The 288,358-nt window shown below is 42.3% G+C and overlaps 4 protein-coding genes and 1 long non-coding RNA gene across 9 annotated transcripts; 1 reads left to right on the plus strand and 4 right to left on the minus strand.

Moving 5' to 3' along the window:
* The first annotated feature begins 29,314 nt into the window (after positions 1 to 29,314).
* On the plus strand, positions 29,315 to 37,439 carry MOCS2 (molybdenum cofactor synthesis 2). Of its 5 annotated transcripts, none has more exons than XM_079995199.1 (5): positions 31,856 to 31,997; positions 33,873 to 34,000; positions 34,744 to 34,897; positions 35,170 to 35,293; positions 35,920 to 37,439. In XM_079995199.1, exons 2-5 carry the CDS (start codon positions 33,880 to 33,882, stop codon positions 35,986 to 35,988), a joined length of 468 nt encoding a protein of 155 aa, XP_079851325.1. In that variant the 5' UTR covers positions 31,856 to 31,997; positions 33,873 to 33,879; the 3' UTR covers positions 35,989 to 37,439. The 5 variants fall into 5 exon arrangements, with proteins under 5 accessions (XP_079851329.1, XP_079851328.1, XP_079851327.1 ...); XM_079995200.1 differs by having other exon boundaries at positions 31,863 to 31,997; positions 33,878 to 34,000; XM_079995203.1 differs by lacking the exons at positions 33,873 to 34,000; positions 35,170 to 35,293; positions 35,920 to 37,439 and adding exons at positions 29,315 to 29,477; positions 30,708 to 30,829 and having other exon boundaries at positions 31,851 to 31,997; positions 34,744 to 34,868.
* Positions 37,440 to 40,121: 2,682 nt separating this feature from the next.
* Positions 40,122 to 106,271, minus strand: ITGA2 (integrin subunit alpha 2). Its single transcript, XM_079994693.1, has 30 exons — positions 105,801 to 106,271; positions 84,854 to 84,977; positions 81,620 to 81,729; positions 79,991 to 80,082; positions 68,762 to 68,876; positions 68,522 to 68,649; positions 68,036 to 68,184; positions 67,642 to 67,792; positions 66,465 to 66,630; positions 66,128 to 66,201; positions 65,744 to 65,882; positions 64,168 to 64,313; positions 63,555 to 63,698; positions 62,663 to 62,866; positions 61,544 to 61,680; positions 60,966 to 61,105; positions 60,104 to 60,255; positions 58,211 to 58,321; positions 57,147 to 57,229; positions 56,587 to 56,728; positions 55,542 to 55,634; positions 54,453 to 54,529; positions 54,234 to 54,317; positions 53,450 to 53,552; positions 52,109 to 52,219; positions 50,975 to 51,079; positions 50,098 to 50,211; positions 47,335 to 47,424; positions 42,204 to 42,320; positions 40,122 to 41,467 (listed from the first exon to the last, which is right to left on the minus strand). The coding sequence occupies exons 1-30, from the start codon at positions 106,228 to 106,230 to the stop codon at positions 41,378 to 41,380; spliced, it is 3,921 nt and encodes a 1,306-aa protein (XP_079850819.1). The 5' UTR covers positions 106,231 to 106,271; the 3' UTR covers positions 40,122 to 41,377.
* Positions 106,272 to 108,383: 2,112 nt separating this feature from the next.
* On the minus strand, positions 108,384 to 174,577 carry ITGA1 (integrin subunit alpha 1). Its single transcript, XM_079994735.1, has 30 exons — positions 174,289 to 174,577; positions 158,766 to 158,886; positions 157,833 to 157,945; positions 155,299 to 155,387; positions 154,206 to 154,320; positions 150,766 to 150,893; positions 146,951 to 147,099; positions 146,036 to 146,186; positions 144,894 to 145,059; positions 139,691 to 139,764; positions 137,899 to 138,043; positions 137,565 to 137,707; positions 136,342 to 136,485; positions 135,164 to 135,421; positions 134,525 to 134,655; positions 133,112 to 133,275; positions 132,103 to 132,239; positions 130,648 to 130,758; positions 129,618 to 129,703; positions 128,966 to 129,101; positions 127,796 to 127,876; positions 122,727 to 122,803; positions 121,836 to 121,925; positions 120,544 to 120,646; positions 119,526 to 119,639; positions 118,734 to 118,838; positions 117,231 to 117,335; positions 115,571 to 115,663; positions 114,528 to 114,644; positions 108,384 to 113,433 (listed from the first exon to the last, which is right to left on the minus strand). Exons 1-30 carry the CDS (start codon positions 174,356 to 174,358, stop codon positions 113,389 to 113,391), a joined length of 3,561 nt encoding a protein of 1,186 aa, XP_079850861.1. The 5' UTR covers positions 174,359 to 174,577; the 3' UTR covers positions 108,384 to 113,388.
* Positions 163,110 to 167,970, minus strand: PELO (pelota mRNA surveillance and ribosome rescue factor). Its single transcript, XM_079995241.1, has 2 exons — positions 166,931 to 167,970; positions 163,110 to 164,698 (listed from the first exon to the last, which is right to left on the minus strand). Exons 1-2 carry the CDS (start codon positions 167,654 to 167,656, stop codon positions 164,267 to 164,269), a joined length of 1,158 nt encoding a protein of 385 aa, XP_079851367.1. The 5' UTR covers positions 167,657 to 167,970; the 3' UTR covers positions 163,110 to 164,266.
* Positions 174,578 to 219,066: 44,489 nt separating the features above from the next.
* On the minus strand, positions 219,067 to 226,321 carry LOC307226441. Its single transcript, XR_013843423.1, has 3 exons — positions 226,276 to 226,321; positions 224,275 to 224,366; positions 219,067 to 219,519 (listed from the first exon to the last, which is right to left on the minus strand). It is a non-coding gene; the product is annotated as an uncharacterized lncRNA (long non-coding RNA).
* Between the last annotated feature and the right edge of the window lie 62,037 nt (positions 226,322 to 288,358).

Genomic DNA, 288,358 nt, shown 5'->3' on the forward strand with positions numbered 1-288,358 from the left:
TCTCCCTAACCAAACTATACTGAACGTAATAGAAATGGCCATACAATTATACAGAGTGCACTGTACTTCCGTTGAGGAAGAATGCATTTGCCTATGACGGTTGACAGGGGGCAGTGCTGAGTGCCCTGAGAAGTCAGCTAACTGGTTTTCCTTGCTTTCGGAATTGTGCCTTGAACGTAGGCCGTGAAATGTTGTATTTTTAATAAAATAAAGCACACACTAGAATTAAAAACAGACATTTTTATGGCTTAAACATGACCAATATGCCCCTGAAAGCATATCAGCACTATTTATTTGTTTGTTTGAGTTATTTATTTGGCTGTTTTATCTGCTTTGCATAGTGTGTGCTTTTATAGCCCATTATTAAGAACTGCTGCACGGAGACAGGTGCTGGGAAGCATAGTTGTTGCATAGTGCAAACCAGCGATCACGCACAAGTGTGACTTCAGAGTAACTTCACAAACTGCAGCACATCCTGACATAGAATCTTATCTAGTTATACTTTTTTGCCCTTAGCAAAAATTTTGAGGTAATAAAAATTAGGAGAGCACATACAGCAATATTGTGCTGTGCACTTGTTGTATTATTCAATGTGCCTTGAAAACGGCTTCAAACTCTTTAATTATAGAAATTTATTTAATCACATCAATTACTTAAATACAACTGTGCACCAGGTAATGTTTTTGGGTGCATCTAAATAGTGTCAGTGGTTTATAAGGTCAGGTACAGAGACATAAGACAAGTTGGACAGTGGTCACAAAGGTGGAATTTTTTTCAAAAAAATAATAATGTGGATTTTAGGTATGCAATTCAGAGGGAGCAATGGGAAAAGCTGTGGAAACAAGACATCAAATTTACTGCCTGTTATACAAGAAGGGAAAATCTGATGAAGATGATGTACATGTGGTACATGACCCCTGCCAGATTAGCCAAAATATATAAATTAAAATCAATGTATGTTGGAGATGTCATAAGGTAGAAGGAACAATGTATCATGTATGATGGGGAAATGAAAAAGTTCTGTTGTAGTATTCACGAAGAACTAAAAAAGATGTTTAAAACATCATTTGAGAAAAGGCCAGCAGCATTCCTTCTAGGTACAGTCGCAAAGGACATCCCCAATGACAAGAAAGAAATATTTTTATACACGACAGCTGCCGCCAGAATACTAGTAGTGGAAAACAGGAAGGGAGGCAATGTCTCCTCAGTAGTGGAATGGCAGAATAAGCTTTGTGAGTTTACTGATCTGGCCAAAATGACGGCAGCGTTAAGATTCCAATCAAACAAGAAATGAAGGAAAGAGTGGGAATGTGTGGAAGAATACATGAGAAAACATTGTTCCAAAACAAATTTATTGATATGCATGGACTGAAGTTCGCAAAGTTAAGTTGAATAGATTGAAAAGATATAATGGCTTAATGTGTAAAATATAGTTCTTTAACACAATATTAAATGAAACAAAAATAATTAAATGAGGCTAGGCACAGGTGGAGGAAAGTCACAAGGATAGATAGAAAGAAAACCTATAGATGCATATAGATATACATGTGTGTGTGTGTGTGTGTGTGTGTAGTAAAGCAAAGAATGATAACATGTGCTACTGAATGTAATATTGTAAAATAAAATAAAGCATTTCTCTCTCTCTCTCTCTCTCTCTCTCTCTCTCTCTATATATATATATATATATATATATTAGTTTGGATGAAGTTTGTTTTATGATGTCCAACTGGATTTTAGAAAAGGTCTACCCTACTCTCCTTGCACAATCTTGAACAGCTTTATGGCACTTTGGCAATGACAGACGTTTTTGGAATGAAGAGAGTTTGGCTTAAAATTGAGCAAAGAACCATCAACAACAGAAGGTTGTTCTTAACAAGTACTGCCACCAAATGGAATATGGTGGAATAGCATCAACCAGATGGACAAATAGAACTAGAAATCCGTTGAACAAGTGGGTTCCGCAATAAACTTTGCAGTGCCAAGTGCTCCTGTTCAGAATGCCAGCCAGCTAGCCATGCCCTGGTATACGCTACTCCATTCCCACTTGTGTTCAGTTTATTTTCCCCAACGATCAGTCAGCAATTTATGGCCTCTGGGCACACTCAGTCCCCACTAAACTGTTTCTGGGTTTCCCTCCTTCTTTCATATGTTTCCTTTCTTTTTTCGATACTGAAAACCTTGGGCTCTTCAAGCCCGCAGGTAGTTAATTCCCTCTTGTTCATGAATCTACTAGCTTTTAATTGGTGGTGGTGCAGAAAGTTGTGTGCCATCCCTGAGAAACATTCAGGCAAACTGCATCCCCTGTCATGGGAGGGTAAATGAAAGTAGTTCAGAGTGATAGTGATGCCTACCCAGGCAGTGGCATAGCGTGGGGAGTGCAGGGGGGGCCAGCCGCACCGGGCGCAACATCTGGGGGTTAGGGTTAGGGGGCGCAAATCCACGGGTTAGGGGGCGCAAATTACTTGCCTTGCCTTGGGTGCTGACAACCCACGCTACGCCACTGTACCCAGGCATGACTATCCTTACTGTGAATGAGCTTTGTTTGCCATCAATGACATAGGAACACAGCCAGACTTGATTGGCTGCATGTAAATGTGATTTACTAGAAAGAAAAAGGTTTTTATTTTAAAACAGTACTGAAGATGCTTTACATGTCTAACATTTTCTTGCCAAAAAGGGACTCAAAAAGGGGTGTGTTGACGCTGCCAAAAGTGTTTGCAAAAGGAGCAGACAGTTTTGGTTCAACCCTAATTTTAAAAGAATTAAGGGAAGGAGAGGGGGGGAATCATCCCACTACAGGGCAAATTTGGAAGTTGCTAAATTTGTCATCTTCACTCTCCTATTCTTTCCCTTTTTAAGGAGCTAATTGCTTCAGTTCATAACTCATTTTTCTTATCTGCATCTGGCAATGTGTTTCAGGAGGCTATTGTTAAAAGACTTAAGTCCATGACTATATATACACACACACAGTTATAATTTAATGCAAGCACAGTTCCTACATCACTTGTATAACATTGTTGCAGCCATTGAAAGCCCAAAAAATGTTTTTTTTTTTCTTGCTGTTTGGAAACTCTTCAGGTAATGTAAGATTCAGCTTGCAGTTCCTACAGTATATGATTAAAAAAGGAAAATAATTTATGGTGGTCCTGTGGCTTGAATCACATACAGCCAATTACCCCTGTTGCTTATTGTTTATTGTCAGTTTCTTGCACATGGGACACCGTGACAGCTCTTGACTTGAGCAAAGGGAATTGTGTTGTATTCAATACACTCTGCTTTTCAGGTAGAAGCTAGCAATTTAAGTGGCAAGACATTCTTCCAGATTTTCATTCCCTCCACCCATTTCCTCCCTTCTAGGTGCTCCTTTCTTCTTCTTCTTTTATTTATTTTTTATTAGAAATTTCAACACAATAATTTTAACAAAAATACATCATCCACATTGTTTTCCCCCCCCCAAACAAAGAACCCAACCTCCCACCCCCACCCTGGACTTCCCTCAGCTTCTTTCTCTGGTTTCTCAACACATCTTTCTGTCTACATGTTGTAAAATTGTAAAAATCCTCAAATTATCTATCTATATATTACAATAAAGAGTTTGTGAATGTTTATTCGAAACCTGCCAAAGAGTCCAGTTCATTTTGTTGCTTCTTCAAATATTTTGTAAAAGGTTCCCATTCATCTTTAAAATCCTTGTCTAGGTGCTGCTTTCTTCTAACTAGATTAGTCATATGACTGAATCCACTCAGGGATAAGAAAATGTCTGCCAGCCATTTTCACTTGCCATCTAAAAGTGAGCAGCAAAGGAACCAGAGGACCTTTTTGGTGAGATTCTTTCACGTGCTGAGAACCCCAACTGGAAAATGCCTATGTCGCGTGCCCAATTCTGTACCGCAAGGTAACACAAAGAAGCATCTCAGGATAAGGTCTTGGGGACAACAGTACAATGGAGAGGCAACTGAAACATACAGGTGAACTGCTGTTTGTGTGCGCAGAGAGTGCTGAAAAATTGTCAGGAAGTGGAAGTGTCTGTCAACACTGCTGGAACTGCGAGTAGTTTTGGCTCAGTTCATGTACCAAAGCCAGGACAAGCCCCTGCAGTTCTGTGACTTAACTGTGCGTTTGTACAATGATGCATCAAAGGGCTTCGTGTCTCAGAATCAACAGTGGCTTGTGGACTTACCTCTTGGCCCAAAGTCATAGAAAGAGAAGCCAAACACTCTTGAACTCCCACTTAGATGAACTCAGCGAATAGAACAAACAGGAGTGTTGTAATGTCATTTTACTGATTACAGATGGTTCATCCAGCAAAACAAAACAAAAACCAGAGTTTGATCAGGTCTTTCTTTTTCAAAAAAATGCACTCTAGGTCATTCTAGGTTACTGGTATAACAGGAAAGAGTCTGTTATGAAAGAGCAACTAACTCCAGCACTAGCATGCTCTTCGTAGTACAGTGATACCTCGGGTTACATATGCTTCAGGTTACATACGCTTCAGGTTACAGACTCCACTAACCCAGAAATAGTACCTTGGGTTAAGAACTTTGCTTCAGGATGAGAACAGAAATCATGCTCCGGCGGCACAGCGGCAGCAGGAGGCCCCATTAGCTAAAGTGGTGCTAATGGTGAAGAACAGTTTCAGGTTAAGAACAGACCTCCGGAACGAATTAAGTACTTAACCCGAGGTACCACTGTACTAGCTAGTTTTTAGACTCTAATGGATGGCAATGTAGATAATACATTGCTGGCAAAAGAGATGGAGGAGCATTCAAAGGGTACATAGGACTTGCTTGTCCAGCCTTGTGTGGGTAGCGGGAAGCCATTGCAATAGCCTCCTGGCAGCGGCATCTGCTTTCCTTGGGCTCTCAGCTCAGGTATGCTTCTCTGGGCACTTCAGCTCACTCTATTGTTCCATTCTTCTCCTTGCTGTCATCTCTGAGCTGCTGCCACCTCTCTTTTGGGACAGTTTAATGGGGTTTGGGGAAGAGCACTTGGCAATGGCAGTGCCTGTGCCCAGAAACCTTTGGCTAATAACCTCAGACCTTCTCTCCTTCTCCCCCCTCCCTACCTGCTTGTTCCTGCCATTCTAAATCCTACTGGTGCCTTTTCTGCTGCAGATAGGGGGAAATCAGACTTCTACTGCCGGCCGTGGCTCACTTGGGCCACCACTGCTTGTTCTTCATCATGGCTGATCTCGCTAGCACCAAAACATCTGCAATGGGTTGGAAAATTAATGATGTATGTATCTACTACCTTTTGCATTGGTTGAGCTGTTGGCATAAAAAACCCACCCCAAAACATGTTCTTCTTATGTTATCCATAGCCCTCCTGGCTCGATCTCCTGCATGTATGCTGAAATATACTCGGAGTCAAGTGTGGATTTCATGCTCTTTATTCAGCTCATAGTAGTGGGGAATAGAAGTTCGCCCAAAATGTCTGCTTTATATACATTATTTACACAATGGGCCCCACATGATTGGCTAATTCTGGGATTCTCCTGAAGGCCAATCAGGTTGTGGATTCACTTCCATCTGGAGTTAGATTGGGTGGCTCCTGTGGACCAATCCGACTGCTGCATTCTGGATCCTATTGCTCTAGGACCAATCAGACTGCTGTATTTTGGATCCTATTCAACTCAGTACATAACACGTGCCCACGTTTCTCACTCCCATCCAGGGCCAGATGCAACACGCCACCACCACCCCAGACTGGATAGTGGCTGGGTCAGATTGTCGGAGCCGTAGGTTGCTGCCAGCTATCATCACACACCGCCTTTCTTTTTCACACCGGCTTTCTAATTTTTCCGCTGCTCCGCGGAGAATATCATTATTATGTAGATTATTACTTTACAGTTGTACTCTTACATATTTTTGGTGTTGAATCACAGTTTGTGACTTCCAGCTCCTTTCCTGCCCCCCTTGAAATATGATGCAATTTGGCAGTCATTGTCCGTGCCTGCAGCACCTTCTAATTTTGTATCATCTGCAAATTTACTAATCGTATGTGGAATTTAAGAGTGGGGATTAGCACTTAGTCCTATGACACTCTGCAAGTAACCTTATCCATTGCCATTAACCATTCATATTTATGAACCCCCCACCATGTTGGTAGCCAAAGACAGGTCAAGGCACGCAGGTCTTCTTTTTATGTTTTTATGATGGATGTTGCACATGTTTGGCTGTTCCAGAAGGGTAGCCAAACGGCCATAGCCTAAAGAACAGAGTCTTCTAGCTCCTTAAAGACTAACACAGTCAAGCTGCATCCCTATGTGCCCTTACTTGGGAGCAAGTCCCAGTGAACACAGTGGGGCATACTACTGAGCAGACCCAGGCACCGTTATTGCTGCATACGATTTCATGAGCTTTGTGATGATTTGCACTCATTATGGTTGTTCGACTTTTGCTGCACTCTCGCGCAAGATTGCCCCTCAAGATGGCAATAATGCAAAAATGTTGAGGAGGCAGAACAACTAAGAAAGCAAAATGTTGTGTGGATGGTCTAGCATAAATCCACCACTAATACACTATTGTTGCACCAATGATGTATTGCAGAATATACACTAGCAAACAAACAAGCCTCCATCAGTCTGGAGGAGCCACGTGTTAGATACATATGGATAACATAAGAAGAACATGTTTTGGGGTGGTTTTTTTATGCCAACAGCTCAACCAATGCAAAAGTTAGTAGATACATACATCATTAATTTTCTTTTAGGACAGATTTTTTAAAAAGTGCTTCTTTGCACGGCACAAACAGTGCCTGCTCCCAGAGGAGGCAGTGATGGCCATTGACTTGGGTGATTCTAAAATAAGGTTACCAGATTTTTCTCAAAGAATCCGGGGACAATTTTCAACTTCCTGCTAAATAGATGGATTTTGTTAGGAGACTGATTTGTAAATCTGGGGACTGTCGCCGGGAAACGGGGACATCTGGTAACCTTATTCTAAAAGAGGATTTGGCAAATTCAGGGAGGAGAAGGCTGTCAATGGTTACTAGTAAATGATGGCTCTGCTCTGTCTCCATGCTTGAAGGACGTATGCATCTGAATACCAGTTGCTGGAAACTGCAGGAAGGTTCCTGCTTGATGGTTTCCCATGGGCATCAGGGTGTCCACTGTGAGATGCCCATTGGCCTGATCCAGCAGGTTCTTCATATTGTTCTTAGGTCACAGTGCTAGGGACAGCATAGCTAGATTCCATCATGGCCTCCTACTGGCTTCTTCCAGCCTGAGTAGGCCTGATTTTAGAGCCCACAGGGAAAGCCTTCCAGTTGTTCCCATTTTCCGGAAGCTGTACTTTTGGTATGGTAGTGAGCTATCAACTCCCAAGTTTTTGAGACCAATATAAACACTGTACAATTTGCCAGTGAGTTCCAACTAAGTGACTTTGTACTAACTGGAGTCTCCCTTTTTCAACAAACTTTTTGGCTGTAATATGGCAATGTTGATACCCACAATAGTTTACATTGATGATGGGAGCAGGGCCTGGTGCGCAGTGATGCAAATAATGAGGTAGAAGCACAGGGAGCATCAGTCTCCTCTATCCCTGAACCCACTGCTTGAGACGGTTGTCCCAATTTGCCTAATGAATGGACTGGCCAGTTTGGACGCCAGCCCCCATCAGCTTCAAGTGGAATGGCCAATGGCCATGAATAATGGCAGCTGTAGTCCCAAACATCTGGAGGGCATCAGGTTGGAGAAAGCTGTAGTCTCATGTCAACTGTTTTGTTCATCACAAAGAGCCCAAAGGTCCCTAAGCAGATGTTATTTAGTGGTCATGGAGGCACTGGCCAAATATTAAAGGCATGCATGACCAATGCCAATGGAAAAAGAATAAAGTCAACTTTGGACAGGGCACTTATGAGCGAAATGGCTGGAGGGCTTAACCCTTTCCCCTTTCCCTATCTACAAGGACAGGCACACATTTAAAAATCATTGTGGAAGAGTATATACTGATGTGGGAGGACTTAGAGGCAGGAGACAGGGTGAGGAAAGGACCCTCTCTTCATACCAATTCTCACCTCATATCTTTCCCTCAAAATTGGTTATTTTTCCTCTTTTTAGAAAAGTCCAAATGGACATCACAATTGAACACTCACATGAAACAAATTTGGAGACAACATGCAGATAGCCTCTTAAAAGGTAAAGGGACCCCTGACCATTAGGTCCAGTCGTGACCGACTCTGGGGTTGCGGCGCTCATCTCGCTTTATTGGCCGAGGGAGCCGGCGTACAGCTTCCGGGCCATGTGGCCAGCATGACTAAGCCACTTCTGGCAAACCAGAGCAGCGCACTGAAACGCCGTTTACCTTCCCGCTGGAGCGGTACCTATTTATCTACTTACACTTTGACGTGCTTTCAAACTGTTAGGTTGGCAGGAGCTGGGACCGAGCAACGGGAGCTCGCCCCGTTGCGGGGATTCGAACCACTAACCTTGTGATTGGCAAGTCCTAGACTTTGTGGTTTAACCCACAGCACCACCCGTGTCCCTAAATAAATAAATAGCCCCTTACCCTCTCTGAAATCTGCACACCCCTAAGAGAGGCATGTGGCAAAGATGTCCTTCCAAGGTGGTGGTGGTGGGGAACCTGCAGAAGGAACTAAAAGGCAATATCTAAGCCAGCATGTAAATTCCTAGATGGCAACAAAAATTACTGATTGTTTTGTGCTGACATTTGGATTTGAGATCTTTATTTGGAGCTGGTCCTCAGTTACCACCTCCTCTTCCATGCCTCACTATAGGAAAGGTCAAGAGGGTCCTTCTACAGCGCAAGGCATTCTGGGTGAGGTGACCAGGCAAGGGCCTGTGCTGCTGCTGTGGTTTGCAATGTTCTTTAGACTTACAAAAAAGTTGAAAGTCACCTGGGTGGCAGAGACCCTCATTGAATGGGTGGTTAACCAGCAGTGAGACCACTAACCCGTGGTAAAAGAACAAGATAAAAAGCCCAGGGGGCGGGGAAGATCAGGAGTTGGAGTAGCAGCAGCAAAGCATAGTACATCCTTTTGCAACCTCCTTGAGCCCAAAACACGTGGAAGCACCAAGTTGGGGAAGACTGCTGTAGAACATGCCTGCTTCTAGCATGATTGAAAGAAGCGCCTTTAGTTTCATAGCTTAACAGTGCATGTGAATTTGTAAATGCCTTCTCTCCCGTTAAATCCAAGGGGTTTTTGATCCTAGAATTGACTATATTGCATAACACCATATGATCCTGTTCTTTTGTGTCTTAACAGGGAAACGCTCCAAAATTAATAGCAACGTCAAAGCATTAATTGAGAGAACAGATATTGCCTTTTGTTTTTAAGAGTAAGTTTACTATTAACACGCAGACCTTGCAGTTAAGGCATGTGGCTACAAGGGGGATATTAATGCACAATACAGACATATGTTAACAAACCCACCACAATGCATGTAAATCAATACATTAACCAATGGACTGTGCGGTGGAGGATCTGAAGAACAGCTACATTATGACACATGTTAACATGCCAGACTTGGAATTGATGCTATTCAGCAGAATAAAACAAACCATCGTTTATGTTATATTAGCTTACACAGATGGAATCTATTTGGCAAATTATGAAACAGTTTGTTAAGCTTTTTACCAGTCTGTTTCTTTTCAAACAGAAATATATTTCTTTTCTTTAAGACAACAGCTAAGAAATTAATTTGAACCAGTTTATTTCCACCTTTTTAAAAACTGGGGATGCAAGTCTTATTAACTTTGATAACCACATCTGTCTAATTTCTTGGATTTTTGAAAAGGTACATTTTGTATGTGTACGGAAGAATAACAGTAATGATACTGTAAACGCTATTATGGAAATGATGTTGTAGCTATCTAGCAAAGGGAATCTTTGGGGTTGTTTCAGTGGAGACCAAATTGCAGCTGAATTAAATTTATATTGTTTCCATCCATTAATAAAAGTGTGAGAGAGAGGAGCCAAAATCAAAGAAGATGCAACTCATCACACATCACTTTGACTTCAAAGGACAGGTCAGCACAGAGATGAAAGAAACATAGACAGTTTAGGAATCTGGAGGTCTTCCATTCTATCTGCCTTAACCCCACACAGATGCTTCTAAGTGAAATGAGTTGCACCTCACCTTCCAACAAGCACACCAGTTGAAATTAGAAAAGGAAGACCATTGTAAGTTGAGACCACAAGCTTCAGAAAGACAAAAATTGCCCCAACCAAAGAAGATTGGCAGCTTAAGTTGACAGACTATGCATAACTTGCAGATTTAACATATAGAATAATAGAAGAAGAAGAACATACATTTAAAGAAGATTGGATAACGTTTATTGAATATGTGGAAAATAATTGTGTACAGCTGAAAACGCTGGCAGCATTAAGATAAATTCAACAGTGTAAATAAGTTTTGATGGATGCAATAATGGAAAACCGACTGGCATAGTTTTTGTAAAATATGCAGGGATATAAGATATGTAAAATGAACCATGGAAAGAGAAGAAGGGAAGTCACTGACATCTTAAGTATGTAAAATGTTTATCTGAATTTGTAAAACAGGAAATTTAATTTAAAAAATCATATTAAAAAAATAAGTTTGCACTGTCTGTTGTTTCTTATTTTAGATCATGGGTGGGAAACCAGCAGGCCAGACTGCAGTTCCCATCATCCCTGACTGGCCATGCTGGCTAGAGCTAATGAGTGATAGGTTTTTATTAGGTAGATGAGGAGCTATATTAACTACGGTATATTTTATCTTCCGTGACCCACATGTGTGAGCTAAATGCCAAAAGAATCAGCTTATCACTTGCACTTTAAAAGCACAGGACTGACAGAGTTTAAACCCCATTTTTTTAGGCAGTTTAACTGAAAGCATAGGAATTAGCCATTAGGCTGATCTCCCCCTTTGTTTCCCCTCCCGTCAGTGAAGCAGGTTACAAACTGGAAAGTAAGTTTAAAGCATATAGTTTACTCACAGTCAAGCATTTGTTTATCAGCAACAGTATTAAAATAAATGCAGGCAAAATACTTGTAATTACAGCAAAAACAGCTTCAGGCCTGATGTTAGAGCAAGAGGAGGCATGTCTGCCGCCATCATTGCTTGATACACATTTTTATGTATATCTTTTGATTTTTTTGTTTTTGTTTTCTTCACCCTGTTCTTATAATGGGATCTATCTATCATCTATCTATCTATCTATCTATCTATCTATCTATCTATCTATCTATCTATCTATCATCTATCTATCTATCTATCATCTATCTATCTATCTATCTATCATCATCATCTATCTATATCTATCTATCATCTATCTATCTATCTATCTATCTATCTATCTATCTATCTATCATCTATCTATCTAACATCTATATCATCTATCTATCTAATGTATAATTGGTGACTGAGCCCTTGTGTGACTTTCCAGTTTGGTACTCCTGCACTGGCTAGATGAAGTCATCCCTTTCTGAGTCTTTGATCTCTGAGGATTCAAATATGTACCCACATCTGATGACCATGTAGTTGCTTGCATGTGGGATTTTAATACATGGCAGTAGTTGCACACAATGCTTTGTTATACGTAAATATCTTTGAATTGGGTCAGTGTGGTTTTCAATGTTAGTGTGCTTCGAAAAGACAATAGGTTTTTAAAAAACAAAACAAAACAAAACAAAAAAACCAACCTTTCTGAAGGAGAAAAACCAGACTACTAATATAAATAAACGCTCATGGCTTTTAATCTATTGTGGTCCAAAGTCATTTACTCTTAGCATAATACAGTCATAAACAATGCTTTATCTGGAACTTGTCCTTGGTGCTCTTTCATTCTTTCCTTTTAAACGAAGAAGTCACATTCATTGTCTGGGTGGGGTATTGTTTTGTTTATTAATGATCACAGGCTTTTTTTTTTTACCATCTTGAGAGCTTTGAAGTAGGCAAGATAGAACAATTAATGTCCAACATTTTGCTTTTCTTTCACCCTCACAATTTTATCAGGAGGGTTAATTGGCGAGAGAAGAGTCTGAGCCACAAAATCTGGATCTCTTCAAGAGTTTGCAATCTTCATACTCTGGGAAATAGTGTCTTATTGCATTTGGGTCTGGTTCATTAGAAAGTTAGGTCCATTCAAGAAGGTTGTGGTGGATTCCGGTTTAGGATTTTGGTTTCAGTAACGCCTTGGACAAGAAGCCCCTTGAGGAGCAATAACCACTGTATCAAATGGAGGGAAAGTATGCAATTATTGCATTTTCAAGAAGAGTGTTGCATTATTGTATTTCAAAGGTTTTGTAATTCTAGGGAATTGTTCTCTGCATGCACATTCGCTACACTAGAAGGGTTTTTTTTAAGGGGATAGTGGTATCCTGAGCATGTTGCACACAGTCTACCTCTCATCCTGATCCTTCTTCCCAATCCATTCTCCACTGTTGCAGTAGAAACCTCTTATATTCGTTATTTGTCAAGGGACATGTACATAAATGATATAGGGGCACAGGTGCTGGGACACCACTACAGACCCACCCTCCTGATGCTGGGATGGCGGCCAGGTCAGGCTCACATGATGCCACCAGCTGCATCGTTCTGGTGCTCCAACCAGTGTAACTGCACAGCTCTGACATCACTGCCACCCCAGCCTCACCACCTAAGCAGCAGCCATGGCAGCATGCATATCTCTGAATGACGTCCTGCAGAAATAACTACAGTTCGGCTTTGGATGGAGACATCAACTGAACCCCAGTGTTACTTTTTGTGACACATTGTTTAATAAAGGTGCATATATGTATATATATATATATATACAGTGTATTGGATGAAGTTTTTTTACTCAAAAAGCACGTCAAAAACTGGGGTTGTCCAATACTAGGTTGTTTCCCAAGCGCGGCGGCATCAGAGGAGGTTGTGCTCCTGGGAGCGCAACTTCCCCCATGCCGCTGCGCATGGGAAATGATCTAGGGAGTGTTTCCCACCCACAGCTGTGGGGGGGGGGGGAGAGGCTCAACAACTTTGGGCCATCTCCCCTCATTTTCCTAAAATTGAGTCCCCCCAAATAGGGGGGGGGGTATCTTAAACAAGGAGGTGTCCTATAGACGGAAAAATACGGGGTGTGTGTGTATTCAATGACATGGGTAATCTACAGATGTATCTGTGGAGCGGGATGGGGCAGAAACACAGGACAAATCTAACGGGACATTGAAAAATATTGCTATTTTGCTTGGCTCCCCTTCCCTTCCAGATAACAGAGATCAATCGCTCTTTAGCAACGTACTACTAAACAAGGTATTCTGAGGTGGGAAGAGGAAAACAAACGCCAGCAGAGACGTCATTCCCTCCAGAGATATGTTGAAATTCTGGGAACTTTGATTCACAAAACACGCCATTTGGGATGCGAGTCATTCTATTACAAGGTTAAAAGTGTTTCATCTCAAAAAAAAAAAAAAACAACAAGAAGCAGGGCCTCATGGAAGCTTGACTAAGCTAATAACCTCTGGCATTACTTGAAATGAAACTGTCTGGTTTTCAAGGGCAGTTTAAATTGATCCCGGCATTGATGAGTGCTGTCCTAATCCCTAGATCCACGAAGCATTTTGCACTTACTCTATGCCAACCCTACAGCACTACTGTGAGGAGTGATTATAATTGCTGCTATTATTTACTACTAATCAAAAACTAAAGCACCATACGAGGTGCTCTGAGAACATGTGTGTATCACCTGTTTTTCTACGAGCCACAGACCTCCCATTCCCTTAGTCTCAAAAACCACTTGAAGTAGGGACTGTGTACACCCAGTAGGCGTGGGGACTCCCCCTGCCCCTTTTTAATGAACAGCAGACCTCTCCTCCACAATGACAATATACTCCAGCATCATCATTAATAGGAGGAAGAACTCAGCATTTTTACAATCTCCCTTCTCTTCCAGGGGCTCTCCCTACTCCCCCAGAGCCAATTTGGAGGAGAAGAGGGGGTGAAGGCCATGTTTCACAACCAGAAGTCCTTGCTCAGGTCTCCCCTTGCAGGGCTCATTCATTTAATCTTGCCCTATTCCTCTTGTTGCATTGTAGGATTCCCATGGTTGGCCACTGGACTAAATGGGCCTGATCCAGCAGGTCTCTTCGCGTGTTTAAGCCTGCTTTACAATATGGCCAGGTTGTGCTACATATGGATCTGCACTCAATATTAGCCTTCCTTTTCAGACAGAAAATGCTTTGAGCAATTCTCCCAGCGCCGCTTTCGCCGCTGGAATCAGCAATGCATACAGCAGATCATCGCAACAGCTTACAAAAATCTTACCCCGCAGAGCAGTGGTAAGGCAAAGGTGATTATCTGTGAAGGTTTGAATTTCTGACAAAGAACTGAACATCCCATTTGTTCTTGGATTTTCATTGTTGTTGGCGGCAACTTCATCCCTTAATAGGAACACAGCAAAATAATATTTCTCCATGTTCTGTGAGTAAAACTGACCACACTGGACATGTCACAAAACAAAGTATCATTTGTGTGTGTGTTTGTGTGGGTTTTTTCATCTATTTGAGACATATTACTTTCCCAGTACTTACAGAAATGTATTTTATAGCTTTTGAGACATTTGAAGTCCTTTCCATCTTAATTTTATTATTCTTTTGAGGACCATGGGAGGGATTCAACACAGTGCTAAGGCGTTCGCTCCTTCAGTGCAAGCGTTTCTGCTTGCCTGATGGAACGATCTCCCCTACTCTCTTCCCCTGTGTGCTGTTTTGGGGGTTCTCCCACTCACCCCAAGCCAATTTGGAGGACCGAGATGAGGGAAGCCCCATAGTGGCAACAGAAGTCATTTCAAGGGCTTCCCTTAGCAGGACTAGCTAGCTGAACCCATTCCCAAATTATTCCTTTTTAAAAATTTTTTACTTCTGTCCCCATCCCACCTTTACGTCCAGTGACACAAGTTGGATTGTTGTTGTTGTTTAGTCGTTCAGTTGTGTCCAACTCTTCGTGACCCCATGGACCAGAGCATGCCAGGCACTCCTGTCTTCCACTGCCTCCCGCAGTTTGGTCAAACTCATGCTGGTAGCTTCCAGAACACTGCCCAACCATCTCATCCTCTGTCGTCCCCTTCTCCTTGTGCCCTCCATCTTTCCCAGCATCAGGGTCTTTTCCAGGGAGTCTTCTCTTCTCATGAGGTGGCAAAAGTATTGGAGTCTCAGCTTCACGATCTGTCCTTCCAGTGAGCACTCAGGGCTGATTTCTTTAAGAATGGATAGGTTTGATCAAGTTGGATTACATGGTCGCAATTCTCTGGAGAAGGCATGGGAATCTAGAGTGCCCCAGAAGCCTTTGCAAAGGTGTTGGGCTCATGTCATTTCCAAAAGAAAACCATGGGAAGAACCACAAGTCACTGGCGAAAGAATGCGTCATCTGAACCAACCCATAGATTTCTTTTCAGTATTAGAGAAAATATCCTAAATGAAGGAACAGTTCTGCTTGTGAAACAATCTGCTTAGGGAGTAGAAGGAATCTCTTTTCTTGGTGTTAAACTGCTTTTCAAGAAAGGAGGAATAAAAAAAAAAAGCCTGTAACAAATATAGAAAACAATATAATAAACCAAAATAAACACACCATCATCGCTCCTTCATCTTCTGAACAAAATTCAGACGTACAACATCTAAGTCACTAATACAAAGGCTACATATTCAACTGTCTGTTGATTTGCTCTCATGAACTATGCGGAAAAGAAGGGTGGCTACTACTCTCCCAAAGCCCAGCGAGCCAGAACATTCTTACAAATGTTTGGGAAATGACATCTTCAATTCCCTGTTAATTAAAGTCAGAGCTGAGTCAAAGGCATTTGTTCAGTAGGAGCCATGATGTGGGCACTGGGAAATTGGCGTGGAAACATTTGGAAATCGTTGGTACTGTACCACTGGCGATTTCCAGCGCACTGTCTGGTTTCATTTTATGGGATCAGTTTCAGTTATTTTGGCCTGAGGATACATCAGTGGTTGTGGCACGAAACACAAACACCCCCCTCTCTCACACATATACTTATGCTTATTTCTAGGGATGCGTGTGTGTGTGAATTTGGCCTGCTTTTCACATTAGACTGATCTACTGACTGAGCTACCCCTCAGGTATCTGATGCTTCTGGTCAGATTATTCACCTCTCTAGACTTTGCAATGCCCTAAGGGTTTGCAAAAAAGATGTGCATGTGTATAGAATGTATATTTTACAGATGAATGCATTGAAAAGATTTGGAAGGTATGCAACTAAAATGTTCCATTAGCAAAATGATTTCTGCTTGTGCAACAGAACTTCCACCCTCTCCGTACCCCCATGCACATCCTAAACCTGTTCTAAGGGTTCCACCACTATGGAGCATATTTGCATACCCTCCAGTATTTCTCTGATGAAAATAGGGTTTCCCTATTCAATAATAATAATAATAATAATAATAATAATAATAATAATGCTATTTATACCCCACCCATTTGATTGGGTTGCCCCAGCCACTCTGGGCAGGTTCCAACACACACACACACACACACACACACACACACAGACATATATAACATAGCAAAACAAAACATTAAACATTAAAAAAACCTTCTCTATCCAGGGCTGCCTTCAGATGGCTCAAGTGTTGAATAACTCCATACCCTCCAACATCTTTCCACTGAAAATAGGGACACTGTGCTCTAAATCAAAGAGCCTAGGGCTTGCCAATCAGAAGGTAGGTGGTTCAAATTCCCGCAACGGAGTGAGCTCCTGCTGCTCGGTCCCAGCTCCTGCCCACCTAGAAGTTCGAAAGCACGTCAAAGTGCAAGTAGATAAATAGGTACCGCTCCAAGGGGAAGATAAACGGCGTTTCTGTGCGCTGCTCTGGTTTGCCAGAAGCGGCTTAGTCATGCTGGCCACATGACCCGGAAGCTGTCTGTGGACAAACGCTGGCTCCCTCAGCCTATAGAGTGAGATGAGCGCCAAAACCCCAGAGTTGTCCGCGACTGGACCTAATGGTCAGGGGTACCTTTACCTTTAAGGAAAAGCAGGACATTCTGGGATCAAATCTGAAACCAGGATGGCTTCTGTAAATCTGAGACTGTCACTGGAAAATAGGGACACTTGGAGGGTCTGTATTTGGGGAGTGGGAGTTCCATTGTGCAAGTGGAAATCCTTGAACTGATGGGACACATTTGTTGCATATTGCCCTGTATTTTAATTTTAAAACAAAGGGTGAGTAACAAATCAAAACATTTTAAATACGATTTTATTTTTAACCTTTTTTTTTAAATCACAGAAGGGTTTGCTGCTCTGGGCTATTTTGAGGAAAATAGTGGGCTATACATTGATCAATCAATTTTACTTGTATGCTACTTTCCCATAATGAGCAGTGCCCAAAGTGGCTTATGGTAGACATTCAAAACATCAAAACAGAGAATGCTAGAAATGCAAATATACAGAATACAGGACACGCCAAAAATTCAAAATAATACATGAGATAAATTTGGTGTTACAAACAAACAGAGCAATCTAGGTTTAAATACAAAGCAAAAATGATAGTTACATTTAATAAATGTAAGGTTGTTCCAGAAGTTAAGGCCAGCTGTATTCCCTCTAAAGGAGCAGGTACATAGCTTGGGGGTCCTCCTCAATACATCTCTGGCATTCAAGGCCCAAATGACCTTACTAGCTAGGAGTGCCTTTTACCAGCTTCATCTGGCTGTATCTGGTTCATGATAATTTGGCCCCCATAGCCTATGAAGTAGTAACCTTAAGACTGGTTTGCTGTAATGAGCTCCGTGTGGGGTTGCCTTTGGAACTGGTCCTGCACCTGCTAAAGACTGTTGTTGGGAGCTAAAAGACCCTTCCTCCAAGGACCCCAAAGACCTTTCCTCTAAGGAGCTCAAGGTGGGGTCTTGCTGATTCTTGTCATTTCCATTTCATCCTCACAACAGCCTTGTGAGGTATGTTGGTTGAAGCCAAGTCTCCCAGGTCCTAATCTGCCACTGATGGATACACTGCACTGGCTCTCATAATTGACAATGTGATTGTATCTAATTGTTTCTAGTGTGTGAGGTGTTCTTAAATGGTTATACAATGGTACCTTGGTTTTCAAACCAAGGTAAGACCGTTCAACTTCCAAAATGTTCAAAAACCAAAGACCGTTCAACTTCCGAAATGTTCAAAAACCAAAGCAATTACTTCCGAAAGCATTTTACAGAAAACTCAATACGGAAGAGACGTGCAACGTTCAGCTTCCGAAAAGCGTTCGGAAACGGAAACGTTCGACTTCCAAGACATTCGAAAACCGAAGTACCACTGTATTCATTGTCATCCATTTGATACATTGTGAGTCACCTCAGCCACAATTTTGTGGGAAAGTGGCAAAAGAATATAAATAGCCACTAAGAGTGTTCATTTCAGAGGCAACTTGAGGCCATTAACTCTGGTAATAGGATGTGAATTGGTGCCCTCTAGTGGAGATGATTATTCTTACATTCAGGAAAGTGGAAACACTTCATTGATCACATGAATGAGAACAGTGAAATTGTTCCACAAAGCAGTTTCCTGTGAACTGAATAAAGGCTAATTACGGCCAATTTTACTTTTTTGAAATCAAACTAAAAATATGCTTTTAAAAGACAAAGTGATGATCAATATTGGAGACACAATCCCATTTCAAGTGCCGTGTAATTGTCGGTTGCATCCCCCGCCTCACAAACAATTATCTATTCATAGACCTAAGCAGATGCCAGCAAGTTACACTGACAAATTGGGTTAAATACAGTGGTACCTCGGGTTAAGAACTTAATTCATTCTGGAGGTCTGTTCTTAACCTGAAACTGCTCTTAACCTGAGGTACCACTTTAGCTAATGGGGCCTCCCACTGTCGCTGCGCCACCACCGCACAATTTCTGTCTCATCCTGAAGCAAACTTCTTAACCCAAGGTACTATTTCTGGGTTAGCGGAGTCTGTAACCTGAAGCGTCTGTAACCTGAGGTACCACTGGTAGTAGAACTTGTGTCCCATTCTGTGTGGATGACCACAGCATAGAACACCTTTCTTGCACAATTTGCAGTGGCTGCCAATTTGCTACTGCACCAAGTTCAAGCTGTCAGTCCTAACATATAGAGCCCTATAACACTCAAAACCAGCTTACTTGAGAGACCGCTTTATCCCTTATACACCTGGCAGTGTTTGTGGGAGAGTCTCTCCTGCTATTTCCAAAGCTCTCAGAAGCTGACACCACAATAACTAAGAACAGGGCTTTTTGTGTGGCTGCCCCATTCTGTGGAACAACAGCCCTGCTGACATTCCACAGGGGTCCACTATCTGCATTTTCCAGAAAGTTTTATTTTGACAAGCTTTCCCACCTGGCTCTTTACCACATCCCCACTTGTTAGGATTTTAGTGTTGTGATGATGATGATGAGGAGGAGGAAGATGATGATGATATTCTAGAAAATTGTATTTATGTGTGAACCTCAACATCACTAGAAGATCCTAGTTGGATTAGATGACATTCTCAACTAGTCCAGTATCTTGCTTTCTACACTGACCAACCAGAGTCCTCTATGAAGCCCACAATCAAGACATGAAGATTCTTCCAGCATCTCCTATTCACTGGAATAGTACCTCTGAGCATGCAGACCTTATCTGCTCCAGATCTGGGGCAAGATTACCATGGCTAATGGGCATGGGTGGATGGGAGTTGAGATCCATAAACATCTGGAGAGAACCATGCTGATGACCCTGCTTTTATTGTTGCATCTGGATGCAGCCAATACCACTTTTTTGCAGATGGAAATGCCTAGAGAAACAAGAGGAAAGGCTTTACACAAGTCGTCTTTTCTTCTATTAAAGAGAAACCACACAACAAGTAATGGATAGAGCAAGCAATGACTCATGGGCAATCTGCAAGGCAGATGTAACCAATAAAACCAGTCTTCCCTGCCCACTGTAAGACTATCTGCAGTTCTGGGCTGCTTCATTAGACCTTGAGAATCCCTCATTAGATCTGCAGGAACATGAAATGGGTTGACTGGGAATTGGGAACCCGAAAAGATGAAGCAGGGAGCTGGGTAGTGATTTTGGCTCAGGATTCGTTATTATCTGTGCTTATCTGAGCATGATGGGTGTCCTGACCAAGGTTGGTAGCAGGCTAGAATGTTCAGCCTCTGCAGTGCACAAAGAAATGCCAAATATTCAGGAGCAAAGGACCAACTTAACCCCCCCCCTTTTGCACATAATAATCTTGATGTGGTTACAGTGAGGGCCACCTGGTGCCATCATTAACACCTCTTCTTCCAGGTATTTGATGGGAAGCGGAACATCTCTGTTGTTTGTTGTTTAGTCCTTTAGTCATGTCCGACTCTTCGTGACCCCATGGACCAGAGCACGCCAGGCACTCCTGTCTTCCACTGCCTCCCACAGTTTGGTCAAACTCATGCTGGTAGCTTTGAGAACACTGTCCAACCATCTTGTCCTCTGTCGTCCCCTTCTCCTTGTGCCCTCCATCTTTCCCTACATCAGGGTCTTTTCCAGGGAGTCTTCTCTTCTCATGAGGTGGCCAAAGTATTGGAGCCTCAGCTTCAGGATGTGTCCTTCCAGTGAGCACTCAGGGCTGATTTCCTTTAGAATGGATAGGTTTGATCTTCTTGCAGTCTGTGGGATTCTCAAGAGTCTCCTCCAGCTCCATAATCCAAAAGCATCAATTCTTCAGCGATCAGCCTTCTTTATGGTCCAGGGAACATCTCTAGGGGGTGTGTATATTCCAGAAATAAAGGTGCTGTTTTCTCCTGGTCGTATTTTGCTGTGTCTGTTTATGCATCATTGTGCTGGTTTTGTTTTAATGTATTCTTTTGGTTTTTGCGCTGTGTTTTGAATTTTAATTTATTGTAGGTCACTTATCATAGGCTGCAATCCATCCACCCCCCTTACTCTGGGATGTGAGAGGATTGGACAAGGCAGTGGCATCCCTCCATTCACTTTTGCTGGTTCTGCCAGCCTCCTGCCAGCCACCAAACTTGTGGGCTGAAAGCCCCAAAGTAGGGTTTCTGAGGATGGGAAGAGGTGAGGTTGAGCCAGTCCAAGGTCTACTGGGTCTTGCCTCCCCCCCCGCCCCCGGCCAACCTTTTGCTGCTGCTACTGTGAACCTGGATGACACACGAGGCAGTGGCAATATGGATATACCTGAGTGCTTGCTGTGATAGATTTCATTATGCTAAGATGAAAAAATAGTGGTGGCTCCAGGATTTGTTAAAAATAAGAACACGGTAAAGGGATGTTTTTTTTTAAAAAAAACCATTAATAAGCATAGAAAAATTCTCAACATTAAGGCCAATCGAGGAGAATGTGTAGCAGAAACAGCTTTCTGGAGCCAGCTGCTTAAGGCCCTCCAAGATGGAGTCTTTAGTTCAAAATGGAACTTGAAAAATGATAATAAGTAAGCCACAGATTACAAGAACACCCACATCCCCCAATCACAAAGGCCAAACCTATTGTACATCATTGGCAGAGCGTGGGAAATTACTATATTTCTGATTTTTAAAAGTCAACAAGGTTTGAAAATGAAATGTCACTATTTCCATTCTGTTCTGCACTGGTTAGGCTGCATCTTGAGTTTGTCAACTTATGGGTGTCCCACAACAGAGGTTGGTAGGGCAACCGGGCTTAGCTGACATCTTGCCATCAACGTTGCTGGGAGACAGTCAAAGGGCAGCGAGGTTAGCATGGTGACAGGACGCTGGGTAGCTCTACAACTCTGTGATTTGACAAGTTATTGTTCAATGGATGAATAATGTTTTGGTTAAGTTAGTCTGCTCCAAGTGGCTGAGGTCCCATCTACATGATAGATTTAAAGTCATCATGGCTTCCCTCAAAGAATCTTGGAAAGTGTGGTTTGTTAAGGGTGCTGAGAGACCCCTATTCTCCTAACAGAGCTACAATTCTCAGAATACCCTGTGAAGAAAAAAACGACTGATGATTTCCTTGGCTCTCCCTGCCCCCACCCAATTCACTCCAACTGGCGACAAATTCAAGATCCAAGAAAACAGAACCATCCATGTTCCATTTTTAGTCAAAGCATCGGCCACATGAGGGCGAGGGGAAGCACCCATGTTTGGACTGCAAGATACAACTTGAAACCAGCCATAAGGCTTTTGGATTATTTGACTTTGCTTGTGTGAGACTTTTAGACCAAAAGGCCCTCTTAAACCTGGGTGATCTATTGGTTTAGGGAGCTACAAATTAGTTCCAGATGTGGTTATTATACTAGCTTAGTCCTTCAAAAAGTAACTATTGTACCATCTGTTTGGTAATGGACAAAATCAAAGGGTGCCAAGGCAATGTTAATAACATGGGTCAACGGACTATAGATGTTTCTTTTAAACATAAAAAACACTGCGGTCACAGAACCTTGGTATGATTCATATTTTTAAAGTTGCTGTTCATTCAGCTGCCATTGAAACTCTGGGAAGAATTCTTAGTCTTCAATAAGGATTTAAAGAGAGAGAGAGAGAGAGAGAGAGCACATGTTCTAGGTTGTTATTGCCTCTCAATACAGTAAGGTGGCAAATTCAACATGGGGAGCTGAATATACCGTAAGCACTGGAGATGTGCATTCTCGCACCTGATCCTGAGATCTGTTGGTACCTGAGGAAAGACATGCCATTGACACACAGCCTTCCAAGATGTGGGCCCATGCCCCAGTGGAGTTGGAGGTGCATGCTGCCCCAAGCCAGCTGCCTCAGATCACTTCATTGGTGCACCAGCCAGAGGAGACTGGGAATCTCAAAACACACATTTTCTACATTCAGTGGCTATTCACAGCTCTACACGGTATGGTAATAATGTTCTTATTACCACACTTTGAACCCTTTACAGTGGTACCTCGGGTTAAGAACTTAATTCGTTCTGGAGGTCTGTTCTTAACCTGAAACTGTTCTTAACCTGAAGCACCACTTTAGCTAATAGGGCCTCCTGCTGCCGCTGCACGATTTCTGTTCTCATTCTGAAGCAAAGTTCTTAACCCGAGGTAATATTTCTGGGTTAGCAGAGTCTGTTACCTGAAGCGTATGTAACCTGAAGCGTATGTAACCTGAGGTACCACTGTATTCCTTTTACTATGAAGAAGCATTTCCATTTTCTTTTTGTCAAAGGTCAGAGATTGTAAAAAACCAAGAGGAACACAAAGCACAAACGAAACCAGCAGAGTAGCAGGGTGATTTGTAAGACAACAATTCCAGTGTTATAATTGACAAGGCAGTCTATAGTCTTAAAGACACCTATCCAATATATTGCTCATAGGAAGTGAATCACTGGCAAAAATAAAAGCCAGGCCATAATAATAATAATAAATGCTCCAATATCTAGTTAGGTAGGGCTTCCCAGCAAATCTTATATCATGCTTGCTTTTAGGACTTGATCCTGTGTAGAGCTAACGGTTCTTGTACATCAATGACACCCTTTGGCAGCAGCATCAAAGGACCAGGTTGCCTGAAAGAAAAAAGTTGTGCTCATTTTAATATTGAAGCCAATGCGTTGGGTCCTTAAGGAAAGTCATCAGGATTTACATTGATCTGCATGTTGATGTGGCTATTGCCATTTGTTCATTTTCAAGTGGCATTTTAGCAGCGAGAGATCTGAAAATAGCACTAGGCCTCTTGTCTGTTAAGGGTGTTGAGAGTTGTTAAAGGTAAAGGGTAAAGGGACACCTGACCATTAGGTCCAGTCATGGCCGACTCTGGGGTTGCGGCACTCAGCTCGCTTTATTGGCCGAGGGAGCCGGTGTACAGCTTCCGGGTCATGTGGCCAGCATGACTAAGCCGCTTCTGGCGAACCAGAGCAGTGCACGGAAACGCCATTTACCTTCCTATTGGAGCAGTACCTATTTATCTACTTGCATTTTGACGTGCTTTCGAACTGCTAGGTTGGCAGGAGCAGGGGCCAAGCAACAGGAGCTCACCGCGTCGCAGGGATTCAAACCGCCGACCTTCCGATCGGCAAGTCCTAGGCTCTGTGGTTTAACCCACAGTGCCACCCACGTCCCTTGAGAGTTGTTAGGAGACCCGTATTCCTAAAGGTTAAACAACCTTTGAATGTAAAAAGCTTGCTTACCCCTGCATAAGCTCTCTGTTTAGACGGTTGGCCAAACAACCGCAGCTGACAGGCATGCTCGTGCGTAGCTGATCTGCTCTCCCTTCTGCATGCAGAAGAGCATCTCTGAAAGGGGATTTTATCTGAAAATGCCTGCAGTTCAAACTGCTGTTCGAAGACCCAGATAACAGCCACAATTGTCCCTGCTCTAGTACTTTTTGAACCGAAACCTTGCCAGCAGGGTGGTGATGCAGAAAGCTTTATCTCATTAATTTCCCCAAATGGTTACACTGCAGAAAATTATCATTTCCCCTTTTTTTAAGCAACATCAGCTCTTCTACGAGTGTGATTTCTATCTTAAACCAAAATCTGATCCATCCCTACTTTAATCTAAGTAGCTTAGACACAGTGTCCAAAATATTTGGAAGACATTTTCCCAGCACTTCAAACCACAACATTTTTATTTATTTTTTGCACTGCCCCCTCCAAGAAAACCTCCAACTAGTGCATCAGCTGTGAGGGTGGTATGGAACAATGTCTCAGAGACACCTGGCTCTCATCCATCAAAGACTGCAAATCTTTTAAAGTTACTGTCTTTCCCTGAAGAAGACAGACGGGTGGGATTTTGCAAGGCTTTCGTGAAATGCTTATGCATGAAAATCTATGCAATTTGGACATTTGAGTAATGAACCTGCCTCCTGTTTTTCAGTTTAACTGGCACTGCCCTCTCCTTCCCATCTCTATAGAATTCTTGCACAGTTGCCAGCTTTTTAATGGGCTTTGCTCCTCTGCCTATAATGGCAGCTTGAGTTACAGACGTTGGCAGGCAGTCATTCTCCCCATGTCATGCGGCCACGGAAAGCAGATTTCTGCAAAGGAGGCCACTTGGTAAAGGCCCGAGAGCAGACCAAAGCAGCTTCCGCTTCTTTTTTCCTGGTCAGTTGGCAACCCTAGCTGTGGATGGTTTCCATGTCTCCCAAGAAATTGATGGATTTAATGTCAGACATTTAGATCCAAGATTATGCAGCCCGAGAAAGAATAAAAGGAAACGGTTATTCATGGTTACAAGTGGTCAAGTTTTTTTTTTAACCCGGCACATGATGTCTTGAGCAGAGCTCAATTTGTAACAGCAGTTAATCATCCATGTCTTTTACAAATGGGAGATCATGCTTCACTGCAACAAAATTAACCTCTTCAGATTCTCCGTACAGGAGATCAAAACACAAAAGGGTAACATTCTAAATCTAGGGCCTTCAGAGTTAATCTAACCTGAGGGAGTTGGACAGAGATCACACTGGTTTAACAGAGCATGACTAGCTTGATGCTGACAAACCTTCCTGGATTGTGTGTGTGTGTGTTTTAAAAAACTCACTTCATGTCAAACTAAAAGCCGATTCTGTTTCTGCCAAAATGTCTCCTCATTTAATAGAATTAGAGCACAATCCTGTGTATGTTTACCAAGACATCCAACTGAGCTCAACAGGGCTTTCTCCTAAGTAAAGTGTGTACAGGATTGTAACCCCACAGGGGAATCCTATATACACATTTACTCAGAAGAATGTACCATTCTGCTCAATAGAGCTTAATCACAGGTACGTGTGCTTGGGATTGTCTGTGTTACATACATGAGAGTAAGCCACACTGAATTCAGTGGAGCTTACTTCTGAGCGCAGATTGGTAAAAAAAAAATGTATTTCAGTAGAAACCAAACCATTCTAACCTCCCAAAACAAAACACAAAACAGAAACACAGGTATCCTTCAAAAGTTTCACTTTTCTTAGTGTCGCAGTGCAGTGTAAAATGTACAAAAAGTCCATATAGCAGGGGAGAGTATGCACAACAATGCATGTATTAGTGAAAATAACATTTAAAAAATGCATTACATTGGAGAAAATTGCCTGCCAGAACGTGCATATTCAGAAAAGTAGACACTAAAACGCTAATGGATTTTCATGTGTACTTTGTTCTTCTTGTTTAATGCAACCAATTGAGGTGGAATCCTGACAAGACAGAAGTACTGTTTTGGGGGGACAGGGGGTGGGTGGGGGTGGGGGACTCCCTGGTCCTGAATGGGGTAACTGTGCCCCTGAAGGACCACATGTGCAGCCTGGGGGTCATTTTGGACTCACAGCTGACCATGGAGGCGCAGGTCAATTCTGTATCCAGGGCAGCTGTCTACCAGCTCCATCTGGTACGCCGGTTGAGACCCTATCTGCCCACAGACTGTCTAGCCCGAGTGGTGCATGCTCTGGTTATCTCTCGCTTGGACTACTGCAATGCGCTCTATGTGGGGCTACCTTCAAAGCTGACTTGGAAACTACAACTAATCCAGAATGCGGAAGCTAGACCGGTGACTGGGAGTGGCTGCTGGGACCATATAACACGAGTCCTAAAGGATCAACCCTGGCTCCCAGTATGTTTCTGAGCACAATCAAAGCATTGGTGCTGATCTCTAAAGCCCTAAATGGCTTCAGCCCTGTATACCTGAAGGAGCTTTTCCACCCCCATTGTTCTGCCCGGACACTGCGATCCAGCTCCAAGGGCCTTCTGGTGGTTCCCTCACTGCGAGATGTGAATGAAGCTTGATCACACATGCCCCATTCACCCAACTGAACCACACTCCACTGGGTAATATATGATAAACCATACACCAACATTTCCATATATATGAACTTTCGGTGCACGTGCAAAATTGCTCAGCAAAGTCTAGTTTTCCAGTCAGCAAAGAGATATTAAGAGAGGTTTCACGGCATTTGCAAGAAATGGGATGGGCAACTTCTTTTCCCAGCAAATGCTGTCAGATACCATTAATCCAAGCTTTCAAAAAAGGCAGCATTTTCTCTCTTTCATCTGAACACTTTGATGCACTCAGCTCTGCCCCCCCAGCTTTATTTTATTTTATTTTATCCCTTTACTGCAGACTTGTATATAAACAAGTCAAAATGTGGGCAGTGCATAAAATGTGCGCCGTAGTTGGAACTTTAGCAAGAAATCAATATTACAGTAAATGTCAAAATGGATAAATAAGCTCTATAGTACCTCCATTGTTAAAGCGATGGGAACTGGCAGAACCAGGGCAAAGGGGCAAACATATCAAGGAAAGAGACACAACTATATTCTGGCAGCAACACACACTATTTTAATGATCTAGACAAGACACTAGTCAATAAAATGGGTTTATTCTCCCCATCCCCATTCAGCGCACCCACTTTCAGCACCTTCTACCTCCCATTTTCAATTTTGTCATTCGTAGCAATGAAATGGGCAATAAAACATGTCACAGCTAAATAAAATTACAAACAGGGAACAAAAATGGGATGAAGTTTAAGAGAATCACAGTGTCTGCGCATTGTGTTTGCCTGCAGAATTATTCTTGTCTCTCGTAGAGCTTGCAAATTAAAACAAATTAAAACTGGTGGAGTTTGAAAACTTCAGCTAAATATATGCTACCCCCCCCCCCACAAAAAACCATTTAAAGCTTGCTAAAACAACTTAAGCTGATGGAATATGTGCAGCTTGCGGACTTAACATACAGAATAAGGGAACAAGAAGAACATATGTTTAAAGACTGGAAAATGTTTGTTGAATATATGGGTGAAAATTGTGTACATTTGAAAATGTTGGCAGCATTAAGATAAATTCATCAGTGTAAATAAGTTTTGATGAATATATTAATGGAATGCTGAATGGTTTAGTTTATGTAAAATATGCAGGCATTTATATGTAAAATGAACCATGGAAAGAAGAAGGGAAGTCACTGATATTTTAAGGTTGTTTGAATGAATATTCCAAATTGTAAAACAGAATAGCTTAATAAAAATTATAAAAAAGCTTGCTAAAACAAACAAACAAACAAACCAATAAACCAACAAACCATAAGCACCAGTACTTTGCCATGCTAGCTGGAGCTGATGGGAGTCGTAGCCAAAAAAATCTGGAGGGCACCAGGTTGGGGAAGCCCTGGAGGAAAGGTCCACTCTGCACTTCTTCCTTCCCTATTTAAAGCAAGTGTTCTCTTGTTAAAATTTCCAGCTCTGGCTTCCTTGGGCAGAAGTGGCCACTGTACTCCATGCTCTGGTAACTTCTAGATTAGATTACTGCAATGTGCTCTACATAGGGCTGCTCTTGAAGATGACTTGGATACAGCTGCATTGGTAGGCCCAATTCAAGGTGCTCTACAACCCAAATATCTGAGCGACCACCTCCTTCCCCACCAACCATTCAGTAAGAGGGTGCCCTCTTGGCAGTTCCACCTCCCTCGGGCGAGGTAGGCATAGAGAAGCTTTCTACAAATTGTTATTAGTTGCTGCAATCTATATAAATATGGTGTGTGGATTATAACCAACCAGGGATGAATTAACCATTAAGCAAAATAAGCACGTGTTTAGGGCATTAAGGCAAGGAGGGGGGCACCACGGAAATGCTCCATTGCCAGATTTTTAACATTAATGGTCACAAATTGCTCAGCTGAGTGTTCATTTTCTCAGCTGAAGTATATTAAAAATATCAAGAGAACAACTATGCATAGCTGTCAACTTTCCCCTTTTCTTGCGAGGAATCCTATTCGGAATAAGGGAATTTCCCTTTAAAAAAGGGAAACGTTGACAGCTATGCAACTATGTGACAAGGGAGGTTGGATACCTTATTTCGACTAAATATAGAAGCAGGTGTATTGTGTAAGATTAGTTTTGAGGCTCTGATCAAAGACTTTGCAATTGGAAAAAGTAGAACATTTTCCAAATATAAAGTGGAAGTATACAAAAATAAACATTATTTTCCATCTTATTGTAGGCTTTTTTATTTTGAAAATTTTATATATACACATATACAGTGTGTATATGTATATATAGATATATATTTCACGGTTCATTATTGTTTATATTTTGATTCAGATAAATATGGGGGCACCAAAATCTTTTAAGTGTTAGGACCTCTAAAGGTCTTAATCCAGCCCTGATTACAGCACATCTCTTACATCACGTGTGTATGAAATGACAAGGACACACGCCTTCCGGGCCTTGTTCAAATATCCCGCAAGCAGAGGAGCAAGCTGGGGTTTAGTTGCACGCGTGTGCTCATATCCTAGCCAAGCCCGGGTTGTGCAGCCTGATCCTACGCGTCTATACTCGCAAGTTCAGCCGGGCTTTCTCCCAGGTAAGTGGGTGCAGGATCGCAGCCTTCCGCCCTTTCCCCTCCTCTGCAGGCGCAGCAAAGCAACCTGCTTCCCTCCCGCTCCGAGCTTTCCCCCGCTTTTCCGCTCCGAGAAGCCAGCCCACGGGGAGGTGGAGCCGCTGGGAGGCGGCGCCGAAAGAGGCCGGCTCGGCTCAGTCGCCTCCGCGGCCTTTCCCGGAGCCGACGCAGGCGCAAAAAAGGAGAAACCCGCAAGCCGATCGCTGAGAAAGGAGAGCGGGGCAGCTGCCTGCCCGGGACGGCGCGCCCATGAGCTGCGAGGTACGCAGAAGGAGGAGCTCCCCTGCAAGCCTCCCGGCCTCCCTTCGCGATCGCTGGCTTACGATCCCCCCTCGGTCCCTTCGATCACGATCCGCCCCTGGGCCTTCGGCTTCTAGGCGCCATGAGACGCCGCCCCCTTCCCCGCCACCCGGAGAGGGCATTTCTGAGCAGGGGTCGGGGTGGGGAGGCACCTGGTTCCCCGTTAGCCTTGGCCTCTGATCGGAAGCCTTGGTGAGAGAGGGGAGCGTCGGTTTGCTTGGGCGGTAAGCCCTCTGCATGCGCTCAGAGGCACCAGCTTCTCCAGTTTGGTCCGTGGGGTTTGGGCTTTAGGGAGCGCTGCTTGAAATGCAAGCTCCGCGTCTTGCCTTTCGGGATCATCACGGAGCTGCCCAAGGTGGTGGTTCGTGGCTTGAAACGAACTAAGAGAATAAAGTAGAAGTTCCACACCAACAGCAACAATTTCTTCCTCGGAAAAAGCCTCAGAATAAAGTCATGGAGAAACAGCAGCAGTAGGAGTTAAATTACAGCTCAAAAACCCAGACCAGTCATTTAGAAGTGGGTGTAAACATGCTGTTTTGGCACCTGGTCCTGGCATTGTGCTGTGCAGTTCAATCCCACAGGTGTGCACAGAAGGACTTCTGCACTTCCCGTTTTCTTAATAAAAGTTTGCAATTCTGTACATTTATCCACTATCCCTTTATTGGAAGTTATCCATAAATACAATGGTTCCATGCTCTTAACGGTGTGAACCGAGCCGCAGGGAATCTTTTTTTACTTTATTTTCCTTGAGTGCACTTGGTCTGTTTACAGTGGAGACCAGTGAATAATGCAGCACTGCTGTTGTGTTTTAAAAGTCTGACTTGACTTCCTTGGCCTTTGTGGAACTTGCTTCCAAGCAGGTTTGCCGACCGAGGAAGGCGGAAAAAAATTCTTGATGGTCCAGCACAGTCCCCTATGGCCTTATGTGAGCCATTGCTACAATGTGCAGTCTCACAATTTTAAGAACGTATTTTTATCCTGATCTTCAGCTGGTATAGGAATAATAATGCTAGTCGATGGTGCCAGGCTGTTGTACGAATTCTTGATATAACGTATGTTGTGGGCAACTAAGAAAAGGGTATGTTTATTCGCTCACAACCCTGCTCTTGTTCCTCTGAAGAACTCATAGTAGCTTGTGTAGGCATAGGTGAGTGACTATTATTATCTATCTGGTTTGCATTTCTAAAACAGGTGGTAGTGCTGTACTTTGCAAAAAGTGCCGAATTAGCCGGTGTCCGCACTGAGACCATTTCCGTGCCCCAACAAATAACATCCCTGCAGCTGTGGGAAGAAATTGTCAAGAGGCATTCAAGGTATGATGACTTCCGACTGGTAAAAGATGCTGCCTCTTGAGTGTGTAACTGGCCCAAGATCACCCAGAAAACATCGTAGCCAAACTTGGGTCCCCTGGTCCTTGTTTGACCCTCTTAACTTATCCTTTGACAACCTGGTGCTGCCCAGATGTTCTAGACTTAGCATGCCATGTGTGTGGGGGGGGGGGCATTATTGGGTTACTGCTTTTGGTTTGATGTTATAAGTTATGGTCTTGTTGTGAACTGCCCTGAGACCTCCAGGTATAGGGAGGTGTTAAGTTAAATAATAATAATAATAATAATAATAATAATAATAATAATCAGGCCTAGGTAGTGCAGAGGCTGATGGGACTTGTAGTTTTCAGAGGGCACCAGGTCATGATTTATTGGGGGGGGGGAGGCTTCATGTTGGGGAGGGGGCAGAACCTCAGTTATTTACGTATTTTTATAGATTTTCATGGGCAGCTGCCCCCCCCCCTTGGCTACACCCATTCACCAGGTTAGAAAAGGCTACTGTGACCATCACACTGAGATTCCATTTCCCACCACTTGTAGTGGTGGTCCTTCTATTTCCTTGTAGGCAGATGGTCTCCTCAAAGAAACAAGTGGCAAACAGCATTGTTACTGTCTATTTGAATTCTTGGTTGCTTGGGAAATCAGTTTAGGAACTGGTCTTGAAAAGTGAGTATCACAGAGCCTGTGGGGCGTACCAGAGAGAGCAGATTTGCTATGCTAGCTTCCTGGCAGGTGGTTCCCTGTTGCTTACCAGGATGGGCAAGGTAGCCAGGACTTCCTGACTGCGTTAACCTTCTCCCTACTGGTAAGCCACACCTGCTTACCTGCTAGAAAGCTAGCATAGCAGCTCTATCCCACCTTGTGAGTCTCTTCTGCCACTAGCTCTTTTCAGGAACTGGTTTTACATTTGGGATACCTGATTCCTCTTCGGCTGGTTTGAGTTGTTTAGCCTCAGGCCCGTGGTGTCCTGGGAAACATTACTCTTTCTCCTGATGTCATTCTTTAGGCTCGCTGCTATACAGGATCAAGTCGTCTTTGCTGTCCGCCAGGAGTACGTGCTTCTTGGGGATCAGCTGGTGGTCCTCAACCCAGGGGACGAGGTTGCCGTTATCCCCCCTATTAGTGGAGGTTAGCTCTGGAAAGACGGCATCAGGTGTGTGCTCTTGTCTTCCTAAAGGGCGATTCGATTAGGGGAGTGCACATGTTACGTTAAATGAGTGCACAGAAAGAGTTGTGCTGTACACTGGTTCAGTTATTCACAGGTAACATTCAGTGGATATGCATTCTGTGTCCCATGTATACATAGTAGTTGAGCTGTGCAAATCAACAAGTGTACACCCTTGGAAACCAGTGCTTGTGCATGTGTCGAGACTGCTTTTTCTTGTGTTCAGTGTAACATGTGAACGAGCCTCTCGGCACTCGATGAGGTATGAATAATGGTGTGTCTGCACAAAATTACGATTCTCTATACAGACAGGAGTTGTGTCCTGTGGAAGTAATTAAGAATAACCTAATCCCTGTTCAGATCTTCTTCATATGTTTCCAGTTGTGTGATTTAGAAGCAGGGAAACAAAGTCCCACTAGGCAGGCTTGCCCTCTTCAACCATGTTCCTTCTACTTTCCACATTTTGGGGATGAATTTCTGAGTAGGAAGCTAGCTCTAATTATGGAGCTCCCCGCACAATTTCACAGGAGGAGAAATCCCTGAATTTCTAAATCTAAAACAGAAGTTTTCAACCTTTTTGAGTCCATGGCTTCCTTGACCAACTACATTCTTTCTGCGGCACCCCTGCGGGGCTTAGGAGCCCAGTTATGTCACCCCTTGCCTGCAGAGCTGGCAGCCTCTCATCCTTTTTCAAACACACTCCCTTGTGGAGGGTTCCCTCAGCCTCCTCTCCTCTCCCCTCTCCTTGGAAGTCCTCTGGGCAGCCGCTGCCGCTGCCCCTGGACTCTGAGCTGCCCCTGCCCCAAAGAGAGGTGCCTCCTCACACTGCCCACCAGGGGCCTGGGACTTGTCTGTCCAATCCCAACAGCAAGGGCTATAGGACTGGCTGGCTGGGCTCCCTCGCCCGCTTGCTTGCTTACTCTGAGGCCACCTCAGCTCCTGGCAACCAGCGCCCCCTGGCCAGCCCCAGAGGCACCATTCGTCCCTCGTGCTTCTAGCCAGGGCTGCTGCAACAAACAGCTATGCAAGCCTTTGGCAGGCAGAGACACAAGAGGGCATCAGAGAAGGGAGGGGAGGAAAGAGGGCCAATGTTGTCCGCAGCACCCCTGACCATCATTCAAGGCACCCCAGGCTGTCACAGCACACTGGTTGAACTGGTTGCATGACTATTCAAAGTGGCATGACACAGCTTTAAATGTACAATGCAGATGAGGCCCAAGTTGCACATGCCAGATACACTGTGATGCTGGTTTCTCTCTCTTTCCAGCATCCACACTCTAAATACACTCATTTAAGGCTTTGACCTGGAATTTCTATTATTCTAGTAGCAGGTCAAGAAGCATTTTTGCAAATGATCCCATTAACTGGAGTACCGTATTTTTCCGTGTATAACACCCCCATGTGTAAGACGACCCCTATTTTTTTGGACTACAAAAAGGGGGGGGGATTGCCCAGAGTTGTTCAGCTTTTGGGGGGAGGGGACCACCCCCAATCACTCTACAACCTGCCCGCAAATGCAAATAGCACGCATCACCGCGGCCACCAATCGTCTGCACGCTCACCGCCAAAAGCCCACCTGCCCACTCGACACAACCACAGCCGAGTGCATGCATGCCTCACCTCTGTCGTAAATAGCACACCCAATTGCTGCAGCCACAGCCATTCGTCAGCAGGCCTTGCCGCAGCAACCAATCACATGCCCAATCGCCGCTGCCAATCTCTTGCTGGCTGCTGCCACCAATTGCCTGATATCCTTGTGTAAGACGACCTGCATTTTTTGCATATTATATCTAAGGAAAACATATCGTCTTATACACGGGAAAATATGGTAATAACTTTCATTTCACCACCGCTTATTCCTAGAGAAGCCATGAGCGTAAGTGAGGATGAGCCCAAGGACTTGATAAAATTGAACCACGAGAAGCTCTCGGCAGACGAAATATCGGCACTGGTGGTTTCCCCCTGCTGTGGAGCTGTGTCTTTATTTATAGGTAGGTTTGATACACGTAGTATGAATTTTGGAATAAGAGAGAAACCCAGTATTATTTTTTTAAAAAAAACCCTGTTAAAATCATCCTTACAGAACTTACATAGGTGGTTGCAGCTGGTTCCCAGAAAGAAAGAATCATCCATATTCTGTCACAATTGTCCTTTTTAGTTACCCCTCTAAGCATGTGAACATCCAGAGACAGTTACAGTGGTACCTCGGGTTAAGAACTTAATTCGTTCCATTCTTAACCTGAAACTGTTCTTAACCTGAAGCACCACTTTAGCTAATGGGGCCTCCCACTGCTGCCGCGCTAACGGAGCACAATTTTTGTTCTCATCCTGAAGCAAAGTTCTTAACCCGAGGTACTATTTCTGGGTTAGCAAAGTCTGTAACCTGAAGCGTATGTAACCTGAGGTACCACTGTATATCTCAAACTCTGTCAAAACAACCTTTCATGGTGAACCCTATTGGTTTCCAACACTGTGCAAGTTTCATGTCTGCAGCCACAAGCAGAAGTGCTGCAACTTCTCCGGGGCTGGGGACTAGGCTTGCATGTACAGAGCTTTTGTTCTGTTAGTGTGCTGTGGACCCTCCTCAGGTGACTGGTCTCATTTGGACCTGGAACCACTGTCTGGGAAATCATTGATAACCTTGTTAACCAACTTTAACAAAACTGTTGAAGTGAATGTTTTTGTCCTGTTGACCTTTTCCAACCAGCCAGTTGAACACGTCTTTTCATTTCAGGCACTACTAGAAATAACTTTGAGGGGAGAAAGGTCATACACTTAGAATATGAAGCATATGAACCGATGGCAGAAGCAGAAATCAAGAAAATATGCACAGATATTAGATTAAAATGGCCTTCGGTGAAACATATAGCTATACACCATAGACTTGGGTATGTATGACCAATGATCCGATTATTGTCATGTCAAGTTGCTCTTGTAATTTCTGTCTCTTGTTTTCTTAATTTTCCTGTTGAATCCTGCCTCAGAAAGTATAAGAGAGGGACATGACAGTTCTGACTTGAGATTCCTAGGATATAGCTTGCCTGCAGTGTGTGAGAGTGTGCAATAATTAGCAGAAAGACAGTGGATTTTATTTAGCCCTCTAAAGATTAAGTGAATACGGATAAAAACAACTAATATTTCCTTTCGCTTTTCTCTGTAGTTCGGTTCCCATTAGTGAAGCAAGTGTGATGGTTGCAATCTCTTCGCCTCACAGAGCAGAGTCTCTTGAGGCTGTGCAATATGGCATCAACGCTTTGAAAGCAACCGTCCCTATATGGAAAAAGGTATATGTATGTGTCATTTCTCCCATCTTTCCTTTTTCAATACGATAAACTACATGTAATCCATGTGTGCCTGGTAGGGGCAGTTTGGGAAGAAGGGTGAAGTTTCTCCAAGGGTTATTTAACAAACAAACAAAAGTGTCAATCTACATGTGTCCGCCAAATTTTGCTGCGACTTCTAAAAACATGTGCTACACACACACCAAAGCTCCCATCAGTTTGATCCAGGTATTTGATTAATCTTAATATATAAAAGATATCTTTTGTGAATGAGGATATGTAATGGGGCAGAGATTCTGGGCTCCACTAGAGCTGCCTTTCAGGCTTGTTCACTGCAGGACACTGACCTTTGCTTTGGGAGTCTATGCATTCATCCATATATGCAGTCAGTTTCCCTGCTCTCCAGGGCTCCTTTGTAAATTGATCATTTAGCTGTTCTCCTGAATTGTGCTGTGGGGTTGTTGTTTTTAAGGTTTTAATAGAACCCATCATCAACAGGAAGTTTAAAAATCTAGATGCTTCAAGTTGGTTGCAGTCACAGGAACATTTTTCTCTCTCCTCATCTGTGTTTGCTGATCTGTGTGATCAGCTTTGCAACAGTTATCATCCATGATGCTCTCTGGTTGCAGGAGGTCTATGAAGAGGAATCCTCTTGGAAAGAAAACAAGGAGTGCTTTTGGGCCAAGACACTGAAATAAAGACTACCTAACTGTGCTCAAATAATACAGAAACTTCTGTTTCAGATTAACAACTCTTTCACATGACAACTGGACCCTAAGCCACTTTCTGTCATTTGATTAAGGCAGCTTCATAGCCTACACAGTCAATTTTTTTTAAAAAAAAGATCGTCAAACATTTAATTGGAAATACACTAATGGTTGTGGAATATATATATTTTTATTCTAGTGATTTCTTCTAGGGGTCAAAGGTATGTAAACATAAAAGTTACTATCCCCGTGGAGTTGTTCACACTTAAGGGTAAAGGTAAAGGTACCCCTGCCCGTACGGGCCAGTCTTGACAGACTCTGGGGTTGTGCGCCCATCTCACTTAAGAGGCCAGGGGCCAGCGCTGTCCGGAGACACTTCCGGGTCACGTGGCCAGCGTGACATCGCTGCTCTGGCGAGCCAGAGCCGCACACGGAAACGCCGTTTACCTTCCCGCTGGTAAGCGGTCCCTATTTATCTACTTGCACCCGGAGGTGCTTTCGAACTGCTAGGTTGGCAGGCGCTGGGACCGAGCAGCGGGAGCGCACCCCGCCGCAGGGATTCGAACCGCCGACCTTTCGATCGGCAAGCCCTAGGCGCTGAGGCTTTAACCCACAGCGCCACCTGCGTCCCCTGTTCACACTTAGCAAATTCTTATTTCAAACCTGCTCATTGAAGCGGATTCGTTCTGCGTAACGATGGGTTGTCTGCAATGATGCTAGTTCAAAGCATCAGCCCAGCATTCTGCTGGGTTACCAGGGCTCATCATAGTTCATAGTTGCAGTTCGACTGAATTGCATTTGCTGAACACAAGCCACAGGCACTCCTGAGCCATCGCTCCCTGAAAAGTTATTAGGGCAACTACTTCTGCCATGCTGCTAGCAGCATATGGACTTTTTCCAGCACTGGGTGGAGCTTTTGGGGCTTATTAGAGTCCGAATGCTGTCATAACTCTCAGATGGGTTTAGTACGTACCAGTGGCCATGGGAAGGTGACTTTGGCTCCTTTGACTATGTGTAGGATAATATGCAGCTACAGAAGCACAAGCCGTTCGTAACCCTGGAAGTAATGTAGCTCAAAAGGGTTAGACTGATAATAACAATCAATGGGAACAGTTAAGGAGTAAAAAGTGTGTTGGTTTTTTTTAAAAGTGCTGCCTCATAACAGAATAAACTTAAGTGCCTTTTGGTAGTGTCTGAAGATAATACTTCTGTCATCATGCATTTACCGTATGTTTTGATTATTGGTTTTAAACATAAGATTGCCGGGAGTTGTGGACAGATTTAGATGGTTAAAAATGTGATGTAAAAGCACTGAATTAATTTTTATTTTTATTTTTTTGTTCAACCATTATTTATGTTCAGCCCACTCTTTTATTTCTGAAAATATGGACTCTTCTTTAGAAGCAGATTAAACTCAGTTGTGCCCAAAAGCCGGAAAAAGATTTTACGTTTGTTTATTTATTTGATGCACCAATACATTTTGTGAAGCTATGTGTAAATGTGTTGTGGACCTGCAGTAATGCAGGCAACCACCGTCTTATGCATGTCCACTCAGAAATAAGTCCCATTTAATTCAGGTGGCCTTACTCCCAGGTTAATGGATATGCACTTTAAAAGAGCTACTGCATTTAGTGGGATAAAATCACAGATGCGAATGCTGGTCACAGGCTTACAGTTTTTCCCTAGTTGGGTGATTAGCATGTAAACTTCAATAAAAATTTTAGGAATTAACAATCCTAAATTTAAAAGGGGGGGTGAAAATATATATCTTATTTAAGATCTGAATGGTAAATATTTATATTTAAATTATAAATACATTGAATTACATTAAAACGATAGTAAGGGAGGAAGAATTGCCAGGCTTTGCATATCCAGACTTGTGAATTTTTGATACAACAGAGCACCACTCTGTACAGTGCTGTAAAGAGACATATTCTGAATTTCCCTGCAACATTTCTAAGAGAATTTGCAATACACATCTGGAAGAGCGGTACTTGGTCCTGTACTGGGAACAACCAGTAGGGGTCAGTGGAGAAACTGCTATGCCAACAAGCTTGTGACAATACAGTGCATACTTTCTATGTTTACCAAAGGAAAAGAAAAGCAGATTTTTTTGGTTTCCATTGTAAGGTGTGAAACGATGCTTGTTTCCATGATAACTAAAGCAAATAGTATGTTTTCTTCTGGTTTAACGACAGCTTATCAACTTACAGTTAAGTTTTGACTTGTATAACTTAATCTCGTCACTTGGAACACATATTTATCTTCAGGCAGAGCTGGGCTAAGTCTTCCTAAACTACATGCCCAGCACAGTGAATAGAAACTAACTTACTGCAGGCATATAAAATATGAGTTCAGTGTAGTCTACACCAGGTTTGTTTCAATTTTACTCAAGGCAGATCCGTTTTTATTTCAGTTCTGAAATTCTGAAATACAAGTGCAAAATATACATACAGAAAGGAAACTATTACACCTGGATGCATCATATAAAAAATGAGAACACACTATATACAGTGGATTTAAAAGGTAGTGCAAATGTACATAACAATGTGGGGAGGAAAAGGTTTACTTTGAACTTCTGCACAAACCCCAAATGCAGAGTTTTCAGCTTGTGCCAGCACCATGTTTCAGGTTACTTGCAGAAGACCCTAGAGTAGTTTCACAGAGGTAAGTTTTGCCCTGTACAAATAAAAGCCTTTATGACAATTGCTCACAGCTTCCTGGTAATTTCAATTGGCGTTGACACAGCAGAATGTATATTAGTAGAGCCAGGCTCCTTGGAGTTACAATTTCCAATAAATGCTGTATTCAGTACACTAGTTTGAAATGAACAGTGCTGGTGCAGTTGAAATCCTAGCTTTGTCATTAAATAGGGTTCAGAACATGCCCTGCTTTCTCTGGGTGGGTAAAGTTGGTTAGATAGGATTATTCTTAACAAGACATTGTAAAGGAAGGTGGAAGAATTTGCACCTGAGAAACAAAAGAGGAGCTACAAGTCAATTGTGCAGTTGGGTGACCTTTGCCTCTGGAACATCTCTTAGAACAGTACTGATTCTGTTCTGACACTTAACATTGCGTCAAATTCCACTAAAATAATGCCTTACTGAATTCTTTAGTACAAAAACACATTTTAAAATACCTTTTTTAAAAAAGGTGTTGTCAGGGAACTGCCATCGGAAAGACAGGAGGTGGAGGGGCTCTCAGAAGTCAGGAGAGACTCAGCAGCGGCGGAAAGCAGCAGCAGGGGGAGAGTGGGAGATCAGGGAGAGAGAGAGACGAAGGAATGGCTCAGGGAGTCTTCCAGCGATAACAGCGGAGAAGTCTCAGGTCCTCCCATAGGTATACCCACTCCTCGCCAGAAACTGTCGCGCCGAGAATCTAGACGATGCGTTTCCGTCAAGGAGCTTTTATGCTGGAGTAGATTCCATAAACACCCACTGTCGGATTCTGCCAGCGACTGAGGGAGCCATGCTTAAGGGCTCCGCTAAAAACAGAGCCTTGCTAAGTTGAGCAAACTCTGAGGGACTAAGCTTTACGCACAAGCAGCTCATCATCCCATCACAGGTGTGCATGTTTATAAACCTATATATTTACATTAGATTTCCAGCAGGACTGCAGATTCGTGCCAGTTTGAAAAGTGCAATAAAATTAGTATCGGCGATAGAAACTTTGGAGTATGTAAATTACAACATGTGGCTTAATGGAAATGAATGAAAGCTGCAGGATTGCAAACTTCCAGCTTCAAGGGCTGGAAAACTTATCATTTCAAATCTTCAACAAAAGTTATTTCCCTTAAAGACACAAATTTGGAGGCTGGATGGCTGTATCCCTTTGAAGGGCCCAACAGTTTATCGGGCAGATATTTTTTTGCAATAACAATAGCCCAATAATAGCTTAAATACTTCTAGAATATGGACCCAGATGTAGATCTAGCCATGGGCTCCTATGCATTTTTGGTGAAACACGGTCCTTTTGGCCATGGAACTCTGCCCCAGGAAGCATTTAATAAATACATAATAAAAATGTTGTTGTTGTTGTTGTTTAGTCGTTTAGTCATGTCCGACTCTTCGTGACCCCATAGCCCAGAGCACGCCAGGCACTTCTGTCTTCCACTGCCTCCCGCAGTTTGGTCAAACTCATGCTGGTAGCTTTGAGAACACTGTCCAACCATCTCGTCCTCTGTCGTCCCCTTCTCCTTGTGCCCTCCATCTTTCCCAACACCAGCGTCTTTTCCAGGGAGTCTTCTCTTCTCATGAGGTGGCCAAAGTATTGGAGCCTCAGCTTCACGATCTATCCTTCCAGTGAGCACTCAGGGCTGATTTCCTTCAGAATGGATCGGTTTGATCTTCTTGCAGTCCATGGGACTCTCAAGTCTCCTCCAGCACCATAATTCAAAAGCATCAATTCTTTGGCGATCAGCCATCTTTATGGTCCAGCTCTCACTTCCATACATCACTACTGGGAAAACCATAGCTTTAACTACATGGACCTTTGTTGGCAAGGTGATGTCTCTGCTTTTTAAGATGCTGTCTAGATAATAAAAATGGTCTCTCTTGCATTTGTGGGTGATAATAAAAATGGTCACCCACAAATGCAAGAGACAATAGCCGCAGCAGAAGGAGTGGATACTTCCTGCTGCCTCAGAGCTTCCAGCCACAGCCTTCATAAAGAGAGCCCTGCATGATAACTCCAGTGGCCCATCTCGTCCAGCATCTTGTTATCATAGTGGCCAATCAGAGGCTTACAAGAATTCCATCAGCAGGATCTGAGTATGACACTATTCTTGCTTATTCATATTAAGTTTGGCTTAGTGTTAGGTGTGAATAGGTCGGGGAGTACGCTGCTGTAGGCCTTTTGTACACATCAAGCAGCTCTAGACTACAGCTGTGTTAATGCATAGCTGTCAACTTTTCTTGCGAGGAATCCTATTCAGAATAAGGGAATTTCCCTTAAAAAAAGGGAAACGTTGACAGCTATGGTTAATGTTTTTACAAAGACTATCCTGACAGCCAATCAATGGTGTATATATATGTATATATAAATATATAAACCACAGTATTTCTGGCACAATTCAGTGTTTACTGCTTCTGGTCCTGCTGATTCAGAACAGCTATTAATAAAATACAAAAAATACAAACAAGAAAAATAAACATATTTTAAACCCTTGTAAACAAAACCCCAAACTGACCAGCAGTTATTGCTAAAATAAAATAGTACCTGTAAAAAATTTTTTACAGCTATCAAAAAAGGACATTTTCATTGAAAAAAAGTAAGAAATTAAAATAATCCGTAAGGCACTCCCAAGTTGTTGAACCAATGTGAAGGCAAGCAATGTTTGTGGATCAGAAGGTTGGTGTACACAGTGCTATTCCTGCTATATTCATTCTCTGTCCTTAGTGAGTTCTGCAATTTCATCCGCATCTTCCACATCCTTTGCCATCTTCTCATATTTTCGCTTGAAGAAACCGAGCTGTAGAAAATGTTTTGAGAAGTTTTTAAGGAGGTTAGCAAACACCACTGAAATACATTTATTTAAAATAATTTCCTTATGTATTGTATATGATACTTAAGGCTAGCTCATACATTTAATTAAAGGCTTAGTGCTATGTGCATGAGCCTCAGACTAGGGCACCTGTTTCCCTACAGCATGCTATGAGAATGGAAGATTTTGCTTTCATTTTCAACTAACCTTGGTTTGTCACAGAAAACTATGGCTTACAAAAACAAGCCAACATCAGACTATGGTTTCTGACCTTTGCTTCTTTCTCTAAATCAAGGTTAAGATTAATCACAATTCTGGGTTCAGACATAATGGCAAACCATGAAAATGGGTGTTCCATGCACATAATCCTAAACCTTAGTTTAACATTATGCTCAAATCCAGCCACAGATAAAGCTATAGTATGTGAATTCAAGATAGGCACAGCTGATTTCTCAGTGGTTTCTGGAAATTTTTGGAAAGCAGTTCTTAAGTTCTGCTATGCCAGGAATATGACTATTGAGCAGGAACCACAAAATTAAATATATTTGAGAAAATGACTACAAGACATAAGAGCAGCACAGCTCAATTGTTTACCACTAGAGCGGAGTGGATTGTGCAGGAGCTTTCTGCCTCTAGTGGTGGATCTATGCCTCTCACCTCACGAGTGGGAGTTCTGTGGCCATTTGCCTTCTCCCCTACGATTGCTTTTGAATCGTTAACTTACTTTCCATAAGGCAGCAACTAGAGCTAGCAGCAAGAGGAGACCAACCAGGACACTTGCTATCACAACTCCAATCGGTACGTCTGCTTTCTCATCGGGCTTTGTTATTGTGAGTGGAATCTTAAAAGAAAGAATGGTTGTAGTTAGACAAGGTAAGGCAGCAGCAATTCTCAAATAAAAGTGATCAATGCATTCTGCATGCGTTCTTTGGCCACTCATTGGAGTGCGGCAAGTGTAATTGTGCTCTCGCCTTTGGGTTCTGCTTCGTTTGAATTCCAGCAGAAATTCTGGGTTTCAGAACATTGATAATAAATTTTGCACTTGCACTTTCATAATAATTAAGATACAAAAATATTTCAGTGTGCCCTGGTTCACACGATACAGTAAGCCGAATTTCAGCATACTGGGAATATGCAGGCTGCGGGAGAGATGCTTGCAATAGCATCCCTCTTTACTGGTTCTTTTGCCCACCACACTGAACTGAGCTAAACCAAGGTTTGGCTTATCATGTTGTTCAAACCCGGTTAAGAAGCTCTCTTCTCACTAACCACAAAATGTATGGGGGGGGGTGTTCTTAGCTACACTTTGTAGTTAGTGAGGAGAAAGGTCAACCACGAGACTGGGTTTGAATGACCTGCTAAGCTAAACTTAGTGTGTCTTAACTCTGTGGCAGTAAAAAGGAACAGCAAAGTTACTGCAAGCTCATCTTCAGATAGCTTGGCTTATGTAGTGTGAGCCAGGTCTCTGTGTGTTCTTGTTGAAACAAGTTAAAAAGGAAGAAAGCAGAAACTGACACATACACTCACAACTTTAAACAAAAAAGCATACATTATTATTATTATTATTATTATTCATCTGCCAAGAACAAAAGAAGGAACTACCGTATTTTCCGCTCCATAGGGCGCACCGGACAATAGGGCGCACCTAGTTTTTTTTTTTGGGGGGGGGAATAAAGAAAAAAAATTATTCCCCCCCCCAGCCCCAAAGAGCAAATAAGCCAAGACAGCCAGTGGGATCCACCCCGTTGGCTGTCTTGGCTTCCTCTTTAGCCATGCACAACCTCTCCAGCCGGCAGAGGCTGTGCGTGGCTTTGTTTTTAGCGGCAGGGCTGGGGAAGCCCGAGCTTCCCCCGACCCCAGCCCTCAGAACAGGTCCAGGAGCAGAGGCAAGATTGCGCAGCGCTGTGCTCCCCAGGCTTCAGGCTTCAGGCTGTTATCCGCAAGCCTTCGGAGCCCGGAGGGCACTCCCGCCGTGCTCCCAAGGCTTGTGGATAGCTTCCTGAAGCCTGGAGAGCGAGAGGGGTCGGTGCGCACCTGCATTTGCTCCATAGGACGCACACACATTTCCCCTTCATTTTTGGAGGGGAAAAATGCGTCCTATAGAGCGAAAAATACGGTATGTTGGGTGCTGCAAATTACAGTGGTGCCCCGCAAGACGAACGCCTCGCAAGACGGAAAACCCGCTAGACGAAAGGGTTTTCTGTTTTGGAGGCACTTCGCAAAACGAATTTCCCTATGGGCTTCCTTCGCAAGACGAAAGCCCATAGACAGCGCGTCTTCCCCACTGTCCTCGGACCTCCTCCGAAGGCTGCCGGTGGAGCGGAGAGACCTCCTCCCGCCGCCAGCCTTCGGAAGGCTGCTCCGAAGGCTGGTGGCGGGGCGGAGAGACCTCCTCCCGCCGCCAGCCTTGGGATGGCTGCTCCGAAGGCTGGCGGTGGAGCAGAGAGACCTCCTCCCGCCGCCAGCCTTCGGATGGCTGTCCTGAAGTCTTGCGGTGGGAGGAGGGTTTTCCTTCCCACCGCCAACTTTCAGAATGCTGTTCTGAATGTTGGCGTGGGGAGGAAAAACCCTCCTCCCACCGCAAGCCCCGGGAACAGAGGAGAAGCGCTGCGCGCCTTCCCCTCTGTTCCCGTACCTGTCCTGAAGGCTTGCGGTGGGGAGAAAAGCCCTTCTCCGCACCGCCAGCCTGGCAAGCGGTCTCCATAGGAACGCATTAATTGATTTTCAATGCATTCCTATGGGAAACCGTGCTTCGCAAGACGAAAAACTCGCAAGAAGAAAAAACTTGCGGAACGAATTAATTTCGTCTTGCGAGGCACCACTGTACTTAAAATATGTCATTTATCATTTTTATTTTCTTTCAAATATCTTGCAAAATATTAGAAATGCACCTTTGGAGGAATAAGATATTCCAACATTTTGCATTCCACCTATGCAAATTTATCCCATTAAAATACTTCAGACTCCATGACAGAATTTCATTGAAGGCAGACTCCAGCAGCATCCCTATATAACAGGCTTCCTTGAACCCAGAAATTCTGGGGTCAGTATTTCCCTTTGAGGGGGGGGGAATGGAAAATGGAAGACTGCAGGATTTGCTCTGCTTGGATTTTGTTGTTGCTGAATTGTTGCTGGGTGGTGAATGATTTAATTTCCAAATTGATATATTCACTGCATTTTGCTTCAATGTATTCCACCTAGAGAATATTTTAGGATGCACCTAATGAATGAAATCAAATAAATGAAATAAATCCTTCCTAAACATTTTGTGGCCCCGGCCACTGTACCCACAGGTTGGATAATTGGAAGAATATAACTTTAAGGATTTTCTGTTTTCTTCTTCATCATCCAATATACCCTGACATTAACCAAGGAGCTGGCAGCCTTTCCCTAAAGTGAATATAATTATAAATACAGATGATCTTGTTGGCTTCGAAATATATTTAGGGTTTTCAAAGATCTATGGGAATTCAAGTTGAGCTCTGAAAATCTGGAAGGACATTTTAATATATTTTTCACTTGCAAAGGCAAAGTTACAATTAAATTGCTTGATGCAATATAATCTCATAACTTATGGCCAATTCCACCCTGAAAACCACTTGGATATTTCAGATGTATTGCCAGCAGAACTTTATTGTTATGATTATTCTCCTGTTTTGGGTGTGGACACATGGATACATTTCATTGTGTCTGTCTTCTACATACAGTACTTTGCAACAAAATGACCATGATAATGATTTTTGCAGAGGCGGAATCATTCATTATTGCAGTCTGCAAATAACAGCCCATTTTAACTCTCACTCTCTCTGTGTGGGAAACCACAACAATTTCCTTGATTCATGTATCAAGACTTCTCGCACAGCAATTACATTAAATTAAATCACAATAAATTGAAAATTATTTGTTTTTAAAGTTAGCTAAAGAGATTTCTGTTCCATCTTTCGGGGTGGGGGAATCTTCCCAAGTGGCTAATAAAAATGAAATCAAGCATTTAATATTACAAACCATATAATTATAAAGCAGCAGTAAAAGCAGCTTTAACAGCATTAATGTAATCAATTATCTATTAAAATACTGGGTGAGGGATGTAATTGTATTCACATACTGCTGTAAAGACAGGAAAATAGGCACCAGCCTGAGCGTCTCTGGTGAAATCATTTTACACCCGGGGTGCCACCAAGAAAAATTCCCTGCTCAGCTCTGAAGGCACTGGGAGTTGGAGTGAGGCCTTGATGCAGATCTAAAAATGGGAAGGTTTATATCAGGCATACGCAAACTCAGCCCACCAGATGTTTTGAGACTACAACTCCCATTATCCCTAGCTAACAAGACCAGTGGTCAGGGATGATGGGAACTGTAGTCCCAAAACATCTAGAGAGCCAAGTTTGCCTATGCCTGGTTTGTATGGAGCAGGGGCTGGGAACATTTTTCAACCCCTTCTGCATGTGTCTCTCTATATTCTCTATCCAGGCAAGGAAAAGGCATCGGGACAAAGGGAGGAGAAAGTAAGTTATCCAGCAGTCACAGTTTCACTGGGATGCTGGGGGAGACAGCCCTTCAACACAGCACCAAATGCAAAACAAAATCAACATTTGTTGCTTAGCCTAGGCTTGCTTTCAATGACTGCCCACTGGGGAACAGGAGACCCGTGTGGCAACGGCGTCCATGCAGGACATTCTGCCCTCCTGCAGCATTTCAAAAGCCTCCATCGCTTTTGATAGCTGCTGCTACGAAGGGCTGCTCCTAGGGAAACTGGGACTTGGAGGCAAAAGCCTACCTCCTGTGGCAGACCCTTAGGGCAAAGGGATCTGCCAGAGGGGGTGGGCTGTTTCCCACAGTAGCAGTTTCAATCACCTATGCAAGAAACAGGGGCATTCATGACCAGGTGGTAGTTATTCAGCTCTTCCAGGACCTGGGAGGACTCTGAGGAGTGGGGACACTACTCCCTCCTTCAAGATGATGCCTCTTGTATAATGATACACCAGCCCATCCTGCCAGACCCATCCAACTAGCGTCCCCAAATCTTGATAGACAGGGATCAAGAGGGCATGTAGATGGCCTCACCACTCCAATTACCATATTACCAAAGCCCACATGTGCTTTTTCCTTCCATTCAAAGAACCATCATTAGAATGAAGTGTCTTCCTTGAGTGGAGAGAAACAACTGGATAAAACCTTTAAGCCCTGCTCTGAAATCAACACACCATCATTTCTTCATTTTCAATTTCCATCACATCATTGGACAGCAGGCTCACCTTGCCACTCCCAGTGTGGCAGTATATTATACAGTATATTATATAATATATCCCAATAATACATAGAGAGAGACACCTGACAGACTACAGTCTCTCCTGAAGATCTGGCAGAATGGAGAGGCATCAATGCAAGTTAGCCCTTCTCCATAAGTAGACCTTACCATACATCGTCTCAGCATTGGGAATCAAACTTCCATATCCCATTGCTGCTTTCCCTTCTATCTATTCATCTAAATCCACCTTCTTTTCTGAAGGTTTGCAAGCTCCTAATTTAATATAAAAAATATGCTTTTGTACCAACTTTTATCAGATCCATGCAAACATCCATTTTGAATAAAACTGTCTTGAATAACAAAGTTTTAAAGTTTTATAGATAGCTTTAGGTTTCCTTTGAGCCAAACTTGGCCAGATGAAACGCCATAAAACTGTTAAGTTTCCAGTAACTTTAAAACTCACACAACAATTTATACATGTCAGTAACAGCAGTGTAGCCTTTTTATAAGAGGAAGATACAGCGCACCATGTGTTTTTAAATGAGCATGAAAATGACATAATAGCTTTTAGCGTGGCAAGACTGGAACATAAAGCAGTCAGACTCACTGATAAAGCATTTTCTCCAATCACAAATAGATCTGGATCGTTCGTATCCACTTCTGCACTTGCTGTTAATTCTACTGTCTGGAATGCTGACTGCAACAGAAAAATGTAGCATATTCCAATTAAAGTATATATGGTTTTCATAAAGTGTAGGCAATTATTTAAGGCATAGAGCCTTTTTAAAAAGGAACACAATGGTATTAGAGAAACGGCCTGCACAGCTACCTCCCGACTTTCAACTTTTATATAAAGGGGTCATAGTGCTAATTGTTCCATCTTAGGAGGCAATAATAATAATAATAATAATAATAATAATAATAATAATAATAATAATTTATTATATATACCCTGCCCATCTGGCTGGGTTTCCCCAGCCACTCTGGGCGGCTTCCAACAGAACACTAAAATACAATAACCTATTAAACATTAAAAGCTTCCCTAAACAGGGCTGCCTTCAGATGTCTTCTAAAAGTTTGGTAGTTATTTTTCTCTTTGACATCTGGTGGGAGGGCGTTCCACAGGGCGGGTGCCACTACTTCTGCCTGGTTCCCTGTAACCTGGCTTCTCGTTTAAGCTGAGTCCGTCAAGGATTTAAGACTGCGATTCTATACACACTTATCTGGGAGTAATGGGACTTCAGCGGTATTCTGTGTAGCCATTTATATGATTGCAATGTAAATCTGATAAGAACATGAGAAGATCCTGCTGAATCAGGCCCATAGCTGTCAACTTTTCCCTTTTCTTGCGAGGAATCCTATTCGGAATAAGGGAATTTCCCTTTAAAAAAGGGAAACGTTGACAGCTATGATCAGGCCTGTGACCTATCTAGTCCAGCATCCTGTTCTCACAGCAGCTAACCAAATACCTATGGGAAGCTTGCAAGCCTGAGAGCAACTCTTCCATCCTGTGGTTTCCAAGCAACAGTAGAGGCAAAACACAGCCAGCAGGGATAGCAGCTATGGATTGCCCTGTCCTCTGTCTCCAACTGTTTATGAACTACAGTTCCCATCATCTCTGACCACTGTTTCTGCTAGCTAGGGATGATGGGAATTGTACTCCAAAAACAGCTAGAGACCCAAGTTTTGGAAACACTGGTCTAAACCTCTTTGAAAGCTATGTGCTGTGAGATATTACAACTGCCCCTCTCCCTTGTTCTGGAAGGAAAGGAAGAAAAGAAAAGAGATCATCTAGACATGGGTGGCAAGAGGTCACCATATGATCCAAGAGAAGACCAAAGAGATAGCAGGCTTTAAAGGCTGTTTGCACATCAAGGCATATCGTGAATAATTCCATATAAAGTCATATTTGGCAGCTGCAACATTCATATGGGGACAATTGCTCATATATGTCATAAAAGTCCACCAAACAGCTGCAAAGTCTTCAGGATCTGTATTTCCACTTAATGCTTTCGTTCCAGGATAGCGATGCATATAGTACTTTCTTAAGCTAACTTTCCCACTGTGACATTCGAGACATCTTTCCCATTCCGAGAAATTACAAATTGGGCAGCTTTGCCTGTGGAAGAACATTTGAACATCTTGGCCTGGTTTACACTTGCAGGTGGTATTTCATGTACTAGGTAATGGTCTTCTTGTTCTTCCTTTAAAGCAGAATCTATTTAATGCTTATGATTTTATACCAAGTTTCACCTTGCTGAATTTTATGCCTAATGTACATTGTTTCACATTATTTTAGCTTCTGTGCTTAATTAATATCAGTTGTCGGATTTTTTTTGGTTGGACTTTCGGCTGTTGCAATTTATATTGTATTTGTAATGTGAATTTTATTTTATTTTATTTTGTGTGTGTGTATACTACCCAGAGAAATTGTTTAAATCGGTAGTATACAAATGTAGTAAATAAATAAAATTGGCAGCACCATTTCAGGCTGCATGTGCAGGAAATCACACCTGCTACATTAAAAAAAAAAAAAAAAATCTCCCTGTAAATATGAAAGCCAGCATAATTAGTAAAGGGCTAGGCTAGAACCTTTCTCCCTGATATGCAAGCTTCCAACTTGCAGGAAGCTTTTAAGATGAGACTGAATCTAAAAGTGATGTCTCTCAATCGCAGCCTAAAGTGGCAAAACCCATTCTAGCTTTCTGCGCTCCAACATCCCATTCGACAGCTTGTGTAGCTCATGTCTCCAAGTTAGCAGTTCAAAGATGTCTCTTATAGTTTTAAAGTAGCAACAAAATTTCCCCCCTAATTGCACCTAATTTAGCCTCCATTTACATTTATGTTTTCTTTTTACAATGTTATGCAAAGTAACAGAAGACAAAACAGTTTTACTCTGTGTTTTAGTGTTTAGCTCGAAAGGGATGGGGGTGGAGCTGTGGTCTAAACCAATGCTTGCTGATCAGAAGGTCGGTGGTTCGAATCTGCACAACAGAGTGAGCTCCTGTTGCTCAGTCCTAGCTCCTGCCTACCTAGTAGTTCGAAAGCACGCCAGTGCAAGTAGATAAATAGGTACCGCTGTGGTGGGAAGGTAAACGGCATTTCCATGCATTCTGGTTTCCGTCACAGTGTTCTGTTGCACCAGAAGCGGTTTAGTCATGCTGGCCACATGACCCGGAAAGCTGTCTGTGGACAAACGCTGGCTCCCTCGGCCTGAAAGCCAAATGAGTGCCGCATCCCCATAATCGCCTTTGACTGGACTTAACTGTCCAGGGGTCCTTTACCTTCTTTTTTCTTTTTTCTTTTTGCTTCATAAATATCAAACAACAGAAAATATCCAGTAACTCATTAAAACAAAGATTTTACTTACGGCTGCAAACGTCCCATTCCAGATTCTGGTAGAAACATTAACATAATACTCTGCTTTCAGTGCGATGTCTTTTAGTGTGCAAGTAATTGTATCACATTGGACATTCTTGCAGTTCTTTTGCAAAAAAGGGGGGAGATGATGATAATATAACATTAAAATGCCTCAGCATAGCAATTCACTAATTTTATTCTATTTTAGGAATTCATCATTTCTCAATAAAAGTTATTCCACAGTTCAGCAGAAACCTGCAGCGTTGTAGAACATAAAGCTACGTTGCTGATTTGAAGAGCTCTGCACATTATACAGTAAGAGATCTGGGTTGCCACTGAACATACTATCAATATCCTGGCTCTTGATGAGTGTGCCTGTATGACACAGGTGTTTCAAACTTATGTTTGTTTCATTCACACTTTACATTTCCAAGTGTGCATTTAAATCTAACTGTGCACTTAGAGCAACACCTTAAAATCAATGGCAAATGAATATATCAACGTATAGTTTTACAATCATATTTCTGTGTCAGGTAAACAACCTGAGATAGCAAAGGAGGAAAATACATAATTTCATCTCTAGTCTGCTACCCAAAGCACCAACTCTTCCAGCTGCAAGAATTTTTCCATGGGATACTACAAGCAACCTGTAAATTCTGACATATAGTCACCCTGAATTTTCCATTTCCTTTCACACAGGACAGTTTTTAGTTAAGACAGAGCTGGTTAACCCAAACCACATGATGATTTAAGTCATAGGTGCTAGACTCATGTGTGGGGTGTATGAAGCCCTTAAACTGAACTACGAGGTGTCCAGGTATTCACTTTCTATAAATAACAATGAAATAACTAGGGTCTCAGCCCCTGCTGTCATAAATTCAACTCACCAGTTCTTTCATAGCTTTGAAGTTCTCCTTCCTAAATGACACAGTATAGCTTTGTTGTCCTATTTTATATGGATTGATCCGTGCATCACAGCTGATATCAGTACCCTAGAAAGATAATAATAATAATAATAATAATAATAATAATAATAATAATAGATGTGAAGGAGCACATGGAGATTTTATCTAGCTGATTAGCTCATGCCCACTGCTTTTATCTATGCAATGGCTTTACTGCATGTGACAAATAAAAAATGTATTATTGAACTAGAACTGACAGGACATTTCACAAAAGCAGAAGGCAGCATTTCTGTTTTGCAGCCCCCGCTGCATTAAGGTAAATCCTTTTCAAATCTCTTAAGAGTAAAGTCCAATTGAGAACAGATGGCTTTACTCCCATACTTGATGGCAGCCTTGAACTACAGGCATCCATACCTACTCAGAAGTAAGGCTCACCAGTTTAAGGGAACTTACTCCCATGTAAGTATGTATAGGATTGCAGCCTTAATCAGTGGCAAAACAATGGAATGGTGTTGCAGGATGTCCTAGCATTGTTAATCTTTCCATATTGCATTGCATTCATGTCACCTTTATTACTGTGTTGTAGATTCAGGTAGGCAGGCATGTTGGTCTGACACAGTCGAAATAAATTTAAAAAATTAAAAAATTGTCCAGTAGCACCTTCGAGACCAACTAAGTTTGTTCTGGGTATAAGCTTTTGTGTGCATGCACACTTCTTCAGATACAGTGGTACCTCAGGTTACATACGCTTCAGGTTACATACGCTTCAGGTTACAGACTCTGCTAACCCAGAATAGTGCTTCAGGTTAAGAACTTTGCTTCAGGATGAGAACAGAAATCGGGCTCCGGCGGCATGGCAGCAGCGGGAGGCCCCATTAGCTAAAGTGGTGCTTCAGGTTAAGAACAGTTTCAGGTTAAGTACGGACCTCCAGAACGAATTAAGTACTTAACCTTCACTGTACACTGAAACAGGAGATGGGTGATTGACTCAATGGGTATGGTAAACCTGTTGACGACTGTTAACTACTGCAGTTAGTCCTAGAGGAAAAAGCAAGGGATAGTAGGCAGATGACCAAACTGTAAACTGTAATTAAAATATCTAGACTATCCTTTCACCTGACTGGTGTGCAGAGCTGTCACATACATCAATGGACTATTCCCTTCCGTGTGCTCTGGAATATGGATCTTTAAATATGCCATGCTTACTGGAATACTTCCTGTTGTGACCTGAAAAACAAAGAATTATCTGGATAACCTCCTGCAGATGTTGGCTTATCTTGTAAGACTTGTTTTCTGTTATTACTAACAGTGGGAAAGTGCAAGTTTTAAAAATGGTTACTTTAAAAATGCTTATGAACTGAACTTGTAGAACCACAATCAAAGCACAGTGCAGAATTTGGACTCTAGGGCAGAATTTGCCTTCCTAAAAGCTTTCACTTAACCTTAAAAAAAGAAAGATACACAGCATTCTAATTCTCAATGTCAAAACAATTCTACGAAGATGTGCAGGGAGTATTTTCTCAAGGCATTGAATTCAGAACAAGGATTGCAGAAAGCTTCCCGCAGCCAAGGGATATGATTTCAGTGCTCCATACAGTTTTCCTAGCTCATCATCTCATTCTCTATAATGCTTCTCTTGGCCCATATGCCCTCCCATTCCTCATTATTTAACATGTCAATTTTTTTGTTAAGACATTGGATTCTCAAAAACAAAATTCAGAAACCCTTGGATGCCAACAAAAAATTCTAAGCATAGAATGTTTGGGTGTGATGGCATGTGTGCATTTGGCTTAAAACTGGCAAAGTTTCCAAAACATTAAGCCTTCAGGCAAAGCTTAGGCACAGGACTTTGTATGCACAGCTGCAACGTGGAAAGGATCTCAGATGTTCACTAGTGAAACTCAATGAGTCCTTTCAGCACAGTCTTGTCAGACACATCCATCATCATTGTGTCCGATGATGAGGATCCCTGGTCGTTTCTCTCTTAGTGCAACACAGCTCACTGAATTCTCGTGGGGATATAACAGGGTGAGGCCATGTATGTGGTCTTCAGATACTTGCAGCAAAGGCAGGATATTAATAAATGCAGATAAATTAAGAACCTAAACATAAAATAGGTCAGGGGTTCCTTTACCTATTACCTATTTTAAACATAAAATAGCAGTGCTACTGGTGGAAGACCTTAAGTCTAGAGCAAAAGTAGACCATGTTGAGCAGATGGGGTAAGTTTGACTTTCAAGTTTGCTCCCTCCCCCCTTTGCCCAGGGCTGTGCAGAAGCAGATATGTGGAAACCTACCCATGGCCCCATTGTCCTTGGGACTGGAATGCCCTGCTTATTCTCTCTCCAGCCCATTACGTTGCCCCTGGCTTAGTGCTTAGTTCAATATGCTTTAGGAGGAAATGCAAAAACTAAATATTTCTTAGGCATTTAAAAACTAGCAGAAATATTTACCGACCTTAACAGAAAAATTGAACGCGGGTCCAATTTCATTTAAAGTGTTCACCATTGAAGGTATGTGGTTATCTGAATAAACCTCATAAAAGTTCATTTGGGTAAACCTGAGCAGAAATAAGAGTATCAATAAACATTATTTTGGAAATCTTCATGTTTTTGTATTAAAATCAGAGGCACTGAGTTCAGAAGCATATCTGGAAGAGATTTATTTATATATTGGTTTCTTTTTATTACGCCATCATGGGGGATAAGCCTATCAGTGGCTATTAGTCATGATGGCAGTGTACTATGTACAGTATTGGCAGCAGTATGCCTCTATATAGGGACGCGGGTGTCGCTGTGGTCTAAACCACAGAACCTAGGGCTTGCCGATCAGAAGGTCGGCGGTTTGAACCCCCGCGATGGGGTGAGCTCCCGTTGTTTGGTCCCTGCTCCTGCCAACCTAGCAGTTCAAAAGCACATCAAAGTGCAAGTAGATAAATTGGTACCACTCTGGCGGGAAGGTAAACAGCATTTCCATGTGCTGGTCTGGTTCACCAGAAGTGGCTTAGTCATGCTGGCCACATGACCCGGAAGTTGTACGCCGGCTCCCTCAGCCAATAAAGCGAGATGAGCGCCACAACCCCAGAGTCGTCCACGACTGGACCTAATGGTCAGGAGTCCCTTTACCTATGCCTCTATATGCCAATTGCTTAGAATCACAAGTGGGATCACTAGTTTTTACAGTTGCCCAGAATTTTGACTAGTCTTGTTAATGCAAAAACTGTTGGTCATTTTAGAGTCACCTTGTTAAGTGAACTTCTGCATCATAGCGAAGTGGAACAGTTAGGTTGACCTGATTGTTGGTATCATCCTCTTCATTGCTTGCACTATCAATAACAAAAAGAACTGCATTTTTTAAACGCCCAATGCATTTATAAACACAGGCTGATAATAATACCTTAACTGTTGCTATAAGCTGCAAGTAACATGCTAAAAATGTTATACGAAATATTATACTATACCTCAGAGCTTGAAAACGCAGAACTGCCAGATTCTGAAGATTTTTCAAATTAAAGTCAAAATGAACATCAAAAGATACCTACAAAAAACAGAGATAAAAGATGAAATTAAAATAAGCAAAGCTACTTTCAATTATCATTTACGATAGTGACCTGTCAAAACAAAATAAAAAAATTCCTTCCAGTAGCACCTTAAAGACCAACTAAGTTAGTTCTTGGTATGAGCTTTCATGTGCATGCACACTTCTTCAGATACCTGGTTTGCACATAGCAGTAAGCCAAATCATGGCTTGGAATGAATGAGCAAACGTGAGTTCTCAGAGCACCTTCCCCAGTCCCACATTTGCCAGGCCTCCTGGGGCTAAGCCATTGTTTGGCTTAGCATTATACCTGAACCCAGGTTCACTGTCTGTCTCGCTCTAAGCACATATACCTGTACATACTACAGTTGGTTTCTGTGCTTCAGCTGATCTGAGGCTGATATACTAGTATCAACTTGTTAGTTTAGTTATAAAGCAGGGGCTATCCATGGATATAAAAGTATCACAGCTGTTAAATTAGAATTTAATTTTAATCTATAAATATTAATAGTAAAAGTATTGCAATAGTTTGTGTTCAGCTTTTAGCCATCGAATATTTCAGCAAGTTACTTTGTGCTGAAGCTAAACACCGAGGGGCCTGTCTTAAAGAAATATTGATGAGTCAGCTGTAAATATGCATTGCTTTCCCACCACCACCAAATCAGAAGCATTGGCACTGATGTAATGAAAACCACACTGATTCCTAATACTTGCCCTGTTGACTGTAACTAGTAGGCCAAGAAGTGCATTATACCTCTGAATTTTATCCTAAGGTGAATAAGGGCAACTAACGCCCCCTCACCTGTGACATGCACACCATAAGGAGACTATGATTCTTTCACTGGGAATCTTATCGAACCAATTTTTCACAAAGGAAATTCAATTGGTTAGAATCAGGCATAGAGAGTTCTGGGATGCTTGTTTACATCAGCAGAGCTACAATACACATGCATGAAGTCAAAGCTGGTTGTTTCTGCAAAACCTAGAAATACATAGGAACTCTAAGGCATACCTGTTGTCCTGTTTTAAACACAGGGTAGCTGATTTGGCAGACGACAAGCTGTTGGATAGTGGTCATCTGACATGAAACTTCAGTTCCGTCTACCTAAAAGTAACAAGCAGACATTTTTCAGCATTAAACTATAGAACAGAAACAAAGGATGCTTGCATTATGTAGTGCTTACTCCGAAGTAAGTGGTTATAACACTGAAAGGCTCATACACTGGCGTGGGAGAAAAAGTGCACAAGTCAGTTGATTTTTCCACTAAGCGTTAAGATGGCTGGCTCGTTTCTTTCTTAAGCTCGGCAAACTGAACTACTAGAATTAGGCTGCAATTCTAAAACACAATTACTAGGGAGAAAGTCCCACTAAACTCAGTGCGACTTCTGAGTAAACATGTTTAGGACTACACGGCACAGGTCTGATTTGTGACAAAATAGAACATTATGCAGTTTTGATATTTCAGGGCATATATTTTCAATGGTGAAGAGATTGGGTGGGATTCACACTGTAACAAAAGGGCACAAATCTAAAAGTACCGTATTTTTTCGTGTATAACACGCCCCCCTGTATAAGATGTCCCCTATTTGGGGGGACTCAAATTTAAGAAAATGGGGGGAGGTGCCCAGAGTTGTTGAGCTTTTTCTGGAGGGAATTGCACAGTGATGTTGAATAAAATTGCATTGCCAAATCAAACAAGCGTTTGCCCGCCCACCAGCAGCAACCCGCAATCTCAGCCAATCCACAACAGCCCTTTCTGCAGCAACCAATCATCCACCCAATTACTACAGCACCAGCCAATCCAAAGCAGCCCTTGCAGCAGCTACCAATCTACCACCAAATCGCCACTGACAAGCTCTGCTCGCGGCTGCAACCAATCAACCCGCCCCATGCACTATCCGTGTATAAGACGACCCCCATTTTTAAACATCATTTTAGAGTAAAAAAAACCTCATCTTATACACGGAAGAGTACGATAAATACTCTTCTAAAAATAATAAGTCGTATCACTACCACCAATGACACTGGTAGAAACAGAAATAAACATTACACGTACGGGTGAAGAAGATGAAGCAAAAAACAAGTTTTCGGAAAAAGCAATTTGAATTCTGGTGTTGTATGCATTTTCCTTCTGGTTTCTCAGTTTCACGCTGAATATCAATCTTTTGTTCTTACTGCTGATAACAAAGTGTTGTTTGCTGTTGCCAGGGAGGAAAAGGAAGAACATAAACACACAGTTAATGTGGTTGAACTCGAGTCTACAATACACACACACACACACACACACACGCGCGCGCGCGCTCTGGCGGAGGAAGAGGAGTGCGGGGGAGCGCACCTCCCACCGCAGTGTGATCCTGGTAGGGTGCCATCGTGGGTGCCCCCTTGCCCATGCTGGGTGCTCCGCCCCCATAGGTGGCGCCCCCCACCCCCAGGACGTGCACCGCGCCCGAGGGTGCTGTGCCCCCAGGACGCGCAGCAGCCCCACCCCCGCCTGGTCTCTGCCCCCCCCAGTGCCGGAGCATGAAGCTCTGCCACTGTGTGTGTGTGTGTGTGTGTGTGTGTGTAATACAAAGCCCAACCTGAAATGTTGAACCAAGATGCAAAATTGGGTCTTACCCATTATTTCCTCTCTGCTGAACATCAAGCACAAGGTCCGTATTGCAGACTTCATCCTCACCGCAGTCTTTCACAAATGGTATCTACAAAATAAAAATTAAATTTAATTAAATTTAAAAAATACTCTCATCTTCTTTGTTCAAGGTAGGAATATCCATATTTCTTTTTGGTCTTTCTTCTTTGGGAGCAAGAATGGGAAAGAAATTTATTGAATAAAAATGAAATAAAAATCCAAACAAGGTTGTTGTTTGATATTTATGGAGCTAAAAAAAAAAAAAGGTAAAGGACCCCTGGACAGTTAAGCCAGTCAAAGGTGATTATGGGGTTGTGGCGCTCATCTTGCTTTCAGGCCAAGGGAGTTGGCGTTGGTCTACAGACAGCTTTCCAGGTCATGAGGCCAGCATGACTAAACTGCTTCTGGTGCAACAGAACACCATGACAGAAACCAGAGTGCACGGAAACACCGTTTACCTTCCCACCACAGTGGTACCTATTTATCTACTTGCACTGGCGTGCTTTCGAACTGCTAGGCTGGCAGAAGCTGGGACAGAGCAACGGGAGCTCACTCCATTGGGGTGATTCAAACCGCTGACCTTCTGATCGGCAAGCCCAAGAGGCTCAGTGGTTTAGACCACAGCGCCAATTTAAGGAGATTAACAGCTCTCTTTGTTCACATGCTGCTGCTGCTGAGCAGACAGAAACTCGCTTTTGAAGGCCGTCTTTTTCTGACAGCGGCAGGTTGCTATTTGCTCCCACCAGACATTTTGCAAATGGATGGTAAGCCAGGAAGTATTATCTGATGAAATCTTCAATGTGAGTCAGGATTTGAGGGCTTGTAAAGCTGTTCTCAACTGAGGCATTGCTAGTCCCTGAACCTTGAATCTGGGTCCAAAGAATGCTGACTCCTGTGCTTGTTAACAAATTATTTATTTTTAGCCTAGTCATGGCACTGATAGATTTAGCTGATCAGTGCCACTAAAACAACCTAGTTTTCTATTCCTCATATTGATCACGTGTCATTTTATGGATTATGCAGCAAGAGTAATGTGTGTTAATATACTTACACTGTAAGTAACAGATGCAGGGGAAGTTTTATCAAGAGCAGGACTTGAACCAGGATTATTGAGGCCAATATCAACACGCACACTAAGAGAGTTGACAGCATCAGAGGGCTCCTAAAAACACAAACATAGACACACAAACCACCAACTGAAATCTGTTCACTTAATATTTCTCAAATATACAACTGATGGCTAAGAATACCTGTAATTCAATGGTCCAAATGATCTGATACTCTGATAAATAATACTGAAGACTTTTTTTAATACACTGCATTCTGCCGAAAATTTTGTTTTTGTACAAGACTAACTTATCACAGTACTACCCCTTCCTAATTACATTTACCCAAACCATGGGGAGTGGCTGAGTGATTGAACGCATGGCTCTAGTAAAGAGATGACACTCCGGACTACAACTCCCATCCGCCTTAGCTGTTGGGCATCTTGTCTGGGACTGATGGGTGCTGCAGTCCAACACTATCTGGAGGGCCACAGGTCCCACACCCCTGCTCTAGCAGATCTGCTGGAAGGACCGCTTAGGGAAAGGCCACTGCTCAGGGTTGGAGCACATGCTTTGCATGCAGTTATCAAGTTAGATCTGAGAACTTGTCTACTCTGTAGTATCTGCATCAGAGGACCTTCTCTGGATGACAATGCTTCAAAGGTGAGGTGATTGGTGAAAGAACCTTTGTGGTGGTGGCACCCCTGTTGTGGGATATCGCATCCCAGAAGCCAACTTCTGGCACTTAGTTTTATCTTATTTCTTTCTTTGTTTCTTCATTCAATTTATACATCACCCCTTCACCCCAAAGGATCCCAAGGTCAGGGCTGTCTTTACTCAGGGTTCAAGGGGTGTGGTGCACCCAGGTGCCGAATTCTGGGGGGCGCTCGCCACTGAAGCCGCCTAAGCTCTTAACCGCAATCCCTGGGTGATTGCGATCGATGGGTCATTTCCATTCCGTTCTCTTTTGCGGAAGAACTGAATGCCACTGAAAAGGCCCTGTCAATACCAGCTGGGCAGTCCCCAGTAGCAGCACCTCTTCTGCCAGTCCTAAGGTCTGAGATGGTTGTTATTGATAGCAGGTGATGGAGCTTATATGCAGTTGCCAGTGGAGCATTCCATCATATGATCTCTCAATGGCTGTCTGAAGTTGTACAAACATATGTGTGTGTGTGTGTGTGTGTGTGTGTGTGTGTGTGTGTGTATATATATATATATATATATTAGTCCAGTAGCACCTTGTTGTTGTTGCTGTTTAGTCATTTAGTCGTGTCCGACTCTTCGTGACCCCATGGACCAGAGCACGCCAGGCACTCCTGTCTTCCACTGCCTCCCGCAGTTTGGTCAAACTCATGCTGGTAGCTTCAAGAACACCATCCAACCAACTCGTCCCCTGTCGTCCCCTTTTCCTTGTGCCCTCCATCTTTCCCAACATCAGGATCTTTTCCAGGGAGTCTTTTCTTCTCATGAGGTGGCCAAAGTATTGGAGCCTCAGCTTCAGGATCTGTCCTTCCAGTGAGCACTCAGGGCTGATTTCCTTCAGAATGGATAGGTTTGATCTTCTTGCAGTCCATGGGACTCTCAAGTAGCTCAGGTAGCACCTTAGAGACCAACTAAGTTTGTTCTTGGTATGAGCTTTCTTCAGCTATCACAAAAGCTCATACCAAGAACAAACTTAGTTGGTCTCTAAGGTGCTACTGGACATTTTTAAAATTATATATATATATATTTCTACTGCGTCAGACCAACACAGCTAACTACCTGAATCTAAAACCATGAAGTTATACAGGCAGACTAGCTGCAAGCTGCAACTGTTACCTGCTGTTTGCAAGGGCCAGGCCACAACCATTCATTTCTACAAATATGCGTAACATATAGATCAGTTAGCTAATATCTACCTGAACATTAAAAACATGCTCCTTGCAGTTCTCCGTAGAGCGGACTAGGATATTATTCTGTAGATACCTCTCCTTATTTTCTTTAAACAATCCTCGAGAAGTCACTCGAGAGGACAAGAGATCAGCATCCAATGTCAGGTTGTATCTGATATCTAAAAAGGGGGGGGGGAAAGGTACATATTTCAAAGGAATCTGTTTGTTTATTGAGAATTGCAAATGTATTAGCCTGATACAATGCAAATGTATTACTTAGGGCAACTTACAACAATAAAAAACCACAACTTTAAACATCAATTGAAAAACACTTCATATCTTCATGATCCTTTATAACTGCTCTTCGGCAGTCCAGTGAAAAAGAAGACAAGAGAAAAAGTTGTGAAGGAAAGGGAATTTCAGCTAGTATGAATTGTCAAGTACACCAGATAAAATTATCTCTCCTACACAATTATTCAAGGAGCATCTGGTTACCCTACTGTGGGGTGGGGGGAGCCGAAGTTCACATATATTTGTTCATACAAAAATAACTGGAATATTCAGTACTATACCTGCCCTGGCGACGCACTGGTGCTGTCCACAGAAGGACAAGAAATTTTGCACTTTTGATACAGCTTTTCAGTGGCACGACCACACATATCTCCTTTATTCTTTACTTGCAATTATTTAAAATATTTCCATCAGAAGTAAGAATTTTACTTAAATCAACAATGCAATCCTATACATGTCTACTCGGGAGTAAATCCCACTGAGTCTAGTGAAGGGGATCTTGCAATTGCAGCCTTACAGTAGTAGGTCATCTTGCCCCAACAAGTAGTGCTCTTTAAAAAAAATAAATCATGTAAAACAAGACTGTAGAAATACTTACCCACTTGATTTGTCCTGTGAGCAGGTCTAAAGGTTGCACTGAAACATATGTGGAGAACTACCTCTGTATTCCTGTTTAGCAAGCTTATCTTCTTCGGTGTAGCTGATACATGTATGGACACAGCAGCAATACTCTGAGACCTGAAATACAAACAGGCAGATTGCCTGTAAACTTAATTGCAAAAAAGGGAGATTTGTTCTGAGGAGGCATCTATCTAGAATTTATACTAAAAAAAAATCAACAGTCGATTAGGCTGCATTCCTATACACACTTAATAGGGAGCAAGTCCCATAGAATATAGTGGGACTTAAACCTTAGGCTAAACATATATTCAACACAGTTCAATACCACCCTAAATTTCTTTCTCTCATTCAGAATTAAGTTAGAGACTGGAAGAATGTGTAATTATTTGATTGTTTGATTATCTGATTATTGTTAGCCGCCCTGAGCCTGGCTTTGGCTGGGGAGGGCGGGATATAAATAAAATTTATTATTATTATTATTATTATTAAGAGAAGCAGTGGGAGAAGGGCCATTAAAGCTCTTTGTTGCTTTTTTTTAAAAAATCCACCTCTCACCAGAGTTGAATCACATTTCCATCAGAGCCCACAGATACATCAGTGATCCCATCACCATTTAAATCACTATGGCCATCTATTGATCTTCCAAAATACTGGAGCTGCTGTCCAAACGCAGGGTCTGATCCCAAAATTTTCTGAGAAGAGAAATGTTTGTATCAGGCAGGTTGATGTTTTCAGTCACATATGGGTTATTTTGAGGATTCTCCCCTGCTCAAATGTTTCATATTAGCAATGAAGTTGTCGTTATTGATTTTCATCATTGGCTTTTTAGTTTGAAAAGCACATGCATCTGACAAAGTAATATCTAGGCTTGCAAACATAATTCCACGATCAATGTGTTCACCTTTAAAGTGCCACAAGACCTTAACAGTAAAAGAAGAAGGAGAAGACAGAGATGGAGACAGACGGAGACGGAGAAGAAGAAGAAGAAGAAGAAGAAGAAGAAGAAGAAGAAGAAGAAGAAGAAGAAGAAGCAGCAGCAGCAGAAGCAGCTATATGGTTAATTATTATTATAGTTTTTTTAATTACTAAACTACATTTATATTCCATTTTCCTCTGAGGAGCTCAAATTGGTGTACATTGTTCTCCCACCCCATTTTATCTTTTCAACAGTTCTGTGAAGTACATTAGGCTGAAAGACAGAAACTGAGCCAAGTCACACAATGAACTTCATAACCAATCCTATCAAGCAATGCTAATGAGAGGCTGGGGATTATTAGATCATTTGAGCGCCACCAGATCTGAGGTCCTATTGGATGGGCCTCCTCATCAGATCTTAAACTACAGGGAGGTTCACATGGGAATAGGAACTAGAATTTGCAATGAAATATTTTGTTCCTCAGAGTCATACAGTGTAATGACAGAAAAGGCCCCATAAAACATGCAAGAGACCAACAAAAAGAGAGGACAAATAACCATGCTCAGAGCCTGGACAAAGCTCTAAATCAGGGTAGGGGAATCTGTGGCCCACCAAATATTACTAGACTCTAGCTCCCCTCAGTCCCAGCCAACACAGCCAATGACTGGGTATGACTGTTCAGACCAGAGAACGGTTCAGACCAGGGTAATTAGGTTCAGACCTAATTTATAGCATTCTGTAAAAAAAAAGTAATTTACCTGGGAATATTTAGTGTGTATTGTCCTCTGTTTACCATTGTAAATGTAGATAGCACCAGCATTCTGGTTTTCTAGTAGCGCTCCAACTATCACATCATTGAAACCATCCAAATCGATATCTGAAGCAACAGCAATAGCAGATCCATACCGAGCGTTTTCAGTCCCTTGAGGCCCTTCGAGAAGTTCTTGTTTGCCCAAAATGCCCTTTGAGAAAAGGGCAGAGAAAGAGTGGGGGGGGGTCTTGCATTAGAGTTTTATGAAACACACTAGACAAATATTCTTGAACCTGAATGCAATTCTTTGAAAGAGAAATTGAATTTCCTAGTTCTTACAAAATAGAAAAAATCAGATGTGGAATATCTTATTCCCTTGTCTATTTTTGTTGTGCCAAACTATATAGGAAGTCCTAAAAGCAGACACAAGTAACAAAAACTTTCCATTAAGCATCTCAGGAATTATTGCTAAGGTAAGTAGCTTCTGCATACTTCTCAATATTATCAGTAATTATTGCTGTCTGCGTAAAATAGCGCAGTCATTCTATCAGGCTAATTGATCCAACTAAGGGGACTGTTTAAATGAAAGTCATCCTTAGTGGGTTGAAGGATACTGTGTTCAAAGATGTGCAGACAGCTTGAAATTAATTTATTTTTTTAAAAAAACGAACACCACTTATCAGCTATTTGCAAGGGGTAACAAGGAGTGGATTTTATCTCCCCATTCTCCCTTGCCCATCAAAATGATCAATTAGTAGAATTTCAAACATTTTGAAAGGTATCCATGCTTTGGATGGGCGAGAGCCAATTGGAATTTCTGGATTATCCATAGACCAAGTATTTAGGAAAACATCAGAGCTTTGAGCTACTCTCTTGGCATCCCAATATATTTTATGTACCTTTCTGACTGAAAACATATAGACTCTCCCTTCTTCTTTTTTTAACTCATTCATGAACATTGGTGCGCCAACCAAGAGCACATCTGTTACTGAATCTCCATTAACGTCCACGGAACATAGTACACTACCAAAGTAGGAACCAATCTGAAATGACAGAACATTTCTTATCAGGCGGCGCATGTCAGTGCCAGTTACAGCCATACATTGTAGTCGGATTTGTGCAGACAAGATACACAACTTTGGAAAAGCAAACTCGCAATGCAAGTAAATATCAGTTTTATTTTTTTTAATTTTTTTTAAGTAATATTTATTCAAAATTTCAGAAATACATAAGTATATAAAAAAGATGAAAAAAGAAAAAAAGAAAGAAAAATACAACAAAAGATTACAAATAAGATAAAAATAGTTAAAAATAATTCCCTCTTTCTATATCTTAGAATTCATTTACTTATTCTCATGACTTCCTCACACCTCCCTTTTTTGTATTCCAGTTCAAATGGTTGATGTAAATGGTTGATGTCAGTTTTAAACCCTACTTGCGGCAGGTGGTGCCTGTGACATTTATACATATATAACACAAACAAGAAAACTCAATGCCAGCTTCTGCACTTGCCTGCTCTCCTCTTTGAGAATGAACAATAGTTACATTGCCGTGGACATCGATCTCATAAACCACCACTCTGCCTGTGTAGGTGGACCGTGGAGCACCAGCAACAAAATAGACAGTGTCTTCCGCTGAAAGAACAGCAACAGAATAACCTGAAAAGCAAAGTCATAGTTATCGTTATCAATTAACAGTGGTGCAGTTGTTCAAAAAGGCAACCGAGCATGAAAAGTATTCTAAAAGTGAAATGTAGATTCTATTTCGGTTGCTGCATGCCAAGGCCCTTATGACTTCTGGTCCAGCTACAGAAAGGAGGTTCTGATTAGCTACAACCTTTGCTGAAAAAAAAAAAAACTTCACAGCGAGCACTGCTGGCTGACCTAACCACTCTGATACATATATTTTAGGACAAGTGATGATCTGGGACCATTCACATTAAATGCCAGGCTCTGAAACAGATGGAGCAAGGGGTGTTATGTTCCCCCTACATACAGCTTCATGTTCTCTGTCATGTGGAACACAGCTGCATTCAGAAAGACCCATGTCAAGACACACATGCACAGTGGCACTATTAACACACATGTGAAGACTCCATAGCCCTCAGGTGAGACACTGGGGGACCTCCGTTCTTGTCCTGAATGGACCAGGAAGTGGAGTGCCACTTTATTTCTAGTTTGACAAATACACAATTTACTACCCCATGATTTTATGGGTCTTTTTCTGTCCCAGATTCTGGGCTTTAGGAACATTAAGTACCCAATTTTGACAATATTTCCTACTCCCTGCAGCCCATTGCACCCACTGAAAAGCTGTTTCTGGCTGTTTGAAATCCTCTGGAACAGTACAGGACTTGGCTTGGGGAGGGGGCTGCAATCAGTAAGAGGGATTGGCAAGAATTGGGAGTCCTGCTTTTTGTGAGTGGAAGTGCTTTCTGCTAGCGCAAAGTTATCCACCAGACACAGCCCTTACTTAGCTGCCACATAATCCATTTTATAGCTTTTGCCTCAGCTATTTCTATTTTGATTATTTCTTGTCCAGAGTCTTGGTCTGAGAACTCTTTACAGTTTTAGCAAGCTTATGGATGCATATAGGGCTCAGTAACATCTCAAAAAAATAGCTCTGAAGTCCATAATGTTTTTCCCATTAGAATATTTAATCATAGAAATCAGGAGAAAGAATTCTCCATCACTTGCCAATATAATTCTGAAGTGACTGCCTTGTAAGATTTTGTACTTGTAAACCACATGAATATTCAAGGACCCCCATGAGTCTGCAGGCTCTCCCCTTCAAAAGGCATGTAGATAAGAGTCAAAACAAGTTCCTAACACCCATATTGGTTTTTAGAAAACTGTATTTTATTAACCAATAAATTAGATAAAAGACAAATTACTGTTCATTTAAAGAGAGCAAATGCTTGAAACTTCTGGCAACATTTCTCAAGTTCAAGTATCTAAAAGAAAAGAAAATGCTCTGGAATGATAAATCTTTAATTGGCTTTCCACAGTTCTAAATCAGGAATGTGATAAAGAGTACCCAAGAACATTTGAGAAATATTTCACTCTGCCCTTTGAACCACCACCCTCACCTAAATAGGAGGTATGATTTCTGTCTTGCAAAACTTTTTCAAATGCTTCCTTGGGAAATATAGCAGCTTGTTTTGCTGTCTCCTGCACCACCGTACCAGTCCACTCATAGGCCCCCACAGCACCCAGCATCAGAACTTCCTTAAGAGAAAGCAAAACAGGCAAACGGGAATTAAAATATACTCAGGTATTTTCAGTGAATGATTTTCAATGACACAAGAGGCAGTGACACATCCTCAACACAAGTAGTTTGCAAGTTTCTACTTATACATTTCTATCGTTTTGTGATTCTCTACCATTCTAATAGTTTCTTCTTCAAGTAAAAAAATGTAGTATTGTTGGCAATGTAAGTTAAATGCAGTGTTGGTTTACAAGCTGTTCATTACCTTTTGCTGCAAGTATGAAGCACTGAATCCCACTTGTGACATTTCCATCTGGAATAAATCACCTTGATCAGTACCTGGTGGATGGAAAAATGATGTTTACTCATATGTCTATCACCACAGTTACAAATAAATTTTGTGACAAACTGATTTCAGTAGGTGGGAAACCTGTGCCCCCCCCCCCGATGTTGTTGGATTCCAACCCTTGTCAAAACCAGCCAACATGGTAAAAAGTCAAGAGTGATGGGGGGTTTGTAATGCAGCAACATCTGGCAAGTAACAGGTTAGCTAGCCCTGGATAGGATTGATTAGTAGAAAGGGAAACGCTTTATTTTAGTACCTTCTATGCTGAAAATTCGCTCTCCCAACGTTCCTGCTTCTTCTAAAAGTGCCGCCTCAGATGACACATTAAAGAAATATTTTGATGTGGGAACACTGGCAATTCCTTTGATTTCTTTGATTAAATTTCTAGTATCCATGTCTTGTCTAATTAAGTATCCTAATACCTTGAAGGGGGTGGGGGAAGAATGATCATGTGAATTTTAATAAGAAGCATTCAGATACATCTGTATTACATATTTGTTACAGAACATTTTTGCCTCCATTTTGTCCCTTTACACAACCTCTACTGGGCATAGCAGATCAAGTGAAAAGGGCTGTCTACCCAGTCACCACATGCTAACCCAGTGGTGAGCATGTTGGGTGGAGGGTACATGCATTTGGAGGGCAAGTGACTTGCTAAAGGAAATCACACTTTTCTTACTGTTTTCTCCTGTTACTACTTCTGTCTCGGCACCGTGTATTTCTCTGCTAGGGTCATACAATTAGGTGGGTCACACAAGCAGATAACTGTGTGGAGATGAATACACAAAGCATCTCTTTTGACTGAAATGGATATAGAAGACCACACTGAAGACTTCTGTATGAAGAATGCAGCATCTATAGAGCTATGAACTTGACAAATGCATATTGGGGATGAAAATACATTTCAGTTTCAGTTTCTCCGTGCTTCCCATTTTCCCAAGCTTAAGTACAGTTCACTCCATTTCCGCACCAATTTGCAAAGTTTTGGTTTAAAAGTCTGCATGAAAATTCAAAAGCATTTTCATGCACATTTCTCCTAATATGTACATATATGGATGTACCATAACTCCCTCACGTTTACAAGCAAGTTCTTCTAATATAATGCAATTTTGTACAATAGTTTCACTGATATATGCATCTTTTTGCACATTTTGGGTTGGAGAACTGCATCCCAAAATTTGGAGAAGTTCAAAATCTGATGGATAGCTGTAGTCCATCTTGTTTATTGGTTTGGGAAGTGTGAACTAGGCAGGTTTGCATGAAAATGTAACTCAAACAATTCCCCGCCACCGCTCCCTATCCCTTATGTATATTCCTCACAGAGGAGCTACATTCTAGACTCATTGTCACAATTATTTTAGTCCCCTTGTAATCCATGCATTAAAGATAGCAAGGGCTAAAGTTACAGTCGCAATAATGAAAGCCTTACTTACTGCTATGCCAAACCTAGTGATGTTGTCCTCATTACATTTAGTTATCACTTCTTGCATATTCGAGCCATCATGTGATTCACCATCTGTCACAACAACCATGACTTTAGAGGCTGTTGGCCGCCCACCAGCTTCTTTTGAGAAAGCGTTACGTCTGTAATGAACAGCATGTGTGATTTACTATATACAAATACTGCTTTTTACACATGCTTTCAGCATCACTACAAAATCCTTAGCTGATATCAAGTGCATTAGCATTCAAAGTTGTATTCAAACATTGTTTTAATTTACCCTCACATACAGATATATTTTTTGTCAGTGATAGAGTTGTTCTGTTTTAAATTAAAAAGAGGATCTCTGTTTAGCTGAGCGTCAGCTGCTATTCGGTGTGCTTTACCTGGCATATTCAATTGCGCGGAATGTATTAGTTTGGACCCCTCCATTCTGAAAGGTTTCTGACATTGCTCGTACAACATCTCCTTTATCTTGGTAAGTACTCAGGTTGAACACTACTCTTGGGTCAACACCATACTGAATCAAGCCTACCTAAAATTTCAGATAAAATTAAGAGGAAAAAGTGTTATAGTACTAACTAAATAAACCAGTGCAATACATCTATAAGCTCCAGTTCCCATCAGCTCCAGCCAGCATTGCCAATGGCCAGGGAAGATGGAAGTTCTAAATTCAGCAGAATCTGGGGAGCGGGAGCGGGACACATGTCCCCCACGCCTAACATTAAAAAATGAAGCTTTACATTGCCAACTCATACATAATGGGCTGTATCCAATGGTGGCTTTGCAGTAACAGGAAAGACACCACCCCCCAATAAGGCATGGCGCTTCAGTTCTGCTGACCCTACCCCCTGTGCCCCAATTCTACGCACCTGAGTTTTTGTGGGACCTATATCTAAACCTTGAACAAACTTTTTCAAGAAATCCGATACAGCATGCCAGGGATGAATGCTGTTTGACTCATCACATACCACCACCACATCTATGGCAGAAGAACATTCTGCAAAAGAAGGGGATAGAAAAAGTCTGAGCCAGTTATTTTAGCAGCATAGTCTCTTGTCTCGTATTTAAAGCAAATGAAATTGCTTACTGAATCATACTTAAGTACTTACTTTGCACAGCAGGGGAGAAACTTCTCATGATCTGGAAACTTGGGCCGAACTCAGAGCAGATCCCTGTTGCATAGTACTGGCTCCCACACTGTTGTGCCCACAAAGGGCCACAAGTCTTTAAAAAGAAGAGGAAGAAGAATAAGCCTTTAGAAGTACCTATTACAACAAAGCATTTAATCTCCCTCTTACAATGTGGGACAGAAATATTGTGCTAGAAGGTGCATTGTGCAGTCTCTCTCTCAATACAAGGCTGGACCACCCATGCACAAGTGCTCCGCATGTTAGGTAAAGGTAAAGGACCACTGGGCGGTTAAGTCCAGTCAAAGGCGAATATGGGGTTGCGGCACCCATCTCGCTTTCAGACTGAGGGAGCCAGCATTTGGTCACAGACAGCTTTCTGGGTCATGTGGCCAGCATGACTAAACCGCTTCTGGAGCAATGGAACACCGTGACGGAAACCAGAGTGCACGGAAACACCATTTACCTTCCCGCTGCAGCGGTACCTATTTATCTACTTGCATTGGTGTGCTTTCGAACTGCTAGGTTGGCAGGAGCTGGGACAGAGAAACGGGAGCTCACCGTGTCATGGGGATCGAACCGCCAACCTTCTGATCAGGAAGCCCAAGAAGCACAATAGTTTAGACCACAGCACCACCTGCATCTCCACATGTACTCTTGACATGTATATTGGATAGTTTCTAATATTTGGCATACTCAGGAATCAAAAGTTTTGTGTCTCTTTTGTAAGAAATACATAGCTTTTGTGCATTCTGCAATTCGAAGCAACAAATGATTCAAATGTAAACAAAGTGCAATTTACTGAGGAATCTGCATCTGGTTTTGCAGTTCCTGTGAGGGCAAAATCAGAGCCCTAAGCCAGAGTGTAGGTTTGAATCAGTTAGTGGTTCCAGGTTCAGTTAAGCATTGGATGCCTGCTGTTTGTTTATTTAAAATATGTTTTATCACTTTTTTCAGGCTTCAGCATGCAAGAGCAGGGCAGTATGCAGGAGTCTCAATTACCAAGCATACGGTATACTTTTAAGTAGCTGCTGTGTAAAACCCTGTTAATAAGAATCTCAGTTAAAGGCAACACTGAAGAGGAAAGCCTAAATGCCTGTACAGATGTGCACAAGTCAATGGGAAGGGATTCCATAGCTCTGGGGCCACCACCAAGAAGGTCACACCAACAGCTTAGCCTAATGTAATGGTGGGCTTTTGAGAAGGGCCTCCTGAAACAGATATTAGCATATAGGCAGGATTGTATGGCTGACAGAGGCCTTTAAGCTAGTATTTTCTGCACCTTGTCAATGATCATCTAGTGGACCAATTTGCAGGATAAATGTCTCTGAACCATGCGTAGCTTGGTGCACTAGTCCTTGCCTCTATGGCATGACACTACACATTTCTCAGTTCAACACTATAAACATTGCATATTTCAAGACATTGATAAAGGAGATCCTTGCCACTTAGCATACTGGTTGTGTTCACAAATCACGATAGAGCTAAAATACTTTGGAAATCAATCCAAGCCTGTGTTGAAAACCAGGAAGATGAGGAACTTGAGATAATTTCAGCCTTTCGACTGGGTAGAAGGCAGGACAAAAAACCAAGGGATTGCTTAATTACATTGAGATCAAAAGAAGAAAGAGATAGAATACTGAATTTGCATTACCAAAAGGCACTGGTGATCCAAAATTGTCAGATACAGATTTTTAAGGACATTCCTAAATACATTTTAGAGGTGAGAACATATTACAAGAGTTTAGTAGACCTGCTGAAGAAAAATACCATACCATTCAGATGGGAATTTCCACAAGGATTGTCCTTTAACTTCAATGGAAGGAAGATTAAAATAAAAACAATTCAGGACAAAGAACTATTTCTAGAGAAGTATCTGGAGGATTTGCAGAAAGGAACCGTGGAGGAGAGGGAACCACCCGATATAGCAAATTTGTCATTTGGACTTTCACTACCACCATCGGAGGAAGAGCAGAAGCTTGGAGCAGTTGGAGGAACAGCTACCTAAATACAAAATGTCTCTGCAACTCCTTAGTTGGAACTGTAATGGTTTGAACCTTCCTCGGAAAAGAAGACAGGTTTTTCACATTTTGAAGAAAGAACAATTAGACATAATATGTTTGCAAGAAACCCATATTGCCAGGATACACAGGAAATTATTAATAAATAAGAGACTCGGTCAAGAATTCATCTCATCAGACAAAGTAAAGAAAAGAGGTGTGGTGATCTATGCAAAGGAAAAGTTGGCTCCAAAATTAATATTTAAAGATGAACAAGGAAGATACCTGGCAATTGAAATACAAATTCAAGGAGAAAAGATATTAATTGTGGGAGTTTATGCCCCAAATGAAGGGAAGGCCGAATTCTTTAGGAAGTTGCATGAGACATTAGTTGACTTTTTAGACTATAAAATCCTAATGATGGGAGACATGAATGGAGTTGTCTCAACAAACATGGATAAAGCACAGAGACAAGTGATTTCAAAAGAAGGGAGACTACCAAAGATCTTTTTCGAAATGACTGAAACTATGGACTTGATTGATATTTGGAGAATAAAGAATCCTCTAGAGAGAGAGGGAACCTTCTTCTCTGAAGCAAAAATGACATGGACAAGAATAGACCAAATTTGGATTTCTAGTAGTCTGGCGTCAAGAACAAAAAAAGTAGAAATCTGCCCAAAAACGTGCTCCGACCACAATGCGGTCAAGATGGAGATGAAACTAACAACAACTGGTTCCTTTAGATGGAGAATGAATGACACCCTATTTAAGGATGAAGAGATCCATAAGAAGGCCCTTAAAACATTAAAAGATTATTTTGAGATCAACAGGAAAACAGATGTGGAAAAAAGAATAATCTGGGACGCAAGCAAAGCCGTGATGCGAGGTTTCCTAATTCAACAAAATTCAATTAAGAGGAAGCAACAAAATGAAAAGAAGGAAAAATTTTTAGAAAAAATAAAAGAAGGAGAGAAGAAGTTGAGGTCCAAACCAAAGTCTCATGAGATTTTGAGAGAAATAAAGTTTCATCAGATGCAATACATGGAACTTATGAACCAACAAATAGAATGGAAGATAAAGCAAATGAGACAAAAAACTTTTGAATCAGCGGATAAATGTGGGAAACTTCTGTCATGGCAATTGAAAAAAAGGCAGAAAATGAACACGGTAACAAGTTTAGAAATGGATGGAAAGATTATCCACAAACCCAACGAGATCAACAATTGTTTTCAAAGCTTTTTTAAGAAATTGTACGCACAAGGGCCAACCAACGAGCAAGAAATAGAAGAATTCATTAGAAAATACGGTTTACCAAAAATCTCAGAACAAAGTAAAAGGATCTTAAACGAGGAAATAACAGAACAAGAAATAGAGGGTGCCATTCAAAATATGAAATTGGGAAAATCACCAGGACCAGATGGCCTGACGGCCAAATACTACAAAATGCTGAAAGAATGGCTGATACAACCATTGAAGGAAGTTTGCAATGAAATTTTAAAGGGGAAAAAGGCACCTGAATCGTGGAAAGAGGCTTTCATCTCACTTATACCGAAAACAGAGACTGAGAAGAACCAAGTTAAAAACTACCGCCCTATATCTTTACTCAATGTGGATTACAAAATTTTTGCAGACATTTTGGCAAAAAGATTGAAAAGAGTGTTGGCAGATGAGATTCATAAGGACCAAACAGGCTTTCTCCCAGGTAGACATATGTCAGACAATGTGAGGAACATTATAGACATTTTGGAGCTGCTGGACGTTGACATTAATAGGAAAGCAGTTTTGATTTTTGTGGACGCGGAGAAAGCCTTTGACAACATTTGTTGGACTTTTATGAAAAAGAATCTCCAAGGGATGGGGGTAGGACAAGGTTTTGAAAACGGTATAGGTGCAATATACTCTCAACAAAAGGCCAAATTAATTGTAAATAACGTGGTAACAGAAGAAATACCTATAGAAAAAGGTACACGACAGGGCTGCCCAATATCCCCTTTGCTTTTTATATCGGTCCTGGAGGTTTTGTTAAACATGATTAGAAAGGACCAGTTGGTTAAAGGAGTTCAGGTCGGAGTTAGACATTATAAATTAAGAGCATTTGCAGATGACCTAGTATTGACTTTGCAACAGCCAGACACTAGTACTAAAAGAGTATTAGAATTAATTGAAACATTTGGTCGAGTAGCAGGTTTTAAATTGAACAGACAAAAAACGAAAGTGTTGGAAAAAAATTTAACAATGGAAGAAAGACAGAGTTTTCAGAATGAAACAGGTTTGGAAATTACAAAAAGGGTAAAATACCTGGGGGTAAACTTAACATCCAAGAATGTGAATTTATTTAAGGATAATTATGAAAAATGTTGGTCAGAAGTTAAAAAGGATTTGGAAATATGGTCAAGGCTGAAACTTTCCTTGTTAGGCCGAATTGCTACCATTAAGATGAATGTATTGCCTAGAATGCTGTTTTTATTCCAGACGTTGCAGATTGTGGACAAGATGGACTGTTTCAAGAAGTGGCAGAAAGACATATCAAAATTTGTCTGGCAGGGCAAAAAGCCCAGAATTAAATTTAAGATTTTAACTGATGCAAAGGATAGAGGGGGGTTTGCCCTGCCGGACTTAAGACTTTATTATGAATCAGCAGCTTTCTGCTGGTTGAAACACTGGCTACTTCTTGAGAATACTGACATTTTGGATCTGGAAGGGTACGACAATAGTTTTGGTTGGCATGCATATTTATGGTATGACAAGGTAAAGGTGTATAAAAGTTTTAAAAACCATATTGTAAGGAAAGCATTGTATAACGTTTGGATTAGATACAAAGACTTGTTGGAAAGTAAAACCCCTAGGTGGGTGTCACCAATGGAAGCTAGGGAAGTAAAAAAGCTTAATATGGATTCTAAATGGCCAAAATATCATGAGATCATAGATTATGATGGGGAAAGGGTGAAACTTCAGAGTTATGAGAAACTAAAACCTAAGGTTCGAGATTGGTTGCATTACTATTAGATAAATGAGACGTTTAAACAGGACAGGAAAATAGGATTTCAGAAAGAGAAGTCAAAATTAGAAACAGAACTGTTGGAACCCAATACTAAGAATTTATCAAGAATGTATAACTTGCTGTTAAAATGGAATACACAGGATGAAACGGTGAAATCTGCTATGATTAAATGGGCACAAGATATAGGTCATGATATTATGTTTGCTGACTGGGAACAGTTATGGACCACCGGTATTAAATTTACTGCATGTAATGCTTTAAAAGAAAATATTATGAAAATGATCTACCGGTGGTACATGACCCCAGTCAAGCTAGCAAAAATTTATCATTTGCCTAATAATAAGTGTTGGAAATGTAATGAGACTGAAGGCACTTTCTACCACCTTTGGTGGACCTGCCCAAAGGTTAAAGCTTTCTGGGAAATGATCTATAATGAAATTAAGAAGGTCCTTAAGTGGACTTTTCCTAAGAAACCAGAGGCTTTCCTCTTGGGTATGGTGGGCCAAGTGGTGTTAAGGAAGGATAGGACTTTCTTTATGTATGCCACTACAGCAGCAAGAATTCTACTGGCAAAGTATTGGAAGACGCAAGAACTACCTACTCTGGAAGAATGGCAAACAAAGGTGATTGACTTTATGGGACTGGCTGAGATGACGGGCAGAATCCGGGACCAGGGGAAAGAGACAGTGGAAGAGGACTGGAAGAATTTCAAAATATATCTTAAAAATAACTGTAAAATTGAGGAATGTTAAGATGTCAGGGGGTAAGAAGTAAAGAATTGCAGCAGTAAACAAAAAAAAAAAACTTAAGAAATATTTACGAAAAGGAACTAAGACAATGGACTTAAGGGTTGCTAAAGAATTTTTAAACAAGGATGCAGGGATGGGGAGGTATGGGGAAGTCAAAGAAAAAAGGCTATGAACCGATGAGTATGAAGTTATATTGTGTTACACTGTTCTTTATTTTATTTGTGGAAAATTAATAAAAATTATTATAAAAAAAAAAAAAAAAAAGAAAACCATTTGGTTCCTTCTTATCACAGCAGTTCCCGGGAGAGTAATTTCATAATTTTTTTATCCCTGATGATCAGAAGCCTTATCCTTTCAAACCTAAAATACAGTATATTAGTGGCAAATAACACAGCCCTTGGGTCTTGCTCACACATGTTAGGAATCTAAAATAGCTACAATCTCTGTACTACATACCAAGTCTAATGCACTTGCAGAGCAGTAAAAAGCTATGCATCTCAAAGGAGATATTAGGTTAAGCTGTACTGTTGCCTCACAACTTCAGCACCCTGTTCAAGACCTGTGAAAGGTGATGCCCCATTTTAATGATTTCTAGTAGACTCTGCAAGTGGGTATTATGTTTGCTCTGCTTACCAGCACCAGCAGCCCTGACATTCCTTCAGCTGCTGGGCACGATTTTGTATCATACTCACAAGTCACAGAGTGAGGCCAGAAAGCATTGCCCTCATTCAAATTGGGTCCAGATAGTATTGGGATGAAGTCAAATCAGAGTGAGGCCAACAGTTCCTGCCCTAATTGTGGCATCTTGTAGGCAAAGGGGGAAAATGCCCATCAGCGGTGGAGACTAGGATTGTTGCCACCACCAGAACCCCAAGCAGGCAGCAGAAAAAAGCTAGCAAGGGCCCTTCCATTAAATCTTTCACGCCCACAAACCCCAAATCCATTTCATATCAGTAAAGGTCACCTGAAATTGTTTGTCTCAGCCATAGATAGTCCCCCCCCCCCCGGCATTTCTTTCACATTAACTGGAACTGGCCAGAAGATGGCATCATTCTAGTGAGCTTATACTAGTAAGTTCTCCATTACTTCCAATTCACTGCATTCTTTTATGAGGACCAGCAATAAAGAAGTCCAGCCCTAACCTTTCAGATCATGCCTTGCTTTGTAAAAGCCCAGGAACAGGTGCAGGTATAGCCACATTCCGCCCCCCCCCCCCGAATCAAATCTACAATCAGGGGTGTAATTAATTATTAGGCGAAAGTATTCTGCAAGTCTGACATTCTTCTATAGCAATCCTGCAGCCTTCCCTGACTTGGTGCCCTCAATATATTTTGGACCGCAGCTTCCATCATGCTGGCTAGGGCTGATAGAAGTTGTAGTTTAAAACAGATGATGGGCAACATGTCAGGGAAGGTTGCTCTGCTGGAGAATGGGTTACATTTACTCCTTTCTGTGCAGCAATACTTTCAGGAAAATGTCCTGCTTCTTTCCTTAGAAAGGAAGTTAATAGGAAGACACAAGACTTGCCCACACTGGAAGAGTGGCAGACGCAATTGATAGACTATATGGAATTGGCTGAAATGACTGGCAGAATCCGAGACTTGGGAGAAGAAACAATGGAAGAGGACTGGAAGAAGTTTAAAGATTATCTACAAAAATATTATAAGTTGCACGATTTAGAAAACACCAGCTCCAGCAAATAGGCTTTGTAAAATAGAAAATTAAGTTATAAGTAAGAAAAGGTCAAAATTTAAGGCAATATTTTGTTTAATTTTAAGGTATGAGTAAATGATAAAAATTACTTTAAATTTAGAAGTATAATATGTGGAAAGTATAAAATAAGGTATGAAATAAGGTAATAATTTGCTGATATTCTGATTATAAATAATGCAGGGTAAGGAGATGCGAGGAAGTCCAGTTAGTTATATAAGAAAAGCTTTATTGAATGGTTGGTTATATTTTTCACTTTCTTCTTTTTTATTATGTACTTTGAAAATTTAATAAAATATTTATTAAAAAAAGGAAGTTAATATATCTTTTTTCTTATTCACAGATCACTTAGGTTACAATCTTAAGCACACTTGCAAAGGAGTGAACCCCACTGTAGTCCAAGGAACTCACTTCTGAGTGTACAGTATAGAGTTAGCGGTAGAGAGATCCCATGGAGAGGTTCCACTGCCTTCCTGTCCAACTCTATCTTGTAATTGGACTTATAAAGCAAATGTGAATGCCTGTGGAAGTGGGCTTTGGTGCATCATGGTGGGCTGAGCATTGAAGGGCACTAGGACCATAATGGAAGGGAACAGATGGTGGAGGCAAAACGTGAGAAGAATCCTCAATAATCTGAGGGTATGTTGATTTACAGTGGTACCTCGGGTTACAAACTCAATTTGTTCCGGAGGTCCATTCTTAACCCGAAACCGTTCTTAACCCGAGGCGTGCTTTCACTAATGGGGCCTCCCGCTGCCGCCGTGCGATTTCCATTCTCATCCTGGGGTAAAGTTTGTAACCCAAGATACTACTTCCAGGTTAGCGAAGTTTGTAACCTGAGGTGTTTGTAACCCGAGGTACCACTGTATAGGACTGCATTGCAACAGTGTAATCCTGTGGTATTGTTCCTCGAAGTAAGTTCCACTGAGTTCCCGGGGGGGGGGTCACCCTCTTTTAAGCATATTTAGGACCGTGTCCTTAAGGTCTTTTGTTGTTTTAACACAGGGATGGGGCAGTTGTGTCCTTCCAGAACTTACTGGACCCCAACTCCTGTCCACCCCAGCTAGCATGCCCAATGGTCAGGGATTATGGGAGTTGTAGTCTAGCAACACCTGGAAGGCCGCAGGTTCCCCAGGCCTCTTTTAAAATATCTGGAGCACAATAAATAGCACAATAATGTTGTAGTTATTTATTGCATTGGCTGCGAGATGAAATAGAGGCAACCCTTCCATGAGGCATGGCGATGAAAGCTGCTTCAGATTCTGGACTGCAGTTCTATTGTATTTCAGTTGCAATGTTATAGATCAAATAACTTGTTTTTTAAAATAATGATACTTAAAAAGCAGAGGCAACAACAGTATGGAAAGGGTAGGCAGTATACTGTAATTACGTTTATAGCTGAAATCCTATACTTGCTTACGTGGCAGGAAGTCCCATTGGATTTAATGGGCCTTCCTTCTGAATAAATGGGTATTGGATTGCAATGTAAAGGTCTGCTGGTTCAGATATGTGCACAGCAATGGTGTGTTGGAGTGCCTTGCTTTCCGGATGATTTCTGCTGAATAGGCACATGGAGTTGGCACATAGCAGTGATAGGAATTTTGGAACACAGAGCCTTCATAGTATGCCTCCTGCAAAACTTTTATTTAAATGGCTATTTTTCATCCACGCCACAGATAAAATTACAGCCTTGTCTTGATTTCCTATATCATCAGCACATTAGCCCATTCCCATTGTGTATTCATGTTCAATATTTTAAGTATTTGTATTGCAATATGCATAAGTCTTTGGTACATCTGCTTTAAAAAAACAACAACAATTCCCACAAATGTTAGAGCAGCTTTAGACTGGTCTCTATAGCATAAGAAACATTGTGCATAATGCAAACAAGTCATAAGGGACTTGTTTTTGTTGCATCTGCAGCATGCAAGCTCAACATACTGAATATGCTTCTCAAGACTATGCAAATAACATGCACTAAAAGGTTTCTCGGAATATAATTTCAGACTTCATTATCAACAAGCACAGGGAATGCTTCTGAAAGTGATCACAACTTTGAATGTTTGTAAATTTTGTGCGTCAGCATTATATAGTGCAATATGCACAACAAAGAATGAATCCCATTTTAAAGTCTAGACTCTAGATGATGGAAAAAGAGGTTTCACTCAAATTCTTCCCTGCCAAAAATAACTCCAAGTATTTAGCTGCAATTATTTTCTCTTATCTAAGGGCAATTGGCTTTGCAAGGCTTGATCCCAGTCAGAAAACCACCAGAAACAATAAACTGAAATTCCAAGAAGAAATTGAATTGAATTGAGTCCAGTAGCTCATTGGTAGCCAATGCGTTTTCAGGACTGGTGGCAAATGGTCCCATCAGGTTGTCCCAGTTACCAGCCTAAACAGCTGCATTCTTCATGATTATATCTGCCATCCAAATAAGCAGACAGCATCTGTTGAAATCTTAATTCCATGAAAGCTTTTCTCGACTGTGGGTAGGAAATGTTAGATAAGTACCTTGCAATTTGATGATCCTTCTGAAAAGCAGCAAAGCACTAAGAGGAGCAATTATTATTTATCACTTCGTCCACTACAAGATATATGGAATTTTAGACTAGGTCATAGAATCATAGAATCATAGAGTTGGAAGAGACCACAAGGGCCATTGAGTCCAACCCCCTGCCAAGCAGGAAACACCATCAGAGCACTCCTGACATATGGTTGTCAAGCCTCTGCTTAAAGACCTCCAAAGAAGGAGACTCCACCACACTCCTTGGCAGCAAATTCCACTGTCGAACAGCTCTTACGGTCAGGAAGTTCTTCCTAATGTTTAGGTGGAATCTTCTTTCTTGTAGTTTGGAACCACTGCTCCGCGTCCGCTTCTCTGGAGCAGCAGAATTTCTTTATTTATTGCTTTACACTCCAAGGATCTCAAGGCAACTTACATGAATGCAATGAAACATACAAAAGTATGTAAAATAAAATACCAGCTGCTTGCAATGCTACAATATGAAAACAATGAGCTAATGAAACAACACCTACAGAAGCAGGAAAACAACAACAATCAAATTCCAGTCTTTGTCTGGAACTGACTAGAAGACAATAAAAAACATTAAATTAGAGGGAAATGTTATTTATTATTTATTTATTTTATTTATTGAATTTCTATACCGTCCTTCCTCCAAAGGAAACAATATAAAAACACAGAAATGCACAACATAGTAGCATACAAAAACAATACCCTCCCCTACAGTTTAAAAGGCCATAATTAGGCAAAGGCCTGGGAGAAGAGGAATGTTTTTGCCTGGTGCCTGAAGGTATGTAGTGAGGGCGCCAGGCGAGCCTCCCTGGGGAGAGCATTTCAAAAGTTGGGGGCCACCGAAGAAAAGGCCCGTTCTCATGTTGCCACCCTCTGGGCCTCACACGGAGGAGGCACACAAAGAAGGGCTTCAGATGATGATTGTAGGCTCTGGGTCAGTTTACAAGCGGAGAGGCAGTCCTGAGCCATTTAAGGCTTTATAGATAAAAACCAGCACTTTGAACTGAGCCCAGAAACTAATTAAAGCCAGAGTAGTCGGACCAGGATTGACGTTTTATGTACGTATAAGCAAACCCATTTATCACTGCAATTTATATCTTAACTCATTTGGATGAACTGCACTGAAGAAGGGACCCAAGAAAAGCTAAAAAAGGTTATAGTTTCACCACTGACTGCCAAACAGGCTATATTTTATATTGCATCTGCAGCACTTACCAAAAATCCTCCGCTTATTGAGTTTCTTACTAGGGTTAATCCTAGATTCATATACTTCTTTATCTCAGTAGCATTTGGAACACTTGCAAAAGCTAAAAAGACACAATACAACAATACACACAATCAAGAAAAATTCAAACTACCATTTTCAATGTAAGCAGCCAGAACCCTGTATATCTCTTACCTATGTCCCATATAATCCCCTACAACAATACATGTGTGCTCTCTTAATAAGCATCATCTGTGAACTACTAGAAAAAGAAGAAGAAGAAGAAGAAGAAGAGTTTGGATTTGATATCCCGCTTTATCACTACCCGAAGGAGTCTCAAAGCGGCTAACAATCTCCTTTCCGTTCCTCCCCCACAAGAAACACTCTGTGAGGTGAGTGGGGCCGAGAGACTTCAAAGAGGTGTGACTAGCCCAAGGTCACACAGCAACTGCATGTGGAGGAGCAGGGAATCAAATCCGGTGCACCAGATTACGAGTCTAACGCTCTTAACCACTACACCACACTGGCTCTCAAAAATTGGTTGTGGCAAGTATCCTCCATTCATGAAGTTGCTTCCCCCCAGAAACTCAGCACAGGGAGCAACTTAGGACCTTACTGTTCTGACTATCATTTGATACATAAATCATGTAAAAAGCTTTATTTTTAGTAACAGAATGTTACATATTTTATTTATTTAGTACAGTCATTAGATCCCACAATTCTTCCATCATAGGACTCAAGATAGCAAACATGATGTTCCCAGGGAATCTCCCAACCAGACTCAATCCTGATTAGCTGCATCATGTGCCCTCAAACCATGCCCTGGTTTGCATTAAACACACTGAGCTACTGAGCACAACACAAGCTCAAATAAATGTTCCTCACTTCTTTTCTAGGGACTCTAATTCTATCACACAGTCCATGTGCATTTCTTCCCAACTTGTGGCAAATTGTCATAGATTTCTGCCATGTGCAGAAATTCGAGTTGGCAAACCCCCCCCCCCGGCAGTTGTGATGATGTGCTCAAAGTTTATTCCTGCACTCAGCAGCCAAAATATATGACCATACATACTATGTACAGATCTTTCACAAAACAAAATGTAGGTTTTCAGTCTCTAAATAGAACTGAGCCTACATATACAGTTGTGCCTCGCAAGATGAAAATAATCCGTTCCACGAGTCTCTTCGCCTAGTGGTTTTTTCATCTTGCGAAGCATCCCACTTAGCGGCTTAGCGCTATTAGCGGCTTAGCGGCTATTAGCGGCTTAGAAAAAGGGGGGGAGGGAAAAAAACTCGCAAGACTCGCAAGACGTTTTCGTCTTGCAGAGCAAGCCCATAGGGAAATTCGTCTTGCGAAGCGCCTCGAAAAACGGAAAACCCTTTCGTCTAGTGGGTTTTTCGTCTTGCGAGGCATTCGTCTTGCGGGGCACCACTATACGTAGAGATGACAGCAGAGCCATCCCTGTTTAGCAATTATGGGTGGTGCATTGTGTTTTTATATGCTATAACCAAATTTGGGTGGATAAGAAATAAGAAGAAGTACAATAATCAAGATGATGATGACGTATGCTGAGGTCCATGGGAAGAAAAGCAGGATATACAATTTATTCTTTGATTTATTTGCTGAATTTAGAACTTACTCTGCAAGTTCATCTTTGAACATTGGGTTCCCGGTTGATTAACATCGCACTTATACACATCGCCCATTCTGTTTCCTGGATATCCACTCCAGGGTGAACCAACAAGCAACCTGGAAAACAGACATATCTTTACAAACTGTATGGTCATTTCAGTTGAAAGACTCCACTCTAAAAACAGTAATTGAAAGTAGGAGCTCAAGGTTACTACAATAATTATCTTTATAATTATTTCTTTGGTCTCTGTAAAACAAGGGTAGTCAACATGCTGCACGCCAGATGCTGTGGGCCACAATTCCCAACAGCACAGCCAATGGTCAGGAATCATGGGAACTGTAGTCCATAACATCTGTCATGCAACATACTGAGTATTCATCATAAGGCAGAAATGTATTTATAATTTTGCGTTCCTTCTGGCCAATTCATTTTTTACATGGTAACATCTAGCCAATTTTACTACCTCATTTTCACGTGTGTGAGTGACTTGCGTCAACTAGACAGTAGGCATTCTTGTTGGCATCCATCCACCTCAAGAGACAATGGAGTGCGCCTCCATGGGTGAAGTCAAACCACTGTGTTAACAGCACCAGAGTGATCTCTCTGGGGCAGAAGCCTGGGCAGTGTTTATGGCGGTCCTGGGCTCCCTAGATGACAAGACCTGACTCTCAGCCTCGCTGATGTGGTCCAAAGGAAAGTAGAGCAATACATTTGGCACCAGTTGGGCTGCAAGAGTTGCAGGAAGGAGTGTACAAGGCACCATTCAACTGTCTTAGGGACTCTACTCCCAATTTGTGTAGCTTACTCCTTAGCTTTTTCTTCTGAAGATATCCACCAAGGCTGTGGAGGTTTAGGATCGGAGTTTTCCTTCTCCTAGGTGTGCTACCTTTCCAGGTTGATGAGCCCCATCTGCCCCTTACTTCCCTCTACAGCACATGCAGAAACTGCCTTCTTGATCATTGGACCCACTAATGATCTCGTCCACTCAATGCACTAGAGCCTGTCTTCACATGCAGGGAGAGTCCCTAAGTCACCAAGGGTTTGAGACCCTTGTGAGTAGGCATTAGTGACAATATAATTGCACACCTTCCTCTCTGCAAAGAAGGGTAAAATCTTTGCTATGTCAGTAGTAAGTAAAGGTTACTTACTTTTCCAGTCGTGGAAACTTGGAAAATCTGTCACTGTGACTATTTCCAAGTTAACACCCAGAAAACTCCCCCCCACCCACTACCACCAAAAAAGTTCTCTCCCTACACCACATGGTCACTCAGAAGAGTGAGCTTTGAAAGGGTATTTTTATATAGCAGTACACCAAATCATAACCCTGTTGATTAAAATGATTTCCAGTTTGTGAAGCTTTTTAAAATCCAGAACAGAAGAACATAAAATAGCTTGAAAGTCAACTTGATTTTTAAAAACAACATGACAATTTTAAAAAGCAGAGAGAGAGAGAGATCTCAAAAGAATATGGAAACATCTATCTTAGTTTCCATATCTATACAGATAATTAAGTGCAGTTAATCTCAGACGCGGTGAGATTATAGGGATGCGGGTGGCGCTGTGGGTTAAACCACAGAGCCTAGGACTTGCTGATCAGAGGGTCGGCGGTTCGAAACCCCGCGACGGGGTGAGCTCCCGTTACTCAGTCCCTGCTCCTGCCAACATAGCAGTTCGAAAGCATGTCAAAGTGGAAGTAGATAAATAGGTCCCACTCTGGTGGGAAAGTAAATGGCGTTTCCGTGCACTGCTCTGGTTCGGCAGAAGCGGCTTACTCATGCTGGCCACATGACCCGGAAGCTGTACGCCGGCTCCCTCGGCCAATAAAGTGAGATGAGCGCCGCAACCCCAGATTTGGTCATGACTGGACCTAATGGTCAGGGGTCCCTTTGGGGAACCTATGGCCTTCAGATGTTGTTGGCTTCTCAATGCCCATCACTGACAGACAGCATAGCCAATGGTCTGAGACGTTGGGGGCTGCATTTCAGCAATACCTGGAGGGTCACTGGTTCCCCATTCTCATATAATTTGGCTTGCTTGCTGTTTACGTTATACTCTGATTCTGCTATTCTATGAACTTCCTGTCCTACCTTACACAATGCTATGACTAAATGTACAATAATACTGTGGAGTACTATTAGTCACCTTTCTAAGCATCATTCCACTAAATATTCTTTTAATGGGTCTGGATTTTAGGAAGTCAACAACTAAACAGACGCAACTGCAAACATACAGCAGACTGTGGGAGGGAGAAGATGAAAGTACAATGAGTTACTTGTAGGAGCCAAATTATGACATAGCTCCGAATCAGAAAAGGGTGCAGCACAAAGTCAATTTTGAATCCTTTGCAATCTGCAGATGTTGGCACTCCTTTCTCTTTTCCTTGCATTGTTTAAAAGAAAGTTGACAAAGAAATTAATCAACAAGCCAAGGTGATGCAATTTAGAAGCACCAGTTAAATTTCTATTGCCAGAGTGGCCCAATCAGGAAACACTCACTGAACAAGCAAAAAACCAACACCTAAAAAGTTTAGCATATACTTTTAAATTCAACAGTTCTAGTTCTGAAAAACCCTGTTTCCAATATGTTGTTCTTATGTGGTAAAATATTAGCACGAAAAGGTCAGATTAGCATTACTAGGGGTTGTATCCAATGGTAGTTTGCCTTAGCACAAGGGTGGGAAACATTATTTTACAATCCAAGGGACTGTCCCTCATGGACAATGCTTCAGGGCCTGCAAGCCAGTCCTGGCATGGCCAGAGGCAAAATTAGATGGAGCATTACATGCCTTTGTCCAGTATGTCTTATTTCCACCATACAGAAGTAGAATTTCCACACACACCTATGTCCACACGCTTCCCTCTATTCAGGCAAGCAAGAGGCATCAGCATAGTTCAAGGACACATTCCAGGAAGGCAAGATGAGCTAGCAAGATGAGCTAGCCTGGGAAGAGCCTTCAGAGAAAGAAGCCATACTTAACCCCTGGGCCTGAGCTCAACTGCTCACTGGGGCAGCTATCTTTGAGGTATCCTGAAAGATTACATCATCCCCTACATAACCAACCGATTTGCAGAAGTTCCCAAGTTTGATCCCCAGACAACCACCAGAAATTGTCAGTGTAGACAATAGTGAACTAGATGGGCTGCTGGGTCTGATTCGGTATAAGGCACCTTCCTGTGTTTCTAATATAGTTGCCCTCTGCTTTTCTCCCTGCACTATGAATGAAGAACAGGAAATGCTTACCATTTGCCTTCTGGATTTAAAAGCTGTTGGACTGTATATCCGAATTGTTCACTCGAGGGGCCAGAAAATACTCTTGCTCCTTGGAGCCCAACGTTGTATGCTTCACAGCGGTTTTCAAAGAATCCTATTGAGAGGAAGAGTAATTTATATGACCATAATAGAACAATTAAGAAAATAAGCCAACATACTCCTGGTTCTTCATGCCAGTTCTGCTCAGCATGTGGGTATACAGGGCTTTTTTCCCCCACCGGAACTCAGTTCTGGCACCACTCAGGTGAGTGCCATTACAAGAGAGCAAGGCCTCAGTCATGGTGAGTTCCGGCACCTCTTTTTCCTAGAAAAACAGAACTGCGGGTATATATCTCATTTCCACAACTGCACTGGGAAAGGCACCAGCAAGAACACAGGAAGAGCCTCGTTGGATCAGACCAAAGGCTTATCTAGTCCAACATTCTGTTCCTATCAGACGGCCAACCAGATGCCCGTGGGGAACCCACAAACAGGGCATGGCACATTAGTGTATTCCCACAAATGGTATTGGGGCTGAATAAAGCAGCTGGAGCAATTTTTTTTATTGTTCTGAAAAATAAAAACCCTAGCCCTGAAAATAATAATAATAAATTTTATTTATACCCCACCCTCCCCAGCCAAGATCAGGCTCAGGGCGGCTAACACCAGGTATAAAAACAATTGATTGAAATACAACTTAAAAAAACAAGATTAAAATACAACATTAAAATGCAGCCTCATTTCAGTAGAAACTCAAATCAAAAACTTTTTTGGGGATGAAAACGTCAAGTCTTCACCAAGGCTAACTATCCAGACTGGTCCTACGCGGGCCAGAAAAAAGCCAGGGAAGTCCCCAAGTAGGAGTTCTATCACAGAAGGAGAAAGGAAAAAGGATAGAGGGGAAGGGGATCAAGTTGATTCCAAGCCAAAGGCCAGGCGGAACACCTCTGTCTTACAGGCCCTGCGGAAAGAAATCAGATCCTGCAGGGCCCTGATATCCTGAGACAGAGCGTTCCACCAGGCTGGAGCCAGTGTTGAAAAGGCCCTGGCTCTGGTTGAGGCTAATCTGACTTGCATAGGGCCCGGGACCTCTAGGGTGTTGCTATTTATGGACCTTAAGGTCCTCCATGGGGCATACAAGGAGAGGCGGTCCCATAGGTCCCATAAAATGAAGCTTATGGAAAGTGTATGAGTGGAGCAGGGACACAGGGAGCTGTGATGCACTGGATTAGGATAGCCTGTCTGGTGGTAGTTCTTCAGGGGACTCATGCCAGTGTACTGGAAGCAGCAGAGATCACCAATGTCGAAGGAATGGAAAAACAGTATGATTTGTTTCACCCATATGAATCATTCTGGCCTACCTAGGCTATAAACATAAGTCACTCTCATTATTTCAGTTTGATATACTTCTGAATAAATAGCTTCTGCACTCCTGAAAACAACCTCTGTAAGTGGGTGGGCATGGTCAAAGACACTGGCTTCAATTCCTCATGTGAAAAAAAGGAAGTGACAGCACTCTGCCTCAAGGGATGGTTTTGCATACATAGGATCTTAAAATGTTAGAGCTGATCCCTGCTCAATGCTGAATCTGTAAGTGAAGGATGGGTGTATAGCATCCTTGAAATACAATTGTCCAGCCACTGCTTAAGTATCTCCAACAAAGATGAGCTTGCCTCCCAAGGCAGTCAAACTGCTCTTCCTGTTAGGAAGTCTGTCCTAATGTTAATCTGAAAGTGGCTTCCTTTCCATTTCCTCCCACTGGTTCTAGTCCTGACCTCTGGAGAAACATAGAAGAAGTCTGTTCCGCCTTCTGTGTGCCCTCCAGATATATGAAGACATTACAGTAATTTCCTCTTCTCATGTGATCAAGCTGAATAGAGTTAACTCCATCCCCCTTGCATGGTCCTGCCTCCACTACCCATTTTACACTAGCATAAAGTCATCCAATCACAGATCAGTTGGCTGAGTCCCTGCTCTCCAGGGACAAGGGTGTTGCATCTGTGTAGCTCCAGCTGAGCCAAGATGTTGGGCTTATGCTGGCATAGCTCAGCTGCACTGGGAATTGGCTGTCTTAAGATTGACCAGATCCTAACTTCCTTATCCCAATAGATCTTGGGTTTGTATTGTCCTGTCAATACAGCAGTTTCAACTGTTCCTCAGACCCTATGGGGACTAGAATGCACCACTCAGCATCCTAGTTGCCTCCTCTGGGCAAGCTCCAGTTTGTCAATGTCCTTCTTAAAATGTGGTGCCCAGAACTAGCAATATGTAAAAGGTATTAAGAAGGTATTACATAAATGAGAAACAGCAAGTAACAAAGCAAGATAAGAGGTGTCTTCAACAGTATGCAGAATTAGGACTCAGTTAAAAGTAAAGGTAAAGGGACCCCTGACCATTAGGTCCAGTTGTGACTGACTCTGGGGTTTCGGCACTCACCTCACTTTATTGGCCGAGGGAGCCTGCATACAGCTTCCAGGTCATGTGGCCAGCATGACTAAGCCGCTTCTGGCGAACCAGAGCAGCGCACGGAAACGCCGTTTACCTTCCCGCCAGAGCGGTACCTATTTATCTACTTGCACTTTGACGTGCTTTCAAACTGCTAGGTTGGCAGGAGCAGGGACCGAGCAACAGGAGCTCACCCTGTCACAGGGATTCGAACCGCCAACCTTCTGATCAGCAAGTTCTAGGCTCTGTGGTTTAACCCACAATGCCAATATACAAATGTGACACTAAATGGCAACAATCAGCTATCCCAAATTCAACATATTTTTCAAAATGTTTTTTTTAAAGCATTTTCAGAGTGTTCTTTTAATATGTGTGTAGATTCCACCTTAGTTATAACAGCAGAATGCACTTTGCACACAGTATGCTTTTTAAGGATCAGAATGTAAACACTCCAGGCTAACAATAAATGCTACACCCTCCAGGCTATCATTTTCTCTGCTAAACGAAGTCTCTGAGACTATTTAACAGGGTTATAGTCCACTAGCTTTTACTCAGAGTAGTCCCACTGAAATCAATGGGTCTAAAGTTGGACATGGCCTGCAATCTTAATGAATCTACTTTGAGTAACAGTCAGTTGAGTTCAGCCCATAATTATGAGGCTGTAGTCATCTAAGTCCTACTCAAAGTAGACCCATTGAAATTATGGAACCTCTTAGCCAATTTCATTAACTTCAGTGGGCCTACTTTGAGTGGGACTAGCATTGAATACCATCTATTCTATGGAACTCCTGATATAGGGTGGGATTCACCAAACAAAGCCGCAGGGGCTTGTGCTCATGCAATGGGTCTTTCTCCCAGAATTCACTCGAGGGGAGGGGATCAGGAGAACTCCCAGAACAGCTTGTAGGGGGAAGGGGAAAGGGAAGAAAGGCAATTCCTTCCAGCAACCTGGCAATGCTTGTGCAGACAGACCTTTCTTCACAGAGTGACGTTGAACCCAGCCCACGGGCAGCAAATTCAACAAAGCTGGAGCATGTAAACTTTTATTGCCCACAGGAAGTAATACAGTAATAACACTAAGCATATCTATATATGGGCTCGTACAAAATTGCTACGGAGTGAAATAATTTGTCATCTAAAGATAAACCACCAAAAAAAAACCCCACAACCCCACTTCCTGTCTCATTAACTGCTGGACTGGAATTGTGTAGGAGGACAGCAGGAGACATAATAATGCAGTCATTTTCCAAACACTCCTCCTTGAAATAGTCACAACCACTTACAAATCTTTTACTGACGTTTCAGATACAAGGGGTTGGTCAATGAGCAGCTCTTGGAAAATAACCACTGGGCTCCTGTGGGGAATTGTACAGCTCACACTGAAAGCCCTGAAGGCCAGGCACTGTTTTCCTTTCTCAATATAACACAAGGGCAGCTGATCAGAGAAGAATTGTTTGTTTCTTTTAAGAGTGGTGACCCTTATTAAGATGCGTAGTATATGCACATGGCACCCACAGTTTATATGTTGATTGGTTCAAGCTGCGCCCAGTGGCCAAGGAAGACCTCATGAAAATAAAATGAAAACAGGGAGATCTGATGAAGCAACTAGTGTTTCCAAGAACGAAACACTCAGATTTGTTGTGGGAACTGGGGACTTTTTAAAATGAGGACACAAACTGCTTAGATATAAGAGCTTCCTGGACAACACAATGGTGTTTGGCATTCCTAGGCAAGTCAAGGCTATGCTGTGTTGACAGTTGGGACTGAAGATGTAAACTCTTTTTTACAGTCTTGGGTTGGTAGTACTCTGTGAAGCTCCAATGTTTGCCTGCTATCATCAACAAATGGTATACTTTCAGCTGATTTTTAAGATGTATTCTTGTTTGTAAGTGAGGTTTGGGGGCTACAGCTTAGCATATTTTTATAAAATTATAGACCAGTTTCCCATCAGAACACAGTTAAAAATATATTCATGTCCTTTATATTTATCAACTAGTAATGGCTTCCCCCCCCTTTCAAGCCCACTATGTTTCAAGCATTCAATGAGCATGGACCCTTGCTTAGCAAACGCTGAATTTGAAAGCTGAATTTATAGCTATCTTTAGTTACAACCAGCTAAGGTCAAGTTCATACACGCATCTGACTACAACAGCTATGTCTTTTATGTGCGAAGCATCCATTAGAGATCACAGAAAGAACGTTCATATCACCCATCACTTTAAACACTTAAAAAGTTCACACATCTAACAGTCACCATCTCAGTTATCTATTTGGTGCCTATTTAGGGCCTTCTATTTGCAATAAGCCTTTAGAATGAAGATTTTAATGCTAGTCTGTATCTGTACGAGACCTGAAATTGTTTTTACTGTGATTGTTATTATAGTTAAATTGCTTTGGGATGTTTTATTGGAAGCAATTCATAAATGAAACTAAGCAAGTAAACAGCTTTCCTGAGCCACCTGCCACCTTGTTAATGACTCCACCATGATTTCCTGACTTAACCCTGTTCCATCCCCACCACTTGTCAGCACCTGACTTTTTCTACCTTGCTTACCTCCATAAATAATAATAATAATAATAATAATAATAATAATAATAATAATAATATAAATTTATTATTTATACCCTGCCCATTTGGCTGAGTTTGCCCAGCCACTCTGGACGGCTCCCAATCGAGTATTAAAAATAATACAGCATTAAATATTAAAAACTTGCCTAAACAAGGCTGCCTTCAGATGTCTTTTAAAAATAGGATAGTTGCTTATTTCCATGACATCTGGGAGGGCGTTTCACAGGGTGGGCGCCACTACCAAAAAGGCCTTCTGTCTGGTTCCCTGTAACCTCACTTCTTGCAATGAGGGAACTGCCAGAAGGCACTAGATCTCAGTGTCCAAGCTGAATGATGGGGGTGGAGACGCTCCTTCAGGTATACAGGACCGAGGCCGTTTAGGGCTTTAAAGGTCAGCACCAATGCTTTGAATTGTGCTCGGAAATGTACTGGGAGCCGATGCAGATCTCTGAGGACCAGTGTTATATGGTCCCGGCGTCCACTCCCAGTCACCAGTCTAGCTGCTGCATTCTGGATTAATTGCAGTTTCTGGGTCACCTTCAAAGGTAGCCCCACATAGAACACATTGCAGTAGTCCAAGCAGGAGATAACTAGAGCATGCACCACTCTGGTGAGACAGTCTGTGGGCAGGTAGGGTCTCTGCCTGAGTACCAGATGGAGCTGGTAGACAGCTGCCCTGGACACAGAATTAACCTGTGCCTCTATGGACAGCTGTGAGTCCAAAATGACTCCCAGGCTGCGTACCTGGTCCTTCAGGGGCACAGTTACCCCATTCAGGACCAGGGAGTCCCCCACACCCACACCCACCCGCACCCACCCACACCCTGTCCCCCCAAAACAGTACTTCTGTCTTGTCAGGATTCAACCTCAATCTGTTAGCCGTATCATTCCTGTATACTGTATAGCACATTGCTGCAAGTGCACAAACAAATAAGAAGCTGTTGTCATCAGAGCAGTCACCAGTGCACACAGACCCATTCTAAATTCATTGACGTTTGTGACAACAATACAGGCTAGAATCAACTATCTGTGCTTAAATTATGTGAAAGGACCTAGATCCTTTTCAGGTGAGAGATTTCCCACCTCGTGCCACAAAGAACTGGATCAGACCCAACACTGGAAGGTTGGTATCCAATGCTTCTTGACCCAATATTACCTACAAGAGCTCCAGGTGTCCCTGAACATGGGGAAGAGGCATTTAATGGACTACCTTTATATGACTGAAGCAGAAATAGATTTTTTATTATTATTATTATTATTATTATTATTATTATTATTATTATTATTACTTCTTCTAAGTGTTCACCATGGTTTCCACTTATTAAAATGATGAACTTTCAAGCCAGATATTTGACAAATCTTCCGTCTGCCTCATTAAGAGTCACCTTCACAGAAGTACGCTTTCTATCTATGCCCTCAGTGGTTCTAGATGGGTGATACAACAGAATACCTTATGAAGAGAGACTCTGTCTGTGTGGGCAACCATGTGTAGAGGACATTTCCCATTACTTACTACAATGTACACTTTATACAGACCCAAGAAACCAATTCATAAAACCCCTTTTCATGAAGGAAACAAATATAACCAGGGCAGAGAGGGTGAAATGGCAGCTGAGTGATACTGATGGGAGCAGGGCTGGGGCGGGAGAGTGCTAGAGCTCTGTCTGGTCAAGCTGCATGGAATCAATTTCAATCCATTACCCCCGAGGATGTGGACAGGCTGCTTGGACGCGTGAAACCAACCACCTGTCTCCTGGATCCTTGCCCATCCTGGCTAATAAAAGCAAGCCGGGAAGGGCTGGGCGATGGGCTCTGCGGGGTGGTGAATGCTTCCCTCTGTGAGGGAACATTCCCAGATCCGCTGAAAGAGGCGGTCATTAAACCGCTTCTTAAAAAACCATCTTTAGACCCGGCCAGTATGGCCAACTATCGCCCAGTCTCAAATCTTCCTTTCTTGGGCAAGGTGATTGAGCGCGTGGTTGCTGAACAACTCCAGGCATGCCTGGAGGATGCGGACCATTTGGATCCCTTCCAATTGGGATTCAGGCCTCATCATGGGACTGAAACTGCCTTGGTCGCGCTGGTTGATGATCTCCGGCGAGCTAGGGACAAAGGTAAGAGTTGTTTCCTAGTTCTGCTGGATCTCTCAGCGGCCTTTGATACAATCGACCATAACATCCTTCTGGACCGTCTAGAGGGGCTGGGAGCTGGGGGCACTGTTATACAGTGGTTTCGCTCCTTCCTCCTGGGCCGTGTTCAGAAAGTGGTGGTGGGGGGTGAGTGTTCAGACCCCTGGGCCCTCACTTGTGGGGTGCCTCAGGGTTCCGTCCTCTCCCCCATGCTTTTTAACATCTATATGAAGCCGCTGAGAGAGATCATCAGGGGGTTTGGACTGGGTGTCCATCAATATGCAGATGATACCCAACTCTACCTCTCAAATCAGAACCAGTGAAGGCGGTGAAGGTCCTGTGTGAGTGCCTGGAGGCGGTTGGAGGATGGATGGCGGCTAATGGATTGAGGTTGAATCCTGACAAGACAGAAGTACTGTTTTTGGGGGACAGGGGGAGGGCTGGTGTGGAGGACTCCCTGGTCCTGAATAGGGTAACTGTGCCCCTGAAGGACCAGGTGCGCAGCCTGGGAGTCATTTTGGACTCACAGTTGTCCATGGAGGCGCAGGTCAATTCTGTATCCAGGACAGCTGTCTACCAACTCCACCTGGTACGCAGGCTGAGACCCTACCTGCCCGCGGACTGTCTCGCCAGAGTGGTGCATGCTCTAGTTATCTCCCGCTTGGACTACTGCAATGCGCTCTACGTGGGGCTACCTTTGAAGGTGACTCGGAAATTACAACTAATCCAGAATGCGGCAGCTAGACTGGTGACTGGGGGCGGCCGCCGAGACCACATAACACTGGTCTTGAAAGACCTACATTGGCTCCCAGTACGTTTCTGAGCACAATTCAAAGTGCTGGTGTTGGCCTTTAAAGCCCTAAACGGCCTTGGCCCAGTATACCTGAAAGAGCGTCTCCACCCCCATCGTTCTACCTGGACACTGAGGTCCAGCGCCGAGGGCCTTCTGGCGGTTCCCTCATTGCGAGAAGCAAAGCTACAGGGAACCAGGCAGAGGGCCTTCTCGGTAGTGGCGCCTGCCCTGTGGAACGCCCTCCCATCAGATGTCAAAGCGATAAATAACTACCTGACATTCAGAAGACATCTTAAGGCAGCCCTGTTCAGGGAAGTTTTTAATCTGTGATATTTTAGTGTATTTTTTGTTTTTATGGAAGCCGCCCAGAGTGGCTGGGGAAACCCAGCCAGATGGGCGGGGTACAAATAATAAATAATTATTATTATTATTATTATTATTATTATTATTATTATTATTATTATTATCTGTGACTTATAAGGTGGCTCTCTATGCCTTGGCAGCTAGGAAGTTTAGGAAGAAAGAACTGAATGGGTTAGCGGTCAATTGCAAAGGGGACTCTGAGAACTAATTTGCACATTTTGTTTGAAAAATATTTTTTACTCTGCATAACAAGAAATTTTTGGTGGATTTCATCATGGTTCTACTGCATATGTAGTGACTCCTTTTTTTCATTCTTTGGATGTTGCCATGGCCTTTGGCTAGCACAATAAAAATTATAAAATTATAAAATTTAAATCATTGAAGTTAGATGAGCTCTCCTCTGAATTAGAGCTTTGTATGGATTATTATGAGAGTCTGCCTGCAATTCATCATGCTGGAAATGGTTTGAGAGAGTGCTCCTAAATCATAACTTGAAAACTAGTCTTTATAAAAACCAACCGGAGGTGAAGAGCTGTCCTCATTCTTAATCAGTTTAGCAAGATTTTGTTTATGACCTGAACCCAAACAAAGGAAGTGAAACATCGTGACAGCGGTTGCCTTCCTAAGTAAATTGATCAATAACAGTACTGGTGCAGAAGTGAACTGTTTGCTAGAAATTATTTATAACTCTGTAGGTTTGCTGAATGTGCACAAAAATGTGATGCAAACAGAATGTGGGTATATCTTGTTCTAGGATCTTTTTACTGCTTTGTACTTTTGAATTAAATTGCAATGCACAGGAAATCATATTTAATATCTGTACTAAAAAAAAGAGCAAGCTAAGTTTGCTTCATACTTATTTTTAGCCTCTAAACAAATAAGGCCTTCTTCTTTTTAAATTTACATTTATAGAGTGCCAAGACACTGAACATCTGAATTTCAAGCAAGGAATAATACTATACAAATCTACAAGCTAGGATTTTTTTGCTAGTACTGTGACACTTACATTTCTCTCAATAGAATTTACATATCCTTCTCTCCTCAACCTTCCCATCTTACCTTCCTGTACTTTGTACCCTGTACACACCTGTTAGTAACACCAGCTGCTTATTTCCTATTTCCTACTGTTGAATGGCAGTTGTCAGAATACAGTAAGGCATTGTTTTGCTGGATAACAGCAAAAGTTAATTGACTTTATGTGCAACTTTCTAATATTGTGCCAGAAAAATAACTTAGAATCACAGAATGATAAAGCAGCTCCGTGCAGGAATCTCACAACTACAGAATCCCTGACCACGTACCCTCCTCCTGCATAGCTATTAAGAGTTGGACTGGGAGACCAGAGTTCAAATCCCCACCTGGCCATAAGGTTTACTGAGTGGTTGTGAAAAGGTAGGATATAAATGTTATAGACGAATAAATAACAGTTCCAGCAAAGGAGAGCCCAACACCTTTATTTAAAAATAGTAAGCATATAAATATGATTTGATTTAATATTTATATTTGCATTCCAATTTTCCAACAAAGACGCTCACAATAATCACAATACCATTAAAAACAAACATTGCAACTACTATAACACAATAGCATAAATAAAGAAAACAACAAATTCATCAAAATGATTGCTACAATTCAATAAAGTCGTAGTAATTCAAAATGTCAGAAAATGTCAGAAATCAGAAATCATTCATCAAAATGATTAATACTACTCAATAACGTCACAGTATAGGCAGCAACCATGCACTGGTGGAGCCCATGCCCTGCCCCCATTCTGCCCCAGTTCTACTCCCTTCCGGGCCCCAAAATACCCATGTATTTTGCACTGGACATGTGCAAAATGGTCACCGCCATACAAATGGTTGGGTCCAAAGAAGTCTGAACATGTATGCACTTGGAAGTGGGCAGGGGGAGGAGAGAGAAGTGATTTTTAATGTTTGAAGTTTTATTCTGCTTTTAATGTTCTGTTGAAAGCCGCCCAGAGTGGCTGGGGAAACCCAGCCAGATGGGCGGGGTAATAATAATAGTAATAGTAATAATTTGCTGATGTTCCCTTTGGGTTGCAACCTCATGCTGCACCTCATGAAATTATGAAGCATTGCCCTCAAAAGGAAGTAAAGGAAATGTGTTTCATCATACTGAAACCAGCAGAGAAAAAAACATTTCTGTACATTGTTTGCCTAAAATACTTTTAGGTAAACCTTTAAGGATTTTGAAGTATTGGATTGCCTCTAATCCAGCCTTAAACCCCAAGCCAACCTTCAGAAAACGAGGAAGAAAATACAGGTATTACAGGTAACAAAACAAAACACATAAAATATCCTGGTAAGGCTGGCTTTGCTGCCAGCTCCAAAAATAGTAGTGCAACCACACAAAAAGGCAATGTGTTTCTTGTAGATAAATAATAATAATAATATGAGTACTTATAGTCGCAGCCATCACAAACTTGCTTCCTTCAGGCTATCTCCTTTAAATGGTGATGCTTCTTGAAGCTCTTACCAAATGCATCAGAACGTGTTTCCTCATCCCCAAACCAGAGGAAATACATCCATGTGCAATGTTTTATCTAGAATGCTTCTTCTACAGGATAGGTAAAAGTATTTATCAAAAAGATTTTTCTCATTTGGAGAATGAATTAAAGGGAGGGGGTACTGAGATAACTATGTATAACCTTGCGTGTATGTCTACAAAAGCCAAAAGACCACAGATAACAGTACAATGAAAAGAAGTAACCACACTTCCTCACCCCCCACTACACCTATGTTCCCTTGCCTGATCTTAGTCATCACAAGAAACCAGCAAATTGGCTTTTTTACATGCCTGCTCTTGCTTCCCTCCAGACAATCTCACACAATCTGCAACAGTGCAGAGGCTAAAATGATGTTACCTTCTGATCAACTTCCTAGTGCATCTAAATGGGTGCTTATTGTGAGGTTGGTGCTTTTATTTATTCCATTAAATTTATATATCACTTGATTGTAAAAAAAAAAAAAGCAACAACCTTCAAAGCAGTTTACAAAAAGCATAAAACAATAAAATTATTGGTAAGAACGATTAAAAAAACTATTTAGAATATAAAATAAAATAAAACCAGCAATAAACTAAAAATGCATCCACTTTCTAGATATCTGCGTAGGCTTATCTAAACAAATACAGTTTTGGCAAGCACCAAAAACAGTACAATGAAGGCACCTGTCTGATATCAATAAGCAGGGAGTTTTAAAGTCACATTAAAATATCAATTTCTTTGAAATGCAGAATGGGTATTATGTTACACCTGCAACAGTGCCAGTTCCTCAGATTGAAGCAGTTGAGAAAGCACACATCTCACAGGTAAACTAGTTCTAGGGTTGTTAAGGGCTTTGTAATAATAATAATAATAATAATAATAATAATAATAATAATTTATTATTATTTATATCCCGCCCATCTGGCTGGGTTTCCCCAGCCACTCTGGGTGGCTTCCAACAGAACACTAAAACACAATAACCTATTAAACATTAAACGCTTCCCTAAACAGGGATGCCTTCAGATGTCTTCTAAAAGTTTGGTAGTTATTTTTCTCTTTGACATCTGGTAGGAGGGCGTTCCACAGGGTGGGTGCCACTACTGAGAAGGCCCTCTGCCTGGTTCCCTGTAACTTGGCTTTTTGTAGTGAGGGAACCACCAGAAGGCCCTCGGCGTGGAGACGCTCCTTCAGGTATACTGGACCAAGGCTGTTTAGGGATTTAAAGGTCAGCACCAACACTTTGAATTGTGCTCGGAAATGTACTGGGAGCTTGTAAACGTACTTGTATACTAATACAATGGTACCTCAGGTTACATACGCTTCAGGTTACATACGCTTCAAGTTAAAGACTCCGCTAACCCAGAAATAGTAGTTCAGGTTAAGAACTTTGCTTCAGGATGAGAACAGAAATCGGGCTCCGGCGGCACGGCAGCAGCAGGAGGCCCCATTAGCTAAAGTGGTGCTTCAGGTTAAGAACAGTTTCAGGTTAAGTACGGACCTCCGGAACGAATTAAGTACTTAACCTGAGGTACCACTGTAGTAACACATTGACACTTTCTATGCATATATGTTTTGTTCAGCATCTACACCACATCACTGGCATGAAAATGCCTGTCTACATTCCCCCATTCCTGCCTTCCAGGGGAAATCTTGTATGTAAAAAGTAAAACTGTTGCCAGCAGCTCATTTGCAGTACTGTATCTCAATGGCCCACCTGCAAACTAAGTTGGACATGCCTGATTTAGAGCAAGTCTCTTCTCCCAGTGCAGCTGCAGAAGACCTGGCCCACAATGTTTAGGCAGGTTCCCCTAGCTCTCTTGTGAGACTTGCTTGGAGGGAAAGATGCAGGAGGCTGCAGTGGGGAGGATGGGAAGGGGAAGATCAGTTACGTGGGCTTTCTGCCAGCGAAACACCGGCTACAACCCTCTCTCTTTCAGTGGCTAACAATGATTTAAGGATTAAACACGGAAATGTTGACTGCTCTGCATACATGGGCCCTTAAACAATATGCCCCAAAACAACAGAAGCATATGCTGCTGGCATGGAGCAGCATGTAGAACTCTGATCGGAATGCAGCTTGTGTCCTGTCTGCATTTCAACACGGTAACCATGGAAATGGGGACAAGCCTGCACAAAGCCAAACAATGGAAACCTTGAAATGAGTAAGTGAAAATGACAACAGGGAATTGTGAGTGTTCAAGACTTTTCAGAGTGCTAATGGCTTGGTCTAGCCTTCTGAAGTAAAAAGAACTTAGAAACACATACATACATACATACATACATATATATATCCTCTGCCCCCAAATTTAATTACATTCAATTTGTTTTGAAACCTTTTTAATATTTACATCTGCCTGCTAATAAAGTGGCAATTCAGCTTAGAAATTATCTGAAAAGGGGTTGCCTTGATACATTTTAAAAGTACATACAGTGGTACCTCGGGTTAAGAACTTAATTCGCTCCAGAGGTCCGTTCTTAACTTGAAACTGTTCTTAACCTGAGGTACCACTTTAGCTAATGGGGCCTCCCGCTGCTGCCGTGCCGCCACCACGCGATTTCTGTTCTCATCCTGAAGCAAAGTTCTTAACCCGAGGTACTATTTCTGGGTTAGCGGAGACTGTAACCTGAAGTGTCTGTAACCTGAAGCGTCTGTAACCCAGGGTACCACTGTACTTCTTGTCCTTTACATATTATCTGATTTCATTTGCAAAATATTGTTGAATGCTGCTGTGGGGACCCAGGTCTTGCTTGCGGGTTTCCCATAGCCGTCTGGTTAACCACCGTGGTCTGTGAACCACTTAATTCAAGTAACCCAGAACATTCAAGGAAATCTGTATTTTGCTCTGCACTGGATTTGTTTTAGTGGCAATGGAAATCATGGCTGTTTTGACCAGGGCTAGGCTTTCTGACAGGCTAAGCAGGCCTTGTCCCTCAACATTTATCAGTGAACAGGGCAGGGGCCTTCCTCAGTGACATGGCCTAGGATCCATGATTTCATAATATGGTGATGTGTTTCAGGAGTGCCAACTTAAATAAAATATGGGGGGGGGGGAGACAGATAAGCCCTACCCAACATAATCAATCACATGATGTGGCACACACACCATTTGAATGGCAATGTCCATTAACTTTGGGGGCCCCAGGCCTTCAAATATTTTATTTGGGGGCTGAAGGGACCTCTGCCTCTAGGAATTGGCTCCTATTATGGGTTTAATTATAACGCTTGGCTCTGAAGGTTAAAAAACATTTTCTTTTTCTCATAACGGTGAAAGGTTGGGTTTTCATCACTTGCCACCCTCAAGTCTAAATGCAAAAGCAGGGTGAATGCTGAGCCAGACCTGAGGTGAAAGCTGACAATTCACAGAACTTTCTCACAACAAAAACAGGCACATCCATCATATTAGAAAAGCAAGACTATGGCTGTTAAAATTTGTGGTTTGTGGTTTGCTTTGTAGAACAAAAACGGTGGTCCACCAAGTCCCCCAGCAATTTCCTTTTTTTTTTTTTAAATAATTTTTTTTATTAATTTTCCAATTTTTAAAAAACACAACAAAAACAACATGAAAACAAACACAAAAAGTCATACTTTCTTAACCTTATTTCCATAAGCCTCTTTTCTCGGACTTCCCCATACCTTCCACTTTTTGCATCCTTTTTTTTTTTTTACAATTATTCAACAACCCTTTTAGTCAATTTAAATATAAATTCATTCTCCTTTTCAATTTTACCCTAAATCAAACAAAATTTGCCGCTGTAATTCTACATCTCCCTCTCTCTTAGCATTTTAGCATTCCTCAATTTTATAATAACTCTTAAGATATATTTTAAACTTCTCCCAATCTTCTTCCACAGTCTCTTTCTCTTGGTCACGGATTCTGCCGGTCATTTCTGCCAGTCCCATAAAGTCGATCACTTTCGCCTGCCATTCCTCCAGCGTGGGTAGCTCTTGTGTCTTCCAATACTTTGCTAGAAGAATCCTTGCTGCCGTAGTAGCGTACAGAAAGAAATTTTTATCCTTCCTCGGCACCAGCTGGCCGACCATACCCAAGAGAAATGCCTCTGGTTTCTTATGAAAGGTGCATTTAAGTACTTTCTTAATCTCATTATAAATCATTTCCCAGAAGGCCTTAATCTTTGGGCAGGTCCACCAAAGGTGGAAAGAAGGTACCTTCAGTCTCTTTACATTTCCAACATTTGTTATTGGGCAAATGATAAATCTTCGCAAGCTTGACTGGAGTCATGTACCACCTGTAAATCATTTTCATAATGTTTTCTCATAAGGCATTACATGCCGTGAATTTAATACCTGTGGTCCATAACTGCTCCCAGTCAGCAAACATAATGTCATGACCTATGTCCTGTGCCCATCTAATCATAGCTGGCTTCACTGTCTCATCTATTGTATTCCACTTCAACAGCAAGTTATACATTCTTGATAAATTCTTAGTATTGGGTTCTAACAATTCTGTTTCTAGTTTCGATTTCTCCACCTGGAAACCAATTTTCCTGACTTGTTTGTAAGCCTCCATTATTTGAAAATAATGGAGCCAATCCCGTACCTTGGACTTTATTTTCTCAAAACTTTGTAGTTTGAATTCACCACCTTCTTGTTCTAGGATTTCAGAATATTTTGGCCAATTAGTTCTCATATTAAGTTTCTTTACCTCCTTAGCCTCCATTGGTGAAAGCCACCTGGGAGTTTTATTTTCCAGTAAATCTTTGTACCGAATCCAAACATTATATAGTGCTTTCCTAACAATATGATTTTTAAAACCCTTATACACTTTAACCTTGTCGTACCAAATATATGCATGCCAGCCGAAATTATTATCAAATCCTTCCAAATCTAGAATGTCTGCATTTTCAAGAAGTAGCCAGTCTTTTAACCAGCAGAAAGCTGCTGATTCATAGTACAATCTTAAGTCCGGCAGGGCAAACCCCCCTCTTTCTTTGGAATCAGTAAGTATCTTGAACTTAATTCTGGGCTTTTTGCCCTGCCAGACAAATTTAGATATATCTTTCTGCCACTTCTTGAAACAGTCCAATTTATCCACAATTTGTAATGTCTGAAACAAAAATAACATTCTAGGCAATACATTCATTTTGATTACTGCAATTCGACCTAACAAGGAAAGCTTCAGGTTCGACCATATTTCTAAATCCTTCTTTATCTCTGTCCAGCACTTATCATAATTATCCTTAAATAGGTTTACATTCTTAGATGTCATGTTAATCCCCAGGTATTTTACATTCTTTGCCACTGTTAACCCAGTTTCCTCTTGGAATCTCTCTCTTTCAACATTTGTTAAGTTTTTTTCCAGTACCTTAGTTTTTTGTTTATTCAATTTAAATCCAGCGACCTGACCAAATACTTGAATTAGTTCTAAAACTCTTTTGGTACTAGTGTCTGGCTCTTGCAATGTTAATACTAAGTCATCTGCGAAGGCCTTCAATTTATAATGTCTGGCTCCGACCTGAATCCCTTTCACCAGCTGGTCCCCCCTAATCATATTTAACAAAACCTCCAGGACCGATATAAAAAGTAATGGGGATATTGGGCACCCCTGCCGTGTCCCTTTTTCAATAAGTAGTTCATCAGTAACCACATTATTTACAATTAACTTTGCCTTTTGCTCAGAATAAATTGCACTTATACCATTTTCAAACTTTTGGCCTACCCCCATCCCCTGGAGGTTCTTCTTCATAAATTTCCAAGATATATTGTCAAAGGCTTTCTCCGCGTCCACAAAGATTAAAACTGCCTTTGTATTAATGCTCACTGTCAACATTTCTATAATATCAATTATGTTCCTTACATTAGTAGATATATGTCTACCCGGGAGAAAGCCTGCCTGATCTTTATGAATCTCCTCCATCAACACCTTCTTCAATCTTTTTGCCAAAATGTCTGCAAATATTTTGTAATCCACATTAAGTAATGATATAGGGCGGTAGTTCTTGATCTGTTTTTTATCAACCTCAGTCTTTGGTATAAGTGTAATAAAAGCTTCTTTCCACGTTTCGGGTGCCCTTTTCCCCTCTAATATCTCGTTGCAAACCTCCTTAAGCGGCTGTATTATCCAGTCCTTCAAAGCTTTGTAGTATCTGGAGGTTAATCCATCTGGCCCTGGAGATTTTCCCAATTGCATATTTTGAATGGCACCCTCTATTTCTTGTTCAGTTATTTTCTCATTTAAGACCAGCATACTTTGTTGGGAAATTTTTTGTAATCCATATTTCTCGAGAAATTCTTCCATTTCTCTTTCGTTTTCCGGCCCTTGTACATATAACCTTCTGAAATAACTCTGAAAGCAATTACTGATCTCATTTGGTTTAGAAATGTTCTTTCCATCCACCTCCAAACTTGTGACTGTGTTCAATTTCTGTCTCTTCTTCAATTGCCATGATAGGAGTTTTCCACATTTATCTGCCGATTCGAATGTCTTTTGTCTCATTTGCTTAATCTTCCATTCAATCTCCTGGTTCATCAATTCCATATATTGCTTCTGATACAATTTAATTTCTCTCAAGATCTCATGTGACTTTGGTTTAGATCTCAATTTCTTTTCACTATCTTTTATCTTTTCCAGAATCTTATCTCTCTTCTCATGCTGTTTCCTCCTTTTTAAGGAATTCTGTTGTATCAGGAAACCCCTCATCACGGCCTTGCTTGCGTCCCAGATCACTCGTTTCTCCACTTCTGTCCTCAGATTTATCTCAAAGTAATCCTTCAAAGTCTTTTGGGCCTTTTGGTAAACCTCTGGATCTCTAAATAAGGTGTCATTCATTCTCCATCTAAAGGAGCCAGCTGTTGTTATTTTCATTTCCATCTTTACCGCATTGTGGTCGGAGCATGTCTTCGGGCAGATTTCCACTTTTTTTATCCTTGGAGCCATTCCACTAGTAATCCATATTTGATCTATTCTTGTCCAGGTCATCTGTGATTCCGAAAAGAATGTTCCCTCCCTCTCGAGAGGGTTTCTTGTTCTCCAAATGTCAATCAGGTCCAAGTTGTCAGTCATTTCGAAGAAAGTCTTAGGTAATCTCCCATCCTTGGAGATCACCTGTCTTTGTGCTTTGTCCATATTTGTAGAGACGCCGCCGTTCATATCCCCTAAAAGAATCACCTTATAGTCCAAATAGTCCATTAATGTCTCATGCAGTTTCTTATAAAATTCTGCCTTCCCTTCATTCGGTGCATAAATTCCAAATATCAAAAATTTTTCTCCTTGAATCTGTATCTCAATTGCCAAAATTCTTCCATGTTCATCTTTGAAAATCTGTTTTGGAGCCAATTTCTCTTTTGCATAAATCACCACTCCATGTGGTCCACGCACACACGAAGTTTGAGAACTGCTGATCTACACTGTTTTGACAGTATTGGTACACACTGTCACTCTAGGCTGGGTGCTTTTACAGCGTGAATTGGTGCTTTTGTTTAAAGTCCAAATACTCTCACCATGAGAATAAAAGGCAGATTAGACAAAAATGCAGATAGAACATTTCATGAACTGAGACTTCATCCTTTCTTGGGGGGAAAAAATCACAGGGTGGTTTTCATGCCACAATTCTTCCAAAAGGTTAATGTCTTTTGTATCTGATTTCACTCCCTCTGGCACTGCATTCCACAATGTTTCCCATAGTTACTGAAATAACATGTTGGAACTTCTTACAGGTAAATGTTTTTGCATGCCATCCAACTCCATCATTAGCTCAGATAGATTAAAAAAAACCCTGATTTTTACAATCTGGAAACATTGAGAGAAAATGCTATGACATGAGAATATTGCAGCTGCTGTTCCCATAAAAATATGGGTAAACTTATCCAAAAACACAAGGCAGTTTAGATTTCCAAACTTTACATTCATCTTGGCCCAAGAATGAACATGGCATGTAAGATAACTTCAAGTTAAGATTATTATTTAAAGTTATTCAACTATAAAGGATTTTTTAAAAACCACCTTAAGGTTCTTAAACCTATAATTACATGATCATTACTACACCAATATCTCCATATTTCAGAACTAGGAGTTGAAACAATACAGTGGTTTGCTTAAGCTAGGGGTGGGCATTCCAGATCTTGTTGGACTCCATCACTCCCAGCTTTGTTGTTGTTGACATTTTACAACATGAACTCCTATTCCAGGCCAGAAAATATGAAATAACAGTAAGGACAGGAATCTTTTTGAGCCTGTGCAGAGTGCCTCTTCCCCACCATGATTGGCTACAGGGGATTGTGAGACTTCTAGATGTTAAACCAGCAGCAGTTGGCATGGCGGAAGTGCTTACATACCTCCCAACACTGTGGTGTATCTGGAGCAAAAGGATGAGAAGTGAGTCGGCAGTGAGGTCAGCGTGGTACAAATGTACTGCTGGGGGTGCTGGATTGCCTCTGCCAGTGCATTCACACTGTGCTGCCCTCACCATTGTCTCAGCCCTACTCTTGGGCCTCCTGGTGTGCTGCAGCAGCACTGGTGACAGGAGGTCAGGCAAGCATCACTGCCCTGCTGAATGCTGCTGTGCGAGGAGGTGAGGAACACAAGCTGAAGGAACACCCCAGAGTCTGCTGTCTAGACAAGTGGTGCAAGCAAGCCTAGTCATACATGTCAAAGTCAAAAGCAACAACACCACTTCATCTAGCTCTCAGTAGTATAACCAAAGGGTTGCTTTATTGTTTCTTAGGGAAGAGCTGTAGCTCAGTGGTGGAGCATCTGCATTGCCCAGATTCAATCCCTGGCATCCCCTTGCAGGGTTGATTCCAGACTTTTGGCCATCAACTGGAGATAAGAGTTGGTTTGCTGTAGTGGCTAAGAGTATGAGCCATGAAGTCCCTGTTTAAAATTTCACTTTAGCCATTAATTCACTAGGACCTCAATCCTACATGCTTATCTGGGTGTAAGTCTCATGGGTGGCTTACTCCTGAGGTAACACATTAAGGATCACATGGCAATATGGATATAAACATACCAGACTACCTTGCAAGAATGGTGTAATAATTACTGAGCTAAAATGGTTTCAACAGTTGAATGCCAGTACAGAAATGCTAGAGGGGTTGTTTTAAAAACAAAAAGCAAATTAGTAATAATAATTGTGCCCAAGGAGTCCAAGGCAGCATACCCAATTCTCTTCCCATTTTATCTTCACACCTGCCCTGCAGGGTAGCCTAGGCTGAGAGTGTCTGGAATGAGGTCCTCAAGCAAGTGTCATGTCTGAATGGGGATCAGTCTCCCCAGTCCAAGAAGAAACCCTGCATCCACATGGGCTGCCAAGATTTATAATCTCTTCCTCTTCATCTACACCCTTGGTCTATATATTATCCACAACAATTTATCGTTGTTATTGTTGTTGTTATAAAGACAACTCAGTCAGCAGACCATGAAGTTCTTAATCGCAGGGTCGTGGGTTCAAGACCCACAGTGAGCAAAAGATCCCTACATTTCAGGTGGTTGGACTAGATGACCCTCGTGTTCCTTTTCAACACTTACAATTCTATGATAAAATAAAATCCCTTCCAGTAGCATCTTAGAGACCAACTAAGTACACACGAAAGCTCATACCAATAACAAACTTAGTTGGTCTCTAAGGTGCTACTGGAAGGAATTTTTTAAATTTTGTTTTGACTATGGCAGACGAACACAGCTACCTACCTGTAACTAATTCTATGATAGTCTATGAAGATCCTGCCCAAATGCAAAAAGACTGTCAAGTCTCACAGGTTTCAACAGAAGAGAGTTAAAAGCGCCATTCACACACCCCATGATTGACAGCAGTGCGACTAAGTTTTCTAGATCCACCGAAAGTCAATCCCATTAATTTCAATAGGCCTACTCTAAGTAAAACTTAGCTGAATGGCATCCTGAGTTTTCACCAGCAGAGAAGAGAAGGTTTGTTTGTGTTTTCCTCCTGGGGAGATTTACAAATGGAGCGCAAAATGAGACTTTTCTTTCCGATGCTGGTGGGTTTGTTTGGGGTTGGGGGTTAAGCAAAGAGGCGCCCTTGCTTTGCAAGCGCCTCGCATCCCGCTGCAGTTCAGGACTTGGCAGAAGAAGCGCGTCCCGAGGCGACAGCAGAGGCTCCTGCCCTGCTGCAGCGGGCGAGTTCCCACCTGCCCGACAAGAAAGCCGCCGACTTACCTGAGCTGAGCAGCAGCAGCAGCAGCAGGCGCCTCGCAGCCAGGCAGCTCACGCAGCGTCCTCTCGCGCCCATAGTTCCCAGCGGAGAGGGGACCGCGCTGGCGACTGTACCAAGCAGAAGAAAGAGAGGGGAGGAGGGTCGAGGCGAGGGCGCAAGGTGCAGCTCGGCCGCGGCAGGCGAGTGAAACGAGCTGCGCGAGCCACGAGAAGTCGTGAGAGGGCAGGGCAGCTCCGCCCACCGCCGGCCACCCCCGCCACGCTCCTGCTGGTGGAAGGAGCCCCCAGGGAGAGAAGGCGGCAGCCCCTCCCCGTTCCCCTTGCCAACAAACACCTCCTGCGGCCCGACGTCGCCGCCCAGAGACAAAAAGTCTCTCAGGGCCCGCGCTCTCCCGCCACAAACGCGCGAGCTTTTTTCATTCACCTGCCTCATAACTCGGAACTCCGAGCACGCCCCCCTCTGAAAGCTCAACTTTTTCGTCTCACAGGCCGGCCAGAAGTGACGAAAACGGACGGCTGCCAGGGCAGAACTTTAGGGCGGATGGCCAGGACCCTATTCAGCGCAACTATATTTTAAAGCCAGTAAAATAACAGCTAAAGCAAAGTGAACCTCTAAAAAAATAGGTTCTGTGTCTAAAACAACCCTGAGGGGGCTGCCTGGTTCTTTTCGAACTACAACTCCCATCAGCCCTTGCCAGCAGGGCCAATGGTCAAGGATGATGGGAGGTGTAGTCCAACAACCTGGAGGGCACCAGGTTGGCAAAGACTCGTGTAAAATTCCTTAATGTATTGTATTATATTAGTGCCTTCTTGAGCGGAGGGATGACTAAGAATGTGTGGGCTTTTTGTTACCACTTCTCCACAGAATTTTCCTAGTATGCTGTACCTGCCTGCTCATGCCCACTTTTGCCACTGCATGCAAAAGAGACGCCCAGCAGAGGACCATTTTTGTACCATAGTTTCCTTTGAGATATCCGTCACCTAAGCTTCCCTAAACAGATGTAAGGAAGCTCCTTCCTCTGTCTGAGAACTGGCTTAGTGTCGGGATCTATGATGTGAGTCTGGAAGTCCCAAGGCTGAAATTTTGCCTTCATCACAAAGCTGGCTGGCCTTCCAAGCCATACTTTTTCACTATAGGCCTGCACTATAGGCATAATTATACTGGCCTATAATTTTCAGGGGTGTTGTGAGGATTACATTAGGTTCAGACATGCGCTGGCAACCAATGCAGGCACTTTAAAACAAGGGTTATTATGTCAGTTCTAAATGGACCCCTAGCTAATAATCTGGCTATTGCATTTTTAACTAGTTGAAGTTTCCAAGTTGTCTTCAAGGGAAGTCCCACACAGAGCTATTGCAATAATCCAGTCTGGAAGTAAACTGAGTGTGGAGTACCGTGGCCAAATCATCTCTTTCTGAAAGGGGCTGCAGTTGGGAAGGTGGAAAGTGTTGCCCTAGAGGGACACAATAGAAATGAGGACAAGAAGTGCTCCTCACATGCTACAAAAAAGGGGGGGAAAGTTCAAGGACCCTTGGACGGTTAAGTCCAGTCAAAGGCAACTATGGGGTTGTGGTGCTCATCTTGCTTTCAGGCTGAGGGAACCAGCGTTTGTCCACAGACAGCTTTCCAGGTCATGTGGCCAGCATAACTAAACTGCTTCTGGTACAACGGAACACCATGACAGAAACCAGAGCATACGGTAATGCTGTTTACCTTCCCACCACAGTGGTACCTATTTATCTACTTGCACTAGCATGCTTTCAAACTGCTGGGTTGGCAGGAGCTGGGACAGAACAAGAGGAGCTCACCCCATCACAGGGATTTGAACCGCCGACCTTCTGATCAGCAAGCCCAAGAGACTCAGCAGTTTAGACCACAGCACCACCTGCGTCCATGGCTCAAGTTCTTCTGACAGGTGCACCCTAGAGACCATAATAAGAGTTCCCTGAAATATGCACACCAGTACTAGTGCCCTTTGTAGAGCTGCAATTTCCAGAGTGATTTAACAATCCTCTCTTCCCAGGGAACTTTGAGAATTGTAGCTCTGTGAGCGGAAATAGGGTTTCTTGACAACTTGGAACACCCTTAACAAACCACAGCTCCCATAATTCTTTTGGCGGAGCCATGACTATTCAAGTGGTGTAATAGTTCTTTAAATGTATGGTGCATATGCAAACCCATATTGTATATAAATAGATGAACAGAAAGAACAGCAACAACAAATTTTCCTGCCCATATTAGCTGAATGTTAACTTTGATACAATTCCATTGGTCAACAGAATACTCAGAAACACTTGCCATAGAAATCTCATAGTAAATAGCTGGGTTGGGGTGGGTACTCTCTTAGCACACTATGAAGCGAGCGTCATTTATGTCTTACCAAATGTTTTGTGTTTGCCTTTTTCATTTTAGGATGGAATTTCTGTTTGAAAAACTCTACGGATTATTTCAAGACACAAAGCCAAAATAATTTCTGGCTCATCTTTAAACAAATGTTGAAGGAGCTTATTAATATTTTGAAATATAACACTGGTGGCTTAATGTCACCAGCTCATGAATGAACAAAAAAGGAGTGGAAACCTACAACAAGGAGAAGAGTGTTTATTCAAGTGACAATTTCCATACAAAAAAAGGTACAGTTTTACCATGTTATCACAATGGACGATGATCCATTGAAATAAAGTTACTTAAATTCATTGATTTTAACAGGTCTCCTCTGGGTATATCTAATGTTGGCTATCACTTTTTGAAATACACATTCTTACACCTTTTGTGGACTTTTGTTACATCTTTTTGCTAAGAGAATTTTTTTTTTCCAAATGGACTTCATTTCTGACATTTATTTTTAAGAAACAAGCCACTTGTTTTATTTACTTTTTTTCATAATGGCTCTGCCCTCTAAAAATCGGGTTCATGCAGCAAGAACTTGATGAAATGCACACCATGAATGGGCAGGATGTTTTCCTGGAGATGCAGTGATTCAAGATATGCGTCTCATCTGATAAGGCCACCCCCTCCATTCATGCTCACCCTGTATCAACACAGAATGTTGCAACTTCTTCTGAGGAACATTGTTAAGCAGTGTGGGAGAAGTCAGTGAGTCATTTAGATCCGTGCTAGTAAGGAAACTTAGAAATTCATGCAACAGATTCATCTTGAATTTGGACGCTTACATGCAACAACAATCATTTGTCCTTTTACTTATGTCAACATTTTCATATTCTGCACCTGTGATCAAAAGGTTTTTAGTGTTGCACTTTCAAATTTATACACTTTGAAATATCAAGAAAGCTGCTTCTGTTATGGGAAATCTCCAACACCAATGTTTTGTTCCTGGAAAAACACATTTTCCATGAAAGAGGGGATTTATTCATATACATATACATATACATATACATATACATATACATATACATATACATATACAAATACAAATACATATAATGACACAAATACTTGGAGTGTGTTTTCTTTCTTTTTAATAGAGCAATGCCAAGAAGAATGTAGAAAGACCAAAAATAAAAACAAAAAACCGTGTAGAAGCAAGCTCTTCTTTTCTACTGTTCTCTATCTTCAAAATTGTGTTGTGTTTATTTATCTCAAATAAATAAAAAAAAATAAAACATTGTCCAGTAGCACCTTAGAGATCAACTAAGTTTGCTCTGGGTATAAGCTTTCTCACATAAGTTGCACAACACCAGTGTCATAATGCTTATTAGTACCTGTTCCTCTTCTTCCACTCTAGCATGAGGCCCTATCTGCACTCAACATTTAAAGCATCATCATGTCACTTTAAACAGATCCAACTTCCACAGTATCCTCAGCGCTGACTGGAAGCAGCTCTCCAGGGTTTCAGACAGGGGTGTATAGATGCCAGGGACTGAACCCGGGATATTTTGCATGCAAACCAGGTTCTCTATCACTGAGTCATGTCCCTTCTAGCATTATGGTTAAGAAGCAGAGTTGAAGATAAGAACACAAGAGCCCTGCTGGATCAGGACCAAGGCCCATCTAATCCAACGTCCTGTTCTCACAGTGGCCAACCAGATGGCTATGCTTGAGTGCAACAGCAATATCCTCTCCTGTGGTTCACATCTCTCACCTCTGGCTTGCCTAAGGCCACCTGGTGATTACTTTCTCTGCCCCATCAACAATACCTACACCTGACAGGGTTGTTGCATGAAATAATTCACATGAAGCAATCCAAACAGTAAAATTAAGTCACGACCGTCCCACTGATTTCATTGGGTCACAGGTACAACTGATTTGGATTGCAATGCTATATACTTCATTCCTAGAAATTTAATACCAATTGAATTCAGTGGGACTTGCTTCGGAACAGACACTGAATGATAGTGTGGTGAGGTTGGATCCAGTTCATTACGATACTAGAAATTACACATAAGGAGGGTGAAATAGAATGAGGTCAAGATTCACTATCTCATCTTTCCAGGTGCACAGCTGACTGATCTTGAGGAATTGCTCAAGAACTGGCAACCCACAGTCATAATTATTCAGAAGTCTCAAGTTGTGGGTCTGTCTGTGGTTTCTGCTAAGTTATATTCACTAAACAAAGGGCTTTGTTCATCTTCTTCAGACAGGATTGTGAAATTGTATTAGGAACCAGCATACACAAACAAACAGTATGCATTCAGGAATGAACTCATGGTTTGCTTCAGACTCATGAATGAATGGATACTATAAGGCATGAATCAGACTCATTACATCAATTTAACATAATCACTTAAAACAATAAATGAAAATTTATTTAACTCTGTGTATACTCAAATATATTTAATGGTAACAGGTTTATACTACTGGAATAAACCTTGAGCTAGCACATTCTTTTGCCCTTATTCCTGTCTCCTTGTGCTTAATTCTCACTTCAGTGCAAACCATAGCTTGCTGCTGCACCCAGATCGGTAAACCATGGTTTCTGCTTTCCTTCTGAACTAGGATTGTAAGCCAGTTTGAAGTTGGCTCTACAATCCTAGGTTGAAGGATTAGTGCAAACTGTTATTTCCTAGATCAGATGTAATGGCAAGGTTTTATTTATTTATTGCCAAACAGTAAGTAACTAATTGAAAACACAATGGGAAGAAGTGCACAGGGGCAAGGCTGGTTCCTGTGGTTTGCTGTCATGTGTGAACTAGCTCTCGTGTACGTGTTCATTCTTGGGGAGAGGAATAACCTACCAACCAAGAATAGTGAAAAATTCAGATAGGGTAGCATAAAAGAGATAAAACTTTTGAAGTTAAACAATATGTACCAAGCTTACATTTAAAATATCCACATTTATATACACAACAAGCTACTCAAATTGTGAATGTATAGCAAAACATTTTCATAGTGCAGAAGAAAGGTGATATATTTGGGGAAAGATAATTAGACTTGCATTAAACAATATTAGATAACAATATGCAGCCAACTTTCTCCAGTAGAGCTTCACTGTCTTAAATTAGACTAAATGGGCCATTGAGTGCAATCTTCAGGCCATGATGCTAAGCAAGTTTACTTTTAAATTGAGTTCCATTAAAATGAATGGATTTCCCTTTTTTAAAGCGGCTAATTGGAACAAGTTAGTTGTATCTAAATAACCTTCTTGTGCTTTCAGTCACCTGTGGCTAAATTTAGTGGGATTTGGGCCACTGTGTTTTGTGCTCTATTAGGATTTTAAACATTCTATCTATTTCAGTGTATTTCTATAGATACAGTGTACACAATAGTGTTTCAGACAGACACTTAACATAGCTACTGTTTAAATAATTCCTCGACCCATAAGTAGCAAAAAATGAAAACCAAGGGAGGTCACCTTGCTTCATTGTAGCGCTAGACTCTTGTTTCTTTTTAATTGCTTGATACTGTGATGCATTTCCCTGTAGGAATTAGTGTATAATCCTAAATCTGAATTTCCATTCCTTTTAATTTATGTGCAAATAACAGGATTCTTGATGAGTTTTTCTGACAATGTCTTAAATGGCAAACAACAGAATCTCCAGTGTGAAATGTATGCCGTACCAAACAAATATGTGTGATTATTCATGCTGTGAATTCCTCACATGTCACAATTATGGCCACTTGCAATCTTCATGTAGTTATATGCTAATACAGCTGATCTGTAACCTTGTAGCAATAGGGCAACATAGATAAGTTTTGGGTTTGGACCCCACTCCCTCTAATAGACATAATGATATTTAGTCATTCCATGAAATACTTGCTCACATTTCCAAAATTCCAATGTGCCAGTTAAATTGGAAAAAAATATTTAAGCAAATATTTCATTACAAGCCACATGTATGAGTGGCTCTTTACTGACTGGCACTATTTTAAGCAACAGCATTGTCTACATCCTACCCACCCCCAATATAATTGCCAGATTAATGGAGGAAATATATTACAACCAGGGTTAAATGCCCACCAGCACCATAGAGCTCACAACCACCCCTATATATTTCCCCATCTCTTAAATGTTTGAAAAAGGTGTGTGCAGATTTGATTATCTTTTCAAAAATCTTAGTGAAACCACAGAAACTAAGTTTGTCTAGGCACACAAACCTCCTTTTGTAGAATAGTGAATGAATGAAAAATTTGGGCGGCGTCAGGAATGGACAGCACCAGCCAGCACTGCACTTGTATATATATATATATTGATGGTCATACAATAAATTGATCAAAACACATCTGCGTGTCTCATCATAAATAGAGCAGGGAAATCTTTCCTTTTCAAAACGATGCCTTCTGAGTGCTATTCTTTGAAGCAAATGTTTACCGCTCAAACCAACAGCTATGTTCAGGATTTGAAATTCAGGCTTACAGCGAAGTACCAAGCTTTGAATTCTTTTACTTATGGGAAATGATTCTGCACCTTCGCCCCTCTTTTGGAACAACAGAACAGCAACTTTACAAAACGTTTGCTGTACGTATCAGAGACTGATCCCAAATCCAATACTCTCTCTCAGCCTGGGGAAGGATGGCTGTGCTGTCTGGGGCTAACGTGGCTGTATTCCAAAATATAAGTAGAACGCCAGATGGGTAGGAAACCTGTCTTATTAGGAAGTGCATCCCATTTAGTTCAATAGAACACACTGCCCTATAAATGTGACAGTGCTGCTCTGAAAGCAAACACCATTTTTTTTTGGGAGGGGGAGGAGGAAATGACTGGGATCTACAGAGCTGCAGAGCTAAGCTAAGTTACCTTCAGCCAGTTGGTCCCAACCCACAATTCCACTGTTGTTTCCTTTCCTCTGTAGACCACTCTCCATTCTGGCCATATCCCAAATTGCTTTTAAAGCTCTCCTGGGTTTTAAAAGGAGTCTGCATGCCCCATGGAAATGGGTTGCTTGAGATGCAGAAGCCCAAAGTCTCCTTAGACGCACATGTGCTGTGTGCCCTTTTCTATCATTGATTTGTTGGCTTCATGTGTTTGTGTGTGTGTGTGTGTGTATTTAGTGTTAGGCACTTTCTGTTAGTGTTCAAGAAAACTTTTGTGACCGCCTAGATTGCTCCAAGTCAGTGTTTTACAGTCACATTTCTGAGGAAGACCTGAGGACAAGTCCTTGTAAAATTCCTAGTTTTCTTCTGGAGGGTTCTCTATTTCTCCATTTTCTTCCTTAAAGGCCTGTTGAAAAACCCAGCCTGAAAGGAAAGTAGTAACAACATTTTAATCCAGCTTTGAAAACTTGCAAGGATGTACAGGGATGGGGAAGAAATTCATTTCCGTTTGTATTTAAGGCCAACCTAACATACACTTCTCTGTCAAGAAAGGTTTTGCCATCAAAAATCAGTTTGGAATAACTGATTAGTTGTTATAAAACATCAGAAATAGGACACTCAGTCACGCAAAGAACAGAAAGACTTGAATTAAGACGATCATTGTGCAACTCCCAAGACGCTGATACTTGATTCAAATTGTGTACAGTGGTACCTCAGTTTAATCCGTTCCGGAAGTCTGTTCTTAAACCGAAACCGTTCTTAAACCAAGGTGTGCTTTCCCTAATGAGGCCTCCCGCTGCCGGTGCTCTTCCACCGTTTGGATTTCGTTCTTAGACTGAGGTAAAGTTCTCAAACCGGGACACTACTTCCGGTTTTGCGGAGTTCGTAAACTGAATTGTTCGTAAACAGGACTGTTCTTAAACCGAGGTACCACTGTATACATATTAAACCTGCTTTGTGTTATTTCCTTTTCTTTCTTTCTTTGGCTTTGACAAGGGCTCCCACTTGTGGTCAAATGCTTAATGCCACCCAGATGCTTCCTGCAATGGAAGTCACCAGATACCACTTCATGTACTATGGGTGATGATATTCAATGCTAGAAATCAGTTCTGAGTATGAGTAACATTTAGTCAGCATTCTGTAGCTGTAGCTGTTGTCAGCATTCTGTTTCAGGAGCCCTCCTCACCCTTTAGGGGTCCCCCCCCTTAAAATATGTTTTTTAACTTCTCTAAAACTTCAGGTTTGTTGAAGTCCGCTAACACCTCCCTCCTTATGCATGGATGGTGCCATTTTGGCTGTATAAGAACCGACATTTGGGGAACTGAGATCATTATTCCTTCATATGATATTGCTGCTGCAACAATAGAGGCACAAGGCAGCCTTTATCAGTAAGATAATATGTAGGGAGCAATTAGATTTTGCTTTAATACTGATCACCTTGTTCTGAATTTCACTGAGGGGAGAATAATTCTGAAACACTAAACTCAAATATGGAACAAACACTGCATATACCATACCTTCCATAATGCAAATATAAGCAGTGTAAGAATCAAAAGTCCAGCAAAAACGCTCAGCAGAATAACCCATAGTGGCACATGACCAGGAAGAAGCTCTTTGGAAATTTTAATAATGGTCTGAAAATTGAAAATATACACACAAATAAATCAGTATTTCAGTAATGACAGAACAAGGGTCTAGGTGTAATCTAATCTGTATTTAACTGTGTCTTAACACACACACAAACTTTTAGTTGTATTTAATTTTGAAGTTTTCATGCAAATACACAAAAGCAAGTGAAGGGGGAAAAGAGGCCTATTACGTGGGATAATATCCAGGGGAAAGCTGTGTGAGAGTTTTGCTTCTACTATTTACCTGTGCAAATTAGTGCTGTCCCAAAAAGTGTTTTGAAATAAAAACAACTGCAATTGATCTCAAGGTTTTGTGTACACAAGTACTACTGAAGTCAATGAAATGTAATTACCAATCACTTCAGACTGAATTCGCAACCAAGGCATACTAGGAGCACAATCCTATACATGCTAACTCAGAAGTGAATCCAAATACATTTAATGAGACTTCCTTCCGATAAACTTTGTAAAGAACTGCATCCCAAGAGATCTGAGCAGCTGTTGTGTGATGCAACCACAGGCATGTTTACTCAGAAGTAAGTGTTTATTTGGGAGAAAACCCCATTGGACTTACTTTTGGATAAATATGCAGAGAATTGTGCTGCAAAGCTGAGAATGTTAAAAATAAGCACCCTCATTATGCACTAATTTAATTAAGAGTGCAGTGGCAGAGAAGAAATTAGGTGGCTAATTTTCCACATCATGTGAAAATCAATGAACAGAATGTTTTTACTACCTTTCCATTTGATTGTAGTTGTGAATCTGGACAAATATTTCTGAAGAAATGAGCAGCCAGTCTGCATGTTTACTTAGAAGTAAATTCAGTGAGCCTTATGGCATAATTCATAAGGTTAGGATGGCAGCCTTTCCCCCTTCCTTAACTGGTTTGTGGATTGAGCTTCCAATGTTTGCAAGAGTCTGATGGGACTTACCTCTATTCTTTCATTTTCTTTTTTCAATATTAGTAATGAGTTTCCACTCCTAAGTAATGCTCTTACGTTGACCTCTGCACTATGAAGATTTGCCTAGAATAAAGCAGAAGAAAAGCAGTTTGAGGAAGCATCGGTTTCCAGAGATGAATCAGAACAGAGTATGATTTCTGCTTAAATTGTTTAAAACTGTGTAGAACAGCAGGTGGAAAACCTGCTTGAGAGGTGGTCTGAGAACTACAGTTCTTATCCCACCCACTGTCTGGTCTCTGGCACTCTGGCACAGAACTTTGCCATGTGTTGACCCTCTGTCTGATAAAAGTTGGCCACCCTTGATTTATGACATTCATTGCCACTGTCAGCTGTCTCGCTGAGATTGCCTTGGCACTTTGCTTCTTGTCTTGTTGAACAGCTCCTCTTCCTTACTGTGGGAAATAAAGGAGCAAGTTAGTGGTTCCTTCAGTTATGTGCCTTTTTGTAACACTTGCCCCCAGCTGTTCCCCTCCACTGCCACCAGAACTACAACAGTGTATTTATTTTATTCAATCATAGGCACCAGGATAGAGGGTGGGAAATTTTCACTGGGACTGTACTGATGGTTGACCCTTTCTCACACAGCTGTGATCCCAATGAACATCCCGGTATGCTCCAATGATACCTTTCTCCCATAAAGCTAACTGCAGCATGAGTGATGTATAATGGGGTGTGGCAGTGAGAGATTTTACTTTCTTGGGCTCCATGATCACTACAGATGGTGACAGCAGCCACGAAATTAAAAGACGTCTGCTTCTTGGGAGAAAAGCAATGACAAACCTAGACAGCATCTTAAAAAGTAGAGACAACACCTTGCTAACAAAGGTCCGTATAGTCAAAGCTATGGTTTTCCCAGTAGTGATGTATGGAAGTGAGAGCTGGACCATAAAGAAGGCTGATCGCCGAAGAATTGATGCTTTTGAATTATGGTGCTGGAGGAGACTCTTGAGAGTCCCATGGACTGCAAGAAGATCAAACCTATCCATTCTTAAGGAAATCAGCCCTGAGTGCTCACTGGAAGGACAGATCCTGAAGCTGAGGCTCCAATACTTTGGTCACCTCATGAGAAGAGAAGACTCCCTGGAAAAGACCCTGATGTTGGGAAAGATTGAGGACACAAGGAGAAGGGGACGACAGAGGACGAGATGGTTGGTCAGTGTTCTCGAAGCTATCAGCATGAGTTTGACTAAACTGCAGGAGGCAGTGGAAGACAGGAGTGCCTGGCGTGCTCTGGTCCATGGGGTCACGAAGAGTCGGACACGATTAAACGACTAAACAACAACAAAACAATATCTACTATTATTATTATTTATTGATTTTATAAACTGCCCTATACCCAGAGGCCTCAGGGCAGTTCACAGAAAAGATCAACATAAAAACCACAATTTTGGGGGGGCCTCCAAGAAAGTGGGGCCCTAAGCTATAGCTTGTTTAGCTTATACATAAATCCGGCACTGCAGCTGACACCCAAATTAGGTAGAGCTGTTTCGGCTGTGGACTCAGGCCTTGGCCAAATCCAGTGCGCAACCCTAATAGATACATTGGGCAATTATACCTACATATAGAACTGTGACAGTGGCATAACACCGTTTTGGACTTACGACTGTAACAAAGTTGGCGGTTCACTTACCTTTTTAAAGGTACGTTTCCAGATTCGGAATGAAATGTTCACATGAGTTATATTCGATGGAGCCACCGTACAGTTAATAGATTCACAGCGATAAAAATCACAGTTCTGTTTGAGGGATCATAGACAGACATTATTAATTAAACCTCTGCCAAACATGACTGCCCCAAATAGCCTTACTTCAGATATCCTGACAGCCATTTTCTGACTGTCACCCCACGGAAAAAAATGTCACTCAACATCTATTATTATATATTATTTCTATTGAAATGCATAGAGTGGCAGTCATGTAGGGTATGTGGTGAAAAAGGGTCCCATAGACTCTGAGACAGAGAGCAACTTAAGCCAGTACGCATATTTCTGACTCATAAAATAATGGAAAAAATAATCAGTGCGTATTTCTGTTCACTGCAATGGAAAGATGGAGGAAACTCAGAGCCAAAAAGCTATAAAGGCCCTCAAAACTCAAAATTATACTCCTAAGAGTATATGCTCACCATATCTAAATAAGGTGAAAACGTCTGTCAGTGGGGCTATTGTAATTGCATGTGCTGGTTATCAGAAGTGGCTTACTGGATGGAGCAGAGCCACTGTGCTTGTTTTCAGGCAGGTGAGTAGCTTTTGCCTATTTATTTATTTATACCTCGCCCTCCCCGGCCAAGACTGGGCTCAGGGTGGCTAACATCAAGTATAAAAACAATTGATTAAAAAACAACTTAAAAACAGGATTAAAATACACCTTAAAATGCAGCCCCATTTCAGTGGAAGCCCAGATCAAAAACTGTTTTGGGGGAGAAAACGTCAAATCTTCACCAAGGCCAACTATCCAGACTGGTCCTACGTGGGCCAGAAAAAAGCCAGGGAAGTCCCGAAATAGGGGTTCCATCACAGAAGGAAAAGGAAAGAGGGGGAGGGGATCAGGCTGATTCCAAGCCAGAGGCCAGGCGGAACAGCTCTGTCTTACAGGCCCTGCGGAAAGAAATCAGATCCTGTAGGGCCCTGGTCTCATGAGACAGAGCGTTCCACCAGGCCGGAGCCAGTGTTGAAAAGGCCCTGGCCCTGGTTGAGGCTAATCTGACTTCCTTAGGGCCCGGGACTTCTAGAGTATTGCTATTTATGGACCTTAAGGGCCTCTGTGGGGCATACCGGGAGAAGTGGTCCCGTAGGTACGAGTTATTGGAAGCGGCAAGGCAATGGTGAGGTCCGCATGGTGCAAATGCACCAGCAGGAGAGCTGGATTGGCTCTATGTACATTTGCACTGTACATACCTCCCTACCATCTCACCCGCCCCCCTCCTGCCCCTCCCACTAACCTGCTTCTCCTTATTATGCATTTCTTACTCCTGTGCATACTATTCTCAGCAAAGACTAAAAAAATAAGATTATGATTACAGGTAACAATGACAGGGAAATGTTTCCTAACATAACCCAAACTGAAACTTGTCATGTCTGTGATAATATTCAGTTTAAGCCTCCCCAAGCAGACAGACATTCAGAAAAACGTACTATTTTTGGATCCTTTAGAGGGTGTCTTATTCCTGATGTCTCGAAGGGAGGGTCACCACCAATTCTCAAAGGATTTGTGGAGTGGCTGGAATTGCAGTTTACATTCTGTTAGCGGAGAAAGCAACCACGAAACAAATATTATTGGCAGTCCAAGACAGTTTTAACCATGTTTAAGTTAATTTCACTAATAAGTTGGCTTATGTTTCTGCAGTTGTTATAAGCTGTATAAAGGATCAGAAAATAGTAATTTAAAAAGCAAAATTATTTTAAACAGAAAGAACAGAATAGCCCAGTGCTAAGAAAAATATATCACAATAAATAGAAATGGGTACAGCAAACAAGGTAGATTATTTTTAATCACTATTCTACATTTTGTTATAACTAAAGCAGAGCACAAATAGTTCTACATGCCCAAGTGAGCTTGGACATGTACAAAGAAATTTCTTGCCCAGACCACAATACAGTATTTGGTCCAAAGCTGGATACGACATCATGGATTTTCTGGTTTCTAATCTGAACAGAGCAGACTGTTCTATTCTTATCCCTTAAACTTTCTAGAAGTTTTTTATTTAATTTCATTTACCAAAATTTATATGCCACTTGATTGTAGCAAAAACTTCTAAGCGTTTTGCAATAAATATTAAAGATGATGGTTTTCCATTTTCCATTTAGAAAAATCCCAGGAAAGAGACATGGAACTTCTTGTCATTCACAATATTAAATCCACACAATGCAGATAAGAAGTTTAACTTCCAATTACTGGGCAATGCTGTTTGCATATAACTAACTTACCTCTGAGAAAGATATCGCGGTCAGGTAGAGGATATAGTTTTCGACTGAAGTCAGGTTAGGATATAAGATTTGCAGTGTAAGTGGCGGCATTGGAAAATGGTCACCTTTTTCAATCTATGGACAAAAGGATGGAAGTTTCACTTTGATTAGTCCATTCATTCAGTGCTAAGGACCTCATCAATATCCAGCACCATCCTACTCCAGACCTCTTTGAACTATAAGCTGGGGGGGGGGGGGTAATGCCTATTGAATGTGCAGAATACAGAATACTAGCTATGGTTTGGCACCTGCCCATAGGATATTATTGGTTCTTGCAATCCCAAAGCCAGCATCAGATCATAGTATACTCTGTATAAATTATATAATTTCATAAATGGTAAATTAAATGGCATAAAAGGGTAAATTATAAAGAAGAACAGCTGTCATACTTTTTGATAAATAAATGGCTAAGAAAGATGTGCCAAGAAGTATCTCAGCTCTTTTTTCTGGCTGAATATGCTACTCCTGGATTATTACACAGAGGTACAAATATGTAACCAGGACAAATGGTCTTGAAATGTATGGATGTATCCATTTAAAATGTAAGTGGAGACTAATTATCTTACTTTTGGCTCTGTTTGCAATTAAATTTTGAATATATTCATGAGTGAGGATTTGACTTTGCTATCACTCTTGCCTCCCACTGAATCTCTTTCACCCCATGCCAACACTCTGACTGAAATCGAAAATGGCTCTTCAGTCTAAGGTGCCTAAGAGTGGGTTACAAAACACAAGTGATATAGTTCAAAACAGTATATGAAACAATAAAAACAGTGTATGAAACAAAACCCACATTTTGACAATTATAAAGTTGATCACCACAACCTGTTTTTCAACCATCAGAGGCTAGGGGAAATTTACATAGGCAAAATTTCGCTTTTACACACACACACACACACACACAGAGAGAGAGAGAGAGAGAGAGAGAGAGAGAGAGAGAGAGAACAGCAACCAGTAAATGTTGCAGGCTTTTTCTTACCATGTAGTTTATGTTAATTTCATCTCCGATGTTCTCAGTGGAATTAATATATTTAGGGAAAGTATCATTTGCAGCAATAATGATGTGAAATGAACTGGGTTCTCTGAAAAAGAAACAAAACAAAAATGTATATTGCTATTTAGAGTTTTCAAAATATCCCACATACACCAGTACAGTAACATAACATAATGAAGCAGGAGTGCCTGGCGTGCTCTGGTCCATGGGGTCACGAAGCGTCGGACACCACTAAATGACTAAACAACAACAACAACATAATCAAAAGGTAGATCAGTGTTCAATATACCCATGTTTTTAGATAGAGGCTGGTGCTGATGATGAGAAAACCATGCAGTAATTAAACAAAAATCATGCTCTTTCACTAACGGCCATAGATGTCAAATACAGCTTCTAGTGAACATGGAGAATAGATGCACCTCTTAATCCTGGCTTTTGACCCTTGAGATATATATTTTTAGGCCTCACCTTATTTCTGCAACTGTAAATTGTTCTAAACTGTTTTTAATATTTTGTTTTAATGTTGTTACCTGCCCTGGGACGCTAGGGTGAAATACAGGTAATAAATAATTAAAATATGGAGAGGGCTTCCCATAAGCATCTGGTTGGCTACTGTGGGAAGAAATTTCTGGACTAGATCAGCTTTTGGTCTGATCCAGCAGGGCTTTTCTTACATCTTATGTGGGATAGAATATTTGCCTTTTTGTTTCAGGTGAAGCTATCTCTAAGGCTGAAATCCTAAACATGGTTATTAGGAAGTAAGGTTGTCCAAGAATTCAGCTGAAAACAGAAATGGGAGCAGAAATTGTCGATGTTCCCTTATCTGTTCCATGTCTAGACTACAATTCAGATCACCAAATATGATTGGCATTTGCTGTATTTGCTTTCAGTTTGATGTGTACAGTATTTGCATTGTGTTTCCTTTGCATTGAAACTTATGTGGTGGAATCATGTAATGACATAGCAACGTATGTAATTAATTACATAAATGATGTAACTTACAGACACCAAGTAGAATAATATAGTTTTTGTCAGATGAACTGCAGCAGAATGAAAAAAGTGCTGCATGTGACCAATGTAGGGTGGGACAGAAAACAATGCTTGTGACATCCCTAGTAAGTCTTGTGGGAGTTATGTCTAAGTAAAATTACATAAAATTATACCACCAGACTGTAATCCTATACCCACATGACAGCAAACCCTGATGATACTTCTGAGTAATATGTATAGAATTGCGCTGTAGGACAATTTTGCTCTGACAAAATATATAGAGGTACCTTTTAAATATTAATCCACTTTCATATTTGACTGGTATGGCAATACTTCCTCTGTTATCCGCGAGGGTCTCTTCGTGTTCTTCACTGTCACTGAAACGAAAAATTAAGATCAAATATGAAATTCATGCACTACAGGTGGGTCAGATTTTGCTAAATTGAAATGCTTGCTGTTGTGGATTAACACATCTATTGGTCTGTTGCTTTAAGCTGCAGCACTTTTCAGCATAAAATGAGATATGTGTCCAAAAATAAGTTATATTGGACTAAGCTCCACATTCAGGTAAGAAACTGCTGAAGACATAGAATTGTCCTACTACCCAATAATTTTCTTCTCTGGAATTTCTGGCAACAACCAATATTACATCAGGAAATAAAATGATTACAGCTGAGCAGTTGTTTGAACCACAGGGCTCAACTTGACTGAGACATTAAATTATATTAAAGTATAAATCAGTTTTCTGAACACTTTGCCAAGGGGCAGCTATGAAACCAGATGCACTTGTACCTCAAGAATACAGACACATAGAATTGTAGAGTTGGAAGGAATATCAGGGATCATTTGGTCCAATTCACTGCAATGCAGGAATCACAACTAAAGAGTCCTTTCAGAAAGCCACCCAACCTCTGAAGAGGAGTCCATCACCTTCTGAGGTAGTCCATTCAATCACTGAACAGCTCTTTCCGTCAGAAAGTTCTTCCTAATATTTAGCCGGAATCTATTTCTTTAACCTACTTGATTTGTTACCATCCATGTAATAAACAGCTACTGTCAGTTTATAAATGGGGCTTTCATAAACATTCATATGGAAATGGAAATGGTATCTCACTTAGTAGCCTAGGAAGCAAAATGGGGCATTGGTGGGGAGATTAACAATACATTACATTACTAACCTGGTGACAGAAAACTGAATCACGGTATTTTCCAGAAGCGAAGAAACATTGAATTGGAATGCTATATCGAAGAAGATCTAAAGGAAAAGTGCATTGAATTAATGGTGTTCACAATTATTTGAAACAAAATGTCTAAATTGTAAAATAATGTTAATAGAAATAGAATGCAGTTTATAGCCACTCCCCAGAGTATGGGCTGAAAGCACATGAGACTACCACCTTGCTAATGCTAAGCAGATCTGGGTTCGGTGATTATGTGGATGGATGACTGCCTTGTAACTCCATGCACAATGCCTTGGGTTCCATGACAGAAGACAGGATGAAAATAGCACCTAAAAATGGCCCCACCTGGCCTAGGGGGCGGGATCCAGACTCATCAGCTCTACAAGAGAGGCTCCTCATGAGGCCGGAGGAACATTGCCCGGCTGTGAGTGTGAAGGTCCGCAAGGCCCTTTCCACCTTTCCAAGGCCCAGACTCACCAGCCCTTCTAAAGAGGCTCCTCATGAGGCCAGAGCAACATTGCCCGGCTATTGTTTTATTGTTTTAATATGCTGTAAACTGCTTTGAGATTTTTATTAAAAATATAAAGCGGTATAGAAATTTAAGAAATAAAAAATATTAATAAATCAGGTGTCCTATGTGCAGACACACAGAACGGTAAATTAGTGGAACTACAGTGGTACCTCTACTTATGGACGAGATCCGTTCCGGGGTGCTGTTCTCACCCCGAAAAGTCCGTAAGTAGAGACCACTTCTGCGCGTGCACGTGACACGATAGAGCGCTCCTGTGCATGCGTGAAGTGGTGAACTTGGAAGTAAACACTTTTGGGTTTGCCGTGTTCGTAACCTGAAAAAACTCAACATGAAGCAAACATAACTCAAGGTATGACTGTAAATGACAAGATTGGAGACAGGAGATACAGCCGCAAATTCTGATCATTTAAAATTGGGTGCTGGTCTGAAAGGAGGGACACAAACTCCAAAGAAAATGTGACTCTCAACTACAGATGCATGTCTAGACCTTTCCAGTAGTATTTTAAAATCTAAAACAGTGTTAAAGACCTCAACGGAGGAAATATCCATTTCATTTGTTCCTAATTGGAGTGCCCCCCCTCTCCTCTACCATAAGGTTACCAGATGTCCCCATTTCTCGGGGACAGTCCCCAGATTTACAAATCAGTCCCCATACAAAATCCATTGAAGTTGAAAAGTGTCCCCGGAATCATTGAAAAAAATCTGGTAACCTTACTCTACCACCTTCCCACCTACAGAGAGAGAGAGGGAGGGGAAGGAAAATTACTCTAGCATAATGTTGTGCTGTATTTTCAGTCAGTACAATATCTTAACTCGAAACACTGGTTCCAATTTTATACAGTCATACCTCAGGTTAAATATGCTTCAGGTTGAGCGCTTTCGGGTTGTGCTCCGCGGCGACCCGGCAGTAACGGAATGTGTTACTTCCAGGTTTCGCCACTCGCACATGTGCAGACACTCAAAATGACGTCATGTGCATGCGCAGAAGTGGCGAATCACTAAACGCGCAGATGCGGGTTGTGTTCGCTTCAGGATGTGAACGGGGCTCAGGAACAGATCCTGTTCGCATCCAGAGGTACCACTGCATAGCGAGTTGTACCGAAGATTGCAGGAGTGAACCTAAGAACATAAAAAGAGCCTGCTGGACCTGGTCAATGGCCTAGCGTCCTGTCCTTCCAGTGGCCACCCAGATGCCATGGCCGACCCTCAAGCAGGACCTTGAGCCCAAGAGCCCTCTGCTCTCCTGCAGTTTCCAGTTTACTGGTATTCAGAAGCACATTGCTTTCAACTGTGGAGACAGAGCATAGCCATCATGTGTAGCAGCCACTGATAGCCTTATCCTCTGTGAATTTGTTGAATTCTCTTTTAAAGCCATCCAAGTTGGTGGTCACCCCTGGCTCCGGTGGGCGTGGGAGCATAGCTTACCCATGCAACCTGTGAAGTCGTGATTTCTTTTATCTGTCCTGGAAGGCAGCTCACAATGGCTTTTTCCCTTCTCCCCCCGGAGCCCCCTTTATCAGTTGGAAAGAATATCCAGAGGGTTGGTGGGGGGAACCCTCCAAACATCATAGGCTGTGTCTTGCAAAGAACTGCCTGATACCACACAGGTGCCCAGTTTCAACAATTCCCCTCTCGCACTGCTGCTCCATAAGTTAACGGTCCACAACATTTGGTAGTTCTCCTGCAACCACCTGGAGAGACTTTTGGATCTATACAGAGGCCGGTGGCAATTGGCAGCCTATTTTCCATTCTTGCAGCATGGATACAACCTATTATCTCCCTCACATTGACTCTGAATTACCACAGCATAATCGGGGCCGTTAAAAAGTATTTCGCAAACAATGCACAGAGACACTGCAATTGTTTAATCGTGTTGCCTTTAAGTCCCTGGAGAAGAAGTTGTGGGAAAGTTTGCCGTCAGCCAATTTAGTGTCAAGAGAACAGAGCCAGGTCACAAAATGAGGAACTGGGAATAAAATGAAATTCCACACAAGTTGTTTTTGTAAGGTTATTAAAAGCCTTGGCAAAGTGTAGAATTTCACTTTTAAAAACAGAGCAATGAGTTCCATGGCTAATATAAAAGCTGAATATTTGAGGTCACCAGAGTAGAGCTGCTGCCAGCCTCAGCCTCAGAGCCTTTCCAGATAACCAGGGTGAAGAAAATCAGATAAATGTAACATTTTAACACACTGAGCACTTTAATTCTTAGTGCTTTTAGACTTATAGCAGAGGCTTTGGTGGACTGGTCAGGGCTTTCTTGGATTGTAATTTTGATCCTGGCTCCACCATTGTCATTGGAGGCTCAGGAGTGTCTGTTTCTAGCTATGGCCTGTTTTGGACAGAGGTGACTTGGCCACTGTATTATTCCATGCTCTGGTAACTTCTAGACTGCATTACGCCCTATGTATTTTTGTCTGGTCAAAAACACAACAGCTAGATTGCTGGCTGGGGTTCCAGAACTTCCATGATCTAGCTGCATTCACCTGTGTTCACATGGCTTTTTAAAGCCCTACATGACTGAGGCCCCAAATACCCGAAAGACTGACTCCTTCCGTGGAGACCGTCTGGGGTGTTCAGATCAATAGAGCCTCATTGTGCTCTGGAAATAACTTCCTCTGTGGCAACTCTGTGGGATCCCCTCCTCACATAGGTGCACCCGACACCTTCATTGCTTAGTTTTTGTCATATGCTGAAGATGCGCCTCTTTACCTTTGACACCAGAGGGATACATATTTTGTGAACTACCCTACTGATTTAAATACTGCATTTTAGTATTGTTGTAACTCGCCCTGGGACCTGAGGGCAGGTGAGAAATCCTATTAGCAACAGTAATAGGTAGTTTCACCTCCTACTCAAATCTCCTTTTCAGACTGTATTTTCACACCTTAAGAACGTACCCCTGTTATTGCATATGGCCAATACAGTGTGCTATAATCTTTGAATTCAGGTTTTCTTGTGCCCCCAAAGCAAAAAAGATGACATGCTGAAGGATTCTAATTGGTCATCTGTTAGACCCTCAGGCGGAATACAGAAACACAGGGTCTCAGTGTTTACCAGACCTGATCTCTGAGTGATCTGATTTGAAATGAATGCAGCTCCCTGACCCACATTGCTAGGATCCTGAAACTGTTTGGGCCCCCATGCTGGCAATTTGTGAAGGGTGTGGCTTTGGAGAGTGTGTGCCATGGGGAGGTTCTCAAGTGCTGAATGCAGCCCACAGGCCTGTGACTTCCCATTCCTGCCTTAGGGATTCATTTTCAAATCCATACTGGCTGTTTTCTAGCCATTACTGCAGTGAAGATAAGTTTCGAAGTATGTCAGCAAGGCCTAATGAAGAGAAATCACTGGATATGATTTCCACTGGTTGGACGAATGGGCTTGGTTTATGTCCTCTGCACAGGATAAATGATGTGACCTAAGCCTTGCTAACGTTCTCTCCCGGGAAGTAGTTTATGCAAGAAAAGTTTGTAGTGTGCGCATGTAGGCCAAAGTGCATTTTTCCTCCTACATACACTGAAATAAGATCTCTGGTCTTCAGCGGAAGCGCTGAATGAAGGGATCTTTTGCATAAACTTTGTCCATCTGCAGAAACGAGACTCTTCCGTTGTACAAAAGTTGCAAGGGCAGCTGCTGAGACTAAGAAGATCCCAAGGCAAAGACTATAAGGTCCTCTGACTTCTGCAACAGGACCCTTTCTGACTTAGGGATTAAACAATAAATAAATATGCTGGCTGCAGGATGGTGCCGTCAGATACTAGGATCACTCCTGAAGCTACTGTTTATATATTCCCATGTACCCCATGCTCCTAGGATTCAAATTCTGGCACAGTCAGAGCTTCAAAGCAATGTCCAAGGCAAACATCACACGCTATTTCTTCAGCCCTGTTGTGAAAACACTTCCTGTGTCCCATATGTATGCTTCACAGTTCATGGGTGCCACTCAAAGTAACCGGGAGAGAAAAATTGTGGTGGTTAGCAAGCAGCAATACTAAAGGCACACAAATTCGATCAGTCTCCCAGTATACAATTAAAAGTAGAGTGGAAATTCCAATCCAGTGTTTTGGTGGTATGAAAATAGGTGATAAATAGGATAGGGAAAGTGGCTCAAGAATCACCATAGATTCTCTTAAACATGCACTAGAGAGCAGGATTCTGCTCACAGCGTGGCAGTGAAGGTCCTTTTGCTTGTAACACATATGCTCTACCACAGATCTACAGCCCTTTTCACCACTGAAAAGTGTCATTTTCCTGTATTTATTACTTGTATGAATAAAAAGTAAAATAGAAAGCATTTCTATTTACTCAAGTCTTTAGGTGGGTCAGAATTCAGCCTCTGTACTGTTATTGAATGTTTGATCTATGGTATTTGTTTTCACATTATGGTGTTTTAAATGTCATTAGCTGCCAATGGTGGGGCATGAAGACTGGGACATACACATTTTTCATTAATAACACATTAGCAAGCTTTTGCTCAAAAGGAGCCTGACATAAAAAAAATATAATTAACCAAAACAGCCCATTCACAACAACTTACCTCCTCTCCAGGTGTTAGGAAGGGGTAGCCCACTTTGCAAGTGATATTAGGCCCAGATTCACAGCTATCTTTTGATATTTTCTGCACATAAAATGACAGAAATTATTTCACCTTGATGTAATGTGAGTTATTTCTGATTTATTTTTCAAAAAAACCTGCAAAATCTGAAGATATAAATTCAGGTGTTGTTTTTTTTTTTTTTTAAAAAAGGTAAAGGACCCCTGACAGTTAAGTCCAGTCATGAACGACTCTGAAGTTGCGGCGCTCATCTCGCTTTACTGGCTGAGGGAGCCGGTGTTTGTCTGCAGACAGTTTTTCTGGGTCATGTGGCCAGCATGAATAAGCCGCTTCTGGCGAAACTAGAGCAGTGCACGGAAACGCTGTTTATCTTCCCGCTGGAGCGGTACCTATTTATTTACTTGCACTTTGACGTGCTTTCGAACTGCTAGGTTGGCAGGAGCAGGGACCGAGCAATGGGAGCTCACCCCGTCGCGGGGACTGGAACCGCGACCTTCTGATCGGCAAGTCCTAGGCTCAGTGGTTTAGACCAGAGCGCCATCCGCGTCCCATAAATTCAGTAATATACCCCCAAAGAAAGCTGTAACAGCCATATTTGCATGCCACCTTTTTCTTCTTAGGAGTTCATTGTGAAGAGGTATCTTCAGCAACACTGTGTGAACTGGGCTGAGAGACACTGACTTAAGTCAACTTCATGCATGAACAGGGATTTGAACCCAGCCCAAGTCCAACACTCAAGCCACTACAACAGAGCTGGGAAACTTAGGTCCCTTCAGAAGTGGTTGGATTACAACTCCCATAATCCCTGAACATTGACTGTGCTGGCTAGGGACTGATGGGTGTTGGAGACCAACATCTGGAGGGGCATGAGTTCCCTGCCCCTGAACTACATCATGTTGGCTCTAACACAATAATATACAGTTATATGTGTCTTTCTTACACCACACATATTTTTCTTTAGTACTGTTTGCAGAGCAAAGTACCAATATCTACCTATAGGAAAAATCAACAATTGCATAGGAATCCCTGGCTCTCTAACCTGAATTATTATACATATAAATTCCATCAAACAGATAAGCTGGCTCTACTAGTTCACAACAAGACAAGAGAATTATTTCTCTTCTTTAATAAAAAAAAAACTAAAGCATGTACCTCAATCCCAGCAAAAATAATATTTGGAGAATACTGAACAATGACTCTGGTATTATAAGCACTGTCTTTTTTATTCTTAACAAGCATCCGGACCCAGAACTTTAGATTGCTTGACCTGATGATGAATGGCGATGAACTGAAAAATAAACAAAACATTTTTTTAAAATGAATTTTATTTTCAGTTTTCAAGAATTTACAAATACTCATCTTACAGTCACATACTTCCAATACAAATACATATAAGACTTCCCTCGCACCCTTTTGTGGTTCCTTCTCTTACCTAAATTTTTAACACTGCATTTTCCACTTTATTCCATTTCTGAATTATCTGACAATTAAGTCAACCATACCAATGCACTTAGTTTTATACCATGATTTTTTAAACATTCCACAAATATTCCCCACTCCTTAATAATTCCCCCCCCCCCTTCTTGGTTTCCTAGCACACCTGTTAATTTTGCCATTTCAGCATAATCCATCAATTTAATCAGCCAAAAACAAAACATTTTTAGCTAATAAACAATTTTAAAACAGTTCTGGCTTATGATTTCTGTAACAATAGTTTCATTGACCCAACCATGCTGTTGTATAAGATATCTATACAAGCATAATTTTACGTGCGTATATAAAAAGGTAGCATTGTCTATGTTACCTGCTTCCTTCTATGGCTGCATTGGCAGTCACCTGTAGATCGGTAATACATTTCTCTTTGGTTCCACAATCCTTTGTGAAAGGGATCTGCAAGAAGTTTAGTCATTCATTCATTTATTTATTCCACAACCTTTATATGTCGCTTGACTGTAATAAAACCTCAAAGTGGTTTACAAGGCAGTTTTTGGACGGTGCAATGAGTTTCTCTATGCCTTAGAAGTTCTTGCTGAAGAGCATACTAATAATTTGGGACATTACTGCTCCATCTTAGCTCAATCTTACCCCTCAGATGTTTCTTGAACATACTTTTTTTAATGTTTAATCTTGACAAGCCTCTTCATTTATTTTTCTTTTCTTTTTTAGATGAGCAAGTCAGTTTTGTGATTATTTTGCATTGTTTTGTGGTATCTTATGGCATAATTTTGTATTGTATTGTCACCTTGCTGACAAAGGTCCATATAGTTAAAGCTATGGTTTTCCCAGTAGTGATGTATGGAAGTGGGAGCTGGACCATAAAGAAGGCTGATTGCCGAAGAATTGATGCTTTTGAATTATGGTGCTGGAGGAGACTCTCGAGAGTCCCATGGACTGCAAGAAGAACAAACCTATCCATTCTGAAGGAAATCAGCCCTGAGTGCTCACTGGAAGGTAAGATCCTGAAGCTGAGGCTCCATTACTTTGGCCACCTCATGAGAAGAGAAGACTCCCTGGAAAAGACCCTGACTGAGGGCACAAGGAGAAGGGGACGACACAGGATGAGATGGTTGGACAGTGTTCTCAAAGCTACCAACATGAGTTTGACCAAGTTGCAGGAGGAAGTGGAAGACAGGAGTGCCTGGCCTGCTCTGGTCCATGGGGTCATGAAGAGTCGGACACGACTAAATGACTAAACAACAACAATCTTATGTACTCTACCTCCTTGATATTTTTAATGTGAGTTTATAAATTAAATAAATACAGAAATATATTGATGCACTAATTCACATATCAGATCAAGACACCAGACCACTTTCCACATTGTAGCGACTCACATATTCATATATCGAGTTGGGCATTGCACTGTCCAGGATCGGTCCACTCTCTGGATCAGAGAAGTTGAAGTCCAACAAAACCTTTACAGAATCACGAAAGTCAGGCTGGTCCTAGAGACAAAGGGAAGGCAAAGAAAACAGTCATTGCAACCTTTCCCCTTCTTCCAATTGTCAGAATACTTTTAAAAAAGGCATGCTTTTAAAACGACTATTGGTGGGTGGTCTATACTTTGCATTATTCACTTAAAAGGAAACATGCCAAACAGCAAATTCAAGACAAAACAGGGAGCTTAAGGACCATACTAGACAACATATCCAAAGGATTTTCCCTCATGGACTCCAACTGACCCTTTTTCTTATCTTGAAATTGCAGACTATGAGTCAAAGCCCAGGTTTCACTGAATAAAAAGCAACCTTCAGGGGTTTTCAGCTAGGCTCATCGTAGCAGGCCTCAGACCACAAACACTTTTAAAAAATGGAGAGAATGTAAGATGCAGTCTGGTGTGCCAGCTATGACAACAATGGAAAATAATCCCCAGGAGCACAGATCTTTTTTCTGCATCCCAAAGAAGATGGCTGGGTCTCAGTAAGAGACCAACAGAATTTTTTAAGGCTAGGGTCCTATGAGGCTCAAGCATGTACTATGTAATGATTTTGTTTTGTTTTGGTAGCAACCCTTATCATCAAACAAAATGTTCCACTGTCTTCAGATATAGATAGTCTGGGATATAGAAGGGATGGAGAGAAATCTGGTTCGGTTTGCATTTATCTATTTCTACAAATTACTTGTGTACCACAATTGAGTACGTATCACAATGAGGAAAAATCCCTTTTATAATCTGGAACTGGACCAGACTAAATGGAGTCTTCAGTCTGGTCCACTCTCTGCCTTCGGTAGACCAAGAACTGTAGTGGATTGGCTCTCCCCTCCCAAAGTAGACCATCCCATCCCACAAGGAAGCTGCATATGAAAAGAGCATGTCACCCTCTGCCTGTCCCGCACAGGGATGCAAATCAGACTCCTCAGTGAGTTGGGGAACTTGAACACCATAAAAATAACATGGTTAAGTCCTCCACTCGAATCATTTGTACAAAAATGCTTATATTATAAAGGTGTGCATAAGAAAGGGCGCTTAGAATTATATGCAGCTTTATATTATATGCAGAATTATAAGCAGACATCAGGAATAGTCAATAAATCATCAGTCTAATATACAGAAATCAATACATGGCAAACTTGTTGGGGTGTTTGCAAGCACTGATAAAGAGAAATGAAATGAGAGAGTAAAGAGAATATTGTCCACATACAAAAACAGTATAAATTCTCTCTAACTAATCCCTTACATAAAAACCACTATTATTTTTTAATTGTATGCATCCTTTCCACTAATGCAAAAAAAGGGGAGAGAGAGAAGGCAATGAGGGGAGGGTTGCCACTTGATATGATTTACTTGCCAACATGTAGAAGTTATGGTTAACACATTCTGACCCTTTGACTGTGATATTTTTTTGCATCTTCCGCTCAAGAGTTTCTGTGAAAAGGCTTCGTGACAACTTTCTTTGGGCGTCAAGTGTAATCCAATACTGGATACCTAAGGGGGGGGGGAGTGAACAGGTACAATTAATTGCATTCGTAGAGCTTGACCCCCAAATAGTTTTCCTCCCTGAAAGCCCCCCAGATCTGCTCCAAATGGTCCCCCAACTCCCTGGACAAGAAATTAAGGTGTGTGAAAGTTGCAGGCAAGAGGAGAGGAGACGAGGGCGAAGTGTCATTGGAGAAGCAGAAGTCTCTTGCAAGAGTGGAATGACAACATTGGGTACAACCCATTGTCTCTTTCGCTGTCCTTTGCTTTCTTGCTTTTCTTGGCCACTTCAGATAGACAGAAGATGCATGAGTAACAAACACTTCTTCTCCTACCATCTAAAAGGCTGTCATCTTCCATGCTGACCTGCCTGCTCCCTAGAATCTAGCGGAGAGGCCTTTCTCTGTGTCCCATCTTAAGAGAATCTCTACCCAGGCCTGGGAGCTCTATATAACATTGTAGAAAAATAACTTAAATTATGAATGCCTGTGTGAAGCTTAAACCCCACAGTCCTGGTTCAATCTAGCATGGAAAAGGAAACACAAATCCATAATGTTTCCTTTATTTCTCTTCTTTAGGACATGGGAACTGACCTTCTCTTTATTAATGTTTACCAAGCTTTAGATGATGGAATCTCCTGATTACTGCTTTAGTCTAATATGAAATACAATATTGTAACGGAAAGAACAGTTTATAAAACAGTGATTCTATTGTATCTTTGCATGCAGCAAATGAAAATGCAGTAAAGCTTTTGACCCACAGTCATTTACCTGTAGGTTCTCCAGCAAATTCTCGAGGAACTGCTCTAAAGTAAGAGGTTTTTTCTTTTTAAAAAAGTTGGTAGACAATCTATATAGCAAAATTCAGTGCAATCTACTTACTTGTTTCATTCATTGTGGCCTCCTCTGATTTTAATTTGACTTTAAAACAAATTGTGGCGTTGATGAACACCCGTTGCTTTTGCATGTCATTGTTTATCTTCTGGATATTAATTTTGCTGGGCGTGAATTCCATGGAAGCATTTACTTCAGCAACATCTCGAGACCTAAGACAGATGCCGTCCATGAAAAACAAACATGAGATTCCTCAGAAAAGCATTTTCTAACTTTTTAATTTAAAAATGCTCTTTCTTCTTAGAGCCCCTCCTACTGGTGAATTTCAGTCATCCTCCAGATTATAACAGATATGGACTCCCCAATTTTGTCATTTCTAATGTGGACTCACTTTCAAAACTGTTGCATCCATCTAAGTTACAGTTGACCCATTGAAATTAATGGACCTAAGGTAGAGAGCAATCTTATGCATAAGAAGCTAGCATAAAGCAAGTTAGTGTAAATTAGCTGGCATAAAGTTATACTAGAGCCAAACCCCATTCAGCAGAGGGAAAACAAGGCTTTAGAATAGGCACAGGCAAACTTGACCCTCCAGATGTTTGGGGACTACAATTCCCATCATCCCTGACCACTGGTCCAGTTAGCTAGGGACAATGGGAGTTGTAGTCCCAAAACATCTGGAGGGACGAGTTTGCCTATGCCTGCTTTAGAATAGTGTTCTACGCCAGGTCATGTGACTAAGCAATATGGGCTTAGGATCCAACCTAAGTACCTCCCTCTCTGGTCCTGCCCTGCCACACCCCCAGAATGCCCCTTTTGGGGGACTTTCACAAGTCTTGGATCAGCCAGCTTCAATTTAGGTAGCTGAGCCCTGGCTGAGCTGGGATGAGCAAATTACATTGTTGCATCTTTGGCTAAGCCAGAACTGCAGATGTTGGCTGAGATTGCTGGCTCAGTCAGCTGATTCCCAGCTCAGCCAATCTTCTGCCTCCTAATCTACTCATCCCAGTGGATCTTTGCCCTAGAATTGCCCCCTTAGTCATGTTACTCTGAGTAGGATTAACACTGAATGTAATGCAATGGGCTTGTCCTATATTTCTGCAGTTGTCCCCCAGTCCTTCCTTCATCTACCAATATGAACTAACAATAATTTTTTTATACAAAATTAAACAAGCTGAAATTTATCAGATAAGAGTGTCTCTGGAGCAAAACTGCTGGAGAATTTCACCTCTCCCTTCATAATATTTGGCCTCTCGCTGCAGTTTTGCCACCCAGAAATAGTGTAGATAATTTTGCCTCTGTCCTAGCCAATGTGAATGATGTTTGTGCTGTTTTGGCGAGACAAGGATCCACACACTTAAGGAACGAGTTAACTAAAAGTCCCAGGTAACAATTATTGACAAACTGAGAAATTACTGACAAACTGAGCATTCTTTAAAGTGAAAGCTGTATCATAAATACCAGAAGAGGGCTGCCCCTCCAAGGCCCCCAATAGTGACATCTGTCAGTCCATCTCCATTCAAATCCATTTCACCATGTATTGATTGGCCAAAAAATTTCATCTTTTCCCCATCGCCACCTGATGCAATACGCTGTGGAAAGCACAATGACTTTATTACAGTCAACAGGGAAATACAGAAGGTTTGACACTTCAAGATGGCAGTGTGGATAGGGATACTACTTATTTCTTTACTTTTTTGTTCAACACTCTTGGAGAATTAAATCCTTTCCTGTATTTAAAAATGAATGACACCAGACAGGTACCAAGTCCCAAAAATACTATTTAAATTGAATTTTAGAGCCTTATAAATACCCAAATATTCACATTACAGGAAGTATCTAAAATCTGGTTAATGCTGACATTCAGAGGCGAATCTAAGCCAAGTTCAGATTGCTATTCATCAAAATGTGTCATTTGGTAACATATTAAATTAATCTAAACATAAAAAGTCAGTCCAGAGTGACTTTATAAACAAATCTGTGAATTTTGCAAAATCGAGTACTCCCAAGTTTCTAACAGTCCCCCATTTCTCCTACCATCAACACCTTCCCCCCCCCCCCATTCTTGTATCTAGACATGCTCTTAATTTTCTTCCATACCTGGGCATATTCTTTCCTTATAGTGTTTCCATTGCCATGGTAAACATACACAGCTCCTCGATGATCATCTTCAAGGGGGGCACCTATGACTATATCATTAAACCCATCAAGGTTGAGGTCCTTTACTGAAGCAATTGAAGTTCCAAAACGGGCCCCACAAGGTTCATTTTTGTTGTGATTTGTGCAGTCATTGTGCTTCAGTAGCGAGCAGCATGTTTGCTTTATAGGCTCAAGGGTCATCTGATGTTCAAATGTTTTCTGTGGAAAAAATCACAATGGATTTCTGTCTACTTTGCTAACTTTTCCTGGTAGATGCTCTTCTAGTGCATCTCTTCCATAATACTAGAAGTCCTCATAATACTACAACTTGGAGTCATCTAATTTGGAAGATTCAGAAGAGACCAAAGGAAGTTCTTCTTCCCACAGTGCAAGGTTAAACTATGGAATCTGTTCCCTCCAAGACTGGCCACCAGGGTTGGATGGCTGTAAATGAGGGCTAGATAAATTCATGCAGGATAAAGCTATCAATGGCTACTAGCCACAATAGTAATGTTCTACCTTCAAACCACTTGCCTGGAATCACAAGTGGGGAGCACATCGTGGTACCCAAATTTGGCTTACAGTACAGGCTTCCCACAGGCATCTGGTTGCCAACGTGAGAAAAGGACATGCTGGAGTAATCACACATGAGAAAGGCTTAATGGCCATAAATCTCCCCATGGATAAGCTAATTGCAGGTGCAAGTTCAGCTAAGCCAGTTGCTATGGTAATAGCCCAGGACCCCAACTATGTCTGTGATTAATGCATGTCAGCTCAACGGTGAGTCAGTCTGTGAGACTGAAGCTAGTCGGTCTCTCATTGGTACTACTTTTCCAGTGATATGTCTTCAATTGCTGAACTTATTTAATGCAACGGAGATATTTTGTCCTTGCATGTATCTATATATATCTGTATCTGAAAAAGCCTACAAGCTATATATATCTACATTCAGAACTGTTTTACTGAGCCTTATCTTCTGCAATAATAAACTATCTGAACCTTCCTCTGCTTCTGACTGGTACTGGGAGCAACTTTCACTGCATGGGTATCTCACCTAAGATTCCTAACATAACAGATCTAGCTGGATTTGTCTTATGCTCTTGATGTTTAAATCCCAACACAGTTCGTTTCTTCCTTACCTGGTTCAATGAATAAACATACACCTTGCCTTGTTCTTCTTTTTCGGTCCCCATGTACATAGGTGCCCCCACGAGAAGAATATCAGTGAATGTATCTTTGTCAATGTCAATGGCTGTGATAACACTTCCAAAATAGGAGCCAATCTGTAATTGTACAAAATAGGATCCCCTCATGTTTGTAATCAATATGCATTTTATTCTTATTTAACGTATAAGCCACGTATCATTAAAGATGCCAAAGCAGTGTGTTCAAAAATGAAGAGATACTCAGTACCAGAGGCGTAGCGTGGGGGGTGCAGGGGGGGCCGGCCGCACCAGGTGCAACATCTGGGGGTTAGGGTTAGGGGCCGCAAATCCACGGGTTAGGGGGCGCAAATTACTTGCCTTGCCCCGGGTGCTGACAACCCACGCTACACCACTGATCAGTACAAGTAAAAGAAAGAGGATGCTGTTGCTGGTTCTAGAAGTGGAGAGTGGAAACAGCTGCAGCTACTGACTTGTCTAGGTAAAGGAAAAAGGAACCCCTGACCATTAGGTCCAGTTGCAGCACTCATTTCGCTTTATTGGCTGAGGGAGCCGGAGTACAGCTTCCAGGTCATGTGGCCAGCTCGACTAAGCCACTTCTGGTGAAACAGAGCAGTGCACAGAAATGCTGTTTACCTTCCCGCTGGAGCGGTACCTATTTATCTACTTGCACTTTGACGTGCTTTCAAACTGCTAGGTTGGCAGGAGCAGGGACAGAGCAACGGGAGCTCACCCTGTAGTGAGGATTCGAATCGCTGACCTTCTGATCGGCAAGCCCAAGAGGCTCAGTGGTTTAACCCACAGCGCCACCCACAAAAAAGATAAGAGGGTTGCTGCAGTGTGGTAGGTTGTTGCTGGCCCTGGAGGCTCAATTCCTACAATTTGTAGGGACTCTGGAGGTATTATCCCAAAGAGAGTCACCACTAGGGCACCACCTCCTTCAATTATCTGTTGCTGAATTTATTATCTGAATACATGACTGCATCTGATACTTGAAATGAACATTGTGTAGTCATACATTCAGCATTACTGATTTATAAGCAGCTTCAGACACAGGGTAGAATTGTTCAGAACTGCAGCAAGGATTCGTGCTCTATTGCTTTTTCTCTACTGTTCACACTTTTTTCTGGCAATATTCAGCATGGGACAAATATATATCATTCTGAAGTATGTGAATTGCAATAACCCCAATTACTTACTTGCTCCCCATTTAATCTTTGAAGTATTTCTATATCTGCTCCTCTCATTCGATATATGATAACTTGACCAGTGTGATTATATCGAGGCTGGCCAGCAATGTACAGCACATCTCCCGGCACTGAAGCTGAATTCACTGTATAACCTAAAATAAAGAAAGGGAGAGACAACGTTCATTCTCAGGATACTTTGATAATAACTACTTGTGCCTCTTTAAAAAAAGAAAAAGCATGCATAAATATATTTCCAATAGGCCAATACAGTGCAGTCCTAACTAAGGGTATACAGCAGGTTGGCTAGCTGAGAGAAAAGAATGAACTGGAATATTGGAGTCACCTAAGTATGCTGCAAGAGGCTCATTTCTTTCTGAAGACTTGTTATAAAATGTGTCATTTCTCGGGATTTGAAAGGTATTGTCCTTTAGCATGACGACAGTTCCATTCCAGTCATAAGCTCCAACTGCTCCAAGCATGATCCAATCCTTACATAGCAGGAAAAATCAATTAGTTACATAAACCATCTACTTTTAACTATGGATCTCTACGACAACTCTCATTTTATATATCCATGAAAAAGAGGAGGTGTCCTGGAAAAAGAGGATATATGGGAACCCGATGTGGGTGACCTCATAGGAATTATACGTACATATACCCAGTGCTTTTTTTCTATATATATATATATATATAAATATGTTTAGGAGTATTCTCATTCCATCTGAGACTCCGGAAACACTGTGACAGGAAGTGAGGCCGCTATAGGGGTAAGCAACGAAACTGACGATTCACTGTGCTAGAGAAGAAACTAAAAATTTTAAAATTTTAAGATTCTTCTCCTGTTAGCTTCACAAAATGTTTAGGGGTCTGTGTCCACCCAGAAAAAAAACCACTGCACATGACACCTTGAGTTCCATGATGGTAGAAAGATGAGATATAAATTTCATTTATTTATTTATTCATTTTCAACTACGATATGTTGCCCCAGTTTTCGAGGTGGCCAATAATCTCTCATTCCACACTTTCCCCCCAATTAGCACTCATGTGGTAAATCAACATGCCAACTAGCTCCCGCCCTAATCTTGCACATGCCAGCTTGCCCCATGCCTGGCACCGGCACATTCAGCACAAACACCTGCAGTGAGCAACATGTGCAACTGTACGTGTAAAATTGTCCATGTGATCTGGAACCCCATTTGCACAGGCTTCCAGGTGCCTTACGATGCCTTATGAGGAACAGCTAAGGGAGCTGGGCATGTTTAGCCTGGAGAAGAGGAGGTTAAGGGGTGATATGATAGTCATGTTCAAATATATAAAAGGATGCAACATAGAGGAGGGAGAAAAGTTGTTTTCTGCTGCTCCAGAGAAGCGGACACGGAGCAATGGTTCCAAACTACAAGAAAGAAGATTCCACCTAAACATTAGGAAGAACTTCCTGACCATAAGAGCTGTTCGACAGTGGAATTTGCTGCCAAGGAGTGTGGTGGAGTCTCCTTCTTTGGAGGTCTTTAAGCAGAGGCTTGACAACCATATGTCAGGAGTGCTCTGATGGTGTTTCCTGCTTGGCAGGGGGTTGGACTTGATGGCCCTTGTGGTCTCTTCCAACTCTATGATTCTATGATTCAGGTTGCATGGATGACTTTGCATGTGCAGATGTATACAGGAAATCTACCCCACTGCATATTGTCATGCTAAGCCATTGTGGGTGGGACCCATCAGTGCTTCCCTTCTTCTTGCTTGAGCATTAGTTTCGAATAGGACTTGTGTCCCCAGATCATCAGAAATGCAGTCTGTGCGCACAACCAATGTTTTGCCATGTTTGTATGTGGGGATGAAGTGAACCCCCCAAAAGGAGAAAAGTCGTCAAGTTGTACCGTGCAGCAACACAATGAGACGTGTCTGAATGGTGCAATGATACAGTTTGGAAGTGTTTAGAAATTGTACAGCATGGAGTTTGAAAGGAGGGAGGTATCATCAGTATTGTGGGTTAATGGTAATTTTTAAAAATAACACACACCTGGCCAAAGCATTACAGTGATCTTTCTGTTTGAGGATATTCAAGATCAAACCCCTTCCTTCTTAAGAACAATTTATTTTAAAGAATAGCTATAGCCATAGGTGACTGGTTAGTTTACCTGGGAATAATGAGCACTGATTCCAGCTTGAGACATTTCCATTTCAAAAGAGGATGCCAGCTGGTCTTTCGTAGCTATAAAACAGGAAATGCTTATTGTTTCAACGCAAATGGATCAAATACTGACTATAAATAATTCCAAACTAGAGGAAAGACTAGACTGTTTATTAAGGGTTACCAGCACCTTAACTTGGACACTGAGAGAAATATTTCAAACAGATATATTTTATTAGAAGAAATGTCAAAAATCTATCCAGTTCTCTCAAGTAGCAAAATCCTGAATTCTTGAAGTATTAACCATCAGGTGCCTTGTCATCCATCAGATGTCTTCAAATCCCTACCCAGCTCACTAGGTGACTTTGAGCTAGTCATTAGTGGTGGAGTCTCCTTCTTTGGAGGTCTTTAAGCAGAGGCTTGACAACCATATGTCAGGAGTGCTCTGATGGTGTTTCCTGCTTGGCAGGGGGTTGGACTCGATGGTCCTTGTGGTCTCTTCCAACTCTATGATTCTATGATTACTTCTCAGACTAACCTACCTCACAGGGTTGCTGTGAAAATAAAATGTTTGAAGATATCTTGTCCAAGTCTGGTTTAAACATAGTCATTTAAGGGAGAGCATGATGATTAATTCAAAACCACTGAGTAGGGTCTACTCAAAGTTAAACTTAATTGAATACAACTCAAACATTTTATGCAAATCTGTGCCCTGTCTTCCCCTTTGGGGAGGATGCACTGTTTTTGGCAACTCACAAACTGTCTCCCTTCTTTAAAAGTGCCAAAACTATTAATTTTCAAAAGTACAATCAGGGATAATAAGTAACAGATGTGTTCTCTGTTTCATTATCTTGCGGTTTGAAAGTTATTTTTATCAGGTCATTAAGTTGACTAACATCTCCAATTACATGTAGGACGAGAGGATAGGAATATCATGCAGCTGGATTTTTTTGCAACTTTGTTTTTTTAAACAGCAGACTATAAATGTTGAAAGTGAACACCATATGTATTTCTTACTAGAATTATTATCTATGGAGTGCACTACCAGGCAACTTAACCAGTTGTGGGCTGGAAGTTATGACATCAAAAGAAATCCAAGTGGAAGATTCACTCATAGGGATCGGTATATTGAACTAAGGGCAGTCTCATTAAGTTGAGAGGAAGAATATAATATTGGATCTAGCTATTTGTTAAAATCATTAATAGTCTTCTTTCCAGTCAAGGAACTGAAAGTCATTTACAAAATAAAATGCAACACTAAAATGTTACAGTTTGCAATTTCTATGCCAGCTATTCATAGACTTGACAGGGACTTCAAAGGACATCACCTGCCATAGGAATTCTACCACTTCTGCAGAATCGCTCAGTGTTGGCCATCCAGTCTCTGCTTAATCCCCACGTCACACCACTGAAGAGGCTAGCCATGGCTCTGCTGAAAATGCAGCTGTCCTCTTCAGCAGCATGAAGTGCTGCTTTGGAAATGGCAACAAAATATCTGGCTGTATAGATTGTTTTCCATTTGCACATACAGATACACAGAGCTCGGTTGGAATACAACCAATTTATAAGTGAGGAAATGAATACTTTTCACTAGCCAAGAATATATATATCCCCCTTAATTGAAACAAGCTGCAATGCTGAGAAGCCATTGTGCCCAAACATTGTTTCTGTACAAATCCAATCATTCTAATGAGGTTCCTAATTATTTGTTAGCAATGAAATGCTAATTTGTGTGTTTTCATAAGTGAATTCCTATATTTATGCTCTCTGTTGACACTGCTGCAAATGTCACCCACAAGCAAGTCTATAATGATTATTCAGGAAAGACTGAGATTTTTAAATGTGAAGTATCCACAGATGTTTTCCCTGCTAGGAAATATAATCATTTACAAACTACTTGTACTGCTGCATAACATTTTAAAGCACCACTAGCACATTAAGCACTAGAAAGAACACAGAAGCAACACTGTTCCTGCCAAGATGGCTTAGAAAGCAACAGACAGATTAGAACAGAGGCCTGCAAAAGATTAACAAGAATAGAAGTTTGATGGTTATTTAACATGCCAGGGCTTTAGGTCACAGCAGGCCCTGAATCTTGGTTCCAAAGATAACCCAGCCTGTGCAACGCTGTGATCTTCTGGTGTTTCTGTAAATAATACTGTGTGCATATATAATATTCCTGCTGCCTTATGGGATGTTTTCAGGAGAAGAAAAGGCTAAGGAGTATTGTTAAGAGATGTAAAGGCAATATAAAGTTAAGAAATGCATAAGAAGTGGTTAAAACGGTGGATCATCAGAGGTGCTGATGGAAGTCTAAAAAGATTGTATAAGTGATAAGTTTTGTGGTAAATTTTATAATTTATATGTTAAAATCAATAAAAATTAAAAAAGAGAAAAGGCTAAGGAGTAAACCCTGCACAAATCCAGAGTAGAGTCCCTAAGGCGATTGGATGACCCCTGTTACGCCCCCTTCTGGCATCTCCTGCAGCCAAGCTGGTGCCAAATGTGATTGCTCTGCTTTTCTTTAGACCACATCAGCTAAGCCAAGAGGTCACCTGGGCAGCCCAGAGCCTCCATACACACTGCCCAGGCTTGCGTCCAGGGAGGTCACTTTGACGCTGCTACGCAGTGGTTTGACTTCACCTCTGGAGGCACACTCCATTGTCTCTTGAGACAGATGGATGACAACAATATGTATACAATACAAGCGACTTTAGGGTAAGACTGTCAGTAAGTATAACATGTAGATGTAGGTTGGGGTGTGTGTGTGGGAGAGGGTATCTGGGAAAGTTGGAAGTGAATGGATAAGGGTTAGAAAGTTTGAATCCTGGTGGGAGACAGTTTAAGAGTCAGTTGAGTTTGGGAATGGGTGGTAGCTGCAGTGAGAGCTGTAGGGGGAGGAAGCATCTGGGTGGCAGCAGGACTGGTTTGATAAGTAGCATCAGCAATGCTATATCATTGTTTTTTTGTGATAAGAAGTAACAAATCAAATAATACAGAATTGACCCCATATGTTTCTGTACACTAAGTGATTAAAAATGCTTATTTATTTGTGTTAGATGTATTGGTTGGTTGCTCGAAAACAATCAGGCAATATGCCTCAAATGTTGTTGTTTAGTCGTTTAGTCGTGTCCGACTCTTTGTGACCCCATGGACCAGAGCACGCCATGCACTCCTTTCTTCCACTGCCTCCCACAGTTTGGTCAAACTCATGCTGGTAGCTTCGAGAACACTAGCCAACCATCTCGTCCTCTGTCATCCCCTTCTCCTTGTGCCCTCCATCTTTCCCAACATCAGGGTCTTTTCTAGGGAGTCTTCTCTTCTCATGAGGTGGCCAAAATATTGGAGTCTCAGCTTCAGGATGTGTCCTTCCAGTGAGCACTCAGGACTGATTTCCTTCAGAATGGTTAGGTTTGATCTTCTTGCAGTCCATGGGACTCTCAAGAGTCTCCTCCAGCACCATAATTCAAAAGAATCAGTTCTTCAGTGATCAGCCTTCTTTATGGTCCAGTTAGTCTGTTCTAAAGCTTTCTTATTGGTGGTAAAAACCTTTAGAATGCAGAGCACCTCTATTCCGTGTCTTGCTCATTCACTGGCAGAATCTGAGAGTGGGCGGTGCTTAAATCTTCCCCAGCAGAGTAGTTTCTTGACCCCCAGTCTGCGCCTCCCCTCTCTGCGTGGAAGCCTACTGCGCAGGGAGGGCGTGGGTAAAGGAGGACCTCCTTCCTCCCCGCTTTGCTCAGGCAATGTGTCCTGGCACTGCCTTGCCTCCTCCGAGCCCTGCATCTCCTCCCCACTAGAGGCGGGGCTTCCTTCCTCCGCTGAGGAAGTGCTGCTTCCCACGATCTTTGGGGGCTCTCTGTAATCCATCTGGCTTTTCCCCTCTCGCCCCTGAGCCGATGGCAGTTCCCTGACAATTTGTTTTAATACATTGTTGGATTATAGCACATGATGGTTAGAAGTGGGAAATGTCGAGGTACTGTGGTGGCAGGAGTAACCCAGTTCAGATCCCTACATCTTACGAAGAGTGAACAGGCGTGTCGGGGTGAGTCTGAGTAGTGCCAGGCACCATGTAGCCTTGTGGGCAAGGGTGGCATGACAAAAAGTACATACCCTCCACCTTTTCACAGATTAGGGTCACTCCTGTATAACCAGGAGATGGAATTTGTACAACATGTTATATTGTTTTGCCCTTTTAATGCTGAAGCTTGTCATCAAATAATTTCCCCTTGTTGTCCCAACTAGCAGGATGGTCAGCTCAATGCTATGTTAAATATTTGCTGGGAAATAAAATCCCATGGGTGTTAGCAGCGACCAATTTTCTAGCAATGGTAGTGAGAACCTATTAACCATCCGAAGCTGGAATAATCATTATGTGAATATTTGAGCTGATGGTGTTTACGATATGGTTTGCTTTGTTTTTTGCTCTTTTGTTAAGATGAAGGTATGTATACTAGATGGTTTTATTTTTCTGGCTTCTGGAATGTAATAGATTGATGACTATCTATATAAAGAGGTTGGGCTAGTATCGAATCCAGCACCATGTCAAGGGGCCGATAAGACATAATCCAGACTCAACAGCACCCTGAGTAGAAAGTAACAACTAAAAGTCATGCGAGAAGACGGTTACAGAAGAGAAAAGCAGGGAAGCAAGCTGCAAGCAGATCCTGCACAGACACTAAACTGCATTTATGTCACTTAAGTTGACATTTAACAGCTGAGGAACACTGAGGCATAATATTAACCAACTAGCCTAAGAACAGTCATTGAATCTGTGCCAGAAAACCCCTGTGTCATCTTCCCTACTAGCTGAAGTCTGGCTGGGGCTGATGGGACTTGTAGTCCAAAACAAAGAGTTTTTAGCCAATGCTGAATCCTGCTGCCACATCATGAAAGACCAAATGGACCATTGGTCACAGGATTGGCCAAGACACTGTGAAACATAAGGCAGCTGCTTCAAACCACCTAATGATAGGACCAGCTCTGATTAGTCTGGCCTCATGCAGCAATCGTTATTTTATTCTATTCCTGAAAAATTAAAAAAGGGAATTTCACTGTTGACCCTGGAGTGAAAAGAAGATGAATTCCAGAATTGCCCTTTCTTGATTCAACTGCATAATGGAAAACTCCAGCAGCAGGAAACCATTTCTCCCTCATGAATATAATGCAGGAACACATTCAAATTAAAGAAAAGAGGCAACCAAACATACCTTCCAGAGCAAATATTCTCTCTCCAAGAGCTTCAACAATAGTAAGCAGCGCCAATTCATCCGAGACATTGAAGAAATGCTTTTCTGTTGGCTCACTTGCAATCGATTTTATTTCCTCAACCAATTTTTCAGTGCTTAGGTTGCCTCTGTTGTAGTGGCCAAGAATCTATGGCATTTCCAAAAAGACATGCTAGTGTTGCAAGGTTTCAAAAAGACATTCCTGTAGCTCACAAGTGGTACCACATGGAAAACTGAAGAAGCAAATACAGGAACCATTGCCTTGGGAGATCGCTTAGCCATGGATGTTATATAACTATATAAATTGCCCTGCTGTGACCAGCCCAGACAGAAACACCACTCAAGTCTGGACCTGGCCTGTGGAGATCAGCAATTAGGTTGCATGATGGAGACAGTCTGGGAGGCTCCCATCACTGAACCTTCTGCTGGAATGTGTGTTCTTGGCTATGCCATCTGTTGATGTTGACCATGGTCTAGAGAGCACTGTCCAAGGTTGCAAAGCCAACCATATTGTACCATTATTGCTTCACTGGCCATTGCAATTTTGAGAAACAATATACCCCAGCAAGGAAAAGCTTTGTGGGTGCCAAATATGTGATTGTACAAGGGGAGCTGGCCATGTAACACAAGAAGAACCTGATGGATCAGGCCAACAGCCCATCTAGTCTAGCATCCTTGTCTCACTGTGGCCAACCAGATGCCTATGGAAATCATCCATAAGATATATATTATAGAAATGTGCTACATGGAATTATTATGGTGGGAACTGGGAGAAGCCCAAAGCTAAACATATCCATTTCCCAAAGAGGAGCTAAGCTTTGCCAAACAGATCTCCTTGGCCATTATCTCTCTTCAGACCCAAACAAAAAGAATCAAACTTATGTGCACGGTTTGTACAAGCAAATAAAGTCCTCCCTCACTTAGCTCTTCATTTGCAAAGGGAAGAAAATAATATAGATCTACCTTGTATATGGTATGAATTACTGAGATGCTGTAGGCAAAGTGCTACACCATTATTCTGAAAAGATGGTCATGCAGCTAATGCAGCATGTTTCCAGATAAACTTGAGGAGAATGGAAGGAGAAAATTCTATGGATCTTTAGGCTCCTGAAAGCGCCACTTACAGCAATCGAAAATCTCTGTATATTTTCTTTTTCGCAATCTTCAATCACTTTCTTTAATCGATAGTTGTCGTGAGATTCTCCATCTGTCACAACTACCATGACTTTCTGGACCCCTGGGCGTGCTCCACGAGCTTCTGTAAAAGCTTCTTTCCTAAACAGTCAGAGAAAGAGAGCGATGCACAAGAGAAAAGCAGCTGCAGGCATTCTCCCAGCTAATGGCTGTAACCAATTATAAGCAGCAAGTACCAAACTAAGCAGGATCAACAGTAGCTGGTATGAGATGCAATAAGTAATCATTTATTAAAGCCTAATACTACATCTGTAGAACCAATAGAATTATATTGGCTGAACAGAGTCTCTGCAGCCGGGATGACTAACCTGTTGCCCTTTAGTGTAGTTGGACTCCCAACTTCCATCAGCCCCAGCCAGCATGAGCACTGGTCAGGGATGATGGGAGTTGTAGTCTAGAAACCTCTGGAAAGTCACAGTCTTCCCATCATTGGGCTGGGGTGTTTGATTTGGGTTAAAATCCTTGCTCAAACATGAAGCTCACTGGGTTAGTCACCCTTCCTTACCCACTTTGTATTATGAAGAATGGTAAACAAATGTTCTAAATAAGTAAACAAACTTGGAGTTATATCCAACAAAGTTTGTGCAAGTACTTCCACTTGTGGATCAGAATTTTCCCTTCCACTTCCTTTCGCCACAGTCCTCCAGATCCCGCAACCCTACTTTCAGGCAGATAGGCCAAGTTAATTCCAGCATCACAGGACCGCATTACAAATATTAACTTGCACAAAACCAACTTGTAAATTAGTGACAATTGGCGAGCATATGAAAAACCAACACGGCAGCTCATGGGGGCTGGTATAGCATCTTAACCTTGATAAATATTGCACTGTATGCAGTACTTACCTTGCTGTATCAATTCCAAGAGCTGTCATGGTTTGGCGTCCTCCTCGCTGACCAATTTTCTTTGCTGCAACAAGCACTTCTTCCGTAGTTGTATATGTGTTGAGGTTAAATTCATGGGTGACATTTTCTCCATACTGAACAATCCCAACCTATAACACATAACGTCTGCTAAAGTAAGCATTGCAAAGATGCTATAATAGAAGAAGAAGAAGAAGAAGAAGAAGAAGAAGAAGAAGAAGAAGAAGAAGAAGAAGAAGAAGAAGAAGTTGAAGTTTTTTGTACCTCGCCCATCTCCCTGGGTTGCTCCAGCCATTCTGGGTGGCTTCCAACAGAATATACAAAAACACAATAGAACTATTCTTGGCACCCGCCCTGACAAGTGGTGGGGGTGGGGGAGAAGGAGACACACAGCGGTAGTCTGCATGCATCTCCTTCTCCTGCCCTCCAAACTGCATGCTTTATGCCAATACCCTCCAACATTTCTCTGATGAAAATAGGGACATCCCATTCCGTAATGATAATTCCCCCCCCCAATTTTTTAAATTGATTTTCCAAAAATTCAAAACAAACAAACAGAGAAACAAACAAACATACATACATCCTGTTTAAATCTTGGTAACATCATTAAGTGACTTCCTCAAGTCGCCTTAGTTGAATTTCATTATATATCATTTTAACAGTTTTCCAAAATCGATTTTCTCAAAAAATTAACTTGATCACTTAACATCTTTCATTCTTTCTAATTTAGCTTTAAACATCTTGAATCGATAATGATAATTTAAATATTTATACCCCACACATCTTACTGGGCTGCTTGCCCAGCCAACTTATATAAAAACATAATAAAACATTAAACATAAAAAATCTTCCCTATACAGGATTGCCTTCAGGAGGCTCAGGGTTCGGATAACTCCATACCCTCCAACATTTCTCCAATGAAAATAGGGACATCCTAAGGAAAAGTGGGACATTCTGGGATCAAATCAGAAACCGGGATGGCTTCTCTAAATCAGGGATTGTGGCGATCACACAGGGCCCCCGGACGTTTGACAGTCTATTGACCCTGTGCCACCACTGTGATTGCTTTCTTCGCTGCCACCACTCTGCTTCTCACGGGGACACATGGAGTCCAGACAGTTGTTAACATTAAGAAATAATCAAGTTTATTTTTAAATGCAGGAACAAGCGTATGGTTTCAGTTTATTTTTCTCTTGTCAGTTTCTTAATCTTAGTTCCTAACAACTCCCCCTAACAATTCCTCTCACTCTCTCACAATACAACTTGACCAATCCACTGCCTATTTCTCCCTCTTCCTTCTCCAATTCCCAAACCTCAACTCTCAACTCCCAAACCTCAACTGACTTTCAAAACCTCCCACTCTAACTTTTACTCCCCCCTTGCATTCTCACTGGCCAATCACATCACACTCATTTTAACGCTTTCCTTATGACCCACCTAGGAGGCAAACGCCACAGGGATGTCCCTGGAAAATAGGGACACTTGGAGGGTCCTAACTAAAGAAGTGCAAGGCCTTCAAATCAAGGCCACTCCAGAGCACCAGATCGGGCCCCGAATGGGGTTGTGCAGAGCCCATATCTATGCGCTTATAGTGGGTTCCTCTTGCTTTCTGCTCAAGACAGAGAAGCCATCTAAAATGTGAAAACTGATTCACACTTGGCAAAAGCTTCCTAATGGAAAACCTGTTCTGGGGAGGACATTAGCATGGATCATACTTGTAACAAATCCTTACATATCCATCACATGAACACATGGCAGGAAGTCGCTGCTGGGGGCAGCTGACCCCTTGCACTTTTGTCAGTACAGTTGCACCTGTGCGTGCTCATCAAACACACACTGTACGCGAAGTCCCTTAATTTCCCCAACTTCGCTTGTAAAAGAAACATGAAACAGAAAAGAAAGAAAGATAAACAACTCTCTCCCCACCCCGAAAAATAACCTCTTTCTTCATCTCCACTTGCTTTGAGGTTCTTGACTAGAGGTGATCTGTGCAATGTTCCATTAGCATATTTCAAGTTTATGTTTGCCTTTGATATTTTGAGTACACGCTGCTCAGTTGTGGGGTGAAAATGCACCTTGATTTGGCATATTTATCTGTTCCTCATCTATTATTAAAAGCCCTGTAACATTGACAGATTGAATATCAATAAGGCCTCTACAGGTTTTATCTAATCGTATTCTTTTATAGCTGGGCCAGTTTGCATTTTTAGTTTAGGCTTTGCAGATGTGCTTCCCAATCAGTTTTATAACCCATCTCTTTTTAGTAAAAAACATCTTTGTTTACTGGCACTCACTGGTGCCATTTGAACCGAAGAACGTGAACGGAAGCAAAGGTGTTTTACGGTTGCAAAAATTAAAATAATGATACCACCGTTATTAGAGTTTCATCTGAAGGAAACATGAAAACCACAGTTACGAAAATAAAATGTTAGTTAGTATGACACTTCATGGGGGACGCAGGTGGCGCTGTGGGTTAAAGCCTCAGCGCCTAGGACTTGCCGATCGAAAGGTCGGCGGTTCGAATCCCTGCGGCGGGGTGCGCTCCCGCTGCTCGGTCCCAGCGCCTGCCAACCTAGCAGTTCGAAAGCACCTCCGGGTGCAAGTAGATAAATAGGGACCGCTTACCAGCGGGAAGGTAAACGGCGTTTCCGTGTGCGGCTCTGGCTCTGGCTCTGGCCAGAGCAGCGATGTCACGCTGGCCACGTGACCCGGAAGTGTCTCCGGACAGCGCTGGCCCCTGGCCTCTTAAGTGAGATGGGCGCACAACCCCAGAGTCTGTCAAGACTGGCCCGTACGGGCAGGGGTACCTTTACCTTTACCTTTTTATGACACTTCATATTATTTTATTACAAATCTGAAACTCCTGGCGCAAGTTGCAGTCATTCCATTCTCCACCCTTGACTATGAGGTTTCTGTTTCAGGTGTGACATGCCTTTACAAATGCATTACAGCTAGAAGAAAAAGGAAGCAGGCTGAAGACCGGGGAGCAGGAAATTAGAAGAAGTAATTTCACATTATGACTGCAGAAAAGAAATTAGATACAAAGATTCTTCCTCCACCAGTTATACTAGAATTCAGGATTGTGTGAACCAGTAACAAAAAAGTAGTAGATTTGAGACCCACAACACATAACCTTTGTTCTGGTGTTTACTGAGATCTTTGTTTCCATGTACTCAACTTTTGCATTGAGACCTTTTTTGGGTTTTGTTTTTTAAAAGAAAGGTGGCTAAAAATGTAAATAACAACACAAATTCAGTTAAGGGGCTAGATGAACCTCTCTAGGAACAGAGATCCAGACCCTGGGTGTAGCTGCTGGAAAGGCCCTCTTCTAAGTCCTCACCACACACCTTAGATAGAGGTAGGACATAGGCTGCCAAATATTGGAGAAAAGTGTCCTTCAGGTTGGTGAAGGATATTTTAAGCCATAACCAACACTTTTAATAGGATTATCATAAGGACTCCCCTCCCTCTCCTCTTCTCTCCCAAAACAGATTTGAGGGGGCTGGAAGGAGAGGGAGAGGAAGTTCTGTTGCATAAGCAGAAGTTCTTGCACTAATGACACGACTTCATTGGATACAACCCTATATGCCTGGAACATACCGGTAAATATAATTGGTTATATAGCTTCCAGTGTAATGCTGCACATTTTTAGCTTGAAATTAAACAAATACTCAGAAGTAAGCTTCATCGAGTTCATTAAGACTTACTTTCAGTTAAGTAGATTCAGGACTTCAGCCTTACTCTTTCCCCTTCATCCCCAATAAAAACCAAAGACAAAAATGTGTTTTTCACCATACCTGTGTCTCTTTGGGGCCTATGTCCATATTTCTCAGCAGGCTGTCCAAGAAAGCAGTGACACTCTCCCATGGGTAAATACTGTTGGAGCCATCAAGAACAATAACAATGTCCAGCTGGGTCTTGCATTCTGCAACGTGAATTGTTGGATCTTAAAGATGTGCCCCAATGCATCAGGAGGAAATTAATAATGCCTTTTAAAAAAACTAAACTAAATCTTAGCTACAGGTAGGTAGCCGTGTTGGTCTGCCGTAGTTGAAGCAAAATAAAAAAAATCCTTCCAGTAGCACCTTAGAGACCAACCAAGCTTGTTATTGGTATGAGCTTTCATGTGCATGCAAGACAAACACAAAACTGCAAATGTGATGTTGGTATCTGACTGTTTTGGCAGTAGATCAGCAAGGATTCTGGCTCCTGGTTGTTTCAGAAAGGGCATTTTACACTAGTGATCATCCCCAATAGATAGTTCAGATGTTTTACACTTGCCACAAGTTTTTCAGTTGCTGGCTATCCCAGAGCATGTGATTATGCACATTAATAAAACACGTGATCCAAGTTGTTGTTACTGGCTGGCTGAAATGTCTGTGATTTCCAAAAGAAAGGATGCCTCCAAGATCACAGGAATTGCAGCAACTAATAACATCCAGCATTTCCTGGCTCTCACGTACTTTGACATGCGCAAAAATGTCTGGGATGGGTCACATATGTCAGGGGGGTGCGAGGTATGCAACATTCAAAGTGGCTCTAAGTCAAGAAAACAACTGTTCTGGCTTCCTCAGTGATGACTCAGACAAAACCAAAGAAATATGGTTAGTCTGGCATTATTTATAATTGTCCTCAGCCAGGGAGCAAGAAGAAGAATTTGGAGAAAGGAGAAGCAAAACCATATGTTCCCACAGCATGCTCTCTGGGAAACGGATCATAAAGTAATTCTGAAAGCAAGACAGTGCATTTCTTCAATGGGATCTACCTCTGGGAATCAATATAATAATGGAATTCCATTAAAATAACAGTAGGACAGGTTGGTAATGTGTTGAACATCTTGCCTTGCAGACCAGTCAAGTCACATACTGGAAAGGTCCAGGAGAAATCTAAAAACCTCTCTAGTAGTGTAGGGTTAATATGAGTGGGATCTGAAATGTACTGTTGCAGGATGAAGTACCATTGTTTAGGATTCCAGCCACTCCAATCTAACGCCATCTGTGAATTCCTCCACCTCCAACAATCAGTCAGAATTCCATGGCCACTGAGTATGCCCATTCCTAAAGAGATTCTTTTGGGTCCTCGCTAGGAATGGATGGAACTGCCAATTTTTGTTTCTCTCATTTTCTCATTTTTTTCCAATCTAAAGTTCAGTGTTCCACACCAGTTCCTGATTTTTTTCCTCTTGTTCCCAATAAAATTCACCAGCATTTTACTGGGAATTTCTCCTAAAATATAAATGTCTGCATCCTGTTTTGCCTAGCACATTTTCCCAAAGCAGTTCCCCCACAACAGGCATCCCCAAACTTGGCCCTCCAGATGTTTTGGGACTACAACACCCACCATCCCTAGCTGACAGGCCCAGTGGTCAGGGATGATGGGAATTGTAGTTCCAAAACATCTGGAGAGCCAAGTTTGGGGATGCCAGCCCTACAATAATGCATTTTTGTATCTATTTATTTTTTACTAAAATATCTGTTTTCATGGACATTTTGCTCCATTATATGCCTTTTTGTACACACTGCTTGGCTTGAGAGCCACACCTCAAAATTCAGGCAAATGCAAATTTCCAAGGATGGCTGTGTTTTGGTTCCAAATTTCTTCCCCATTCCAAATCCTCACCTAGCATTTTCTTTCAGAGGTTTCACATCTCTCTGCAAAGTTTGGGGTTCCCCCAAGCCTGCTTGATATCTTATTTTGTGCATGGGGTGCCCTTTTGGCAACATAACCAATGACGCTCACAGCCTGAACATCAGAAATAGATAAAATGAGAGTGCAGCAGCAGCCGTCAGGCCATTTTATGCAAAAATATTGCAGCTTGTGGAATGCCTTCCCAAGGGAAGCTTGCCTGGCCCCTTGTGAAGATGCCATTTCAGTGTCTGGCGCAGACATTTTCCCAGGCCTTTGAATTATTTGAAGCTGTTGAGAACTAACATGTTTATTATGCTCTGTTGGGTTTTATGTGCTGCATTCCACTGCTGTTTTAAATTGTTGCTGTGTTGTACATTATTATTGTATCATTATTATATATATTCTGGACTTTTACTCTTATTAGTTGCTCTGCTACCTGGTGGCAAAAGAGTGGGATATAAATCTTAGGAACAAAAAAATATAAAAGCTTCCTTTGAAATATAGTCATGATATTTCACGATGGGTGAGTTCTAGCAGATGAAAATATGTATTTGCCATCTAGTCCAGCTTTCTAGATAGAATCACATGTCTTTCTATGGACTACTGTCAAAGGAAAAGGGAGGTACTACTACTACTACTAATGGGAGATAAGGTAAAGGTAAAAGATGCCTGAATGGTTATGTCCAGTCAAGGGCGACTATGGGGTTGTGGCACTCATCTCACTTCAGGCCAAGGGAGCCAGCGTTTGTCCACAGACAGCTTTCTGGGTCATATGGCCAGCATGATTAAGCTGCTTCTGGCGCAAGGGAACACCATGACAGAAATCAGAGCACAAAGAAACGCCATTTACCTTCCTGTGACAGCGGTACCTATTTATCTACTTGCACTGGCGTGCTTTCAAACTGCTAGGTTGGCAGGAGCTGGGACAGATCAACGGGAGCTCACTCCATTGCAGCGATTCGAACTGCTGACCTTCCAATCACCCAAATGCACACAATTGCACCAGAACAAATTTGTTCTGTAAGCACAAGGATTTCTACTTCTGCAACAGAACTTACTGTCTCCTTTTGCTCCTGCACCTTCCCCAAATCTGCCCCAGGGGACTGGGGGAAACCCCAGAAGAGATTTAGGGGACACATGGGGGTAGGAGAGGCAGTGGAAGTTCCATTTCACAAGCAGAAATCTTTGAGCTGATGGAACAAGTGATTTAGACACTGCCCCTTGTTTTCGAGGGAGTTTTATTCTGGGATCTAAACTTGCGCAGGACCTCTCACACTCCAGATATCAAACAATAGTCAACAAAACAAGTTTATGAGGGCATTTGTCTTAATCTAAAGAGGCACTCCGTTCGCTGTGACTACATAAAGATTATTTTTAGCCTGATCTTTGCTCATGACATAGCATCCCAAACTCTGTTTATGCTAAGCAGCAGCCAGAAGCAGCAAGCAGTTAGGTAATATACAGACAATGATAACATTTACTTAACTTGGTAATGCTGGTGGCCTTGAAAAATAGTTTCTGCCTTTTGGTATGCTTCTGTGTATACGTTTGTCTCCCTCAGTGCTCAATAATTTCAGCACATAGAAGAGCAGCACTCTCATATACATACCTTGTACAGATGGGGCGATGGAGTTTACAACCTCAAAAGTGGAGCTGACATTGGAGCAGATACCAGTGGTGTAATGTAAGCGCCCACATTTGTAAGCATAAAGAGGCCCACATGCCTTAAGTAAAGGAGAAAAAGGATACAGTTTGAACAAGTCAGCTTCATAATAATTCAAAGTCTGGGGATATCACAAAATGGCAGTGTAAAACACATGGCAACACCAGTGTGATGCCACATTAGGAAAACTTGTAGTTGCTTCAGTGTTATGATCTACATATCCTTATGTAAACCATTTTGAGTTCTTCTGGTGATGAAAAGTGGTATATGAAAACATAAAATAAATGTAATTGTCAGGCAGAGATGACCTTAACTACAGCTGGATTGGCTAATAGACGACCCATGAACCAGATCTGTTTCCCATAACAATTTGTGAAAATAAAATTAATTTTTAAAAAATATATACAAAATTTGGAACCCTCTTGTAATTTGGAACTCAACTTGTAAGAAACAGATGTTCCATGCTTTGAGTTGTATCTGCCTCACTCATACTCAAGACTGACCCACTGAAGTCAATAGACCTGCTAGGCTAGCTTAGTCCCAACATAAATATGCACAAGGAAACAAATTTGTATCACACAATTAACCCTGGGCTGGGGGACCACCCAGAGGCGACAAAGGCAGCAGGGGGAAGAGAGTATTGCTTCTTTCCAATACTTTTTTGCAGAAACTCTATTGGATCCAAGCCCATACTGCAAAGAGAAGGGACATTTCTTTAAGTTGAATGACTCCCTCCATTAACAGAAGGACTCTGCTGGTCCAAGCCATTATATAAACACATCTACGAAATATTTTGGAAAGCAGTTTTGTGGTTGTGGTGCATTTGGGTACTTCTTAAGATACTGTAACAAGGTTTTGTCTGTAGGTTCATGAGATCAAGGAGTAGATTTTCATCTATACAGTTGGACACCATTTTGAATCAATATGGCAGACTGAACATTTTAAAACTGCCCTGATTTTCCCCCGCTCAGAATTGCCAAGCAATGCTGGGTATGAGGCTGCTGGTCACTTGTTTCCTTAAAATACTTTATTCATTCACCAGAAATCCTCCATTTGGGTTAGTCACTAAAGTTGCTCCAAGGGTCATGTTCTCCTTTACTTCTGCAACGTGAGGAATGGAGATGTCATCTATAAATAGATCAGAAATGTAAAATATGTGGAAACGTGCAAGCAAGATGTTAAATCATGTAGCAGTTTCTCTAAACTAAAACACCCAACCTTTTATATATAAAACACAGTCTTTTTCTGTTTCCCTTCCTCCTCCCTCTTGATTCGGATTCTGATGAACAAGTCAAAGGCCTGGCTCTCATCCCAGAAACTTTGTCTGGGACACTGCTTCACATAGTTTTCTTGATCCTCAAAGAGGATTCAAAACAGCAATGCAGTGACAGCAGGAGACAAGCATTCACATAAATTACAAATGAGAACAAATCAAACCTTTCCAACTCCTCTCTTATAAAACTACTAAATTATTTGATAGGATATTAAAAGATGAGCAGCATTTGTGACAGTTCAATGGGAAGAAAGGTGAAATAGTTATTGGACAGGAAATGTATTAGAATTCACACCAGTCCCCCTATTAGTAAGTTGACTCATGTAGGGACACACTTAAGTACAATTGTTTAATTGTACGTTGAAATGTAAAATACGGTAACTGTATGTGTACTGCTAGAGGAATAATATGGAAGCATCTATTGAGCTAAACAAAATCTCTCAGAGCACCTAACAGGTTAATTATTGACTGTTAATGTATCTCTGCTGCTCTGACACAAGGTGTTTAATTTAGGTCACATGAAAAAGACTGAATTTCAGCCCTATGCATATGTTAATCTGTGAGCATCCATTTTGTGTGAGTCTTTGTCCTCAATCCACAGAAGAGGGTGGTGTGCTAATGACATTATCTCCAGGAGAAAACAGCCTCCAGGCTAATGGAATCTGGGATGGAGAGCCAGAGCTTTGATTTCAGCTCTGGATAGAATAAATTTGTATTTCTAAGACGTTCAGCCTGTGCTGTGCCCACATATATTATGCAACCATCTGGCTGTCATATGGGTTGGACTCAACAACATCATACACAAGTAGACCCACTGAAATGGAACCAAACTTAGTCATGATAGTTAAAATTAAGAGTAGGACTTAGTAAGACTTAGTTGATTGGCACACCATACCAGGTACTTTGGCGGGAGCAGTCTGAAAGCATAGTAAACAATCTGCCTCTTGAGCCTCCCCAAGAGTTGATTCAGATTTTACTTTAGAGCCAGGTATGTATAAAGGTGTCAAAAAGTTTTTTTTAAAAAAAACAACAACCCCCGAAACACTTGTTCCTGCTTTTATGTATAACTGTGCAGTCATAAAAGTCCTGTGAAGTCAAGACTGTCAACAGCTTTGCAAATGTTCCAGAAAAGAAACAGGCAGCAATTTAATGCATGATTTGAAATCTAAGAGGCCTGCCTGATAGCTAAACGTTTTTCACACTCTGCAAGAAAGGCAGAGAGTAGCCAACTAGTTAGTACAGAATGGTGCAGCAGGACTGTCAACAGGACACAGAGCATATTTCACTTCTATGCAAAGATCTGCATTGGCTGCTGATTTGTCACCAGGCCAAAAGCAAGGTGTTACTATTTTTATATAAATCCCTTAACAGCTTAGGACTAGTTTACTTAAAAGATCGCCTTACATCATACGTACCCACTGGACTGATCTGATATGTTGAAGTGGCACTTTTACAACTTCCATATAATATTCTTTCTGCACTTGCAGGGAATCAATCTTTTAGTATGGTTTCACCTATGCTCTGGAACTCCCTGCCCCTTAGTATTAAGCGAGAACTTTCACTGTTCTGTTTTCACTGAACTTCATCAGGATTCTGCAAAAACTGAAATTAAACTTTGCCAAAGTGCTTCTCCCAGCTGCCCGCGAGAAGTAAGAGCAACACACAAGCCCAAAGCTTTGCTCAGGCTTGTTTCAGCAGTTGTGTGCAGTATTAAGCCAAGGTTTAGCATGTTGTTTACAGTAACAAAAGGAGGGATCTAACAAAGGGAGAGCAAAATGCACTAAACACAAAATGTCTTGTTTATACTGTGTGTATCTCATAGAGACTAGTTCAAGGCCTGCTTATTTTTCTCCACACTATTGCATTCAGGTGCTTGAATGTAAGGAAGCGCATTAATTTTAACACTGCAGCATCATGGAGATGTTCCTCTGTGATCTCAGCTGCATTTATCCCCAAGCTACCCCATTCCACAAATTGCTCTGGTTCGTCCCATATATTGCCTTGCTTTGTACGTTTTCACAGCGTCAGGTAATCTGCATGCGTATGGGATAATTACACGGTGCAAACCGGCCTTAAAAACAAACATGGGCCTGCATGAGAGAAGAAACATTCACATCGTATTTTACATGTAGTGATGCACATGAGAATATTTTCCATGGATAAATATAGATCTAGGAAGAATGCCATATGTGACGCAACCCTACGATGATGCAGAGAATTACAAAGAAAATACAGACAAGGACTTAAACATTCCTATTTTGGATCTACTCCAAATTTCTGCCAGCCACTTACATTCTTACCTGGTAAGTTTAGTTTTATACATGGCAAACCATGGCCCTGCCCCACAGGGCATTTATAGACATCACCTGTTTTCTTCTGAGGTTGGCCAGCTAAAGGAGAACCAATAAGCACCCTGAAAAAACAAAAAAAGCCTGTCATCTTTTCAATATAACAGGTACTTTTACTGTTGTTCCCTATAAAGCAGGAACAGGGAGTCCGTGGTCTTGAAGATATTTCTGGACTACAACTCCTTAAGGTAAAGGTAAAGGTACCCCTGCCCGTACGGGCCAGTCTTGACAGACTCTGGGGTTGTGCGCCCATCTCACTCAAGAGGCCAGGGGCCAGCGCTGTCCGGAGACACTTCCAGGTCACGTGGCCAGCGTGACAAAGCTGCATCTGGCGAGCCAGAGCCGCACACGGAAACGCCGTTTACCTTCCCGCTGGTAAGCGGTCCCTATTTATCTACTTGCACCCGGAGGTGCTTTCGAACTGCTAGGTTGGCAGGCGCTGGGACTGAGCAGCGGGAGCGCACCCCGCCGCAGGGATTCGAACCGCCGACCTTTCGATCGGCAAGTCCTAGGCGCTGAGGCTTTAACCCACAGCGCCACCTGCGTCCTTACTCCTTAGCTTTCTATATACAACTCCTTAGCTTTCTATATATATATTGTGTCACAATTGAAGTACTGTAATTTTAAAGTGGCTTTAAATATTTTTATATGTGTGGGGCTTTTGTTTTACGTTTACATACTGTTAACAGCTCTGGTTTTGCTCAGATGAAGAACAGTGTATAAATAGGTTAAATAAAATAAAATAAATGTGATCAGCTGCACAGAACAAATAATATACAGAGCTAAGATCCCAGAGTAAAACATAGGTGAGAAAGGTTTATGTTTATGTATGTGTGTGTGTATGTTTTTCTGGCAGGGGAAGAATCCCAAAAAACCAAAACTTACCATTTTCCTTCTTCATTTTCAAACTGTTGTACAGTGTATCCAAACATATCTTCCACTGGGCCACTGAAGGTCATTGTATCTTTCACATCAACATTGAATGATAGAGAGAGACGCAACAGCACTGTGAAAAAGAAAAGAAAAATGTAGGGGGAAAGAATATGAATCACCGTGACTCCACTCTTGGGGTCAATGTCTGAACACCAGTTCCTGGGAATTACAAGTAGAGAGGGGGCTGTTGTGCTCATGTCCTGCTTGGCGGCTTCCCACAGTCATCATAGTCACAGCTGGCCACTATGAGAGCAGGATATGGAACTAGATGACACATGGTGTGTTCAGTGTATGTGCAAATGTGATTACTCTGCCTTTGTGTCAGCCTATGGCCAGTTTTATCGAGTGGCTAGACCAGGGCAGTCCAACATTTCATACCAAGTAGGCCGCAAGAGTATTTCAACATGGAACCTGTGGGCTGCACACTGCCTTGTCGTGTCGGAAGGAAGGGGGGAAGCGAGTCCAAAATTTGATGTCCACACCAACCTTCATGCTGTCTTCCCAAAGCTGGCTAAGTGAGGCACTGGGTTTTGGGAAGGTGTGAGACTCATGTCTGAGTCCTATAACTTTTCCACCTCCTTCTCAAAGCTATGAAAGCACTAACTAGGCTTTGGAAAGGAGGATGGATGACTCTAGGACCGTCAGAGCCCTTACCCTTTCCCAAAGCCCAGCGCTTCATTTACCCAGCTTGAGGCTGGGGAGGGGAGGGGCTTGATGGGACAAGCTCAGCATCATAGGTTTCCAAGGATTGATTCAAGTGGAACAAAGTAAGACCACACTGCCTAACATGGTGTTTTATCTAAACAACAGACTCTGTTCTTCAGTGGCTACCTTCCTCAACCTGGTGTCCTCCAGATGTTTTGCACGGCAACTCTTACAATCTTCAAATGATGGCCTTGCTGATTAAAGAAGAAGAGTTTGGATTTGATATTCTGCTTTATCACTACCCGAAGGAGTCTCAAAGCGGCTAACATTCTCCTTTCCCTTCCTCCCCCCACAACAAACACTCTGTGAGGTGAGTCGAGCTGAAGCACTTCAAAGAAGTATGACTAGCCCAAGGTCACCCAGCAGCTGTATGTGGAGGAGCGGAGACGCGAACCCGGTTCACCAGATTACGAGTCTATCGCTCTTAACCACTGTACCACACTGGCTCTCTGGGGTTGTAGTGCAAAACTTCTAGAGGACTACAGGATCTCAAGTAAAGGCTAAGAGCCAAAGGGCCCGGTCCTATGTAAGCCAAAATAAAATGAAGAGATGCAAAAGGAGTATGATCACGTTTATTTTGCTCCTCCCTTTCCTTTTAATGGGTCTTGTAATGAAGGTGTTTCTTGTGGGTTATGTTCTCTGGAGAAGAAGAGTGCATCTCATAAAAAGTTGTTGATAATTAAGTGATGCTAGGATTCACAATGCATTTTATGAGGCCATGATCAAGCTTTTCAGTGCCTTTTACAGTAGTTGAAGTCGATAAAAAGAACAGAATTATTGCTTGTAAAAGTCTTGTTGTTTCCATTAGTGCTCTTATGATCCCCAGAAAAGAGCAAAAAAGTAGTTTTAAAAGTTATTGTCAGTAAAGGAGAGAGGAGGAGACATTTTGTTGGCTCTGTTCTTTTGACCAATAAATAAAAGGAAAATGAATCACACTGCTGTGTTATTTACCGTATTCTCTAACAAAATACTTTCAGGTGGCAGCCCACTAGAAGGCTGTAGAAGTAAAAACCTGAATGCAAAGAAAACTATTGTCATTAGAGAGAAAAATCCACTGAAAAAGTGAAATCTCTTATATATTATTGCCAACTAATTTTCCTCAAGCGCCAATGCTTATGCAGCCAAAATAAGATGGAAGCATTGGCAAATTTGGGGTATTCTTAAGGTGTTCAGAAATACACACATATATATTGGAAGAAATCCCCTTGGAGTAGAGCTCTCAAAACAGCTGCATAAGAACTTAATGGCATGAGATGTTGAGACACCACATGGGGAACTGTCAAAAGGGTGAGAGGAGGCAATGGAATTGACGAACCTGAAGGGCAAAGACAATGATATAAAAAAGGGGGAGGACCCTATCCCCATGCCTGGGTAGGCAATTTCCTGCTTCATACTGAAAAACTATTGTTCCCAGGGATAAAAGATAGGGCTGTCTGCAATTGTCAGCTGGGCAACAGTGTGTCCACTCAGGGACATTTGCTGGATTTTTATTTTTTAGCAACAGTAATGAATTGGTCCATCTAACAGTGTTGTTTGCACTAGCTCGATGCAACTACTCAGTTGCAAACAGGACATTCCTAGTCCTACCTGGAAATCCTAGGGATTGAACCTGGGACTTGAGCATGTGGAGCAGATATTGTACTACTGAGCTCTGGCCTTCTCTTGTACACTAAATCTACTCCTCCATTGTTACACCTGGCGTGAAAACATCTCCTAAACACTGAAACCATACATTCTTTCGTTGACTTCCTTCAGTCCTTAACTGTAGCACTGATACAATCAACTTCACAGCACACTGTAGTTCTGATGGGAAGTTTTGCTTCTACACATGATTCTGGCTAAACCATTTTAAGCTGAGACATTCCTTCATCACCCTAGAATGTTCAGTCCACATTGAGTTCATGAGACATTGCATCCTGACCTGTTCTTAGTGCTTGGTTGACCACATCTACGGATGAATGCTATATCAATCACTAGTAATAGTTTAATAAGGAGGTTTTCACGCCTGTCCAATTCTGTGTTCCCTTTCCCAACCTTTAATTTATTGATGATTAATGCCTATATGCAACCTTTGCATTGTTTGTATTGTATTTGTGTTGACCAATCAGTAACAAGCACATATGTGGCAATGCTGTAATATTCAATAAAAGGGACTCCCCAAGACATGCTCGAGAGATGCCTCCCATATGACACTTGTCATTCGTCTGTCGTTTATTTCAACCCAACATAGTTCCCTGGGGGGTGGGGGTAGGATGCAAGGATAATGCTACACCAAGCATTTCTGGGTTGTTATATATTACTCTAACCCCAGCTTTCCTCCAGCAAAATGTACATCACAGAGTATGTGCATTTTTCAGAGCTCTTGTAACCCCCACACTCTCAAAATGCTGCAACTGAAATTCATATGGCAATTAATTTCATTTGTGACTAAACACCAGCATTTCAGATAAAACCTTATATAAATATTTCAGTTTTCCAGCTCAGAATTCAAATCTGCCAATTCCCCCCCCCCCACAGACCATAAAAGAACTTTTGTTTGAGCTTCTCTGCCTTAATCTTTAACCTTTGCAGAATAATAAGCTAAGATTCTGGAGAATTTCCAGTAAACTATACAAAAGAATTAGAATGCTATTTGTAAAAAAGTAGACAACTGTCTACTAGAGCAAAACAGAGCTAAGGATGTTGCAGATGACTCAGATTTCAAAATTAACACTTGTTGAGATCCAACACTAGGCTTTGTTCAAATTCAGCAAATACAGTGGTGCCTCGCAAGACGAAATTAATTCGTTCCGCGAGCTTTTTCGTCTTGCGATTTTTCCGTCTTGCGAAGCACGGACTTCAGTAGTTATGACTAACTTAAGACCTCAGTAATTGCTAAGTAATATAAATAATATAGCTAAATACAAATATCATGGACCTGGCACAGCAACATCCTTCTTATAATCTAGCCCAGTCTTTACCAAACTGAGGCTGGCTGGGGCTAATGCAAGTTGTAATTCCAAACATCTGGAAATTGCCAGGTTGCTGAAAACTCACCTAGCACAAGGCAAACATTGTACTAGTCCAAAGAGGCTACCTATGTGTTGAAAAAGTTTTCATCTCTCATAAAAAACACTAATTGGTCCTTGAAAGTACTGAATACTGTGGGAATATTTAAATGAACCCAGCTTAGAGAGGGAAATGGCTATCAGTATTCCTCTGGTAGTCTTAGGTCTAGAGTTCAAGTAAAGAGACTATAATCCCAAATCCAGAAGATTAGACACACACATAACAACAAGTTTTGGGATTGCAGAATCCAATCCCACAAGGAGGAGAAAATATTCCTGAATAACAGCCCAATCTTATGTATGTTGACTTGCAAGTAAGCCCACAGAGTTCAATGGAAATTATCTTTAGAGAAAGGTGCCTAGAACTGAGGCCTTAGATCAGTAGACTGCACACTGGGAACAAAGACTTGGTTCCCCCAACCCAAGCACCTCCCAGCTCATTCTTCCACTGATTTTGTTTAACTTATTGAATCCATGCTTACTTCCTAATAAAATAAACTAATAGGACACATGAGCAAGACTAGTAAAATCCTCACAAAATAAGTTTGTTGCCAACATTTTATTAAAACATATGTTTTAGCTTTTTAGTGATTATACTATTCTATGAAAACTGCCTTTTATGATCTAGGTGGCCATGAGAAATGTGCCATTGTTATGATTAACCCAGCAATAACAATATTTAATAAAATATGGGTAGGCCACACATGACCCACCTTACGCATTAACAGTATGCATGGAGTTCTGCTTAAAATCCTTTTTTAATAAATCAAATATTTTTGCTTTTCATTTTTAAAAATGGTTATTTGTTGCAACTAAAATTCTCAATTCAACAACAGAGTAAATCAGTGGCTGTGTTGGCACGACTTAATAAGCAATATATACTCAAGCATCATGCACCCATATCCAGCCCCTTTGCTCCCACTTCACTTCTCTGTTCACGTAAGTTAGGAAACAAGACTGGAATCCAGTTACCCATACCTTCCTGTTACTTGAATCTATAATTAATGGCTTCCAAACAATTTTAAATTGTGGCTTTGTATGCTGGCTTGTTTGGAAGCCATTAACCTTTGTTTTGCCACTCATGTGAAGAAAGGAATAAAACAGCTACATGTGAGTGCCTGTAGCTTGTGCCCACCTCAGTGGTTAAGTTGAAAGGATTGTGCAAAATCAGCCACAATCTTTCAGACACACAAATTATGAATATAACACAATTACACTCACAGTATGTCACACCATCTCAACTTAATAAACACTTCAACAATAATCAGTTATAACATCCTAGCATTTAAACAAGTTCCCATGATAACGCGGGGGGGGGGGGGGAGAGAAACTTTTGTGTGTGTGCAAAACACAGAAAATACTTAAGCAAAACATTATCTTCTTTCATGGTTTCAGTTTATTGGTTTTCCACATGTTCCACAAAGCACCAGCAATGTTTTCCAATTAGTTATGTCAGTCCAGTTTTGCTAAGAGAGAACTATCATAATCATTACGACTCACACAAGGAAAATGTATAAATATGCAATATTCTAGAGCAGCACACTAAATGCTCACTTTACCAGTCACTTAAAAAAATAGTGTTCCCATTGTTTTTTCCTTTTGGTAAGGCATGGTACAGAAGCATAAAATATTTGGGACAAAGACACCCCCTTCCTTGCTGAAGCAGTCATTATATGAGAAGGGTGAATGAGTACACCATCATCAATCTTCTTCAGAACTGGAATCTTCTTCCTGATCAGAGAGCTCAGCAACAGGAAAACGCAGAATGGCAGCCACACCTGTTAGCTGTCCAAGCTGTTCCCCAGACACATGAAGACTGGAGAAGATGCGAACAGTGCCCATGTTGTCACGCACACTATCAACTAGCCGGACATAACGACTGCGTGCAGCCACATCCTGATGCCTAAAAAGTTCATCACTGATCAATAAGGTATCAATAGCCATGGCTTCATTGGCTTTTTCCACATGCTTGAGACCATAAAAAGCCCGGTCAGGCTCATGTTGTAGCATCTTGTAGAAATCATCTAAGGCTTTGACTTCACCAGCTGCTTTAGTATCAGCAAGTCGACTAGTCACAGCTGGGTCACACAGAGCTTCTTTTAATGCATATTTATGTCCAGAGGAAGAGTGTACCTAGAACAAAAAAAAGAAAGAAAAGAAAAAACTTCGATAATGACTTTTATTTCTCTTGAAAACTGAATTCCTTAAATTTGAGTTGTTTTCAGGTCAGGTAAAGACAGGTCAGGCAAAAGCCCCTGAAGTCACAGAATTGTCTGTTGTGGTGAGACATGATGACTGACGATAATGATAACTATTTACATCATTCAAGGAAGTTTTTATGTTGAGTTACTGGAAAGTTGTGAGATTACATCCTACCATTTGTAACTGCCCTATGCTTAGTTTTGATAGATATATTAAAAACAACAGTGTTACTGGTGACTTCCTCCTACAAATAAGGTTTTTTGAACAAATTTCAGTGACGCACATAGAGTAAGGGTTGAGAATGCATGGCCCTTCAGATGTTGCTGGACGACACCTCCCATCACAAGCTGACCACTAGCAATGCTGGCTGGGCCTATAGTAGTTCAACAATATCTGGAAGGTGGCAGGTTCTCTAACACTGTTGCAGAGCATTTCACTTTTTACAACCATCAGAAGGACTGCCATGTTAAGCATGCTTACTAGTTTTAAGTGCAATTGAACTTAGGATAACTTTTGTGTAGGATCATACACTACTTCACAAACTTTATGGCCTGCTAGGAAGAGTTCTTAATCACATCCTCGATATTAAGTGCAAGTAGCACAATAGGACACAGTTTCATTAGCATGAGAATTTGCCTCAAAAAGCTCAAACATTTCATGTTCATGCAGGCATTTTTAAAATATAGAATAAAAAACTGGTATTTAATACTGCCACTCTCCTTTCACATATATAGTTAGAATCTTAAATTTTGGGAAGGTTTCATTGGCATTTGAAGCATGCTTGTACCACTCCTTTCCAAAAGCTACATGCAGTTAGAAGTAAAGTTAAATAATACTTCTGATGGATTTACATACAACCCACCAGATTTTGTTCTTTTCGTTGAGCAGTATTTATTCAGCCATGCTTTAAAGCTGTTTTAAACTTATTACTTCTTATACCAAAAGTTTCAGCTCTGTCATGTATGCCTACAAGTACATTAATTTCCAGAGGACCATGCATATAGTTTCAAAGATACTAAGTTTACCAAGTACAATACTGCATAGCAGAAATTAATAAATCTGAGCAATCTAATAATGCAATGCAACTTATATTAGCATGGATAAATATTACAGATTTATGTATCAAATAAATATTGAAGAGGGGTCTCCTCACATCATTCATGACAGGGCTTTAGGCACAAATTGATTTTCTGGTTCTTTCAATCAATGTACACTAAATACAAGTTCCAAGGGAACTGGCACCAAAAGGGGGAAACGTCTGGAGAAGGGATTATCAGTGCAATCTTACACATGTCAACTGAGAAAATAAGTCTCAGTAAGGTCAATGGTGTTTATCCCCAGGTAAAGGGACACAGGACTGCAACCAAAGTAACAGGATGAGATTGTATTAGACTGGCATCTGAAACTGATGTATAGCAGCCGATTAAACATCCTTTTTTCATAAATAAGTTCCACAAAAGTCAGTCAACTTACCTAAAAGTAACCATGCTTAGGGCTGAAACCTTCAGAGGAAGGGATTCAAAGCATCAGTCTTACAGATATTTATCCCAAGTGGATGGGAAGAAAGCCTTCAAAGGACTTCAAGTCCCATTTATCTTGACAGATCTACTTTAAATAATTGCCCAATCCAATGCATGTCTGTTCAGAAGCGAGCCCCATTAAATCAATGGTACTTACTCCCAGATAAGGCCTGCATCCACATCCAACCCACAGCACTGAACTTGGGATGCCCAAGTTGGCTGAATAAGCATTTGTGAAAGGATTTGGATCCTATCTTTAAGACATTTGAAGGCAGCCCTGTTTAGGGAAGTTTTTAATATTTAATGCTGTACTGTTTTTAACACTTGATTGGGAGCCGTCCAGAGTGGCTGGGGAAACTCAGCCAGATGGGTGGGGTATAAATAAATAATAATAATTATTATTATTACCATTACTTAATACAAGTGAACATTATAGGATGGCCGTTAATGTACTGTGAACATTTTTTTGCAGCTGTCTTAGAGGCATTCACCTAGTTCTATTTAGACACGTGCTGATATTTTGCATGTTCTGGCAAACCACGTTTGCACACCCGCCAACTTATATATATGTAATCCCTTCCACTATCGAATAACAATCACCCCTCCCTTGAACTTAAACGGAACACGCTGCCTTGAGCTTTACCTGCAAAAACTTGGAGCGGTTCTCCAGCAACAGCTTGTTGTCCGTCTTCACAGCCTGCTGGAACATGTAATCGCAGAACTGCTCCCTCACGAAGCCCGGGCTGGCCACCAGCACGCACTTGACCACGTCGAAGTTGATGTGGCGCTGGATGGCCTGCGCCACCTGCTCGTAGAACCTCTCCAGCGCCCGGTCGTGCTGCGCGCAGCTGCCCTTCCGCTTTCGAGGGATGTTCACCTCCACCTTGGCCCGAGTCAGGGTCATGCTGGGCGTCACCAGGCAGACGTGCGCCAGCCCTTCCTGCATCACCACGGCCGCCACGTCGGCGCTCCAGGCCGGGTCGCAGGCCTGCTCGATCCTGTCGAGGACCACGCTGTCCCACTGCTTCTTGGCCAGCGTGAACTGGCGGTTGGGCTCCAGCTCGATGGTGTGGTAGGCGCCCATCTTGACGTACTCGTTCTCCTGGATGTTGGTGCCTTTGACGCGCAGCTGGCACGCCTGCGAGTCGAAGTCGATGGTCTCCACGCACAGCGTCAGGGTGGTGCGCACCCGGTTGCTGCCCACGCTGCCCGTGGCCGACTCCGTCTGCACCTTGCGGATGGTGGAGGCCCGCAGGCTGTCCCCGACCTGAAGCAGGTTGTAGGCGTGCCACATGTCCTCGGCCTCCTCGGGGATGAGCGTCACCTGCCCGGCGTTGTCCTTCTCGATGTCCTTCCGCACCAGCTTCATCCTGCCGGCGCCTCAGGGGGCAGGCGGGCGGCCCTGCCGCACCCGCCGCTCAAGCCCCGGGAAGAGGGGAACACGCCAGGCCGCCGCCGCCGCCTCAGAGGCCTGGTTCCTCTCAGTGAGTGTAAACGATGAGAGGGGGGTCAGCTATTCATGACTGGGCTGCCGAGGGCGAGGCCTCCCGATGCGGCGTGTGAGAGAAAATTCCCCTCAGCGACCCATCACTTCAGCATCGGCGGCCCAACAGCCGCCCTCCGGCCGCTCCTCCCCTGCGCCTGCGCTCCCGCCGGGTCCTGATAGGCCAAGAGTCGGCCGCTTTTCCTCCTCCCCTCCTTCCGAACATGCGCGGTGGCGTCACTGCGCTCCCGCCGCCTAAGGAGCGCCTGCGCCGTGCTCCCCACGTCGCGTCATCCGGCAGAGGAAAGTCGCCGGCTGGCAACGCGGCCGGACGTTCCGCCAGCCGCGCCCCGCGGCGCATGCGCGGACCGGCCGGCCGGTTCTGCCCGGGAATCGCGGTCGCGGCAGAGTTGGGAGCGGCTCGCTGACTTTGTGCTATACAGCGCGTGCGCGTCGTTTGCCCACCGCCGCGCAAGTTTCTGGTTTTAATAGTTTAAAGAGTGAATAGCCTCTTCTAGGAAATGCGCTCGCTCACAAGGCGAGTAGATCCCGTTACATGCGGTGGAGTTTATTCTTGCCTCATAATTTCCAGAAAGGCTTTGTTTCTGCAATGCATACATTCCTGTGAGTAAGCCCTATTCAGTTAGAATCGCTTGCGCGCAAATATGCACAGGAGAAGCGGGCTGTGACCCCCCCACCCTTCCCCCAAAAGATGATTAAAATAAGGTGTTTTTCAGCTGTTCGGCACTTCTCCTGGCATAGCTGGTTCTTAAACCCTAGCTGTCAACTTTTCCATTTTCTTGCGAGGAATCCTATTCGGAATAAGGGAATTTCCCTTAAAAAATGGGAAACGTTGACAGCTATGTCTTAAACCCGATTTCAATTTTTGGAACTATTGTACATTCCCAGCTCCTGATCTCTTGCTTTAACAGCCCCTGAACAGCAAAACATTTAAATGGAGCTGGTAATACTCTGGCTCAAGTGCCGCTGGATACTTAAAGACTGGTATTTAATAAGGGATTGCGGCTGCTCATGCATGCACGTTTTTCACAGCGTCCACGTGACTTTGATAGCATCAGAGTGTTAGACTATATTCCCCCATGCTTTCTATGGCAAATCCATAAAAACCCCAAAACTGGTTTCCAGTATCCTGTTTGCCATATCTAAATGATCCGTTCACCCCTGGTCTGGAAAAACTGGCTGCATACACACCATGCATTTCAAGCACATTGCTTCCCCCAAAGAATTCCTTCATGGGAATTGTAGTTTACCCACCACAGAGCTACAATTCCCAGCACCCTTAACAAACTACAGTTGGGGGGGGGAGAGAAGCCATGTGCTTTAAATGTATGTTATATGCACAGCATGCCTATGCTTTGCACCATCTTTCCAGTGTGCTCAGATCCTGCTTGTGGGAAGAGATGACATTAGTAGGAAACCTGCTGAACCACTGAGGCAGAGTCACTGTTTCTGCATAGTGCCTTGCTTGCCATATAAAGGCAATAGAAACAATCTTAAGCATCCTGTGCTATAAATTACCTATATAAATTACTCTGAAAGCAAGAACTGTAGCTCTATGTGAATCTCAGTGTGCTTCCTGACTTGCTTTTGCTAGTGGGATTCCACGCATAACCGCAAATTCAGGTTGTGCATTTAAAATAGATTTGGGCTCTTGCACAACGGACCCTGTTTTAAAAAATTAAAAACAGACATTTGCAGCAATGAATGCATGGGAAAGTGTGGGAAGACAGGAAGTTGATACGACATCATATAACCTCCCCACAAACTTTGTGCAGACAAATCAGGATCAGTGCCCAGTAAACAGGTAGTCTGCAAGTGACTTCATTCTAACACTTAGGATGGTGCAATCAACAATCTGTGATAAAAACTAACTAAATAAGTAATTTTTTTAGCAGGACTAGCCCTCCTGTTCAAGATAATAGATTAAGTTTCTGATCTACTTTGTAACCCAGAAAATTGTGGGGTTTTTTTAATAAGAAGTGGGTTATGCAGTCTTCAGTTGAAGATGTTCAGTTGACCCTTGTGCAATGTTCAGAAAACGATTAGGAAATACTTTTGCAATAACTTTGGTTTATTTATTAGGAAAACCAACTATGCAAAAGAGGACTCAGTTGAAAACAACAGTCTCAAAATATATTAGTAATTGGTTTCATTGCAAGTCCTTGTTTTTCAGTTCTAAGAACATTTGAACAGAAAATGATGTGCCTTAACATCTTTTCTTTTTAAAAACAGGTAATAAACAGTGAAGCTATTCCACTGCAGCATATGGCAAGCCCTTTGTTCACCACTTTTTATTATAACTCCCAGTCTGACAAATATTTAAATTGATGGCATTATTTTACAGCTGTAAAGTCAGCCATTTCAAAAGCCATTTTCATCATTTAGCTTACTTTTTTTTTTTTAAAAAAAACAGCTTTTAAAGGCAGAAGTAGTGGATCGTGTTTTCAAAACAATAATAGTACTGAGGCTTAATATGAAATACTATTGCGATTATTATGGAGATACATCATGATATTATCTCAATTGAAACCCAAACTTGGAAACAATTGCTGGAGGGAGAAATAGCAACAAATTATTAGACTATTCTTTTGTTATACAGTATAGGAATAGAAAATATTTGATAAGCAGCAAATAAGATAGGAAAGGAGCTTGTTGAGAAACAGATGGTCTTACGGTAGAAATTTGTAACATTTTCTGCAGTTCAGCCACCTATACTTCTTAAAACAAGCCTGGGGGTGCAAAGGCACTCATAATTCTAGGAAGTCAGTGAATGTTATAAATTAATGAATGTCAGGATTTAGCTAAAACTTGGGATATTGAAGGGAATATACAGGCTTCAGCAATTCTCCTACAAACTAGCCTGGCCAGACTAGATGAAAGCAAGCTGCGAGACAGGTGACTGGGAGAGGCCACTGGGACCATATAACAACAGTTATAAAAGACTCCCAGTATGTTTCTGAGTACAATTCAAAGTGTTGGTGCTGACCTTTAAAGGCTTCTGCCCTGTATACCTGAAGGAGCATCTCCACCCCCATTGTTCAGCTCAGAGATCCAGTTATGAAGGCCTTCTGGCAGCTCTCTCATTGCGAGTTACAAGAAACCAGGCAGAGAGCATTCTTGGTTGTGGTGCCTGCCCTGTGGAATGCCTTCCCATCAGATGTCAAAAGAGATAATCATGTATACAACCTTTCGTAGACATCTGAAGGCAGCCCTGTATCGGGAAGCTTTTAATGTCTGATGTATCGTGTGTGTTTTTGTATTCTGTTGAAAGTGGTTAGGGCAACCCATTCAGATGGGTGGGGTACAAGTAATAAATTATGATGGTGAGTCATCAACACATTGAAGAAATAACCCTGGGTCTGTGCAAAATGGGGGTTGCCATTACCGGGTGTGTGTGGTGCCACACAGGAAAAATGTGTCCCTTTTGAAACAGGTTTGGAGAAGGGGAGGGGCAACTTGGCAAAGGTTCTTGGGAGGGAGAAAGATAAGTGCTAGAACTGGAGGCAGAGGGCATGTGGGGTAGAACCATTTTACCAGGCTGAGTTAGAGGCACAGTAATGGTGTACAAAATGCCTTGGACCCCAATGCTATGCTGCTATGGGGTACAAGCCCCTCTCGAGATATAATGCTGTGAATTCTCTTCCTCCACCTAGACCCAGGTGTATATAGGTGTAAAATAAATCATACATCTTGAAACACTACTGTTTCTGACAAGCCTGAATTCCCAATGGAAACACGGCCTTGGGTAAATGTCTAGAACCCCCTGGAATCTCGCTACTGTTCAGCAGAGATTGGGCGTGGCATGCAACCTCTGCAACAATATGCTATTTCAGTACAGAAAAACACAGATTTTCATCACCTGTAGCTCAGTTCTTCACATGCACAGGGAAAAGGGAAATAAATATTCTGAGAAAGATACCAAGTCGATGAGCCTACGTTAAAAAGAAAGAATTGGATAACTTTAAATAAAATCCTCAGAAATGCCAAATAGCTGATTGCTACTGGACTATAATTTTGGCCTAATAAAAGACACAATGGGGCTTCTGTATTTGGGATCAGAATTTGGCCTTATGAAAAAAGTTTCATTTATGTCTTGTGTGTACCCTTTCCTGTTCAGTCACATTTGAAAATCTTTAAAGTTCATGTTTATATTTTGCTTAGCATCAGTTCAGAAACTACCATGGCAAGTATGCAGAATTATCCTGCAAATCCTTAACTTTTATATTCTGTTCGGTTTTCAAAAACGGGAAGGAAAATTAGAAGGCCGTGGCCCTATCAGGCCTATAACTCAGTCCTTAGACATATTTGACCGGCTTGCTATGAAGCATACTTAGATCTGTAATCTTAGCTTCAACTCTTCTTCAGTTAGATGTTGGCAATGGCTATGATGTTGCTGTTGAGCTGATGGCTTATAAGAGCTGGCTTTTATCAGATTTTGTCTTTCAGTATGATCAACAAGGGTATCTTGCTCTATACTTCCTTTACCCTATATCCATCTCTTACTCAGTATGTTCAAGCTAGATCAGTTTCGGTTCTACATGTAAGGAATGTAAAAACTGAACCCAGGCAAAGCATCAGAAGAGAAAACAAACAAGCAAAAAATTAACCTGAAGGTCAATTCATACTTTTGTTCATCAGTTGAAGCCTGCAGCTTCTTGCGTGTAAGAATGAGACAAGACGCCAGCCTAAATTTCTGTATTCACATTATGTTAAACATTATCTGGTAAACAGTTCAGACATCCAGGTTGCAAGTTATCAAGAACTGATGAATCAAGTGATGAGAAGGGCATGGCGTGCGGCAGCCCACACTTCTTAGAAGTTCACAATTCTTAGAAATTCTAACTTCCATCCTGTCTTCAACAATGACATAAATGGATACTACAGTGGTACCTTAGGTTACATACGCTTCAGGTTACATACGCTTCAGGTTACAGACTCCACTAACCCAGAAATATTACCTCGGGTTAAGAACTTTGCTTCAGGATGAGAACAGAAATTGTGCTCCGGTGGCACGGCAGCAGCAGGAGGCCCCATTAGCTAAAGTGGTGCTTCAGGTTAAGAACAGTTACAGGTTAAGAACAGACCTCCAGAACGAATTAAGTACTTAACCCGAGGTACCACTATATACTGAAGAGGAAAATAACCAACCACCTAAAGCAATAATGGAATATTCCACCCTGTGTTTACTCTCTGTTATCTTCCAGGAGCTTGGATGGTATCTAATGACCAACAATCTATGCACTGACTATCTGCTGTTGTACAGGTCCAATACTTCCTTTCAACCAAGTGGCCTACCTTTGTATTTAGATGTTCAGCTCAGAGAGCTTAGAGTAAATTCAACAGTAAATTATTCAACTACTAGTGGCTGGAAGGTGTTGCAGAGCTTGTTGAAAAAGAAATCCAGAAATGGAGTAACAAAACAGTTCATTATCTGTATGAAAAACATCCTTAAACATTGCCACCACTGTGTATAGGAAGGAGAATAGAACCATGCTATAATTTTTGGATGTTATAATCATATGACTTGTGCTGCCATTGCTTGGTAAGCTGGGATCACTATAATCAGGCATTGCTGCAACTGCAGTGCATATTTCCGAAGAACAACCCCCAAAGCAAAGACAAAATTTGAAAATTTAAACCACTCATCCCAAAGTTGTCTCATTAAAAATAAATAAAACCAGCCTGTCGAAAGTGAGTTACAAACTAGAACCAAACATTACAAAAGACACAAGCAACAGAAAATAATATTTTCATTTCCCCTTGGGGTGATTACTATAAGATTTCCTGGCTACTCTCAGCCTTTGTCAATGTGATGCTCCCCTCCCCACTATTTTTTTTTTTGCTTCGCCCACATACTTCAGCAAAACCATCCCTCCGAGACCCACAAAGCATCGAGCAATTGCAATTGTGTTCATTTCCTCTCCCACCCCCACTTCCATTTCCATTTCCTCCCATTCCACCACCCCAAAACAGAAAATGGTTTGTGTCAGGAAAAGCTGAACTCCCCTGAGTCTATAGTGCTCTAAGAAATCCTCGAGAACAGGGAATCCTGAAATGGAAACACCACATGTTTCCTTGGCAGTGTTACGCTAAGTAAGAGTAAATCAGCTCCCTTATCTCCTGTGCAGTTAAGGGGGCGCAATTTGCTTCACTGTCCAAAATGATTTGCAAAAGTGAAAACCAAGCTTGCACAACAGTACATTTCAACCCGGTCACCCCTTTCCTTGCTTGCCTAGTTCTCTGATTTCTTATTTCCCACTTTCCTCTTTCTTCGCATCTTTCTGTTAAGTTTTAAAGCTTCTGTCACCCAAAATCAATGAATCGCTGGTTGTAAAGTTGACTTAAAACTCGGGGCGGGGTGTGTGTGGAATTGGCTGAAAAGCAAACAGACTGAAAGAAGTGGGAATGATGAATTGCTCAATTCTGGGGAGAGCCAAAAGCCGAGGGAGAGTTTGGCAGATGCGGAGCCTTCGGAAAGAAGAGAAAGATGTTCTCACCTGTCAGTACCAAGCAGGGAACAGCGACACCTGGAATACTGCCGCTGGGACAGAGGGAGCAGGAGCCCATGGTTGCAATTGCAAAAGCAACCCGTGCAGGGGAAAAATAAGAAAGAAACGAGGCAAGCTTGTTAGCAACAGGGGTTCTCTTGTTCGGCTGCTAACTTCACAGTCCTGTTGCTGCTGCCGCTGCCGCTCTTGCTTCTGGTCCCTTCTGCATTAGCAGCAGCAGCAGCGGCAGCCCAGCCAGGCATTTCCTGTTTGTTGTTCAAGCCCTTTAAGTTTCTTTCCCTCTACACATCAAGATGAATTGCACCCCCCTCTCCCCAGCCCCCCTCCCTCTCCTGTTCCAAGTGGGCTCTGAGCCTTTGAAACCCCCACGTGGATGGATCCCGGAGCTCAGAGACATGTACAAATAAAGTCAGATCTTTAACAGCTCGTGTTTAGGCTGAAGTCGGCAGGCTGAGAAGCAAACCTTAAAGGGACATCTGCATGCTTATAATTAATGGGTGTCTCCAGCTACCAGCCAGCTTCTACCAAATGCTGACAGTGAGAAGGCAGGTTTTGGGAACAACCTCTTCTCTCTCCCTCTCCCTCCCTCCACCCCCACCTTTCTTCCCAAACCGCGGTCCTAAATAATACTCTCTTCTCTGCAAGACTGCAGAGGTCCCTTTTAAGAAGTGTGTGTGTCAAATTCAGATTTCAAGACACTTCCACGCTGAAGCTGCCCTTTGTGGGCCTAATTTTTCCTCCACTTACATCACTCTTTAAAAATGTTTCTGTTCTGTATTGTAGCATATATACTAAATCAAGCCTTTGTAGAAGGCGGTCGCAGTGGCGGAGACTGCAAATTCTCTCATGCAATTTGTATTTAAGATTAACACCTAATGCTTATTTGGATCGTTCACGTTAGCTTAAATTGTTCTACAGGCCTTGTCACATACAGTTTTAAATCTGCAGTCAAGCTGCTATCTTTCAGCCTCAGTTACCCTATCTGTAAATTGGGAATAACTGAGACAGTTCTCAGAGAGCTATAGTAGGACCAAGTAAAGTGCTATATCATTAATGAAAATTCTAGTTTCCTGTTTGGTGACTATTCCCCCCCTCCTCCATGACAGCCCATATATTCCGAATTGTTCAGTGACCAGCAACATTCAATCCACTTCTGTACCAGTTTGTCATTCTGGTTTTGCCATAGTATTGCTTCAGTGTTCTTTGACAGCTGGGAGTCCCTGCACAGCCTAGAATGAAAAACACACTGGGGTTTGTGAAGGTGGCACCCTCTTGGCAGAGAGATGGGCAGAGAGGTGTGATTGGCCTTCAAATGAAGTGCCTTGGGATTAAGGAACCAACCAAAACAGCAAGCAGGCTTCTGAACTGTCCAGATCTATTCCTGAGGCTAGATGTGAGGAAGAAGTCTGGAGAACTCAAAAACTTGCTCACTATTGTGTGGCATTTTTGTTGGACCTAATAAAGATATGGGCCAACTATGGATTTGGGGGTGGGGGTGGAGACCCCAACACAGCTGCCTTTTTCAGAATCTTTGCCTGGAAATCTGGCACATGGATAGTCTGTTTAGGCACTTCCAATATGTTCTGCTTGTATACTGTATCGGTAAACAATTCAAAACAAGCAATGTAGCCCTTCTTACCACTGGGGATTGTGGATCACATAGCTCTGGAACCCTGGAAAGTAACTGAGCAGGTGTGTGCAGCAGGATGGAGTGAATCACAGCAGTCAACATAAATCTGAGCATCCTTGAGAAACCAAGCAAGTAAGGCATTTGAGGAAGAACCTAAAATAAAAGTGAAGGAGAATTGGGGGGGGGGTTAAAGAGAAGGGTGAACATCTAGCTAGAGAGATTCCAGTTGTGCCTGGCCGAGGAATTCCAGAAGGTGGATCAGCAACTGATAGGCTTGGACTGTGGAATATTACAGCCAGTATCTAATCAGGAGACTGCCAACAGTGGTGGGAATGCAAAGGTGGTGGAAGAATCCCAAGAAATGGAAGCTGCTAGGAAATCAAATTACAGGAAGAGACAAATGATTAGCACCCCACTCATTAAGGGAATGGCATGGAAGAAGGGACCAGCTGAGCAGAAATAGGTGACTTGTGGCCCTCCATATGTTGTTGGATTCACACCCAACAGCTCTGGCTAGGATGCCCAGTGGTCAGGGACAATGGGGATTATAGTTTAGCAACAACTGGAGAGCCACAAGTTCTGAGCTACAGACTGCAGACCTGGCTGAAGAAAGAGACCATATAGAGTTTTTTTAATTAAAAAAAATCCAGTTGTTTCCTAAGAGTATTTTAGTGGGTGGGATCAGTTCCCTAAAACTCATGTATACTGGCAGGTGCCTAGGGTGATATCCCATGCCAGTTATACTCAGAGCAAACCCTCTGAAATGAATGGACTTAAATAACTTAAGTCAATTGATTTCAGTGGCGCAGTTCTGAATAGAACTGAGCTGGTATCTCGCCTTCGTGTAATCATGAATTTTGCAAGAATAATGAGACCCAAAGCCTATCTTCCTCAGCAGAGACCCTTGCCCCTATAGGGACTAGGACAATGGAGAGAAAATGAGTTTACTTGCAGCTGCTTGGACAGAATGGACCTGGCCTGCTAGTCGGGCACAGCATACCCCAGGGCAAGGAATTGTTCAAGCCTTTAGATTGACCTTCCTCATCCTGGCACATTTCAGAGGTTTGGGACTGCAACCTCCATCATTCCTGACTATGCTTGTAGGAGCTGATGGGAGTTGTAGCTGAAACATCTGGGGGACACACCAGTTTTTGAGAAGGCTGCCTTATATCTACAGCTAGTTTTAGGGTATGAGTTAGATTGGCCGGGAATCAGTTCAGGAGCAGCAGGAGAAAGAAAGAGGTACCCTTTTCGGAGTAGATGAGAGGAATCCTGTGATTTTTGGGCATATGGAGATGCCTGCTGCGACGCATGATGGGAGACCTTGGCAAAGACCACTTCACTGAGAATGTGACTGGAATTTTTAGATGATTATGATGGAAATCTAGCCAGAGATCATTTGCCAAGCATCAGGAAGCACACACAGGCATACAACAATTCTATTCAGCCAAAGGACAAAAGTGAAGAGAAGCCAAAGCTCATCAAGGGAATAGTACTGGGTGAACACAACCCTTCCCAACCCAATTTAAATGGGGTATGTTAGAATCATGATAAACTGACCTTTGAGACAAACGAGAAGTTATCGACTGGAACAAAGATACATTTCAGGGGACAGGCGATAGCAAAAAGCCTGGGAGGGGGGTATGCATTTGCCTCAAAAACTGACCACAAAGGATTTTGCTGGCACCCTTTTGAGATATTTGTGCCAGTGTGGAGTAATTTACTCTGCATGGGGAAATGTGTTTGGATGGTGGTGCTCAATGCTCCCAGCAATAGAGCACTGGGATGCCTAGGAATTGCAGGCTTTAGCTTGCCAAATGTTTTGCCTTTGGGGGCAGCAGGAAAAAAAGGGGGGTTGGCAAATACACAGACAATTAGGGCTCTCGGTGGCAAGAGGGAATGTCTACACTTTGCTGTAACCACATTGGTAAATTCATTGATGTTAGAAAATACGTTAAATAATGGACCTGGAACACAGAAAGGGGCAGGGAATGAAGCACTGAAATAAGTCTCATGCAGCCCTTCTCTACAGCTTCCATGCCTGATCAGTTATTGCAGGTTGGGGGAAGGAGTTGCTTACATGTCTGGGGAAGGGGGACAGGCAGGGCAAGTCATAACTGCTGCCTTAGCTCCTGCTGCTTTGGGAGATTTAAAGATATATGATTTATTAACTTTCTCCAGCTTTGAATGTAAGAAACCTAAATATAACAAAGACACCCTAAGTCTTCAGATCTCTCTCATCTAAAAGCAATTAAACAGGGCAGTGCTATCCTTGGGCTTAACAATACATTGCCCAGAGCCATTTGAAGAATCAGCTTGAGAATATAGTGTCTGAAACCCAGATCTTATCCAGCATTACCCACAGTTGCCAGAGCTGGCACCAGAGGATGACAGGGTTGGGCATGTGCCAGGACCCCAAAACTCGCAGTGGGCCCACTGCCTTAAGAGTGCTGTTGTTTCCACAGGTTGAGTGCACAGGTTGTTCAAGGAGATCAGATACAGCTTCAGAGAGTTCTCAGTTTGCATGTTCCACCTCTTTCAGCTTAAAGGTAAAGGTAAAGGTACCCCTGACTGTTAGGTCCAGTCACGGACGACTCTGGGGTTGCGGCGCTGATCTCGCTTTACTGGCTGAGGGCGCCAGCGTTTGCCCGCAGACAGCTTCCGGGTCATGTGGCCAGCATGACTAAGCCGCTTCTGGCGAACCAGAGCAGCGCATGGAAACGCCGTTTACCTTCCCGCCAGAGTGGTACCTATTTATCTACTTGCACTTTGATGTGCTTTTGAACTGCTAGGTTGGCAGGAGCAGGGACTGAGCTCACCCCGTTGCGGGGATTCGAACCTTTTGATCAGCAAGCCCTAGGCTCTGTGGTTTAGACCACAGCGCTACCCGCGTCTTTCAGCTTAGGGCCCCCCAAACCCTGAAGTCTGTAGAGATAGTTGCTCTTATTCTGACATGCTTTGCAGTGTGGACAAAAGCAAAACTTAACTCAGTATACAGATTTTAGATTCCTTTTCAGGGTCCTTTAAACCCTTCCTCTTGGAAATTCTCCATATATTCCGCTAGCATTAAACTCCTAAGCTGTTATCATGTTCTGGCCATTTTTAAATGTTTGCTTCACAATGTTAGCTCTCTAGTTTGCAATTCTCTCTCCCCCACCCAAAATTTCTCTATACAGTCCTTTCTCTAATCACTTTCCTTTCAAAGTGCCTCTTTTACAGTTCAGCTTTTGATCTCATTGTATTATTGTTTGCAAAACAGTAGGAGCTAAGAGCACATCTTTTTGCAGTGCTGTAAAAGCATGCAGCTCAAACCAGACTTATCTCAAATATTTGGAGATATTGGGTTTAGTAATGACTCTCTTCACCCACACCCTCCTGAACTGCAGCCAGGATTTTGGCGAATAATCGGAAGTTCATGGAATTTTCCTCTGCTCCTTTGAGAGTAATAAAAAACGGCTGCTAATGACTGCAAGCACTAGTTAAAATGTAGCTGCTATTTTGGTCTTGGATTTTGTGAGAACATGTTGAATCTACTTTCTCTATGTCAGTGCTCTAAAAGAGGCAATTTTCAGGAATCTGCAACTATTTAAGACTAAATTGCAACACCCTGCCAGAAGGTACAGAGAAATGAATGCTCTTACGTCCATCCATATTCATTCAGGGCTGCCAGATCATTCCAAGACTGGGGGAAATTGCCCATTGTTAACATACATGCAATATTTGGTTTAAAAATCAGTACGTAGCATTGATGTTGATTTTTTTAAAAGGATTTTTTTTTTAAAAAAACAACTGTTATAGGAATCATGGTTAGCTATTCATTAACCCTAAACCTAGACAGTGCATTCAGCTTGTGAATATTTGTGGCTTGATGACATTGATTTGAAGTATCGTAGAATTGTAGAGCCAAAGTAAACATCGTGTGTGTTCCCCCTGACCTCAAATTGACAAACCACAATAAAAATAGATTTTTGGCTTATAGAAATATGCATAGTGGACAGGGAGAGGTTTCCTCCCTCTTCTAGAAATACCAGAGCCTGGAATCATAGATTGAGCTATCCAGGGGTGCTAACTTGAACAAAATATTGGGGGGGACCCAGGTAAGCCCCGCTACACATAACTGATCACAAGACGCGGCAAACATGCACCATTTGAATGGCAGTGCCTATCAACTGGGGGGGGGGTTTGCTGGCCCCCTCAAATATATTATTGGGGGGGGGGCAAAGGGAGCTCGGCCCCTACAAGTTGACTCCCAAGGAGCTATCCATTCAATGAAGGCAAGTGGCAGGAGAACTTAGGGCAGACATTAGGGAAGGGCTGTAGCTCAATGGCAGAGCATCTGCATTGCATGAAGAAGGTCCTAGAAAGGAACTTCTTTAGCATCCTAAAGGTTCCAACATCTGAGGCCTTTTCACTGTGAAAAAAGCCATGGAGGGTCAGGGGTGGCATGATAGAGGGGTATAGAATCATGTATGGTGTGGAGTAAACGGAGAGAGAGAAACTGAAGCTGACTGTTGGAAGATCCAAGATAAAGAAAGAGTGTCCTTTTTCACACAGTGTCCACCTAAACTATGGAATTTGCTGTGACAGGATGCAGGGATGGTCACCAACTTGGATTGCTTAAAAACAACATTAGACAAATTATGAAAGAGAATGGCTTCAAGGCTGCTGGCTATGTTGTCATCCAATGTCAGAGGCAGTTTGATCCCGAACATCAGTTGCTTGGGTGAGTGTGAGGAGAAGTATTGTATTTCCTGCTCATGTAGGGTTGACATACGTCCAGATTTTCCAGGACATATCCAGGATTCGTCTGTCGAAAATAGCATCCGGGGGAAATGTTCAAAAACTGGTTAAAATGTATAGGCAGCCCACATTAGAAGTGAAGATTTGTTGGTGGATTTCCCCCCAAAATAGCTCAAAAACTTCTTTGTGGGGGGAGATTTTGCAAACGACAACAACAAACAAATCAACTCAACAACTTTGGCCCCCAAAAGCTCAAAGTAACCCTATGCTCATGGGTTTCTGACAGGCATCTTGTTAGCCACTGTGAGAACAGAATGCTATACTAGATGGATCCTTGGCCTGATCCAGAAGGATTCTTCTTAGGTTTTTATGAAAAGTCATAAAAATGAGGATGAGAAGCATTCTATGGTACTTTTAGGAAAAGGGGGGCTAAAATGTGATCTAGAAAGCAGATTAGCTCAGCACACTTCTGCTCTTCACATTATATGCCATTATATGCTAGACTACTACTTGCAAGGAACTGGAAAGGAAATATTATTCCCACAAAGGAAGATTGGATATGTAAATTAAGCAAATTCATAGAGTTGGCAAAGTTAACAGCAACCATAAGGCATCAGACTAATCAGAATTTAAGGTCAGAATGGCAATGCTTTGAGGATTACATGAAAAAACACTGTTCTAAGGATAATATGTTGATATGTATAGACTAAATTTGTAAAGCAGAACTAGAAAAAAGTAATATATTAAGGATATTAAGGATGACCAAAAGACGCAATGTTATAAATCTAAAGATTAAGAGATGACGAGTATTGGGGGAGGGAAGCCACATGAGTGTATGATTTGTTTTTGGTTTTGTTTGGTTATTATTTTGTATTGTTATTGCTAACAGAATATTGTATACCTTTGGAAAATAAAATTAAGGGGAAAAATGTGATCTACAAAGCTTATTAGCACGGCACACTTCTGCTCTTCACATTGTAGGAAAAAGCATTAGGTCCCTCCACTCGCTCTAGTAGTCTAACCTTCAACATTCAGGCTTTGCCAATATATACGACTCGCGGTGAGATGAGAGCTGACTTGAGAGGTCACCTACAATTTTCCAAATACTTGCATGTAGGTGGCTTAGCAGAAACTTGAATTGCTGCATTCAAGTTTCTTTGGAGTGGTTGTTAAGTGTGCTAATATTAGTTATCAGAAAATAGGCAGGTAAGGTTGAACCACCACTTTGCTCCGTTATTGTAGTACAAGAAGGCACCAAGGACAAAAATGAAATAAGGAACGACAAGAAGGAACTAAGGGTCTTTGTAAGCATTGGTGGTGGTGGGAGAGACTCAATTCCTCAAGTGCTGGGGCAGCCACTAAGGACATGAAAATGAGAAAAAAGAAGTTCACAAAGGCAAGCAAACTGCACTGTTCTCCACTAATGTTGTCACAGACAATAACCTAGTGTTTCCCCTGTTTTCTGATAACTGAAGCAGGCATTCTTCCTCTTTCCTTTCCTTTTTCATTCTGCAGAATGAGGTGGCCACTGCAGGCAGCTATTTCGGGTATCATGAAAGGGAAGGAAATTGTTAGGAATTTAATATCTGTATATTTTTACTGCCCGCTGAAGAGAAGCACCTGTGAGGATTTTCCGCTAAGGTACCAAAATAATTTGACTAGCCTTAGGTACTAAGGTACTTTGGCTTGGGAGAAGGGCACCAGAATATATCAGGATCAGCCTTGATAACTGGCAGCACTTTTCATTGCTAACATCTCCAGTGTTGACTTTAGCATGTGGAACTGGTAAGAGCCCTTCCCTAAGAAAAGTACACCCCTTGCATTCTGTGTGAGTTAGTGCTCCGTAAATGCCTCCTGGTTGGAAAAGCAATGGTCGAAAACGCGATGAGAGATGCACAGCCAATCTGACGTGCTTAAATGTTCCATTCAAAACTGATGCAGAGTGACAGTAGAGTTACTCACCTTCTGTTGAACCCAATTGCAAAGAGAGAAAGCCAGAGTAGTGAGCCATGCGGGAGGAAGTTTCCTGCTAGGACTCTAATGATGGTCAGCCAGTGATCATGCAGAAGACCAGCCTCATGGTTCAATAGGAGAAGGATTCAATCCAACCATGTTCCAGTTGCTTGGTCAGCAAAGGCAGAACTGAGGTTAGTCGAGAGGGAAACTAGAATATAGGGAGACATGGCTCAGCTGCCATGGCAACCATGAATGGAAGCCCAAATGGGATGGGTGGCCACTCAGTGTTCCTGCCAAACCTGTACATGGCTGTTCATAAGTCAGCCAGACACCCAGACCTCTCTAGTGGCAGAGAGAATAATAATAATAATAATAATAATAATAATAATAATAATAATAAATAATAATTTGTTTATACCCCGCCCATCTGGCTCGGTTTCCTCAGCCACTCTGGGTGGCTTCCAACAAAATATTAAATACAACAATTAATCAAATAATAAAAGCTTCCCTAAACATTATGACTGTCTTGTGTTTTGTTATTGTGTTCCTGTATTTAGACTTAGATTTTTGTGTGAACTGCTCTGAGCACAGATTTACTTGTGGAGAATGTGATATATTAAAAAAATTGCCAGTGACAACAATGACAATTGGTGGTGCTTGTACACCCACATTCAATCTAGCAATGAGTCTTCTTCCTCTTAACTTTATTACGGTCACAGACCAGCATAAGAAAAACATATAATAAAATACCAGTTAGGATTTGAACAGATAATTGTTAGAGCAAATAAGGGCATAGAAACAAGCATAGCAATGAGTCAGCTCTCTACAGGTAGATTTTCAATTTTCTGGAATCTGCCTAACTTACTATGGTTTCTGAAAGCAGATCTTCTGGTTTAAGTATGTGGCATCATTGCGCTATTGGTAATAAAAATCAATACGATTTGATCAAATTGGCTTTAATGCGTATTTCATCCTATTTCATTTTGTGAAAGCGTGTTCTCCTTCATGGAGAGCACGTGTTGCGGTGGGGGCCGCCAGGACACTCCAAAGTTGGGGGCGGGCTAATTGATCATTGGCCACTGATGCGATTGGGGCTTCCCTTGTTGTTGGGAAGAAGTTAATGTTGCCATTTGTTGATTGACAGCCAGAAATGCTAAAACTCCTTGCACGAGGTTAGGGCTTCCTCTTTTCGACCGTGCATCGGATTGCCCGTCCCCCCCTCCCTAGAATTAGGGTTGTTTGCTTTGACCTTGCTATGCCTGTCATGGGGTGGTCTGCTCTTGGGGCAGGGGCCCGGTAGGAATTTTGTCCATCTGGCTGATTGGCTGGGGCCATTTGGTTTTTGCCTACTGCCTAGCAAATCATCACAACTTGTAAGGTTGCGGTTAGGCATTGGTTTATGGTTTGGTTGGTTGAGAGGCAGTGGTTGAGTGCCTGCCCTTGGTAGGTTGAGTGCCTGCCCCTCTAATGCTGCTGCTGCAAGGGATTCCATTAAAGGAATTGGGGGCTAACTATTGCTTGTCCACCCTATCAAGGGGGCTCGGGCCATAGCAATGAGCTCCTGGTTGCATTTGGGGTGAGGGCAGGTTCCCTGCTCCGTCGCTACCCCCAAGTGTATTTCCCTATTCTGAGTTTCGCATCGTGCGGAATGTCAGTCTGTCCCCCATGGTGGGGGCAGATAGTCGCAACCAATGCCTAAGCAACTACTCACAAATTTGTATTTTAATAAAGTTGTGGCCAAAATTATGCCAAAAATCTTAAACAAAAAATTCTGTGTGATGTGTGAGTTATTGGGGTGGCCCTGGGGACCTCGACACGCAACAGCTCTGGTATTATTCAGATCAGGTGTGGGGAACCTTTGCCCCTCCAGGTGTTGCTGAGCTACAGCTCCCAGCATTCATTGCTAGCTGTGGTTGGTGGGAGTTGTTGCTCAGCAACTCTGGAGGGACAAAGGTTTCCCACACCTGATTTACATGAAGAACAGCTTATAAATATTTCCAAATACATAAAGAACCAGAAATTCTAATCTTGTTCTCTCCCATCAGACACAGCACAGTCATGCTAACGAAAATGAAATAAACTACAGTTTTCATTTAGGATGTGCCTTGGCTGGCTTTGAATTTATCACATGATTCATATAACGATTATTCACATGCTAGCAATATCGTTCAGGGAATCCACGTCTTTCTTATTTGGCTGCAGGAAATACAAGACTGACGGATTCTATACACTCGGAAGAACTGTGGAGGAGGCATTCAACATTTCTTTTGTGGCAACTGTGACTAAAAAGCAAGTCCTAGGAAACAACAGTTGCTGAAAGTTAGTGCCGAAAGCCAGCCACTCCTTTTCCTGAAATGCAGGATGCAAATGCTCCTTTTGTTAAAATTGACCCAGAACATGGAAGGAAGTGCTCTAAGACGCTATTCTACAACTATTGTGTGTGTGTACAAGAATTCAATTTATCGCCTAGAATAAAAGGACTAGTCCGGAGGAGGAAGAGGAGGAGTAGGAGTTTGGGTTTGATATCCCACTTTATCACTACCCGAAGGAGTCTCAAAGTGGCTAACATTCTCGTTTCCCTTCCTCTCCCACAACAAACACTCTGTGAGGTGAGTGGGGCTGAGAGACTTCAGAGAAGTGTGACTGGCCCAAGGTCACCCAGCAGCTGCATGTGGAGGAGTGGGGAAGCGAACCCAGTTCACCAGATTACGAGACTACCACTCTTAACCACTACACCACACTGGCAATTTATATTTTATGGTAAGGCAGAGGTGGGGAATGTCAGGCACAGCAGCCAAGTGCAACCCTTCAGGCCTTTCTAGGGCCCTTGGGATTCTCCTTGGCCATGCTCTCAACCTAGAACACACCCCACCCCAGCTCTACTTTGCACTCTTCTCCACTGCTTTCCTCTGCTGCAATGTGTCCTCAAACTGTGATGGCCCCTCTTGCTTGGTAGTGCGTGCATGATGGACCACCCCACTCTCCTGAGCTCACATTTTCCAGGGCTGGCTTTCTTCCTGCCCCCTGCAAGACTCCAACAATGTCCTCACAAGCTGCATCTCAAGAAGAAACCATCAGTCCATATGTCTGAATGACAGCCTGGAGACATGGACCGTTGGCCTGGGATTTCAGGGCAATGAGATCCTGAGTCTGTGGCAAACCTACCTTGATGTCACAGATACAGTGGTACCTCAGGTAACAGACGCTTCAAGTTACAAACGCTTCAGGTTACAGACTCCGTTAACCTGGAAGTAGTACCTCGGGTTAAGAACTTTGCTTCAGGATGAGAACAGAAATTGCGCAGCGGTGGCGCAGCAGCAGTGGGAGGCCCCATTAGCTAAAGTGGTACCTCAGGTGAAGAACAGTTTCAGGTTGAGAACGGACCTCCGGAACAAATTAAGTTCTTAACCCAAAGTACCACTGGACCGCCTCTTGGCAACTTTTCACATGCACCAGATTAACCTCAGCAAATCAAGAAATGTGGTTGTGGACTTCCCCATGAAGAGAATACAAGGCCCACCACACCTGGGAAGTCTGCATGTAAACCATGAGATGTTCCATCCACTTAGGGTTCCTTTTCCAGTCACTGTGCTCCTATCACCAAGCATTGAAGCTGGGCCTTCGCCGAACACACAGAGGGTTCTCCTTGTGTTTAACATGCAGTTACATGTACTTTTGTAGAGGGAAAGGAGGCCATTTACTGTGTTTTCCCTACACATGTTTTGTGAACTCAGGTTAAGAAGGTACAATAAGAAGTGACCTGGAACACCTGATCAGTATGAGACTGCCAGTCTCTTGCTGCATAATGTTAGGTCTCTAGCTTCCTTCGTCTGCTTCTTTTTCAGTAAATGCTTCATTTCAGAGAGCAGCGGCAAGCACTCAATAAGAGGAAATGCTCATTTAGCTCTCCAATACATCAGGCTATCTCATTTTGCTCCATAACTACCAGTTACAGTGTGCTCTGCTGAAGATGATATATATTCTCTCCTGGAAGGCAGTTATTAGTATCTGCAGTGGCAATTAAGATTATATTGCATTTTTGTATGGCTTTCTAAAGATTTATTTATAGTTCGCAATTAAAGTAGCTATTCAGCCCCACAGATCAGCATTGCTGTGGATCAAAGAGGGAGTAAACAGCAGAAATGTCTGGTTTTTGTGTTAAGACAGCATGCAAAGCTAAAAGGCTTGATGAAAGATGAAAGAACACTGTCTTTGAGAGTGCAATCTACTCAGAGGAAAGCTAGCATCATAGAATTATAGAGTTGGAAGAGACCCCAAGGATCATCTAGTCCAACCCCCTGCAGCGCAGGAATATGCAGCTGTCCCTTATGGGGATTGAACCTGCAGCCATGGCATTTTCAGCACGATCGGTGCTTCCCCCCTAGAAAAATAGGTGCTGGTACTCACCATGAAGTTGTTACAGTAAGTGCCACACTTTTTAAGAACAACAAAAAAGTGCCGCTATTGCAGATCCTTGAGTACCCAAGCAAAAAAAGCACTATGCACGATGCTCTAACCAACCAACCTAGCTATTTACACAGTTGAATGGGTCTTACACCCTGAATTTTCTTTAACATGTTGGTTTGGGAAGAGTGAACAAATTTCTCTCCCTTCCCTAGGTATATGCTAGTTACTGCATAACTACTGAGACTGAGCCAGCAGCCAAGGCTGGGATTATGGACACAGTGATATTTATCCAAAATTTTGTCTTCTTTCTCATTCCAGAGTGTCACTGACTGCAAGACTAAGAGGTCATATCATGTTCCTTTCTGTTTTAGTTACCCATAACAGAACATGAAATGAGTTTATATACTTAAAATTCCTCCACATGCCTTGAAAGGCATAACGCTGACCTCTTAAAACATCCATAATTTGACCGGCCTTTCCTGTTTCTTCTGCGTTTTACCCGCCAAAAAGAGATACAAAGCAGACGTGCAGCTGAGAACACACAAAATACTACATGGAAGGTAATGGCAGGGCAAAACTAAATCTCCTAGTGATCAAATTGGTCAGCTTATTAAAATAAGTAACAATCTATTATAAAATAGTAAAGGTGAGAAGGAAAGGTGAACAGCTCATATCCTCCCAAACAGGATGCGACCAAATCATCACTCCTCTCCTCCAAAGAGGGAGTAGGCAATTTTTTAAAGAAATAAAAATAAGACACATATTAAGTATCCTGCTGGAAAGCATGCTGATGACTTTTTAATGCTGATAATAAATTAGGGTGTGTGTTTAATGTAGTTTAATTTTTTTCTAAGCTGCCTTGGAAGGATTTGGATCCTGATAGGCAGGATATAAATAATAGTGATTAATAAATAATTTCAGTGGGACTGTTGCAGCCTAAAGCTCATATCTTGCAGAGTTCATAGATGGGTGAGAACCTGAATTCATGTTTTCTTATTGCCAAGGAGAAATACAATGGAAAGCAATAGCTTAGCTCCCATAATGTCTTGTTCATCAATGATTTCCTAAACATCGCGTAAGATACATTTCCAGAAGTTATGGAAACATTTTGATGTTTATGCAGAACATTAGTGCCCCCCCCCCAAATTACGCAAAGTGTTGCTGGTCCTTTTTGTAACTTGGTTGCGATGAAATGTGCATACCAGCCACAGTCTGTTAGGCTTGTGTAACCAGATGAAATTTTGGAACATGAAATGTGTTTGCGGAAATTATTCATTCTGAGTTCTAAGTCCTCTCTAAGTACCCATGTGTTTTCCTTTTTTCTTTTTAGGCAACTGAGTTTGATTTAGCAGGCATGTGGAAAGTGTTTGCAGAATTTGCAGCCCGAAAACCTTCAAAGCCAAAATGTATTTGTGAATCATGTATACAAGTTGTATCTGCTTGTGGTTTCAAAGCACTCAAGTTTTTTGAGTCATTTTTTCTTCTTAAAAGCTTAAGAAAATGAAAACTGAATTAATGTTCATCTTAAGTTTTGAAATCAAGTTGTTGTTTTTTAAACGCTCCATATTAAAGATACTGGGAGAACAGTTATTTGGCAATCTTGCATTTACTACATAATTTAATTTGGCTTGCTGGATTTAATTACTTACTAAAAGAGTATTTAGTTTTATGTCTGAACATTTGCTTCTATCACAAAGCAAGGATCATACGAAGAAAGATGTGGATTTCTTGTTTTAAACATAATAGTTTGTGTGGTTAACTAACTTATTACACCGCTATGACCCATAGATGTGAATGTTACTTCCGGAATTTACTTAATGAAATGAAGTTTTGTTTCCTCATTGCAGACTTTTGAAATGTTTTCAGAAAGGAACATCAATGCATCCTTTTCGCCCTTCAAAAGAAAAGGAAAATAGAAGCTTCTCAAGGTGCTTCTTCCTCTGCAACAACTTTATGGTTCCCTTAATATAAAAATGTGCCCATTTGCCTTTGGAAACCAGTTGCTTAGGACAACAAACTTCCTACCATCTCCTTTTGGTGGGTCCACACCACACATTTATAGCACATCCAATACAGCTTTAAACCACATGACTTCTCCCAAAGAACTCCCAAAGAACAGTAGATGCCATTCCCTGGTGACACAGTTCTGTTGACACTTGTCATTTGCTGATACCAAGCCAATGCTATAGTTGTTGATAACTATGACAACAAACAGAAGCATCTAAACCTCTGATGCAGCCTTCCCCAACTTGGTGCCCTCCAGATGTTTTGGACTACGGCTCCCATCCGCCTCAGCCAGCATGGTTGTGCTAGCTGGGGTTGATGGAAGTTGTGGTTCCAAAACATCTGGATTGCACCCGGTTGGGGAAGGCTGCTCTATTTCATGCCAACATGTGAAGCAGCGGTGCTCTTCTTAAACTCCAGATGTTTGTTTCTGTCTCTCAAATAGGCTGGCTTAATATTTATGCTTTCTCCTGGGAAAGTAGGGAAAACCCAGTCTCCAGATTTCCCACTCTTTGAAAGACCCAGGAATGCTACCTCTCACACTTCTTCTTGGCTGACCTCAGAATGTAAGGATATGCATCTGACAAGCTCGGGTGTCTCTCGCACTATAGATGATGCTTCATGCCACATGTGAAATTACATTGGGGAAGGATTCTAGGGACATTGTTTTGTCATGTGCCTAAATAAAAACATAAATAGCACCAGACATATTTCTGCTGAAAATTACAATAGTGTATCCTTCCTTATTGTACGGCATTCCTGATGGCCTGACATGCTGCCTAAATTTCCCAAATGCTTTTAGTTCATAGAAACTAAATGCCAGTTTTATGGTAGCAGTGCATCAACCAGAAGAGATCCCCATGATAGCTATCTGGACACCCATTGCAGGCCCAATAAAATGATTATAGCAAAGCATCAAAGTGCATCCAAACCTGCCTTTTAAGGCTTGTGTTGCACATTTAATGACTGTGGTGATAGCTGCTTGAAGGATTCGTTATGGAGCCGTCTCCATTGTGATGAATGAGTTTTCAAAACAGAGGGAGGGGGGTGGGAAAGATTTTCTTTCGATATTGGAGCAGATAGACCACCATAGAGCCCAACTTCCCTAGGTAATAAAATGAAGATTTAGTTGAGCAATAGCCTGACAGGGAGAAGAAAACAGAGGCAGAATAATAAAAATGAAATTCATTTGGAAGAAAAAACTCCTTTGTGTCAGCCATAAATCCCATGCTGTTTGGGTATGAATAAAAACCCTTGGGGGAGTGTCAGAGGAGGGAATAGGAGCAGTTTTATTTCCTTATTTATTTTTTTGTCAGTACTGAAAGGTTTTGTTTTGTTAAGCAATTTAAGAGAGCTCACCTTAAGAAGACAGTGGAGAAGCTGAGGTGGTTATATATGGGTTGCACAGCGGCAGGCCATCTTATTTTGCACTTCTTTAATGGCAGTCTTACCAAAGAAAGCCCCTCCTTGTACATTCTAAGTCATAAGAATGAGTTATGGCCTCATCTTTACAGCCACTTTAGTCTATAATGGCTGCAGCAAACATACAGGTCCATACAGGCTCACAACTGCATCGCCTCACAATGAAGTGGTTATGTATGTGCCCTCACCATAAGTGGAATTCAGCCTGGATTGACTTTCACTACAAATTCCCTTTTGACCATTTGCAGTTCTTTGCCAATAGTCAATCTAGATTGAATGAAATTAGCCCACGGAAGGGTCAAAAGTTGCCACGGTCTAGACCAGACATAGGCAAACTCGGCCCTCCAGATGTTTTGGGACTACAACTCCCATCACCCCTAGCTAACAGGACCAGTGGTCAGGGATGATGGGAATTGTAGTCTCAAAACATCTGGAGGGCCGAGTTTGCCTATGCCTAGTCTTTTTGCTATATTCTATTTAATGCATCTACAAGGAGTTAAAGGGCATTGGGGGAAGGGCATGTACATATCCCCCTGCCTCTATCCATGGACACAGAGATTACCCGAAAGCCTGTGGGCAATGACTAAGCTAAGCTGAACTACACTATGGGTGGTTCTAGAAACCACAGGAAGAAAACTAGACCATGATGAGTGTTTGTTATGCCACTGTCATATCTCCAAATTCAGGGTATGTTCACGTTTCCCTCCACTGCATTTCAAGCTGCATGTACATGCTGTTGTTCACCAGAGAGGGGGTGGGGATGTCTTCACCCAACGGCATGACCCTTTTGGTTCCACTGCACACCCCACACCCTGAATTTCTATTTATGGAGTTGTCATCTGAGCATTCAAACTCATGCACACACGTGTGATGGCTGTCTCAAATGTTCACTTTACCACTTACGCCACATTCAGTTTTCTGGTCGGATTGATGCTGGCTTGAGAAAAAGAAAATGTTTCTATTTTCAATAAACTACAGGATCTATATGGACTGTGGCTAATGTTGTTTGAATGTAGCTTTAAAACGTAGGCAACCTCGGCCCTCCAGATGTTTTGGGACTACAACTCCCATCATCCCTAGCTAACAGGACCTGGGAATCCCTAGCTAACATGATGGGAATTGTAGTCTCAAAACATCTGGAGGGCCAAGGTTGCCTATGCCTGCTTTAAAAACGAGCAGAGGAGCGTGCTGGATGTTGAGTAAGTGGTGATGTGAACATACCCTTAGTCTCAGTTGGCTTTTGGTGTATCATTGTAAATTGCTCACTGTGTGATATGATTAGCCACATGTGCACAGCACCATCAACCCTGAAGTGGGAGAAGCACTCAGAGATGGGAGGAGCGTAATCCTGGAAAAGAGCTGAGCTTTGCCCAAGAATTCTCTGAGAAAGTTGTTGGTGCTGTAAGGTCTGCAAATACTGTTGTGATAGGAGAACATCTGGAATCTAGAAACTGCTGAAAGAACAATGCACAATATGAGAGTCTTTAATGGACTACAAAACCCAGAGCATTTCCAGGCTGCATGGTGGGACTTTATTTCTTGCACAACTTCAAAGGATCTCCATAACTCTCTCAATTTCCCAATGCATGAAGTATGGACATCTGAAGACTTTCCCCATTGACATAGCCATATGCTTTGATGCTATCTGAGTAATAGAACCTGAGTGATAGAACATGGCATTATTTCATGTTTGTTGCAGTATTTTGCATACCTTCATGAAATCTTTTAAAAAAGCAAGAAAGTTGGTATTGCTAAGGTGATTCCAAGTTCACCCATCAGCAGAATGTGTGGAGAGCTTCTATCTACAGTATTATCACTGAGACCCAAGGCTTGAGCTACTGAAGTTGTTCTTAGGATAGTCACTGCCCTCCATGGTGACTGACTGTTGCACCAAACAAGTAAGAATACCCAGTACCTTTCCTGAGGTGTTCAGCTTCAGTTACTAAAACTCAGCCTTTTGCTATGGGATGCCTTCCAGTTGTTGGTCTACAACTCCCATCAGCCCTAGTCAGCACGAGCAATGGCCAGTGATGATGGGAATTGTACTCCAACAACATCTGGAGGGCATCAGTGTGGGGAAGGCTGCTATAACCTCACGGGGAGTCACAATAGGTAAACAAACTGTATCCCATGTTATGCTTGCTGTTACCCAAAGGAAATGTGTTGCGCAGGAAATGTCTCCAAGTGACCGAGCCCCAGAGTCCTTTTCTGAACTTTGTGCTGTTTTTACAGATGGTTTGATAACACAAACAAGCTAAACATGGGTGTGATTGGCCCCTCCTGTGGTGGGCCAAAAGGGAAAGAAATTCTCTGCGAGGATCTTCTCTTTTAAAGAGGAGTCATTGTAGGTCCTCACAGAGATGGCTCTAAGCCACATACAATATGAAGAAGAAGAAGAAGGAGGAGGAGGAGGAGGAGGAGGAGGGGGAGGAGGAGGAGGATTTGCTCATCTGGATGTTTGGTTTCATCTTTTTGGGATGCTTGGTGAATCTCTTAACTCCATAAGAAGCTGAAACTACTTGCAGTGGATGTGACACAATCTAATTCAGGATCCATCCTCATGTTGTCATGCTTTACTTATTTAAGCTGCTCAGGTCATGTTTTATCTTTGGCTGCATCAGTTGGTGAAGAAGAAGAAGAAGAGTTTGGATTTGATATCCCGCTTTATCACTACCCGAAGGAGTCTCAAAGCGGCTAACATTCTCCTTTCCCTTCCTCCCCCACAACAAACACTCTGTGAGGTGAGTGGGGCTGAGAGACTTCAAAGAAGTGTGACTGGCCCAAGGTCACCCAGCAGCTGCACGTGGAGGAGCGGAAACGCGAACCTGGTTCACCAGATTACGAGTCTACCACTCTTAACCACTACACCACACTGGCTCTGAATGTTCTGAAGCTGTAGCTAATACTGGAGTTTAGTCACCAAGCTAGTTTTGATGGCACACCACTTTCTGTTTTCCTTGAGAACTCAGCATGTTTAAACTAGAGTGTTAAAGGACACTAAAGATGTACAAGCATTTTTGTCTTTAATGAAATGAATATATGCAAAAATCCACTGGGAAGTGTACACTTAGAAGATAATGTTTCAAATGATCTTTGATTGCATACACCAAGAAATTGGTAATAAAAATTGACCATGAATTTCTTCTATCCATCAAAAGTTGGAAGCTACGCATTGTTAATTACATTTCTTTTGTGTCATTATGGAACACATATCATTCTCAGGTAGTTTCCCATCCAGTCGTTGACCAGACCTAGGCCTGCTTAATTCCCACAAGTTTGCTTGTACCTTTGGGCCAGCCAATGCAACACCTTCCAGATGGTGGTGGACTACAACTTCTGCCTTCCCTGACCATTGGCCATGATGACTAGGGCTGATGGGAGTTGCAGTCATTTGGAGGGTGCCATGTTTGCTACACCTGCCCCTTTTTCACCCGTTCCATTTGTGTGATGGAGTAACAGTGCAAGTTCATTCCCTCTTAGTATGCACCTAATACTGAGCATGGATAAGAAGCTCCACTTGAAGGACTGGTTCATCAACAGAATCAGGTGTTTATGCAGAGTCTAGTTCACCACTGATATTCAGTGTCTGGAGGATAGAAGAGTCCCACATTGCTCATCAATGCAAATTGAACGGCAGCTCTGGGGGAAGGTCTGAACTTGGGCTTAGCGCTTTATGTTATGAACCATTCTGTATCCTCCCAAATGATCCTAGTGATGTTGGTTGCTTTTTTGGCAGTAGACTTAAATTTACATTATTATTTCCATGTTGAAGTTTGCATATTGTACTAGATATGTATTGAGTAAATGAATGCTCAGCACAGTGTGATGATTTAATTGATAATATATGATATTAGATCTGCCCCTCTCCGGAGAACACCACATTGGTTGCTCCTATTTAGACTATGTCCAAACCCTGGACCTATTCTGTAGCATGTGTTTTTTGTAAGCACCACACTCCTGGACATTTTGTTACAAATGAAAAGAAATGATAGTAGAATCAGAAGCAGTTTTTGATTTTAATAAGAATATATAGGTAAATAGATCAAAACCTGTTCTTAATAAGCATGAAATTACTAAAAAAAACAGAGGTGGGTATTGCAAAAATTCTGTGAATCAGAGTTTCACATAGTTAGCTGTAAATAAAAAATCCCAAAAGGTAACTCAAATTAATGTCTGGCGAGATCCCCAAGTCTTTTTAAGACTTCATAAATGCTTAAATTAGTGGGTTCTACTTCTAACCAGCCTCATGTATGTTTGTGTGTATGTGTCCTCTGTGCATATGTGTCCTCTATATGCATATGTAGAAGTCATGCAGTTGTGAAAGCTTTTCAGACTATGGCAAGTTCATGGCATTTTCATGAACACCTAACTAAAAGAAAAAGGCAAATGAATGGGACAAATAGAGCAAACTGGTGAACCAATGCAAACAAGCATTCAGATTCGTACCTAGTAGGGATGACATAAAGGTAAAGGTAAAGGTAAAGGGACCCCTGACCATTAGGTCCAGTCATGACCGACTCTGGGGTTGTGGCACTCATCTCGCTTTATTGGCCGAGGGAGCTGGCGTACAGCTTCCAGGTCATGTGGCCAGCATGACTAAGCCACTTCTGGCAAACCAGAGCAGAGCACGGAAACACTGTTTACCTTCCTGCTGGAGCGGTACCTATTTATCTACTTGCACTTTGACGTGCTTTCAAACTGCTAGGTTGGCGGGAGAGAGGGGACATAAATGAGGCTAAATAATTATCCAGAAAGTCTAGGCATATGTGCCTAATATTTGATGTTTTTATTTTACATTTAAAGCAGGACATGAGTGAAATAGCCCTCTTTTAAGCTGAGTAGCATGGTGGGCTTTGAGTACTTTAAAGGAGACAGTGGTTCCTAATGATCAGATGAATAGAGTGAAGGGTCTCCAACCCTTCTTTGGAGACTTGGAGCTGGAATATCCTTTGCTCTTCATGATTTGAGGCTCATCACATCTTGCAATATGCTGAAGACTGTCAGGAGTGTGTGCAGGAGCTAGGCCCTGTGACTGGTAGGGCCTCACAGGATTGGGGCCTTCCTGAGTTTGGCCTGGAAGGGCAAGGCGCGGTGGCTGCACAGGTGAGGCTTGACAGAAGACTCATAGCACCTGCTGCCAAGGGCCGGGAGGAGTATATAAGGCCAGCATTTCCTGATGGCTCTTTGCCACAGCAACACACTGCCCATCTAGCTGTGCTTCGGCTTCCTGACTCCTGGTATCCTGAATCTTGGACACTTGGCTTCCTGACCACTGTTTTCCTGACCCTTGGACTCTTGGCTTCCTGACTCCTGGACTGCTGATCCTAGACTGCTGATTCCTGCTTCCCGACCTCTACCCCGGTCCCGACGTACCAAGCCGGGACTCTGACTGCCTGTAACCCGGACTGTGACAAAGATACTCCTCACTGCTGCTTACCAACCAGTCGAAGAAGAAGAAGAAGAAGAAGATATTATTTATTTATTATTATTATTATTTATACCCCGCCCATCTGGCTGAGTTTCCCCAGCCACTCTGGGCGGCTTCCAATCAAGTGTTAAAAACAATACAGCATTAAATATTATGATGTCTTGCTCCTGCGTTGTAGGCTGCTGAAGACTGTCTTCTACCACGACCAATTCTTGTGGTCTTGGTTCTCCCTAGGATTTCCCCTTCATCACTTCCTTCTCATTGGCATCTGGCAGAAGACTACTCTCCCACCCCTCTGCTTTTTCTCCACTGGCATTCCAGCTGTTGACTCAAATCCAATCTGTCCTTTATCTCAAAGCACTGCACATATACCCTATGCAGGCAAGTGCTCATTTATGCTTATTACCATAAAGTTTGCATGAAGTCAGTTGTTGTTTTTTTAATCCTCGAGGAGAAACCATTCACCCAGCCTTCCCCAACCTAGTTCCTTCTACTGTAGGTATTTTAGGCTACAACCACAATTATCTGCGATTGGTAGAAGTTACAGTTCAAAACACCTTGATAGCAGAGGATTGAGAAGCTGCATTAGCCTTTTGACATTTTTTTTTAATCCTTTATTAGGCATAGCAAACAACACATTGTCACACAGACACCGTATACAAATTGTGCAAAATACGAGCTCAACATAGCAAGGTTTGCCCCAGTCAGATCTTTAACTCCAGCGAGAATCAATTTGCAAAAATAAGACAATACAACACTACCACATTTGTTGAGTTAAAGCTTTTCTAGACATCTGTGGAGTGCAGTTTTACTGAACTCAACACAACTAAGTGTGTGTGGTGATCTAGAAAGTATTTTTTAATGGCATCGACACAGCCCTTGGCATGCTAAGAAATACCCGGTAGGTAGATTTTGAAGCAATTAAAATGGGTGGATGAATGAAAAGCAGCTGCCTGCATTTAGAATCCAGCATGGTTTGTTGAAATTACTGGGGTTAGTCTCTCTGCTTCTTTTCTGTTTTCTTATTGGCTTGATGGGCCATGTATGGCTCTCTGCTCCACCCCCTGCTTCTAAGGAATAGATAGTCATTGTCCTTTGTCAATGATTCCAGTGGAGCAGGAAACATGGAATCATAAGGTCCTGCCTCTGAAACTGAGCCAGTTCTGTTTTTGAATGAGATATCAAAGCTGCGATGGATCTGATTTCATCAGCTTCCTCCACTTCCTTTTCCTTTGTGTCTTGAGTATCTATGAGAAAGTTGTTTTCTCCCATAAATCTGCCTAACAAAGCATCTGTGTTAACACACTTTCTCCTACTTATTGATTGCTTTCAGACACTGAGCACCCAAGGAGCTCCTACATATGCATATAGAGAACACACATACTTCGAGGACACAGACACAAAAACATGCATGAGGCTAGTTAGAAGTAGAACCTATTGATTTAAGTGTATATTAAGAAGACTTGGGGATCTCACCAGACATTAATCTGAGTTACCTTTTGGGATTTTTGATGTACCTTCCTTCTGGTCTGGTTACAATAGTAAGGAGGGGGGTCAACAGTGGGGGCTTTGCAGTTGTAACATTTACCCTATGGATCTCCCTTCCACATGTGATTTTGATCCAAACCAAACTTTCTTTCTAAAGTCATCTGTATGATGTAATTGATCATAGAATCAGAATTGTCAAGTTGGAAGGGACCCAAGGGTCATCTAGTCCAACCCCCTGCAATGCAGAAATCTCAGCTAAAGCATCCATGACAGATGACCATCCAACCTCTGCTTTAAAAACATCCAACTACAAAGAGTCCACAGCCACTGAGGGAGACAGTTCCACTGATCACTTTGATGAATTATATGCTTCCATGTTGCCTTTATTACCTGTTTTGATCATTTGTTTCCTTGTGATTTTTATTTTTATTTAATATTCTGCATGTTGCTTTGAGAGTACACATGAATGCTAGAAGTAAAATCTACCTGTCATATCAAGGCTACACATCAGAACTCTGCAGAGTGTTTGAGGACCGGGACATAAGCAGGGAAACCAAAATGCTTGTTTGCACAGCTATTGTACTACCAACCCTACTGTATGCTTGTGAAGCATGGACCACTTATAAACAACATCTCCAACTTCTTGAAAGATTCCATCAATAGTGTCTCCGAAAATTTTACACATCACTTGGGGAGACAGGGAAACTAATGCCAGTGTACTCAAAGAAGCAAAGATCACCAGTGTCAAAGCAATGATTCTCCAACATCAACCTAGTTGGACTGGTAATAATAATAATAATAATAATAATAATAATAATAATAATAATTATTTATTTATACCCCGCCCATCTGGCTGGGCTTCCCCAGCCACTCTGGGCGGCTTCCAAAAAAATATTAAAATACTGTAATACATCAAACATTAAAAGCTTCCCTAAACAGGGCTGCCTTCAGATGTCTTCTAAAAGCCTGGTGGGAGGGCATTCCACAGGGCAGGCGCCACTACTGAGAAGGCCCTCTGCCAGGTTCCCTGTAGCTTTGCTTCTCGCAGTGAGGGAACCGCCATAAGGCCCTTGGAGCTGGACCTCAGCATCCGGGCAGAACGATGGGGGTGGATACGCTCCTTCAGGTATACTGGGCTGAGGCCGTTTAGGGCTTTAAAGCTCAGCACCAACACTTTGAATTGTGCTCGGAAACGTACTGGGAGCCAATGTAGGTCTTTCAAGACTGGTGTTATGTGGTCTCTGGTCATGTTGTACAGATGCCTGATTTTCGTCTTCCAAAGCAACTACTCTATTCTGAACTTAAAAATGGAAAGCATAATGCTGGTGGCCAGCAAAAGAGGTTTAAAGACTCTCTCAAGGAAAATCTTTTAAAAATGTAGCATAAACACCAACAATTGGGAAGCACTGGCCTGCGAGTGCTCCAATTGGAGAACAGCCTTTACCAAAGGTGTCATGGACTTCGAAGATGCTTGAACTCAGGACGAAAAGGGAGAAATGGGCTAAGAGGAAGGCACTTTTGGCAAACCTTCACACAAAGGTAGCCTGTTCCACTGGCAAACAACTCTTACCATTCAGCTGAAATCTGCTTCCTTGTCATTTCCACCCATTTAGTTCCATTCCTGCCTTCTGGAGCATCTGAGTCTCCTTGTATGAATACTTACGAGTGTTTCTGTTATGCCAGCATTTCTGGTTCAAGGCCCAAACCTTTTGCAGCAGATTATTGGAGTGTTTTCTTAAGTGCACAAGAATAGAAAAACCACCAGACATTTTCACCCAAAGCTACAGGTTCTCTCCAAGGCTTATGGAAGAATGAGACTTGCAGTATACATTTTACACAGAGTTCTTTGCTGGGGCATAATCTATAAAATGGCATGTTGTCAATTACATCATTGCACTGAGCATTCAGTCAAGCGGTGTATAAATTGTGTGGAATAAATAAACAATGATCTCTACAATCTGGATCAGAAGGACACAGCTGACTTCCCATGGTAAGCATAAAGTTGTTTGGGGAGGCTGAGGTTCCCCGCTCCCAACGTAGAATAAGCTGTGCTGTACTTTCGATCCTGGGAACACAGTTCACTACTTCTTAATTTGGACCTACTCTATTGGCAACGGTCACCCACATTGCAATTCCCCCCTCCCTGGAACTTTTGCAAGAGAGGTTCCGCAGCGCCAGCATACATGTTTCCAGGGGAAGAGAAGAATTGTGTGCTTTATAGTTGGAAACGGTGCATTTGCTTGCCATCTGCATCTGATTAAACGTCATTTCCTCATTTCCGGGACTGGACAGTGTAACTGTTCAGCTACTGCTGCTGTAATCTCCCACCCACACCATAACAAGGTTTCAGACTTTCTGTTTCATGGCCCCTGTGTCATGCCGCACTTGGGTAAGCCTTAGAAGTGTTCTTTTTGTCTTTGAAGTAAGGGAGAGCTACATTTTGTGTGTTAAACGGGAAGGGAAAATATAACAAATGTTCTCCCTGAGTTTTATGTAGCTGCTGCAGTGCCAACAGCAACATGCTTCATCATCGAACTGCATAAGCATCCAATCTGAAGCCACTGAGACGCTTCCTTCATAATATGTGGCATATCAGTTGCAATCAGGGCCAGAGCTACTATGAAAATAATGAAGCTTAGGCTTCAGGGCCTCAGGTCCTGGAAGGGTTCCAGAGGTGACTTTAATCCACGTTGCTTAAATTTTGGGAGTATAGTATGACTGAAATTGATATATATATATATATATATATATATATATATATATATATATTTGTATTTATTTCAATAACAAAAATACTGTCAGTAGCATCTGTCAGTAGCACTGATGTTGTAAAGGTGGAGTGTTGCAGTAAGTTGGCTGCTCTGCTGTGGCTAATGTATCCCCCCCCTTTTTTTAACAGAGGTACCCAAGAGGAATGACGACGAATTCACAAAAATGCAAATTCACAGAAAATTTGTGGTGATATCTGTCGTGGAACAGCCCCATTGAAGAAGTTAAGCGTGGTTACCCAGACCTCGTTGCTGGTTGTGAAGGGCCTCCCCTAGCAGTTCAAGCTTCACCCCCACCCCAATATACTGTAGGTCCATCGCAATGCCATTGCCACATAGGACTACCTAATACAAAACTGATGCAGGACAGTTCACACATAGGTGGGGTGTGATTTAGGGAGAGAACTCAGGTGTGCTTGTATTAGACAAAGCGCTTATTTCTCTTTGACAAATGGTTGGTAAGGAACTCCCCTCTCCCTCTTCAGCTGCACACAGTGTCTGAATGATAGGCTGGATGAGGACCAAACATATGAAGGGCTGCGACACACAGAAGAGAGAACAGTCTTGTTCTTTGTTGCTATAGAGGGCAGGACTAGAACCAATTAGTGGAAAAGGCAGGCAAGTCAGTCACAAGGAAATGTAGCTGTTGAGCTGAAAAAACCTTCCCCAACCCTGAACTAAAAACAAACAGAGGCGAAAGATCCAATAAATGTGTCATTTTATGTATCAGTCATCAGGGCACAAAGCTCATTCCAGGATGGATGCAGAAGGATAATTGATGAGTTCTTTTGAACTTGCATTTCAATCCATACTCAAAGAGAATGGAATTCCTTCCCTACTGTAAACATATGCTGTGTTACATGGCAATGACACAGCAACGTGGAGATTATGAAGTAGTAAAGTGAAGTGCTCCTATGATTAACACAGTAACCTAGACCATGTTCAAGGTTCCCACCACTGTATTTCCAAGCACAGCAGAATATTGGCATGCGGGTCACTCAGGAATGTCTGGGATATGTTTTGTTTCACTTTGCGTTAGAATCAAACTTTTCCTGCTCCATCCAGAATTCAGATCAAGTCAATGATTCTTCTGCTATCTGGTGGCTGTAAAGTGAAATGTCAAACTCAGAAGCCCAATTGCTGAAGACAATTTCCCTTCTATCTAATATGTACCTCTGCATTTGACTCCTTGCCAAACTGTCAGCATCAGAATCTACGAAAGTCAGGTTTTTAACCCTTTCTTGAAGGCTCATGCTGGTAATGCCACATTGTAAAAACAGCATAAACATTAAATTTAAGCTATCCAGAGTGAATGTCTTATGCTATACAGTCTATAGTGGCTATGAGTGTGAGGCAGAAAGTCTTACGCTAGCCACAGACTTGTTTAGTAGTATTTTTTAGGCAAGACGTACTTTCTAAGCCTCAGCCTTCATCTGCAATATTGCTCCCTCTCATAGTGAATGTGAGTTGTAGTGCTGATAGGGTAGGGGCCACAATGGGGACACTTAGAAACAAGAGGGAGGTAGCAGCAGGCTTGGGGGAATGCCAAGGAAGTACAAAACAGCACCCAAGGATGCAATATCTTTTTTAGAAAACAAGAACAGCCCAAGTCTATAATAACCATTACACTCACTTTTCTTCCCTCATTATACAAATGGTTATAGCCAATGTTAGTCCTACTCAGAGTAGATGCATTGAATTTAATGGGTCTACCCTATTCAGATGGATACACCTATACCTTGTAAGGCGTATCTGAGTGGTTCCATAATAAGCTTTCTGTAACTTTATATATTTGAAGAGGCAACTATTGTTGACAGGTTCATAGGCTTCAGAAGACTTCTACCATTATGTTTGAGAAAGACATATTAAGCTTAGTGCCACCTCAGATAAACTCCTGATTTAATCTACCAACTCATGATTACAATGATTTTAAGGTACCTACAATGATCAGCACCCAACTGAGCAATCAGAAGTTGTTCAAATCCATAAAGAAGCCAAGTGGTGAAGTGAGAAACCTTTCTGACAATTGTTTTATGTATTTTAAAGGTATGGATACAGGAAGCTTGCTGAAGGTCTGAATATGGCCAGTGGGAGACCACATAAGTCCCTGTGTTTCTTGCCTTTAATGTGCCACAAGAAATGCACAATACAAATAGAATAGATATTAAACAATGTATTCCTGGGGCCGAGTCTTTTGTATAGCAGTCTGATATCTGTTGAAGTTTCTCATAGATACTGGTGGTGTACCTTGAACATATGTTCATTGTTATAACCATTTCCTAGGGTTCATCCTTTGTAACTGGATATATTTCTGGCTTCCATCTCAAACTTCCTCCTCACCATATGGATGCATGAACATAAGAAGAGTCCTGCTGGATCAGACCAAAGGCCCGCATAACCCAGCATCCTGTTCTCACAATAGCTAACCAGATGTCTCTGGGTCGCCCACAAGCTGGACATGAATGCAACTGCACTCTCTCGCTTGTGTTTCCGGCAACTGGTATTCCGAGGCATGGTATGTCTGATCCTGGAGCCTGTACATCATGAATCATAGAATTGTAGAGTTAGAAGGGACCCCAAAGATCATATACTCCAATCCCCTGAAATGCAGAAATCTCAGCTAGATCATACATGACAGTTAACCATCCAGCTTCTTCAGGGAATGAGAGTCCATCACCTCTTGTGGGATCCTGTTCCACTGTCAAACAGCTCTTACCATCTGATGTTTAGCCAAAATCTCCTTTCTTGTAACTTGAATCCATTGGTTTGGGTCATAGCCTCTGGAGCAGGAGAAAACAAGCTTGCTCGATCTTTCATATGATAGCCTTTTAGCTATTGGAAGATGGTGAACATATCTTCTGTTAGTCTCCTCTTTACCAGGCCAAGCATACCCAGTTCCCTCAATCGTTCCTCATAAGGCTTGGTTCTCAGGTCGTTAATTATCTTGGTCGCCCTCCTCTACACACGTTGTAGCTTCTCAATATCTTTCTTAAATTGTGGTGCTCAGAACTGGGCACAGTATTCCTGGTGTATTCTGACCAAGGCAGAATAGAGCAGCACCATTATTTTTCTTGATTGGGATACAGTGGTACCTCAGGTTAAGAACTTAATTCGTTCTGGAGGTCTGTCCTTAACTTGAAACTGTTCTTAACCTGAAGCACCACTTTAGCTAATGGGGCCTCCCGCTGCCACTGCGCCACCACTGCACGATTTCTGTTCTCACCCTGAAGCAAAGTTCTTAACCCGGGGTACTATTTCTGGGTTAGCGGAGTCTGTAACCTGAAGCGTATGTAACCTGAAGCATATGTAACCCGAGGTACCACTGTACTTCTGTTTATGCAGGCTAGAATAGCATTAGCACTTTTTTTTCTGCTGTTAACTCATGTTTAGCTTGTGGTCTACTAAGACCCCTAGATCATTTTCACATGTACTACTGGCAATCCAGGAGTCCCCGCATTCTATATTTGTGCAGCTGATTCTTTCTGCCTATGTGTAGAACCTTGCATGTGACTGTATTGAAATCCATTTTGTTAGTTTTGGCCCACCAGAGTGGTACATGCCCTGGTTATCTCCCACTTGGACTACTGCAGGCATGGCCAGACTTGGCCCTCCAGCTGTTTTGGGACTACAATTCCCATCATCCCTGACCACTGGTCCTGTTAGCTAGGGATGATGGGAGTTGTAGTCCCAAAAACAGCTGGAGGACCAAGTTTGGCCATGCCTGGACTAGTGCAATGCACTCTACGTGGTGTTACCTTTGAAGGTGACTCAGGAACTACAACTAATCCAGAATGCGGCAGTTAGACTGGTGACTGGGAGCAGCTGCAGGGACCATAGATCAACACAGATTGCATTATTAAGAACATAAGAAGAGTTCTGCTGGGTCAGGCCAATCTAATCCAGCATCCTATTCTGGGATGCGGTAGTTGAATGCCACCCCAGATTTTGTCAGTTGCACTAATAATCAAGCAAACCAAACCAAGTTTGATGAACCAAATGCATACTTCTGATTCTTTGTTGACTGGATCACCAAATAGGATGGCAATGTTTCAACAAAACTTGGAGGGTGTGACCGTGGGAGGTCATACGGATTCAATGAATGATGCTTCATCTTTTCCTTGCACTTTACGTTTACGGCATCTCCCAATGCAACCACAAGAAAGAAGCACATCTGTTCTCCTGCCCTGGCGTGTTTTATCTGCAGGCATCTTAAAAGCTTTCACTTCCTCTGGCAGATTCCAGGGATCAGCTGCACCTGAAACTTATTAAGAAGACAGCCATGGAAGCTCTTGTTTAAAAGAGGCCGAGGAAATCCCCATTATTTATCACTTCCTTCTTCAGGATATTACTACTGTTTTGAAGAACAACTCTCTCTCTCTGTGTTAAATATATGATGTACACAACATGTCAATAGGTTTGTTCCTCAAGTAGGATATAAATGGTTATTTTTTAAAACTAGGAAACAAATTCTGTACTTCCTAGAAGTTGCTCTTGGTGGAGTGGAAACAAGATCCAGCTGTTGAAACTAAGTACCACCTTCTGAGCTCAAGGTGACACAGGGCAGAAGCTATCTGAAATGGAAGTTGCAGAGTATGAGTTAGGCATGGCATATGTACCCCTGCCAAGGGACTGTATAAATGGCAGCACACCTGTTATCCAGATGGCAGCCCGGCCAGTTTCCTTAGGATATTGTGTTTATTGCACTAATACTGAAATAAGCCATGTTGATCTTTTCTTTGCCAGTAAAGGAAGAACTGAGTGATCTGTCCTCAGGTGGAAGAGCTCCTTTGCAGTGCGACCATAGCAATTGCACTGAGCTTGAAATGTGGACTGCATATTTATCATCACTCTGTATTTTTCTGTACCTCTGTCAACATACATCTACACACACACACACACACACATTTTAATTTAGCATTTGGGAAAGACCCATGCTTAATATTGCATGTGATTACAATATTGGTCCAACCATCTGTAGGAACTAATGTCGTTTTCCTTTTCACCTTAGTAAATGTGTCCTCAGTTTGATATGTGAAATCTCAGAGGCCCATTGTCTACATTCACACTGCACACGTGATGTCATGGGTTCCCCTAAAGATTTCTGGGTTCCCCTAAAGATTTCTGGGAGCTGTAGTTTGTTAAGGGTTCTGAGTTTTGTTAGGCGACCCCTATTCCCCTCAAATAAGGGACGCAGGTGGCGCTGTGGGTTAAAGCCTCAGCGCCTAGGACTTGCCGATCGAAAGGTCGGCGGTTCGAATCCCTGCGGCGGGGTGCGCTTCCGCTGCTCGGTCCCAGCGCCTGCCAACCTAGCAGTTCGAAAGCACCTCCGGGTGCAAGTAGATAAATAGGGACCGCTTACCAGCGGGAAGGTAAACGGCGTTTCCGTGTGCGGCTCTGGCTCGCCAGAGCAGCGATGTCACGCTGGCCACGTGACCCGGAAGTGTCTCCGGACAGCGCTGGCCCCTGGCCTCTTAAGTGAGATGGGCGCACAACCCCAGAGTCTGTCAAGACTGGCCCGTACGGGCAGGGGTACCTTTACCTTTACCTTTATTCCCCTCAAAGAGCTACAATTTCCTCTTTCCCAGTCCTCAGTCTGAACCTGGATGACATTTATCCATGTTTAGGGAAATGTGTGCAGAACAATTTATGAAGGATTGGGATATAAAACAATCAAACAAATCCCTGAAAATTTAACCTGGGTGCTTTTAAGGACAGTTTGATTTGGAATGACTATTATTTGTAGGGGATGTTTGATTTTATTGCTGGTTTCTCTCTGGGCACAAACCGTAAAGTTATGATTTCACCTATAACGTAAGGTACAGTAAGTGCTACTGCTCCATGTGTCTGTGTGGGACAACCTTCCTCAACCTGATGTTCTCGAGATGTTTTGGACTACAACTCCCATCTGCTCCAGCTAATGCAACCACGGACCAGGAGAGCATCAGGTGGGAAATGTTGGTGTGGGAAATGGTTGCAGATTTGAAAAAAAAGATTCCTGTGGCATCATGCTTTGAAACACCTAACCTCCAACACCTTAAACAAAAAAACCCTGGAGCTGGTACAGTCCCATCAAAAGACTGTACCATCTCAGTTTCTCAGCATTTTAAGTGGCACACAAACATAAAGGAGGAGCCAGGAGGAACTATCTGAATGAATAAAGCACAAGTTTTGTGACATCTGCTATCACAATTAGGGATCCACATATATTTGGTATATGCGATTAAAATAAATTTGATGGTTTGAATACCTGCCTGCCTCAAAATAACTATGGTTTTATCCCTTACATTTAGAAACCATGTCCTTATATAGATAAAGATTGTGTTCAATGTTCCTAAATAGATGTGACATTAGTTAGAGATGAACCACTAGGTGGCACTTAACCTGCAAGGTTAAGTCAGTGGAAGAGCTGGCTTCTGTTCTATGCGATACACAGACTCCAGCATTAATATCTGCTGAACTATAATCACACCTGAGAAGGCAATGTTGTAGAACAACATTTGGCAACCTGGTGCCCTCCAGATCTGCTGGCTGGGACTGACATGAGTTCTAGTCCATAGCATCTGAAGGGTACCAGGTTGGGAGAGGAGGAGCTGCTGTTGCTAGTCCAAAGTCTGTAGGTTCTTTCTGTACTCTCCACAACATGATTTCTTTTTCCTTCTTCTCCCATGACCATTTTGTTCTCCATGTTCAATTTGCCGAATTATGGATAGCTCAGTCGGTAGAGCATGAGACTCTTAATCTCAGGGTCTGTGCGTTTGAGCCTGATGTTGAGCAAAAGATTCCTGTATTGCAGGGAGTTGGGCTAGAAAGATGATGCTCAGAGGATCCCTTCCAACTTTACAGTTCTGTGATTCTGTATAAACAGAGACATTCCACCAAGGCTAGATTTTAAACCTTCCTTAAAAAAAAAAGCCTTAGGTGTATATAGTGTGCATTACCCATTGACCTTCCGTAGTTGAAGGACAGTAACAAAAAAGGGCGGTCACATTTTCATTTTCTTCTAGAGAGGTGATGTCTTTAACAGCTGAATGGCAGGCAAAAAAATTCAACCTGTTCAGTATTTTCCACAGTTGTGTCTTCAGGCTGCTGGCCCATGTCATGCCTCCTTCCTGTGCCTGCTATGCAGACACTGTGACAAAAATTAGACTGGCATGGGCCATTCCCATATCACACCATGCATGCATCTTTCAACCCGAGTACAAAATACGTTATAATTGCATATGTGAAAAAGAAGAGTAGGAATGCTAATTAACAAGTGTGCAATTCTACTCTCAGTGTAAAATGGCAACAGTGTAATTCTCCAGGCACGACGTGTACTGAAATTATTCGGTCTTGGTGTTGTAATTGGGTCATTGTGTATGTCTCAGCATGTTATCTGGGCTCTGGGACTAATCCTAATAACGGGTCCTTCATCTGTGTTCTCTTAGCAGACAAGAGACTGGCAGCTCAAAGTGGAGCTCTTTTTCTCTTGCCTTCAGCCTTCCATAGGCCTAAGCTGCATGTGAAGACAGCAGGCCCTTCAGGCAGGTGAAACCAGGGCGAGTTGTTCTTTTGCAGGCCAATTGGGTGCTGGACCCACTGCCCTTATTCCTGTAGTCTGCCCTCTAGGTGCTTTTTATCCTAGGGATGCTGCGAGCGTTTGCTATGGGGCTCTTGCAAAAGTGAGAGCCCCTGTTCAGATGCCTTTGAGGAGGACTGAGGTCAGCAGGATGTTAATCACCTCAGTCTTATTGGAGGTGGCAAATATTCCCTGGGCCCAAGGCAGAGCTCTTTTTCGACCAAGGTTTGGACATGACCAAGCCAGCACAGATGTTGCTGAGGCAGCAGTGCAAACATCCTAGGAATGTGGGCTTGGGAGAGCACATCTTTGTTTTAAATTTTGTCCTGCCATGTAAAACCCCAAATCAGGGCCGGATTTAGGTTTGATGAGGCCCTAAGCTACTGAAGGTAATGGGGCCCTTTATATGTCCAGCTGTCCTTTGTCAACAACAAATTGTCGCTGTTTTTTGTGTTGAATATATGCTATGTGGTAATTTATGGACCTAAAAGGTATCTAAAGCCATTTGCACATGCAGAATGTAGGCACCGTATATATAGAAATGAGCAAACCAGTGATATTTTAGGGAGCAGACTAGCAGGCGGGGCCCATTACTTACATCATAGGAGCCTACACAGCACAAAACACTGTTGCTGTATGTAGGTTTTATCTTATTTGTTTTTTATCTTATATTTTGGAAATGTACATTCAGTCCCCCCCTTTACATTTTTTGGGGGCCCCCCAAGAGACTGGGGCCCTAAGCTATAGCTTATTTAGCTGTTACATAAATCCAGCACTGCCCAAAATCCTTCTGATGCAGCATATGTAGAAGGCATTGAGGCGTCACTCCTGACTGTTGTAAGTTGCCCACAACTCACTTCCATGAAGCAGCGTGCTCAACACCCAAGCCTGGTTGACCTTCATCATGGTATTGGACATGAGCGTTCCATTCTTCCATCCCCTTTTGAAGAGGTGAGCCATTGCTGTAGCTGCCTTGCCAATACACTATGTAAGTTATGGTTAACAATATTCTGTCATCTGAGATAGCAAGTAGACTTCTGTACGTTCCTCAAGAATTCAATTCCTGCAAACATGCAGGAGGATCCGGTCATACGTATGTCTTCATTTTCAAGTCTTCAAATGCTTCCTTTTATTTTAAAATATGAAAACACTTTAAGTAGAAAAAAGGCTCTCCAACTCAGGTGCTTACATGATACTTATTCATTAGTTTGACAGAGATTCATATATTCTAAGATAGCTAGGCCACACTGGCAGGACGAGACACCGCTGTGCTCTGAAAGTGCTCTGGAGATAAATCAAGGGTTTGCTTCCCAGTGATATTTTATGCAGAAATTCTTCAACAACTGAACTCAGAAAGAATCCTATAAATGCCCTTAAGTAACATAGCAAACCAAGCTGTGACTTACACTGCTATCAGACCCTCCAAGTGTCCCATTTTCCAGGGACATCCCACATCCCTGATTTAGAGAAGCCGCCCTGGTTTCTGATTTGATCCCAGAATGTCCCACTATTCCTTAGGATGTCCCTATTTTCATTGGAGAAATGTCGGAGGGTATGGTAAACTGAATGAGTCTTGCCTAAGTGAGTTTAGGGCTAAGGTGAGATTGAAGAAAACATTTTACATTTGCATTTATTTTATTTAACAGATATAAAGACTGCTTCACGGTCCTAGGCCATCAGTGGGGTGTACAAAATAAAAATAGTATAAAAAGGTAAAGGGACCCCTGACCATTACGTCCAGTCGTGGACAACTCTGGGGTTGTGGTGCTCATTTCACTTTACTGGCCGAGGGAGCCGGCATACAGCTTTCGGGTCATGTGGCCAGCATGACTAAGCCGCTTCTGGCGAACCAGAGCAGCGCACGGAAACACCGTTTACCTCCCCCCTGGAGCAGTACCTATTTATCTACTTGCACTTTGACGTGGTTTTGAACTGCTAGGTTGGCAGGTGCAGGGACCGAGCAACGGGAGCTCACCCTGTCACAGGGATTCGAACCACCGACCTTCTGATCGGCAAGCCCTAGACTTTGTGGTTTAACCCACAGCGCCACCCACGTCACAGTAAAAATAGTATAAAGCACTAAAAAATAAAAAAAATCCAATAAAATCACTTCTAAAAAGCTCTAAAAGCAATAAAACCATATTTACATATATGCAAACAATATTCCATGGGTGACTAGATCACACACTAGGAGAGCTTTCTTGAACAAAGAGACTTTATAGCTCATAACTGATGCTCTTGACTGCTATAGTACCCCAGCTCTTGCTTTTCATGCAATCCTAATAGTAAACAATAGAAATCCGTGGCTTGCAGTGATATTGCTCATTTCAGGACTTTTATTAACATATACTTTACCTGCATCAACCACAAGGTGGGAGTATTGACCTTTGAAGTTGCAGCCTTTGTGCCTTGTAAGTGACTGATGGCAGGACGAAGAAGGGACCTTGTGCAGGTGTTATGTTCTGGGAGTTCACATGAAATGGTCCATATTCTGAACCGAGGAAATTGTGCTAGCCATTCTTTTCAATAAATATAATTATGCCAGAAAGCATTTAACCTCTTCAGAGCTTCTTCTCACTATCTGCACAACCTGCACACTGTTTATCACAGAAAAAAAAACAAGCGATGCTTTTTACTGTTAATTTAAACATTTCTAGTAAACCGCTTAGAGGTTTACAACAAATCAAGTGGCATATAAATGTTGTTAAAGAAATAAAATTAAAACAACCCCCCCTTTTTATAATGCATATTTTTTTTTTGCAGAAGCTGTCCCAGTTTCTAATTTGATCCTGGAATGTCCCGCTTTTTCTTAGGATATCCCGATTTTCATCTGAGAAATGCTGGAGAGTATGGAGTTATGTGACTCCTCAGCCAAGGAGATAAGTAACTATATAACCTTTGGAAGATATCTGAAGGCAGCCCTGTATGGGGAAAGGGTTTTTTTATGTTTAATGTTTTTTTACAAATATTTTAATATATGTTGGAAGCTGCCCAGAGTAGCTGGGGCAACCCAGACAGATGGGTGGGGTATAAAAAATAAAATAAAATCATCATCATCACCACCATTATGGAATAGGATGTCCCCCTATTTTCTTCAGAGAAATGTTGGAAGGTATGCATTGTTGGAGTGGCAAGCGGGAGAGGTCAGCTGCTATTGTTTTACAAACACAAAGAATTTTGACGACCACACCTCCCATATCATGCCAGTTTGGCCCTTACAACCAACATACATTTTAACAGTGGGGAGAGAATAGAAGATGGGAGGGAATGGGAGGGTCAGGAGAAAGAAGAGCAGCAAGAAATGAAAATGCTTGTAAGAGGGGATGGAGACTGTGTTATTAAGCAAGGAGTTCACAGAAAGGGTGGAGTGCTTTAAAGGAGATTCTCTTCCCCCCTTTTCTGGAAGTTACTAATTCAGCACTATTTATTACAAATCCTGGCAAAAAAGCTCAGCTGCATTCAGCTTTCTGAGCAATAAGATGCTGGAAGTAGCTCAGCACAATTCTGTACCTGCTTACTTGGAAGCAGTTCCAATATATTCAGTAGGACTTTCTCTTGATTGTGTGTGTGTGCTTAGGATTGCAAGTTGTAAGCTTTCTCTCTCTCTCTCTCTCTCTCTCTCTCTCTCTCTCTCTCTCTCACACACACACACACACACACAGTGAATATTTTGCAAAGAAGTCTGTGTGGAGCACATACATAAATTCTGTCTCCTTTTAATAGGATTTGTGTGTCTGAAGAGCTGGATGTGCTCGCAAGAGGTCACTGAGTATTTAATCTCCAGTCAGGTGGAAAAGCAGGGCCAGCATTTATTTAAAGAGGCTGCCATCATGCCAGTGCTTAACATGGAGGCAACTGAAACGAATATTCAGACAGGACCTACCAGGGCTAAAGGGAAGCAAACCAAACAAGCACATGCCATTGTTTAAGAGCCCAAGGAATTACACTGGCTTCATAAATGAAGTTTGATTTGTGCTAGAGGTGAGCCAAATTTTGTGCACTTCACTTTTCTCTCTCTTCCTGTATGCCAACACATTCATGTTTGATGAGAGAGAACAGCAAATCAAATCTCACACACACACACACACACACACACACACACACACAAATCTAAAGTGTACACCTCATGTTTATCCAAATCCTGGATAGGGGTGGGAGAGAAATTTGACCCTGTTCACATTTAAAGATATTCCCACCTACTCCACACTTTTTAAATAGCCTGCGAACCAAAATACAGCCAAATGTGAGCTTCTCTGAATTTTGCAATGCAGTTCTTCTACCACGTAATGTGTACAAAAATGAATGTAGTGTGAACAAAAAAGCGTTCGTTAGCGAGAACAACATTCCTATATATTAGGTTAGAGAAGTATGCTTTGCTAAAATGTGCACATTAGGCCAAGTTGCACAGACAAAAATGTGCATATCGGGATAAATTTGCAAATGAATTTTCATGAGGAAGTTTTAATCAAACTGATGTGGAAATGTGCAAAACTGAATTTATGACTGGAAAAAAATGAGAAACTGAGAAAAACCAAAATTGACAGATTTGAGCACCTTTCATCTTGGAAAGTAATAATCACGGTGAAGAGCAGTGCAAAAGCCCCTAAAGGCTGATTCTTAAGGCTCCAGTAAATGATGTAGTCCTTGAGTCAGCCTACAGGGCACATTTTAGTGATGGTGCCTCAGGCTTGAGCATAAAGGAGCTGTGAAATCCCTGAGTTTGTCTGACAAAGCTCCTGTCTGAGCTAAAGCTTAGGTGACACTCCTTTATAGATTCTCAGTAAGCTTTATCCACAGATTACTTACGATAGGATTTAAATATTTAGGTGTTTTCTGTAACTTAACCCTAAATTTCCCAACTCTCTGTGACAGTCATATTTGAGGGCTTTTGCAGACTTCCTTTTAGTGACAAGGTCTTGGATGAGAAATTGAGGGACTTTAGTAAGGCACTTCCGAAAAACGGAAGGGTTTTCCATCTATTGTGAAGCAAAGTTTTGGGAAACTTCACATAGCTAGAGCTGTGCAGGTCCAGAGGGTGGCAACACGAGAAAGGGCCTTCTCTGCAGTGGCTCCCCATCTGTGGAATGCTCTCCCCAAGGAAGTTTGCCTGGTGCCTTCGTTATACACCTTTAGGTGCCAGGCAAAAACGTTCTTTTTTAACCAAGCTTTGATTGATTTGATTGACATCCTATGCATTTTGTTTTAAAAAATGGGGGGGGGGTATTGGGTTGTTGTTGTTTTTATTTTGATTATGGATTCTGTGGTTTTATATTTTGATTTTATTCGGTAAACCGCCCTGAGACCTGCGGGTATAGGGCAGCATATAAAATCAATATGAAGAAAGAAAGAAAGAAAGAAAGAAAGAAAGAAAGAAATGATGATGATAAGAGTATTCATTGTTCTAAAACAGCTGCATGGATTGCCTGGTTGTTTGTAGGCTAAATTCAAGGTGCTCATATCAGTGTTTAAAGCCCTAAATGCAGGGCTTTTTTTTACAGCTGGAACTCATATGCTCGTGGGTATATGAATCACAACCTATATAATTCTGAATTACGCAATTGCTTTCTAGTAATCTATAAGAAACGCACACCCTTTGAAAAGTGCTGCTATGCACTAAGGTTCAAGTGCTAAATGCTGAACAGTGGTGGGTTTAGTTTTTTTAAATAAAACAAACAAAATTAGTTTGTTTCTCAAAGACACCTGAAGTAATGATGCATTCATTTGTTTAGATTAGGCTCTGATTAAAAGAGAGAGGGACTGAGCTCCACTACTTTAGCTAAAATCAATGCAGACACAATAATGTCTAATTAGATTCTCCCAATACAAATCAGTAAAGCATGTCTTCTTAGTTAATAGCAGCAGCTAGTCTAACAAATGGTAAAAGCTAACGGTTACTTGAGATGGATCAAAGGCTGACCTGGGGAAAGCAGGAAATTTCAGGCAAAAGAGACCATTGAGAAGAAGCTTGAGGCAGTAATTCTTCTGCATACCAGCTGCTGGAATCTGCAGGAGAGGAGACTGGTTTTGTGTTTGGCTCCTGCGTGTGGGCTTCCCATTGGAACATCTGATTGGCCACTGTGAAAACTGGATGCCGCTGGACCAATGGGCCAATGGCATGATCCATAAGACTCTTCTTATGTTCTTACGCTCTAAGCTAGCTTGCTGGGCACATTTATAACAGACAAAGACAAAGGCCTGCACACTTCGTGAACCATCAAGCTGAAAACATCCCACCACCATCAAATTATGGCCTACCAGTTTCTTGAAAGCCCCCTGTTATTGCAAGCAAGCAAGCAAGCAAGAAGAACGGGAGGTGTTTTTTGACCCCCTGCAAAAATCTCCATACATGGTTGCAGAGTCTTGCTGAGACATATAGAAGCCTCTTGCTAACAGGTTGCTGAGGAAGTCAGTGCATGAAACTGCTGTATGGTGATGTCTTCTGTTATTTTGAGGCCCCCATTTCTTCAACCTCATGTACTGCATCTGTGTCTAGACATTGGATGTGTACACATTACCGTCTAAAAACGCAACTAGGATGTTCTTTTACTCAATTCGGATTGAAGCTGGTTTGGGGGGGGGGGGCACATCGAAACACAGTGTTCCATAAGAAACAAAAGGAAGGATACAGGATGGATATGGGTTGCGGGTAATGTTGCATGTGCACAACTTCCCAAACCAGTGGTGGGAGCACATGAGAGGTAGAGTAAATGGGAGTAAATGTGTGTACCTAGCCTTTGTTTCTATTGGAGTGACTAAACTATCAGGTTTCAAATAGGATCATCTGACAGGGAAGGCAAGCAAGTTGTTCAAAGTTCTAAGCTGCCACACAGGACAATTAATATATAGGGCAGCAGTCTAAACCCTTACTATGATGATAGACCCAATGGACATAATCAAAGCAATCCTAAGAAGACATCTAAAGGCAGACCTGTAGAGGGAAGTTTTTAATGTTTGATGTTTGATGGTGTTTTGAATATTTTGTTGGGAGCTGCCCAGAGTGGATGGGGCAACCATGTCAAATGGGTGGCAAATAGATAGACAGATGATAGAGAGATAGATATAGAATGTTTAATCAGTCCTATTGAATTCAGTGGGGTTTACTCCCAGATGAGTGGGTTAGGATTGCATTCTTCTAAACATGTAAATAGGCATGGGATGCACTGTGGAGGACGATAGCACTGTTTCAGCACTGGGAGGTCAAAGTTGGCAATGTGCATTGTGCCAACTTTGCCAGGGATTGTGCTGGTAGGAGCTCTTCGTTGGCCTCTCCTGTTCAGGCATGGAGAATTTGTATCTTTCCATACATTGTTGGACTGCAACTTCCATCATCTCTGGCCATTCTCAGACGTTTGGGGATGGTGGTGGCAGTCCAGAGAGGACATCAGCTAAACTATAAAATTCCCTCTTCACAGAGGTGCCAATGGCACCTTCATCATATAGCTTTGGGCATATGCTGAAGACACACCTCTTTACCCTGGCTTTGACACCTGGTAATTACTTTTGTTTTGCTCACTCGCCTCTAGAAAACAATGTCGCAGTCCAGTGTTTTCTGTAGGCAGAACCTGAAAACAGGCAACTTTAATTCACATTGGAAGGGGACTTTGTTGAGCAGGATGTGCTTGAGAGTAAATATTATATAAAGACAGTGGCATTGCTAAATAATATAGCACTATGTTTTGCAAAAGTTCTCTTGTAAAATACCAATGCCTCAGAAGCAGTGGAGGGCTGAAGCATGGGAGCTATCATTGTCAAACAGACCAGTGCTCGATCAGAGTCCTTCCTGAACCCTGGATCACTCATGGTATGCAGTTAATTCTCCAGCAAAAATAACTCCCTGCCTCTTCTTCCCATCTCAAGTAGAGTGATTTCCTTTAAGCAAATACTGCAGGGCACTGGTCAATTCAGTGACAAGGTACAGAATCAATTTATGGGACTGATCAAATAGGCCGAAATTCACATTCTCCTGCTGTTCCTGTGTGTCCTGCTAACTTCAAGCCTAGAGTAACTTGCCTTCCCCCTTCAGATGCTTCTGATGGAAACCTGATATTTTCGCCACTCCAATAGAAACAAAAACTAGGCATGGATCCAGCACATGAGAATGAAGAAATATGGGCTTCAGAATGACAGGTGGTATTACCATACAATAAATATTGTATTTCTATAAAAATAAGGTGACCTTTCTGGAGTCACTGCAGCTTCCAGCTTTTATGGGGATATTGCATCATTTGTAATTTCAGTAACCACGAAATTCTGGTGCTGGATTATCAGCTGTCCTTTAAATCAATATCTAACCCAGAAACAATAGCTTTGGGGGCAATGACACCTTCTCCTTGGATAGATCTGCTTTTTCAAGCATTTATTCTGTACTGTGCCTTCCCACATCAGCCAAGGACATCAGGCCTTTACATTCTGCTTACCTCTGCAGGCCCAAGTTGGACTCTGTCCATTCTCATCTCATCCACCAACATATTTCTTTGCGAAATTATATGGCTGGTGTTGTGCAGAGTCATGAATCGTGCCAAAGTAACACAGAAGTCAGTGGAGGAATATTAGTAAGAATTGAAGCTGCAGTCCTAAGAACTAGAATAAGTCTTCCTGAACTCAGTAGGATATGACTTGGAGCAAACAAGTCTAGGACCCGTTGGATAGTATTCTAAGGACCAAGTGTTGATTTCCATGGTATGGATTTTGTGTTTCATCTGAGTTGTGCAAATGACTTTTTAAAAAATGGTATTACGAAGCAGATATGGGTTAAATAATTTTATAAATAATAATACATCTCACCATATTGAGGAAAGAAAGGTGTGACCTGTTGATCTGTGTGCCTGATGAGTTTGGTGCCCAGGTTCTAATTGTAATTGTGGATGGGCAACTTCAATGCCTTTGCCCTTTCTTCTTTATCCTCAAACCCGACAAACTTTCAAAAAGAGAACACCTGGTGGCTCAGACACTTGCCCAAGGAAGATCTCTCTTGTGCAATTCTCTACCCTGAGCAGCATATCCATTATGAAGGCTTCTGAATATCAGTTGCTGGGCAGCAAGTGTTAAGAGTTCTGCACTCAGGTCCTGCTTGCATAGGCATCTGTTTGGCTGCTGTAAAAACTAGACGGGTTTTTGGCAGTGCCAAATTTAGGTTGGTACGGGTGGTTCCCCCACAAAGGGTGCATCATACAACTACTACTATTACCAAAGTCTGCTGCTGGCCTTTGGTCTGATCCAGCAGGGTTTTTCTTATATGCTACTGCATGTCCTAAAAATGCAACAAACTGCATCAAATTTCCCTCTGTTACTGGGAGCAAGTTGGTAGATATATGATACACCAGAGAGCCTTCATCAGCAGTTTATGAAATGTATTCTGTTTATGCAGAAAAGCACTCCATAATCACCACTCTTCACTGATGGCCCAATAGGGTGTTGCTAACTAGATATTGTTTAATAAAAGTTTCTTTCGAGTGCTCAGCAGGCTTTCATCAGAGGGTGATTTTTGTTTAGTTTTTATCTTTGTTTTCTGTGAACATTAGGAGGTAATCAAGAAGTTGTAAAAGCTGATGATTTATACTGCTTTTGAAAAAGTGGGTTCAGTTTCAAGCTAGAGTTGCTGCTTATGTCAATCAAACAGTCCATAAAAGCATGATAACGTTGTTGACTAAAGTACTATTAAAATGATTTCCCATAGTAAGATGTTAAGCAAATAGATATATAACCTGAATTTTGGGTTAATGGTAGCCTCTATCAATATGGAAACCTTTTTCTTTTTCAAAAGCTTCTGTGGAACATGACATTTCCATAAACCTCCAGATGTTGTTGTACCCTAACTCATGTCCGCTCCAGCCAGCATATCAAATGGTGAGGGATAATGGACGCTGTATCCGAGCAACATCTGGAGTTCCCCATCATTGTGATAAATATTTGTCCTAAGACTCTGTGGCAGACTGACCAATCCACATGGTTACTTCAACGCCATGACTCTTGACTGGCTCCTCTCCACCCTGCTACAGAACACCAGAGGTGTCGAGTCTGGGTGGAAAATACAGGAAGGTTAAGGTCTGTGGAAGGTCAGAAGAGAGCAGACACAGTGGGAAGAATCCATTTGAATTCCAAATATCCTTTCAGCTAGTTACAAATACCTTATTATGGAGGATGGATATTAAATAGTAGATGATGGATGGACCCCTTGTTAAGTTGTGGGCGAACATATCAGACGACACAGCGATTCTTCCAAAGCAGCTCTTTATTTGTAAGCTGGAACAGAACTGAACTGAGGAGCTTCATTTGCATACAAACTATCCAATCACTGAACGTCACTTTTGATCCTTCATTTGCTTAACTATCTACAGTATCCCCCTGCTGGCCCAGGGTGAAAACTTCAGTACATAACACCCCTGGATGGTTAAGTCCAGTTGAATTCGAGTATTGGGTGTGGCACTCATCTCTGCTTTCAAGGGAGCCAGCATTTGTCCTCAGACAGCTTTTCTAGGTCCTGTAGCCAGCATAACTAAACTGCTTCTGGCGCACAGAATACCGTGGCACATCATGAGTTAAAGGGCACCAAATGGCAGCTGAATCTCTGTGGTTTATTGTTATTTGTGGTTTTATGCCAGCCTCCAGCAGCCCTCTAAAAAAACAGAATTGTTACATAAACAAGAACTGGAAGGGAGTTTGGTGCAAGGCTGAGCATGGCTGGGACCTGCTGTTGTGTTATTTAGTTGTATTCCAAATAATAATCGTTGTTCCTCTGTCCTTCTGTCTTCATCACCTAAAAATGCAAGTATTTCGCAGAAAGAAGAGGCACACTGGTTCCCCATCGGAAGGACTAAGTTGCTTATTACCAATTTTGTGGTTTGGCTGAGCATGTTTGGAAGTTCTGGAAGTTACAGCAAAGCCAAAGTCACATCAAGATATACCTAAAACTGAGCTCATTGCCAGTGATCCTGGCGATCTAGGGAGGCATTGTTTCAGATGATGCATTGTGTTATACTGAAAGACAGCGAGTGTTGTGGGGTCAGCCTGGAGCAAATTCTGATTTGTCCATCTTTCATGGTTGTCCTATAACATGCACAAGTCTTGGGCTTGTTTGAAACATACCCTTTTCTCAATATGTGACAATCCATATACTGCTCTTTGGGGACATCAGTGCCTCTTGGCTAAGCTAGAGGACAGTGCCAACAAACAATAGAGTTTGGCCAATAAACAATAGAGCCACTGAACTATAAATGGGCAGGCACAAAACAGATTCTGTATAGGAGAAAGTGACCCACTTTTTGATAGCAGCATGACCCAATTAAATCCACACTGAAAAATAATAATAGACAATTCAGCCTAAAACCGTTGAAACAGGAAGTACGCAGAACACAGGAAGCTGTTTTATTAAGAAGTGGAAATACTCATAGATCACCAGTTTTTTTTTCCTGATTTATAGAGGATTTCTGATTTATAGAGGATTTGAAAATAATAACAAAAACAGGAGATTATACATTTTTCCCAAGAACCTGACAATAATGTCACAATGTTCCTTTGTTCCATGCTGTGACATCTTGTTGCCTGCTTTTGCATGTAATAATCATGGAATTACAACTTTTTCTCTAAAAGGTTAGATCTCATACCAGAAAATGATGACATTGGAGTTTTGATTCAGAGCTGCATGCATAGACAAGTCTCCTACTGCAATCCATGGCTCTTGACAACCATACAGGGAACTGTTTCCCATGCTGATAATTAGAGATAGAATTTTCTGAACAATCTTGATGTTGAGCTTATCCATGCAATTTTTTCTTGCTCCTTGAACTTGAAGAGAAATAAGGTTTTCCACCCACCGTTTCTATCAAAAATCCAAACTATTTTTATATGTTTATAATATGTATACTTACTTGAGGTTTCCCAAAGTAGAAGCACATAAACAAATGTATACAACAATGCATATAATTGGCAATAATATGTATGTTAATACTTCTAAAGTTATGCATGCAGCTTGAATGCTTCATATGCATTATATACATGTAAATCTTCTATGCATGCAAAACTATGCAAAATTTTGCACACACAAAATAATTATTCAGGTTTTTTTATTTAAAAAACTGGCAATGCATAAGCGGTTCAGACATAAGTGGGCTCTCAGTGCAAGAGGTGGGCTGATAGGGGAAAAGCTTGATCAGGTCAGAACCACCAAATTACAGTACTGTATATATTGACTTAAAACATGCATATCCTCGAACCCCACTGGCTTCCATGTTCTGCCATATGTAAGGCACCAAGGGTATTGCTAAGATGATGGTGATAGCAGGACTGAGAACAACAGTGCTCTCCAGATTTGCAATTCCCAGCAACTGCTATACAGAGGTGCGTTCAGTGTGTTCAAGGTGCATTCAGTCACCTTCAGTGAAGGCAACCTGAAGCCTCTGGAGCGCAGCGGGAGCTCCTGCTGCTCCCCTCGCTTGTGGGGCTGGCGGTGGGTTGCCTAGCCCTGGGCTAGGGCCATGCCAGGACCACAGGATGAGCTTCGGTTGATTTTCATCGATTTTGCTCCCTTGTTTGGTGTTTACCCTTACAGACTACCAGCCAGAGAGGCAGGAGTCAGTTATAGTATGTTTCCAGTGCCTAAGCCAATACTGTTAGGATATTACCGTTCCACCTTAAAAGGGAGCAGGCTTTGTGAGTCACAGAGTCTGCGTATTTCCTGTTCACAGGAAGTTTATGTTTTGTTATTGCTTTCGTTTCTCTCTCTGTGCCTGAACACACAAGCAGGCAGTCATGTTTTTTCCTTTGTTCTGACCAACGCTGAATAAACTTCTAAATAATGCTCTCCTGCGTGCATCTTTCACTGTACGAATTCTGCTGATAGAGCGTGCATCAGCTCTGGAATGTGGCAAGCTATTTTCTGGAGCTCGTGTCGCTAATTGCTGATACTGTATCTACGGGAGATCGATGGATTGTCCAGAGGTGATGTGGGGGCCATGATGAGCTTTATCTCCCTGGCAGTATCCCAACAAATACCACCCACTTTGCGGTAAAGTTGTGGCCTAAATTTTGCCCATTAACTTAAACCAAAATTGCGTGTAAGTGTGAAGTTATTTACTTGGGGAAGGGCTTGGGGGCCTGGGGGCGCAACAACATTAAGGAAAAAACAACAACCTTGTACTGCATCTGTTTTGAATTTTTGCTAGGAAAGAAAAGGTGAAGGACATTACCTCCTGTTGACCTCTCCCTTCTTACCCCAATACCTCATATTCACAGCTTTGGGTCTCATCTTGTATGCTGGCTAATTTCATATAACCAGCCTTTTTTCTACTCAGTAGTTAAGGCTGATCCCTATCTTGGTTACATGTACTATTTCATATATACAGATCAGGTGCTTGTGATTAAAGATATATCCTCACCACAGCATCATGTTGTTCACAGGAACCTTGGCAGCTCCCATATGCCCTTCTGATTGCCTCAAAACCCTAATGCAGGGATTTAGTATCAGAAATTGAAGCTAATTGCTTCAAGATAAGAGCAGTGCCGGTTGTTATATAATGGAAAATAAATAAGACAGATTGTTGTCTCAGATTAGGGCACTGGGCTGTTTTAGCTCTGAAAGGTTTCCATCATAAATGCAGTTCTTTATGATGAACATTATACTGTGCTGATCTATTTCCAGGTCAGTTTTAGGCAAATAAACTTGACTGGAGCAAGTTGAACCCCATTTATTTCACCAGGACTCACATCCTCATATTTTGGTTTTACCTATCATTTTATTTCTTAAGTATTAACCCATGTGAGAGACATGTTGTGGTGTTCCTCCTGTTCAGATACCATCATCATCTTGTTAATAATTTTATATTCATTGGAATAATCATACTACTTATATACCCATGTATTTCATTGTATTACAGTTTCAAGCACTTCTTCCTTCTTCCTTTCTTTATTTCCTTCAATTTATTTCCCCACTGAAATATATATATATGAATAAGATACCACCCTCATCTTAATTATCATTTGGTATTATCTTTTTCCTTCTTTTCTTCTCCTACAAATGTGCAACGCAGTCATCATTCCTGCCCAAATCTGATTCGTTTTGCTGTTGCAGCCTTAGCCTAGCCTGTTAGGGTCGTTTACTGTTTTCAGTATATTCTATGTTTTATGTAATCATTCTGCCTAAGTAGGTGGCTTAGTCTGTTTTCATTGCTGGTCTATAAAAAGTCCTGCAGCTGCCCTTCCAGCTGTAATTAAAACTGACAATTTCCAATGGAAAGTTTTGTTCCAATGAGCATCATAAAAAGATTTTGCAAGAGCCAGGTTTTAAAGAAATGCATTCTCACTTGGTATTAGTTTTACAGAGTAAAATATATTAGGGACGACTTTGCTTGGGCTCTGGATTCTGTTTTGACACTAGACCTATGCATTATGCAGATGTTAAGTTTGATTATGATGCTATCTTTGATAGTTATGTGATGTTTTGAAGGGAGGCCATAGTTCACTGGCAGAGAGCACACTTTGTATGCAAAAGGCATCATGTGCAATCCAGTGTATTTCCAGGTAGAACTGAGAAAGACAGGGACAGAATTACCGTACATATTTTGCTCAAAGAGAAACTCAGAGTTCTGCACAGAGCAAGTACAGTGCTCCACCAGTGTTTGTGCATCTATAACTTGCTACAGCTCCTGTAGGTCTGTGCAAATAATTTCAAAGGTTAAGTTCCCCTCTGGGACTTAATAATGACAGTCGGGATTGAAACAATCAGGGAAGTAAGGAAATGAAAAACCGAGCTACGGCAAATTTAAAAAGTCTTTTACGTATCTCATTGTATTAGTCAGCTTCTTCTGGAATTTCGGTCTGCATTTTTATTACTTTATATTAGTGCTTGTACTGGGAATTGAGATACGTACGTAATTCCCAGCAGATTTTCCATTTACTGTAAATCCTTCCAAGAATTCAGATACAAAGAGCTGATTTACATGCTATCCCCCGCCCCCCCGAGCTGTGCGATCACTGCTGTGCATGATTTGGAAATCATGTCTGGAAACTTAGGAAACCTTAATATTTAAATGTGTGATAATACATAAAATTTGCTTTTCTGTGATCTGTTATGTACAGGGCAGGGCTCTGGGACTGAACTCAGGAAAATATGTCACATGTATCACACATTAGGGCATGACATTTTCAGTTCCTTTGAGGTTGGCTCAAGTCTGCATTTACAAATCAGGCAGTGTAATGTGGTGCAGTTGTTAAGAGTGCTGAGCTTAAATAGGCAGGTCCTTATTTAAACCCTCTGGCCTCCCTCTCAGCTTAGCCTACCTGACAGGGCTGTTGTGATAATAAAAGAGGGGCAAGTGCACCACCCTGAGCTCTTGGGAAGAAGGTGTTAAGTTGTGGGTGAACATATCAGACGACACAGCGATTCTTCAAACAGCTCTTGTTTATTCACAGGCCAGAAAAGAACTAAACTGAAGGGTTCAGCCAGCCTGCTTATATAGAGCTCCAGTACAACATAACTGTAACCACTTTCTGTAACTATCCAATCACTGAATGTCACTTTCAATCCTTTATTTGCATATGTGGACCTGAGTGAAAACTATCCACAGTATCCCCTTGCTGGCCCATGGTGAGAACTTCAGTACATAACAGAAGGGAAATAAATGAATAAATACAGAAGCTCCAGGAAGTGTGTTGGGACCCATGGTTCAAGGGGAGCAACTCTATGCTAAATTGAGATAAGTTGCACCAGCCATGAAGGATTATGGGAGGAATTGAACATTGTGCTAAGGCAATGGTTCTGTCATTGGTTTGCTGGATGAACTGATTCCTCCCTACCCCCCACTGGGGTTCTCTTGACTCCCAATTTGGGGGGTGGCAAGGGGCACATTGGAGAGGAGAACCCCATTGTGCAAACAAATTACAGGGCTTCCACTGAAAGGGACTCATTAGTTGAATCCTGCCCTATAGGAGTGTTAATAACAGTACTGGATATACAATAGCTAAGTAAGAGGATGCTCAAACTATGCATTTGAATAATTATTTGTTGGCTGTGGTAGGGTTATCTTTCCCTTGAAGTCTGCCAAATTAAACTTTTGATGGCCTAAACCCTCATTTCTTTGCAAGTTTCTCTTTAAACAATATCCCCAAAAGGCCATTCTTAACCATAACAATTAGAACACAATGAAAAAAAGCAAACGAAAAGTTAAAAACCAGGAACTTCTATGGAAAACACCCCCCCCCCCAATATAAGTTAAGTCACACTTCATGCATAAGTAATAAATTTGAAGTACTTTGTCCACTTCTGGCCAAAGTTTTGCTTATTTGGGTAACAAATAACTCCATTTTTGAGAGCAAGTACCAACTAAATTTATCTCTGTTGGTCTCTTTCCAAGTAAATACTTCAAGACAGCCTAAAGCACCTTCATAAATTTCAGCAGTGCTATGCATTTACATATGAGCTTTGGGGAGGGAGGTGTTGCATCTCCACAGCAATCTGCTCTAGATTACCAAGTGTTACGAAATGCAAGAGCATGGAAGTATAATATTTATGAGGAATCTAGCTGGTTTTGGGGTGGAAGTGGGAAGACCATATTTCATCGTTATTGAAAATAACACTCACCTTCTATGAGGATTTATCATGCTCCTATATGCTGGGATGGCCGTTGTAAGAAAGTAGGACGAGAGGAGACAGTTCCAGTGTTGTGGTTGTTGCTAGACAAAGAAAACAACTAACTAAGCCCTTGGCCAGCCAATTTCCCCACTGATAAATTTTATGATCCTCTCCAACCGTACCTTTGTGGAGTTGAGGACCTCATTCCCTTGGGGGGAAGGGTTTACTGGCCACCTACCAATGACAACGTATGATTGGGACACATTCTCTGTCTGTCTGTCTTTCCGTCTATTTATTTATCACAAAGTTAGTGCTGGCTGCTCACTAGTCACTTGCCTGCACTGCGCTGACCCACCCGTTCACCACCACACCACCTTGCAATGACCCTTGGAAATCTTCCCATGCCACGTCCCATGTTCCAAGGTCACATCCTTCACACCCCCTGCTTTATACCATCCTGGAGGATTTTTGCATGGCTGAAATGTGTCCCTAAACTCTGATAATGCCCTTTGCTTGCCTGGATGGAGGATACAGAGGGGTGCATATAGAAGCTAACCTGCTACACAAAGGTAACATTAACATTCTTTGCTCTACCCACGTTTGCCTCTGGCCCCACTGGCCTTGCCCATAAGGGAATGAGGCCCTCAGGCTGTAAAAGGTCCCACACCCATCTTAAAATATCAACATGACTAGCCCATCTATTGCCTTGCTTTGAGCAGGACATGCTGGAATTACAGAAGCCACCCCTGCTTCTGATTGTTCTGTTTTGGCTCCCATGAGAGCACGGCCCCCAAAGACACCCATTTTTGGGGACCGTGCTCTCGCATGAGTCAACTGGCTGCCGCAAGAGCACAGTCATGAATGACATGTGTCCTGGTATGTTGGAGTGCATATGATGTGGGTTGTATCTAGAAAGGGGAAATGGCAATCATGGCAATCCTACAGTATAAGAACTGGCCCTAGCCAATCATATAAAAGGAGTGTTGAAGCTCTAAGACCTTGAGATCAACAGAGCCTTTGATGCATTTAGAACAGGAAGAGGAACATTTCTGGCTTGCTGGTCACCATAAATGGTCCCACCTGCCAGTCCTTACTTATCTGCAGCTAACAGAGCTCAATGGGGCTTTGCCCCTCTCCCCTGCAGTAGCTGAAATTAGCTTGGAGTGGTTGGAAGAACCTCCAGAACAGCACATAGGGGGAGGAAAGGAGGAATCACTCCACCTGGTGAGGGGAAATGCTTGTGCAGAGCAAATGTTCGTAATTGTGTGACACTGACTTCCACCCAATATGCTCTACCAGGTAGGAATGGAAGTTCTACCAGACAGGAATAGTTGTTGTTGTTGTTGTTGGTAAAAAACGAAAAAGATATCACACCAAATTGTTGGCCACCATTAATACTAAGCATAATTAGCAAAATAAACCAACAACCATCTGTTTAAATGGGCAGTGCTATTTCAGTTTTTGCACAACTGCAGTTAAAGTCCAGTTTCCTTTGGTCCTGAATGGTACCTGAAAAACCCAATGCTTCATTAATAAATCTGACAACTCGTCTAATCAACCCCTAACCACATGGTTCACCTTGAGTTGAGAGAAGGTGAACTTTAAATCACACAGCCGGTTGTAAAAGACCCTCATTTGTTTAATGTGGTTTTGTTTTGTTTTTATCTCTGACAATCGGATCATCCCTGATTCAATTGACCCAGTGGTGACTTCAGGGTTTTCTCTGTATTCAGTGGAACAAGGAACGAGTTTCTTTCCCACCCCCTTCCTGTGTTTGATGCATCTGATATGCAGAAGAGTAACCTCATGCCATTCATTTCACTTTAAGTAAAATGGCAATGTTAATTTCCCAAGGAGAAACTCTCTGCTTGGATTTTAAATTTATGTATTAATAATATGACTCCAATTTACCTAGCAGGTGTTTTCCCCACCTCCTCGGTTTGTGAGCAGAGAATCTACCTTCATCTGATAAGGTTTTCCATACTCAGAGGAAATTAGTCCTGTACTCACTGACAAGCTGAAGAGCCGTATGCCTTGACTTTCCGTGTGGACCACTGCACTTCCCAAGAGTAGATTTAATTCCCAAGAAAATAAAGAGAGACACTATGGAATAGCTATCATAACTGGTGAGAAACGTAGTCAGGTTTCTGTTGACCATAAGTGCAGAGAAGAACTCTAGATGGTAGATAAAACTGCACTCAGACAACAATTTTGTTTTAATCCATATTAAAACGAATACCGTATTTTTTGCTCTATAAGACTCACTTTTTCCCTCCTAAAAAGTAAGGGGAAATGTGTGTGCGTCTTGTGGAGCGAATGCAGGCTGCGCAGCTATCCCAGAAGCCAGAACAGCAAGAGGAATCACTGCTTTCGCTGCACAGCGATCCCTCTTGCTGTTCTGGCTTCTGGGATTCAGAATATTTTTTTTCTTGTTTTCCTCCTCCAAAAACTAGGTGCGTTTTGTGGTCTGGTGCGTCTTATAGAGCGAAAAATACGGTACATTTTCCAGGTTTGGAAAATGAAGGTCCCAACACGGGACTTTGCTGGATTAAGAAAATAAGAACAGCCTTACTGCCCATTTTATTCCAGTACTTTCTTCTCACAGTTGCAAACCAGATTTCTGTGTGACGCCCAGTGGCAGAGCTTCATGCTCCGGCACTGGGGGTGGAGAGCAGGCAGGGGCGGGGCTGGCGCACCACCTGTGGGGATGGGGCGCACCACCTGTGGGGGCGGGGCACCCAGTGCGGGCGGGGGAGGGAGCTGCGATGGCACCCTGGGGATTGCGCTGCCGGGGGCGGTGCGCTCCCCCTGCACTCATCTTCCTCCACCAGTGGTGATGCCCAGAAGCAGGGCCAAAGTGCAGTAGAAGTTTCCACAGTTCCGATTCCCAGAGAAATATTGCCTCTGAAACAGGGTGTAGAACAAACCCATCATGACTAATATAGACATATATATATTACACACACACATACATACATACATACACACACATATATGTAAGTATTTATGTACTGCCCTCTTGCAGAGGGGAAGTGTACAGAAACGTAAAGATATCTGAAAGCAATACAGACTAATAGTCATTGATAGCCCATTTTCTGCATGGATTCGTCTAAATTCCTTTTAAAGCCATCAGAATTGGTACTCATTAGTATGTATTATGGATTCCACGCACACATCTAGAGATGGGTGAATCTGTCAGTTTTGGTTGCATGTAGTTTTTATTTTATTTTTCCAGTCCTAAATCCAGTTCTTCACATTCCCACTTCAGTTTCCCTTAGAGAAATGTCCACAATTTTGTTTCTATGCAATTTTGCCTAAAATACACATTTTTTGTAAAACAATTTCCCCATAACTAATGCACATTTGTATGTTATATGCACCAATATATGCATTTTTACCAGCACTCAACTGCAGTCTATGCATTTTTGCACACACTACTTGACTGGAGAACTGTATTGCAAAATTCAGAGAAATGCAAATCATGAAGGATGACAGGGTTTTGGTTCACCTATTGTTTTGGAAAGTCCAAATTAGGTAGGCAAACGGAATTGAAATTTCACCCCATCTCTACCCCCACCACTGGTGCTGACATATTCCATTTGCATGGACTGAATGTGTATTTAGTGAAACTCTAGTCTTAGTAAACAATTTGCCTGTGATCTAGGCTTATAATGAACTGTTGACATGGCCAGTCTACCATGTGTGCCGGTGCTGTGCCAAAACCTTTTAGCTAATTTCTCTAAAGGTTTTCCCCCCACAAAAGATCTTTCTGTTTTTTCTGCATCATTTACAGGGCACTTGATTTCTTCATAAGTGGGCATGGGGTTGAACTTCAGCTTACCTTATTGCTGTAGGTGGCCCAGGGTATGTGAACATTTATTTCCATTTAACATTTATCCAGAGCTCTGCAGCTGCCCTACCTCTGGCTGTAAAGAAATGGTGGAGGACGAGGCCACTGTTTTATCTGACAATCTTGCTGGTGTCGTTCTGAGAAAACAATTACAAGAAATGTGCTTTAAATACACCCAAGAAATCAAAGCTGCGTTTACCATATAAGAAATCAACATAAGAGTGTACGGTGAGAGCAAGCATCTATTATTACTGAATCATTTGTTACTGACAGTTTCAGAGGAAGAAACTAGTAAAAATCTGCCATTGGAAAATCTTTGCAGCAACCATTATCACTGTCCTTTTGCAAATTTCAGGAATGCAGAAGCTGCAAAAAGTGCTGTAAAAGTAACATTTGCAAATGCTAAATCCATCCTGCTTAAAGCAGTTACTGGAGCTTTCAGTAGGAGTTAAATTTACTTACTCAGGGAAACCTAGAAAAGAGTTATGCACTCGTGGAAAATATGGAGTAAGCCAAATGTAAATCAGCGCATACCACCTAGATGGCTACATATTACTTGCCAAGGCAGAGACTCTATTTCTGAATATCTGGCTTAAGGCTGTCGAAAAGCAGGCTAATATAGCTCTGTGGCAGCATGTGGCAAGTTCACTGTGAGGGCTGATATATGTACAAGTCTTTCAGGTCTTAAAGGGATAACCATTGCATTAAGAGCTTGGGCAATTTTAAAAGGAGGGCAGTAAGAGGGAAGGGACAAAATCTACACACCCATCAGGAATTAGTATTATCAAAAGGCAAGGCTCTGCTCTTTCAGTTGGCCATGCTTAGTGTCCTTCACCATGCCTGAAGGCAGGCTGGCTAAGAGGCCAAATGATACAATACAACAACAACAACAACAACAACAACAATTATTATTTATACCCCGCTCATCTGAGCGGCTTCCAACAGAATGTTAAAATACAATAATCTATTAAACATGAAAAGCTTCCCTAAACAGGGCTGCCTTCAGATGTTTTCAAATACCACCCCATTTCTCCCCACCCTTCATCAATATACTGCCACCAGAGGCTGCCACATGCCCCCACCTCATGCTAGGGCCAGCCTTATGGCCACGAGCCACTCTGAACGGTGGGCAGGAGGACCGCATACCTTCCAAACATGGCACAGGCCAAATCAAAGGGAAGGTAAGCGGAATTGTCACCGACATTGGCTGTGACTTCAAGAACTGTGGGCAAGATTCACCTCACAAGCATGTTGGTGCGAGCCCTGTGTATGGACTTCCACTTGTGCAGTCTGTTCCCTCCCTCTCCTTATGATGTGCCTCTCAGGGTGGTGGTGCTGGGGATGTCAGAAGAACCCCAAGAACAGTATGCGGTGTGGTGGGTTGGGGGGCTTATTTCATTTGGAAAGATGAAATGCTTGTGCAGACAGAACATTTGTCATAGCACGATGTTTAATTTGACCCTGTAGCTATAAGCTTGAGCTTGCTTTTCCCTCCTCCTGCCTATTCCTTTTTCCTCGCCTGCCATGAGCCTCAAGGGAGGAACGGTCTTAGAAAAGATTTTTGGAAGCCATTGGGAAGCCCTTTTGGTTAAAGGGCAGGGTATAAATGCTGCAAACATATAATTTTGTTTGTTTGTTTGTTTGCAGCATTAAGAAAATTATATGAAAATGATGTATAGATGGTATCTAACTCCAGTGAAATTAGCAAAATTGTATAAAAGTAAGTGTTGGAAATGTAAAACAACAGAAGGGACTTTTTAAAAATATGTGGTGAGATAGTAAAATTGTAAAGAAATATTGGGAAATGATTTATAATGAAACGAAGAAGATGTTTAAAACAACTTTTGTTAAAAATACCCAAAAGGTTTCCTACTAGGTATTACTGGAGTGGCTTTACCAAGATCACTAAAGAACTTATTTATTTATGCAACTACGGCCACACAAATATTATTAGCACATCATTGGAAAGAAGAAGGTGTCCCAGTTAAAGAAGATTGGCTAGTTAAATTAATGGAACATGCTGAAATGGCAAAATTGACAATGAAACTAAGAAGAAGAGACGATAACGAATTTAAGGAAGATTGGGATGAGTTTATTGCATATATTCAAAAGCAATGTACTCAGGTTAATACATTGCCAGGCTTTTAATACTACTTGTAATTTAATTTTGAATGGATAATAAGTAATACAATGGTTTATAACTTTACAATGGACATGCAGTATGTTGATAAACTATGGAACCAAGGAAGGGACTAGAGGGAAGTCAATTTGTTTTGTTTTGTTTTGATATTGTTACTGTTTTATTTTTGCTATTTTTGGGAAATTAAATTAAATGTTATTTAAAAATGCTGCAAACCAACAAACAAATGAATTCTCCACCCCCTGGAAAAATTCAGAGAAATTGTTCCCCCTGCCCACATACCCTGATTCTTCTGCCCATGAATAGGTTGGTGTGTTTTTGAGAGAGGTCTTCTTGTACAGCCTATCCCCGAGTCCAAATTACCTGAGCTAATGAGAACTCATGGTCTTCCTTAAACAGCTATCGCGTCTCCATGTTTGGCCGGAAATGTTGTGAACTGCTGACAGGATCACACCACCAAATCCCCACAAGTCCCTTAATCATGTGGTAGGAGCAGCAGGGCCGATACAGGACTCACCATACTACTCAAAGCTCACCTCTGTGGCACATTATTGGGTGAACCTTTCATGACTGTGAGTATTTATTTATTTTTTGCTCTTTGGGACATTTGGATATGAGCATCAGCTTATGTCATTGATTTATACTTAATCTCTGTGTTGCATCTTTATTGTACTGCTATGATTCATTTAAAAGCAAACAGCCTTGAGCTTGCCTGGCTGGCTTTTATGATGGAGTGGGGAGGTGGATAATGAGGAAAGCAAAACACTTTGAGGCAGTTTTTTGGTTTCTGTCTGGAAGGGAATGTGGCTGGCAGGAGCGGGGGGCGGGGAATTATCCTCTCTCCTATTCAGCGTTAGGCCTGTTTTAGCGAGCAGAGCTGGATTCATGATCCATTTGCTTTTTCCCAGCCAGGAGCTAGTTGGTCCATTATGTCCCATGTCTCTTTCCATTAGCTGCACCCACTATGATGTCAATTGAGAAAAATAGGAGCCGTGTATTAGAAAATCCTTAAAGTGGTTTGACAATGGTTGCACTACGGAGCCTTTTAGTGGGTTTTGATGTATCCCTTGCCATTATATTTGCCTACAACTTGCAGGCAAGGGAAGAAAGAAATCAAGGGGAATCCTAACGAAGGCTATTTTCTTTTAAGTGTGCATCCTTGAACAGTATGGCAGCACTAATAGGAAGAAATAATTCTCTGTGTACATCTCTCTTTCAGAACTCTCGAATTTGGAAACCATCCAATGAAGTTTGGCAGTAAGTTCAGGACAAATAAAAGAATACCTAGCATGTAGATGATGTTTTATACACCAACCCACTGTGAAGCACACAGTTTTTGAGCAGATCAGTAAGAAGAACAGAAGAAAAAGCCCCTTATCAACAAACAAACAACAAAGGAGACAGGAATGCCATGTTATGGATGGCAATAGGTCACATTATAAATACTTTATTCTCTCAAGTGTTTCTCAGTTCCTGTTGTTGTTTAGTCGTTTAGTCGTGTCCAAATATTCGTGACCCCATGGACCAGAGCACGCCAGGCACTTCTGTCTTCCACTGCCTCCCGCAGTTTGGACAAACTCATGCTGGTAGCTTCGAGAACACTATCCAACCATCTTGTCCTCTGTCGTCCCCTTCTCCTTGTGCCCTCCATCTTTCCCAACACCAGAGTCTTTTCCAGGGAGTCTTCTCTTCTTATGAGGTGGCCAAAGTATTGGAGCCTCAGCTTCACAATCTGTCCTTCCAGTGAGCACTCTGGGCTGATTTCCTTAAGAATGGATAGGTTTGATCTTCTTGCAGTCCATGGGACTCTCAAGAGTCTCCTCCAGCACCATAATTCAAAAGCGTCAATTCTTCGGCAACCAGCCTTCTTTATGGTCCAGCTCTCACTTCCATACATCACTACTGGGAAAACCATAGCTTTTACTATACGTACCTTTGTTGGCAAGGTGATGTCTCTGCTTTTTAAGATGCTGTCTAGGTTTGTCATTGCTTTTCTTCCAAGAAGCAGGCGTCTTTTAATTTCGTGGCTGCTGTCACCATCTGCAGTGATCATGGAGCCCAAGAAAGTAAAATCTCTCACTGCCTCCATTTCTTCCCCTTCTATTTGCCAGGAGGTGATGGTCCTAGATTATTGTTAATCATCCCATCTGCCTGGGCCGGCTTAAGGTATATATAATGGGCAAGTGCCCATGTTTGTCATTCTTGTTCTTCTTGTTCCTGATGTTCCAATAAATCCTTTTTGAGCCGAATGCCTGAACCCACCTATACTTCAGGTTACTCCCCCCCATATAAGTGTTTGCAATTTGAGCCTGATCTTCTCTGTATTGCTTAACACTTGCATCTGCATAGCCCCATACAGAATTCGTTTTCTTAGTCACACTGCCCAAACTCTCAAAACTGACTCTTAATATCTGTCTGTCTGTCTGTCTGATACCTTTTTAAGCTACAATACCCTAAAATACAAAATTAACTGGTATTTATTTCAATCATTGGGAAGGTGGGGGGACGATGACCCATCAGTTATCTTCGAGGCAACACAGTGTGATCCTTTTTATTCGAGAAATGAATGGCGTTATTTATAGAATTATTTGTACAAAGCAGTTTCTTAAACTTTGTGCGAAAGACCTGGGAGCAATTTTACTCCTGCCCATTGTAAGCAAGCCCTTCGTAATGGCACTGTATTTGTAAAACTCGTGGTCCAATGAAGATTTAAGAACTGTTGGCTCTCTAGTCACCATGGCAACCACGCGTAATTGACACTGATTGCTGGATGTCGTCAGGCGGCAGCAGAATGTACCATTTTCAAGACTGCAACTTGGGCAAACATAAATTAGTCACACACCCCCAAACAGATTTGTGTTGGGGTTGCAACCTGCAGAAAATACAAAAGACGCACTTGAGCAGCAGCAGCAGCATGCGAAAAGGTCATTTGTGCCTTTTGTGCAGGTGATTTACAAACAATGTCCTTTATTCCAGGTGTTGAAAATAGCCTGCAATTTCACATGTGCTAAATACGATGAAATGGTCCCCGAGAAGATTAATGAAAGCTGAGTCCTCTGGAAATAAAATAAGTTGATCCGAGTGGGATCATTGTCACCATCTTAGCATTTATCTAATGCTTTAGACTGTTTAAACTGTTTCACGAACTTTTAGCAGTAAGCCTTATGGGAGTCCCGTAAGTGTTGGGAGATTGGGAGAGGAGGAAAGAGAAAGGCCCCTCTTCTTCCAGAGCCGGAGTCAAGGCAAGAGTAGCAAGTTGCACAGATGACTGGGTAGCATAGAGACTCACAGGTTAGTTGGGTGAGAGGGAGGGAGATTTGAGTAGGAAGGCTATAATTTGCCCTGTGGGAAGGAAGAGGACAGCAAGGAAGAGGCCAGGCAATATTAGGGCCTCTTTCTGTTGGGCTGTGCCCACCCCCTGGACCCACTTTACATTTATATATATATGTGTGTGTGTTTTAGTATTTTTAAATGGTAAACTGCCCTGGGTGCCTTGACAGAAAAGTGGTGTGTGTGGTTTGCGTTTTGTGTGTGTGTGTGTGGGTGTGGGTGTGTATAATCAAAGGTGGTATATACATGCAGTCAGTCACAGACCCTCCAAGTGTCTCTATTTTCCAGCGACGTCCCTGCTTTAGAGAAGCCGTCCCGGTTTCTGATTTGATACCAGAATGTCCCACTTTTCCTGAGGATTTTCGTTTTCTATGCACAGATTATTTTTTTTTAAAATGTGACCCACCAGCAGCCCAGCTTGGTGCAACTTGTGATTCCAAAGAATGCATAAACTAGATCTCCTGTATACAGCACTTCAACCCATGCTTCTTATTTAAGTCCACATAAGAACTCAGCCTATAAACATTTTTGGCATTCCAAGATGGGTTGCACTAGATGAGCTCTGCTTGTCCCGTCCTCTCATTTAAGGCAGAAGCTGGGTGGCCGCCTGTCGCAGGCAGTGTAGTTACATTCCAGCACTGAGGAGTGGGCTGAACAAGATGACCTGACTGGTCCTTTCCAACTCAAAATTTCAGTGATTTCCTTCCGCCTTTTGCTTTTTAAAAACCCTCCTACTTTCAGGGAGAGAAACATTATCTGAAGATAATGAGCACTCACACTTTACACCGTGGGTGCCCTTTGGGGGATCGCGCACGGCGCTTCGGACCCCAGGGAACTTACCGATTGTATGGGCTGGCCTGCCTCTCAGTGTTATTCTTTGGAGGTCAATTTACATGGCTGGGAGTTGGAGCCAGTCACATAAATAGGGGCAGTCAGCTCAGGAGTTTCACCCACCCAACCCTTCCTTAAAAATAAAATTTCTTAACCTTTTTTCTTCCTATTTAGCGGGCGCTGCTACGGTCTTTTGACTGGTTGCTGTTGAAGAACCAGGAAGAAATTTTGCTGCATTGGCAGGTTTTATCTTCCCTGTAGCAATTCGTCACAACTTTGATGGTTTAAGGCCTTGACATCTTAAGGCAGCCCTGTTCAGGGAAGTTTTTAATCTGTGATATTTTAGTGTATTTTTGGTTTTTATGGAAGCCGCCCAGAGTGGCTGGGGAGACCCAGCCAGATGGGCGGGGTACAAATAATAAATTATTATTATTATTATTATTGGGTGGAATCCTTTTGTCTTTTCTTCCCTAAAATGGGGGGGGGGGGGGACAGGCGTAAAGTGGTGACACACACACCCCATGGCGGTGATTCCAGGGTCCCCTCTTAAAGGGGTTGTAATATGGGTGTCACTGGCCATACACTGAAAGGTTGTCAGCGAACTACCCTGTGTCTGGGGATATGGGGGTGGACTGCCTGTGTACACATGCATCTTTCAGGACACCCCCATATCCCATTTACCCTGAGGAGCCTCCGTTCCCTCTGCTGGGGGGCTGGGAGGGATACACGCCCAATGCCTAAGCCAAGCTCTTCCTACATTTGAAAGTTTAATAAAGTTGTGGCCAGATTTTAATTCTATAACACGTTGTCACGAGTCATTATTCCTTTCTGGTGGTCCCTGGGGGCTGGGGTGGTCGCTTCCTGGTTACACAAATTCCGTGATCTTAACTTGGTGGTAAATCTGTAGGGATGGCCAATGTGATTAGGGCAACAACAGCTCCTATCCCTGCAACAAAGCGTTAGCCACAACAATCCTTAATTTTATTACGCTGCTTGAGTTTACTGCGAAGGATGCCTAACAGGAAAGGTCAGGGTATCGTCTAGGCCTGGGTGGATTTTTGCTGAATGACATAAAACTGTCAGAGCTGCTGAGCTTTGATGTTCCATTAAGTGATCAATGTAGATTATGGACTTTTGGCTAAATGCTGCTCAACTGTATGAGGTCAATATTTGTTAGTTCATTGGGAGAATAATTAATCAATCAATACAGGATGCCTGAAGTTAAAGGGGGAGGCGGGGAAGAGGGGAAATTGCTGCCAGCCTTGCATTGCACCAGACTTTGCTTAAAATTATTTTTAAGAATATCTTGGAGACATTATTATTAACCCCCTCTATGCAGAATTTATTTGTGGATGTGACATTCTGGCTGCAGCAGGAAGGGTGGGGGAATAGCCCCCGCAAAGTGCACTTATTGTAACCTTGAGGTGCCAGGAAGGAAGGCGTCTAACAAGCAGAGTGCATCACCATTAGTTTTTCCCATGCACATCATCATCATCATCAAGCTCAGCTTCGGAAATAATTACATGCAATTTTTCTATTTTGTTGTTGGGCTGCATGACACAATGTTCTTCCCGCAGAACGACTCCACAGACCTCTTCCATTTTTGTCTCTTACTGTAATTTGAAGTACAGTCATAACCGGCCCTAGGTGTGAATAATGGTAATCATAATAAGAGAGAGAGAGAGAGAGAGAGAGAGAGAGAGAGTTCCCCAGAAAAAGTACAGATAGTAACTTGCAGTCATCAGCCGCTTGACGAGCACATGCTCTTTTTCTTTGACTTTTTATTTCTCCTTGCAGTCAATTAATTTAATGATAAATGTTATAGGGAGATGCTAAAAAAAAAAAAGCGCACATTTCTGCACATATATTTAGTACAGCTTCATCTACAGTGGTACCTTGGGTTACATACGCTTCAGGTTACAGATGCTTCAGGTTACAGACTCCGCTAACCCAGAAATAGTACCTCGGGTTAAGAACTTTGCTTCAGGATGAGAACAGAAATCGTGCTCTGGCAGCACGGCAGCAGGAAGAGGCCCCATTAGCTAAAGTGGTGCTTCAGGTTAAGAACAGTTTCAGGTTAAGAACGGACCTCGGGAACGAATTAAGTACTTAACCCGAGGTACCACTGTATTTATTTGTGCTTTTACCTTGTAACATAGGAGCCAACTCCTAGGGGCCTTGGGGACTTCAGCTCCCACAATAAAGTATTTCATCATCATCATCATCATCATCATCATCATCATCATTTATTATTTATACCCCGCCCATCTGGCTGAGTTTCCCCAGCCACACATATAAAGATGGCTGCCCCTTTATTAAAGAAACCTTCTTTAATGGTCTTCTGCAGTCTGGAACTAATATTTCTCATTGGAAAGGCATTTGCTTTGTGAATTGGTTATAATTCATTTATTGATTTTTGTTTGTGCTTGTCCCCCCCCCCCATCACTACTGTATTATGTTATTTTATGGTAAGGGCTGTTTTAAATCACAGGTGGGCAACTTGAAATTTCAGCCTCAGCCCATTTCCATGTAGTCATTGGCTTAATTTCATGTGGTTAGCAAGAAGGGGGAAACCAGGGTACAAGAAAGAGAGAGAGAGAAAATCATAGGAAGAGAAGGAGAGAGGGGGAAGGTGGCAGTGGCAAAAGGAAGCAGGAGAGGAATGTCAGAAAGAGAGGAGAACAGCTCCAGTCCCTAACAGCTATCCACTGAGTTCATGAGGAGAGAAGAAAGTTCAGATTTTCAGAATAAGCTGCTTCTGAATTTAAAGGACTTATGTGCTAAAATAAAAGTCTTGTACCAGCAAGCACCAGAGCCTTTTCTCCTTTCTGTTTTGATTTCTTGTGGTGATTTCCCTCCTCTTCCTGTATGTTACAGACCCAGTGGTGTCCACTATTGAGGTACCAAGCATGGTAACCCACTCACGCCCCAGTCTGCAGTGCACATTACCAATACCATTCCATTTGTGTGATACATTCTCGCCTGTACCTCAGAGAGTGCATTTGTTTTTGAAACTACTTGTCATTAGTTCCAGACGTGCTGAATTATGCCGGACGTTGTCATGGAATCACTCATTTGAGTTGACTGATGATGTCCGACAAGCTTTGCTAAACTTTTATCAGGAGGGTAGAAAATAAGAAGCACTGAAGCGAAGTTGCTTATGTCCCGAGTTCCATGGGGCCATGTTGTCTTCTAATGCTATGGAAAGTTCTGTCACATTCCATCTAGCGTAGCATGACAGAAATGAGCCAATCAGGGGATGACATGAAGTGCCATAGCACTTAGCTCTTGCAAACTTGTACAAAACAGTTCAAAAGTTGGGAGGGGAAGGAAGGAAGGAAGGAAGGAAGGAAGGAAGGAAGGAAGGAAGGAGAGAGAGACTAGAATGGCACTGAAATAGTCTTAGCAGCCTTTAACATCTTTTATTGGATTTCTACCAGGGCTTTGATAGATTTGTGGAGAAGACTATATATATTTGAGTTACAGGAAACAGGACCAGAGTGACACTTCAGCGAGGGTGCTTTTTTTTATTTTACCCCCGACAGCATTAAAGCTTTGGGACTTCACTTCAAAGGAAGATGTCAATAGCACATCTTCTTTATATTGTAGTGCCAAGCTGCGACAGTAATGTCACTGCCTAACAAAGGCGGGAGGCCTTCTCAGTGTGAGCAGCAATTTCTTGAAATGTCAGCGGCCTGAGCTATTCCCTCCCTCCCATAAAAGGGACATTTTTCCTCTCCCCAAAAGAGAACCAGAAACTTCTTACTTCTACAATCTACACCCCACCCCCCACATAACAAAACATTTAGAATTGTGGAAACGAAACACCATGTTATGCAAGAGGTATTATTATTAATCAGCTATATATTTTATAAAGTAGCTTGTCTGTCTGTGGCTATAAACACCTTTCACGATATTAGCAGCAATCTTGTTATGAGGCTTCCCAAGGCAGAGGCAGTGGTATCTGTGTACCATTGGGATGCCAGGCGCCATTTTCAATCAGGTGTGACAAACTTCACATTCATTAACACAAACATCCCTTTCACAATCCTGTAAAGTAGATCACTATGGTCTACTTTTAGGGGGGAATGCATGCTATTTAAATGCAGATTTCCATGCACTTCAAACAAAACAAAACAAAACAAAACAAAAGCAGTTAAATAAGAGGGGATGGACTGCTGATTGAACATGCGAAACTGACATGGACTGCAAATACATTGATCTGCCCATCCCTAGTGCTGACGACTTAAAATTCATATCTTCAGACTGGAAAGTGTGCAGTCAATTAGCTCTTCCCTAATTCTAGATGTGCAGGAATTTTCAGGGATTCTTGATTCTTTATCTTCTTCTTTCTTTGGCAATCACTCGTAGCTGAGTAAGACTGTCTTCCATAAACACGGTTTTAACAATGAGTCTGTAAGTGACTGTGGAGGCCAATTCCGGATCCACATGTCCTTCCACAGTGGGGACATTGGTTTCCGGGTGGGAGTTGATCATGGTGTGGATTTGCCAAGCGTGCCTTCCTCTTAGCACGTTTCTCCCTTGCATCCTGAGTTCGAGTGTCTTCAAAGCCCATGACACCTTTGGTAAAGGCTGTTCTCCAACAGGAGCACTCACAGGCTAGTGTTTCTTTATATGAAGGCACTGTGTGCACTCCCAGGCTTGTTCCCATCTGCCCTGATCTTCAAACATGCTTCAAGTACAGATGTGTTGCTCTGGCCCTCACTTGTGGGTGTAGTACTTTGCTTCCCAACTTTAATGTGTAGGCCAGTTTGAGACAGGGGTGGCTATTCAGGTTTACAGGTGTGACAGCAGTATAAATACATGGCTAGGCTTAAGCTAAGACAATAGAATCATAGAATTGTAGCACTGGAAGTCCAAACCCCTGCAGTGCAGGAACCACAGCCAGAGAGTCCCTGTCAGATGGCTATTCAACCATTGTTGAAAACTTCCAGGAAAGGAGAGTCTGTAACTTTCCCAGTGAGTCCATTCCACTGTTGAATAGCTTTTACCACCAGAAAGTTCTTCCTAATGTTTAGTTGAAATCGCCATTCTTATAATTTGAACCCCTTGGTTTGGGTCCTACCCTCTGGAGCGGCAGAAAACAAGCTTGCTCCATCTTCCACGTGACCAGGGCCAGATTTAGGTTTGGCGAGGCCCTAAGCTACTGAAGGTAATGGGGCCCTTCATATGTCCAGCTGTCCTTTGTCAACAACACATTGTTGCTGTTTTTTGTATTGAATATATGCTATATGGTAATTTATGGACCTAATAGGTATCTAAAGCCATTTGCACTTAACAAAATATGTACCGTATTTTTCGCTCTATAGGACGCACCCGACCATAGGACACTCCTTGTTTTAGAGGGGGAGAACAAGGAAAAAAATTCTCCCCCTCTCTGCTCAGCGCCCCTTCAGTGAAGCGGCACCTCCCGCTTCGCTGAAGGGGCGCTGCGCAGCTCTCCCTCTCTGCTGAAACCAGGAGAGTCTTGCTCTCCTGGCTTCAGCAAAAGGAACCTGAAGCCTCCGGAGCACGGAGGGAGCACTCCCTCTGCGCTTTGGAGGCTTTGCATTGCTATCGCTGAAGCCAAGGAGCCTGCATTCGCTCCATAGGACGCACACACATTTCCCCTTAATTTTTGGAGGGGAAAAAGTGCATCATATAGAACGAAAAATATGGTATTTTATTAATGTAATTGTTGAACTGAAATACAGTTAAGAAGAAGTATAGTAATAGTGAAGTACAATTAAGAAGAAGTATATTAATAGTGAAATAATTATTAAGCTGTAACTGTAAGTAGGCGTTATTTTATTTGTTTTTTTATCTTATATTTTGAAAATGTACATCCAGTTTTTTCCTTTAAATTTTTTTGGGGCCCCCAAGAGAGTGGGGCCCTAAGCTATAGCTTGTTTAGCTTATATGTAAATCCGACACTGCGACGTGGCAGCCGTTTATTATTATTAATTACGTTTATATACTCACCTTCATCCAAAGAGCACAGGGCAGTTTACAACATAAAAACACAAAATGCATAACATAATAACAACAAACAATAACACAACACGCACATTCAAAAGGCCATAGATTGTTTAATAGCCAAAGACCTGTTTGGATATTTGAAAATGGCTCTCATGTCATTTCTCAAGATGTTGATCCAATACTTGACATAGCCTCAAAGCTTTCCTTTTGAAGAGTGAGGTGGGCACAGTCATTTGTGTGGTTGGCATCCCGAGCCATGGGACTGGGCAAGCAAATTGGGCACTGCTCCAAGAAGGTTGCTTTTGCTGAGTCACTTCACACCAGCCCAGTCATCTCTGTATCTTTGCTGGTGGAAGATCATTGGCTACCCATTATAGTTCACCATTATAGTTCACTATGGCTATCCATAGTGCATGAGGCTGTCTTGGCAGGGATTAATTCAAGGTTTAGTTCCAGAACCTCAGTACTATGGGACATTTGACGGAATGCTTGAGGTGACAGTATCTCTCAGTAAAGGACTTTCCTCTGCAGTCTGAATTAATTCAGTCTGAGTTAGGTGAGAGCTGGATCCCCTTTCACAATCTCATTTTTGTTAGGTTTTGTGCCTTTGGCACAAAGACATCCCTGTAGCTATTACAATATACCAGTTGTTTGGCTCCCTTTTCTCTCCCCCCCCCCAATACATTGCATTGTATCTAACTTCAGCCAGCTGTCCCGTTGGGTAGCAGTACCATTCTGAAAGCAGCAGGCTTAGCTGAGCGGTGGCTTTCTAAAGCAGGCACACATTGTAAAAATGGAAAGTTGCAGCTTAGATTTATGGCTGGGTAATGGCTATTTCCAGGATTAGTGGAACACAAAGATGGTGTCACACATTTTCCTTTCGCCTCCACACTGAGCACAGATGATGGGCTGAGCCCATACCTGCATAAATGGCAGCTGTTCGCTATATTGAGCTATAATTCCATATTGCTGCTACTCTGCTGATGCAGGAAAAGTGCATATTTGTGGCAAGGCATACATTTGCCAATATGTTTTATTTCCAATATGGAAATGCTGTTAAGATGAAGGTTATGCACCACCTCTAGATTATGGGTTCTGATAGAGAAGACACTAAAGAGATCAGTGTTGCTCTCCTGCTGCTGCAGAGGGGCTGCCTTAAGTGGCAAGCCTTTGATCACAGTGACAGTTTGAAACCCCTTAAGGAAACTAGAATTGAGCATAAAATAGCTGACAGCTGTGGTTCACCTTCTCTCTTTCTTTCTCTCTCTGTCTTTCCTATTATCTTAACCCCTTGAGTATCCACAAGCTACTATAGGGTTTATACTGACTATACATGTGATAAAGTAGCACTGGTTCTAACATTCTTTGAAAGACAATGAATGTCCTCTTTCTTAAAAAGAGGCATAACCTGGGAATGACAGTGAAAGAGCTATGATGCTGTGCAACCAAAGAGTCCTTAGTTAGCACAAGATAATCACTTCCTTTTCTTAAGATTGGAGTCTTTTTCCAGTTGTTTCCTCTAAAGGTGATATTTTAAAAATGCACAAAGGAAAAGGAAGAAAATATTCTGAAAACCCAAGGAATGCATTTCCATATTAAGCAAAGCCAAGATAGTGTGTGTGTGTGTGTGTGTGAGAGAGAGAGAGAGAGAGAGAGAGGCACATATACATAGAACGACAACTTATGGGATAGGTGAAAGGTAAAGGCAAAGGACCTCTGGACGGTTAAGTCCAGTCAAAGGCGACTGTGGGATTGCGGCGCTCATCTCGCTTTTCAGGCCGAGGGAGCTGGCGTTTGTTCACAGACAGCTTTTCGGGTCATGTGGCCAGCATGACTAAACTGTTTCTGGTGCAATGGAACACTGTGACGGGAACCAGAGTGCACGGAAATGCCGTTTACCTTCCCACCACAGTGGTACCTATTTATCTACTTATACTGTCGTGCTTTCGAACTGCTAGCTTGGCAGGAGCAGGGACAGAGCAATGGGAGTTCACTCCATTTCATGGATTTGAACTGCTGAGCTTCTGATCGGCAAGCCCAAGAGGCCCAGTGGTTTAGACCCCAGCGCCACCTGTGTTAATGGTAGCTACAAGAGATGGGGGGAAGATTCTGGGAAGCAACTAGGATTAGCTCTGTTTTCATGATGAAAATCACATGGTACATGTATAAGAACATGAAAGGAACCCTGCTGGATCAGACCAAGACCTATCTAGTCGAGCATCCTGTTATCAAAAGTGGTCATCCGGGTGCCTTTAGGAAACCTGCAAGCAGGACATGAGTGCAAGAGCATCCATCCTAATGCTCAGCATCCTCACCAACTCCAAAAAGTCTGCGTCTGGGCCACAGAACTATGACAAGCATACATGCAGGGACCCAGAGTCATCATAAGTAAGGGATTTCATTGTGCTGTGGGTTAAACCACAGAGCCTAGGACTTGCCGATCAGAAGGTTGGCGGTTCGCATCCCCGCGATGGGGTGAGCTCCCGTTGCTTGGTCCCCTGCTCCTGGCAACCTAGCAGTTTAAAAGCACGTCAAAGTGCAAGTAGATAAATAGGTACCACTCCAGCGGGAAGGTAAATGGCATTTCCGTGCGCTGCTCTGGTTCGCCAGAAGCGGCTTAGTCATGCTGGCCACATGACCCGGAAGCTGTACGCCAGCTCCCTCTGCCAACAAAGTGCGATGAGTGCTGCAACCCCAGAGTCGGCCACAACTGGTCCTAATGGTCAGGGGTCCCTTTACCTTTACACAATCCCTTAAATGCCTTCACTGCCATCAGCTGTGGTTAGGGTGTGATCCAGGAGACCAGACTATATAAAGTCTCTCTCTTGAACCTTGAAAAAGATTTTTTAAATAACATTTATAAAAAACCAAACCAAACCAGAAGCTTTTCTCTTGAGAATTATGGGATCAAAACTACCTAACCAGTTTAGAAATTTATTTATGTATGCAACTATAGCTGCAAGAATGTTGTATGCCCAAAATTGGAAAGTAGAAGTCCCAACGAGAGAAGAAGGGCTACAGAAATTAATGGAGTAAGTAGAAATGGCGAAACTTACCGGAAGAATAAGAAATCAAGATAACAAGCTGTTTAGAAAGAAATGGAAATGGTTTATTGAGTATTTACAAACAAACTGTAAACAGATTAAGACACTGGCAGAAGTATTGTAGAAACCTGTAGTTTTAAAAACACATATGACATACATATGAGAATAGGTGAATAAAAAATAAATTAAGATAATTTGGAGTATGCAGGAAAGGTTGAAAATAAACGTAAAGTACCGCAAAAAGACGGGGAAGGGAGTTGAAGTTTGAAATGTTAGAATTATGTTTGAATAAGTGTTGTAACGTATATAATTAAAAAGTATATGTTATTATTTTTTTTAAAGGAGGCGGGACCATATAAGGTCTCTCTTGAACCTTCCAGTTGGTAGAAATAACACAGGTTTTGTCTCCTGCTGGTTGAGACGACAGATACCATAGTCCTGTATGATCCCTGAACTCTGGGTGATATTGATCTGGAACTGTTAAATGATCTTGTATCTGGACCACATTTTAGACTTACACTGAACATTCTTAGTAAGAATTGTCTGACAGTGGAACGGACTCCCTTGGAAGATTGTAGACTCTTCACTGAAGGTTTTAAGACTGTCATGGATGCTTTATATAGATTCTTGCATTGCCGGGGGTTGGGCTAGATGACCCTGGGGATCCATTCTGGGGTTCTATGATTCTTTATGCTTCACATTGTGATGTACCTGTGAACTCCTCCTTTCTGGCGAGTGTTTTTGCAAAGAGGCTTATATATTCTGAGATTGTGACTCTAGCCCCTGAACTCATTGTTTAGGATAAAAGACAGAAATATAGACAGCTGTACCGGGTATTTAAAAAAACAGGGGAAGACCTAGATAATGTTTTCTCCTCTTCCCCTCTTCCCCACAACAAGGAGCATAACAGATTCTACTGGACAGTCCAGCACTCCATTTGAACCTATGCATCACACAGTGGCTCAGAAGTGGTCCAAACAGCCTTTCCTTAAGCACACAATAATGTTATCTTTAGCAAGCTGTCCTTTGTAGCACAATCTCCTTAATTTAGAAATGCAGTCGTTTCAAAACAGGCTCTTGCAAGATGGCCTAATGGGCAATTTGAGCTGCTGATATTAATCACAGTGTCCTTGGCCAGCGTCCTAACTTATTACTGTTATTCTCCTTCTGGTGTCCCAAATAGATCTTCTGGCAAGCAGGCCAATGTTTTTCTCCTTGCGGAGAAGCAGGCAACAAAGCGTACTGTTTATATTCTGATATGGAATCCCGCTTTATGACTAATTTTTTCTTCTGAACTAAAATTCATCCATTGGCTCCAGTTCACAAGGGGCAATTATTCAGGAATGACTGGCCATTGTTCCAAATATTTTCTGCAATATTTCCTATCCTATGCCAGCTACAGTATCTGTGTTGTAAATCTTCGCGTGGAAAATTCTGCTACCTTGGTGGGGCCTGTCAGGGCAAAATACTTTTGCAATTCTCTGGAAGCCCATTGCAAAAGAGTTAGATTTTATGTTAGTGTGTGTTAGCGAACTATTGGCCCAGGCAGCATGGCCTCCTTAAAATGAACTTCTAGACTTTATCTCTGTGTGTACGTGACACTTGCACTTTATGCTACTGGTTTTAAGATTTCTGTGGTGGCATGTGCAACTATTTTCTCAAAAATTGTACCCTCCAGATGTTTTTGACTACAACTCCCATCATTCCTGGCTGGGGCTGGGGCTTATTCCCCCAGCCAGAACTCAGTTCCAGCACCTCTCAGGTGGGCACCATTGCCATTATAAGAGAACAAGGGAGGAGTTCATGGTGAGTTCCGGCACATCTTTTTCTAGAAAAATAGCACTGGCTGGGGCTGATAAGCCCGTAACTATGCAGCATACTTCTCCAGGTCTTTTGCACTATAATAGCCAAACTGGCTGGGGCTGATGTGTTACAGTCCAAAACATCTGGAAGGTTGAGGAGTGCTGTTGTAACTAAACGAGAGCGATCAATTTACTGTACAGAATACTATGGCTTAGACCGAATATGCAGTGTTTATTAACAGTTGATGAATTGAGGCTTATTCATTCCCCACTTCCTATTATTGATCCAAAAGAGGGCAGTAAATGACCTACAGATATTTTAGATTTGTTAGTAGCCGGCACTGAATAGGTTACATGTGTGGTTTATATCTCTTCCTCTTAAATAATAAAAAAAAAGAGCTCTCAAAAGCTCAGGTGGTTGTAGTGCAACGTTATAAGCATAAAAATGTTTATGTACAGACATGGTAAATTATATTCAGGGCTCTACAGAATACACACGCTTCCAAGGCCATAGTCCCATTTTTCTAAGAAGCCACATGCATTGAAGCAGGTCTGCATGCATATTCAGAAGCTGCTTGATTTATTCTGTTCTGCTCCTGGTCTCAGTTACAGGGCCCATTATGAAAAATCTAGTTAAGAAAACAAAGGTATATAATTCAGCGCTGTGCATTAAGAAGTGTATTGCACAAAACGTATGCTTCAATAAAACAGGAAGATGCTTCCTATTTTAAAGCTTTAAGGTTGAGTTTTAGGTTTAGGTCTTTATTTCCCTGTTCCATTTATTGACAAAGCAAAGATTCTGATTGAGGGATATTTCGGTTAGTTTGCTGTTAAAGAGCCATAAGACTTGTAAGAATCTGGGTAGTATCCAACCCAGCAATATCATTAGTAGCTGCCTTGGCTCAGGAGCTCCATGGATTCCTGAATCCCTTGCAGCCACCTAGCCATTCCCTCCTCCAACTCCCTTCCTGCAGCCCCCAAGGTTGCATTATATCACCCCAGAATTGGCCTGGCAGCAGGTCAGCAGTTTGTTGCCTCTGGCTCTAGAGGACAGGGCTAGAAGCAGTGGGTGGAAATTGCAAGGAAGCAGATTTCTTATTGGTAAAGTCCATTCAACAATAGGCAAGTCTGTCTCTTGTGGTGCTAGGTATTTAGTGAATAATAATAATAATAATAATAATAATAATAATAATATTTATTTATACCCCGCCCATCTGGCTGGGTTTCCCCAGTCACTCTGGGCAGCTTCCAACAAAAGATTAAAAATACATTAAAACTTCAGGACTTCCGGGTTAGCGCCATCGACTAATGGCGGATTCCCTCCGAGCTCCGGAGGGAATCGGCTCCGCAGGATTGGGTCTTGCCACTGCGGCCACGCGGGGACCCTTAAAAATCACAGGCACGGAAGCCTGTGAGCGTGGTGACTCGGCGGGCACCATTTGCACCCCCCCAAATCTGCGAAGGAGCCTTTTTAAAGGCTCCAGAACGGGGACAGGGTGTGGCGCGGTGCTGAGAGTAGACTGCTTCTTCTGCGGAGTGAAGCCGCAAGCCATTGTTGGAGAGCGCTGACTTTTTTCTTTGAACAATTGGACATTAAAGCAACAACCCGTGAGTAGTATGGAAATTGGAATTTTAAAGAAAAAATTTGATGAATTAGGAACGAGCGGGGAAGGTTTAAAAAGGAAGTCCGCCCCCCCTCTTTGTAAATAATTTAAAGCAAAGGACCTGCTAACTAAGGTCGAGAGAATTTTTTCTTTCTTTTTTGTAAAAGATTTTAACCTCACGATTTGATATTACAAGAAATTTTACTGGAGGATAAAGAACTAATTTTGGGAGCTGAAGTGTCACCCTCCCTGACCCGGGAGAGTTCCGCGAGAGAGCCTGTTGATGAAGTACCGAAGAGTTTGACAGCTGTCAAGTTAGCTGTCAAGAAGGAAAAAGAGAACTTTGTTTCTGTTGCTTCTGCTGGTTATATTTGTTACAATTTGTTGAAAATAAGGAAGGGCTGATACAAACTAACTTGATTTTTGGATTTGAGCTGAAAGGAACATTAAGGAACCAAAATCCCCCTAGAGGGGGTTTAGGGACATTACAAGAATGGCTGGAGGAGGGAAAATCCAGGCGGAATTGGACAGAGTATTTGTTCTCTTGGGAAAGTTACAAGGCCAAATTGATGTTTTGGCTATAAACGTTACAACTCTGGACTTAACAGTAAATAAAATGGTTGAATCTGATAAGGATTTGAAACAGGAAGCCTATTCAATTGGACAAATAGAGAAACCTGAGAGCTTTGAAAATATGGAGAAGAAAACATATGTTGCCCCTGAAGAAAAGGAAGGAGGAGCTGTAATTTTGCAGATGTTAAAGGAGAGCTGTAACTTGAGGCCTGACATGATGGCAACAAAGCAAAATAAAAACTTGATGTGGAAAGTCTGGCCTGAATTGGAGAGTGGAAAACTGAGAGATCTCCTTATGTGGAGATCTGAAGACCAAAGGATTTTAAATTTGATTAAGGTGGAAGTTGGAGCTTTGGGGACATTTGGATTTGAAAGGAGTTTGAAACAAGATTTGGAATACCCCATAGGCTTTATTTTTAAGTATGGAGGTCTGGCTGGAAGAAACATGGATCCTGTTGGGCCGGAGCCTCTCCGAGATTTGGGGTTTAGCATTAAGGACTATCAGAAAGACAGGCAGAGAGGAACTGAGAGAGATTTAAGAGCCTCGGATGTGAGATCTCCAGGCGGCTACTATATTGAGACTGATGGACACTTGCTGGGGACTGAAACCGGGAAAGGGGTGGGTGGAGTTTGGGAATCCAAAGGGTACACAATTATAATTTGTTCTGTTTTTATATTTATATTTTATATTTGCTATTGGTATGAAAATTGGGGAAGTCGTAGAAGGGAAGTTTGGTCGACATTAGGAAAAATGTTTAAGAATGAGTACTGATGTATAAGCATTGATGTTTAAGTTCAGATAAGTTAAAATTGGTCTCTAAAATGGTCTAAATTAAATGAAGATAAGATTTGCAAAAATAAATTAAGGAAATGGAAGAAAGAGAAAAAGTAAAATACCATATTTTTCGCTCTATAACACGCATCTGACCATAACACGCACGTAGTTTTTAGAGGAGGAAAACAAGAAAAAAATATTCTGAACGAAACAGTGGGTGCATGATTTTTATGGTTCATGCTGTGGCCACAGACATGTGATCTGATGGTGAGTTTGGGGTAGCCCAATGCAAAAATCCTGAGGATGCATGTGGATCCGTGCTTTGTAACCACGTTTTAAGTGGGGAGGGAAGGAAAAGCACTCAAGGGAGCACGCGTGGAGAAGGAGCTTTTTGGTGAGCTGAGCGGGGAGGAGGGAGGGAAAGAGCACTGTTGCTTTAAAGGTATACTTAAGGTACTTGCCCTGTGCCTGGGTTTTTTTCTATTTAACAGTTTGCAGCCTTTTCCTTCCGCTCCTTGTTTTGAGGCAGAATAGATTTGAGCAAGTGAGGAGGACTTGGATTGCAGGGGATTCACCATTAGCTGTGTAAAAGCGCTCCTCCTTGCAGCCTGAGTGATAAGCAGCCACCAGCAGCAATAGAATGGAGCACAAAAAAGTGGTAGGGGCACTAGGACCCAGACAATGCTCGAATCTATCCTGCCCGAAAACAAGCTGCTCCCTCCCAGCGGATCAGCTGAGACGCGGGGATTTGCGAAGATTTCCCCTCTCCCTCATCCCCAGCCTTTTTTCTTTAACTTCCTGGTTTTCACTGCCTGGCTCAGAGCTCGAGGTTGGTTTTATTTTGCTGCTGGTTGCTTAAATTTTATCTTTCCTGCCGTCCCTCTGCAGCCTCATTGCTTTGTTTAGAGAGCGCACGGACCTTTGCTAGCATCTGTCCCTCCTCCCGTGTAAGCGGCTGCTGCCCGTTTTGCTGCCATGGCTCTCCTTCCCTCCCTCCTCCCCGGCTCCAGGTCGCTTTAAAGCAAGCAAAGCAAGAGCCTCATAGAGTGTGTAAGCGGCTCCCGCTTTGCTTGACTGACGGCAGCCATGGCTCCGATCCGTGCATTCGCTCCTTAACACGCACAGGCATTTTCCCTTACTTTCTAGGAGCAAAAAAGTGCGTGTTTTGGAGCGAAAACTACGGTAATAACATGTTAAAATAAATTATTAAGTAAAGTTGAGAAATAAGTAATAAGGATTTGCTGAGCTAATAATTTAAATTGGAATACAAGAAGGGGAGGTGTGAGGAGGTCTGAGAAACAAGTTAAAGGAAAATAAGCAATTGAAATTCTATGTGTTTTTAATTGTTTTTAAGTTTTGTACTTTTGTATTTTTGTCTTTTTTTGTCTATTTTTGTTTTTGTTTTGTTATTGAAAATCCTAAGAAATATTCATTAAAAAAAATACATTAAAACTTCAGTCATTAGAAACTTCCCTAAACAGGGCTGCCTTCAGATGTCTTCTAAACATCACATAGTTGTTTATTTCTTTGAAATCTGATCGGAGGGCGTTCCACAGGGCGGGTGGCCTGGACACAGATGCCCTGACAGCTGCCCTGGACACAGAATTCGCCTGCCAATATGACTCCCAGGCTGTGTACCTGGTCCTTCAGGGGTACAGTTACCCCATTCAGGGCCACGGAATCCTCCACACCTGTCCCCTGTCCCCCAAAACAGTACTTCTGTCTTGCCAGGAGTCAACCTCAAACTGTTAGCCACCATCCACCCTCCAACCGCCTCCAGGCACTCACACAAGACCTTCACCTGTGTGAAAATCCAGAGTGCCCTCCTTTCAGGAATCCTGCAGTTGCATCTGGCATTTTAGATCCTACTCTGGGGTGGCCGTTGGGCTCTGTGACCTCTGAGGTTCCTCCCAGTCCTAAAATCCTCCGATTCTATTGGACAACGAGCAAATATCAAAAACCAGAGGCACCCTTTCCTCCACCCCAGAACTGACTGAGCCAACAGCTAAATACAAATAAACGCCTGCCATGCTTGTGCACTGCAGCAGCTAATTGTGATATTAAATTCCATCCACGGATGGAATTTTAATGTTCCTGTTGGCATTTTGTCAGCAGTTTTCCTGCTGTTTAAAAGATCAGTTTCTAATGGGATTAAGCTGGTTAATCAAATCACAAACTGGTACCTGGGTATGTAGCTTTGGATGCCTGGAGTGCACTTCCTTGCTGATGCTGAATATGAATGAAATCTAGCTGGTGGCTAAAGGGGGGTGGAGGGGATGGGAAGCGTCATAATTTCCCTTGCTTGGTCCTGAGTTCTTAGGTGTAAGGAAGGAATCAGTCCTCAAGGTTGTGTCACACACAACAGCTTTCCCCACATGGACAATCTCCATGCAGAAAAGCTGATGCATAAGGAAGTGGCCCTCCAGAGGTTGAAGGACAGTCATCCTGACTGACTTGCACAAGGGGCAGGGCCACACATTTTAGCAGCAGAGCACCCGCATGCCCTCCAACATTTCTCCGATGAAAATAAGGGAGGTCCTATTCCATAAGGGTAATTTTACTATTTATGCCCCACACATTGTATGGGGTTGTCCCAGCACTCTGATCATTATACAGGATTGCCTTCAGACGGCTTGGGGGTGGTGGTCAGATAACTTCATCCCACACTTTTCAATTTGGCAAAATGTCAGGGAAAACCCAGATGTATGGCAACACAATGGAAAAAGCAGTGGAAACAGCTCAAAAAGCTTAAAATCACAATTTGGGGGTTAGGTTCCCCCCAAAAAAGCTCAACAATTTTGGCAGTGGTTTCCTAAAAGCTCAAGAACTTTACTTTTTGAAATATGGCAAACCTACCTTTCCCCTTCCGAACTGCTTAATGGATACAGTGGACACTCGGGTTGCGAATGTGATCCGTGCGGGATGCACGTTCGCAACCCGCAGCATTTGCAACCCCCGTCTGCGCATGCACGGGTTGCAATTCGGCACTTCTGCGCATGCGCAAAGTGCGATTTAGCGCTTCTGCGCATGTGTGACTGCCGAAACCGGGAAGTAACGCGTTCTGGTACTTCCGGGTTTCGGCGGTTCGCAACCCGAAAAAATGCAACCTGAGTCGTCTATAACCCGAGGTATGACTGTACTTTGACTTGACCTCTTAGTAAGCTGTATGCTTACTTAAATGTTTATATATGTTAAATGAACTATTAATTGTTGATTATTAATTTTTAGTGATATGCTGCCATGGTATTACATGCCTTATTATGTTTTGTTGTATTTAGACTTTGAACTTTTTGTGAACTGTTTTGAGTACAGAATGCAGCATAGGAATAAACTGACCATGACAATACTATTTGCATGCAGAATTCATAGAGAAAAATCCACAAAGATGTAGGCCTGGTAAATATTTTACGGCACTCATAAAAGTGGAATAGCTCATCCAGACATCCACATCCTACTTACTACAAGGGGTAGGAAGTTCACACTTGATATCTTGGTGAAATTTCACCCGCTTGCAGCATTTTGCTTAATGTGTGCCTCCTCTTAGAAGTAGACTTCCCAGATTTACATTTTTATATAGTCTTAAGACACCACTGCATGCAAAGGTCGTTTATTGGAATGCTGCCCCCTAGTGAAATTCTCCTGCAACATCTCACAACCATCTTTAAATACATGTCAACCATCCATCACATAGGTAGATGTCCCCTTGGATTTTGAAATTATTGAGTCTCCATCCTAACACTGCTTTATTCCATCAACCCGATTCGTCTCTTGCCAAATGTCCTGCACATGTCCATTTTAACATTTCTATGACATCTGTAACTTTCATACCCTCGAACAGTTGTCTGATGAAAATAGGGACATCCTATTCTTCTTCTTCTTCATCATCATCATCATCATCATCATCATTATTATCACCTCACCCATCTGACTGGGTTGCCCCAACCACTCTGGGTGGCTTCTAACACAAATAAAAAACATAATAAAACCTTAAACATTTTAAAAATTGCCCATACAGGGCTGCCTTCAGATACTTTCTAAAGGTTGTGTAGTTACTTGTCTCCTTGGCTCAGGGGTAGCTTAGCTCCATTCCCTCCAGCATTTCTCTGATGAAAATAGGGATGTCCTAAGGAAAAGCGGGACATTCTGGGATCAAATCAGAAACTGGGACGGCTTCTGTAAATCTGGGAGTGCCCCTGGAAAACAGGGAGACTTGGAGGGTCTCGACTTTTGATTTTTGTCATATCCAGTTGTATCTTTTAATGGCATGCCTAACATTGCATGTTGCACAGCGTGGACAACCTCTTACATGGCACTAATTGCCATCAGGGCTTTTCTTCAGCTGGAGCTCACCAGAGCTCAGTTCTGGCACCTCTCAAGGTGGGCACCATTGCAATTCTAAGAGAACAAGGGAGAAGTTCGTGGTGAGCTCCAGCATCTATTTTTCTAGGAAAATAGAACTGATTGTCATACTGCAATGTGCATTGTGATGAGGCCTGCAATATATCTTAAAGGTAAAGGGACCCCTGACAGTTAAGTCCAGTCGCGGACGACTCTGGGGTTGTGCTCATCTTGCTTTTCTGGCCGAGGGAGCCGATGTACATGTACATGCGGCCAGCATGACTAAGCCACTTCTGGCGAACCAGAGCAGCACACAGAAATGCCGTTTACCTTCCTGCTGGAGTGGTACCTATTTATCTACTTGCACTGCGTACATTTCAACTGCTAGGTTGGCAGGAGCAGGGACCAAGCAACAGGAGCTCACCCCATCATGGGGATTCAAACCACCAACCTTCCGATCGGCAAGCCCTAGGTTCTGTGGTTTAACCCACAGTGCCACCCACGTCCTTCGCAATATATCTTACTTACATGAAATTAAGTACCTATTAGTCCCTTCTATTGGGCTTGATTCTCTAGAGCAAATATAGCATCCACACCAACAAATGCAGGACCTCTTCACACATTTATAGAGCATTCACAAAGTCACTCGTGGGACTAGGCAGAGATTCTCAGAAGATCAGATAAATGCAGGCAGAACTGCAGCACCAATGGGTGCAATGTATCCCGAACTATTAGAAGCAGGGAAATGAATATTTTGGGAGGAAACAAATTTTCAACAATAGGAAAAATTAAGAGAGTGGTAGAACGTCAGGTAGCACTTATTTTATATTTAGGGGAGAAGAAATGGAGGCTGGTGCATGAGGGTAAATGAGGCACTGCTTCTCTGGCCACCACCAGCCTATCTTCTTACCTACAACCAGCCAGTAGGGGCTCTGGCTCCATCTAATGTTGGCCTCCCTTCCTTCTGCTTTATCAGTCCCAATGGGCACTGGGCACCACCACTGGGTAGCAGGGTAAAAATGGATTCCTCATGTGAAATGTGAAAATGTTTAACCTGGGAATGCATGCTCAAATCTGCACAAGTTCTGAAACCTCTCTGTCCACAACCTGAGAGTCCTATATTAGGCCCTCTACTTATGTACAAGTATTTCATTTACTTAAAATGTTTATTCTCTGCTGAAAGTAATCTTGGAACAGGTTACATTAGCACTTTAAAATAGGAGCAGCTGTATATTTAAAGAAAGGGTCAGGGCTCTGTTGGCAGATCGTGTGCTATGCACGCACAATGCCCCATTTTCAATTTCCTGCGGTCCGAAATTTGGTTGTTCTCTGAAACCCTGGATAGCTGCTGCTTGTCAAGTTTGGAGAATACTTATCTAGATGGTACTGTGCAATGTTCTTTTTGCCTTTTGGGGGGAGGAAATATACAAAGTGAAATGAGAAGAGGGCAAATATTTGGGGTGGAGGGACGACATCCAACCAAGTCATGAGGTAAAAGGTAAAGGTAAAGGACCCCTGGATGGTTAAGTCCAGTCAAATGCGACTTGGGTTGTGGCGCTCATCTCGCTTTCAGGCCAAGGAAGCCGGTGTTTGACTAAACTGCTTCTGGTGCAGTGGAACACTATAATAATAATAATAATAATAATAATAATAATAATTTATTATTTGTACCTCGCCCATCTGGCTGGGTTTCCCCAGCCACTCTGGGCGGCTTCCATAAAAACCAAAAATACACTAAAATATCACAGATTAAAAACTTCCCTGAACAGGGCTGCCTTAAGATGTCTTCTGAATGTCAGGTAGTTATTTATCGCTTTGACATCTGATGGGAGGGCGTTCCACAGGGCAGGCGCCACTACCGAGAAGGCCCTCTGCCTGGTTCCCTGTAGCTTTGCTTCTCGCAATGAGGGAACCACCAGAAGGCCGTCGGCGCTGGACCTCAGTGTCCGGGCAGAACGATGGGGGTAGAGACGCTCCTTCAGGTATACTGGGCCAAGGCCGTTTAGGGCTTTAAAGGTCAACACCAGCACTTTGAATTGTGCTTGGAAACGTACTGGGAGCCAATGTAGGTCTTTCAAGACTGGTGTTATGTGGTCTCGGTGGCCGCCCCCAGTCACCAGTCTGGCTCCCGCATTCTGGATTAGTTGTAGTTTCCGAGTCACCTTCAAAGGTAGCCCCACGTAGAGCGCATTGCAGTAGTCCAAGCGGGAGATAACTAGAGCATGCACCACTCTGGCGAGACAGTCCACGGGCAGGTAGGTTCTCAGCCTGCGTACCAGGTGGAGTTGGTAGACAGCTGCCCTGGATACAGAATTGACCTGCGCCTCCATGGACAGCTGTGAGTCCAAAATGATTCCCAGGCTGCGCACCTGGTCCTTCAGGGTCACAGTTACCCTATTCAGGACCAGGGAGTCCTCCACACCAGCCCGCCCCCTGCCCCCCAAAACAGTACTTCTGTCTTGTCAGGATTCAGCCTCAATCCATTAGCCGCCATCCATCCTCCAACCGCCTCCAAACACTCACACAGGACCTTCACCGCCTTCACTGGTTCTGATTTGAAAGAGAGGTAGAGCTGGGTATCATCTGCATATTGATGGACACCCAGTCCAAACCCCCTGATGATCTCTCCCAGAGGCTTCATATAGATATTAAAAAGCATGGGGGAGAGGACGGAACCCTGAGGCACCCCACAAGTGAGGGCCCAGGGGTCTGAACACTCATCCCCCCCCACTTTCTGAACACGGCCCAGGAGGAAGGAGCGAAACCACTGTATAACAGTGCCCCCAGCTCCCAGCCCCTCTAGACGGTCCAGAAGGATGTTATGGTCAATTGTATCAAAGGCCGCTGAGAGATTCAGCAGAACTAGGAAACAACTCTCACCCTTGTCCCTAGCTCTCCGGAGATCATCAACCAGCGCGACCAAGGCAGTTTCAGTCCCATGATGAGGCCTGAATCCTGATTGGAAGGGATCCAAATGGTCCGCATCCTCCAGGCGTGCCTGGAGTTGTTCAGCAACCACGCGCTCAATCACCTTGCCCAGGAATGGAAGATTTGAGACTGGGCGATAGTTGGCCATACTGGCCGGGTATAAAGATGGTTTTTTAAGAAGCGGTTTAATGACCGCCTCTTTCAGCAGATCTGGGAATGTTCCCTCACAGAGGGAAGCATTCACCACCTCGCAGAGCCCATCGCCCAGCCCTTCCCGGCTTGCTTTTATTAGCCAGGATGGGCAAGGATCAAGGAGACAGGTGGTTGGTTTCACGCGTCCAAACACTGTGACAGAAACCAGAGTGCATGGAAACACTGTTTACCTTCCCGCCACAGCAGTACTTATTTATCTACTTGCAGTGGCGTGCTTTCAAACTGCTAGGTTGGCAGGAGCTGGGGCAGAGCAACGGGAGCTCACTTCATTACGGGGATTTGAACCACCGACCTTCCGATTGGCAAGCCCGAGAGGCTCTGTGGTTCAGATCACAGCGCCACCCGCGTCTCTACTCCAACCAAGTCATACTCACATTTAAATCCATGAACTTGTTCCTTGGATATCACCTAGAAACATTTCAAATTTTACAGAAAGCTTTTCATATATATTAAAGATGGCCTCTAGCCTGTCTCTGTCCCCTTAATGGTATTTCTAATTTTGGAATAGACATTTGGGGGTTTTCTTTTAAGTTTCATTGATTTGCTGTTAAGAGATGCCTAAGGGGAAAGAGATAATAGAATTCCCTCCCTCTGCCAAAATCCTCAGGAATCCCCAGCTGGCCAAACGCTATGGGCCAAATGTGATTGCAGTTACACTTCTTTAAATTCAGAGATCTCCTCTTCTGTCAGATGGAATTAGAACAGTTTTCACTATTTCGCAGGAAAGTGGCCGGCGTGCATCCAACCCGAGGTATTAAACGACTGCAGCTCCATCTCTGTATTTCTATTACTGAAGAAGTACGAGGATTATCCGAGACTAAAACAAATTCCTTTTACTTTTATGAACTAATATTGGTAAGTGCAGCACTGTGGGAATTGTTTCTGCTCCCAATTTGCAGCGATGTCGTGGACCTTTCCACCTTTGTCTGCCAATGGCGGCCAATCCAAGCTGCAGCCCTTTGTTGCAACTGCGTTTGGTGACCCATCCTGGTGTCGTAAGGAGCTATCCTTCAGCACAGCTGCTTCTAAGTGCACTTGCTTTACTCCACAATTTGTCAATGCCAGCTAAAAACCTAAAAGGACTGGGGAAGACCTATGCTAAAGTCTCAGCACACAGGCTGACTTTGCGCCAGTCACAGGGTTGTTGTAAGAATGGAGAGGGTAAAGCTTTGTACACTGCTTTGAGCTCATTGAAGAAAAGCTGGGATATAAATGTAATAAATAATATAAAATCAGGGTGGCTTTATTGAAAAAAAACAACAGGCTGATTCTGACTGAGAATTTGAGTAATTCATGCTAGTTTATTTTTTACGTCAGCAATGTCTAGGCAACACGATGACCATATACATACGTAATAGACAATCTTTAGAGAATTCCTTCAAACCATAACAAATACAAAATGAAATCTTTAGTCTCAATGTCTCTGAAAATCTTTAAATGAAGCGAGGTAGCAAACTTTGTACGATGAAAGACAAGCTGTGAAATACGATGTCCAACACTGAACAGTGATTCTGGATATTGACTACTGTTTCATAGAATTCTTCGTCAGTGTGGTGGGAGGATATAGAATTACTTCATAAACCCATCTTGTTTCGAATGAATGTATGTAAATGAAAATATCAGATGCTGTGGAACAGTGCTCATGTAATAATGTAGTCACTGCTCAGGTGTTTTTTTGTGGGGAGAGGGGATGGATTTTGCCCAAGTTGGGCGGAGACAACCCTAGATCGCCATGTTTTGGTCCCCAGAGCAATCCAGGGCAGTCAGGGAGCAGGAAAAAGGAGAGACAGGCAGCCCCAATATATTCCCCTGCAAGGAATGAACTGGGGAAGCAGATCCCAGGAGAACTGAATTCTCCACTCACCAGAGGATTCTATCCTGCAGGCTGCTCCTTAGAGCCAGGCAAGATTTCACCCTCCACTTGCAGTGGAGGACCTCATTCCGGAGGTCCATTCTTAAGCCGAAACCATTCTTAACCTGAGGCACGCTTTCGCTAATGGGGCCTTGCACTGCCGCTGCTCCACTGCTGCGCAACTTCCGCTCCTATCCTGGGGCAAAGTTCGCTACCAGAAGCACCTACTTCCGAGTTAGCGGAGCTCATTACCCGAAGTGTTTATAAGGAGGACAGTATGTAATTCAAGGTTCCACTGTATATTATGTTTACTAGGTTTTCATATATCAAATAAACAAGCTACTTGCTTCATGCTCATACAGGCAAGCCAATTTCAAAAACAGCTTTCTTTCTTTCAATACTCCTTTCTATTATTTCCAGTAATATATTGACCAGCCTATGTGTTTGGCTTCTGATCCACCCTTATCTTTTTATTAGTATGCATACATTTCTTTCAGAAAGCACGGCGCGCACACAAAAGCACACTCAGTGAAGTATAGTTTGGATGTAGAATTTTATATTCCCCTTAATTGGAACATTGATCTTCTTTCATCCTTTCATCTTTTTCTTTTCTTTTTTAAAGCGTTCTTCTTTTTGTTTCCACCACCCCCTCCCATCTGGACCATGAAAGAGACGAAAGAATATGGATACCCTTCAGAGAAAATGAAGATCTCTTATAATGAGAAATAAGCATATATATGTTGTTTTTTAAAAAGCAACAATGAAATGGTGGAGAAAGAAACTCATAAGGCTAAGCCCAGAGTTCAAGAGAAATTGCTTGCAAGGGCTTACTTCACAGAACTCCTTCTCTGATAAAAAAATGTATGCTCACAAATGAAAGGTCGGAAAGGAAAACATGGATCAAAGTCTGATTTACACAAATACTGAACTAAACCCTTTCTTTCCTTATAACTTAGTTCGTCTGCAAAGAACACGCTTCCCCAACCTGGGCCCTCATCCAAAACCTCTGTAGAACTCTGGATTGGTGAAGGTGGATGTAGATTAGATGCTTTTAGCAGGTACTCATTTTTTACATATACAGTGGTACCTTGGTTTTTGAACAACTCTGTTGACGAACATTTCAGTTTTGGAATCCCATAAACCCGGAAGTAAATGCTTCAGTTTTTGAACGCGCCTCGGAAGTTGAACATGCCACACGACTTCCATATTGAGTTTTCTGTATTGAGGCTTCCGTATTGCGTTTTCGGTTTTTGAACATTTCGAAACTCAAATGGTCTTCCAGAACGGATTACATTCAAAAACCGAGGTACTACTGTATAAAACTGCTCATACTAAAATAATTGAAAAATCATGAAAACTTGAGCTGAGTTCTAGGTTAACACAGGAATGAATTTTGCTCTCCTTTGGCTACAATACTGATGTGGCCTTAGGAGTAATGGGTAATCTCCCCCTCCTTAAAGAACACCATTCACAACTCTTCTCTCCATTTCATGGTCAAGATAGAAGACCTCCTTTTTCAGGCACTTGCTCTAAGGGACTTCATTGCATTTCCATTTTTCCATGCGAAATTGACAGGAACTTAGTGGAAATCCTACCTCTCTTTGGTCAGAAATCTAATTTAGGGGTGTATGTTAGGGAATGGCTAGGCAGAGGGTTTCAGTGCGATTCCTGGATCAGCTCCAACAATATGGCTTGCTTTTACAAGGAAAATAAAAACTTACACAAAAGACTTTTCACACAAAGTGTGCCACAGCATAGTAAGATCACAGCTGCTCTCTCTATTTCACTGGCAAATCTGACATTGATATTTTCTAGTTCACACAACAGAAGAAGACATATTCAATGAGTCACTCCAAACTCACATTGCTCATATGAGAAGGTTTGTGTAATATTTTTAAAAGCATGCCAGGGTTGTCTGCTGCTGCATTCCTGGAAGAAATTCTCAGTAGCAGTTACTTCCCTGTATATTTGGAAAGTCCCTCTGCATTAACCACCATTCATTTAGTGGCTTCTTTCTTCATCTGCACAAGTCTGTATTCACGTATCCACACACGGGAGAAAATCTGAAATGCAGAGAGTAAAATGTAAAGTCAAAGTAGTGTATATGCAGTTATGAGTTTCCCGGGGAGGAAGTGGGTTGTATGTGAGATTCTTTCTTTCTTTCTTTCTTTCTTTCTTTCTTTCTTTCTTTCTTTCTTTCTTTCTTAATTTTTCAACAAAAATAACAATAATAAACAATAAACAATAACAAATGCAACAACAACAAACATAGAAAAATATACACAAAAACAATATCACATCCATAAAATGGGATTCTCCGAATCCCGTGACTTCCCTCCCCTGGTTTCATAAATTTCTTTCCCCCACCCCTGGTTTCTTAAATTTTCTTTTCAACTGCATATTATTTCCACTCCAAAATATTGAATTTCCTGTACTATCTCTAAAATTACAAGTATTCTTAAAATCCTGCCAATGTATTAACCTGTTTACAATACTTTTGCAAATACATAATAAACATATCCCATTCTTTTTTAAAAAAATTGTCATCTTGATTTCTGAGCTTTCCAGTTAGTTTCGCCATTTCAGCATAGTCCATTAACTTGGTTTGCCAGTCTTCTTTGGTCGGGACTGCTTCCTCTTTCCACCTATATGCGAGATCCTTCTAACCCCTGGATCTAGCAAGTACAAAGATATATAAGCCAGGCCAGCTTCCTGTGTTGAGGGGATAGCCTGGGTGATGGGCCATTAAGGGAAACAAAGGAAAGCTCTGTGTGAGATGGCAAATGGGTGAGGCTCCCAGTTTGTAGTTAGTTAGTGTCAGAGCAATGTTTGATTTAAATCCAAGGCTGCGGCTATGCCGCTGAGACCACATAACACTGGTCTTGAAAGACCTACGCTGCCTCCCAGTACATTTCGAGCACAATTCAAAGTGTTGGTGCTGTCCTTTAAAGCCCTAAACGGCCTCGGTCCAGTATACCGGAAGTTCCCTCGCTGTGAGAAGCCAAGTTACAGGGAACCAGGCAGAGGGCCTTCTCGGTAGTGGCACCCACCCTGTGGAACGCCCTCCCACCAGATGTCAAAGAGAAAAACAACTACCAGACTTTTAGAAGACATCTGAAGGCAGCTCTGTTTAGGGAAGCTTTTAATGTTTAATAGACTATTGTATTTTAATATCCCCCAGAGTGGCTGGGGAAACAAATTATTATTATTATTATTATTATTATTATTATTAATAATAATAATAATAATTTATTATTTATACCCCACCCATCTGGTTGGGCTTCCCCAGCCACTCTGGACGGCTTCCAAAAAAATACAGTGGTGCCCCGCAAGACGAACGCCTCGCAAGACGGAAAACCTGCTAGACGAAAGGGTTTTCCGTTTTGGAGGTGCTTCGCAAAACGAATTTCCCTATGGGCTTGCTTCGCAAGACGGAAATATCTTGCGAGTTCCTGCGGGTTTTTTTCCCCTCCCCCCTTTTTCTAAGCCGCTAAGCCGCTTATCAGCTGATCCGCTAAGCCGATAAGCTGCTAAAAGCCGTTAAAAGCCGCTAAGCCGCTAATAGCGCTAATCCGCTAAGCCATCAATGGGCTTGCTTCGCAAGACGAAAAAACTGCTAGACGAAGAGACTCGCAGAATTAATTTCGTCTTGCGAGGCACCACTGTATTAAAATACTGTGATACATCAAACATTAAAAGCTTCCCTAAACAGGGCTGTCTTCAGATGTCTTCTAAAAGTCTGGTAGTTAGACTAATTGTTGTTGTTGTTGTTGTTGTTAGACCCTTTTGGGATATTAATGTTGTTATCCCCCTCCATTGTAGGCTCAGGTTGTATATATGTGCAAATAAACCATATATCATAAAGACACCACATTCTTCACGGTGCCTTATTCCCAAGGGTCCTTTGGGACCTCTGGAATCTCACACCACTTGAAGATTGGGATGACGTGCAACAACACATAAGCCTCTGTTGTCAAGGAAACAGCTTTCTTTCTATATATTCTGAATGGCAGTTGAGTGCCAGTCGAGGCATCTCACAGTGTGATCTTGATTTTTTTTTTATTATTATTAAAGCTGAACAAAGAGGGAAAATACTTATAGGGAGGTCAAGAAGAGCTACCAGCACTAGAAGGAACAGCGATTGCTGGGGGAGGCAGCGCTTCGAGGACTTGTCAACATGCACAACGAAATGTGTGTCAGTACATAAGGCTAAGTGCATCCAATGTGCTGTTTAAATCAAATTAAAGTCTGGTATCCAAAGATTCCAACTAAAGCACAATAGCACTTTGTGCAAAGGCCTTGGGCGTAGGTGAAAATCATTTCAAGGAAGAAATTGGTCAAAATAAAAGCCAATGGCAGCACATACTTATTGGGGTGTTCAGATGTTATATTCAACAAGTCTACAGTCTGTTGTACAGAGACAGCTGAGCTGTGCCCTTGTACTGGTGCTGACCTTTAAAGCCCTAAACTGCCTCACCCCAGTGTACCTGAAGGAGCGTCTCCACCCCCATCATTCAGCCCAGACACTGAGGTCCAGGGCTGAGGGTCTTCTGGCAGTTCCCTCACTGCAATAAATGAGGTTACAGGGAACCAGGCAGAGGGCCTTCTCGGTGGTGGTGCCTGCCCTGTGGAACGCCCTCCCATCAGATGTCAAGGAAATAAACAACTACAGTGGTACCTCAGGTTACAGACGCTTCAGGTTACAGACTCCGCTAACCCAGAAATAGTACCTCGGGTTAAGAACTTTGCTTCAAGATGAGAACAGAAATCTCATGACAGTGGCACAGCGGCAGCAGGAGGCCTCATTAGCTAAAGTGGTACCTCAAATTAAGAACAGTTTCAGCTTAAGAACAGAGCTCCGGAACGGGACTTCCGGGTTAGCACCTCCGGCAATGGCGGGGCTCCTCCGATCGGGAATCCAGAGTGACGTGGGGTGAGAGGCGCGGTGCTTTGAATCGACCGCTTATCTCATGGAGCACTGACTTTTTTCCTGTGGACAATTGGATTTTAAACAACAACCCGTGAGTAGAACGGGAAATTGAGCTTTTAAATAATTTAATTTGGCACCGAACGGGGAAGGTTTAAACAGGAAGTCCACCTTCCCTTTCTGTAAATACAGTGGTGCCTCGCAAGACGAAATTAATTCGTTCCGCAAGTTTTTTGGTCTTGCGAGTTTTTCATCTTGCGAAGCACAGTTTCCCAAAGGAATGCATTGAAAATCAATCAATGCGTTCCTAAGGAAACCGCCTTCAGTCCAGGTCCGGGGACAGTCTGTCCCCCGACCTCTTCTGAAGGCTGGGGGGGGGGGACAAGGGCTTTTCTTCCCACCCCCAGCATTTTAAAAAACCCCGGGACAGCAGAGGACTTCTCCGCTGACCCGGGGTTTTTAAAAATTCTGGCGGGAGGAAGCGCTGCCGCCCACCAGCATTTTAAGATCGCCCCCGACAGCGGACTTCTCCGCTGTCCCGGGGCGATTTTAAAGCCCCCGGGAAGGCAGGCGGGGGGGAGCAAAGACTTTTGGCCCCCGCCACCCTTCAGAAGAGGCCCTGGACCTCTTCTGAAGGCCGGCGGGGGGGGGGCAAAAGTCTTTGCTCCCCCCTGCCTGCCTTCCCGGGAGAGCGGAGAAATGCAGCGCACCTCAAAAAACGGAAAACCCTTTCGTCTAGCGGGTTTTTCGTCTTGCGAGGCATTCGTCTTGCGGGGCACCACTGTAGACTGAAGCAAAGTAGTTATTAACTAAGGTTTTGGAAAGTCTTAAGTAAAGGATTAAAACTCCACTGATTGACCGAGTGAACTTGCAGGAGAAGGTGGAAAATTAAAAATTGAAGCATCACGTCTCTGAACCTGGGAACGGTTTGCAAAAAGTCCATCGACGGTAAACAGGACAAATTTGACAGCTAGCTTTAACTTGACAGCTAGCTTTAATTTGACAGCTAGCTTTAATTTGACAGCTGGCTTTAATTTGACAGCTAGCTTTAAAAGAAAGACATTGTTTCTATTGTCTGCTTCTGCACTTAAAAAGAAGAAAAAGTAACTGGAAACTGTTACTAATTTACTTTTGGAATTGTGCTGGAAAGGATTGATACAAATTGAGACTGTTTTCCTCTAGAGGGAGTTTTGGGACATTGTTACAAGAGTGCAGCTGGGAAATTGGTCTTAAGATAAAGACTGTGAGAAACTAGTTCTGACTTTGAACATCTTAAGAATGTTGGCAAAGGAAGAAGTAGCGTCTGTTCTGATTAGGACAATGTATCTGCTGGGAAAGCTGCATAAACAGATAGATGTCATGGCTACTAATATTGATATCTTGGAAATAAAAGCGGGCATCAGCATAGAAGTCAACAAGAACCCGGCACAAGAATCTTTCTTAACTGAACAAATTGATGAATTAGAGAAGGAGAAAGTTGCTGTTGTTGAATATAAAGCAAAACAAGGGGGAGCCTTAACCCTAAAGAGGCAAATGGAGGATTACAACTTGAGGCCTTATATGACTGTAATTAGGAGAAGCCAGTTTTTGAAGATGGGTTCCTGGCCTGATCTGGAAAAGGAAAGGTGGAGAGATCCCTTTATGCAGGGATCAAATGACTTTTGGAATATGAATTTGAGCCAGGAGGAGATTGGAGCTTCGGGGGCCTTTGGACTTGGAAGAATTGTGAAACAAGGTTTGGAATACTTTATGGGCCCTAGCTTTAATTATGGAAATCTGGCAGACCTGTCAAGAAGGAATATAAGCATCGTTGGGTTGGAGCTCCCCCGAGACCTGCTTTTTAGCACCAAAGATTATCAAGAAGATCGGCAGAAGGGAAATGAAGAAGAGTTAAGAGCCTCGGATATAAGATCTCCAGGTTGATGGACGCTGGGAGGTTGATGGAACTGACGGCAGGGGCTGGGACCGGGGAGGGGAGACGGTGGAAGGAAATTGGGAATTTAAAGTGTATATATGGAGATTTTTTTTAAAAAAAAATTAATGAGAAATGGAAAGATCGTGGAATGAAATTTTTATGACCCTAGGGGAAATGTCTTAAGAGATTAAGTTCAATATATTAGTTTTAATGAGAAATAAGATTAAATAAAGTAAAAATGGATGAATAATTGGTGAAAGAAGAGAATGTTAAATTACAGTATATTAAGATAAATTATTAGGATAAAAACAAAGATGAAGGATTTGCTGAAATATCTAACTGAACCAGAATACAAAGAGGGGAGGTGTGAGGAGGTCAAGGAAATAAGCTAAAGAAAGAAAGTTATGTAAAGGTTTGATTTGTTCTTTTTTTTTATTCTATGCATCTTTTTTCTTTCTTGTCTGTTTTCCATTTTTTATCTTTTTTCTTTGATGTGACTTGTTTTTATGTTTTGCTTTCTTTTTTGGTTTAATTGGGTGTTTTCCTGTCGTTATTTTTTTTATTACTTATGTAACCTTTAAAATTTTAATAAAAATCTTTTTTTAAAAAAAAAAAAAAAAAGAACAGACCTCCGGAACAAATTAAGTTCTTAACCCGAGGTACCACTGTATCTGACTTTTAGAAGACATCTGAAGGCAGCCCTGTTTAGGGAAGTTTTTAAAATTTGATGTTTTATAGTGTTTTTAATATTCTGTTGGAAGCCGCCCAGAGTGGCTGGGGAGACCCAGCCAGATGGGCGGGGTATAAATAATAAATTATTATTACTACTACTACTGCTATTCACATGTAACATTCAACGAGTGTATGGTGCGTACAGAATAGCTGAGATGTGCAAATCCACAAATCCACCGTCCAGAGGAAGGGGGTGTGGTGCATTTTGCCCTGCTCATCCCTGGCATGTGGCCCCCAGAAGGGAATGTGGCCCTCAGCCTGAAAAAGATACCACAGCTCTGCCTTAGATGCCTCTCAGGTGCCACTGATTAAATCTTGGGCATGGAAAATGAAGGAGGAAGGACCACCAGCCCTGATCTAAACAGACAACCTCCACCATGTTAGCCTCAGCCCCTAGGGCTTGCCGATCGAAAGGTCGGCGGTTCGAATCCCCGCGGCGGGGTGTGCTCCCGCTGCTCGGTCCCAGCGCCTGCCAACCTAGCAGTTCGAAAGCACCCCCGGGTGCAAGTAGATAAATAGGGACCACTTACTGGTGGGAAGGTAAACGGCGTTTCCGTGTGCTGCGCTGGCTCGCCAGATGCAGCTTTGTCACGCTGGCCACGTGACCCGGAAGTGTCTCCGGACAGCGCTGGCCCCCGGCCTCTTGAGTGAGGTGGGCGCACAACCCCAGAGTCTGTCAAGACTGGCCCGTACGGGCAGGGGTACCTTTACCTTTACCTTTTTAACATTTGATCACCTCCGCAAACAGGAGCCTCATTCAGAAGTCCCACACAGTAGTGCAATGTTATTTTTTCCCTGTCTATTGCACTCCTGTGCCAAGAGTCAATCCAACTTCCATTGGATCAGGGTGAGTGTTAATCCGAAATGCAATCTGATATCTTTTTTTTTATGATATAAGTGTAGCTCCATCTGCATGTTTGGAGTGCTATGGAGTAGCTTGCATATATAACTGGGTAATTTTTGTTTATAGGTACTGCAGGAGAGAGGTACTTCAGAAATGGTATAAAGTGTATGGCTGCTTTTTAATGGTACATTTCTTCATAATAATGCACTATAAATAAGCCGTCCTGTAAAATATCGTTGCTCTTTGAAAAACCCCAAGCACTTAAAAGCACTTTCACATATTCTGCTTCTGGGGAGGAGAGGAAAAAAAAAAAAAGCACCACACCACCTAGCTATTAATATTTATATATTTGCAGTGGCGTACAATACGTGTAAAATCCAGAGCTTAAATGCTAGCTCTTCCACTCAGGTCAAAAAGGAACTTTTAGATCTGTCTCAGAGGATTTCTTGCTATTACCAATATGAAACCAGGATATTTAAAAATGAAAAAAAGCAGCAGCAGCAGCAAATTTAATAACACTGGGGGAGGGGGCAAGTTGTGAGAGGGGCTGCTCAGCTTGATGGCTCCAGAGAATGGAAGGAGATTGTGTTAAGGTCTAAATGGAGCTTTAACATTTTTAAATCCAGAAGGTCTAATCTAATCTAATTCTTTTCAATCCAATTTTTTAAATGCAGCCTAGACATCAGATTAAAGAAGCTAGGCTTTGCTCTTCTTCTTCCTCCTCCTCCTCTTTAAAAAAATTCTGTTTTAAGCAGACTCAGCATCTGTGCAGCCTTTCCCCCTTATTCAACATTTTGGTTTAAAGAAAAAAGAATTTTAGGCATAGTGAAAGTATAATAGCAAAAACTGACAGAAAAGAAAGCTAGTCCCATTAGGTCACAAATTGTCATGGGTAGGCAAACTAAGGCCTGGGGGCCGGATCCGGCCCAATCGCCTTCTAAATCCGGCCTGCGAATGGTCCAGGAATCAGCGTGTTTTTACATGAGTAGAATGTGTCCTTTTATTTAAAACACATCTCTGGGTTATTTGTGGGGCCTGCCTGGTGTTTTTGCATGAGTAGAATGTGTCCTTTTATTTAAAGTGCATCTCTGGGTTATTTGTTGGGCATAGGAATTTGTTCATTCCCCCCCCCCCAAAAAAAAATATAGTCTGGCCCCCCACAAGGTCTGAGGGACAGTGGACTGGCCCCCTGCTGATAAAGTTTGCTGATCCTTGGGTCACATCTTCCTGTTCGTAAGCAGGATCCCCAACATTTTGCAGATAAAAATGGGGACATCCTCTTTACATATACTACATTGTTGGGATTCCATTCCACCTTTTGCTGCAGACATGGGGTTGTTGCATGTCACATTTCTGTTTACATTCCAGCACAGATTGCTGGCGTAAGCAGAACTTCCGCTCTGTATAGCTGTTGATTTTAGCTCTCTCCCCGAGAAGATGGCAAGGAGAGACAACATGTTTCTTTGTCCTGATTTATGTTTAATAAATGTGTAGCTTAGTATGTATCTACAGCCTCAAGCCTCTACTGTTGCACAGTATACAGTGGTACCTCAGGTTAAGTACTTAATTCGTTCCGGAGGTCTGTTCTTAACCTGAAGCACCACTTTAGCTAATGGAGCCTCCTGCTGCTGCCGTGCTGCCAGAGCACAATTTCTGTTCTCATCCTGAAGCAAAGTTCTTAACCTGAAGCACTATTTCTGGGTTAGCGGAGTCTGTAACCTGAAGCGTATGTAACCTGAAGTGTATGTAACCCGAGGTACCACTGTACACTGCTAAGTAAAGTGTGCTCAAGTCTGCAAGCTTGAGTTGCTGATGTACGTTGGAGCAGAGGTCGGGGAAACCTTCGCAGCAGCAAGGCTGAGAGGGAGACGTTCCAGCTGGGCCGAGCCAGCTGGCCTATCGACCCCGAGATGCCAATATGGAATACCAAGGCCTATTCCCCAACTCCAGCCTCCAATCATATTTGAAGTCAGAGGTGGCTTCATGTTTGAGGGGGTTAATATTACTTAGGCTCATGGACTCTCTCAGGCTTACTTAGAGTGTTGGTGGTAGCACAACATGGATGGTTGGGAGGTGCCATTTTAATTTTCCACAGTGCTTGGGTATGCCTGCTGTAGTGCCACTCCACGGCATTGTGGGAAATGACAATGGAGGTTTGTAGACACAGCTACTTGATGAGATGGGCCTGGAGCAAATATCAGGGCTGACTGCTGCCCTAGAATGCCAGGTGCTGATGCCAAACTCTACCAAAGTCTCTGCTCCACCTGTTCTTCACCATATTATTGTACTCTGCAGAAGGGTTTAAAAACCAAGAGGTTGCTTGTTCTTTTGGCTAAGGATGTTCTGGGGTGGAGGGATGCATCATTGTCTGCTTCAGAGTATACTTCAGCAGCTTCAGTTTGCAAAATGGCTGACTGTGCCCTGTCTTTGTGTGCTTCATGCATATGCATTTATATGCACCTGGACAATTGTCCTGTTGTCTCCCCTCCACCCCAGCAGCTTCCAGCAGAGCTTCTCTGCTTGTGTTGCAATTATGAACCAAAACATGGGAAAGCACTTACTTGCACGATGCAGAATCAATTTATTAAATTTGGGGCCAGAAGGTGTGGAAATGACTACTAGATTAACTGGTCTGAAAGGTGATTAGATACTCCCCATGAGTTTTTTCTCAACAGAAGCTAGTAGTGACCCCTCCATCTTAGTAAGATTTGGTTATCAAATGTTACTGGTCCTGATAGCTATATTGAACTTTAAGATTCAGAGGATCTAGCTGAAGATCAGCTTCTGGGGAGCAATTGTGGAAGACACCTATTGCCTTCCTGCCCTGCTTAAGTGCTTCCCAGAGGTCTTTGAAACAATATTCTGACTGCCATTACTTGCTCACTGGAGCAATCTCTTCCATCCTTGTTCTGTATGGGTTTTTTTTAAAGGACATACCTGAATAAATCCTTTAAAAAACTGCACATAATTTATCCAGCAGAACTTCTTAAGGGGTATTATAAGGAACTTTCAGCTTGCTATTACTGCCTCTTCAAAGTGCATAGTTATAACTAAATGTCCTTCTGAATGCAAAGGTTTTCCTGTTGGGGCTTTTTAAATGTTAAAAGTTCCATTTAGACATTAAATATTCTCTGGACCATGTAGCAGCAAAGTTTGGTTGGTTACCTCTCATGCAGCTGGCATTGCATAATTCTATCCCTTTCCCCCCTAGGTGGTAAGGTCTGCATTCTTTTTGTTTTTACTCCTGTGGATTCTCTTTTTACTCCTGGATGGTTTGACAGCTTTCAGTTTTTGCTTTTTCACACTTGTCCACCCCATTGCCCATTTCCTTGAGATCTTTGCTACAAGGTGGCCTGCAGATAAACAGATAAGGAACAGATGGTTTCGTAAAGGTACATTTCTGGTGCTGGTCCCCAAGAATCCAAAACCTACCAAAACTACACCTAGGTGATTAAGACGATGTAAAGTTATCACCAGAGGGCTAGTTCCGTTGCCACATTAGCTACTGTTTCTTTTTCAAATTGGATTGTTTCCTGATAATTTCCATATTTTATGTGATTATTCACATGATGTAAAAGCCACTGCTGGAAATCTAGTGGAGGTTTAGTGCTCATTTCCTTGTTAATTGTTTATAGAAAAATATGGTATATCTTTTTCTGTTGCCCTGTTAACTCAGAAAAACTTGGGAGTTTTGCATGATAATTTCATGTGACTACATTTGAGGCAATATCCTCGTATACAGTTCTTTCCCACCATTTAAAATTTAGAGTGAAATGACAACATATAAATCAAAAAGCCACAGTTTAATAATGCAACAGGTTCTGCAGTTTTAAAGGAATGTTAGAAATTGGGACAGAAGCGCTAGCATTTTAAACAGTAAAACTAACACAATAAGACCCACATCTGAATGCAGTCTTAGTTCCCCTTTCCTGCAGATGACAGTTTTTTATCTCTTTTTGCTATCTCCATTCATCTTGGGTGTCCCTAGTTTCCTAGATTTATGTTTTTCCCTTGATGACACTATTTCCCCAGTTCCTTGTCCTTGCTGTTCCAGACAGGAGAAGCAAATTTGATCTTCTAATGCACCATGGTCACATTCACACAATACACTTAAAGCACTAAGACACCACTTTAAACAGTCATGGCTTCCCCCAAAGGATTTTGGGAGAGTTGCTAGGAGACCCCTATTCCTCCCAAATAGATACAATTCCCAGGGTGGTTTAACAATCTCTCTTCAAAGGGGATTCTGAGAATTGTAACTCTATGAGTGGCCTCTTTGCAATCTCAGCACTCTTAACAAACTACTACTCCCAGAATTCTTTGGGAGGAAATTCTTGGTCAGTCATTCTCTACGTGCTAAGCTTCACATCCACTTATTCTCTGTACTGGAAACTTTAACTGCATGTAACTATGGCTTGTGTTAGTCCCCTATCAGCTGATAGGCACTGACTTTAAACCTGCTGGGAATTCTTAAGTCAAGTACAATGGGGAATTCTGTAGCTCAGCCATCTTCTGCTGGGAACTCAGACACACTACAAAGGGAAAATGGGACTATGGACAGCAGGTGAGTGACAGATAGTTGGCCCTATCCCCTTGTCAAAGAAACTTGCCAGGGGTGGAGAATCTGGGATCTGGCCCACCAACTGAAACAGTTTGCTCACCCCCTAATATAGTTAATCAAAAATTGATTTCTCAGCCATAGATGCTCTTTTAGTCCTATGTGGGTTGGCTACTTGGAGAATGACTGACGATCAGAATAATTTATCCACTTCTTAAGAAAGAGTAAAGAGGTCCCTGTGAGTGAGTTCGCAGGCTTGCATTATGGCTGCATCTTTCTACAGACTAGAAACTGCAAGCTGTGACACAGAAAGCAGCCCAAAGGAGATCGATAATTGCCCGTTGCTGGCTTAGGAGAGGGAGATGGCACATTTCAGATAGAGCTGCCTTCGTCCTTTGCCAAAGGCTGACCTTTTCCCGTTAATGATCTCCAGTATGACTGAAGTCTAATTAACAGAGTCTGGTTATTCCACGAGATGGTAACGTTTCTAGTCCATAAAAGAAGGGTGCATTCCACCCGCCTTGCGTCAGGAATAGATAAAGTCAGAAAAAGGTCACATCCCAGATGGGCATGGCTTCTGCTCTTTATCAGCCCTATCACGCTGCGTCCAGTGTAGACTTCAATATCCACCTCTTAAACCTGCCCACAACTAAAAGAAAAAGAACGGCTCAAGAAATGTCAGCATGCCCCTCTGTCACAGTTCCCCCCCCTCCTTTTCCAACCATAAAGCAAAGCAAAGACAGCTCAGGACATTCAATATTATGATTGATTTTTCTCAGGGTTGGCAGCCCTGTGCTGGCACTCAGTTGTTCTTCTTAAAGGTGTTGTTTTGATAGATGGCAGCAGCTGACACCAGAGAAAAAGAGAGCTCACAGTGGCAAGCGCAAGTGAGAAGAATCAAGTCCTAGGAGAGGCTGGCGCTTGCGTGTAGCTTTGGGATGAGGTCATTGCGGGTTTAATTTTTATGTGCTTGTTAGGCGCCAGTTTGAGGCTGAAGTGGATGTATGCAACCAAAAATGTGTACAAGACTGGTGCAAGTTCAGGGAGGTAAATCGATAGTGGGGTATGTCTAAGTATGGGGTTAAATTATGAGAGCACAGGATGGGGAACATTTCATAGAACTGTAGATAATAATAATAATAATAATAATAATAATAATAATAATAATTTGTTATTTATACCCCGCCCATCTGGCTGGGTTTCCCCAGCCACTCTCAGCGGCTTCCAACAAAACACTAAAATACAATAACCTATTAAACATTAAAAGCTTCCGTAAACAGATGTCTTCTGAAAGTTTGGTAGTTATTTTTCTCTTTGACATCTGGTGAGAGGGCGTTCCACAGGGCGGGTGCCACTACCGAGAAGGCCCGCTGCCTGGTTCCCTGTAACCTGGCTTCTCGCAGTGAGGGACCTGCCAGAAGGCCCTTGGAGCTGGACCTCAGTGCCCAGGGAGTTGGAAAGGAGCCTGAGGGTCGTCTGGTCCAACTCCCTGCAATGCAAGAATCTCAGCTAAAGCATCCATGACAGATGGCCATCCAACCTCTGCTTTAAAACCTCCAGCAAAGGAGAGTCCATAACCTCCCAAGGGAGTCCGTTCCACTTTTGAACAGCTCTTACTGTCAGAAAGTTCTTCCTGATGTTTAGTTGGAATCTCCTTTCTTGCAACTTGAAGCCATTGGAGCTGGAGAAAACAAGCTTGCTTCATCTTCCATGTGACAGCGCTTGAGATATTTGAAGATATTTGAAGGCTATCATAACTCCTCACAGTCGTCTCTTACCCAGGCTAAACATACCCAACTCCCTCATAAGGCTTGGTTTCCAGACCCTTGATCATCTTGGTCACCATCCTATGCACACATTGCAGCTTGTCAATACTATCAGTGCTTATTTTATAGAAAACGAGGTGCCAGAATTCACCATGAAGGTCTGCTCTCCCAACAAGCAGATATTTAGAATTTGCTTCTTTGTTTTCCTTTTTGGATTGTAGAGGTACAAATTCTAATGTAAGACCAATTATTTCCTCTCCAATAGTGCCACTAAGAAGCACCAAAAACAAAGTAAGGGACTTCTTAGTTTCATCCTCTGATGGGCGGGAAAAATGAAATACAGTGGTACCTCAGGTTAAGTACTTAATTCGTTCTGGAAGTCCGTACTTAACCTGAAACTGTTCTTAACCTGAAGCACCACTTTAGCTAATGGGGCCTCCTGCTGCCGCCACACTGCCAGAGCACAATTTCTGTTCTCATCCCGAAGCAAAGTTCTTAACCTGAAGCACTATTTCTGGGTTAGCAGAGTCTGTAACCTGAAGCGTATGTAACCTGAAGCGTATGTAACCTGAGGTACCACTGTAGCTTTCTTCCTTCCCTTATGCTGACTGGTGGCAATGATTAGGGTGGAATAAACAGAATCATGGCACATTTATTTTATTTTAACAACCACCATCATCCCTGATCACTGGCTATGCTGTCCAGGGCTGATGGGAATTGCAGTCTAAAATATATTGAGGACACCAGGTTGAAGAGGATTGCCCTTGAGACATGGTGCCTTGGGTGAAAAAAGTACTGTTGGATGAGCTGTTTCCCATTGTCTCATGATAATAGTATGCAAGGACAGCCTACCATATCCCCAGACTACCTTATTCCAAGTCAGACCATTCATACATCTTATTCAGTATTGCCAACATGGACTGACAGTAGCTCTCTTTGGTTCATCTCTCTACCTGGAGATGCTGGGGATTAAATCTGAGATCCACTTCATACAAGAAAGATGCTCTATCACTGAGCTACGGCCCTTTCTCAACAGCCTGTAACAATTTGGGTGCTATAGGCTGGCCCATGTATCTCCCAAGCATTCTGTAGTCTTGATAATACATTAGTCAGACCTTGCTCGGTGGGCGACTGGCTGTGGAGCTATTTTTATAACACCTGTGATATCATAAAGGTAAAGGTAAAGGTACCCCTGCCCGTACGGGCCAGTCTTGACAGACTCTGGGGTTGTGCGCCCATCTCACTTAAGAGGCCAGGGGCCAGCGCTGTCCGGAGACACTTCCGGGTCACGTGGCCAGCGTGACATTGCTGCTCTGGCGAGCCAGAGCCGCACACGGAAACGCCGTTTACCTTCCCGCTGGTAAGCGGTCCCTATTTATCTACTTGCACCTGGAGGTGCTTTCGAACTGCTAGGTTGGCAGGCGCTGGGACCGAGCAGCGGGAGCGCACCCCGCCGCAGGGATTCGAACCGCTGACCTTTCGATCAGCAAGTCCTAGGCGCTGAGGCTTTAACCCACAGCGCCGCCTGCGTCCCTCCTGTGATATCATAGTTAGTGTTAAATGGAGACAAATGCCAATGGAGTTTTTCCTTTTCATTCAAAGTGTTTTCTTCCTCCTTCCCACACAAGACTTCCTTGCACAAAGAAGTATAAGTAGGAACGAGTACCATGCACATAAGTTTGGGATTTAACCACAGAATGAAAAACAAAACAAAAGAACCAGTTAACAAAAGAGGTCAAACACTCTAATTGGGAGGAAGCAGAAACTTTGCAGTGGGGATTCTTTTCCCACCTCCTCTTTCATGACTTTCTGATGACATTGGTGTTGCTTCGCCCTTCCAGCCTCCCACACATATTGATTACTTCTCAACCTGATGCCTTTCCACCCAACACGCCTTGGTATCTAGCTTTGCGAATAACACACTTTTTTTTTCAGACTGTGGGCAAAATTATCCCTGGTGAATTTGCACTGACTTTACATTGGGGGGGGGGAGACTAAGTTGCACTATCTTAACTTCCCAACTGAGATTTAAGAACTAAAGAAAGGAAAGGTGGGTGGGGAACAATCCAATGGATAACTAGAGCACTGAATACTCAGGCATAAGTTCTCTGAGCTTAGGTTAAAATTTCATCAGGTGCTGTAGAAAGAGAGACAAACTTGGGGCAATTCTCTTTTTTTTTTTTTGGTGGGGAGCCAATTGCCCCCCAAAGTTGGGGGATTTTATCTATTGTATCATTGTGGTGGTCCTTTATCTTTTCTTTATATTTTGTTTTGTCACCTGGGCAGGTCAAAAATTTCCCCTGCAGAAGCCCTTCTCGGAGGTATCCCATGGGTGCTTCCAGACTGTTGCTATTTTGGGGTGGGATTCAATCTTTTACTAGCAAATTCAGGTCTTATGCAAGAAAACTGCCCTCCTCCTCAGACTTCCTGCAATAATACAGAAAGTGAATGGGAAATGCACCAGAAAATGTGGGAGAATTACTGCTTTGTACATATAACCTCTCTGCAAATAAACCAGAATGGATGCTCAGTAAATAGCTGCCGTGCAAACATCCCCACAAACGTAGTGCAAACAAATCAGAATGAATGAAATGAGTTCCATTGGGTACATGGCAGGTGCCAGGACAGGGCGGCAAGAAGACCATGAGGTGCAGTGTTGGAAAGCTATGTAATCCAGGTGGTCCCAAACAACCCCAAAGACAGCAAAGTGGGGTCACAGCATCAAATAGCAGCATGTGGCACAATAAACCAGGGTTCCAGCTGCCTGTTTTAATTTAAATCATTTCTGACCCCAGGGGGAAGAGTGGAAGTGAGCATCATCATCAGTTTATTTGTATGCCGCCTTTCCACAGTTAAAACAATGCTCAAGGTGGCTTACAATATGAAAAGATTTACATAGTTACAAACATAGCAAAGTAGTCATAAAGTTAAATGTTGTTGTTGTTTAGTCGTTTAGTCGTGCCCAACTCTTCATGACCCCATGGACCAGAGCATGCCAGGCACTCCTGTCTTCCACTGCCTCCTGCAGTTTGGTCAAAGTCATGCTGGTAGCTTCAAGAACACTATCCAACCATCTCATCCTCTGTCATCCCCTTCTCCTTGTGCCCTCCATCTTTCCCAACATCAGGGTCTTTTCCAGGGAGTCTTCTCTTCTCATGAGGTGGCCAAAAAATCGGAGTCGCAGCTTCAGGATCTGTCCTTCCAGTGAGCACTCAGGGCTCATTTCCTTAAGAATGGAGAGGTTTGATCTTCTTGCAGTCCATGGGATAAATAAAAGACATAACCAAACTGAACAATTTCCACATAAAAATAAAGATACAAAAAATTAATATCAATAACAGCAAGAACCCCCGACAAAACTTTCCCCAAAATACTCCAGTCTTTGATGAGGGGCAGCAGCAGCAGCAGCAGTTCTCATGAAGCCTATCAGGCTCCGCCCTGAGCCAGGTGGAGAGAGGCAGGAAGGGTAACGATTTGGGTTTGTTGAACACAGCCAATCGGGCATCATCTTCAGGAGTAGGTCACACCTCAGTGGAGGAATGCCCATGAGGGGAAAAATATTTAGGGGCACCTTTGAATTTTACTGCTCCTCTAATTTTGCCAGCCCAAAAGTTTGCCACCATAGGAAGCCATTTAGTTGGCCAAGTTGGTAAACAAGCTCTGCCCAGATGGCATCTCGTCCAGGGTCCCTTCAAACCTGGGAGTGGAACCTACACCTTCTTCTGCTACCAAAACACAACAGACAAGAGCCCCTACCTTTGGGGCAAGTTTTGCCTGCCCTCCTGAAAAATCAGCAAAATCTTTGCAAAATGTCGTGGTGAAATGGAGTGGTGCCATTTCAGTACAGTATATCTCTTGGGCTTGTTGGACTTCCCACTTGGCCATGCACACAGCACCTTAGGACTAACACAACACAAACTTGACACAGATTGTGTTTTTGCATGATTCATCTTCTTCAAGAGGGCAGATGGTACCAACATGGCACCCTCATGAATGTGACATGATTTGCACATTTCATTAGCCCCACCTTGCCCTGCACCACACATGTTCTAGGACCTAAATGATGCTGTCATTTGAAATCTGAAATCCTTGATGAAGGATAGTAGGTGAGGGGCAAGACATTAAGGGGTGCACATACACAGATAAGTGTGTTTCAGATCAGACCTGACTCAAAACATTTTAAAAGAGCACATGATGAGATGTCCTCATGTGCTAATACAAACTCTGAAGGCACATTGAGGGTGTGTGTGTGTTAGGCAGTCTTCTCCCAGAGGCATAAACTTTACACACGAAAAAATATTTTTGTGTGAGGGTGTTTCCAAATGTGCAATCCCCCACATACATTCTTCAGTTGTGTTGGTCCGTGAGGACTTGCCAAATGCTCTTTTAGCAGTATCTCTGCGGTTGAGGAAGGATTTCTTTTCAGATGAAAAACTACGCAGTTGACCTTTTAAGTGTACCATATTTTTCTATCTATAGGACGCCCTCATATTTAAGACACCCCCTATTTTGGGGGCAACAACCAATTGCCAGTCCACCCTCGGCACTATCCGTGTTTAAGATGCCCACTGATTTTTGACATTATTTTTTTTGGGGGAAACCCTAGTCTTATACAAGGAAAAATACGGTATTTCCCTCCTTTTATTCTTTGGCAACTTCAGTGTAATTTGGCAGAGCCAGTGTGGCATAGTGGTTATAATGTTGGTAGACTGGTGTTCAAATTCCCACTCAATCATGAAGCTCACTGGGTAACCTTGGGCCAGTTGCTGTCACTCAGCCTGACCTACCACACAGGGTTGTGGTAAGGAGAAAATGGGGAGGGGCAAAGCAATGTAAGTCACCTAGATCTCCTCGGAGGCAAGGAGCTTTTTATATGTAATAATAAATTAAAAGCAGAAGGACGGAGTAGTAGATAACATGTTCAGGAACCCCCTCCACATGATGGAAAACATTTCCCATGAGCAGACTGAGCCCTGACTTTTACATCCTCTCATGAAAGAAGGGAGTATGGAAGAAGATTGCCATAGCACTGAGATTCCTCTCTAGGTGCTTGTTATTGTCTTGTCAGACACACTATTGATTTGCTAGACTGGGCAACATTTTGAAAGGGAAGGAAAAAAGGGGTTTTCGTTTTGTAGCTCTTTCATCCGCATCTTCCCAAACAATATTTCTGTCCCTAAAGCAATCCACAATACAATCTTGTAAACACACACATTCGAAAACATTAAAATACATTTTAGCACATAGCCGAAGTTGAAGTCCTCCTCACAGTGAACTATCCAGGGTTCTGGAATGTAAGAAACGAAGTAAGTTGAGTTCCCCTGAAATGATCCTGTCTCCTTTTTGTCTGACTGAATGTTCTGAGAACGCTCGCTGTAAGAATCAGACAACACATCAGCCTACCTTGGTCTAATGACATCTGTAGTGGAATTCTTAGCCTAGCTTCATTTTCCACCAGTGTAGCCTGCTGCCTACATAACAAAAGCCTGGTTTGGAAATGGAAGCCGCGTGTTGGAAAAGAAGAAGGAAAAATTACCTTTGCTTTAAGCACAACACTTTACCTTTGGAGGTTTGAGTTTGGTGCTGCACTTACATGCGGGCTCAAGCTACAGTGTCCACGTGGCAGAAATAGTACAGACAACAATTTACTAATTAGGGATGAAGGGTGTCATCTACTGCTGAGCTAAAAAGTCCCTATACTTCTGTAGGCTACAAAAGTGGAGAGAGAGAGAGAGAGAGAGAGTGTTTGGGACTGTTGAGGGAAGGAAGAGGAGAAATTCTAGTTTCAAATCTAACTATTGTCTGAATTAGTTCCCATCTCCTTTAAACATAGCTTGGCCCCTGCTACAAACATCAATTGACTTCCTATTAACAGGGAAGTTCACCTGGCATTTTCATTATACACCTTTAGATGCCAGGCAAAAACGTTCCTATTTAACCAGGCCTTTGGCTGATCTGATTTACATCCTATGCCCTTTTATAATATGTTTTTTGGGGGTGGGGCTATTGGGTTTTTGTTTTTGTTTTTATTATGTATTTTGTGGTTTTATATCTTGATTGAGACCCCCAGTTATATGTTGGTATATAAATTTAATAAATAAGAATAATAAATAACCTGAGGCCTGTATGTGTTCCTCCAATCCCCCACAATGTCTCATTTGAAATGCCATGCTACAGCATCATCCCCAAGGCATCGTGGGGGAATAGAGTAGGCTATATAGACCAGTGGGAGCCCACTCACCGCTAGCCAAATATCTTTGGGACATGGCAACCCCAAGACAAATCAGTATTCCATATAAAGCAGTTGTCAGGGAACCTGTGAAGAGGGATTGATTGTTAAACGACAGCTCTGTGAATCTCCTAAGATCTCCCAGCACCCTTAATGAGCTACAAATCCCAGAATTCTTTGTGGAAAGCACCATAATGTTGGTACCATAATGATATAAATGTGTGGTGTGAATGTGGCTATACGATCCCTACTGAATGCAGTCACATTTGCCCTGTGCAGGTTAAGGGGTGTCAATGTGTGCACCTTGCTGTTGATGTGTGGGGAGTTTCATACAGATAAAAAGAAGCTCCAAATCACATCTCCCAAGCCCCCACCTGGTCTCATCTCCAGTTCTCCTCTTAATCCCGGCGAGAGGCCTGCCAGCTACCTGTTTGTCTCTTCAGAACCACTCATCTCCTTTTGTTTGTTCTCACTAATGTGTGGTAAATGTGGCATGGTCAAAAGCACACAGCACCTAAAATATAGGATGGAGACCTTATCAATCTCTCACTGCAGTCACCCATGAATGCGTGAGGCAAGATTTGTTAAATGCAGTTAACAATTAACTGCAAACTCTCCACATCTTGGATGCCGAAATTTGTGCCTTTTTAATTTTATTACTGCAAAGTGATCAGCTACCTTGAAGGAAGCAAATGGGCGCATTTGGTGTGGGAGAACATGCAAGTTATAAATCACTCCAATTAATCACCTGGGCTACCCATTTCAGGAGGCGAAAGAGAGAGAAAGAAATGTGGGGAAAGCACTCCGGAAATAAAACCAGATGGTATAATCATGTCAGATCTGTTTAGATAAGGTGTTTGCCCAGAGACAGCAACGGTGTAATGCCAGATTTCCATAAACTGAATCAATATTTGTGCATTTGACCAGCTGTTTTTCAAGATGCCATTAAGGGGCAGGGGCACTCAGAGAAGGCTGCCTTGCCCTTCGCTGCCACACTCGCATTCCTCAGTTTCTAGTTTCCATTGGATCGAGAAGAACTGGGACAGATTGCTGCTACCCTGCCTGGCTTCTTCATCGAGTGTTTTATACATTTAGTGCCAGCAATAATCAATTCAATGAGCTGCATGTTTATTTGCATGAGGTCGCCTGCTCTAGAGGCAGTAAGAGCTCACCCAGTTTTTTTCCATCTCCAGTTTTTGCATCGCTTTGTAACTAGGCTAAGCGACCATTGATTTAGTTGAATGTTGATAAACATCCAACACTGCCATTAGTGCCTCGTTTGACTTAAGCTTAGTGACCATACTCATGTTGTGCTCCTGATAAAGATGGGGTGGGGGTGGGGGTGGGTCAGTCAGTGGTCTTTTGCAATGATTTAGTCCCACTGAAATTAACCCTGTGGCCCAAATTCAGATTATGGACAGGTTAGCTATTCACAATGCCATCATCAGTACCATTGGGTTGGATTCAGAGATCCCATGAGGGGAGATCTGTTCATAGAAATCTTCTTTCTCTACAGTCTCCTGCATCCCCCCCTCAAAAAAAATAAAATTATTCTCTGGAGGTTTCGTGCATGTTCTTATTTATGCAATCGATGGTCTTTATTTTGAAATTATAGGAATTATCTCCAGATTTGCAACTATGTGACTTTTTAAGTGGAGATCTTTATCCCAGTCTGTGTTGGTGTTAGAATTGTTTTTATCTATTGTTTTTGATGGGATGTGGGTGGCGCTGTGGTCTAAAACACTGAGACTAGGGCTTGCTGATCAGAAGGTTGGTGGTTCGAATCCTCATAACGGGGAGAGCTCCTGTTGCTCGGTCCCTACTCCTGCCCACCTAGGAGTTTGAAAACACGTCAAAGTGCAAGTAGATAAATAGGTACTACTCCAATGGGAAGGTAAACGGTGTTTCCGTGCGCTGCTCTGGTTCGCCAGAAGAGGCTTAGTCATGCTGGCCACATGACCCAGAAGCTGTACGCCGGCTCCCTTGGCCAGTAAAGCAAGATGAGCACCACAACCCCAGAGTTGTCCGTGACTGGACCTAATGGTCAGGGGTCCCTTTACCTTTATGAAATTGTTTTAAATTATATTTAGATATGGAATTATTTTAAATTGTTCTTATTGCTGCTGCTTTTGCGGTGAAATCACTTTGAGATATTTTATGGGAAGCAATTTGTAAATGGAGTCAAAAAATAAATATAATGTATGCACAAATTGTATGCAAATCTGTCTCTTATTTTGTCCTATTTTTGGGTGCTGCATTTTCTCTGCATATGTGGTTATCCTGCACCTGCTACAGTAGCACGGCAGTGGTTACCCTGGCCGCAGATTTCTCAGGTGACTTCAGCAATAAGATGTGCTTGTTGAATGCTTGTGGAGGGGTGTATTTTTTTGGCACACCAAGTGTCACATTGAAATCAGGCCTCCATATACACTAAATCTTGTGATGCACTTTGACAATGGTTCACTTTCATCTTTGACAAACATCAATGGACTGAATTTCTGTGTTTTGATTTTGGGGCATATCCCTGCTAGGCAACAATAATAAACAAGTGTTTTTACCTTGCTTCTTCCTGTCCCTAATGGCTGAGATAATTGCCAAGATTTCCCACAGGCAACATATTATAAAGTAGCCAAGGTAAATAGAAACTACTTTAATGGACCAAAATGTTGGCAGTTGAAACCACGGTCCCTGAGAACACATCAATCATAGGTTCCTGACCCTTCCTATGCTACAATGATGCTATTGATTAATACGTGCAGCTAAAATAATTACTTCCATTTTTTATTATTTTTTTGTAAAAATAAAATAACATGGTGACCTGGTTTCAATGATGAAGGTATGATTGAAGGAAATGAAGAATCAATTTGATGGCTACAGTTCGAGATACATAATCAGCTGGCTTGGTTTCAAGAAATGAAGATGAGAAATGCTTGTTGCTACAAATAAGTAGTAATATTAACTGCAGTATCTAACATGATTATTCCTCAAATTACTTTTAGAATCTGCTGTGTTGTGTTTGGTTAAGTACAGTAATTAGCCCCACTGAAATAAATATATTTATTTATAAAAATATTTATACAACACTAACTCATTTTAAAAAATCAAAGTGGGTCACAGCAGCTGTACATAAAAACAAATAATAAAAACAACATTTAAAAAGTTGAAATCAGAAATCAGATAACTATTGCGGAGATATATTCTTAATTGCCCTCCTAAGCCTTACGGAGCAGAAAAGTTTACAGCAGGTGCTTCAAAAGCAGGGGCAGAATGAGGGCAACAAATTTTGTGAGCTGTGTGTTAGCTTTGTTGTACCAATGTCTGCTGACCAGATGAGAAAGCGCTCTGGCAGAGATGGGGCAACTCAGGCCTGGAGCTGGAATGCAGACCTCTGAATCTCTTTACCTGGCCCCTAGAACTCTCCCCAGGTTGCAGTCCTTAAAGGTCCTTCTTCATATCCTGAGGGCATTTGCCTGGTGGAATGAGTTGTTGAACTCTGATCATTCCCCCTGCTTGTCCGGATGGAGGATGTAGGAAGATGTGCAAATGTGTGTAGAAACTAGTCCACACATACATTATGCACACATTACATATGATGCTCTATCCATCTTTGGCCTCCAGAGGCAGTGGCCTCTGGATTGTTGTCCAGAAGGCACTTGGACTGAAAAATGTCTCCTACCCATTCTAGAGGGTTAGCAAAATACAGGGACCATTTGTAGTGGGAAGGGAGAGGTTATGGCCAGTTGAACCCAAGAGAGCACAAAGAGTTTCAGAGCAAGGCTTCACCCCAACTTATTTGAAGGTTTGTAGCTTATCTCTGCTCTTGGCAGATGATGAGTCTACTTATGTTATATTGTGAAACTTTTATAAAACTATGGAAGGTACGTTGGTCTTCAACACAAGGAGACTCCAGAGAAGAATACTGAGAAGACTCATCACCAGGCTGAGTTGATGAATCAGTGACCGAACAGCCTGATTCAGTGCTTGGCAGGGAAGATTAAGCAAAACTCCATTGTTGATAAAAACTCAAGAATATTATACAAAGAAGATGGAGGAGACTTGGCCACTTGCCTTTGGATCATGGGCGGCTTGAGGGGAGGGGCTGGCCACAATGGCTATTTTCCACAAGTGGGGGGAGAGTTGTTGTTCCACTCAGTTCCTGCTTGTGGGTTATTAGGTTAATGTTATTGGGCAAATTTAGGCCACAGCTTTATTGGTTACAGAATGTGAGTGGTATTGGCTTGGGCATTGGAATTGACCCGACTATATCTGACTCCTGCCCGTCACGCAGGGAGTCCTGTAAGGGTCAACCACTGATAGGGGGAGCTCCGTCAATGCAAACCATCTCGAGCTCCCCCAGGGTTCCCGACGGGGTCATGGCATGGCCCTAGCCGCACCCTGGGCTTCGGACAAGATCCACACCCCAAGATTCCTTTAATGGGATACCCTTAAGCTTGGAGGTGCAGGTGATGGCCACACCTCCCCTCTCCCAATATATGATCAACCAATGCCTAACCTTACAAAGTTGTGATGGTTGCTACGAGGCAGGCAAAAGCCAAATGGCCCATGCCAATTTGCCAAGTGGAAAAATTCCTACCAGGCCCTTCAACAGCAACCAACTGAGGTCCATAGCAAGGGAAATGTCCAAACCTGAAAATTAGGGAGGGTGGATGGGAGATTGAGGAAGCGAGCCAAGAGGAAGCTCTCCGGCTCGTCCCTCGGTTTAAATGGGGCCCGGCCATGCCTCCCCAGCCAGCAGATTGGCTGGGTGGACAATGATATGGCCAGGAACCTCTGGGTGACGTGGGACTTCATCCCCCACCCCCAGAGGGGAGTGGGTGGCCACGTGGTCCACCACAACTCCTCCCCACTGGGAAGTGGAGTGGATTTACCAGGTATAAGGCAGCTTCTAGCAGAAGACAACTCAGCCAAGGCTGAGTTTTTGTGTGTTTGTGTCCTGGAGCAGCAGCATGACCCTAATGCTTGATCTCCTGGGCTGCTGCCAAAATATGTCATAATATGATCTATTGGTTAGATTCTTTGATCCAACTTGAATTACTTTCCCTGTCTTGTTCTTCACTGTTCCCAAGAAGTGAGTGAATGCCACTGAGTTAAAAAAAAAATTACATTGCCAATGTGAACTGACAGATTATTCCCTCCGCCTTAAATACCCTGCATCAGGCTGACCACATTTTCCATTTCCTTTTTCAATTGAGTCTTAAATATGTGTCCTATGGCAGCAAGCAGTTACATGGATCGTATCACTAAATAGAGGCATCACAGAAAAAAAAAACTATAAACATCATTTAGACACTACAGATTTCCCAGTCCAATGATTTTGATGTTGATAGAGAGAGACTTCCTTTGCAAGTGCAATGATCTGCACACGTTTTGATCAATGTCTTTGGGGCAGTCTAATATTATTTCACTTTGGGGGAATACTAACAAATCTTTGTAGGGTGGTTTGATTCTTTTTTTATTTTTTACTGTGTCTATATATATATATTTGGGTAGAGTCTTTGCTCATGTATCTCATCTGCTAGATGGATTAATATATGTCGTGCTAATGATCTGTGACTCTTCCTGCATGTAAACTAGATGAAGGTGTGTTGACAAATACCCAGAGGGAAATATGGTTCTTTTTTGTTGCTAGCAAGACAATTCACCCCCCAAAGGTACCACAAGAATATGTACTGTAGCTCTGCATGTAGAAAGGCATTCGTGTTGGAACTGTGGCTTCTAATATTCACCCCAGGAAAAAAGGTTAGGAGGTTAACTGGCTAAAAGCAGGAGGCCACTGTGTATAACTGCATGCTAAGTTCTAGTGTGTTTCCCACTGACATTTATGGACGTAGTATTTGGACTGCTTACTAGAAGAGAAAGACAGAGACAGAGAGAGAGAGAGAGAGAGAGAGAGAGAGAGAGAGAGAGAAGAAGGAAGGAAGGAAGGAAGGAAGGAAGGAAGGAAGGAAGGAAGGAAGGAAAGAAAGACTTTGTCCTTGAAACTTGCAAGGATAGTATTTTCAGGGTATGGAAATGCCAAACCCATCTTGAATACTTTGCATTTTGTGTATGCATTAATGATTTTACTGCATTCCTTCCAGTATTTATAAGTTCTCAACTGCAAGCCTTTGGTGTTTTTACATTTGTACGTCACTCACATTTACATTTGTACTTCATTCACTCACAAACTATGGGTTTTATAGTTTGAAGGCCGTATAAGCAGCATTCTTGACTATGACACTAAGATACTAGGATAATACTGAATCTCTATTGTCACTCAAAGCAGCAGAGCACTGCCTGGATCAATCCAGCAAAACTGTGCATAAATCCTCACAAATTTGCATATCATTTCAGAACATGATTCTGTCTGAAGGGATCTTAAAATTTCTACCCAATGTGTAGAAATTTAGAAGAAGCCCTAATTTCATTTGGAATGAAATGATCCAAGCTAATACTAATGGACTGAGTCATATAATCGCATTCATGAGTACTGCAGCTGCTAAATGAGGTCTTAAGTTATGCAACTATGATGAAAGACACTACTTCTTTTATAAGGTTTGTCAAGTAATGCACAAATGTATAATTCAACCCAAATGAATGACTCTCAGCAATCTCACTTGGAGGGCACTCCTTCTCCATTAAAGTGAATGGGGAAGAGCCTTTACAAATGCAAGAATACCATCACATCTGCTGTACCCAGAATAAACCACTGGATTGCAATGACTGGCTGAAAAACAGCAAGACTTGTATGTTTGTACTATATATTATGTATTGGCTTGTTAAAATTATATGCTGCCTTCCCACTAAATCAGGCATAGGCAAATTCGTCCCTCCAGATGTTTTGGGACTACAGTTCTTTTCACCCCGACCACTGGTCCTGTTAGCTAGGGGTGATGGGAGTTGTAGTCCCAAAACATCTGGAAGGATGAGTTTGCCTATGCCTGCATTAAATGGTGCTCAAGATGACAATACAGATATAATAGGAAACAATAAAACAGCAATAAAATGTAAAATAAACAAACCTTAAAAATGAGGCAGGTAGAATAAAAATAAACATCAATAATAATTAAAAAGAACAACCCAACCACTTAAAGCTAATTACAACTTATGCCTAAGTCAGTATATTGACCAAAGGCATGTCTAAATGAAAACATCTTTGCCCGTCTATGAGAGGTCAGTGAGCCTTTCTTAGCAAGGCTCACCAGGGCCCAGAAGCCATCAAGAAGGGCCTTTCTTTGAGTTCTTACTAAATGTCCTTCGCACAAAATATGGTCTGAAGCTCAACATCAAAAAAACAAAGATCATGGCCATTGGGCCCATCACCTCCAGGCAAATAGAAGGGGAAGAAATGGAGGCAGTGAGAGATTTTACTTTCTTGGGCTCCATGATCATTGCAGATATGACAGCAGTCACGAAATTAAAAGATGCCTGCTTCTTGGGAGGAAAGCAATGACAAACCTAGACAGCATCTTAAAAAGCAGAGACATCACCTTGCCAACAAAGGCCCGTATAGTTAAAGCTATGGTTTTCCCAGTAGTGATGTATGGAAGTGAGAGCTGGACCATAAAGAAGGCTGATTGCCGAAGAATTGATGCCTTTGAATTATGGTGCTGGAGGAGATTCTTGAGAGTCCCATGGACTGCAAGAAGATCAAACCTATCCATTCTTAAGGAAACCAGCCCTGAGTGCTCACTGGAAGGACAGATCCTGAAGCTGAGGCTCCAATACTTTGGCCACCTCATGAGAAGAGAAGACTCCCTGGAAAAGACCCTGATGTTGGGAAAGATGGAGGGCACAAGGAGAAGGGGATGACAGAGGACAAGATGGTTGGACAGTGTTCTTGAAGCTACCAGCATGAGTTTGACCAAAGTGCGGGAGGCAGTGGAAGACAGGAGTGCCTGGCGTGCTCTGGTCCATGGGGTCATGAAGAGTCGGACACGACTAAATGACTAAACAACAACAAATGTGCTTCAGATATTGGTAGCCAGTCAGAAGGGCTTCTTCAAAGGATCTAAAAACCCACTGGCCGGATTTAGGTTTGATGAGGCCCTAAGCTACTGAAGGTAATGGTGCCCTTTATATGTCCAGCTGTCCTTTGTAAACAACAAATTGTCACTGTTTTTTTGTGTTGAATATATGCTATATGGTAATTTATGAACCTAATAGGTATCTAAAGCCATTTGCACATAGGAGCCTACACAACACAAAACACTGTTGCTGTGTGTAGGTATAATTTTTATTTTTATCTTATACTGTATTTCAGAAATGTACATCCAGTTTTTTCCCCTTTAAATTTTTTAGGGGCCCCCAAGAGAGTGGGGCCCTAAGCTATAGCTTGTTTAGCTGATACGTAAATCTGGCACTGGGTGGGGAGCACGCGGAGGGAGGGGAAAGTCAGGAGGGTGGGGGGCACAGGGAGGGAGGAGAGAGGGGAAAGGGGGGGGGGCAGGCTGAGCCAACACTGCTAAGAGAGGAGGATAGTATTAACTCTACCTCTTCCCTTAATCGCCTTTGGATTTAAAAATTAGCTTGCATTGGAAGAAGAGTGATCTGTATTCAACTAAATCATTGCATTAGCCAGTGCGAGGGTTTTCACTAGTGCAACCCGAGTTAATACTATCCGTTTCTCTTAGCAGTGTTGGCTCACCCAGGGCTCACCCAGACTTCCATTTGTTGTTCCGTTCAGAACAAATGTCAATCTGCAGAAAACCGAATTGACGTTTGTTTCGATTCTAGGATAAACAGCTAGTTTCCTTGGGGAAAACACAGGGCAAAAGAACAACACCCATTGCTAGGATCCATGCCTGGAAAGCATGGACCTTTGCCTACAAATTGCAGCACAAACAGAAAATTTGAGTGAGCCCCCATAATTTATATATTACAGCCTCCTGTGCTGTAGTCACAACTGCAGGTCCCTTTTCTTAAATCATTAAACCTCATTCATCCAACTTGTGTATCTTGTCTCCTTATCTCCCTGTACAGTCACAATAGGCAGACAGATATATGTGGGGGCGGGGGAGGAGGTAAAAAATAATAATAATCCAATAGTAAAACACATATTAGCAGAATTATATGCAACCTCATTTGCAAATGACTCTATAAAGACTTTTAATATTGTTTAGTGCATTGCTAGGTTTGTGACTCTTTGGCATAATAATTAAATAGCACCTCTTCATCCCCCAAGAAGTCACCAACCTTTTGTCATCATTAGACAAAATCAGGCAGAGTGTAAACACCGTCTCGTTTCCTCCACATTTCTGTATTTGTATGCAGCAATTGTCAGCATGTTGGCAGTGGACGGTGATAAAGTGCATTTTTCTGCTTGGGTGGTTAGCCCTTTCATTTTTACAAGTGACAAAATAAAAATCTGCTGAAGAGTGAACATGCTGCTTTCACTGTGGCATCTCAGCCCTGCGGGTCATTTTATTATAAAAATGTAAAAATCCAGTCAATTTTATTTAATCAGCTGAAAAGGAAAAGTGTTTCCAGGTCATTAATCAAGTGCTCCCTCTCTGTGGGGCTTGTCTCTTCAAAAACTGCCATCTGAATCATTAATAAAGCTGAAAAGATTTGGTGCCAGCAAGCAAGTTCCCCCCAAAGCCTAGATGTTATCAATATAACAGAAGGAAAGTAATTTGAGGTCAACAAATAAAGCTCCCTAGTACTCATCACTTTAAAAAACACCACATCTGGGCTTTATAAAGAGGGGCGGGGGGGGGGGGAGAGAGAGAGACTGAGCTGGATTTTTTTTCTTTTCTTTTAACATAATCAACAACAAAAAAGACCAAACATTTAATTGTTCAGATTGTTGGAAAACATTCTGCGGTTGTGATTGTATTTGATTATACATTCCATAATTACAT

This window comes from Podarcis cretensis (assembly GCF_951804945.1).
Source record: "Podarcis cretensis genome assembly, chromosome: 11".
Lineage (NCBI taxonomy): Eukaryota > Metazoa > Chordata > Lepidosauria > Squamata > Lacertidae > Podarcis > Podarcis cretensis.

Excerpts from the sequence above, each read along its gene's own strand:
- MOCS2 (XM_079995199.1), top strand. The coding sequence starts at position 33,880 with ATGAGCGTAAGTGAGGATGAGCCCAAGGACTTGATAAAATTGAACCAC. Across the intron at positions 34,898-35,169 it reads GCTATACACCATAGACTTGG|TTCGGTTCCCATTAGTGAAG; the intron begins GTATGTATGACC and ends TTTTCTCTGTAG. Across the intron at positions 35,294-35,919 it reads CCGTCCCTATATGGAAAAAG|GAGGTCTATGAAGAGGAATC; the intron begins GTATATGTATGT and ends CTCTGGTTGCAG.
- ITGA2 (XM_079994693.1), bottom strand. The coding sequence starts at position 106,230 with ATGAGGCAGGTGAATGAAAAAAGCTCGCGCGTTTGTGGCGGGAGAGCG. Across the intron at positions 81,730-84,853 it reads TTAAATCCAGAAGGCAAATG|GTTGCTTGTTGGTTCACCCT; the intron begins GTAAGCATTTCC and ends TCTGTTTTCCAG. Across the intron at positions 67,793-68,035 it reads CGCGCAATTGAATATGCCAG|ACGTAACGCTTTCTCAAAAG; the intron begins GTAAAGCACACC and ends TGTTCATTACAG.
- PELO (XM_079995241.1), bottom strand. The coding sequence starts at position 167,656 with ATGAAGCTGGTGCGGAAGGACATCGAGAAGGACAACGCCGGGCAGGTG. Across the intron at positions 164,699-166,930 it reads ACCGCTCCAAGTTTTTGCAG|GTACACTCTTCCTCTGGACA; the intron begins GTAAAGCTCAAG and ends TTTTTGTTCTAG.
- ITGA1 (XM_079994735.1), bottom strand. The coding sequence starts at position 174,358 with ATGGGCTCCTGCTCCCTCTGTCCCAGCGGCAGTATTCCAGGTGTCGCT. Across the intron at positions 130,759-132,102 it reads ACCATAACTTCTACATGTTG|GACCAGCCTGACTTTCGTGA; the intron begins GCAAGTAAATCA and ends CTTTGTCTCTAG. Across the intron at positions 117,336-118,733 it reads CTCTAAAGGATCCAAAAATA|AACTGTGATTTTTATCGCTG; the intron begins GTACGTTTTTCT and ends TCCCTCAAACAG.